At 29.0% G+C, this 281374-nt stretch overlaps 41 protein-coding genes, 2 long non-coding RNA genes and 1 other non-coding gene across 111 annotated transcripts in view; 23 read left to right on the forward strand and 21 right to left on the reverse strand.

Moving 5' to 3' along the window:
- The first annotated feature begins 6359 nt into the window (after positions 1-6359).
- On the forward strand, positions 6360-23671 carry LOC127063607 (homeobox protein Hox-A1-like). Of its 2 annotated transcripts, XM_050993613.1 has the most exons (4): positions 6378-6446; positions 7151-8165; positions 19873-23169; positions 23352-23671. In XM_050993613.1, the coding sequence occupies exons 2-3, from the start codon at positions 7211-7213 to the stop codon at positions 20376-20378; spliced, it is 1461 nt and encodes a 486-aa protein (XP_050849570.1). In that variant the 5' UTR covers positions 6378-6446; positions 7151-7210; the 3' UTR covers positions 20379-23169; positions 23352-23671. The 2 variants fall into 2 exon arrangements, with proteins under 2 accessions (XP_050849571.1, XP_050849570.1); XM_050993614.1 differs by lacking the exon at positions 23352-23671 and having other exon boundaries at positions 6360-8165; positions 19873-20083; positions 20163-20321.
- A 41-nt stretch (positions 23672-23712) lies between these two features.
- On the reverse strand, positions 23713-25307 carry LOC127063608 (mitochondrial import inner membrane translocase subunit Tim17-B). The gene is made up of 2 exons (XM_050993615.1): positions 25153-25307; positions 23713-24567 (listed from the first exon to the last, which is right to left on the reverse strand). Exon 2 carries the CDS (start codon positions 24554-24556, stop codon positions 24068-24070), a length of 489 nt encoding a protein of 162 aa, XP_050849572.1. The 5' UTR covers positions 24557-24567; positions 25153-25307; the 3' UTR covers positions 23713-24067.
- A 336-nt stretch (positions 25308-25643) lies between these two features.
- LOC127062921 (uncharacterized protein MG328-like) lies at positions 25644-27853 on the forward strand. The gene is made up of 6 exons (XM_050991902.1): positions 25644-25756; positions 26183-26362; positions 26437-26535; positions 26609-26659; positions 26778-27092; positions 27159-27853. Exons 2-6 carry the CDS (start codon positions 26186-26188, stop codon positions 27384-27386), a joined length of 870 nt encoding a protein of 289 aa, XP_050847859.1. The 5' UTR covers positions 25644-25756; positions 26183-26185; the 3' UTR covers positions 27387-27853.
- Positions 27854-28128: 275 nt separating this feature from the next.
- On the forward strand, positions 28129-29656 carry LOC127062922 (basic salivary proline-rich protein 4-like). 4 transcript variants are annotated; one of them, XM_050991905.1, is made up of 5 exons: positions 28129-28249; positions 28527-28665; positions 28761-28995; positions 29053-29120; positions 29391-29656. In XM_050991905.1, the coding sequence occupies exons 2-5, from the start codon at positions 28558-28560 to the stop codon at positions 29586-29588; spliced, it is 609 nt and encodes a 202-aa protein (XP_050847862.1). In that variant the 5' UTR covers positions 28129-28249; positions 28527-28557; the 3' UTR covers positions 29589-29656. The 4 variants fall into 4 exon arrangements, with proteins under 4 accessions (XP_050847862.1, XP_050847861.1, XP_050847863.1 ...); XM_050991904.1 differs by having other exon boundaries at positions 28761-28929; positions 28960-29120; XM_050991906.1 differs by having other exon boundaries at positions 28761-28929; positions 29017-29120.
- A 1194-nt stretch (positions 29657-30850) lies between these two features.
- On the forward strand, positions 30851-34730 carry LOC127063423 (uncharacterized). Of its 2 annotated transcripts, none has more exons than XR_007781343.1 (3): positions 30851-33587; positions 33683-34106; positions 34512-34730. It is a non-coding gene; the product is annotated as an uncharacterized LOC127063423 (long non-coding RNA). The 2 variants fall into 2 exon arrangements; XR_007781342.1 differs by lacking the exon at positions 34512-34730 and having other exon boundaries at positions 30851-31446; positions 31522-33587; positions 33683-34502.
- A 5383-nt stretch (positions 34731-40113) lies between these two features.
- Positions 40114-42240, forward strand: LOC127063419 (apidaecins type 22-like). Of its 23 annotated transcripts, none has more exons than XM_050993186.1 (11): positions 40117-40280; positions 40500-40600; positions 40710-40808; positions 40876-40950; positions 41047-41121; positions 41218-41292; positions 41389-41463; positions 41560-41634; positions 41731-41805; positions 41902-41976; positions 42073-42240. In XM_050993186.1, the coding sequence occupies exons 2-11, from the start codon at positions 40511-40513 to the stop codon at positions 42118-42120; spliced, it is 762 nt and encodes a 253-aa protein (XP_050849143.1). In that variant the 5' UTR covers positions 40117-40280; positions 40500-40510; the 3' UTR covers positions 42121-42240. The 23 variants fall into 23 exon arrangements, with proteins under 23 accessions (XP_050849150.1, XP_050849166.1, XP_050849167.1 ...); XM_050993187.1 differs by having other exon boundaries at positions 40118-40280; positions 40710-40796; XM_050993193.1 differs by lacking the exon at positions 41902-41976 and having other exon boundaries at positions 40114-40280.
- A 577-nt stretch (positions 42241-42817) lies between these two features.
- Trnav-aac (transfer RNA valine (anticodon AAC)) lies at positions 42818-42890 on the forward strand. The gene has a single exon. It is a non-coding gene; the product is annotated as a tRNA-Val (tRNA).
- A 251-nt stretch (positions 42891-43141) lies between these two features.
- Positions 43142-45378, reverse strand: LOC127063418 (protein AAR2 homolog). Its single transcript, XM_050993185.1, has 6 exons — positions 45146-45378; positions 44710-44960; positions 44475-44590; positions 44241-44394; positions 43891-44169; positions 43142-43707 (listed from the first exon to the last, which is right to left on the reverse strand). Exons 2-6 carry the CDS (start codon positions 44895-44897, stop codon positions 43299-43301), a joined length of 1146 nt encoding a protein of 381 aa, XP_050849142.1. The 5' UTR covers positions 44898-44960; positions 45146-45378; the 3' UTR covers positions 43142-43298.
- A 946-nt stretch (positions 45379-46324) lies between these two features.
- LOC127063420 (uncharacterized) lies at positions 46325-47464 on the reverse strand. The gene is made up of 3 exons (XM_050993211.1): positions 47358-47464; positions 46723-47298; positions 46325-46660 (listed from the first exon to the last, which is right to left on the reverse strand). Exons 2-3 carry the CDS (start codon positions 47052-47054, stop codon positions 46336-46338), a joined length of 657 nt encoding a protein of 218 aa, XP_050849168.1. The 5' UTR covers positions 47055-47298; positions 47358-47464; the 3' UTR covers positions 46325-46335.
- A 508-nt stretch (positions 47465-47972) lies between these two features.
- On the reverse strand, positions 47973-49351 carry LOC127063421 (uncharacterized). The gene is made up of 5 exons (XM_050993212.1): positions 49204-49351; positions 48890-49092; positions 48627-48804; positions 48432-48515; positions 47973-48361 (listed from the first exon to the last, which is right to left on the reverse strand). Exons 1-5 carry the CDS (start codon positions 49247-49249, stop codon positions 48237-48239), a joined length of 636 nt encoding a protein of 211 aa, XP_050849169.1. The 5' UTR covers positions 49250-49351; the 3' UTR covers positions 47973-48236.
- Positions 49352-50000: 649 nt separating this feature from the next.
- On the reverse strand, positions 50001-52658 carry LOC127063417 (probable pyruvate dehydrogenase E1 component subunit alpha, mitochondrial). 2 transcript variants are annotated; one of them, XM_050993182.1, is made up of 7 exons: positions 52423-52658; positions 52246-52263; positions 51640-51873; positions 51336-51554; positions 51006-51254; positions 50602-50850; positions 50001-50524 (listed from the first exon to the last, which is right to left on the reverse strand). In XM_050993182.1, exons 1-7 carry the CDS (start codon positions 52471-52473, stop codon positions 50339-50341), a joined length of 1206 nt encoding a protein of 401 aa, XP_050849139.1. In that variant the 5' UTR covers positions 52474-52658; the 3' UTR covers positions 50001-50338. The 2 variants fall into 2 exon arrangements, with proteins under 2 accessions (XP_050849139.1, XP_050849140.1); XM_050993183.1 differs by lacking the exon at positions 52246-52263 and having other exon boundaries at positions 52423-52657.
- Positions 52659-52898: 240 nt separating this feature from the next.
- On the reverse strand, positions 52899-57970 carry LOC127063422 (uncharacterized). Its single transcript, XM_050993213.1, has 8 exons — positions 57479-57970; positions 56635-56755; positions 56398-56510; positions 55899-56031; positions 55527-55661; positions 55229-55338; positions 54895-55101; positions 52899-54702 (listed from the first exon to the last, which is right to left on the reverse strand). Exons 1-8 carry the CDS (start codon positions 57612-57614, stop codon positions 53987-53989), a joined length of 1671 nt encoding a protein of 556 aa, XP_050849170.1. The 5' UTR covers positions 57615-57970; the 3' UTR covers positions 52899-53986.
- Positions 57971-58032: 62 nt separating this feature from the next.
- Positions 58033-65039, reverse strand: LOC127063414 (DNA-directed RNA polymerase II subunit RPB1). The gene is made up of 9 exons (XM_050993179.1): positions 64878-65039; positions 64146-64415; positions 61381-64042; positions 61090-61295; positions 60352-61011; positions 59871-60259; positions 59680-59798; positions 59362-59550; positions 58033-59273 (listed from the first exon to the last, which is right to left on the reverse strand). Exons 1-9 carry the CDS (start codon positions 64953-64955, stop codon positions 58132-58134), a joined length of 5715 nt encoding a protein of 1904 aa, XP_050849136.1. The 5' UTR covers positions 64956-65039; the 3' UTR covers positions 58033-58131.
- Positions 65040-65102: 63 nt separating this feature from the next.
- LOC127063416 (pre-mRNA-splicing factor RBM22) lies at positions 65103-66805 on the forward strand. Its single transcript, XM_050993181.1, has 3 exons — positions 65103-65283; positions 65379-65432; positions 65586-66805. Exons 1-3 carry the CDS (start codon positions 65230-65232, stop codon positions 66723-66725), a joined length of 1248 nt encoding a protein of 415 aa, XP_050849138.1. The 5' UTR covers positions 65103-65229; the 3' UTR covers positions 66726-66805.
- A 407-nt stretch (positions 66806-67212) lies between these two features.
- Positions 67213-70870, forward strand: LOC127063415 (transmembrane 9 superfamily member 3). The gene is made up of 9 exons (XM_050993180.1): positions 67213-67540; positions 67835-68030; positions 68132-68254; positions 68335-68579; positions 68652-68891; positions 68971-69255; positions 69329-69684; positions 69757-69840; positions 69946-70870. Exons 1-9 carry the CDS (start codon positions 67454-67456, stop codon positions 70088-70090), a joined length of 1761 nt encoding a protein of 586 aa, XP_050849137.1. The 5' UTR covers positions 67213-67453; the 3' UTR covers positions 70091-70870.
- A 974-nt stretch (positions 70871-71844) lies between these two features.
- Positions 71845-74456, forward strand: LOC127063509 (stress-associated endoplasmic reticulum protein 2). The gene is made up of 3 exons (XM_050993400.1): positions 71845-72116; positions 72625-72697; positions 72771-74456. The coding sequence occupies exons 1-3, from the start codon at positions 72033-72035 to the stop codon at positions 72806-72808; spliced, it is 195 nt and encodes a 64-aa protein (XP_050849357.1). The 5' UTR covers positions 71845-72032; the 3' UTR covers positions 72809-74456.
- Positions 74457-74705: 249 nt separating this feature from the next.
- On the forward strand, positions 74706-76937 carry LOC127063508 (uncharacterized). Its single transcript, XM_050993399.1, has 4 exons — positions 74706-74845; positions 74956-75124; positions 75539-75661; positions 75736-76937. Exons 2-4 carry the CDS (start codon positions 74964-74966, stop codon positions 75911-75913), a joined length of 462 nt encoding a protein of 153 aa, XP_050849356.1. The 5' UTR covers positions 74706-74845; positions 74956-74963; the 3' UTR covers positions 75914-76937.
- Positions 76938-77045: 108 nt separating this feature from the next.
- LOC127063507 (zinc transporter ZIP1-like) lies at positions 77046-100220 on the reverse strand. 5 transcript variants are annotated; one of them, XM_050993397.1, is made up of 8 exons: positions 100086-100220; positions 92582-92831; positions 92027-92194; positions 91269-91430; positions 90931-91092; positions 90457-90664; positions 89990-90116; positions 77046-78846 (listed from the first exon to the last, which is right to left on the reverse strand). In XM_050993397.1, the coding sequence occupies exons 2-8, from the start codon at positions 92764-92766 to the stop codon at positions 78512-78514; spliced, it is 1347 nt and encodes a 448-aa protein (XP_050849354.1). In that variant the 5' UTR covers positions 92767-92831; positions 100086-100220; the 3' UTR covers positions 77046-78511. The 5 variants fall into 5 exon arrangements, with proteins under 5 accessions (XP_050849354.1, XP_050849352.1, XP_050849353.1 ...); XM_050993395.1 differs by lacking the exon at positions 100086-100220 and adding an exon at positions 99592-100052; XM_050993396.1 differs by lacking the exon at positions 100086-100220 and adding an exon at positions 94571-94755.
- Positions 100221-106582: 6362 nt separating this feature from the next.
- Positions 106583-123998, forward strand: LOC127063567 (myosin heavy chain 95F). Of its 4 annotated transcripts, none has more exons than XM_050993524.1 (19): positions 106598-106616; positions 106693-106788; positions 115359-115549; positions 116112-116185; positions 116368-116497; positions 116668-116832; positions 117079-117491; positions 118242-118501; positions 118588-118745; positions 118823-118987; positions 119093-119316; positions 119568-119759; positions 119843-120826; positions 120932-121071; positions 121301-121348; positions 121833-121953; positions 122457-122574; positions 122653-122868; positions 123370-123998. In XM_050993524.1, exons 3-19 carry the CDS (start codon positions 115369-115371, stop codon positions 123519-123521), a joined length of 3741 nt encoding a protein of 1246 aa, XP_050849481.1. In that variant the 5' UTR covers positions 106598-106616; positions 106693-106788; positions 115359-115368; the 3' UTR covers positions 123522-123998. The 4 variants fall into 4 exon arrangements, with proteins under 4 accessions (XP_050849479.1, XP_050849481.1, XP_050849482.1 ...); XM_050993525.1 differs by having other exon boundaries at positions 115362-115549; XM_050993522.1 differs by having other exon boundaries at positions 106583-106788; positions 115362-115549.
- Positions 123999-124404: 406 nt separating this feature from the next.
- Positions 124405-132067, reverse strand: LOC127063568 (fatty-acid amide hydrolase 2-A-like). The gene is made up of 10 exons (XM_050993526.1): positions 131676-132067; positions 128626-128806; positions 128101-128320; positions 127519-127736; positions 127044-127155; positions 126635-126933; positions 125413-125508; positions 125145-125306; positions 124730-124912; positions 124405-124630 (listed from the first exon to the last, which is right to left on the reverse strand). The coding sequence occupies exons 2-10, from the start codon at positions 128794-128796 to the stop codon at positions 124532-124534; spliced, it is 1560 nt and encodes a 519-aa protein (XP_050849483.1). The 5' UTR covers positions 128797-128806; positions 131676-132067; the 3' UTR covers positions 124405-124531.
- Positions 132068-133049: 982 nt separating this feature from the next.
- On the reverse strand, positions 133050-141132 carry LOC127062965 (AP-1 complex subunit mu-1-like). 6 transcript variants are annotated; one of them, XM_050992023.1, is made up of 12 exons: positions 141005-141079; positions 140746-140828; positions 140269-140445; positions 139206-139425; positions 138067-138284; positions 137555-137666; positions 137212-137369; positions 136629-136772; positions 136248-136349; positions 135994-136161; positions 135668-135850; positions 135021-135457 (listed from the first exon to the last, which is right to left on the reverse strand). In XM_050992023.1, the coding sequence occupies exons 2-12, from the start codon at positions 140803-140805 to the stop codon at positions 135347-135349; spliced, it is 1653 nt and encodes a 550-aa protein (XP_050847980.1). In that variant the 5' UTR covers positions 140806-140828; positions 141005-141079; the 3' UTR covers positions 135021-135346. The 6 variants fall into 6 exon arrangements, with proteins under 6 accessions (XP_050847983.1, XP_050847982.1, XP_050847981.1 ...); XM_050992024.1 differs by lacking the exon at positions 135021-135457 and adding an exon at positions 134212-134399 and having other exon boundaries at positions 140746-141132; XM_050992022.1 differs by having other exon boundaries at positions 140746-141113.
- Positions 141133-143515: 2383 nt separating this feature from the next.
- LOC127062917 (MOB kinase activator-like 1) lies at positions 143516-148159 on the reverse strand. Of its 2 annotated transcripts, none has more exons than XM_050991891.1 (5): positions 147919-148159; positions 147016-147228; positions 146667-146894; positions 146418-146581; positions 143516-146342 (listed from the first exon to the last, which is right to left on the reverse strand). In XM_050991891.1, exons 2-5 carry the CDS (start codon positions 147110-147112, stop codon positions 146262-146264), a joined length of 570 nt encoding a protein of 189 aa, XP_050847848.1. In that variant the 5' UTR covers positions 147113-147228; positions 147919-148159; the 3' UTR covers positions 143516-146261. The 2 variants fall into 2 exon arrangements, with proteins under 2 accessions (XP_050847848.1, XP_050847847.1); XM_050991890.1 differs by having other exon boundaries at positions 147016-147182; positions 147919-148158.
- Positions 148160-148713: 554 nt separating this feature from the next.
- Positions 148714-154564, forward strand: LOC127063511 (protein germ cell-less). 2 transcript variants are annotated; one of them, XM_050993404.1, is made up of 9 exons: positions 148714-148816; positions 148917-149062; positions 149146-149269; positions 149350-149446; positions 149530-149899; positions 149999-150268; positions 150343-150561; positions 150638-150728; positions 150816-154564. In XM_050993404.1, exons 2-9 carry the CDS (start codon positions 148917-148919, stop codon positions 150942-150944), a joined length of 1446 nt encoding a protein of 481 aa, XP_050849361.1. In that variant the 5' UTR covers positions 148714-148816; the 3' UTR covers positions 150945-154564. The 2 variants fall into 2 exon arrangements, with proteins under 2 accessions (XP_050849361.1, XP_050849360.1); XM_050993403.1 differs by having other exon boundaries at positions 148729-149062.
- Positions 154565-156174: 1610 nt separating this feature from the next.
- Positions 156175-162059, reverse strand: LOC127063512 (uncharacterized). Its single transcript, XM_050993405.1, has 3 exons — positions 161677-162059; positions 157733-157894; positions 156175-156652 (listed from the first exon to the last, which is right to left on the reverse strand). The coding sequence occupies exons 1-3, from the start codon at positions 161747-161749 to the stop codon at positions 156381-156383; spliced, it is 507 nt and encodes a 168-aa protein (XP_050849362.1). The 5' UTR covers positions 161750-162059; the 3' UTR covers positions 156175-156380.
- A 201-nt stretch (positions 162060-162260) lies between these two features.
- Positions 162261-167868, reverse strand: LOC127063510 (zinc finger protein 62 homolog). Its single transcript, XM_050993402.1, has 9 exons — positions 166952-167868; positions 166370-166836; positions 166025-166303; positions 165750-165945; positions 165395-165652; positions 165013-165264; positions 164597-164944; positions 164356-164522; positions 162261-164280 (listed from the first exon to the last, which is right to left on the reverse strand). The coding sequence occupies exons 1-9, from the start codon at positions 167276-167278 to the stop codon at positions 164103-164105; spliced, it is 2472 nt and encodes an 823-aa protein (XP_050849359.1). The 5' UTR covers positions 167279-167868; the 3' UTR covers positions 162261-164102.
- Positions 167869-169643: 1775 nt separating this feature from the next.
- On the reverse strand, positions 169644-183778 carry LOC127063576 (protein dopey-1 homolog). Of its 9 annotated transcripts, none has more exons than XM_050993548.1 (26): positions 183761-183778; positions 182498-182735; positions 182086-182363; positions 181842-182007; positions 181531-181720; positions 181255-181430; positions 180906-181178; positions 179264-180818; positions 178934-179196; positions 177693-178827; positions 177201-177626; positions 176826-177136; positions 176550-176751; positions 176050-176451; positions 175828-175961; positions 175588-175744; positions 175029-175400; positions 174799-174937; positions 174549-174720; positions 174263-174474; positions 174036-174188; positions 173760-173955; positions 173135-173146; positions 172494-172661; positions 172282-172393; positions 169644-170606 (listed from the first exon to the last, which is right to left on the reverse strand). In XM_050993548.1, exons 2-26 carry the CDS (start codon positions 182551-182553, stop codon positions 170397-170399), a joined length of 7470 nt encoding a protein of 2489 aa, XP_050849505.1. In that variant the 5' UTR covers positions 182554-182735; positions 183761-183778; the 3' UTR covers positions 169644-170396. The 9 variants fall into 9 exon arrangements, 6 of the variants coding, with proteins under 6 accessions (XP_050849505.1, XP_050849507.1, XP_050849504.1 ...); XM_050993550.1 differs by lacking the exon at positions 183761-183778 and adding an exon at positions 183163-183412 and having other exon boundaries at positions 172494-172607; XM_050993547.1 differs by lacking the exon at positions 183761-183778 and adding an exon at positions 183163-183412.
- On the forward strand, positions 170614-172278 carry LOC127063577 (uncharacterized). Its single transcript, XM_050993554.1, has 2 exons — positions 170614-171234; positions 171650-172278. Exons 1-2 carry the CDS (start codon positions 171168-171170, stop codon positions 172183-172185), a joined length of 603 nt encoding a protein of 200 aa, XP_050849511.1. The 5' UTR covers positions 170614-171167; the 3' UTR covers positions 172186-172278.
- A 294-nt stretch (positions 183779-184072) lies between the features above and the next one.
- On the forward strand, positions 184073-188080 carry LOC127062912 (DNA replication licensing factor Mcm3). The gene is made up of 11 exons (XM_050991884.1): positions 184073-184255; positions 184336-184448; positions 184543-184751; positions 184836-184966; positions 185045-185283; positions 185364-185606; positions 185721-186084; positions 186177-186481; positions 186581-186731; positions 186819-187261; positions 187369-188080. The coding sequence occupies exons 1-11, from the start codon at positions 184184-184186 to the stop codon at positions 187565-187567; spliced, it is 2469 nt and encodes an 822-aa protein (XP_050847841.1). The 5' UTR covers positions 184073-184183; the 3' UTR covers positions 187568-188080.
- A 12-nt stretch (positions 188081-188092) lies between these two features.
- LOC127062911 (sodium leak channel NALCN) lies at positions 188093-197875 on the reverse strand. Of its 6 annotated transcripts, none has more exons than XM_050991877.1 (29): positions 197583-197875; positions 197220-197353; positions 196966-197151; positions 196663-196886; positions 196306-196580; positions 195941-196188; positions 195458-195847; positions 195155-195346; positions 194932-195069; positions 194653-194859; positions 194353-194549; positions 194157-194279; positions 193886-194059; positions 193644-193823; positions 193219-193471; positions 192953-193120; positions 192667-192875; positions 192481-192601; positions 192257-192390; positions 191993-192158; positions 191583-191777; positions 191286-191503; positions 190978-191201; positions 190729-190865; positions 190500-190636; positions 190248-190404; positions 189964-190125; positions 189720-189894; positions 188093-189644 (listed from the first exon to the last, which is right to left on the reverse strand). In XM_050991877.1, exons 2-29 carry the CDS (start codon positions 197322-197324, stop codon positions 189469-189471), a joined length of 5271 nt encoding a protein of 1756 aa, XP_050847834.1. In that variant the 5' UTR covers positions 197325-197353; positions 197583-197875; the 3' UTR covers positions 188093-189468. The 6 variants fall into 6 exon arrangements, with proteins under 6 accessions (XP_050847834.1, XP_050847837.1, XP_050847838.1 ...); XM_050991880.1 differs by having other exon boundaries at positions 190254-190404; positions 197583-197874; XM_050991881.1 differs by having other exon boundaries at positions 190000-190125; positions 197583-197872.
- Positions 197876-198368: 493 nt separating this feature from the next.
- LOC127063595 (ATP-binding cassette sub-family C member 5-like) lies at positions 198369-207103 on the reverse strand. Of its 5 annotated transcripts, none has more exons than XM_050993585.1 (25): positions 206850-207103; positions 206324-206612; positions 206125-206265; positions 205836-205994; positions 205607-205754; positions 205297-205530; positions 205037-205210; positions 204804-204951; positions 204579-204727; positions 204243-204353; positions 203466-203576; positions 202503-202648; positions 201909-202358; positions 201702-201828; positions 201484-201629; positions 201273-201394; positions 201024-201211; positions 200608-200884; positions 200352-200505; positions 200113-200241; positions 199769-200045; positions 199518-199683; positions 199248-199431; positions 198977-199169; positions 198369-198915 (listed from the first exon to the last, which is right to left on the reverse strand). In XM_050993585.1, the coding sequence occupies exons 2-25, from the start codon at positions 206404-206406 to the stop codon at positions 198658-198660; spliced, it is 4275 nt and encodes a 1424-aa protein (XP_050849542.1). In that variant the 5' UTR covers positions 206407-206612; positions 206850-207103; the 3' UTR covers positions 198369-198657. The 5 variants fall into 5 exon arrangements, with proteins under 5 accessions (XP_050849542.1, XP_050849543.1, XP_050849545.1 ...); XM_050993586.1 differs by lacking the exon at positions 206850-207103 and adding an exon at positions 206751-206769; XM_050993588.1 differs by lacking the exon at positions 203466-203576 and having other exon boundaries at positions 206850-207102.
- Positions 207104-207563: 460 nt separating this feature from the next.
- LOC127063597 (heterogeneous nuclear ribonucleoprotein H2-like) lies at positions 207564-213030 on the reverse strand. Of its 2 annotated transcripts, none has more exons than XM_050993590.1 (9): positions 212865-213030; positions 212231-212497; positions 211931-212074; positions 210818-210956; positions 209612-209784; positions 209346-209539; positions 209134-209253; positions 208802-208901; positions 207564-208658 (listed from the first exon to the last, which is right to left on the reverse strand). In XM_050993590.1, exons 2-9 carry the CDS (start codon positions 212487-212489, stop codon positions 208573-208575), a joined length of 1215 nt encoding a protein of 404 aa, XP_050849547.1. In that variant the 5' UTR covers positions 212490-212497; positions 212865-213030; the 3' UTR covers positions 207564-208572. The 2 variants fall into 2 exon arrangements, with proteins under 2 accessions (XP_050849547.1, XP_050849548.1); XM_050993591.1 differs by lacking the exon at positions 212865-213030 and adding an exon at positions 212741-212860.
- Positions 213031-213844: 814 nt separating this feature from the next.
- LOC127062975 (caspase-1-like) lies at positions 213845-217375 on the reverse strand. The gene is made up of 7 exons (XM_050992039.1): positions 217163-217375; positions 215974-216101; positions 215607-215851; positions 215136-215314; positions 214914-215046; positions 214499-214815; positions 213845-214127 (listed from the first exon to the last, which is right to left on the reverse strand). The coding sequence occupies exons 1-6, from the start codon at positions 217313-217315 to the stop codon at positions 214556-214558; spliced, it is 1098 nt and encodes a 365-aa protein (XP_050847996.1). The 5' UTR covers positions 217316-217375; the 3' UTR covers positions 213845-214127; positions 214499-214555.
- A 14884-nt stretch (positions 217376-232259) lies between these two features.
- Positions 232260-233616, forward strand: LOC127063447 (uncharacterized). 2 transcript variants are annotated; one of them, XR_007781387.1, is made up of 7 exons: positions 232260-232337; positions 232398-232561; positions 232620-232783; positions 232842-233005; positions 233064-233227; positions 233286-233449; positions 233508-233616. It is a non-coding gene; the product is annotated as an uncharacterized LOC127063447 (long non-coding RNA). The 2 variants fall into 2 exon arrangements; XR_007781388.1 differs by lacking the exon at positions 232842-233005.
- A 17917-nt stretch (positions 233617-251533) lies between these two features.
- LOC127063295 (heparan-alpha-glucosaminide N-acetyltransferase-like) lies at positions 251534-254770 on the forward strand. Its single transcript, XM_050992863.1, has 12 exons — positions 251534-251682; positions 251902-252084; positions 252170-252279; positions 252395-252501; positions 252608-252723; positions 252833-252930; positions 253012-253119; positions 253185-253437; positions 253507-253786; positions 253896-254020; positions 254167-254350; positions 254456-254770. The coding sequence occupies exons 2-12, from the start codon at positions 251944-251946 to the stop codon at positions 254632-254634; spliced, it is 1701 nt and encodes a 566-aa protein (XP_050848820.1). The 5' UTR covers positions 251534-251682; positions 251902-251943; the 3' UTR covers positions 254635-254770.
- A 72-nt stretch (positions 254771-254842) lies between these two features.
- On the reverse strand, positions 254843-259611 carry LOC127063301 (DNA polymerase beta). Of its 3 annotated transcripts, XM_050992872.1 has the most exons (8): positions 259389-259611; positions 258973-259182; positions 258643-258805; positions 258424-258555; positions 258203-258337; positions 257901-258132; positions 256436-257808; positions 255648-255793 (listed from the first exon to the last, which is right to left on the reverse strand). In XM_050992872.1, exons 1-7 carry the CDS (start codon positions 259403-259405, stop codon positions 257618-257620), a joined length of 1080 nt encoding a protein of 359 aa, XP_050848829.1. In that variant the 5' UTR covers positions 259406-259611; the 3' UTR covers positions 255648-255793; positions 256436-257617. The 3 variants fall into 3 exon arrangements, with proteins under 3 accessions (XP_050848830.1, XP_050848829.1, XP_050848831.1); XM_050992874.1 differs by lacking the exon at positions 258203-258337; XM_050992873.1 differs by lacking the exons at positions 257901-258132; positions 258203-258337; positions 258424-258555; ... (1 more) ...; positions 258973-259182; positions 259389-259611 and adding exons at positions 254843-255174; positions 255236-255431; positions 255881-256041; positions 256106-256305 and having other exon boundaries at positions 255499-255793; positions 256436-256787.
- Positions 259612-259720: 109 nt separating this feature from the next.
- Positions 259721-262791, forward strand: LOC127063294 (U3 small nucleolar RNA-associated protein 6 homolog). The gene is made up of 10 exons (XM_050992862.1): positions 259721-259769; positions 259851-259948; positions 260114-260240; positions 260359-260499; positions 260575-260765; positions 260837-261061; positions 261141-261486; positions 261570-261740; positions 261829-262003; positions 262090-262791. The coding sequence occupies exons 2-10, from the start codon at positions 259857-259859 to the stop codon at positions 262428-262430; spliced, it is 1809 nt and encodes a 602-aa protein (XP_050848819.1). The 5' UTR covers positions 259721-259769; positions 259851-259856; the 3' UTR covers positions 262431-262791.
- On the reverse strand, positions 262315-264516 carry LOC127063299 (tektin-B1). Its single transcript, XM_050992868.1, has 7 exons — positions 264194-264516; positions 263971-264133; positions 263636-263896; positions 263378-263548; positions 263093-263315; positions 262797-263020; positions 262315-262714 (listed from the first exon to the last, which is right to left on the reverse strand). Exons 1-7 carry the CDS (start codon positions 264237-264239, stop codon positions 262513-262515), a joined length of 1290 nt encoding a protein of 429 aa, XP_050848825.1. The 5' UTR covers positions 264240-264516; the 3' UTR covers positions 262315-262512.
- A 169-nt stretch (positions 264517-264685) lies between these two features.
- Positions 264686-270393, forward strand: LOC127063300 (transcriptional regulator ATRX homolog). 2 transcript variants are annotated; one of them, XM_050992871.1, is made up of 5 exons: positions 264686-264838; positions 268541-269056; positions 269160-269430; positions 269750-270080; positions 270148-270393. In XM_050992871.1, the coding sequence occupies exons 2-5, from the start codon at positions 268595-268597 to the stop codon at positions 270173-270175; spliced, it is 1092 nt and encodes a 363-aa protein (XP_050848828.1). In that variant the 5' UTR covers positions 264686-264838; positions 268541-268594; the 3' UTR covers positions 270176-270393. The 2 variants fall into 2 exon arrangements, with proteins under 2 accessions (XP_050848828.1, XP_050848827.1); XM_050992870.1 differs by having other exon boundaries at positions 264692-264838; positions 268568-269056.
- Positions 270394-270932: 539 nt separating this feature from the next.
- Positions 270933-281374, reverse strand: part of LOC127063306 (60S ribosomal protein L38) — a 70686-nt gene continuing 60244 nt past the window's right edge. The window contains exons 1-5 of one of the 2 annotated variants that reach the window (XM_050992882.1): positions 271966-272071; positions 271774-271808; positions 271285-271345; positions 271087-271209; positions 270933-271005 (exon numbers count right to left, since the gene is read on the reverse strand). In XM_050992882.1, the coding sequence (XP_050848839.1) occupies positions 270965-271005; positions 271087-271209; positions 271285-271345; positions 271774-271776 (228 nt within the window). In that variant the 5' untranslated portion in view covers positions 271777-271808; positions 271966-272071 and the 3' untranslated portion in view covers positions 270933-270964. Of the gene's footprint in view, positions 271006-271086; positions 271210-271284; positions 271346-271773; positions 271809-271965; positions 272072-281374 lie in introns of those variants that run through there. The other variant, XM_050992883.1, reaches the window with a different exon arrangement.
- On the forward strand, positions 272144-273941 carry LOC127063302 (uroporphyrinogen decarboxylase). 2 transcript variants are annotated; one of them, XM_050992875.1, is made up of 7 exons: positions 272144-272295; positions 272396-272693; positions 272760-272918; positions 272998-273159; positions 273230-273367; positions 273435-273608; positions 273698-273941. In XM_050992875.1, the coding sequence occupies exons 2-7, from the start codon at positions 272397-272399 to the stop codon at positions 273836-273838; spliced, it is 1071 nt and encodes a 356-aa protein (XP_050848832.1). In that variant the 5' UTR covers positions 272144-272295; position 272396; the 3' UTR covers positions 273839-273941. The 2 variants fall into 2 exon arrangements, with proteins under 2 accessions (XP_050848832.1, XP_050848833.1); XM_050992876.1 differs by having other exon boundaries at positions 272169-272218.
- On the forward strand, positions 274069-276821 carry LOC127063304 (BAG family molecular chaperone regulator 2). Of its 2 annotated transcripts, none has more exons than XM_050992880.1 (4): positions 274069-274184; positions 274248-274471; positions 275104-275216; positions 275318-276821. In XM_050992880.1, exons 1-4 carry the CDS (start codon positions 274165-274167, stop codon positions 275549-275551), a joined length of 591 nt encoding a protein of 196 aa, XP_050848837.1. In that variant the 5' UTR covers positions 274069-274164; the 3' UTR covers positions 275552-276821. The 2 variants fall into 2 exon arrangements, with proteins under 2 accessions (XP_050848837.1, XP_050848836.1); XM_050992879.1 differs by having other exon boundaries at positions 274072-274184; positions 275101-275216.
- LOC127063296 (nibrin) lies at positions 276973-279904 on the forward strand. The gene is made up of 10 exons (XM_050992864.1): positions 276973-277247; positions 277383-277663; positions 277737-277870; positions 277948-278102; positions 278182-278341; positions 278436-278691; positions 278758-278892; positions 278958-279523; positions 279599-279670; positions 279757-279904. The coding sequence occupies exons 2-10, from the start codon at positions 277639-277641 to the stop codon at positions 279793-279795; spliced, it is 1542 nt and encodes a 513-aa protein (XP_050848821.1). The 5' UTR covers positions 276973-277247; positions 277383-277638; the 3' UTR covers positions 279796-279904.
- Positions 280437-280913, forward strand: LOC127063307 (general transcription factor IIH subunit 5). The gene is made up of 2 exons (XM_050992884.1): positions 280437-280586; positions 280727-280913. The coding sequence occupies exons 1-2, from the start codon at positions 280552-280554 to the stop codon at positions 280911-280913; spliced, it is 222 nt and encodes a 73-aa protein (XP_050848841.1). The 5' UTR covers positions 280437-280551.
- Positions 280957-281374, forward strand: part of LOC127063305 (zinc finger HIT domain-containing protein 1) — a 660-nt gene continuing 242 nt past the window's right edge. The window contains exons 1-2 of the mRNA XM_050992881.1: positions 280957-281098; positions 281218-281374. The exon at positions 281218-281374 is cut by the window's right edge and continues 242 nt beyond it. Coding sequence (XP_050848838.1) covers positions 280957-281098; positions 281218-281374 — 299 coding nt within the window. The remainder of the gene's footprint in view (positions 281099-281217) is intronic.

A 281374-nucleotide genomic window follows, 5' to 3' on the forward strand; every position in this document is an offset into this window, starting at 1 on the left:
TTACACTATACTTTTTTCATATATCTATAATTAAGAACAAGTAAGATTGGAACGAACTATAGATAATATTTAGTCTTTGCTTCCTGCCATTTCACGCATAAATCGTATCAACGTTAATCCGATAAGCTGGTTCTCTAATATCGTGTTTTCCCCTTTCGAAATACACGAAGAAACCAATGAAAAATATCAAATACATTTACTCGAGTTTATCGACCTCTTGATTTACATCGCTTCGTATCTGAATGGTGCATCAGCAATATCCCGACTTATCGTATAATCCATTTTTTCATTCTTTCTTCTTTTTTTTTTTTTTGATATTCATAGCGCATTATATTCTATCGTCACAGAATCTGGAAACGTCGTTTCGCCATCCGACGGTACTCGAATGTACCGTTACTACTTCAAAATACGATCGCGTTCATTTTATTTATCATTAAATAACTATTGAAAAATGACACTTTTCTTGATCGTTAAATAAGTAACCACTCGAATAATTTGAACATTTCATTGTGACATAGAGTAAATAGAAATAAAATATTGTTTAACGTAAAATCATCAATCACTATGATAATACGAAATAGACATAAAGAAAGCGTAAAAACAGAAAAGGAAATATCGAAAACTAATAAATCGATTTAGAAAAACAAATATAAGTACGATCTCGTCCACTGACCAACGAAAAGATTAACAACACAATGAAACGTATTCTTATCGTCGTCGATAAACATTTCGATCTTAGCTATCGTCGAGTATTCTTAAAACAGATTAATTCAGTCGCCTAGATTAAATTCAAGTTGGTTTTTACCAAAGTCTTATGCGTATATTTTGTATTATCAGAAAAATTCGACGATAAGATCTGTCGCGAATTAAATCCTTACAAATTCAAATCTTCGAATTCAAATTTTGTTTTTTTTACGATCATGATGTCATATCTATCAGCGTCTTGCCAATAAATCGCTTCAATTTTTTTCGATTGAGGAAACAAAAAAAAGAAGATAAAAACAAAAAAAATTCATTAGATATACGTGATATACAGGTAAATAATTATAATACCTACGAAACGAATGGTTACGATAAAAAAAACAAAGTTATTACCACAGTTAGATATTGGTACGAGGTGTCGAATTAACGAGTCGAACGAACGAAGGGAGAATATACATAGATGCGAAAGCCTGTTTACGGTTGAAACAGAATTACACGACGGTACCAGCCACCCCTTGGCTCGACGCGCGTCCATTCATTAACACTTCATATCCCGTAGCGACGTGCTGGTAACGAGCCTGTCATAATTACGGTGCTAACTTTATTACTGCGGATATACACTCTCCTTCACGTTAGTATTATATCCATGCGTCATAGGTTAAATTCACATTCGCACCTCTTTGACCTGCCTTTGCTAAAAACCAATAAAGACTTGTTTCCATGATAAAATCCAATTGATTATACACTATTCTTTTCGTTTTTTCATTTTATTTTTTATCCTTCTTCTCCTTTTCCACAATCACCAAAACCTATAAAATTATTCGTTCAAGTATATAACAAGTTATCATTTTTCATAGGAATAACCCAATCAAAAGAATATTGAATTAATTAGTCGATTGGTTTTATTTAAAGATCCGTGTCTGATTTTATCACTTTCATACTTATAACACTTTCAAAAGTAGTATAAATAGATCTGAGTATAAACAGATCAACGTAATTTTAATATTCTTTTATTAATGTTTGAAGACATGTTTTTCTTGAAATTATGAAAATAGACACGAAACAGCTAAGTTTATAAATATATGTGTGTGTGTGTGTGTGTATCTGTCGTAATTAATTATTAATTGAACGATTTTTCAACATCTATCGAGCTTAAGATTGAATTTTAGTATGTCACCGGATTAGATAAGAGTAACCAGTTTTCACGATTTTTCTAAAAACAAACGACTAGTGTCCCGAGACAGGCTGAACAAGCAGATCATCGTCTACTTTATAATTTTATCGAAATCGTTAACCTATCTATGCACACATATTTTCTTTCTCTCTTTCCCTCTCTCTCTCTCCTTTTTTCCCTATCTTTTCCTTTGAACAACTGCTAATAATACTTATTCAATATTTACAACGATACGATCAACAGCTACATAAGTATGGATTGCTCGTGAGTCAGGTTGAATGATACGGCATATCAAAGACTGCTAAGTCATTGCGTACCAGACTACGGCTTTACCTTGACAACCAAATCCTTTTACACGTCTTTCCATTGTTTCGCTGTTGTCGTTCTATTCATAATTCAGTTAAATAGTTATCTGTTCTTCACAGACAATTCTACGGCCATGGGGAAAAAGAAAAAAAAGAAAAAAAATGAGAAAACTAAATATGTATATGATAAAATATAAAAAAAGAATCATAAAAACATCCTCTTAACATTAATACGATATAGTCATTTAATCTTCTTTTTATAATAACCACAAAGCATCCATCTTTGAAAAAATAAAAAGAATAAAATAATAAATGCAAAAAACCTGATGTCCCCCGATGATATACCTATCTAAAAAAGACAAATGAAACAAACAAAAACTGATATCATTTCTCCTATTTTTCTCCCTCTTTCTTCCTCTCTCCGTCTATGTTAAAATAGATTTAATTAATAATATTATAAATACGAATATCCAAATGAGATCATATTTCTTGCGTAATAAGCTCTTATGTTTCGACCCAGGTGACCTGCTATCGTCGCGATAGAAAACAGGTTATAAATAAACGTGACATAGCTAAAACATGGATATATTAAATAAAAAGCTAGAATAAAATAATCGTAATGTCGATATGAAAAATCAAACTCGCCGAATATAGAGAGCTGGATATACGAGATTAAAACGAACGCCATCATCTATCTGTTCGGTTTTATTTGGAAAATTTCAGGAAAAAGAGGAAATGCGTGCGACCCCAATGATATCCATGATGTATTTGTAAATGTATTCGATTACGTTCACATTCATGCTCAGACGGGGTCGAAGAGAAGCCCGTCCTGCAGTTAGAACAGCAATCGAGCGACTCTCATACGGAATGATTGATGACTTCATTGTGCGGGCTTTCCCATGTCCCTGGCTATGATTTCGTACGCGCGGCACACAAAAAGAGGCGAGCGCCATTTCGAAAATGGGCGGAATTATGGAAAATTCAGGACAGAAGATCGATCGGGCGTTACCATTCGCGATGAGATTTCCTCGTGTACCGATATCTACCCGATTCGGAATTTGGATCTTTCGTTAAATAACTCAAATCACGAGAACGAGATTTTCAACGGAACTTCAAACGATTTGCTTCTCTACAATCTTGTGTTATCGAATAACTATTGTATAGAAATACAATCTCTATTGGTTACTACGTATTTGATACACTTTTTCGTTATTTTTACATTACACTCGTATGCGTTTATTGCAACATTTGATCCCAAAAATAAAATCACTTCTTTTTAACGAAATATTTTTTTTCAAGTTCACACGAAGAAAAATAAAATTATAAAGCCACACTTACAAGCACTGATGTTCGAATAGAAACATTTGCAAACATTGTCAATGAATTGTTAAAAATTAAACAATAAAATACGTCGTCCCTTTTAAAGTTAGGCGTGCCCCTTTCGATGAAAGAAGAAAAACGCAAGTACACTATTCTCAAGGGAGTTTACTTTCTTGAAATTCCAAACAGGAATGAAGAAGAAGAAGTTCTCCCTTTTATTTCATCGACGTTGTAACATTGACGTTCGTCTTGCGAAAAACCTACGAAAACTACAATGGGAGCTACCATCGCGATTTTATAAAGACGACCCTTTATGCCTTTCTCGTGAAAGAACCTTGCGGTCGATTCTTGACAGACAGCTGTCCATCGAAGTGTACCACCCGCTGAATTGTTGTGATTCGATGTTTGAACGACAAGAAGTCAGACGGTAAAGAATGAAGCTTAAGAAGTGACCTTTGAAAAGCCAACGCAATTATTAGCGATCATCTCTCCGTGCTAAATTTTACAAAAAGCAAACCTAAGTCGTTTTTTGTGCGAAAAAACGATCGCTGTTATATCGCTAATATCGTTTTACGTAAAATCAATAATCTAAATGTCTAATAAGTATTACTAAGATTTTCTCTTGTTATTTATTTTTACTTACTTGCTTTCTTTCTCTATTTGATTTTACTTACTTGCCCATTAGCTTCAAAATTAGTGTACTCTCGTATGTACTTGTTTTAACTTTATTAATTTTAATTCGATATAAAATCAAGAATTAACAAACAACTTGAAATGAAATATGTCCGATATTGAGACAAATTTGAAAAAAGATATCAGTTGGTAATAATGAAGATTTATCGATTCCGACACAAATTAGCGTGAGAAAGCAAATAGGTGTATATAATATGTTAAACGGGTAGAAAAATGAAGAGAATCAAAAAAGAACTACAGCAGCGGCAACGGCAGCAGCAGCAACAGCAGCTACGAGGACAACTGCAGTTCGGAATGACAATGCAGGTGCCCCATCCCATGTCAAATCTCAGCGTGGCGCCAACACGAGATATGTAGGTACCAGACCGAACTCCGACTGGTTCGTAATTGTTTAAGAGGATTAGTCAGAAACGTTTATCCTTGCTACAAGGAAAAAAAAGATGCTGATATTTATCCCAGTATTAGACTCGACTAAACTCGAATTTATTGCTTCTTATCCCCGAAAATTCTTTTTTAGAAGTGTTCAACCGGCAAATCATACCCCTCATCTCATACTACTCATGCGACCAGCTTTTAAATCGAAAACCTTTTCACAAAGGCCATATCACCAATCGGAGATTGTTTCGCATCAGATTTATTTCGCTAAATTTGATTTAACATCGTGCGTACAAAAAGAACAATATTTTTTCTTAATAAATTTATAGCAGTTATCTACTATAAATGACAATCAATAAAAAAATAGCAATCAATACCGTCTCAAAACATCTTAAAAAACATAAATAAATAAATAAATAAATAAATTATGTTTTAGAAATATCTACTTGATATTAAACCCTGATCACACAGATCACACACAGATCGATGGACAGACCAATCAAATTATAATAAATAAATAAATAAATAAACAAATAAATAAATAAATTATTTGTACAAAAGTTCATGTCGATCGTCACGTGGGATCGTAAATTTGTGAAGACCCTAAAAAGATCCGTGGGATCCTAAAATACGCGTGAACGCGTTGAATTAGAAGTATCGTACCTTGACGTAGAGTCGATCAAGATGAAGATTCTCCGAGCTGATGTTCGAAACAGGGCGGATGTCGCGGGTGGCCGCAGGTGGCGCCCTCGATATAAGCTTGTCTGACTGAACCGCTGATACGAGAACCGCGCTTCTTAAACTCTCATGGTGGAATGTGTCATCCTGTCACTGAACCCACATGGGGTAGGAGACGTCTCGTGGGCCCGTCAAGAGGTGCTCGATCGGTCGAACTTTTACCCGCTCTCCAAGGGAGCAAAGAATGTCAATCGGACGTATCACGAATTCGAACGTAACATAAATTACCTATATTATGATCAGATACTTACAATTTCTGAACAAATAATTACAATTTCTAAATTTTTCATTTATCAAAAACTAACACGAATTCCGATGTTCTCATACGTTCGATTCTAATTTTTATTACCTAGATAAGTGACACTATAATATTTCTTGGGTAATATTAATTCTAAAATAAGTATCTACATTGGATATAACAATATACGCAGAGACTGTAACCTTGATCAGAGATCAACAGTAGAAAAAGACAAGCCATCCCTTAAACGTAATAAGAAACGAAATAGACGAATTGCAGCTTACTGATCCAACTACGAGGTATCATCAGTTCATCGTACTTACGAAGAAGTAGTAATTAAATGGTTTACATTGGAAAGAGACAGGACATTGGCAAAAGAAGGAAGACAGGTGAGCCACGTATGCGACGAAATAAATCCTTGGAAAATAAGGAAAAGGGATGAGCGCGTTACCCTAAAGGAACGAAGCTAGATAGACCGGTATAAAGTGTAACGGGGAGGTAGACTTGCCTTTGGACAGACACACACATACACTCTCTCTCTTTCTCTCTTTCTCTGTGGAAGGTGGGTACCGATATATAATATCCGACTACCTAGCTCGGTTCTGCGATAAGTGTCAACTGCAGCGCGGCAGATAAAAAGAATGAACGGAAAATAAAATCCACCGCGGGTGATCCATCATGTGGACGCGAACTTGGGACGCGCAGACTCGTACTTGATTGGTTGGTACCGCCCACGTGGTACCACGTGACCCCTACGTAAACCACGCCCATGATACTAGGTAGCCGCCTGAAGCTAGCCACGTTCTTTGCTCCGTACGTGTCTGTCCTGAACAGGGGGAAATCCTGGGTGTGAGTGAGAGAAAGAAGAAGGAGAAAACTTGGACACAGCAAACCCCTGCGGGTCAGTCTCACCTGCGTGCAAGCTTCGACCTAGCCAGTCCAGTTGAGCGGGCCTCCTCGTTCACATCGACTCGCGTATAGTTTCTCGACATAATCACTAATCGACTCTTATTTAACATATTCTTAATTATATTAATTCAACAAATTATCATCCAAAGTGTTCTATATGTCTCTTTCAAAGGAAAACACATACTAATATATTTTTTAACTTGAAGATATGTCTTATTAAGTTACAGTGTAACATTAAGGAATCAAAAAAAAATCGGGATATCGATAAAGAATCGACTATCCAAAGTGTCTTGTCTAATTAGATGGATTTTTCTATCTCGAATCGATTATTAAAACGTATTTGATTAACGTGTCTTGTACGATAGCGTGCTTATCGTTCCTAATCTCATAACTTTGTTATGTTGACAACGTACTGACAAAAAAACCTCTCGAAGTTATTGTTTTTATAAGTTTTATCGTGAAAAATTGCTTGTTGAAAAATATTACGATGTAGTAGTCAAGGAGTGATATCGGATGGACTTGGAAAAGGCTTTAAATTTCTAATTAATCTTCGGTCACAAAGAAAAAAAACTACGTTCCATTAATCAGATTCTTTAAAGTGCTCTTTGAGTGTCCTAGTTACAACGATGTAGAGAACATCTTAGTTCTCTTTCTTTAAAAATTTCAAAGACTATTCTTTTCAATCTATGTGAACAGTGAAAGACAACGTGGTGGTGGACTGTGAGTCGTTGATGTATTCGTTTCATCGCCAGAAGGATGATGATGATGGACATGGGCATGTACGGGACCTACGGTAAGCCAGATTCATATCCCAACTACGTGTTCGCCGGTCAAGGGAATCATCATCATCAGGCTTCTACCGTCGGTGGACATGTGTCTGTACCACCATCACCCGATCTTGCGCCGAGTCATTATTACCCTCAGACAGCAGTGGCTCCTTACTCATCTTCGTCATCCGAAAGTTTCCTGACTGCTGAGTCTGGTGCTTCGTCAAGTACACCGCCTCAAAGTTTCTACTCGCCGACGGGAGCTGTACTACACGAGGATGGTACTACAACGGCGATCATTTCGTCGGAGAATGGCCTGAGTTATACCAATCTTGATTATGCTTCCTCCTCGACATACTCCGGTCAACAACAACAACAACAACAACAGCCACAACCACATACAGGATCCCATGGTTCGAATGAACCTCATCAAAGTTACCATGTACAACAAAATACCTACAGAGAAGATCATCATCATCATCATCACCACCACCACCATCATCCTCCGAGTCTTCATCAAACTGCTACCTTACAAACCCATCAAAGAACGGAACTTGATTTGCATCAACCAACCTCTAGTCACCATCATCATCATCATCATCCTCCTCACCATCGACATGAACCCGAATATCAGGTACCAGTCGGTGCAACTCCCAATTACGTTCACCAATACGAAGATTCTCTTCACTATCACGCTCCGATCAGACAGAACGAGTTCCCCGGACATCCTACAGGACATTACAAAGAAGAGAATCGTGATCCAACCTCTTATCACACTCTTCCACAACCAGGACATTCTCAACAACAGCAACAACATCCTCATCCACAACATCCTCATCATCAGCAACACTCTCATCAGCACCAACAACAACAACAGCAACAGCAGGCCCAAGTACCTACTTACAAGTGGATGCAAGTTAAAAGGAACGTTCCTAAGCCCGTCGGTAAGTGTTTCTTTTCATTGCCAAGTGGATAATTAACATGAACTCAAAGTTAGAGCAGATATTAATAATATTATACTCATATTACACGAGCAAAAAATTTTCTAGATACTTAATAATTATACATTGAAATCACTCCTGATTAAACACATTATTACATAAAACACGAAGTTCAATAAATAACATTTTAATTCGATCATTAAAAACAAATTCTCGATAAGCGGGAGTAAACTTACATTTACTTGCGAAGTATCGATAATTTACATACATGGATGATTATAAAATCTTATAAATGATAAATGTAGAAATGTTTAATTAAACGGTAGTCGTACAAGTAAAAACAGTAAGATTTACGATCACATTCTATTTACATATCTATCCGCTTATATATACATATATACATATATATGTGTACATATATATATATACATATATTCTTTCTGCCTAGTTTTATGTAACGACGAACGTAGGAGGATATATCTAAATATGCCAATGAAATTTGCAAAAGAACGTAAAGATTTATCCTACATACGTATCAAATCACGTCGAGAATCGATTAATAATTATGAAACATATTCTTTTTTATTAGATAAAATATCAATTACGTAAATCACTAATATGAAAAGCAAATAATTCATAGATCAATTCAATTTCACTAGTATAACAAAAGAAAGCAAAAAAAAATATTTCTATTAGGCTTTTGTTGAAATTTCTTTGTTCTTTCTTCTTTTTTTTTCCTTTCTAGTAGACACGCAAAAAGTATAATAAAACTTATTTATCGTTTTTTATTAGTGATCACTCTAAAAAATTAAATTCAAACATTGAACTACATTTGTTTTTCTTATTAGCCTTTAAAATAAGAAATAACATAAATTATTCATAAATTAACATAATCTTGAAAGGGTTAATATTCTTCTCTACAGAACAAGAATGACATGTCACTTTTTGTTCTTAGAATTACGTGTAAATCACGCACGAAATATAATTTATATATATATATATATATATATATATATATATATATATATATAGAGAGAGAGAGAGAGAGAGAGAGAGAGAGAGAGAGAGGAACACACATACGTATATATATACCTACTAAAAAATAACGAAGGCAACGAAACGTATATACGTCACATTTCACTTGTGCGTCAATCTTAATTGAACTCACCACCCAAGTGAAAAGTTCTCTTTAGAATCAGTCGATTAGGCTTCGTGTCTACGTCTGCGTATATCGGGTTTGTACATGAATTCATGTAAAGTATCCTCAACGAGACGCGATTAGGTCATGTCGTTACTTAATCGAGGACACGAGTCGAAATCACGCTTCCAAGAACGTAAGGCGTTCTTGAACTTCTAAACACTCTATTATTGCGTCTGATATTATGTTACTTGAAGAAGTTAGTGAAAGGAAGAAAAAAGAGAAAAAAAACAAAAAGTAAAAAGTAAAAAATAAACAAAAACAAATTAGAATGAAGTAAAAATTTTAGAAATAATAATAACACATCTTTTTTAACATTTACTTAATTTCTACGATAAAAATAAAATAAAAAAATTATAAGAAAGTGTGCACATACTGATAATAAAAAATATCAATCTAAAGATTAAACGATATTTAAAAAAAACATTATTATCAATGTTCTACAATCATTGCTCTATATTATCACATCTAACAGTTTGACTACCGTTTACGCCTATGGGCGACACTCGTAAACGTAATAGATAAGATTATGCACACGAAACGAGGAACAGAAGATACTCGAGGTTTACGAGAATGTCCTACCCAGTACGATCATAAATCAAGCTTGCAAGCGCCGCTCGTTGAGTTTCTATCTCTCATATACAAACGTTTGCTTACGATAGATCTCGATACCTCTCGAAAGATTCAAAGGCGTATATACAAAGAAAATATATATATACATGCGCATATAAATATATGTAAGAAAAACCACTATATATAAAAAAGTATATATAAAAAAGTATGATAAAACAATTTTTTTTTACTATATTTATAATAATTATTTTTTCTTTATATAAAATATATAAATATGTGTATCTGATAATTCTCAATTTTTTTAATTAAAAGAAATGAATCATAAAACTTAAATTTTCTTTAATTCTTAAATTTCCATTGAACGAATTGATGTAGATATATTTTTAACGTAACAAATCATTCATTGTTTTGTTTATAAATATCAAAGATATCTAATCACAATGTCGACTTTAATCGAATAAAAATATCGCGTACGTATTTAATAGAAGTACTTTATATTTAGTTAACTATGTAAGACTGAGATAGATACGATAAAGTTTGCCGTTACAAAAGGAATTTGTGAACCCAAATTTATCTGACAAAATAATGATCTTTCGAAAAGAAGAAAAAAGACCTCAACTGATAACGATAAGGTTATATATACTATTTTCAAATCACTTAAGAAGAAAACATCCGCTTGACAAAAATATTCATTTGAAAATTAATAAAATAAATAATTGTTTGGACAATGATAATATCTGCTAACATTTTTTAAATTTTATATTAATTTTTATTTCGATAATAAAAATTGTGTTTGATATATATACACACACACACATACACACACACATGTATATATCAAAGAAACGTGTAATCGTCGGCGCCAGACACGAAATAATAACGAGTTATCAAATCTATTCTACAGATCACCGATGAGAACTCACATACGTTAATATTAAGATATCGGAATTAGAAATTTGACGGAACAGAACCGGTTTAGATTTATAGCCGTCAAATCTTAAACGTACTTTCTCACACTTTTGTCGATATTAAAGATACTTAACTCGCATTACGATTGAAATTTTAATTGCTACTTACGACGCACAATAAAAATATGTCCGCGAGAAGTTGTCAAGGAATATTTTCGACACGTCACGACGAAGAAAGATTAAAAGTCCTACAAACACATAGATAAAAATAAAAATTTCCTTGTAATTTGAAACAAATTTCATAACGTGATAAGTGAAACATTTCGATGATCGAGTAGTTTTGGAAATTTTTATTCGACGATAAAGTGAAGCGCGGAACTGATAGAATAGAAAAAAAAAGAAGAAAGAAAAAAGGAAACATAAGAATATATAAAAATATGCAAGTAAAAAATTTTCTTTAATGTTAATAGGATGACAGTCGATGATCGAACGATCTTTGAAATCTTGATTTGATAATAAAATAATGACCGAGCGTGCAATTCCTTAGAAGTATCTTAACATATTTCTTACAACGTTACGACGGTTAGGTATCGCAAAGCAGCTGTGAAAACGTCACGTTCGATGTTAAGCAAGAAATGAGACATCTTAAAACACTAGACCGGTTCTCCTAACTTCGGCATTAGCTCGCTCGAAAGGTACGGGACAGCAACGTAAATACATATATATGTATATAGCTTAACATGCTTCTCTGGTAACAGTGAGAGCGTTCTCGTTCAAAGCTTGTTGAATGGATCTTGTCGGAGTTAGGTACCGGCGTTACGCTTAATAGCTCATTATAATCGAATTAATAACGGCAGCCTCGAGAATTGAGAAGGGTGAGACGCGCCGCCAATTGCCGCGGAACATGCAAATCGTAGCCCGATTCACCCAGCCCTCTCTTTAAAACCCCTAACTTCATCGCTCTATCTTTTCCTCTTTCACGCTATTACCCACTTCATTTCAAATCTTCACGAAATTACTTTCCTTAAGATCACTTGACTTTCTCTGATTTAAAGGTTGTTACATTACCTTGATCATATTTTATTTTTACTATTTGTTTTATTAATCGATCTTAATGAATAATTTGTATATTGATCAATCAAATGTATACGGATATATAGAGTGAATATCTCATAAAATATGATCACTTATCTACACACACACACACGTATCCTGCATGATCTTATAGATCCTACAATTCTACAAATACCAACACATAACATAGATCCTAAGTGAAGACTTTTACTAATTTAATAATTTCATCAAGATTATAATATATTTTTTCGATGAAATGAATAAGATCGATTGTGTAAGACGTAACAAAGAAAAGAAAAAAAGACGAAGATTATTAGTAATTAGAATCAGAAAGTGGTAGAGATTCGATTGAAATAAGAGGATGGGCGTGGCAGAAAGAAGCTCTGGTGGGAAGACTCTGCTAGATTTTGGTTGGTTAACTTTTTTGGTTGGCCGAGATCTCACAATACCTCTCGTTTTCCCCTTCGTGAGTCTAGACCATATCGTACGCCAGGGGGTCCAGAATAGAGAAAACTTCTAGAGGGACGGCCAGAGCTCCATGATGCTTCAAGGGCTGCTACGAAAGGGGCTGCCTAGGGGACACTTGCGCAGGATTCGAAAAAAAATGGAAAGAGCGTCGCAACGCTGTCAGCCTTTGCGAACCGATCTATCATACTAAACTCGATTTCTTTTCTCGGACGATGCGCTCAATAGCGGGATTGCTAATATCGAGAGAAAGAGAAAATGCCGAGACAAATGAGTAGCCGCTGCGTAAAAAATCTACTTACTTTCCTTCCCAAGAATGAGATTCCAAATTTTATTCGACACTTCTTTCTCTAATCCCTATATAAAATAAAATAGATACATTTGATACGGTATAATGTGGCGTTAGCAGAAAATATGTCACAAATACTAACAAATTATTATAAATTTTGTCTTACTAATAATATTAAAGTACATACGACACCGATATGTGTCAAGATTTATTATGAAAAATCATTTATTTTTTCTTATAAGATTTTCTTTTTCATTAGAAATTTTTCTCTTTGCACTTTTCATCCGAACAATCGTACAAAGAAAGATTCACATTGAATCTTTTAGGTCAGGTTCATCGACCTATACATTTAGAAATCGCGTCGCGCGCTGATATAACATTCTTAATTATATTATAACGTTACTATTCACATCTAGGTCAACAAGTATCTTCATACCTTGATGAAATAAAACTAATCTCTATTAGACACTGACATAATACCATTAATCGACACATACATAACTATTAATTAACAAGAAATGGTAACAACAACTTGGTAAATAAGTGTAATCTTTAACGATCTCTTCATTCGTGTTGTCACATATATTATCGATATTACTATAATTATAATGATTTTTACCTTATAATTGTATGAGGAAGTAAGTTGAACTAGTTTTACTATCTTGATAAAATAACGTAAACATACCTATTACCTTGCTTTAAAAATTATTTCCAGATGTTTATTTTGTGTTTCTTTATAATCAGAATTAATAAGAAATTTCATTGCTTATTCGTCAATTACACTGATAAAAAAATAAACTAAATATAAAAACGAAATAAAAATTCTTACGTATATAAAGAGCAATTACGTTGATAAATATAAATATATTCTTAAATAATAATATATGTAGATGTAAAGTCTTTGAGAATCTTCAAAATCATGATAACGTTTACCGTCAATATTCTGTAAAATTTATTTCCGAGAGACCGTCTCATTTCCTCGAAGACTATCACCTTTTAGGCCGCTTTAAAATATGCATATAGTTAAGTATCGACTCTCTGACCGAACGTATTCAGGGACGCCATAAGTTAGCCAAAATCAAATCGGAGTCTTCCCAATTGTTAAATCTCTTTCATAAAATCTAAATAATTGCATAAAAAATGAATAGATATTAAATTCTAAAAATGTTTTTCAAGAAAATTATGTAAAAAGTATCTAATAAAAAGTAGTCAAGAGATAAGGAAAGATAAAAAAGACCTCGATAAAAAAAAAAAGAAAAAGATAAACTATCTAGTCTAACACTATTAACACTGTGAGTAGTAATATATTAGATATTACTTCTTCAAACATTTATTAATCAAGGCAAAAGAAAAGAAAGAAAAAGAAACATAGATAATCGTAGGGCAGGCTAAGTTATATGAGCGGCCCTGAGAACGTCTCGAGAGTAGAGGAGGAAGAGTATAAAAGAGAGAAAGAGAGAAGGAGAGAAAATATACATATACATATATCGAAGAGAGACGTGTGTCCGATAATAAGAAAGAGAGAAGAGAAGAGAACGTGGGTCGAGGCAAACGCGAGCGTTCGCGGCCGCTCCGCTCCGGTCCGTTCGCGGCAAACGCGCCGGACGCGTGAGTGAGTGGCCGATATCTCAAGAGGGGATCAGAGGATCGTTCGCGTGTTTCCAGCAGGGCTGCCACCCGCCGAACCTGGCAACCCCATATCCCACACGAGCCACCACCACCACCACCATCACCATCACCATCACCATCACCACCACCAGCTGGTTTAGTTCGTTCGTTCGTTCGTTCGTTCGTTCGTTCGTTCGTTCGTTCGTTCGTAGGTTCGTAGGTTCGTTCGTTCGTTCGTCCGCCACCCTCCTGTCCACGTGTCTCGCTCACGCTGATTTTCATTTCCGCGGTACTTCAGTCAACTGGCCGTCTCTCACTCTCGCTCTCACTCTCACTCTCATTCTCTCTATTTCTTTCTACGTCGGTCTCTCTTAACTCGTATTGACCGCATCCGTGCCTCCGACGAATTACCGTCGACTACGACCAACCTAAGACTATCCTTTCCCTAATTTTGCCTGTCGATTAGATATTATTTTCTAACAAATCGTTGAGGGAAAAAAAATATATATACATATGTATACGTGTGTATTTATGTGCGTATATATGTATTATATATCTATGTATATGGATATGTATAACGTAGAATATGTTCGATATGATCAATTAAAAATTAGTAACGAAAAAGTAATTAATTGCTTCGAATATTCTTCCATTGATTTAGCTTTGATAATGTCTAACTTCATTGTTATTGCATCATTAAATAAAATCGAATACGATACTGTGAAGACAATATTTATCTACGTAAAATTAATATGCAGGAATATTCATACATATCTGTTCGATTGTTAACCATTACCATATCTAATAACATTACTATTACATCTAACAAACACGTAAGAAAGAGAACTAATTTGCATGTATATGCTTACTTCTATTAAATACTTATACGAGACAGAAAGATATGTTGTAGTTGTATATAAAATAAATACTATTTATATGTTTGAATTATTCGTTCAATTGCACACGAAAAAATAGTAAAAAGAATTTCACTAAGGTAATTCCTTCTGTTCAGCTTCCACACATCGGTCGTCGTATCTCGTCAGGCACGTTGATTTTAGTATTATGATAAGTAATATCCTGAGTCACAGTCGTACATGAAAATGGTAACGATACATATATAATACCTATAATACCTAGATATATATATATATATACACACATATATCTACATGTATATAAATGTGTCTCTATATATAACGTAATATAAAAGGGGGTGCGTGCAGCACGTTCGACAAGATCCGCGCTTCGTGTACGTTCGTAAATGCGCTTGGACATTCCCCGCTAAAATTAGGCTTATCACGATACTACCTGCGATAAATGTCGACGACTTTAACGCCCTTTTCTACGTCTACAAAACATTTTGATATCCGAAAAAGAAAAAATTCGTTCTTTTTAGAAAACGAAAAAATTCTTTTTTTGTTTAAATAAGTAAACACTAAATCGCTAAGGAAATAAAACGTACAAATACGTTAATACGAACTTGAAAATCGAGTTCAAGAAATATCTAGTTCAAGATCACAGTTTTGTTTCTAAGATATAAACTCTAATTAAAGATGAAGACACGTAGATAACAAAACGACGAAGCTTTTGCATATGAAAATAAATTATTTTAAGGTTGATCATATCGCTTAAAGAATTTCAAATATTTTATGTAATACCAAATACTCGTCCGATGATATGCATTTATATGTATACATATCGGTATAGACATAGCTCTAAATGTATATATATACGTCTCACGACAACATGTACGAAGGGTAGACGACGATTATCCAACTGCTGAGCAAGGTTTCAACCCGTACACGCCAACCAGCCAGTCCACGTTCGTTCAAAGGCTTTCCGATTAAATCTTACCTGGCTTAATATTATTATTTTACTTACTGCATGCAAGAACATAAGAAAGACAGGTAAGAGAGAGAAAGAGAGAAAGAGAGAGACAGAGAGAGATACAGAGATAGGAAAAGGGAATATAAAAATCTGCTAAGCCTCGTCTATCTATATCTAGTAGTTCGACTACTTTTGCTTTTGAAGCAACTATCGCAACATCTAGTTACGTTCAATTAAGAAGAAAATAAAACAGAGGAAAGAAAGAGTACACAAGAAATTCACATATATTAAAGATTACAGTAATTATTATATGCGTATAGATATATTTCATCTCTACGAATAGGATCGTTGAATATGTATTGTATCTACATGTATTCGATACATATACCTCTTAGACGTCGCCGACAGTAAAGGATCCCTTCATCACACAAGATCATCTGCTCTTATGCGGTAACAACCTTCCCCGCGCGTTGAAAGTACATTATGCAATTCAAATATTATTCAAAGGCTAAAAGCCATGAGGGACAGATGAAATAAGGAAGCGTTAGGGGTTAGAAAGTATAAACCAGGGGAATAGGTAAAAGATATCGTGGTATTACGTTACAGGAAATACGGATTTCGATGGATTCTTTATCTCTATTTCATCTTTCAAAATTATTCTTAGATTAGATAACGATTATTGCGATTATACTACATTTTTTAATCGTCGCCAAAATCGTATATCCTTCTAATATATTTCTTTTCTTTTTTAAATATTTTTATCTAACACATAAATATTTATCTATAACATTTTCCATCAACTTCTCATTGCTACGTATCTAACAAATAAGTTATAATTTGAGTTTTTGTTAACAATATGATGCAATAATAAAATTAATAACAAAACTCATTGAGAAACAGCTGGATTTGATCGATATAGATGTCTAAATTTCACGGTTTAATACCAAGCAAAAGTTCCTAAATAAATATTAGAATAACATCTGGCTCTGATAGTTCGAAAGGAAACAAAAAATGAGGTCTTTGGATATTTGATCGAAACATTCATCGTTTCTCAACATCAAATGATTCTGTTGTTTTTGATACTTCCTATTTTCATTTATCCTCTTAATATAACACATATCATATACACACACGTACACATGCATCATCCTTCATAAATATTAAATAAGAAAAAGGAGCAACAATGTCACCGAAGTATCGTGATAACTCTTTGATTTAACGTAAGAGATAACGCGTAATAATAAAAGTAATTTATTAACAATATCAATATAAAAATTTATAATAAGATCATTAGGCCGTTCGCGTTATCTAAGCATAACTAAACTGGATATCGTAATCTTCGAGACAAGCTTCTAATCCAGAAACATTAAAGGTATGCTCACTCGAGCATGATACTTACGTCAATATCAATTGCCGTTCTAATATTTTTTTTTCTTTTTTTTTCCTATATCGAAACATATTTTCATTGCCCTTTATATCTCGCATAACTTAATGAATTAATGAAAAAAACGTTCAAATCATTTGGATACATTTTCTAGATGATATATGATAATAATAATTTATTTATTTACCTTATTCTATATATAGATCGCAATTCATTCGCACAAAGAAAAAGCATAAATTAAAATATGTTCTTTTTGCATTTAAATCATTGAAGCGAACAAGTAACACGGGAATGTTCTCTGATCATCGATACGTATCCATTGCTATGCAAAACGAGCCTATGTCGGAAATCATTTGTCTCGAGGATAAATGAGAAATTGGTAAAGCGGACGAGGGTAACTTGAGGGTGAACTACAGAGAGTAAAGGAAGAACCGATAGAAGGTAGAAAAGACTTAAACATTGCTGAGTCAACGAAGGCGTTGACATTGCTAATTATCTTTTCATAATGCATAGAAGCAACCCTTCAGTCACCTTCTCTTTCACTGTGATTATAGGTACTGTCAAAAAAAGGCATTCGCATTATGCATCACGCAACTACCAACAAAAACAATAATAAAAAGAAAAAGAACAAAAAAGAAAAGAAAAACAGGAATTTCAAACAATGACTCTATCACCTCTATACTACTATAAAAATATATATATGAAATATATTATGTAAAAATTTCTATGACAAATAATTTTTAAATTGTAAACTTGTAAACAGTCTATATAAACATTGTATAAAACAATCTGTATCGTCCAAAAGTATCAGTTATTTATAAACTACCACCGTTCTCAAAGTTAGCTCTCTCATGGCCATTAAGCTTACGCTTCTCCAAACCGAATGATAAACTTGGACAAGTTCTATCAGGCACGCCGGAGAGATTGAATGAAATGTTTCCCGTTTTCGCGACTCATTCATCAATTTAGCACCTTAACAAGGCTACCGGACACAACGTTACCGACTTTATCTATGGTCTTCGACTAACAAAACCCACGTTTCGCGATACGTTACTCTCATTTTTCTACGAATCTGTAAAAAAAAAAGATTCTTTTCTTTCTTAGACTTCACTAAGAAATGAAATGTTTTTACAAAAGTTAACGTTCGTAAAAAAGAAAAAGGAAAAGAAATTTTCGGACATTATCTTAAAAGTTAAACTTACAACTTATTACAACGGAACAGGCATTAACATAGCATCTAAATTAAAGTATCCGCAGAATATAATCTTCAAAGATTAAAATAAGTAGGTATAGAGGAGTCAAGAATAAAAAAGAAAAAAAGAAAATAAAAGAGAGAAGTTCATGGTAAATATACACATAATATCTAGCCCCGATATAAAAGATGTGACTTTAAGGCGTTGGCTTGACAGTTTCGTCCACCCTCAGCCATTAAGTAAATTGATCTCCACATACCGGTAGTCTAAATAACAACCTAATTTTCATAATGCGCAAACGAGAGCCCCCTCTTTCATCCTTTTCTCCCGTTTTTTTTGTCGAAGTGTTCCATTTTTTTTTGTTTTCTCCGCAACTTAATTAGATTATATATAATTATTATTCGTGGTATCGCAATACTCAAAATATTTCGTCATTCACAAACAAAATTTTTTCCTGTATGTATTTAGTTGTTTATTTATAAATTTACTATTACTCTTACGGAGATTGATAACTGGACAAAAAATAACTACGTGATAACTCAACGATACGTACAACCACACATATCTGTTAAACAGCTGATGCAATTTGATCCAATGATAGGGCTCAACCCTATCGTTCGTTCACCTTCTCATACAGGTCATCCTTTCCGAAAACTACTTTCCGAGAGAATTGGCCAGCTGTGTTGGACAAGAATGGGCTGTCACTTAAAGGGATTTAAGTTAATCTCAGACTACACATATTGCTTTCCAATATTTCACGCTATTTCCTAATCGTAAGAGGATAAGCCGTTTTATATTGACGATATCTAGTACAAAGTCATCCAAACAAACAACGTACTCGAATCGAAACAGACAATTCGTACGATCGTTGATATTATCGTCGATTAATTACTTTTCCACTGGTGTTACAAGAACGCGAGAGAATGAAAAATTTTTTTTGATATCTTTCATAAAACTCCTTGAAATTTCAATTGCTAACAATCTAGTTTTACTTGACTTATCTATAATTACATCCTAATAAACATCGATAAAAAATATATATATTTTTTACTATCCATGAAATCGTTCGTTAATCGTCGATAATTTCTTTGATCTTTCAACCTGTTAATAAAAAAAAAAAAAAAGGAAAAAAAAAGAAAAAAAAAAGAATGTTTCTAACTTATCTAACAATAAAACGTTCTCTGTTCGCAGCCACAAAAACGACTCACAATGCTGGAGATTTTATCGGTAACACGGTCGGTGGTACAAATCCGTCGGTCTATGGAAATTCAACGAGTGGTACCGTGAACTGTCTTACTGGCGGTCCATTAGCTGGTATAACAAGTGGCTTCAACAATACCGGTCGTACGAACTTCACTAACAAACAACTAACCGAATTGGAGAAGGAATTCCATTTTAACAAGTACTTGACACGCGCGAGACGCATCGAAATAGCCTCGGCCCTTCAACTAAACGAGACGCAAGTGAAAATCTGGTTTCAGAATAGACGAATGAAGCAGAAGAAGAGGATGAAGGAGGGCCTTATACCGGCCGATGGTGGAAACGTTAGTCAACTAACTGGTGCGAGGAGTAGCAGCAATTCACCGACGAGCAATCACCAAACAACAACCAATCAGGACAATATTACTGGACTTAGTTTATCCAGTTTCACCAGCGACAATAGTCGAGAATCACCGCCTATATCGATCAAAGATTAACTCGATCATTTATGATCTTATGCGACGAGACGATGATTGGATCTAAACTAAGACTCTCGTGATAGGAAGCAAAAATAATTATTGATATCCAGCCAATGAGGCAAACAAAAAGATATTTCCTTACGTTTACATATTACTCGAATAATATTTCGTTCAACAATTGCATTCATACTGATCTTATTTCGAATATCACGTTCGTTGCAAATGAAACTTTTTGATTTAACGATTTAAGATATAAATGTGTTTTTATAGTTTTCTTTTATTTTTATCTTTTTTTATTTTTTTTTTTTTTTTATCTTTTTTTCTCTATAATTGATATTAAACTCGAGATATAATTCTCGCATTTAGATAGAAGAAAAATATGAAAATTCGTCTTAAAGCTGGAAATATTTATGATTTAGTCGTTATGTAAATTATTATTCGATATAGGCGAACTTTTTCTTTTCGTGCTACAACGTTACCATTGTAAATTATCTTATTCTCAACGATCTTAGTAAATTTATTTTTACTTGAAATTTCGTGATTATATCATATATATCTCGATTATATGAAAATTGTAAGAAGAAACTACCATCCTGAGAGAGCCCTCGTTAGATTAAAAAAAGAAAAAGAAAAAGAAAAAAAAAAGAAAAAATACATCTAGAGATAATACAAACAACTTAGATTATCTTTTAATTAGATAGTTCTACTATCGATAAAATAAACGAAGATGCAAATATAATTAATAAAAAAGAAAAAAAAAGATTAATTCCTAATTTAAATAATCTATATCTTGATTTCGACTAACAAAAATCTTTTTCGAATTCATTTACACGAGCCGAAATACATATGTACATTTGTAAATGATTTCTCAAAATATCATTACTATGTAACGGTATATATGCATCTAAACCTACATACAAACACGTTGGTTTCATAAATATGAGCGAAAAAATGTGTACGCAAGACTATATACGATATACAATTACAAATATTAGTATACAAACGTTTGTAAATTAACTTCTTAAAGTGTTGCGAAATGTTTAACAGACATATATATATATATATATATATATATATATATATATATATATATATATATATATATATATGTAAACATGTAACGTGTAACATCAGGATGTATAGAAGGACTCGTTAATTTGTAAGTCCCTGTTAAAAAGGTTTCTTCATAATGAAGTTCCATCTTTTCCCGAAGTATTATATCTTCAAAAGTAAAATTATTACAAGATTATTATTATTACATGATAATCTATATCTATACATATATACATTCATATATATGTATATATATATATATATATATATATATATATATATGTTATTACGGTAATACGATAACGCGATACATTTAATCTATAACTTAAAAATATTTGTGTATTTATATGTAAATAGAATCTTGAACACGCGCCCAAGCTTGATGTGGTGAAAATAAAAATAATGAAAACGTTTATTGATATCGCTTGGAAAGAAATTTTCGTAGCACGTGCAGGGGAACATAATAAACGATAATCAACGATGCGATATTATAGAAAAGAACGTATATATCTTCCTGTAAGATTAAACGAATGTGTTATAATACGTGCGCAAGCTTCGAATATGCGCATATTATATTTATAAAAATCGATGATTCTTTGTTCTGTTTTTTTTTTTTTTTCATTTTCTTTTCTACTCCAATGTTTTGAATTATAGTAATTACATATTTATGAAAGGGAATGATTCATTCTAAAAGAAAGAAAAAACAATAACAATAACAATAACAATTATGGATAAATATCTATCGTATATATAGATTTTCCCTTATTGTATTTATGACGACTTGTACCAAGGTCGTAAATGATGACAAAGAGAAAAATTACATTAAATTAAAAAAAAAATCATATAAGATTCGCATTGACTCCTTCTTATATCGATATCTTAACACGCCAACGTATTTAAAAAGGGCCACGTAGTTACAAAGAATAAATATATTGTGATTAAGGCGATAGAGAGCTCTGTACCTAAAAGATTCCTACCATAATAATAAATTGTGAGTAGTCTGTAATGTCTCTTAGAGCTATGTAGAAAGAAATAAAGTATTATTGTATTGAACAATAACGCAAGCTCTCACATACGCGAGCACACACACATACATACACACACAACACACATATTTATTAAATATATTTCTTTGTGGTATCTGTCTATTATAAGAAAAATTAACGAAACCTTCCTTGTGCTTACATATCGGTGTTGATTTTTTAATGAAATATCTATACTTATCTTTTTTTTCAGCAATGATCAATGATCCTATGTGTAAGTAAATACATTAAAAATATGTAAGATTATTTCTCAATCTATCCCAAGATTTCATGTGTGTAGCATGGACGTAATACAACAGCACGAAGCCACTCAACTTGCAGAACGATTCGACGTCGATTGCTCAATGAATACTTGCCCACATACCATTACCGTCATTTCTTCGTTCTTGTCTGCTATTGGTTGTCGCGATACAATATAACGATGGTAGCGCCATCCTCTCAACTATTATGTAAACATAACACTCTAATATCTTGCACGAATTTATCGAACTGTGTCTTCTTCGACTATATTCAAGTATATTCTCATGGCCAATTTATATCTTTTAAGAGACATGATTATAATTATTAATTTAAAACTTTAAAAAATGGATAAAGATATTAATACAAACAGAAAACTTAATGAGTGGATACATTTCCAAAAACAACTTTTGGAAGAGAAAAATTTTCTCACAGATGTATTATCTAAACTTGACAAACAGATACACGCACTTCAGGTGAAATTATTTAAAAAAAAAAAAAAGTATTTTATTTCAGATTATAATAAGAAAATGTTAAAAAAGGTTTAAAAAAATAAATCTAAAAATTCAAGAATAACGACATTAATTAATGCCAATGTCAATGAAAATTAACTTTTCTGTGAAAATATCATTTCTAATTGAATTTATCAATGCCGCAGGTTGAACAGTTACACTTATTAAGCGTTATAAATACAAAAAGTAATGCCAGTGATGTTTGCAAAGATACAGATCAAGCTTTACCCTTACAAGCAACAAGTAGTAATCAATCTACAAAACAAAAACCTTTAGATTTATCAGTACCTGTTTTAATGAATTTTAAAGAAGAAGAAAGTGAAGAAGATGATAATTATGACGAACTGGATGACGAACTGGATGATGTACTGGATGATGAAATGGATGAACAATGGATGTAATGAACTAATTTCATCAAATCATTTTGTACATATATAGATTAAATAAAATGGACATACAAATTTAATTTGTATATAATTATTTGTAAATATATTAATAACCTCTAAATTGTTTTAATTATGCTTCTTTAATATTTTTGTTTGAGCAATATAGTTGACTTATTATGTACATCAACAATCAGAAAGCATAAGAATGACCTAATAAAAACACTATTTTAATATATGATTTTTGAATCACTAATGACGAAATAAAAAGTTTCACGTTAAACTCCATGTACACATTGTCTTTTGATCATACAGAAGGCATGGAAAAATTGATCAAATAAAAATTCTTAACCTCATTACTGTATACAAAACTGCCAAAAGATGAAGAACAAATTCATACCTCTCTATTTTGATAATAACTAAACATTGCTATTCAATTATCATGCTAAGTTTTTATAAATCTAACATATTCCTTCCTATTATGAAGGATATCCTTGTGGCATTGGACCAACATGTGATGGATCATCTACAAACGCTGGTGGTTTAAATTGTTCTGCTTGAAGCCTTGTGAAAAATATTCCTACACCTTCTATCAAAGCAAGTAATACTCCTCCAATTAAAGCACTGCCAGCCATAGTAGGTAGTCCACTCCTAGCAGCTAGAATTCCACCAGTTGCTGCACCACTAATTATAGAATTCCAAGGATCTTCTTTTTTTCTATAATGAACTAATGTGCAATCGATCATAGAAAATACTCCACCCCATATAGCAAAATTTCCTGCTATAATTGGAGCACGTTGCTTGATAGCCATAAAACTGCCTATTAAACGCCTGTTAATACCACTAGGTGCATTACGAAAACCCTTTACACTTTGGAAAACAGCTCCACCAATTGCACCCATAGTAAATGCACCACCACAATCATCTATTATTCTCCAAGGACATGGCTCTCTTGCATATTCTTCCATTCTTTAGCAATCTAAATAAAAATAATATAATAATTTAAAAATATATATATGTATATACATATACGTGTATTCATATTTTTAAGAATATACAGATAATTTAAATTAAAGATGCATGTGAGATCATAAATCATATTTATATATAATAATCAATATTTTATATCATTGCGATTATTAACACTAGTTTACTCAACAAAATTTATATTAACATAATATATAGTTAATTGTATTAATAACGAATACTTAATATAAAAGTAAGATAACATTGTGTAAACTATACTAACCTCTAAAATTTCATTTTATATTCTTAAATTCTTAACCTTCTAGTACTCGACAAGATAAAATGAAAATTTACAAAGTGAATATTCGAGAATTTATTGTACTATATTTAGTATAATGTTACATACAATTTATCATATACGTCTAAAATATAAATACACGTAAATCAATGTGTATCTGATTACGAGGAGAAACGTGAATTCAAAGTAAGGTTATGTAAGCAACACTTAGTGTCATCTCGCATAAAATAACCTTTAAAATCAATGATACATGCAATAATAAAAAACTACAAAAATATATAACATTTTTCAATTACTTACTGAATATTTTGCTTAATGTATTTCCTTCTTTATATACACTATTTGGTAATAATCACTACGAAAGAACTGCCGCAACCACTATTATGAAATTCATGTACGCGGTGTCGACATAGACAATATAACAAGGAGCTTGAGGGGCAAACTAAAGACAAATTCTTATCTAAGAAAACGACGATAATATATTATCCAATCGAATATGCAGAAATTTAATTATTAAAATCTTCAATTTCTTTTACATCACTTATTATTATAATTTATAAACGTATAACATTTTTTGTATCTTCTTACAATTAAATTCAAACAATTATAAAAATATATATTGAAAAGATATTATTAAGAAATATTTTTGTATTAATGGAAAAAATACAAACGAAATTTTCTTAACGAAATTCATAATGATTTGAAATTCAGTATTTGAAACAAAGTTAAAAAATCAATCTATAGAAATTTATTTAGAAAATTTGTACTGTCTCTACTAAACCGATACGAAGTACGCATGGTCAAATACTTTTTAAAGTTTAAAATAGAAGGAGCGGGCAATGTCCAAAAATACATCGTATTTCTAGCTAGTCCTTGATATCCAGTACTTTGGAATGACAATTGAGTATGTATCGTAATAAAAATTCTTTTTAAAGTGCTATTATTTGTATAGAATATTTATAGAATACTTACATAAATTATTGATTTTATTATATCTATATATTTTTATCGATAAATAATATAATATCGAGTTAAATACTCACATATTTCTTTCAATTATCATAATAATTTATATTATATATAATCATACTTTTAATTATTATAATATTCTATCCCTGGAATTACACAAATATTAAATATCATTGGAAAGTTAGTGAAAAGTTATTTGTTAAAATATATATATAAATACTCATATTCATACAATTCAATGATTTTTTATAAAATGAAATATTTTTCTTTTAGTTGTTTCCATAGTGATTCTAAAACTCTTATGTACACAAAACTTTGTACATAGTTTCAAATAAAAAGAATATAAATAATTATTTTACAGAACATGTCAGAAATCCAAGAATATTGTTCTTCTGTTGGATATGTATCCATAGATAATACAACAAATAATAATGAAAATGATCAATCAAAAGTGATTACTCCTTTAGAAGAAACAAGGAATGAAATTTTACATATAGTTGACAATGATCCTGTCAAAGTACAAGATGATATAACAAAACTGGTAAATATAGTATAATGTTAGACAAACTATAATTGTATGTACATAACATTTAAATTTACATATATATTGTTTAGAATGAAACTACAATATCCAACACTTCAAACTTTTCTAAAGATGATCTAATATTCAAGTCAATATCAGATATAGTTGCTGTTAAGGATGAATCCCATGAGGTAAAAGAAATTCTAATGGTATTATTGACAAATAATTGTTATGTAATTGTTATTTTGTAATTATTATACATAGGTAAGCAAAGAAAAAAACGAGTTGATATGTAAGTTAGAAGAAGAAGTAAAGGTAATTAAAATTTCACTACAAATATTATTGTAGATATATTATAATTATGTTAAATTTACTTAATTATGTTGATAAATGATTTAATAATAGATATATTATAATTTACTTTTATTATTAGGAAAGAACCATTGAACGAGACATGTATCAAAGAAAATTAGCAGAAGTTGAACAAAAGTTGACTAATCTAGAAGCATCGATTGCTATGACTATCAAGAGTGCTGATAATAATGAGAATGTTCCACATGTAACATTGACAGAATTGAAAAATAAATTAACAGAGACAATAATGCAATTAGAAGATCGTGGAATTATTGTAGCTAATCAAGAGAAACAGATCAATGCTCTTAATGTACAAGTATCAACATTGAAAGAAGTAGTAGCTATTACAAGAGATCTTCTGCAAATTCGTAATACAGAAGTTAAACATTTACAGGTATATTTTATATTAGAAAGTTATATAAAAAGAAAATGTCTTACTTGAATTTATTTTATTTTATAGGCAGAGGTTGATAATATGGAAGCACGAATTGCTGAAGAACGGGAAAAACACAATACAATGATGTCCAGAATGGATGATGCTGTACGATTAAATTCTGATTTAAAGAAAGAATATGAGACTCAATTAAATCTCTTTAAAGATTTGCGTATAAAATATGATGAAAAAATAAATTTACTTTCAGAAGAAAAACGAGCGCTTGAATTAGCAAATCAGTCTACAAACAATTAAGTAAAAAAAGAAACAAAAAATTAAAATGTGAAAAAAATATAACTTATAACACAAATCTTCATGAGATATCATATTTATACATATTTACAAATTTCTAATTCTAATAGCTACATGTGTAGTTATGCATACAAAATCACAAATAAAGATCAAAAATACGTGTTAATGCGTGATGCGTAGTAATAGAAAATCATTTAATTTATTGTAAATCATAATCTTGTAAAATTAAAAAATGATGTAACAATGGTATACATATTGCAACATATATATTTCTATTGATAATAGATAAGATTTGAAATTCTACAAAATCCCACGTACAGAGATAATGATTTTAAGTAATTTTTTTTACTGATAATTTATATATCTTCATCACTGATCATTTATGTAAATATAAAAATAGAAAAAGTTGCTAAGCCTTTCATCTAATTAATGTAAATAGATTCCGAATAATTTGTTCATTTGTTGTAAGTATTGTATCTTCATTGTTTGATGCATTAATAAAATTAGTAGATGTATTATTTATTATAACCGATAAAAAATTTTTTAAATAGTTTAATTTAAAAAGTCTATTTTCTTATCATAAAAACGTAATTTGTACAATCGTATTAAAAAATAAAAATAAAAAGAGAAGAAATTCTAAAAGTCAAATTAACGTACGCATAAAATTAACTATTGGGGACTTTTTTCAATTATTTTATCTTATTGATGGAGTGATATAATAAAAGTTTCTTATATATCAGAGATAATAGACAGATAGTATTAATACAAAAATAGATCGATAAAAGAAAGATAAATTGCTACTTTACAATGGTATAAATATAGAGAAGAAATATCAGAAATTTAGTAGAACCGTTAAAGAAGTTCAGGTAAGAATCAATTGTATTTATCTGCAAAATAGCCGTAATCGGCTACTCTTTCTACTATTAATAAAATTGTATTTGTATATTTTTTTTTAAACTTGTGTGTTAAACGCTTTGAAAATCTAAGCGTGTATTTAATAATTATGCGTATACGACAGACATTTAAAAAATATATAATTTTCTCGATTTTTATTAACACTCTTATAGTAAATTGTTAACTATTACATATTATACATATTGTTGAATTGCACTTTTTAATTAATATATCCATTTTATTTTACAGTTTTTAGGACTTCTTAAAATCGGTTAGCAAGATGAAGAAGTTAATTATTCTGTTATCATTAGCAATATTCTGCATTGCCGCGCAATCAGAAGTATTAGAGCCGAAAATAGGCGGAGAAAATGTAGAAGTCAAAGAACAGGTAAAATAAGATATATATACACATATATGTACATTTTTTTGTTGCATTTTTTTTCTTCCATAGATTAATAATAATCATATTAATTCATTTTCCAGAATCTTTCCATTCTTGATAAAATAAATGAATTAGAAGAATCCGTATTGGAAGAATCCGAATTGGAAGAATCCGAATTGGAAGAATCCGAATTGGAAGATTCCGACGAAGAGGAATCTGACGAGCTTCATCGTCCACCAGGCCACCCTACTAGACGTCCACCACGACCAGGCCGCCCTACCAGACGTCCACCACGACCAGGCCGCCCTACCAGACGTCCACCACGACCAGGCCGCCCTACCAAACGTCCACCACCAGGCCGCCCTACCAGACGTCCACCACATCCAGGCAAACCTACCAGACGTCCACCACATCCAGGCAAACCTACCAGACGTCCACCACCTCCTCCAGGATCAGAAGAGGTAAAAAAAATATGTATATATACATATATATATATAAAATATATATATATATAATTGAAACTTAAAAAAAATAATATGGGCAATCATTTTCAGATACTCGATAAAAAAGTTTTTCTTATTGCTTATACTAATATATTTCAATTATGTGCTTCTTTTTTAATTCTAAATTATTTTTCTTTCCTATATGATCTTAAGAAACAAATCTTTTTTTTATCTTCATATTCTTTTTCTTTTATAGATTAATAATAATTATAATAATTCATTTTTCAGAAACCCGATTTTGAAGACATTCCTATCGCTTTCGGATTAGAAGAATTAGATGAAATTGAAAGTGAGGACTATCATCACAGACATCGACCATCACACAGATATCCACCACCACATAGACGTCCACCACCACATAGACCACTACCACCACCTCACAGACGTCCATCTTCAGACGAACCTGTTGAACCAAGCTCTGTTTAACTATCATTTATATATCTTAAATGGACCGTAATATGAAAAAATATAAATAAATTTAATCTTGCACATAATTTGTTGTTTTTCCTTGATTACTAATAACTTCGAAAAATTTTCTTATTGAATATATGGTATCATTTAAAAAATGATATCATTTAAATGCATTTAACAAATAATGGGATAAGTGCGGATGAAATAAAGGGATAAGTGCAGATAAATAAAAGGATAAAACAGATGATTTTTGAAAATATTTAGTTTCCAAACCTATTATTTGTTATCAATATTTTCCATTAAATCTATTAATTATTCCTGGTATTATTATGATTACGCCAACAATTAGAGGCGTAATTCTTCACCAATTTTCATGAATAAATTTCATTTTACATTTTAAAGATGAAGATTTAATATAGGAAACCACTTTTCCGAATTCTTGAAAAAGCATTATTTTCTTTGAAAAAAATTGTTACAATATTATATTCTGTTGAGAATATTTTATGCATAAAAATAAAATTTATTGAATTTTTCAAAAATTCAAGAAATTTATGTTCTCATTTAAATTCTTTCAATTAAATTTTCATTAAATCTTTAAAACAAGATTTTATTCATTAAAATCAGTCAAGAATTATGTGTGAACTCGCTGTTGACATAAACACTGTTTTTATTATTTTTTGTGAAAAAAGGTTTCGTATAATGACACCTTTTGAACAGCGCAACGAAAGAAAAGAAGCTTATATTATATCTACTATATCTGATTTTTATATAAATACTTGTATTTTGTTTCTACTAAATAAACGATGGTTTATTTGATGCATGCGTAAAGATGTTCTGATCTATTTCAAATGTAACGAAGCGCATTTCGCGATGTTCATATATAAAAACCACAGTAACTCATTCAAAAAAGAACATTAACTCATTTAAAAAGCTTTTCGAAAATGATTCCATGGTAAAAATAAGAAAATACGTCTTCAGCCAATAATGCCAAAGGGTCTTAATTTGTAACACTATCAAATCTTAGAAGAGTTTTTAGTTTCCGTTATGATTTATTTATTACAAACTAAAAAATCTTATAAGAAATGTTTAGCAGAATGATTGTAATTTAATATTTCAATTCATATATATTTCAAACATGAGGTCATTACCTATATCTAATATCAAGAAAAACAAAATTAATACTTTTGATAATTTCCCAATTATTTAAACAATTTTTTTATGTATAAGTCGTACAATAAATTAATATTTAAGCAATATTACATTCGCTTAAACATTCCAAAGATCATAACACGAAAGAAACATAAAATAATTTTAATTTAAAATTTTAATGTTTTGAAATCTTCGTCTCGGGATCATTGGTCTCGTGTAATATAAACATATAGGATCTTTATTAACTTTGACTGAATTAATTTTCTTTTATCTTCCGACCAGTCAGCATCGCAGATTACACAGGGTGCTTTCCTAAAAAGGAAAAGTTAATGAAAGTACATTATCCCTCGTTCTTACAAAATTCTATGCAAAATAATTTGTTTTAGAATTAAATTGTGAAGTGGATGTTTTCGACAATTCCTAATTCAGTTTTACTTTGAATTTTGACGAGTACACATCGCAGCTCTCGCGTTCTCCGCAAGTAATAGAGAAGAGGTATTGTAAATACATTGTTATATCCCACATTCTCACAATATTCTATACAGTTTATTTAATTTTAAATTTAAATTGCGAAGTGGGGATACTCGGCTTCGAGAGACGACAACAAAACCGAGTCTTTGACCGACTTTTACAAATACTAGTTCAGTCTTGTTTTAAATTTCGACGAGTAAACATCGCATTTCTCGCAGTACGCGTTCTCCGCAAATAATAGAGAAGAGATATTGTAAATATATTGTTATATCCCACATTCTCACAATATTCTATACAGTTTATTTAATTTTAAATTTAAATTGCGAAGTGGGGCTACTCGGCTTCGAGAGACGACAACAAAACCAAGTCTTTGACCGACTTTTACAGTTACTAGTTCAGTTGTGCTTTGAACTTCGAGGAGGGAACTTAGAAATTTTCGCAGGATGCCACTCGAGGAAGTATTAGCGAAGAGTTGATGCAAGTATATTTTCTATCACTTATATTTTCATAATTCTATACAATTTCTTTTGTTTTAGACATCGATTTCGCACTTTCGGAGACTTTGACAATCTATCTCCACGACTAGACTTAAAAATTTTCGCAGGATGCTACTCGTGCAAAGAATTAACCAACAGTTAATTCAAATGTGCAACAATTTATTTGATTTTAGACTTAAATTGCGAAGTGGGGATATTCGGCTTCGCGAGACGACAACAAAACCGGATATTTGATCGACTTTTATAAATACTGGCTCAGTTGTCCTTTGGACTTTGACGAGTGAACTTAGAAATTTTCGCAGGATGCCACTCGTACAAAGAATTAACCAACAGTTAATTCAAATGTGGAACAATTTATTTGATTTTAGACTTAAATTGCGAAGTGGGGGTATTCGGCTTCGCGAGACGACAACAAAGCCGGATATTTGATCGACTTTTATAAATACTGGCTCAGTTGTCCTTTGGACTTTGACGAGTGAACTTAGAAATTTTCGCAGGATGCCACTCGTACAAAGAATTAACCAACAGTTAATTCAAATGTGGAACAATTTATTTGATTTTAGACTTAAATTGCGAAGTGGGGATATTCGGCTTCGCGAGACGACAACAAAGCCGGATATTTGATCGACTTTTATAAATACTGGCTCAGTTGTCCTTTGGACTTTGACGAATGAACTTAGAAATTTTCGCAGGATGCCACTCGTACAAAGAATTAACCAACAGTTAATTCAAATGTGGAACAATTTATTTGATTTTAGACTTAAATTGCGAAGTGGGGATATTCGGCTTCGCGAGACGACAACAAAGCCGGATATTTGATCGACTTTTATAAATACTGGCTCAGTTGCCCTTTGGACTTTGACGAGTGAACTTAGAAATTTTCGCAGGATGCCACTCGTACAAAGAATTAACCAACAGTTAATTCAAATGTGCAACAATTTATTTGATTTTAGACTTAAATTGCGAAGTGGGGGTATTCGGCTTCGCGAGACGACAACAAAGCCGGATATTTGATCGACTTTTATAAATACTGGCTCAGTTGCCCTTTGGACTTTGACGAGTGAACTTAGAAATTTTCGCAGGATGCCACTCGTACAAAGAATTAACCAACAGTTAATTCAAATGTGCAACAATTTATTTGATTTTAGACTTAAATTGCGAAGTGGGGGTATTCGGCTTCGCGAGACGACAACAAAGCCGGATATTTGATCGACTTTTATAAATACTGGCTCAGTTGTCCTTTGGACTTTGACGAGTGAACTTAGAAATTTTCGCAGGATGCCACTCGTACAAAGAATTAACCAACAGTTAATTCAAATGTGGAACAATTTATTTGATTTTAGACTTAAATTGCGAAGTGGGGGTATTCGGCTTCGCGAGACGACAACAAAGCCGGATATTTGATCGACTTTTATAAATACTGGCTCAGTTGCCCTTTGGACTTTGACGAGTGAACTTAGAAATTTTCGCAGGATGCCACTCGTACAAAGAATTAACCAACAGTTAATTCAAATGTGCAACAATTTATTTGATTTTAGACTTAAATTGCGAAGTGGGGGTATTCGGCTTCGCGAGACGACAACAAAGCCGGATATTTGATCGACTTTTATAAATACTGGCTCAGTTGTCCTTTGGACTTTGACGAGTGAACTTAGAAATTTTCGCAGGATGCCACTCGTACAAAGAATTAACCAACAGTTAATTCAAATGTGGAACAATTTATTTGATTTTAGACTTAAATTGCGAAGTGGGGGTATTCGGCTTCGCGAGACGACAACAAAGCCGGATATTTGATCGACTTTTATAAATACTGGCTCAGTTGTCCTTTGGACTTTGACGAGTGAACTTAGAAATTTTCACTGGATGCCATTCGAGCAAATGTCAAGGAAGACTTAAAGTAAATATATTTCTTTATCTCATATTTCTTTAATGGTTTATACAATTTTCATTATAGCAGTGATATTAATTATTTCATTTGTATTTTTGTTTCAGAACCTCTTTGCAATCGCGCGCGTTGCAATGACGTAATCGAATGTTAGCATCGCTAAAATAAAAATATCGCGAAATAGAAGCAGTGTTTGTTCGTTCGCGTTGCGCGATTTAAACAATAAATAATTTTTCATGGACTGCGTGCAATGCAGTCCTTAGAGTCAGTGTTTGTCCGCGTAGTTTTTTGATTTTTTAACAGTCGCACAGACTGTACTTATAAAGGATAGTAGAGTTTCGCAAAATAAATTCAGTGATCGTTCGTTAATAAATAACTACCGCGAATTAGAGTCAGTGAATCACTGAAGAGGATCTCGACCAACTTCGATCTCGACCTACCTCATTTTCAACCAACTACAAATCATACACCCTCAATTTCGACCTAAATCGCGGTCCAGTGTTTTGGAGCCATCGCAGAACTTCTTAAGTAGTAAGTTAATTTTTAAATCCCTCCGATTACTCAATTATGTCGAGGACGAAAGGTCCGAATCGGCACGAGTGATTGGTTGTAATTAATTAGTAAATGAGCATTGAGTGACCACGAGTAAATTTCTCCGGAAAAAATTATATATATATATAATGAAATGACTGCATATAATGCGAATGACTGAAAAACGAAGAACTGTATATCTTAGTTATAACAATTATTCTAAATTAATTTTTCCAGTTTAATTACTCCTTAGTTTCTCTCGGGTGGGACCCTTGGGAGGGGCCCTCGGGTGTGGGCCTTTGGGCGGGCTGCCGACTTGGCATCTTCTAAAGCTCTTTTTCTCTTTTTCTTTTCTTTCTGTTCTTTTTCTTCTTTTCTTCTACTTTTAATCTTTTTCTGTTTCAGGTTAGATCATCGTCGAATGGATCATCGAGAGACAGATCATCAAGAGAACGGTCATCGTGAAATTTATTTCATGAATTTTTATTTATTCTATACATGTGTATTTATTCTAAACATTTCTATATATTATATACATTTCTATTTATTATATGCATTTCTATCAATTATATATATTTCTATTTATTAAAACACATAGGTATATAATAATTAAAAGAATTATTGGAGATTAATTATTTTACTTTCTTTCGATTTTGGTACTTTGATTTTTCTCGAGTGATGCAATCTTCAAAATATTCACTCACCGTTCTGAGCTCTATCTTCCTCCCTCGCACTCGCGTGCATATTCCCGGTTTCTTTTCCTTTTTTCTCTTCTTCCTTTTCTCTCCTTTTCTCGTTTTTCTTTTTCTTCTTCTCACCTTGTTTTACTCTTTTTCTTTTTCTGTTTCTAAATCATCAAGGGACCGATAATTGTGAGATTTTAACGGAAGTTAAGTAAAGTAAGGCATCTCGAACGCGAATTTTAGAGTAGAGTCCCCGTTAGTCCGCGGGTCTCCAGATACAGCAACCTCCAAGCAGTGTGACCTGGGTCGGCAGTAATTGCGAAATAGTGTGAAATCTATGTCTAAATTATATATATTATCTAAAATGTATAACTAAATTGTATATATAATCATATAACACAAGTACTACCTAGCGGATGGCTGCATATTTCCAATGTTTTTCCAAAATTCCTTTTCTGTCTAATATCAATTTGACGTTAAATTAATTATATTTTAACTTGCTAATCTATACTTTAACAGATAAATAGATTGAATATATCAAAATTCTAAATTATTAAAGTTATAAAATTAATACGAAAACGCACAGAAAACCTTCCTGTCGCACTTATGTTCTCTGTTATTTCTATTTATCCTTCTTTACTTTTATTACTTATATACTTTTATTAACTATATTAATTATATACTTTTATTAATTATAGACTTTTGATAATTATATTGATTATATACTTTTATTTATTATATTAATTAGTTTTACTAACTTTTATTTACGACTAGTTTCGGGTGGGACCCTTGGGAGGGGCCCTCGGGTGTGGGCCTTAGGCGGGTTTCTTTCCTTCAGTAGAGAAAAATCGAATTCATATATTTATTGATTGCTCTGATTTATTAGATACTTTGATTTTCGTCGAGTGAAACGATCTTAGAGATGCTTATCCATTGTTCCGAATTCCATCTTTCTCACGCTCACATTTCGTGTATCTTTTCTTCGTTTCTCTTGTTCTCTTCTTTTCCTCTTCTCGTTTTTTCTTTTTTCTTTTCTCTTATTCTTTTACTTTTCTTCTGTTTCAGGTTAGATCATCGAGGAATCGATCGTCGAAGGACCGATCAACGTGAAATTAATTTTTATAGGGAAATTTTAATCATATAAATGTTTTTTTATTTTATTTAATTATTAATTTATTGTTTAATTGTATTTTGATTTTAAATGTATATGTATATATAAATGGCTTTTTGCATATAACATTGTATATTATTTTTGCATGTAATTACATATTTTTCTTTTACACTTTTTCTGTTTCAAGTTAGGTGATCGCTGGACCTATCTTCGTGGGATCTTTACACGGAAGTTAAAGGAACCTCTTTGCATATAATCTCTATTATATAGGAATTATATAGCAGAAAGGGTATGTCTCCTTGCTTCCGTACGCGAATGATAGGGAAAACACTCACGTGCGTGACGGCCGGCACGCGCGTGGGTGTTCGCGAACGCGAGATTAAGTCCTACCGAGGACTATGCTTTGATTTTTGAAATCGAAATAGACACGACCGGTCGTGTCTCGAGATGTTTGAAGCCGACGGTGTGGACGGTGGAGCAATCTGTAAGCGGGGTTTTATACATCTCCAGTTTGCTGAGAAGCCCGAAGCTCCCGAAGCGGAAAGGCATCTCGGATCGTGGATTTTAGAGTAGAATCCCCGTTAGTCCGCGTATTTCCAGGTGCCGCAAGCGCTTCATCGGCCAAGGACCATTGAGGGACTTAGATTTTTATACGGGTGTTTAAAGAATCTTTCTATCTCAGACGTAGAAGGATTTCTTTTCTCCCGTTCGGGCAAGATAGAAGGACACTCGCTTACGTCGGCTGGCATAGGCGTTGGTGTTCTCGGGCGCGATTAAGTCCAAACTTGGCTCCAACGTACTCAACATACTCGCGTGAGTGTTTCCGGAATACTCGCGTAAGTATCCGTGAGTGCGGTAGGATTCAATTTTGGGTTCCGGCGTTTGTCGCGAAAGCACAACCGGTCGTGCTCAAGTGGTGATCGAAGCTTCCGGTGTTGTATAGTTGAGCTATGCGTAAGTCGGTTCCCAAATGCGGAGACGCATGGGGCTGCAATTTTAGCGTTTGGAGGCTTGAATTCGTTGAGAGTGGAGGTCGTCCCGTTGCTTTGCTTTCTTGATAGTAGTAGTAGTAGAAAAAAGTAGAATAAATGCAGCAACATCCACGCGGTAGATCCTGGATCGGAAGTACTTATGATATGTCGGAATTTTATAGGCTGCAAGTATTCCAGAGCAAATGGCTGCGTTCTTCAAGATTTTTCCAAAATCCTTTTTCACTAATTCCAATTAAATATCGAGATACATTCAGTTTACATTCTTTCTTACATCTTCCTTATAATCGGTAATAAATATACAGTTATTTCTATCTATTGAAACTCATACTTATATAATAATTATTTCAGATTAATTATTATAGTTTCTCTCGGGTGGGTCCCTTGGGATGGGCCCTTGGGCGTGGGCTTCTGTGCGGGTCTCCTTTCAGCAAAATCGAGCTCGATTTTCGTACTCTGGTTTTGGTCGGATGTAGCAATATTGTACATCTATCTTTTCTTTTCTATTTCATCGTTTTCACAGGTGCATGTGTTTGATTATACTTTCCGGATATCCTTTCTCTCTTTTCTTCTGAATTCTATCTTCTATATTTCACGTGCGCGCATGTTTCTCTTCTGCTTCTTTTCCTCTTCATGGATTTCGATATATCGACGAGTCCGATATGTCGTCGAAAGGTTCGGTTCATAATCGATCGTTAGACGCGAATACGGGTAAGATAGGAAGGACACTAGCGCGTGTGTCGGCGGGCACAGGCGTGGTGTTCTCGGGCGCGATTAAAAGTCCTACGGTAATGGACTTCGTTTGATTGCTAAAACGAATAAATGACCGGTCGTGTGTCGGTTTATGTGCTACCAAGCAGTATGGTTTGCTATCCGTAAGCGTGGACTGACCCTCCTCCAGTTAGCAACCTGAATTCTTGAGTAGTGCATGGAACGTTGCGAACGCGAATTAGAGTCACCGTTATACTAACACTCCCGGGAGTGTTTGAGCGCGATTAAAAGTCCTACCAGGGACTTCGTTTTATTGAATGCCGTTTATTTGATCACGCCGGTCACGCGAACTTTAGAGTAGAGACCCCGTTAGTCCGTGGGTCCCCATATGCAGCAACCTCCACGCGGTGGGACCTGGGTCGGTAGTACTCGTATTATATTGAAATCCAGTATGATACAAGGACTATCGGGCGAATGGCTGCATATCTTAAGTAAATTTCAAAATCTACTCCCAATATGATAGAATAAGTTTCCAATATTATTGAGCAAATAGTTGCGTATAATCACTTTATTTTGCTAAATAATATTTGCGCAAGTAAATAGATTAAATATATTAGAATTCCGTGAACAAATGCATATAAAATATATAAATTTATGACTAAAATGAAAATTTAATCAATTATTTAGTAAAAGTAATTATTAGTAAATGTATACTTATATATTAAAGATTATTTGTATCAAAATCGAAACATTAGTTCATTTCCAGACTATCCACGAAGTAAAATGTCCAGCATTGTTTTTTTCCTTCTTTCACTTATTTATTATTTTTCATGCATTTATATCGTAAAATATTTGCGTTGTATCTCTTAAGGATTACTGTGATCGGCATGCTATCATTAAAGATAAATATATAAGTAATAAATAAGTAAAAATAATATAAGATAAATACGAATGAATGAAACGTTTGAATTCGAACGTTCTAACACTTTCTATTCTAACTCAAATTAATCCAATCATTATGTTGCGTGCCAATGGGATATAATCTAACAAGCTTATAAACTGATACAATAGTCTCATGATGACAGTAGTGTTTTCTACTCGTGCTTGTAAATCGTATTTTATACCTGCGAAAGGTGATGAACAGCTTTAAATAAAAACAATAAGAAACTATGTCGAAATCTGTACGATAGGCAATATATATTCATATAAGTATAATAAAAATTTGCTATATCTATATATACAGACTTAGAAAAATAATCAAGTAAGTATAGAAGACTGTCTAAGTTCAAAGGCGATAATCGCAAATACTATCTGCGTAAATAATATACTATAGTATCAGAAAGATTAAATGTAAGAGGGAAATTCCGTGATCAACTCGTTCACTTCGATAGATATTTATGATATATACTAATCATAAGTGAGATACAATTAATAAAGTTTATCGCAAGTCACCGATAACAGAGAAGTATATATGAGATTATGTAATTAAAATATCTGTCGCTTCAAATCAAGATATTTTTCGAATTTTTCGTTTACGCATACATTATGTATGCAAAATTAATTTTATTATTAATTAATTTGTAATCATATTTGTCAACGAACAATTTCTTATTACTCCTATAATTTCAATCTAAGATATTTTTGGAAGTATATGACATCTTATAATTCATAATACGATCGTGAAGACAGTGGTCCTAGATGAAATAAAAAAAAAAGAAGTAAAACAAAAGCCCATGGCACGAAAATTAAATTTTTTATTTGAAGAATAAATTAATTTTTTATATCGACATATACTTCTGATATCTATATATATTTTTATTTATATCTCTATTTATAAAATTTAATTTATCTAGTGGAATATTTGTAAGCATTGATAATTTTATGATTTTATCGTTTCTATATTACTTACATAATTCTTAATCTTTTGTCATACCTATTATTTTATTATCGATATAGATGTAAACTATCAGTTTATCGATCCATCGATGATAACAATCATATTCTTAACACATTGTTGACTGATAATGCAATTATTAAAGTATGAACTTACGTAAGAGTCATTCTTACTGTTTATCATATTGTGGACAGTAACTGTTTAATTTGGATATTATCAATATTCTTAAATTTTTAACATTTTAGTAATGATTTTAATTCAATTATAAAACATAGCCGGTGTGAAATTATTTTTTACATATAGGAGATAGCCAACAATGTATTAATTACTTAATTACTTCTTTTTCAAATATGAGCATATATCTCTGTTAATAAAATAAATTTATGGATATTAAAATACACAAATTATTAATGTGTGACGACGCAGTATCAACTTATGACCCATGTAATATAAATATGACGAAATATTATGAAATTTTATCGGAAATTATAATATCGTATATTAGAACGTTATTTACAATAAAAGATTTGATACTAGGGAATCCATGAAATGATATCAATAATACGTTCTAGGAATTACCATTAAATCATAATGAGCAATTTAGTATTTCAAAGAGAGAGAGACGTATGAAAATCAACTTTTAGTGGTTCCCCGATATTCATTATTGATGCCAATAAACAAAGTGCATACGAAAGTATCGGAAAGAGCAATAAGTATAAAAGCAATGCTATGAGTCCTACAAAGACATCATTTCCTTGTGAACTCTTGTCTCGACAGCAATTAAGGGTAAGCAACTATTTTTCCTCTATAATGACATAACATACGATGAAAATATTAACATATATCTATGTAAAATTCATATAAATTAAATTTCTATATTGATATGTAATTACAGTTTTATATTATTAATAGATATTTTTTATTTTTGTTTATTCCATTAAAAAATAAATATAAATCAGATCGAAGCAAACGTATTATATATAATATTGACATTACTCCTTCCAGACTCGAGAAAAATGAGAAGCTTAGCAATAAGAGCAGCTTTAGCTGCTGTGCTTGTTATCGTAGTTAATGGAGAAACATTCGAATCACACTCGATATATCCAGTAAGCATATGAAAAGTATTTGAATGATAAAAAGACTAAAATAGTAGGATAAGAGATAATTTAAATAGAAAATCATCAGATTTCTAATATAATTATATTTTTTTATTAGCACGCTATTATTTCAAAAAAGACTGATACTCATCAACCAAATCTTCAAATTCCTGAAATTCAAGAATATCAAGATCAATTTGACGTGGTAAACATACATGTGAATATATGAAAATTTATAAAAGTAATTTATTTATATCAACATTACATTAATTTTTATATTTTAGCGTAAACGACGTGAAGCTGATCCTGAGTCTAACAAACCAAGACCTCAGCAAGTGCCTCCACGTCCGCCACACCCGGTAAGAATAACAAAAATTATAATAAAAAAAATATTCACATATGAATTACATGTATTACGATGAATGGATCAATATCGTTTCATTTTCATATTTTAGAGACTTCGTCGTGAAGCTGATCCTGAATCTAACAAACCAAGACCTCAGCAAGTGCCTCCACGTCCGCCACACCCGGTAAGAATAACAAAAATTATAACAGAAAAAATATTCACATATGAGTTATATGTATTACAATGAATGGATTAATATCGTTTCATTTTCATATTTTAGAGACTTCGTCGTGAAGCTGATCCTGAGTCTAACAAACCAAGACCTCAACAAGTGCCTCCACGTCCGCCACACCCCGTAAGAATAACAAAAATTATAACAGAAAAAATATTCACATATGAGTTATATGTATTACAATGAATGGATTAATATCGTTTCATTTTCATATTTTAGAGACTTCGTCGTGAAGCTGACCCTGAGTCTAACAAACCAAGACCTCAGCAAGTGCCTCCACGTCCGCCACACCCGGTAAGAATAACAAAAATTATAAGAGAAAAAATATTCACATATGAGTTATATGTATTACAATGAATGGATTAATATCGTTTCATTTTCATATTTTAGAGACTTCGTCGTGAAGCTGATCCTGAGTCTAACAAACCAAGACCTCAGCAAGTGCCTCCACGTCCGCCACACCCGGTAAGAATAACAAAAATTATAAGAGAAAAAATATTCACATATGAGTTATATGTATTACAATGAATGGATTAATATCGTTTCATTTTCATATTTTAGAGACTTCGTCGTGAAGCTGATCCTGAGTCTAACAAACCAAGACCTCAACAAGTGCCTCCACGTCCGCCACACCCCGTAAGAATAACAAAAATTATAACAGAAAAAATATTCACATATGAGTTATATGTATTACAATGAATGGATTAATATCGTTTCATTTTCATATTTTAGAGACTTCGTCGTGAAGCTGATCCTGAGTCTAACAAACCAAGACCTCAACAAGTGCCTCCACGTCCGCCACACCCGGTAAGAATAACAAAAATTATAACAGGAAAAATATTCACATATGAGTTACATGTACTACAATGAATGGCTCAATATCGTTTTATTTTCATATTTTAGAGACTTCGTCGTGAGGCTAATCCTGAATCATCGAGGATAAGAATTTAACAAGTTACTCTAGGTCCTTCAAACTTGATAAAAATATTATCGGTGATCAAGACAATCCTTAATTATATTTTCCTCTTTATAATATTTTATACATCCATGACGATAAATAATACTACTTTATGTTAAATTTTATTTGATATAACAGTAATTGAAAAGCAAGTTAAAATAAGGCAACAAAATTTAAATATAAAAATTTTGTTATCTTTTAGATATCGAATATTTATTGGATAAGATAATAAAAATTAATGATGCCTTATATGATTATACTTGAATAATATTTTTCTATAATATTCTTTATGAAAGAAAAAAAAATCATCAATCTGATATAATATCTGAATTTACATAGATAATAATTTTATATAATATATTTACTTAAAAATATATACTTAATAAATATATATTTATGTTTACATAACATGCATATATTTTCCATTAATTAAAAAATAATCTATTTTAGTTAAGATATTTAAGAATATTCGTTTAAATAAAAAATAACAAAAGAGCATTAAAACGTTTTACCATAAATAGCTTGGTCTTACCATACTAATCGGTGACTGATAACTGGTCATGTCCATGTATACAACATAGATAGATATTTTTAAAAAAGATCTATACAGTCAACAGTTTAATTATTAATGTATCAATCTATAAATTGATGGAGTATATATTTTATTCAAATAAAAATTCAAACATCGCAGTTTCCGTGGTGTAGTGGTTATCACATCCGCCTAACACGCGGAAGGTCCCCGGTTCGATCCCGGGCGGAAACAACTTTTTTTTATTCACTGAAATAATAAAATTAAAATAATAATTCATTTATATATTATTATAAAATTTCGAACTTGATATCTTCATCGTTTATACTTCTTTAATTTTTCATTCACTACTTCTTTATTACTTCTAAATCTTTCATTACTATTATCATTGATACGACTTTTTTATTCAATTATCGGATTTGTTAAACAAATTAAATATTTTAAAAGATAAAAATAAAAGCTTGAATAATATCTTAAGCGAAATATACGTACAATCAATAATTTATTTACAATATACATATACTAACTAATTAGCAATATAATTATTTATATTTATACAGAATATACTGTTAAAAAATTTAAGCTAAATTTTACAATTTTTTCTTCTTTTTATTATATTTTATGGACAATATGCTGTAATATTTATTCTAGAGAAACAACAACGGGTGCCTCATCTTCGTTATCACCTTGTAAATTCGTGAAATCCCATCTAAACTTTTTAGTTAATCGATTACGAACGTGTACTGCGTAACACTTTAAACGACCATCTATGTCAGAATTAAGCTCAATGTTTGCAAAAAGCTTACGCAAGCTTTGATAAACAAAATTGTTGCTAGTGACAATATCCCATAATATATCTTCTGGAATGTAGGATAATTGAACTTCTATAACTTTCAAGAATTCCATATAAATATAGCGACGAGCTGATATTGCTGAATCTACTCCACAAATCAATGATATAAACTTTTTCCAATGCTCAAAGGCATCCAAATTTTGGCCAACCAAGAGACAAACAAAAGCCAGTTGTATTTCTCCAATTATTTCTATTGGTCTGCAAAAATATTTGTATACATATAAATGAATATATATATTTAGTGTTACATAAATAATATTAAAATGTAAATTTAGAATATGTACGTGTACATATATATATATATATATATATATATATATATATATATATATATATATATATATATATTCTAAAAAATAATAAAATTGGTATTGATCGTACTGTTTCAATTTATCAAGCACAATATCCAAAACATAACTAGAATCAAGAGAATGTTTTGTGATCTCTGTTGGAGTTGCCCCATCAGGATAATGTTTCTCAGGTAATTGTGATAATCTCAGTTCTGTCCCAGGTTTTGGTTTCAAGTCAGGTAACAATTGGTCTTCTTTTTCTTCAACCGTAAATCTAGTTTTTTCTGTCTTTTTTCTTTGTATAAGATCTCCTCCACGTGGTCTCAAAGCATCACTGCATGGTTCCAATTCTAAAGCTGAATGTACAAAACTAAAAAATGAAAATAATTAAAAAGTACAAAAAAAAAGAGAGAATAAACATGAACAGAATATATTATTTACCCGCAAACAGGTGCGCAACGTTCTATTAAAAGATAATCAATTTTATATGTCAATTCACCCCATCCTTTCCAAATATCATAAGGATAAGGACCAAGAAATTTATCTAAATCTTTCAAGTTTTCTTTGAGACTCTGAACCAAATTTTCAGGAACAGCTATGCATCAATTGATATCAAAAAATAATTGTAATATAAAAACAATATATAACAAATGAATTTATAGCAAAGTATCTTACGTTCTGAACTGATTTCTTCCTTTGACTGATCCCATCGTTTTACCATAAATTCAGCTTTTTTAAATACATGAAAAAAACCTATTTTAGGTGCTGCTTCGCCAAATTTATTTACTGCGCTATAAAAAGATTTACAATATAAATAATAAATTTAAATATACCTATTAATTTATATCTAATATATAAATTAATCTGAACAATTAACATATGTAGATAAATAAAAAAACATATATATCACCTATAATGCACATAATGAAATCCTGGAGGTATCATTTTAATACCTTTAAATTTATTTCCAACATTCCAAGACTTTAAATCTATTCCAAACTCTGTGTCTACAGGTACATCAAGTACAACCAATGTAGCGCCTTCAAATAATAACCTTTGTGCGATGCTTTGATCCATTTCTATCCTACTGTAGGACATATTGCTTTCTAATGTTTAAAAGCTTAAATATCTATTTTCTTTAAATCTTTATTCCACACTGCCCTTCATGAAATTAATAAAGTATAATAATGTATATTTACGTCATCGACAAAATGACATTCGTTTTAATTTTAATTTGTTATTAATAAATAATTATTCAATTGTTAACAATTTGTTATGATAAATGAAAGAATTAATACATGTACACACATAAATAACTTGTAAAGTAAATCACAAACATATTTAACCTCAAAATTTCGATCACTCCACTGACATCAAGCCATAATATAGCAATTAAAAATTTTTATATAATTTTTAATTCACGAAATTTTATAATCAACTAGAAGCGAAATTAAAACTAATTTTTTTGTTTATAATTATTATAATTAGTAAAATTAATTCTCTACTTCATTCCTCTATTTCAAAGTTTATAAGACACGACTACGTGTGTTACAAATGGCGCGCTAATTAAACGTTTATACTGTATTGTTTTCCTTATTCTCTTTATCACCTTTTTCCTATTTATTAATATCAAATTAAAATAATATGCGATAAAATGAAGATTTTTATTCAAATATTAATTCTTTGTTTTTTCTTTTCCTTGACTTTTAATTTCCAAGATTATTAATGATATATTATCAATTAATAATATATTATCAAAAAAATAAATTATTATTATTATTAATAATAATAATTTATCCTTTTATGAATTGTTTATTCAAAATAACTGCAGTTAAAATCAAATTGTTAAATATCTGTAATGGCATACAAGGTAATGGAAAATCAGTAAATGGTAACCATATACGCGATCCATCTTTTAAAATTTGCAAATGTACAGGTTGTGAAAATACTAATCCTTTGGGAATTCCAAAGCTGCCTAAAATTTAAATTCAATATCGATATAATTAAATAGTGAATTAAAATATATGTATTATAATATTTAAATACCATCAGATGATATCCCTAAAGAAATAATTTCATCTCCAATATTATCTGTATTGGCATACCATAATTTTAACACCTCGCAAATTGCTTTGCATATTTGAAAATTCTCAGTGCGCCCGACTTGATATTGAGTTATTGCCTAAACAATATTTATAAGGAGTATATTTTGTTTTTTACATTGAATAAAAGTATCATAGTGAAAAAATTATTTTTATAAATTTTATATATATATATATATATATATATATATATATATATATAAATTCATACCTTACGTTCAAAATACCCTTCATAAGGATTTTTATCATGTGCTAAGTAACAAAAATATCGTAATTCTGAGTATTTAAATCCCAATGGTAGAGTAGTACCTTTTTCTGCAAACATAGCTCTATTATTAGGTTTATATACTTCATATTTTTGGACCATGTGACATACATCCACAAAATAATTAATTCCTATGTATTAAATAAATTATTACAAACCTTTCATTATTTTATATAACTATTTCATATAAACTTTTTAACCAACCCAAAAATCCCCATACAGGAGGGCAACCAAAATTGTATGCAGGTAAATTAAACTTTGTCAAAAAATTATACATAATGTCTAGCCCATAATGAGAACTAACAGCTACGATATTAGTCTTCGGTAATTTAGTTACTAAAACATGAAGCACATTTACACAGAAACAACTCACACTCGTTGAACAAAGAAGTACTTTCATTTCAGGAGATGCGTATCTATTTATCTGCTTTGCTAATTTAGCCATACTATTATAATTACTGCGTAACCAAGAATACATATTTTCACTTTCTTCCCTAAAATTGTTTCAACATGTACTTTAGACTTTTTTCAAAAATTAAAGAATATAAAAACATACTTTGATACAACATCTAAATTAATTAATATATCACAATCATATAATCCATCTGAAACATTTTTTATGATTCTTGTTGAATATAAGCCACCTCCTATGGCTTCCATATCTTGAGCAATGTGTTTAATTTTAAAATAACAACCAGGTTTATCGTATAAATTAATGATGATACCATGCATTAACCATAATTCTTTAATTGTTATTAATTGGGGTATTAAGTCTACACACAATGCTTTACCGGCGCCTAGTACCGTAATGTGACGATGATATACAAGTGGCATTTTTATACATGGTAATTTCAATGTTTCTTTATACATCTGTAATAATAGTAACATATATAACAGCTTCGTTATTATAATTGAATATCTTTTTTACAAGTGAGTAGTCCAATTGTAATTTTTCAAGTTCATCTTTTGTAATATAATCGCTAATATTATAATGTAAGTGTAAAAACTCCCAAAATTGATTAACACCACCAATATAAGTAACATTATTTTCAGATAAACCAACTTTTTTCCAGATTAATGGTGATTTGGTATGTGACCAATTCCAACAATGACAGATTTTTTGAAGCCATGGCTAAAAATCAAAAAAAATATTGTAAAAATGATATTAGTAATTTAATATAGTATATTAACCTTCCATTCAAGTGCATTTTTAAAAATTTTCTTATATTTAAAATTTGTTAAAATCATTGCCAAGTTTTCAACTATATAACATATATGACAAAAATATACATCATCTGGTATTCCTGCTATTACTATAACACATTTATCAGCTGACATATTTTTTTCAATGCTTTTATTACATGCAATCATATTAAATATTCCAAAATGTTTTAAACATAATACATATGACTACCTTCAATTTTTTTATATTAACTATATTTGTTAACATTAGATGACCCTGCAAATTACCATATTAATTTCTTTCGTACTCATAAGACTACACAGCAAAATATTCTTTTTTTAAAAAGCTACATTTAATCATCTTATAAATCCAATGATTTTATAATTATTTAAACAATGTATAATATTCTCAAAGTACAATAATGTAATAATCAAACAATAAAATATTCTTACACATCACATATCTCTTAACATGCATTATACATACAATATTTTTCTTTCAGTTTTTGTTGATAGTTTAATGTCAACAAAGTGGAACATTAGATAATTTGAGTGAAAGGTGATGAACAGCTTTAAATCAACTTTATATTAAAAGAAAGACATCAATTCAAAGGATAATGCCAATCTTTTAAAATAATATATTTATTTGACTAAAAATAGTAATAATATACAATGCAATACTGTATTTAAAAAATTCTAAGTATGTCTACAGCTTAAAGTAAAAAAAGAAATTAAAATTATATTATTTTATATTAATTAAATGATCTATAATAATTTGATGCTTTAAACCAAATGAAATTTGTTATTGATGATATGAATAACAGATAAATTGATAGAGATGTTATTGTATCACAATTCTTTAAGATTAAATGTTTTCAGTCATTATAATCAGAAAGTTTCATCGTCAGATATTTCTGGCAAATCAGGAGACCCACACCTCTCAAATTCATAGTTAGAAAAGTGCATAGATAGTTCAAGTTTTGGTATTTCATGGTAGGAAAGTTCCTCTGGTTCTATTAAAAAAAAATATATGTATTCACAAATACATAATCAAGCATTAAAATATTTTAGTTATTTTTTTACCTGATCCAAATCCTTCATCCATATCATCTCGTACATGCAACATACATTTGCTAAATTCATTTTCTAAATCAATATTATAATCATCTGTAAACACATAATTTTTAAAATGATTCTCAGATTTTTGTATTCATTTGCTTTAAAAACAAAAATAAATTAAAGAATTAAATAAAATATATACAACCAATAAATATATACCTAATTCTAGTTCTGGATCATAATATGGTGCCAAAACTTCGGGTTCTGGAAATATCCTTCTTTTTTCTTTCTCTTCTATATATGGTTCTTTGAAAATGTTTTTTTCAATAATTTTCTCTTTATTAAATTCGAATGATTCTGCTTTTGGAAATTCATTGGTCACATAAAGTAATTGTTTCTACAACCAAAAAATATAAAAACTATCTAGTATTTTTAATAATTATCAATATAATAAAATAATTATCAATATAATAAAAACTTACATTAGGCAATTCATTCTTTGAAAAGAATGAATTGTTGCTATTATCCTTCTTAAAAGTCATTGTATTGCTAGTTGTTGGAATATTCTGCTCAGACTTAGATCTTATTGATAGACCTTTTGGTTTGTAATGGTCAAATGATTTAGCTATAATACCACCTGTTTGATTTATTGATTTTGTTTCTTTCAAGTGTTCTGTTGTTGACACTGTAAATCATATAACAAACGGGATTAATTTGTATTTATTGTTACAATGGAAGAATAAAATTAGTTTAACAGCATTGACAACAAGAAAAAAGTAAAATTAATTATACTCACATCTGTTTTCATTCATATTGTTAAATACATTAAAAATAGTAGACATGTTTCAAAATTATATTTGTAAAATTTCTATTTAAAATATTTTTAACGAGTCTGAAAATTTGCCGTATTTTCTTCTTTCCGTCCAAACGATTTTGTGACGACCCTATATCATAAATATTATGATGAAGTTAGCAAATAGAATGCCAGCCAATGAATGATTACTAACAAACATGCTAAGAACCAATCAGCAACAAGTACAGTCCAGGGGAATGGCGCTGCGATCGTTGAGACGCGTTAAAACGAAAGACGATATAGGTGTTTTTGCCACTTAAGTTTCCTGATATAAACTTTTATAAACGTGTGTATCATTTTTGAGAATACTTATAATTTAGAGAATTTTTTGCAAAAAAGAATCTAATATTATTAGGTGAATAAAATTTATTTATATCCTGGATTAATTGTATTATAATGATCGGAATAGAAAACAAAATACTATGAAAAATTTCACGCATTGTTTTTTATTATACTACAAACATATTAGAGAGAAAGTGAAAGAAAAATGTTAGAATTATAAACTATATATATATATATATATATATGTATGTATTACCATAGTATTATGTAAATTTTAATGAACATGTGCACACAAAAAAGAACTTTTATTTGATCTATATTATTCTTTATATTGACATATACAAAATAATGTGATTTAAAATATTTTTATAATACAATTTTATTTAAATCTTTTAATTTCCTTATTAGAATTATTAGGTTTCTTTGCAGGATGGATAAATTAATAATTTTTATGAGTATTCCCCTCATTCACTATTTTATTAATAAGGTTGTTATTAACCTAGATTTCTTCCCAAGTGCTCCATGTATTTTGTTAATATTTGTTTCTATAAATAATCATCTATACAAGAAATATACATAGTATAAGTTTAATAAATCCTATCCTTTATAGTATCTATTAAATTAACTTAATAAACATAGAAAGACACGAGTAATATTATTGTAGTTTTCTTCTTCCTGAATATGGAGAAAGGTCAATATTTTGACGAACTATGAATATGAAGAGATAATAGGCATTAAAATGAGCACAAGATTTTAATGCGCATATTCATAAAGTGAAGCAATAATTTTAATTTTTTCATAGATTAACAGGAGTGCTCAACCTGATGTGTGACAATGGTTTAAATGGTGTAACATTTCGAATTTCATTATTTGTAGGATTGGCATAAATATCAGCAGTTAATTCACTTAATGGAATTTCTTTATCTGCTTTTGCAATTTTTACAGCATCATCTATTTGCTTCCTTATCTCACTCTCCATTGCCTATATAAAATAAAAAAAGTTAATATAATTAATATTTTTTCTAAAATAGTAGAGAAAAAAGAAATAATATGTGTAACCTTAAGTTCTTCAGCAGTTGCAAGATTTGTACTCAGTATTCTTTCTTTAAAACTTGTAAGAGGATCTCTTGTTTGTCGTACTTCTTGAATTTCATCTCTAGTACGGTAACTTGTTCCTGGATCTGACATACTATGTCCACTATACCTATATGTGGCAGTTTCCATAACAATAGGACCTTTTCCAGACGTACAATGCTCTATAGCAAACCTTGTTGCTTCTCTTACAGCCAAAACATCCATACCATCCACCTATTAATAACATAATAACATAATTAATAACAATAATTAACACGAATGATAAAATAAAATAAAACAAATTAAAACGAATGATAAAATAAATTTAATTATTAGCAGAAGTATTTGAATTAATAAACTGTATAACCATAATTATTACAGAAACCTACCCAAATGCCAGGGACATAATCTCCTCTCGTATAATAATCTGTACTCGCAGAAGCACGTTCAACGCTAGTACCCATTCCATACCCATTATTTTCACAAATGAAAATACAAGGAATATCCCATAATTTCGCCATGTTATATACCTCAAATACTTGTCCTTGATTTGCTGCACCATCTCCATAAAGAGTTAAACACACACCTCCAGTGTTCATATATTTTTGGGCAAAAGCAATGCCAACTCCTAATGGTACCTAAAAAGTAATTTCTTTTTTAAATGATTACAGATGTGATTTCTTAATCTGATAATGAAAACCAATAGTTATTTAACAAACCTGAGCACCCACAATACCATTTCCACCATAAAAGTTTTTAGCATACATATGCATAGAACCACCCTTGCCCTTAGCATTACCTCCTTGTCTTCCAGTAAGTTCTGCAAGAACACCTAGAGGATCTATACCCATTAAATAAGTCCAACCATGTGCACGATAAGCAGTGATTACAGCATCTTGTGGTCTAAGAGCAACTTTCATACCAACAGCACAAGCTTCCTGAAACATAAACAAAAGATATAAAGTCATGTGTAATGTTCTTGAAAGAATTCAAATTAAATTTTTAAAAAATAATTTTACTTACTTGACCGGAGTATAAATGACAAAAACCTCTAACTATTTTTTCTTTATATAAATTTCCAGCTGATGTTTCTAAACGTCGTATTGTATGTAAATATTTATAAATTTCTAAAGCTTCACTTTTAGTTACTGTTACATGATTAGATGGACCACTATCCAATTTATGTAAGCGAAAAGGTTTTGTCTCAAAACTAGCTTCTGTTGCATAATTGTTTTTTTTATTAAAGAAGGAGACTACCTATAAATATATATAAAAAAAATTATTCTGATATTATTTAATAAAAGAAATTTTTATTTAATATGATATAGATAAACTATAATGATTTTTAAATCTTATTGCTTAAATGAAAATAAACTTAAATTATACTTAAATAAAATAGCATAGAAGAAATGAATTGCAGAAGTTATAATTACACGTTAGTTATTCACGTTACTTTACATTTTTATAAAAGATAACAAGTCGGCAACAATTAGAAAACTCAAGTATAGATACAACAATGCTGAGTTAATTTAACAATGTGTGTGTATACGCGCGTACACGTGTATGTGTGAATATAATAAAATGCACATAAAAACGATTGAACAAAAACAGCATTATCTTAACACGTACCTTATTCCAATTTCCAAACTGACATAGTGTCCGAGATTTAAAAAGAATAGAGAAATATATTTTAAGTGAAAAATTTGTAAAGAAATTAATATATTTTATAATAAAGGAGTCTACAACATGGAATTCGTTACAAATAAAAAAAGTAAAGGTCGTTTATTACATTTATATCATACTCACGTTTCTTCGAGATATCTGCGCACTAGCAGATCTAAGACAATTTGGTATCATTTTTATCAAATAATTTTACAACGGCGAGGTGAAAAAATTAAAATAAAAAAAGGAGAATCGTTTTTCTTTAGATACAATATGTAAAATGACGTCAAAAGATGAGGAGCAGCACTTGGCACACTGAATAATTTCGGGCAATGTCGAAACGTAGGTTGTATAAAGGACAGGTTGGACTATATGATCCCCACTACATGATTTTAAGTTATGGCGGTCATTACGTGATCGCCACGTGACATTGACATTTTTATGATTAATAGAATAAAAAACTATGTAAAATAATTATACAATTGTAATATTTATTATATATTTATGATATAAGATAACATCTATTATAAGCCATAATTTTCATGTATTATTTTGAATCATATTTGTAAAATTGTTTTTTAAATTCAAAAGGACAAAAATTTTATTATTAACATGCTTCTTATACATTTAATTAACTTCTTAATGTGTTCAAGTAAACAAATTCTTATATAAAAAAAAAATCTATACATAACATAATATCAATATTTTTTATTTTCTACGTGAATTTCTTCAAGCTGCGATTGTCTTGAATCGGTCTTACAACTATTAAAAACTATATACTTCGGTAGAAAAGAGAAGGAGAGACAGAGAGAAAGATCAGAGCTATTTTCGTTTAAGAAAATATCTTAACTTTAATCTTAGACATTAGATAACATTATTTGATATTCACATCTTCATATAAATGATAGGTTATATATAGATCTCCGATAAGAAAATAACAAAATTATTGTATTTTTGCATGAAATATGTTTGAAATGATAACAACAAAATTAGACAAAGTATTACGATTCAAAACATATTTTTGTAATTTTTTTTTCGCTATTTTTATATAGATTCAAAACGAAGATTTGAATTTTCCCACACTTTTTTATTAATATATGAAATACTTCCTGTTAACTTTTAAATTATCATATAAATGTAAAATATAAAATGTTTAATATATGTATGCATACAATTTTTTATTACAAAAGTTTAAGCAAAGAAAGAATTTATTACATAAGAGAGTAGTAAATGTTTGGCACTACTATCATTATTTCTCAGTGTATATTAAACTTAACAAAAGATTCTTCTTATATGTTATGAACTAAAAAAAGATATGCTAGATAAGAAACTTGTTGTTCATTCTTTTTGGCATGTGATTTAAAACAGTGACCATTTTCTAGTTGTATTGATTCAATAATAAACATAATAAAATTAATTTGCAGGCTATATGTGTGTGCGCACACGCGTGTGTATATATATATATATATATTACAAAGATATATTTTATCTTTTGCGAATTCACAAACGTTATAAATATACAGATTTTTCTTAATAATTTTTTAATCATTATTATGTGATTATTTGATATACATGTCCACATATATACATATATATATATACATTCATTTATGTGATACATATAATATACAAAAACGTAAATGCTACGTACATAAGCGATACCCATAAAACATAAAAATAAAAAAAAAAACAACACAAAGAAATACAATTAAATAGCATCTTGTACAACACTAGCATTAATGATACATGGCGGTGTAAAACGTACATAACGAATAGTATTTTTAATGTTAATGTAAGTAGACGATATTGTGATTCCTATCCCAATAATTACAATGAAATAACCAAACCAATTCATTGTCTTTTTAAGATCACAGAGTACTAGAGATTTAGACGGTGCTTGTGCCAAATGAACTCGTCTTCGACGATTTCTTAAAGATGGTTGACTAGCGTCGATAAAAATAGCCTCTTCTTGACGATCTCTTCTCATTAATGAAAATTCGTTCAAGCTTATAAGATTAGAATAATTTTCTTCGTGATCCATCTCATCCTCTTCTAATCGTTCGTCAATTTCATTTTCCATATCATAATAATAAACGTATGAATATCGATATGGTATGGATTTAGCAACTCCCAGAAAACCATCGTAGACGGATCTTGAATGAATTCTCGGATCTAAATTAACATCGCTCATACTTAATCGTCTTTCAGCCGCCGAATAAATTTCTGGTGTCGAAACATGATCCGCTCTATTTTTCAAAGCTACCGCTCTGGCATACATCAATGGCGGAAGTACGAAAACCAATGGTCCCGTTAGTGATCCACCAATCAGAGCCATTACTATATCGAAGCGCGGTACTGATTCTCCTATAGCAACTCCGAAAAAAACAACTGCCGATCTTATGGCACAACGTTTCCATCCGAATGCTGTAATTATTAAAAAAAAGTAAAACATGAAAAAGAATATGAACATGTAAATATATTTTAGAAATCTGATGCGTCTAATCTTAGTTAAGTTAAATAAATTATCAAAGTTATAAATGTTATCTATTACTATTCTCAATATCTCAAATAATAATTTTCTGTTTTTAAATTTTTTTATACTCGAGACATACTCACCCCTCTCTATTTGAAATTTATCTTCAAGATGTTGAAAAAGTGCTGAATGTCCTAATGCACTGGATAAACATAATTGAAGAGCAGCTAATAAGATAGCACCATTTATTGCAAATCCTGTTGGTACATTTTGAAGAATATTTGCTGTTACATTTCCTTCATATTTCCACATAGCCAAGCCCGTTGTTACTCCAAAAAGTAACATACTGACTATAATCATAATAAATTAGATACTTTTTAACACAAAAACGATTAAGATTTAAAAAGTAATATAATTTTTCAATAATATAAGTTTTCTAATCATAAAATTTAATTTCGTTAGGAATAAGATATTTACCAATAAAGGAAAAAATAATGGCTTTATTGATATCACGAGGATTGTGCATGTCAACTTGAATGGTCATCAGTGTTGGATGTACGTCAAACAAAAAGGCCAACATACCGTAACTGAAATTAATTAATCAATTATTATATGTATAATTATCATGCTGACTAGTACAAAATCAAATTAAAGAATTCAATTAACATCAAATGTAAAAATAACAATTCAAATATATGAACAATTATAATAATTTATAAATACAATGATATCAAATTACAATCGATATTTTAAATTATAAATAATGTAATCATACCCAGATATAAATTTATCCCAAGTTGGCGAAGTTGGTATCGGCAAATGATCGATTGTTCGATCATCGTTAATGATGCACCACCAAATCAGTATTGCGGTAAAAATGATCGTACCGCACGAAAACATTGCCAACCATCTATAGTATTTACGAAAAGAAAAAATATAGAATTATTTTAGATCTCTTCACATTAGAATAAAAAAAAATTATAAGCTTAAATTATCAAGTTTATATCACGAACAGAAGAATATAAAATGAAAATTGTTTTGAAGGAATTTCTACAACTTGTTCAGGGTGTAAAAAAGATATAGTTAGTATATTATGTTAATGTGTAGAAGAAATTGAGAAGATCAATGATCATGAATATCTTCTTACTTCATATCTCGTGGACTTCCTAACCACATGAAAGGACAGAGAAGCATACCGACGAGAAGTAACCAATAACAAAAAGAAAGATCAAATCGTTCATCCGATATTCTAACTCCAAACATTTGTAGATTCTGCGACGCTAAAATAGAATAAGACGATTTTATATTAGATTTATTATATTCGATATTACAGCATCTTTTTTTATATTCGTAGAATTTAAATGAGATAGAAAATCTTTTATTTGTTTACTTATATATATTAAATTCTTTATTTTATTTTATTAACGTGCGTTAATTATAAATCACAATATAATATTGTACAATATATTTCTTAAATTATCATAAACGTAAGAAAAGTATAATGTATAAATTTAATATGTTCTGTTTAATATTTACGCAATTTTTTATACCTTTTTGCGTTTTTTTTTTTCGATTCTTTGTATTTATCTATATATCTATATTTATATAGATTTTATAGTTTTTTCTTTTTTATGTAATTGACCTACCGACCAATAAATTGGGTATTCCACAACCAAAAATTGTAAGATCCAAAAGAAAAGTTACAATAGTTCGTGCTCGTGGACCCAGCGTTAATTCGGTTACTGCTGCTAAAGGATACCTAAGAGTAAATCAAATATTGAATTGGGGGACCAATTTGCTGATAATTAAATACATATATCCGGACATAAAAAAATGTTATGTTAATTAATTTTGTATAAAAATTATTTGCATTAGAATCCTACCGATTTTTTCGAAAGATCAATGGATCCAAATTCGTAGCTATGATCCATGATTTTCCAAGAAGTGCAGCTGTGTATATTTGTAATCCAAAAACAACAAGTATCAAAGGAATTCCAAATAATCCTAAAATCATTTCATCCTTCGCTTTTTATATGTATTAATTAACCCATCGAAATCATTAAGATCTACGATCGAGTGAAATCACGTGTTTGAAAATTATCATCTATTTATATATCTCTGCATACGAGGGCAATCTGAAAAATTTATAGCTTTCCTGTTTCTTTTTAATATGTAAATTTCATTCTTAAAATAAAAACAAAAGCCACAAATTTTTTAAACTACCCTAATGTAAATATATATATACTTAAAAAACAACCGAGTATATCTGCATAATTGCATCAATCGGTTTATTTTTTCAGGTCGCATTTATAAACGCATAAAACATAAATTTATACATAACTTTTGTTAAATGTCTAATAAGATTATTATTATAATTATTGTTATTATTGTTGTTGTTTTTATTTTGCTTTTTTTATTTTATTTTATTTTTTTTTTTTTGTCAAAATATTATTTTTCTCCATTACATCGCGTATATAATACATTTACATTAAATTCTTATTTTAATTTAAAAAAGAAATAATAATAATAAAAAAGAAAAAATGCTCACTTAAACACATGGTTTAGCGAATTTCTGCAGAGAATTTTTTTTTCTTTTTTTTTTAACACTCGAATCGCTTCGCTCAACCGCAATCACAAAATTTTAATTTTTCATTTGTCAACTATGAGAAGATCATGCAAGAGGAAACGAGGTTCATGTTATTTAAAAGAAAATAAATAATAACTCACCGCACTGAACAATAGCACTTGGCAAAGCGATAATTGGAAAAACACCAAATATATCAACAATACACAAAGTAGCAAAAAATAAAGAAAGATCCGAATTAACGTCCTTAAAAAGAAGAGGTGCACTTTCGTGAATCATGATGAGACACCATTCGCATTGGCTTCAACATTGCTGTGAGAGAACACGAACCGGTTTCCTTCGTGCATGTTAACGGAGAATAAGTAACTTGATACATCCTCCTATCGAACGTAAGTCGTGGTCACAGAGACTGTGGGAGCGTTGCAAGAAGACCTACAACTTCCTCTCTATTCTCGGTCATATATGCGTGTTTTCTATGCAACATAAACCCTTTGAATAATCCAAAGCCGATGTATTACTTAAACACGTTAATATTCATGTTAAATATAACAGCCTTTTCGATACATAGAACCCAATAAGGTCATCTTTAATCGTAACATCTTTCGAATGGATCATGACCACATACGTTCCATATTATAAATGAAATAAAACAAAATAAAATATATGAATAAAAAAAATTAAAAAAAAAAAAAAAGAATTGAAGGCAACAATACGAATACTATAATTACAGGTAATCGTACACATTATTATCTTACAATGAATATTTAAAGCTAACGAATTAAAAGTAGGATGCGCTTTAATCGTCCGTCTCATAAGCAGGCGAGGCCGGTGAATAGGTTGGACTCGTAGGAGAGTAACCAGGTACCGGAGGTGAATATGTTGGACTTGTTGGCGAATAACTAGGACTCGTTGGAGTGTAAGTAGGACTTGTAGGCGAATATTTCGTACTCGAAGGTGAATACTGAGGACTCGTTGGTGAATATGTAGGACTCGTTGGCGAATAATTCGGACTGCTAGGTGAATATCTTGTACTACCAGTAGCTGTGTGCTGTGGTGAACTTGGAGAATACGATGGACTTGTCGGCGAATAAGTTGGACTTGTAGGGGAATATGTTGGACTCGCTGGAGTATATTGTGGCGATGTTCCAGCAAAGGAAGGTGAAGTGGGCGAGTAACTCGGACTTGTTGGTGAATATTTTGGGCTGCTAGGAGAATAACTTGGACTAGCCGGTGAATATTGAGGCGAGCTGGGTGAATAGCTCGGACTTGTAGGCGAGTAAGACGGCGAGGCTGGTGTATAATTAGGTGAACTAGGTGAATAGCTCGGACTGGTTGGTGAATAACTCGGACTTGTTGGCGAATAGCTTGGACTTGTTGGCGAATAACTCGGACTTGTTGGGGAATAACTTGGACTCGTCGGAGAGTAACTTGGACTTGTTGGAGAATAACTTGGACTTGTTGGAGAATAACTTGGACTTGTCGGCGAATAGCTTGGTGAAGTCGGCGAGTAACTTGGACTTGTTGGTGAATAACTTGGACTGGTAGGTGAATAACTTGGTGACGTTGGTGAATAACTCGGCGAAGTCGGCGAGTAACTTGGACTTGTTGGTGAATAACTTGGACTGGTAGGTGAATAACTTGGTGACGTTGGTGAATAGTTTGGACTAGTTGGCGAATATGTTGGACTGGTCGGCGAATAATTCGGACTCGATGGTGTCATACTAGGTGATGTTGGCAAATAAGCTGGTGATGTGGGCGAGTAACTTGGCGAAGCACCACCGGCTGGTGACATTGGATAAGGACTCATACTAGGTCCTGGACTTCCAGGACTTCCTGGTTGTGGAGAATAAGCGGAATATGCTGGAGACAATCCCGAAGCATCAGACGCTCCTGATGGTGAGAAACAAGCACCTCCTGGTGTCATGCCGCTGCCTAGAGCTAAACATAAATTATTTCGTGTAAAATCTGTACTAAGACAATTGTTAGTTCATGTATTTATTTATTAAATACGAATATGAAAACATACCAGGCGACATACTCGATGCACCATAACCAGGAGTAGCTCCCATCCATGGTGTCATCTGAGGACTCATACTCGGAGTCGCAACACTACCAAAGAACATACCGGCAGTTCCCATTACACCAGCACCTACTGCCATTGGTATTTCAATTCCAGCTTTACACTTCTCTGCATCGAGTAATAGATCGAAACAACCTATGGGACACGAATAAATTTAATAAATATATCTTCCTTATTTTTGAGAAAGTATTTTGAGATTTTATTTGATCAGTATCATTATAGTATTCAATTGTCGATTATTGTATCCATTAAATTGTTTTTTACCAGTTCCTATACGGGGCAGTTGACCCATAATAATATTTTCTGACACTCCTCTCATTGGATCGACTTCAGCATGAGAAGCAGCATCCAATAGAACGTCGACCGTTTCTTCGAAGGAACATCTGTAATAATGGAATAATATAATTTTTATATTTTTCATTTATCTTAAATATGGCAACGTATGAATTGCAAACCTCATTAATGCTCCGGTGTCCTGTCTGTTGATTCCATGACGAGTTATAGCCATTAAATGACCTTTAGCAGTCATAACGTCACAAAGTAAAGCGAGATGTCGATAATTTACGTAAAGACCATAGAATTGTAATACAGCATTCATTTCTTTTTCAACAGACTTTCGTACAGCTTCGATACCCAATACTTGGAATATTTCGCAAATGTCATTACTGAATGTTCGAACTGGATCAACGTCTCTTTCACTTAACACTTTCATTAAACTTGTTCCGTCAGTTTCAAGTAACCATTCTGCTATCGCTTTAAATTCACCTGTCTCCGTTATAACAATTCGCTTTTTCGAATCAGTTTGCGGTAAATGCATGTATACTTTACCAATAGCTTCGATACCCTGAAAATAGATTTGACATTAGTCACTAGTTAATGTATCATATATAATCATTTATACATCATAAAATAAAAACCATACAACTTTCAACATACTTGTAAAGTCATGTCACTAAGCATATTAGCTTCGATACATCGAAGGAACATATCATCCTCCATTTTATCCACAGTTTCTTCTTCTGTGTCTTGAAATTTATTATCATCACTATTCATAATCCTAATTCGTAAGACCAATTTTTCTGCATTATCATCATTGAATATACAATTCAAATCATCTCCAAAACCTGCATTAATTTTTTCTGCAATCTGTTCCATAGTCAATTTTTTATCCGTCATCCTTTTTCTGTCCAATTCAATACGTAATAACCAAGGTGATATTTTTGTTGGATCGAAGTCCGGCATTTCGTAGTATACATTGACAAACTCTTGATCTTCAGCAATAACAGTATTTTGAGGGTCAGGATCATAATAGATCGCGGTATTGGCAGTAACTTTTCGTAATGTAGTATGTTCAAGACGACAGAGAACGTTTTTCGCTTTTTCTGCATCCCTGGCAGCAGCACCAGTTAAAAATACTGTCAATGAAGGTGCTTTTGGCTTTTTACTAATGTTAATAATTTCTTTCAATCTAGGTACACCAAGAGTTACGTTCTTTGATGAGACACCGGCAAAGTGGAAAGTATTGAGTGTCATCTGTGTTGCGGGTTCACCAAGAGATTGTGCAGCTAATGCACCTACCATCTCACCTGGTGATACCTAAAAAATTTAATATATTCATATAGAATTCATATAGCATAATTCATATAGAATTCATTTATATTTCACTCATCATACTTGTGCTTGTTGAAATCTAGTTTCAATTTCTCCAATAAGCCATTCAAAAGCTTCACTGGAAAGTCTGAATTCTTCAGATACACATTTTGTACATAGAGTTGATCTCACTAAACATTGAAATAACAATGTAGCATTTTCGTTAGCTTGTTTACTTAATCTATCATCCCCAGCTACAATTATACATTTCTCTAAAAGATCTTTTACACCTAAAAAGAGAAAATGAATCAAAGATCAAGTATATTTTAATTTGCAATATTGAAAAAACATAATTATAAATATTATCGTAAAAACCTTGTATAACTCTCATAGGACTGAGATCAGTAGGAGCTCTTTTGTTGATGTGGAAAATTTTTTGGACATTCCAAATCATTCTTTGTAAATTACATGGGAGTACAACTTTGGATTCTCCACTAGGAAAAATTTCACGGAGAACAGCTCTATCTCTATTAAGTTGTTCCCATTCTCTTTCTAATTCGGAAATTACTTCACCCGATCCCATCATTTCACGGACAATATCTTCATTAAAAATGCGTCTCAGATACCGTTCATTGGTTGGATCAAATTTAAACTTCTTTTCAAATGCTTTATTGCTGAGTTTAATAGTAGGTAAATTTTGAAACTCAACAGTTTCACCACATAAACCATCCTCACCATAACGTAATTGGATAAGTTGCCCAACAGAATTTCTTACAGTTCCATCATAATGAACCATTACAGATTCCATAGCTTTGATCAAACGACGCTGAATATATCCTGTTTCGGCAGTTTTGACAGCGGTATCAATAAGACCTTCACGACCACCCATAGCATGGAAATAAAACTCGGATGGTGTAAGACCGGCTAAGTAAGAATTCTCAACAAATCCTCTAGACTCAGGACCATAATCATCCTTGATAAAATGCGGCAAAGTTCTTTTACGAAAACCGAAAGGTATTCTTTTACCTTCAACGTTTTGTTGTCCTACACAAGCAATAACTTGAGAAATATTAATATTGGATCCTTTTGAACCTGATACGACCATAGCTTTTAAATTGTTATATTCAGTCAAAGATTTTTTAGCAGAGCCACCAGTTTTATCACGAGCGTCATTCAAAATTCTGTTTACTTGATTTTCAAATGTCTGCCTTAAGGTGTTACCAGGTGTAGGCTCTAATTCCATATTATGAGCTTTTTGGATAACTTCTATCACGTCTTCTTTGGCTTTTTTAATAGCTTTCTGGATTTCTAAATATGTTTGTGGATCAGCAATAGTATCACCAATACCAATTGAATGACCTTCCAACAATAGCCAGTTGTTGATCACAGTCTGAATATTTCCATAAAAACGTCCACATACTTCATGGCCTAATTCCAGCATACAAATATGAAGTAAAGATCCTGCCGAAGTACCTAAGGTCTTCTTACAGAGAATACCCATAACTAATTCCCCATGTTCCACCATAACTTTCGTATCACCAGGTGATATCCATTTATATGGTCCATCATCTTCCTCATCTGGATGTGTACTGTGTGTTCTTATCATATTTACATTTCCTGGAATGATTAATGAAAAAATTTGTTTCCCAGTCCAGAGAGGTTTTGGTTTCAATATACATGGTTGAGGCATTTTCCCATCCCAACTAGGTAAAAACATAAGAATATTCATCATTTGTTCTTTTTCTATAAAAACGTCTCTTTTTGTCATTTTCCTCACAGCAGTTAAAGTATCTTGTACAATACCCATAACTGGTTTATTTGCTTGAGGAGTAATAATTTGACGAGGAGTAACATGTATATTTTCTACTTCTGCTCGAGTCTCCATTGATTGTGGAACATGAAGATTCATCTCGTCTCCGTCGAAATCGGCATTATAAGGTGATGTACAGCTTAAATTCATACGAAAAGTACTCCATGGGAGAACTTTAACTCTGTGACCCATCATACTCATTTTGTGAAGAGTTGGTTGTCGATTAAAAATAACCAAGTCTCCATCTCTGATATGCCTTTCTACTCTATATCCACACTGTAAATGGAGATCAGAAGGTTTTGGATGAAATCTTAAATCTATACGTTCTCCATTATCTCTGACTATATACTTGGCACCAGGATACTGTGAATTACCACGTCTTACTAACTCCTGCATCTTGTCAATATTGAAAGGTGTTACAATTTCTGGAAATGTTAAATTTTGAGCAATGCTACGAGGAACGCCTACTTGATCAATTCTTAAATTTGGATCAGGCGTAATGACCGTACGCGCTGAAAAATCTACACGCTTGCCCATCAAGTTGCCTCGTATTCTTCCTTCTTTCCCTTTTAGTCTTGCTTTTATAGCTTTCAATGGTTTTCCAGATTTTTGCATTGCTCTTGGCATACCAGGCATATCATTATCTACTAATGTTGCTACATGAAATTGTAACATCTTAATATTTTCTGATATAACATGAGCTGCTGCACCAGCCTGTTCATTTCTTAATAATTCATTATTTGATTTGATTATATCTGCTAATTTATGTGTCAAATCATCCTGATTTTTAGCTGAACCATACATAATAACTGCTGGTCTTACTGACAAAGGTGGAACTGGTAAAACTGTAACTACCATCCAATCCGGTCTTGCAAATTTAGGATCCATACCAAGAATAAATGATTCTTCATCAGTGATGTGTTTCAAAATTTCCCATGCTCTCTCAGCAGTTAGAACTATTTTTTTCTCTTGGGAATCTTCATTTACATGTTTCCATTCTGCAGTAACATCTAATCCAGATCTTCTTAAATTTGGCTGGTATCTACCACAACCTCCATGACCTGGTTTTCTATCTGTAGGTTGTTGTTCAGAATTCTCTTTATTGATATCCATTTCATCTCCTCCTTCACAGATATTTTTACTTTTGCATAAATCATATACAAATGTAAGACGTTTACGTGGTTGACCTTTTGTTTTCATAACTATTTCTTTAATTTTTGGATTGTGCTATTGAAGTATATTACAATTTATATAATAATTCTATATATCAATATGGCCTTAATAATTATATAAAATTATTCTAAATAATTATATCAGAAAGTATACTTACTGGACTGACAAGTAGTTTTGAACAATAAAAACATACACATCTAAGAATTTTTATTGTTTTAGTAATAAATCCAACATGAAAAACAGGTTTGGCCAAATCTATATGTCCAAAATGACCTGGACACTCTGTCATATTACCAGCACATGTCTGACATCGAGAATTTCTATCAATCACCCCTTGTCTTGGATCCATGAGGCCACCAAGTTTTGGTCTACCTCCTTCCATAGTTTCTGGAAAGCGTATGCCTCCATCTGTAACTGACATACGACGCTGTAAAGAGAAAAAGAATAGATTAAAAAAATAATAATAGACAAATTATTTATTATTATTATATATAAATAAATTATTGTCTATATTGAAGAGTAAATTAATATGGTTTAGTATAATCTTTAAAACTGTGAAATTATAAACATAATATTTCCATGTCATTCAATTGATTTCTACAATGATATAAAAATATATTTTTAATCGCGTTTTAATCACGTTTAATCATCATTATTATTGAAGAAAAATATTACTATCTTGATAATAAAATATTATTATCTATATCTGACAAATTCAAACCAACAAATAATTTTGAAAATAAGTTTAGCAATAATTACTGATTAAAAGTAATGTAATGTAAGTGCAGCAAGCAACGATATAATGTCGTCGTTATCGTATTATTATCTTTCGCACGGATAAAATAATATTTTCTACGATATTCTCTATCATAATAAAAAATATACTCACTATTTCATCTGGAGAAAGAATGCCAAATTGCACTCTTTTTACAGTTCTTAAAGGTGCTTTAGAATCGGACGTGGCCATTTTAACAAATTCGCACCACCGACTTCTGCGTCGCTACTTCTTTCAACTGCTTTTCAAGGGGAAACACTACCACGAGTCTTTTACCGATCAAAGCGCCATCAATTTCAAAATTTAACTTTTTTTTTTACAAGATTGGTGACACTGATCGTACACATTCCAGTGAATTACAGTTACTTAAAGAGTGTGTTTTATGAGTTGTGATCAATTCATTTTCACAAGATATAAAAATTATTATATTATTTGTTTAAGATAGTATAAGTCAAAGTAGTATAAAATGGCAACTTCAAAAACCACGAATACATATAATAGACAAAATTGGGAAGATGCGGTAAGTTTAATAAAATGTATTAATAGTAAATAATCAAAAAGGAACAGTTTTTATAGAAACCGAAATATTATTAATCATTTCATTTTTACTTTCAGGAATTTCCCATATTATGTCAAACTTGTTTAGGAGATAATCCATATATTCGGATGGTAAGTAATTGTTAATTATTTTTTATATTTGGAAATAATCAATTAGGTTATATCTTGTTCTTTCTATATTATTCATCATATCTAATGTTCAATGTCTTCTGGTTCACATAGCATGTATAAAATGTTTCATAGAATTATATTTTTTTTTTGCAGACCAAAGAAAAATATGGAAAAGAATGCAAAATCTGCATGCGCCCATTTACAGTATTCAGATGGTGTCCAGGAGCAAGAATGCGATTTAAAAAGACTGAAGTTTGTCAAACTTGCAGTCGACTTAAAAATGTATGTCAAACATGTTTACTTGATTTAGAATATGGATTACCTATTCAAGTACGCGATGCTGCATTAAAAATAAAGGATGATTTACCTCGGTCTGATGTAAACAAAGAATATTATGTACAAAACATAGATAATGAAATAGGAAAAATAGATGCAACAACGCCAGCTGGAGCTGTTGGTAAATCTGCTGCTGCTAGTGATCTATTAATGAAACTGGCTAGAACAAGTCCATACTATAAGAGGAACAGGCCGCATATTTGTTCTTTCTGGGTAAAAGGTGAATGTAAAAGAGGGGAAGAGTGTCCTTATCGTCATGAAAAACCAACAGATCCGGATGATCCATTAGCAGATCAAAACATCAAAGATCGCTATTATGGAGTTAATGACCCTGTGGCAGATAAATTAATGCGAAGAGCAGCAGCAATGCCTAAATTAGATCCACCAGAGGATAAATCTATAACCACTTTGTACATTGGAAACTTGGGTGATGTTTTAACAGAGAAACAATTACGGGATCATTTCTACCAATATGGTGAAATACGTTCTGTGACTATGGTCCCACGGCAACAATGTGCCTTCATTCAATACACACAAAGAAGCGCAGCTGAAGCAGCAGCAGAAAGGACATTCAATAAATTAATATTAGGTGGAAGGAGATTAACAATAAAATGGGGACGTTCTCAGGGCAGACAAACTATTTCTGCAGCAGAAGCAACTAGAGAAATTTTGGAACCAGTACCTGGTTTACCTGGTGCTTTACCACCTCCACCAGAAAGCATGGGGAATAATTTCTTTAATCTACAAACAACTCCTGGTATGATGCCACCAATGATGATACCACCGCCACCAGTAGCACCACAATTCATGTTTCCACCTCAAATGGCTGCTGCTGCTGCTGCAGCTGCTGCAACTCCTATTTTTCCACCAGGCACAACGCCTATACATTATCCCAGTCAAGATCCATCTAGAATGGGTGCATCTCAGGGTATTGGAAAACCATGGCCTGAAGAATAATAATAAAAAAGCAATCTTTATCAAATATCTTTATCAAATATTGTGACAAATCATAAAAATAAATACATTTATCTCCTTAATTTTTTAGTAAAATTTATAATTTATTGTAAATTTTGAAAATTGTCTTTTCAGAATTGTTTGATTGTTTTAATTTTATGTAAATTACATAATATTATAAAAAACAATTTTTCTGCCAATATACATGTTAATAAATTGTTATCGCGTTACATTTGAAATTTATTGTATCTCATGGATATTCTATGGTCAAACTACTACACTGATTGGCTGAAAATCATTTGAAAAGTAATTCGTAAAAAATTACAAAAGTTGACATGAATGGCGACATTAAAGCTATGAATCGCTCAAGTTTCATTGTATTACATGGAATCATGATAAAGGTTTGATAAAACCAATCATCTATCTTGAAAATAAAACTCAAAGCTTTAGGTTGTCGCCGTTGTATTTGACGCAAGAGCCATCTGACGTGGCACCGGATCAAAAAAGTACACGATACGTTCTAAGCATACCATTCTGACTGCGGCGTGTGTGCATCATAACGTATTTGATATTATTTCTTTACATATATGTATATATATACGTGTCTGTTCAACCGATGTTTCTACTGCATTGATCATATTTATTAAATCTATGGGGTACATTTATCATCGAATTTTTTTTAATATTCTTTGCATGCTTGCATAAGGCGCCTAGTGCGCCTTCCCGTCACAATGAAGATGTGTCGGGCACAATTACTTCTTCACTTTTTGGTGCTTAGCCTATTACCTTTCGTTCACACAGATGAGCACAATCACATCGTAAGTATAACTTGACCACTCATAAATATTGAATTCCATTTTAACGATATTAATATTTAGATATTTCAAATTTTAATTCTGTTATATTAGTAAATACATGCCATTTACAATTTTGATAATTGTTTCTTTACTATCAATTAATTCTATTTATTATATATAGTATGAAAGTATTTCCTAATTTGTCAAATAATATGTATATATATCATACATATACACGTATATATATATATATATATATATATATATATATATATATATATACAACTTCATAATATCATGTCATCTATAATTTAGTATGAAGACAATGATGAAGTTGTACTATGGATGAGTACGGTCGGACCATACCATAACAGACAAGAAACATACTCCTATTATTCTTTACCATTTTGTATGGGTATGAAAGATGTTATCAATCATCATCATGAAACTTTATCTGAAGCACTTCAGGGTATTGAATTAAAATTTAGTGGTTTAGATATCGAATTTAAAGGTAACCATATTTTACAAGTTTACAGAGACTGTATCTAAATATAGTGTATGTAAAGATAATTTGTTAACTATATCATTATAATAAATTTAATTTGGTTTTAGCTGATATCTCTAAAACAGAATACTGTCAAATAAATTTGCCTGAAGAAAGTTTGAAGGCTTTTGTATATGCTGTTAAAAGTCAATATTGGTACCAAATGTACATCGATGATTTACCAATTTGGGGTAAAAAAACCATAACATTTAATATAATTTATTATTAAATTATGTTTGATATATTATTTATTGCTTAATTTCTTTGACAGGTGTTGTAGGTGAACCAGATGAAAATAATGGAGTAGTTTCGTATTATATTTGGACGCACAAAAAATTTGATATAGGATATAATGGTAAACAAATAGTCGATGTCAATTTAACAAGCGATAACAAAGTTAAACTTGTACAAGGTGCTCAAATATCTTTCAGTTATGAAGTAAATTGGAAAAAGAGCAATATTAAATTTGCTGATAGATTTGATAAGTACCTGGATGCTAGTTTCTTTCAACACAGAGTAAGATTTTATATTGTTATATATTAATTATTTGTTATATAATTGGTTTTATAATATTATTTTTCTTTGTAGATTCATTGGTTCAGCATCTTTAATAGTTTTATGATGGTTATTTTCCTTGTTGGACTTGTATCCATGATATTAATGCGAACTTTGAGAAAGGACTATGCGAGATATAGCAAAGATGAAGAAATGGATGATATGGAGCGAGATTTGGGAGATGAATATGGATGGAAGCAAGTGCATGGGGATGTTTTCCGCCCAGCTAGTCATGCAATGTTATTTTCAGCTCTCATAGGAACTGGATATCAGGTACTTTTAATAAACTAATTTTTATATTAATTATCTGGCAATAAAAATAAATAGATAATTTTGTACATTTGCATTACAGGTTACTGTTGTTGTTCTCAGTGTAATTATTTTTGCTATTCTTGGAGAACTTTATACAGAACGAGGTTCCATGCTATCAACTGCAATATTTGTTTATGCTGCCACCTCATCTATAAATGGTTATGCAGGTGGTGGTTTGTATGCACGAATGGGTGGGCGTGTTTGGATCAAACAAATGATCCTCAGCGCTTTTATGTTACCCATTATGGTTTGTGGAACTGCATTCTTCATTAATTTTATTGCCATGTATTATCATGCTAGTAGAGCTATTCCTTTTGGTTCAATGGTAAGTATTTATATGATCTAGTATTTTATTGTAGATATCAATCCTTTGATACAACTTTATATTATTTTCATAGGTGGCAGTGACATGTATTTGTATATTTGTTATTTTACCTCTCACATTGGTAGGCACTATTTTGGGCCGTAATCTTGCTGGAACACCTGATGCTCCATGTAGAGTAAATGCAGTTCCAAGACCAATACCAGAAAAAAAATGGTTCATGGAACCATTGGTTATAATAATGCTTGGTGGAATCCTACCATTTGGATCTATTTTCATTGAAATGTATTTTATTTTTACTTCATTCTGGGCATATAAAATTTATTACGTTTATGGTTTTATGTTGCTAGTGTTTATTATCCTCATGATAGTGACAGTCTGTGTGACTATTGTATGTACATATTTCTTATTGAATGCTGAAGATTACCGATGGTATTTATGATCTTTTTATGTTATACATTTGATGTGTACTTGAATTTATTCATAAAGTATATTTTATTACAGGCAATGGACAAGTTTCCTTGCAGCAGCTTCAACAGCGGGATATGTGTACATTTATTCATTTTATTATTTCTTCTTCAAGACTAAGTAAGTAGATACTTTCATATTTGCTAAGTCAATATATTTCCCTTATAATTGCAAAATATAATCATATATTTTTTCTTTTCTTTTTTGTTCTTTTTTTTTTTTTAGAATGTATGGTCTCTTCCAAACAGCATTTTACTTTGGCTATATGGCACTATTCAGTCTGGTCTTAGGTATTATGTGTGGAACAGTTGGTTATATGGGTACTAGTGCGTTTGTACGAAAAATCTATTCCATAGTCAAGATAGACTAATGCAGTTTAGTGAAACTTATGTACTGTGGAATTAAGTAGGAACTTGATTCGTACGGCGTACTGCTCTCGGTGACGAACATTTGCGAACGTGTGATGTGTCTTTACAAGACAGTATTTTCAGTTTGATTATAAAAATATATATATTGTCTATCTTTCTAAGGAGTATATTAATTTTTTAAGTATCACCATATATATATATATTAATAATTACAACGAAATGATGTTTGATAATTAAACAAATGTAATTTATTATCATACATAGTAGGTTCGCATTCAAATCGAGAACAGTTCGCGAAATATTATTGGTATGGCAATGATCATGAGTATTCAGTAACTATACGATTATAAATCTTAAGAAAATCATGATCACACTAAATTCGTGTCATATGAATGACAGGTTTTTAAATTGTGCAGATATAAATATTTCAATTTGTCCTATATAAATTTGATTATATTCGAAACATTGTAAGTTCAATTCATTTATACAATTTATGTACTTCCATTCTGCACAACTTAATTGTGTTGTTTCGTGCATTAAAAATATTTTCTATAAGGTATTTTATTCCTTGTTATAGCAATATATATAATTTAAAACACCGTGGAGAGAAGAAAAATAATAATGTCCTAATAAATGTTCTAATAATATATAACACATTTTCCAGTATAAACGAACCTGCTTCCTAGACATGACATTTTTTTAATGCAATTACATTAACAAGTGCAGTAATACTGTTGAAAATAAAAATTGTTTTTAGTGACTAATAAAATGCTAATATATTATTTGTTATCACACTTATATGTTATAAAATTATCTTAATTTATATATGGGTAGATAAACATAATGAAACAACAAATATATGTGTATATGTATATATATATATATATATGTATATATATATATATATATATGTATATATATATATATATATATATATATATATATATATATGTCTGCTGTGTATATATGAAATTGTCATTGCTTCTACTTTAACACACTTGTATTACGCAATTTTCTGCTATAAATATTTGTTTCTGCTTGAATAACAGATAATGGTATAGTACAATAGTAAGTTCTTAGGAAAAAAATGACGATCTTTGCATTTTTTTCATTAAATAGGATTAATATGAAAACAAACAATTGTTGAATTAATAAAAATAAACTCATTTGTGTTATTTAATAATATTGGAATATGAGATTGTACTAGATGTATTTTCTTTATAAAATATTATTGAATTGGGGATATCAGTGAAGATATTTGAATGAATGGATGATATATTATTAGATGCAGAATTAATATAAAAAATATTAAATTTCTACATATAACATTACTTTATTTATATCTCATTCTGTTATAATACTATCATTGATATCATAAGAATCTATGTTATAAATGTATTGAGAAAATTATAACTATCATTGTATCACATAACTTCGATTGTGCTACGAAATAATCCGAATTATTTTGTATAAAATAAAATAATACAATAATCAAGTGCATATTCGATAAGAAAAATCCGATATAAAAAAAATGTTTAAATCTTATTGATATAAAAAATTATCATTTTAATTTGGACATGAAAATTTCATTAGAATAAATAAATAATGTTTTATTATTTTATACGAATTAATATTAACACGATAAATTTTCTAAATTTATCAGTTTTTAAAAAAATTTATTTAAAGTAGCCACGTCACTGATTTGACTTCAGTAGTGTCTGTGTGGCACAACGTTGATTTGCGTAGAATTTCATCCATTCACGTGTCAGGGCGCACACGTCGACGCGACTAGTGTAAATTAAAGCAACCTACGACACACAACATACACGTCTACAGAATTCAAAAGACGTTTCGCACGGTTACGAGTTATTCAACTAAATTGTTGGAAACAATTTTCAATTAGTTATTTAATACAACTTCTTCCATAAACGAAGGAATTATAAAATGGCACCAAAACAGAGAATGCGCATCGCCAACGAAAAAGCCACGAAGAATATTAATCTTCGTGGAAATGTACCAAAATCATCGGTAAGTGTCTTTTTTGTTTTTTAATTTTTATTCTTTTTTTATTCATTAAATGAAATAATCGATAGTAGTATAAGGTATTCAAAAATTTAACATATATTTTGAAAAATTTATTACCTAGTGAATATATTGAGGTTATAAATGATACCATCTGTGATGGATATATTGTGTCTATGTTTACCGGTTTTTTCTGTCGACTACATTAACAATTGTATTTTATATAAATATTATACTTAAACTTATTCACTTTTATACATATCAATTTAAAAAATGAATATATTAATAATATATTGTAGGCATTACCATATGTAACAATAGCATATGTAGTAGTGCTGAAACTTTTATTAGAGAAATTTGACAGAAATAAAACTAAATTAAACGACACATTAATATGAAATATTATAGTTTTATTTAGTTTTATAACTTTTGATAATTTCTTTTTATTTAAAATTTATTTATTTATATTATATAAGTAACAAAAAAATATATATATATCTATTATATGCATTAGAAACCACAAGACGAAGGATCACCAGTTGGGCCATGGTTATTAGCACTTTTTATATTTGTTGTTTGTGGGTCAGGTAAATATTTACATGAACCTATTATGGATTATAAATCCGTACGAATGTTTATATTTAAATTAATTTGTTACAGCCGTATTTCAAATAATTCAAAGTATCAGAATGGCTTAAAGGATTATAAATGCGAAAAAGGGAAAATGATATCGTTATTGTTGATATAATGAACTATCTACAAAATATCAATACACAAATGCTGTCATCATTTTTCAAGAAACTAACAATTTTGACACGGGTCTAAGTAGTACAGTGAAGGTGATAATGTCTTCATACGTACAAGTTTTCAATATCATCTAGAGAATTCTATTTTCCCTTTGCTAATGGCTCAAAGATTATTTATAAAAACTTAGCATTTACAAGCGTTTAACTTAATCATGCCATGCATTGATGGAAGCGAAGACTGTACATTTTATAGAATATTACATGATATATTTGTCAAGGTATATATTTTACTCCATCTTTCATTAAGAAGCATTTCATACTATTTCTGATATTTATAATGATCTCTTTCAGAAATTTTTTCAAAATATTTAGATAATGTGCACTCTTCCATTGATGCATTTATAGTAAATAATTGTATATAAATAAACAATTCGTCGTATGAATCTATAAAGCATTCCACTGAGCAGTTGGTAGCTTTTCTTTAACCATGTATTTAGTGGCCTTGAAAGTATATTGGGTCATTATATTTATATACATGTATAAGTGTATACCACACATACGTAATGTTAAAAGTAATTTATCTATATTAAATATTTGCTACTGACAGTTCTCTTTTTCTTTTTTAATGAAGAATATAATAGAGTAAATATACATTTACAGGATACATTTAGAATCACATTTTGTTTGTTGATTTTATATTTGTTCGTATTATATTTATGCAATTTGGAACATAATGCATTATCTTTAAAGATGTTTAATTTTTTTATTATTGTAAAAGGATTTACGTAGATGTTTCAAAATGTAAAAGTATTCTTAAGATAAACACAAAGATATTTTGTTATAAATAAAAAGCATATGTATAGTTACGATATATAGTAATAATCATATAAAGTACTAGTAATCATAGATAAAAGTAATAAAGATGAAATATGCTCGTAAAAAATAAAAATGAAACTAGTGAAGAACAGCGTAAGTAATTACGTTTGTACGTATACGTACACATACATGTTAATACTTGCATATTATTTCTGATTTGATGCTAATCGCAGTAGTTAGTTAATTCTCAATTGTTTCATTACTTTTAAGCTCGATATGCATTATCGATTCGTTCAGGGTTAGATCTCGGTTCGATCTAATATTATTCTACTGTTTTATATTATATTAATTCAGATACTCATGAGTATGATTTAAATCGTTATTGAAATTGTGAATACGTATGATATAAAACAATATAAAATAATATTTGATCGGACTGTGAAGGGATTGAATGTGTGTATCGACCCTTATACTTTTTAAGGTTATTCACCAACCATCTTTTCCTTGAAGCACGTGTGACGTTAGCGACACGTATGGACAAAATATAAACTACAAGAATAGTAAGGAACAATTATCCCAATCATACGGTTATCGTATCGATGTAGAAGCTTATGTAGGTTATAGTTCTTTTATGCGTAATCTACATTCTATTATTTAAAAATTAAAACAAAATTTAAGTTCTGAGATAACTTCTATTTCAAGAGAATTCTGGTCCATTTTAGCCTCAACGCTAATTGCAGATGTTTGAATCCTGACAAATCGATAACAAGACCATCCAACATCGGTAATTTTAATTGCGATAGTTTAGTTATTAAACACGACCGATTTAATATCTATGTTTTTATAAAAATTGCTGCTAGAATTACATTTTCTTATAAACCGTCGGTAATTCATTTACGCGATACCAGATGATAAAACGTAACGTATTTCAATAGTATTGAAGTTGCTTGAATCTTGTACAGAAATCGATATTATTTACGGTATAATCTGCATTATCTATCGAGATGCTTTTCCTATTATTGCTAGTACAATAAGTAAAAAAAAAAAAATAAGAGAAGGTATACCGACAGATCCGATCGACATTCGTAGTTCGCGAAGTACGACGAAAGCGACGAGTGTGACGTAAAGATTGTGCGTTCTTATTATTCGTCAGTATTCACGTTCGTTCTCTAGGTAGATTTTATTGAGTTGAATTCTTGTAACAAGGACGTAGATTTTAACACGAATTGGTATAATAAATTAGATATATTTCTCTCGATTGAAACTATATCTTATTTATATAGAAAAGAAAATGGCTGGTGCAGGAAATGCTAGTGCCGGTTCTGTTTTCCAAAAACTCGGTTTGAGACCAGTTACGAAATGTAGTCTTGTTAAATACTACATGCCGGCTTTCGGTGTTGCTTCATATACAGCTTTATCCGTCAACGTGATGAATCCAAGTCTTGTCATCAGGTAAGAAATTAAAAAAATCGAATTTGACCTTATTGATTCAGAATATTGAACTTGGATAGTTCGGTAGTCATTATTGAATTATTACGTAATCCGCCTAAAATATGCTGTTCTAATATTTCATTCAAAGGATTAAATATTTTCAATGAAAAATATTAGATTTTTCTTAATCAAAAGTGTAGACAAATATTCTATACAAAGGAATCACCATTTTTGTAACTTCTTTTAAGTATGACCGATAAGCGTAGCTGAATTAACTCATCATCTATTATATTTGATTTTTTAAATAAAATTCAAACACTTGATATTTGTATTCTTTAGACAGAATAGTTCATTGCCATTTGAAAATACTATTTTGTATAATATCTTACAAAATACATTCATTTCTTTAACTATCTTTTATATATATATTTACAGAATATTTCCAAAGAAAGATATCACGAACTACTTACTCTTTAGTGCGCTGGCAGGAACTGGCTCGTATTTTTATACCAGGGAGCACATGGAAAAAGCTCAAATCAGTACGAGATTGTTATATAGGTAAGAAGGGTTAAATTTTGTATGTTTATTGATGCAATCTATACGTGCACTAATTATTATGTTATACTTAATAGTGGTACTGGAGCATTGTTGCTGAGTTTTGGTTCAGTTTTGATGTGGGCTGTTCTACGATCCATTGTACCACCAAATCCAACTCTGTGCACTTTAGTCGGTATTGGTTCAGGATTGCTAATTATCAAAGTTGGTTCTAGCTATATGGACTATATTGATAATCAGATAGCTAAAAAGTAGATGGCTATTATTGTTTTATTTAATTTCATTTATTTCGCACTAAATTTATTATTAAAGAAAAGAATGATATAATCCATATACCATTGGGTAACTAGATATCATCAAGCTGAATAATATTTGTGGTTTTCTAAATTTTATATGGTTGTCTCTATTTGTAGTAAAATGGATATATTATTGAAAACTATGTTGAGTATTGTTAGACTTTGTGCCTAACAACTATTTATTTACTATATTTTTTTTTTATTAAAATAATTATCAATATAGTATTCATTGAAACGTATATCTTATATCCAACTACAGGAGATTGCTGAAATATACTGAACTAGGTGAGAAGTAATTGTAGAATAGAAAAGAATAATGATTAATTTTTTGAACAGATATTTCAGTATTTAACAGTTGTTTTGTAAATTGTACTGATTTTTTGTTTGCATAAGATATACAATGCAAATGAGATATTCATTAATTGTTTTTAGAGATTATTTCTCACTGAAATTATATATATAAAAAATTGAAAAAATATACAAGCAAATGATATTATTTGAATATAACTTCATTTTCATGAATGTTTTTGCATTTTACTAAATGGATTGCACAGATAGTGTTAAAAAATGTGTATAAGCATTCTGATAGCTGCAATTTTTTCAATACAAATGCAGTTATTGTTTTTTTTTATGGCATTTTCTAATGCAATCAATTAAAATATATATAAAATTATTCACATCACTTACCAAATAATTCATGTTATCAATAGCAATCTGTAATAAATATTTCATTAACTTAACAATAAGAAATTTGTAATTACTTAAATTAAGTTAAAGGAATTCCATATAAATGCTTGTATTTAGAATTTGTGATACCAAAGATTGTATTTCATGTATTGATTCATATTCGTTGTACAGTTCTGGTATTGATGCTAAAGAGCTGTATATCGTTCACCAATACTCATTACTAATTTGTGTCCTCCTGTCAAAAATTTGTACATATAAGTTGAGAAAAAAATGAATGCAAATATTACACGAACAAATACGAGTCTAGTTTTAATAGAAATTATTTTTATTTCTTGTATCCTTAAATGATAAATAATTTTATATTCTACCTATGCAAGGGATATAATTATGTGATTTATAAACAATTTTAAGTTTTTAATATATATTTTAGAATGTTTGATAAAAATTAACAATACTTGCAAACGATAATATACAATATTTTCCAAATTTTAGTTTTATAATATTTAAGTGAAAAGAATCATATCGAATATCTACAAATGTCAGTATCATTAAACATTAGACTATAAACAACAAAACTTAGATTGGTTCCAGATTAAAAAAGACAACAAACATTGTAGGCGGTAGAGGTTTTATGGTATATTTGTCAATGTGCTATGAAATAGATAAACATAATCATCTAATACTCTCACTAATAATAATGTAATGAATATGCAACACATCAGTAAGACACTCAACATGTATTTCGACTAAAATTAGTCAGTGTTATACGAATCTCGTGCACGTAAGGTTGCAATAAAAATAAATGACAATAAATAATCAAAATGCAAGGATGAGTGCAGAAGAAGTACGTGAATAATATAATTGACTCGAATCATGATTGTTTAAGTTAAGTGATTCGTATGTCATCATTATAACAGCGATATTCCGCGGTTATTGTTATTACATATATAAAATTTTATACAATAGAAAAAAAAAGAAGAAAAATTTAATTAAAACTTTATCTTTTTTAATTTTATAAAAAACAAGAGGTATATCTATGACAGCTTAAAACTCTGTCCATTCATTGTCGTGTAGTTTTATTTTATTACAAAAGGCATACGAAAGTCGTTTGAATAGCCCGCCATTTTTAATCTTAAAGATGATTTCTACATATCTTACATATTCTTATTTTACAAATTCTCTGTACATTACGTACACGTTTAAAAAGATTGATATTTTTTTTTATATATTTTACTACCAATGCAATGTGGTCCATATTATACATATACCCGTATTAATCGAGCATTAGTGATGATTTCTATAAATTTTCATAATACGCAACATAAAACGCACTTAACGTGTTACCAACCGATAAATTACCGACAGATTCGATGAGTTAGTAAAACGCATTCGAAGTTAACGTACGAAATTATGATCATACTTTTAGAGTTAATCAAATAAAATATTAATTATTCCGAAAATGTTCAATTTCTGTATTATATTACTTGTGTGAATAATTCAAAATCCATGAGAGACTAGGATGGTGGAGTTATGTGTTGGCTCGAAAAAGGAGTATTATTATCGGCTTATTGATAGAAAAATCGTCTATTAATCGAACTTCCAATATTGGTAAGAAACTTCTTCGAGCACTTTTTTCTTGTTTCCTTCGTATGAACACACACACATATATATATACACATACACATATATATATATATACATACGTATCTATCTTCGTCTTGAACGAGTTTTATGAATCTTCATAAAAAATTCTTCAACGGTCTTCAATGATCCTTTGTATAACGATGATGATGATTCTTCTCGGAATAATCGATCGAAGACATCGAGAGAATTTATTTTCCAACAATTAAACGTATATACGTGTATACATTCATATCGTACGATTCATCGATGATATTAAAGTATCTCTGGTATCGTGTAAAGTATGGTTTTCGTGTAAATGCTCGTACTGCGTTTGAGGACTCGTAGAGGAGGCCAAACTTTTCGAAAGTACGTCGACGATATTTTGCGTGACCCTTTCAATGGCATCACCTACAACCCTTTCCGTGCTCGTCTGGTGCGAATGCTTCGATTTCCTTCCAAGTCCTTGCTCGTGAATAATATCTTCATTCTCGTTTTCATCCTCGTGTTCGTGAGAATGCGAATGCGAGGATTCGTGCAAGTGTGAGTGAGAATGTGAATGTGAATGCGAATGCGAATGGGCGGCTGTAAAAAGAAAAAAAAATATAATTAATTAATCATCGGTTATTGTTAGAAATATGCTGACTGTAAAGGTATTGACGTCTTAAAAATTTTTTTTTTCTCTTAATCTAGTTCTATCAACTGTAATTATTTTGTTTGTAATAATCATATTACGTAATTATTTTTTATAGAAATATAGATATATGTTGCATAATTAAATCGTGTTTAAATTGTAATATTTAATATTATAATTCCGTTAATATCTATTTTCGTTACGTTATATTATTTCGTAATAAATTTTTAATTAAAATATATTTCTCTTGATATTCATCTTGTTCTTATATAGAATAATTATAAAAAAATAGTTCGTGTCAATACTATATTTAGGTTATGTAATCAATTAGATACACTTTTATCTCTATACTATGTTATAAGTCGTAAACGATTATGCCGTCGTAATTCAAATTAATGATATCGAATCGATCCATGTAAATGTATTAAATTCGATCTAAAAGTACTTTCTTTTCAAATGAACATTTTATGATGGATCGATCCATCTTTAATTTGGGAAATGTGAATATTCTGATAATCACTAGCTAAAGAGAGGATAAGACAAAAGTTGAATATTTTATTAAGTATTATATAATACATATATATTGTATATATATAGTATTATATAATATAAATGTATTGTATTATACATGTAAATACATATATATATAGATATATATATATATATATATATATATATATATATATATATGAATATATATGTACATATACAATCATATCTAATCGAGAAACACATTATCGAACACAAGAATTTCATATTTCAACATTTAAAATGAGTGTTGGAGATACACGTTTAAGTATCATATCAAAGGGACATTTCTTTATCATATAGTAATTTCAAAATATCGAGTATTCGATTTTCAAGAATTTAATATATTTTTTTGTCAGAAAAAATATAACGAAAACAGATGTAAAATCGTGAATAGATGTAATAATAATATTATCGAATATTTTTTCCATCGTATAATAGATCAATTTTTCTAAATTCCTAATACGCAATTTATATGAACACATAATTGTATTTTTTTTAGATCAATTTTATATAACATGTCAAAAGTTCCACATATAATGACGAAATTTCGATTTCTAGATTTTCAATTAATAATTTACACGAAAACATAATTAGGTCATTTTTAAAGAGCTGCAATATATTTAAACATTTGATCAGTATTTTAAATAAATGATCAATATTTATATTTGATAAAATAACAATAGGTAGTATAAGAGACGCAAATCCTGACGTAACCCTGATATTTAATTATTTATACTGACCGAAATATTCATATATATTGATCATTTATATAACAAGATACGTATCATCGATAATTAATAAAAATATTGATCAAATAAAAGATAGAAGTGATTTTAAAAAAAAGGTATCAAAGCTTTTGTACTAATGACGAAAGGTAACGTTGAAAAAAGTTTTGTCTTACGCATTATATCGCAAATTAAAAAATAATCGATGAATTTGATAGTTATTTGAATTTTTCGGTTTTTTTTTTTGTTATTTATTCATCACAGATCGATCTTAAAGTAAGATGAAAGATTATACTATAAAAGATTCTAGGTGGTCGAGAAAGCGGTCGAAAGTCGGTCGGATCGTCCATCGACCTGCGACGCGGGTCATTGCCATGAATAGAGAAAGCTCAGAGAAGAGGCAGATCTTTGCGAAAGAGAGAGAGAGAGAGAGAGAGAGAGGGGGGAGAGAGAGAGAGAGAGAGAGAGAGAGCACTTAGTCCTCGTAAAACGAATCGACGTAACAAAGATCGTAATTTGTCACCCACGATGATTGCGTACGTTCGTTCGTGTATATACGCTCCTGGAAATGTCTCATTTTCTTACGTGAGGACCGTCATTACGTTGTCTCTCTTTCATATCAGTACATATATATATACTTATTCTAAGCAATTTATCATGTAATATTACGAATAACAGTATACGTGGGAAATAAGGATTATTTATATATTATCTATCTTGAAAGTTTTCTAATAAATTAATTAGTCTTACGAGATTTTCTACATTTGACGCAAGAGATTTACTTAATTGTTCACTTAAGGAATCGGAATAGGAATTGAATTATGCAACAACATATATAGAATTTCTTCTTTTCGAATTAATTCGTAATCTTATTTGTTTAGGTTTTTTATTTGTAATCGTTTTATTACAACGATTACAACGATCTGTTATCTAAGAAAAAAATATATATATGTACATAGCGCGAGAGGGAGAGAGAGAGAGAGAGAGAGAGAGAGAGAGAGAGAGAGAGAGAGAGAGAGAGAGAGAGAGAGAGAGAGAGAGATAGTATATTTGTCAACAATTTACCGAATCAGAAGTATACATTTCTTATTAAACTTCCTGTGCAACTGTTACGTATTATAAATTATTTACGTCTTGTTTTTTTGTTCGTTCATTAATGTCATAGAGATAAGATCAGTGGTGAACCAAGCTGAAATTTTCTGTTACGCTCGGTGATCATGAATCATTTTTTTTTAGTAACACTAGAATTGCCAACAATTTATTATTTCGGTATATTAGGAGATACTGTCGTATGTATCTCAGAAAAGAAAAAGAAAAAACGTGAGAAGAGGAAAACTTTATAAAATCGATCATATTATATAGTTATCTAATGTAATGATATTCTTAAAAAATTTGCGATAAAATTGAAATTAGACATTTTTATAATAAATGATCAAAAAACTGGTTATAACTGGTTTTGTAAATCCAATGTATATATTTACGATTTATGCAAATTATAATTCGAAATTCATGTTTCGATATTTTTTTTTATTTGTATGAATTTTATTCTTAAAGTGAAAAAAAAGAGCCGTGATTTTTTTCAAACGATCCTTGTATTTAATTGATTAAGAATTATGTCATTTTGGAAGAGTAAAGTAAGATTAATAGAAATGGGTTATATATCGTACATATATATTTTGGGCATCTGTTTTTCTGTTTAAGTTGATTGAACATAAACGTGATATATATATATATATATATATATATATATATATATATATATATATTTCATGTGTACAAAACAGATTACGTTGTCCGATAATAAAAAGAAAATGAAAGAAAGATAATTTGAATCGAATAAAATCGATTATATACATATTGATGAATAAGTTATTATCGAGGAGAATCGAAAAAATTTATTTGACTCTAATAATAAATAAAGTATGACATTACATAATAGATGAAGTTAAAATTTCTAATTCAAAACGAAGTTAAAACTTTTCAATTTTAATGGGTTAAAGATTGTGGTGAAATTTTGTTTTTGTTTTTCTTCTGTTTTTTTCTTTCTTTCTTTCTCTTTTTCTTATTTTTCAAATAGATCACGTTCGTTCCGAGTGACCGAATTCGGCCTGAAACTTCTTCGAACGTTTAAACTTGAGCGAATCAATAGGTAGATGAGTTTCGACTCCTACAAGTTAAACCGACACGTCGACTGTAAATGTATCAAGGACGTACCTGCGATAGGTTTGTACCGAGTTGGATCAGTCGAAAAAGGAAATGTGCCAAATACTTTATGTCCAGAGAAATGAAACATATGTATGCATGTATGTATATATATACATACACCAATAAAAAGTCTTTTAGCTCGTATTCAAAGTTAATTAGTTTTCTGACGTGGTGAAAGTGTGAATCAGATAATTCCCAGCTGGGGAATGTATACTGTAACTATGTAACAATAAAACATAATTCACAATGACATCGAAAGGACGCAACAACATTGCTTCTTATTCGATTTCATTGGAAAAAGAAGAAATAGAAGAAGAAGAAGAAGAAGAAGAAGAAGAAGATATTCATGCGAAAGTGATGAATAAATTAGATACAAAAAAAAATATTTTCTCTATATCACAGAAGAGACAAATTCAAGGTCGCTTTAGAGATAGACAATCTTCCGTATATTATATTATATCTATTATAGAACGAGATTCGTCGTAGTCGACGAAAGGTCTTCCGGGAAGCACACTCACTAGCAATCTGTAGACCCAGCATCAGCATAAATCCAACAATAATAGCGAGCAATTGTAGAAGACCACTCTTCTCGTTGGCTCTTTCTCGTGCCAAAACTTCGAAAAATACAACGTAGAGTAAAGTTCCAGCTGCCATTCCTTGAAGTATGGTTGGGGTTGGACCGAGAGTATCGCTATCATTTTTGAAATGACCAAGAGCTAATCCAACTGCGATACCGATCGGCGTTACCATTGAGAAAACTGTTAAGTATCCTAAGGTCGTCCTGGTTGATGCACCGGCAACATAAAGTTCCATACCAACGCAAAAGGATATCACCAATTTATGAGTGGCAATCGCAGCAGCAAGGTAAACAACAGAACCCAAGGAAGGTTCTAAGCCTACGGCAAGTCCTTCGAAGATGGCGTGAAAGGATAATGCCAAAACGGTTAATAAACCTTGAACAGATGTCTTTTTCGTTACGATCGAGTGTTTATGTTCGTGATGTTCACGCGACGTATATGCAACTAATTCAGGATCCGATTGATGCTGCCTGATAATATTGTCTCCTTGATCTCCGATCTGTGCTGATAATCCAGCTGATGATGAAAGTACAAATATGGCTGGCAATACTTTGTCATCCTTAACACCACACATATCTTCCAATCGATGTTGTCTCGATCGTCGATTTAATTTTTCATCATCTTGTCTCAATTCTTCGGTATCATCTTTCCAAGTGGATGATCTAGTCGTTGTTGATACAGTCGTAGTTGAACCACTCGTCGCAGACGTTGTTACACCATTTTGATTGTTACAACGACGTACTGATACTGTCCTGTAAAGTAAAGCTTCCGATGATTCTGGTTTCCCTGTTAACGCCGCATGTACAGCTTCCTCGACCAAATAAACCAGAAAGAATCCTCCACAAAAGAGTAACTCCGATAAACTTAGAGTTCCCAACGTTGGTAGTTGTCCATTCGATTGATGTCTCTCGACGCTGAGCCGTACCTCCGGAGCTAGGTGTAGGAACGTTGTGAAAAGAAGGACTCCTCCTCCGAAGCAGAGTAACAGTGACGTCAAAAGACCCTGAAGAGTATTTGCTTAGTCTCATTTCCTCGTTCTGTCTCATCCTTTCTTTCTCTCTTTCTCTCTTTCTCTATTTCTTTATCTCTTTATCTCTATCTCTTTATCTCTCTTCGTTAACGTTACACATTATGTATAACATATGTATTAACAATGCATGCAAAATTTCTCTGAAGTACATCCGACGAAAGCTTCGGTGAACGCGAATATCTCTCTTTTCATATATCAAATGTTACGTATACTTGTTTTTTTAATTAAGTTTCAAAAGTCGAATTGTTAGAAATGTGTTTTCTTATTAACATTCCTCGAAGGTTCTTCAGAGAACAAGTCGAATAGAGAGGAAGAGAGAGAAAGAGAAAGAGTTATAAAAGCGTACTTGCGAATTCGCTGCGTTATCGACGAAAGAGGAGGACGTTTGCGATGCCGAAGTTGAAGTCGAAGTTGAGTTACTTGAGTTATTGGAGATGCCGTGACATCGTTTCTGACGAAATTTCGTCCTGCATCGTCCAACCATCAGAGGTAACATACCCAATATAAGCGATCCGAATCCAAGACCGATCATGGCACCGATTTTTGCCATCAAAAGAATCGAAGACGTAGTCGTAGTCTCTTCCATCTTTTTCTTTTTTCTCTTTTCCCTCACGGTTTGAAAAGGATCATAGAACTCAACGAACGTTCGACCGTTGTGTCTGGATTGCGTCTAATGTCCACCGTTATTTTCTGAATAACATCATTTTCCACTTATCATAATATATTCACTGAAATATTTCACATCGAACACATCATCGATAGTTAAATTCTCATCATCGTGACTTTGACATGAATCGTTCTCCCGAAAATGACACTCTTCCTTCCTGGATATTATTACACATATGTTAGCCGTCTCCAACTGGAAATACGATCGCAAATACAATCGAGAGTATTCCGCGAACTACACCGGCTACCCACTTTCACCCAAAGCACTCGTGCTAAACGCGACGTTGATATTTAACTGGACCGTAGTTAGTAGTAGTAGGAGTAGTAATAGTAACAGTACTATACAACGATGATCGGTCCAACGTGTCTCGTTTCTGATCGAAACTAACACAAAAGAAGAATTTGTTGCTCTCAACAGCATCGCCAATAATTTCTTGGATTTTAGTTAAATCGAAGTGATAATAGATATATACATATATACAATGTACACACACACACACACACACATATATGTATATATAAAGTTTGACGTTAGATAAGAAACGACAAATCGAGAAAGAACTTCATCGTTCTGATATCAGATATTATTCTCAAAATTGTTAGATATGCGATTGCGATTTATTTAGTGGAGAACACGAAGGGGACGAGGACGAAGAAGATGAAGAAGGAAGACACGAAGAAACGTAAGTCGTTCCACGCGGCACGGCGTCGAACCGGACACTCAGGGTCTGGATAGGGACGTCGTTGGTCATTCGTATCCCCTCGCATCTTACATAGTCCCTCCGAACCGTTTCCTGCCCCCCTCTCTTTCTTCTCTCCCCGCTCTAACTCTGAGGATCCCCACCACGTTCTCGCTCTATCCGCCACCTTCTCTCTCACCGTCTCTTTCTCTCATTCTCTCCCGAGTTCCCGATGCATTCGTACTACGTGCATATGAACTCTCCCCTCTATTTTCCTTTATCCATATACAGGGTGAGTCAATAATATTATTTGTCAAGAGAAGTGACTCCTTAATGTATTCACCTTACGTTGAAATTATTTGTATGTGTATATCGTTTTTAATACGTTATGTAAATCATGTTTTATTCATTTATTTATTGTTTTATTCTATTTGGTTGTAATTATTTATATTAAGGTTGTGTATATATGTATATGTATATATTTACACATATAAATATGTTTAAGTTTATACTTTGTCTATAATTGTAGTATATATCTTTTATTTAAATATTTCGTTTGATCAAGTCATGTTATCAAAATTGTATACATATATTCTATACATTTTTCTGTAATGTTTAAATCAACAGAGAAATATCGATTATTTTATAATGTCGATTTCAGCGAACTTTTATATCTCACGTTTGATTCATTGTATCTTTTTCTTTTTTTTATACTTATTTCGTGATAATCACATAAAAAGAAAGAAAAGAGTGAGTGTGGTATGCGTATATATGCGCAATCGCTTCAATGCATCACCTTTCACGCGTGCTACGCGTGAAACCGGACTCTTTTTGGTATTTTAAATATTCGAATTCGAGAAGCGTTTCTTTCATTTCTTCAGCATGAATCGTATTTCATTTGCCTTTCGTAAGTTTCGCGTTTGAATTTAAAAAATTTGTTGCTGCGTAAATAAAGATAAACGTTTTCTTTCTTTCCCTCCTTCCCTCTCTCTCTTTCTCTCACTTTTTCTCTTTGTTGTGTTGATGTTTAATTGGCCTTATTCGTGATACGAAGTTGATGTCCTATTGTTTTCAACACATGAATCGTTATCACGTTATGTTTACCAGACACAAATCAATGAATAATCCTCTCGTGTTATAGCAGTTTTCATTTATTCTTAGAAACACGTATCTCCGTCTTCACATTACTTCGTAAACGTTTTAGAAAATCAATATGAATTGTTTAAACATTTGAAAGTTTCGAGTAATAATTATAAAAAATTAAACAGAAAAAACTTGGATATATAATATGTACATACATAAATTATACATATTATATAATATCATATGTATAAATGAAACATTTTGTATATATATATATGTGTGTGTGTGTAAGTGTGTGTGCGTGCACGTATGTGCGTGCACATTTGTAAAATTCTTTTAAAAGAAATATTACTTCGTTGTATTTGCTTCTTCTTTCTTTCTCTTCCTCTCTCTTTCTCTCTCTCTCTCTCTCGAACTTTCTTTAATTTCGTTTTAAAAGGTCACGAACGGGATTTTCGCGAGTTAGTATGTACGTATGTATGTGTATATAATTACATAGATACGTACTTACTTACGTACGTTGCAAATAAATCGGTCGAGCTGACGGACGGGTGAAGGTCGTTTCACAGTGAAAGGCACACCGGCATCATTCGCCAGTATAACGCCATCCAAACGCGATGGCGAATCACCGGTGCGGAGAAAAAGTAAAAAAAAAGTACGGAATACCATCGTGCTATAAAACGTTCGTTACCTTCCTCTACAATAACATACACTTCCGCAGTATTCCTTGCTATTGTAGTTGCTTTAGTAACCCTTTCGATTAATTAGCAAACGGAATTCTTTTGTTTCGAATCTTGTTTCAGTTATGCTTGGCGTGATTCTGACTCATACGACGTAACATTAATCTTTATTTTACTTATTATCATCGTAGTTATCCACTTTTAGAATCGATATTCTTGTTCTTTTTTTTCCTTTTTCCCTCCCCCTTAAACCGTTAACTGATCGAAATATTCATATATTTATATTGATCATTTATTTTACGAAATACTTATTGTATTAATTAATACAAATGCTGATCAAATAAATAGACGAATAAATAAATTATTCAATCGTGAAATGAAGAATTTTTTTTTGGAGGATGCGGAGGGCGAGTTAAGTACAGGATGGATCGCAGGAGTTCCTAAGTGAACCAAAACTTTCTAGATGATCTTAAAAATCAATCACTCTTTTTCGAAACTTTTCAGACTAACCTTCTTTTTCAGATTGCAAAACTACAAGCATAACTCCAACTTTAGAAAGTCAGGAAAAGGAGCGATTGGTTTTTAAAATCGTTTGTGAAGAACATTTGACCCACCTAGGAACTTTTGTAATCCATTCTGTACAATGGCTTTTTTTTGTAAATGAAGTGAAAATCTAATGATTTATTTATTCTTTTATTAGGAAAGAAATTAGATTCGCGTGGCGAGTTAACACATCCTTTCCCAGTTAACAGGTTAAAAGCAATATAAATTTTATTTTATTTTATTATTATTTTTTCTTTTTAATTTTCATAAAATGTACGTTAATATATATGTTAAATCTTTATAATGAAGCTCACGGTTCGTAAGCGTAGAACTTTCTACTTTATGGCCTATGTACTTACGAGATAGAAATTGTATGAAGAATTCGAAATGAAATGATTATCTTAGATCGCGTCAATGAGATAGTCCGAGTTCTTTCGTGCATCTAACGTTCGTATTAGAGTTTTATGTATATAGTTAGTTAGTTATGCATATCGCGCCTTAAATCTTACGTGTCGTCGTTCGAGATTATTTACAATGTAAATATTCGTCATTATCGTTTTTCTTAGACGTGTTAGATAACCATAGGCGTATTCATGTGAGATATCGTTATTGAATATCTATCTCCAAAATAAAAATATTTAGATATATGAAACATTGTAATAATAACAGTAACAACAACAACAACAACAAGAAAAAAAAAGAAGAAGAGAATATTTTGATGTATATAATTAATTTCGTGGGATGTTTAATACAGGAAGCCGCCTATGTATTCGTCAAGGAGACAAATTCGAGAAGTCTGTGTTCGTTAAAACGCGAACGAATATTGGTGGTTGGCGACCCACGTTCACTTTCATCGGAGATAATAGCGGAAGGAGTTGAGTGTTCCCGTAAATTCAACGAAGCGACCATTTTCTTTTTATGTCTCTAACATCGATGTGGTGAGCATAAACATAATACTTTTATTAGTTTTATCATTTTTCTAATTTAGTCTTCATGTTTAATTATATATTCATATTTATGATGTATATTTATATATAATTTATATATATATTATATTATATTATACATATATATATATATATACACATAATTTATTATTCGATAAAATTGATTTGATGAGAATACGTATATTGTAATTATAGAATAAATAAGTGTGTATATATATATATATATATATATATATACACAGATATATACAGATATATTATACGTTACTTACGTACATCACGTACCAATTAAAATTAAATACTTAGAGAAGAAAATATTGTTGACCCCTTGGTCAAATACAAAGTACTACAATAATCTCGTAACACTTTATATAAGGTGCTAAAACGAATGAATCAAATCAGCTGATATAAATCAGCGGGAAGAACAATTGACGATTCTTCTTTCATTCACTTACCATTCAATGAGAGTAAGATCGTGAAGAAGGCAGCATTCCCTTTAAAGTTTAAAACGACCATACCCAGTTACGTTGTAGAGTATGTTATATGTACGTTAACGAAATGCATATATTCCGTATAGTGTAATACGATCTGATTTCGAATTCATGAGAGCAACATACGTTCAAGTACGTATCGAATCTCACATTTATAATCGGTCATTAATCGGATTACACGTGTACCTATTCGCGTGTGTAAACGTTCTTAGGAATTAGTCATGATTAATGATCGTCGTAGTTTGAATTTATTTGAAGTACAAATAATATGTACCCAAATATGTATATTCTTTTAATGTCGAACGTTGGCCTCAATGATCCTGACCAGTTAAACACGTGTGTATGTTTGTGTTTTTGTAAGTATACTATCGTGAAAATTTATTTTCTCTGACTGATAAGTGACTCTTGACCAGTAATTAATTACATACTGACAATCGATAATAGATGTTGAGAAAAAATGGAAAAAGAACAAAATGCGATAAAATTTCTACTATACGTTCTCGCGACAGTCACGAGTTTCGATTAAATAGTAGAATTCAGATTAAAACGGAAATTTATTGATTTGTAATTATGGATTCGGAATAATATATATATACGCACACACACACACATTATATCTCCAATCAAGTACATATATACTGAATCTTACACGATATCTCTAAGTTGATTTTCCTTTTTCGAAAGAGAAACTAATTATATAATTAAATGACAGCTACTAACTTTAAGGTACATTTAATTATATGTCATGGTTTCTACTCTGGCTAATTATTAAACGTTTTGCTTCGTATGTTGTATAGGTCGTTAGAGTAATCTTCCAGTGTTATGTACCGTGTATGAAAATCATCGAGTAAAAGTTGTGTTTCTTTTCGCAAATTTATTTATAATATTATTTTAAATAGTAAATATATCTTTAGAAACAAATATCATGTACTTACTTAACATTTGTAGTCCAAACATTACGAGAAAGCCGACGAGTATTGATAAATATTGACGAAGGCCAGAACGATGTTCTTGTAAAATTTCGAAGAAAACGACGTAGAGAAGTGTGCCAGATGCAAGACCCTGTCACATTAAAAAGAAATATGTTTAAGAAATATTCATTTTTAAAGATTAGAATTGTTCACAATTTCAAATAAAAAAAAAAAACAAAAAAAATTATTTTATCAACAGTGTGCTAAAAATTACTAGACGGAAAAAATTTTTAGATGAAAAATTATCGAAATAAAAAATTATTAGATGGAAAAATAAATGAACTTGAGCTATTTATAGGTGATTTAAAAAATCGATTGAATAATTGATTTTTATAATCAACTTATAATAAAAAATTTTTAATAAACTTTTGTTCCACTGCATACGATGCAGCGTTGCGAAATGCATCATGCAATTATAGATTTCAACGAACCTGTAAAATTACTGCTAGAGGTCCACTTGCAGCTGCACTTTCTCCGCCAACAAGTATTATTCCTATTCCAATACCTAAGGGTGACACTACAGCGAATGTGCAAACATAGATTATCGATAAGTAACGTCGCGTCCTAGCTGCAGTTAGTTCGACCCCTATACAAAATGCTATAACGAATTTGTGAGCTGCCACTGCAGCAAACATGTACCTGAAAAGCAGGATAACAAAATTAATTAAAAATTTTTTAAAATATTTTTCTCTACGTTTATACTATAATATGTATTATGTAACATTAATGTTAATTTTTTATGAATAATATTTTGATATTTCAAAAATTACGTTTATAATGTTATGTTATGTTTCGAAACAATTCGTTAAATCAGTATTAACGTATTATCTTGTGTTACAGTTAGAAATCGTCGAAGCATAACTATTTAGTTATAATATACAAAGTTGTTTCTTGATTATATTTACCAGACATAACTTTCAGAACTTTCTAAACCAATAGCAAGTCCTTCAAATAATTCATGCACGGACAAACCAAGTACTATCAGTAATCCTCGAAGTGAACTTATCATGAAATCATCTTCGACGTCTATTATCTCGGGTAAATGATGAGAATGACCATGACCATTTCTGCGTGACAAAAACAACGAGTTGAGTTTTGCATTTACTTTATGTGTAATCATATTTTCTTTTTATTTCATATAAAATAGAATCGAAGATTATTTATAAAATCGTTAAGTGAAAGTAAATAAATTAGAATATAATTATAAAATATAGATATGAAATAGATGAGAAAAAGAACTTACGCATGAGAGTGTCCGTTCGTATAAGATGATACTATTTGACCATTTTCTACAAGTTCGTTTGTGCTACGATTCATGTCCGTTTTAATGTCTTTTTCTTTTTCCGACTTTCTCTTTCTTAAGTGTGTATGCACCAATTCTTCGACCAGATACATAATGAAGAATCTACAAAGTAAATAGTAGTAAGTAATATTTCTATAAGCAGTCATTTTAAGTAGTATTTCTGTCAGTAGTCATCACATTTAAAAAGTATCATATTAAAAAAGAAATACTACGGAATATATACTAAAATATATCGAATAAAAAATGAAATAAAAGTTTCTACATGGCAAACTCTGCGAATTCCTAAGACTTAAAATCAATCATTTTTCTTCGAGACTTTTTAGGCTTGTAGTTTTATAAGGTAGTTTTACAATTTGAAGAAAAAAAGATTAGCCTAAAGAGTCTCGAAAAAAGTAAATAATTGAAAAAAAATCATCCAAGGACTTTCAGTTCATTGTGTATAATGAATAATAATACTAAAATATTAGATAGAAGAAAGAAATACTAAAAAATATATATATATAATATTAATTACAAGTGACCTTACAAATTATTAAAAAAACATATATTCATTTATTATACGCTTACTTCCCGTAAAAAATAAAATTTTTTTCTTTTTTTAATTCTTTCAGTTTTTATCACAAGCCATGTATAACTCATCTACAATAATTTATGTAGATCGAAGTAGCTATAAATTACGTTGACGGATCGTAACATACCCACAGCACGTTAACATCTCAGCCAATGAGAATGTAAGGTTTGGTAATGTTCCTTCCGCTATAAGATTTTCAACACCTTCGGAGACTTCCGGTATCATATGAAGAAACGTCGTATAGAAAAGTATTCCTCCACCGAAACCAAGAAGCAAAGCCACTAATCGCGTTGATCTATACATTGTAAATTCAATGATGAACGATTAAGGAAAATCATTAATATACATTCGTATTCTTATTCGATTTCATAAAATCGAAGAATCTTTATTTGTTAACTGGCGAACCAATGTCTGTGTAAACAGTTTTTAATTTTGCATCGATAAGAATATTTACGAAATGAGAATGTTTTCACATTTGTCTCTTACTCTCTTTTTTCCGTAACGTTGTTAAATAGGAAATCTAATAAATTAGCTATTGACACGTATGTAATATCATATATTAAATTTTATGTTGAATTCATACGATTTTAGAAAATATTCCGATCAATTTTCATCAAATCATCAATAAAGAAAAAATAAGTGAAAATAGTTGATAAGATTTGATTAAATTATTTTTACTCACCTTGGATTTTGAATATTTCCTGAAGTATTCCATTTTAACCATTTAGCCAATTGCATTGGAAATAGTCCCATGAAAGTACTAACGGAACATAGTACTATCATAGTTACTGCTTTAGCTATTAATACTTTTTGAGGATCAACATCGTTTGTAACGTGTTCGTCGTGATCGCTATCGTGGTCAGCCATTTTTTTCAATGATCCTTAAATTTTCTTGATTTTAATATCCTTTTCCTCAACGAGAAATATTGTTACTGTAAAATTATACAAAAAATATGTTTTATATGAATTATGTATAAGATATTATATTAAATTTTCAAGTAAAATAACGATAATAAATTTGTAAATGTTTTTTTAAAGAATGCAAATAATTTGCGGAGGGCCATATTTTAGTATATAAACTTGTAATTTCACGATCCATCGAAATTACATTCGTCGAATTCATTTCTCGTTGGCATTTTGTTCTAGACTATAATATTCTACGTCAACAAAATTGCATTATGTATAATATTTCTCTTAAGAGTTGTCAGTACCATAACGTGTCTAATCTTTATCTGTAACTTAATAACAACGCCTTGTCTCTGTCACGTTTTTAACGTCTTGACAAAAAAGAATTTGTAATTATATGTCGTTATATTAAGATTTATGTATCTTTATTACGTGGACGATTTAAAAAATTTTTTTCAGATGTTAATCGATGATATGATATAATTTTTTTTTCATTACGAGATATTATTTATTGCACTTGAATGAGATTCCAATCGTGTGTGCATTTCTTGACGTAATCGGAAATATTTCATCTTTGTTTAAGAACGATCAATATTATGAATTATCAAATTAAAATTTCAATTTAATTCAACGTAAAAAAATTAATAAAATATATTTTTCTTTTTCATTTCATTAATAGCCAAATGAATTGTATACAATTATAAGATTACGAAATTGCTTACATATAATAAGAAAGTTCTTTTATAGTGTTAGTACTAATGGAATTTGCTTAGAAGTATAAAATTTCTTCGACGTCTGCAAAGATTTTTCAACCTATTTTTAGTGAAGAATTTCTCAACGACGTAGATCACCGATTATTAAAAAAAAATTCCTATTTCGGTCTTTTTAAAAAAAAATAAAAACAAAGAAATAATAATAAAATAAAATAAAATAAAAAATAAAAACGCCGCTACTTTCTGTCAAATATTTTTATAAGACATTTTCTTCGCAAAAAATTTGGAAACGATTAGTTGCATCAATATTACATGTACAGTACAATCAAAAATCCCAAAAAATTGTCTCTCCTCTCTCTCTCTCTCTCTCTCTCTCTCTCTCTCTCTCTCTCTCTCTCTCTCTCTCTCTCTCTCTCATACTCATTGACGGATTTATCTTTCAAGTGGTTCGAGACATTACAAATTTTTGACACGCCTATGAATTGTGGTACTATTAAAATAAATCAATTATTCAAAATTTATATTTTCAAGCTCCAATTGTATATGATGAAGTGAAAAATATATAGTCCAAAATTCAATTATAGTGATATGATAATAATTACAGTAGTAAAATAATAATAAAAAAAATATATATATAACGGTTACCAGATATTTATTAAATGAAAAATTTATTATATAATATAAATTCATATTATCGTAAGGAAAGAATCTCTGTCTTACGAGATCCAAAGCGATCATCTGTGCGTAAATCCACCACTGTACTTCTCTCTCTCTCTCTCTCTCTCTTTCTCACACACACATTTCTTCTATCTTCGTTTTCACTTTTTGACAGAATATGCATAAATTTCTTGTTATTCTACGCCATTGAATGTGACACACTGTTAACTTTTGCACTTGATTTTCAGTATGATCATATATATGTTTAACTACTTGTCAGTTCTGAGAGACAATGCGCTAAATGGATAATCTTTTATAATCAATGGTATATATATATATATATATATATATATATATATATATAAAACACGATATACACTTCGATATTGCCTTACGTGATCTTTACAATCGTCTTTGCCGTCGTCGTCGACTTTGTCGCGATAACGGCCCCCCCGAATAGAAACGCGGCTGGTGTTGCTTTAAGTCCCGACCACACGTGTGCAACATCGTTTAGAACGTTGTCTCTTTATATAAGCTTCCTACGTATACGTACATATGTATCTATGTATATGTACATAAAACGAATACAATTTCTCAAGTACTCGAAGCACGATAGCGATCGTATTTTAATTTGAAAGGGTTATAAAACAATTATTTTTTATTAAATTTTACAAGGAACTTGGTCTAATAGAAAATAAGTAGATCGATTAAAAAAATAAATGAAGAAAGAAAAAATAAAAAAATGAAGATAATAATAAAAAATAAACCAAAAGAAAAATACAAGATCGGCATAATCGTCTTTTTATTCTGTATCATCAGCAATGTTTTTGTGCGTTTTAAATTATTATATTATATATGTATGTGAGACGGTGATTATGTGAATGTGATATATTTTTCATTTTAAAATATATTTTGATATTTCGGTTTGAATTATTTAAACATTATTTTTTTTTTTATATAATGACGAGGATAAAAAGATAAATAAGTATATTTATTCTTGAGAAAAAAGAAAACATAATCCTCTTTTATGTAAAATTTCAAAATTAAGAATAACGCGCGAGAAAAGAAATATATTTTTTTAAATATCTCAAATAACAGAACACGTTCTTATGTTGGAGATATCTTTATATGTTTGATTGCGTTGTAAAAATTGAAAGAAGGAAAAAAGTAAAAACAATAGTAATCGAAAAAAATTAACATCGTGACTGTTATTATTTTCTTCTTCGTTTTTTCTTTTTACGTTTCATTTAATGCTTGGATAGTCAAGTGTTTATCTGGTTTCTTTCTTTTTTCTTTTTTATTAGTTTTTTTTATTTTTATTTTTTTTTAAGTTAATTTATTACATCCAGTTATATATTCGAAAGGAATGGGATCGTTCAGATAAATTCGATTGTGATCTTTCGTAAAAGTGACTCGTATAGTATACATACTTATATATGCATGCGTATATACGTAGGCGAGAAATGAATCACTCGTACGTGAGTGGAATATCAATATAAATACATGTATATAGATGTGTATAATCGTACTAGCAGGATATAGAATTAGCGAGAGATATATATCTTCAATTAAGATCTCCAATTTCCATGATGATTTCTCAAAAAATAATTCACCATTGATCCAATGATAGTTTTTATTCGATCACCAAGATTTATCGATCAATTTAAGCATTGTGATCGTTATGTAACATTTTTCCTCCAGTATTTCATACAATGCAATTGATAATTTGAATTATATATACTTGAACATTTTTATTGTTTATAACATATATGCGATTGTTTCCTCATTGTTTTTCCAATTTTTAAGACTTTTACAAAACAGAAGGTATTTAAAATGATGTATGTGCATATTACAAGAGAGATGAAAAGTTCCTAAATAATTTAAAGTAAATTACTCTTTTTCAATCTTTCATTTAAAACAAGCTGATAGTTTTATTTGCTAGACTTTGTACAAAGTATCTATGTACACTTATACTTAATTTAAATAGATAATTAATTTTCTGGAAAAAAAAGAATTATCGCTACCGGCTTAAGTAAATTACAAGAAACTGATCTTCTCTTATGTAAAAAAAAAGGAGGAAAAAAGAAGAAAAATAAGCACAACAAATGACGAGATATAAAATATAAGATCATTGCTTCAGAGTATGTTTAGATTCTCTTCCTTTTGACATGTAAATTTTTCTCGAGTATCCTAACGAAATGACGTCAGTTTATGACGTCTCTATTCAATTCGTTCGCGGAAAAAATCGTGGTAAACGCGAAGATCTAAATAAGATAAGAGAGGGAGCCGTTGATAATTCTGCAATACCGATATCGAAGAATTCGAATGCAGTGAAAGTACTACTTACGTATTGCACGTGCCTTCAATGGGGAGAGAAAAAAAACTATTTACGGAGAGAAGGGAGAATGACTTTTGTATAGCCTAAGGCATACTCGATGACATCCATCTATGTATATATGTACTAAGTCTTAGCAGACACAAAAGATTTCCTCATTGAAAATGTACGTATTCATATAATAAATATTTCTGTTCATCATTCTTGTTGCGTTAGCACAGCTGCTTCCACCTCTTCCGTTAATTTTTTTTATTTTATTGTCTTCGACACTTTCCTCTAAGAATGTATCATATTAAACAGAGAGCTTTCCTCGAATATGAAACACACACCTTAGACGACCGCACGTGTTGAATTTTTGTTTCCTCTTTTATCACATTCGATGAACGTATTTTAAATCATATATGGATGTACGCGTGTATTTATAGAAGTGTTTCTTCAAACTTTTAAGCTTCACGTATCCCTTAGAATATGATTATGTAACTGATGTACACTTTATATGTAGATGCTTATATATATATATATATATATATATATATATATATATATATATATACACATATTAAATTCTGTTTTCATAAACTATACACAGAGTATTATAAAAGTTTTACCAATACTTTAAGACTCTAGGAGCGTATCGATGAGATTTTTCTTTTACTTTTCTTCTTTCTTTTTTTAAGCTCTCACGGCGTATTCTCTAAAAGTTTTTACAAACTTGGAAAAGAACTGGATCTATATTCAACTGAAAACTTTGTATTGTTTCAAACAGTTTTTTAATAACAAATAGTATCTATCGTTATTTCGAATTTTCAGCTAAAAAAAGATAATGTTTCATTGAAATAATTTATGTACGTAATTATCCATTTACATAAAATCCATTATTAGATTCTTTTTTTCCTGAAGAGATTAAAAAATACATTAAATTTCCATTAGAAAGACAACATAGGAAATAGAAAAATTCTATCCGATTTAAAATGACGTAGATAGATAATTATTATATAGTATTTTGTCGGTCTTTTAAAAAAGGAGGAGGGTTCATTCATTTAGGTTTTATTCTTCATTTGTATCGATGATTTGAAACGCATAAAATAGGAGGAAACTTTCTATGATGCAATGACGTATTTGCGTAGTATAAAGCGAGTTTAGAATTACTACCGAAATTTGCTATGCGTAGAGCTATTTTTTTTTTCCTTTCCAGTTAAATTTATGTTGGTGCGATAAAAGGAATGTGTTATCATTATACGACTTTGCGACTCTCATAATCGTGTTTTTCCTTTTTCTTTTTTCATTCTTATCCATCGTTTTAAACATGTCTTATTTTATAAAAGAAATTCACATATTTTTATTTTACATTTTTAATTTTATATATTAATATACGTGGAAAGATAAAAAAATTCCTAGACTTGTAGTTTTACATTGCGAAATAAAAATTAGTCTAAGATATTATGCTAAAAAAGAATAATTGTTTCTTAAAATCATCTATATATTTTTAATCCATCTAATAACTTCGAAAAAGTTCTACCTAATAAAACTTTTTTGATCTACTCTGTTTATATGTACTTTATTAAATTTTTTTTATATTTATGTATTATTTTTATTTTTATTCACTATTATTTATCTTATCGTAGTTTTTTGATAGGCAGGATAACAATGCATAATTATATTCACTGAATTAATAATAATTCATTCACATACACAAACATATACCTATCTTTTTGTTAGCTTATGAGTAGGAACATGTGAAGCATGACGATGTCAAGAACTTACTGAAACGATGAGGAAACGTGTATCAAATTATTGAAAATAATGTAACTATAATGATAAGCACGTAAATTAACAAAAAAGTGAAATATTAAATATGATAATAAATTGTTTAACTTTAGAATGTAAACAATTAATTTTAACTTATGAGTTGTCTTGAGTATTCTGTCCAGTATCAACGATGATCGATCCATCGAGTTGATCTATCATAGTGATTGTTTTCTAGTCGTTAAATTTATGATCACATGCATATATTTTAATTTTAAAAGAAATTATATTTTTTTCACGCATAATTGCTGATATACCTATAACTATTTTATATTGACTATTTTTTATATCATACAAATAAGAAATTAAGTGCCTCTATTTTTTGTTTTTCATTTCTTTTCTTAAAAATAATTACTGATATTTTTAATCATATTCTATATTGCGTTTAATCATACATCGTCACCAAAAGAAAACAATTTTTTAAGTACATTTAAATGTACTTATACATGTATTTTTTTAGTTGCAGCTGTTAAGTATTTGTTGATTGATAATCTACAAATCTACAATTGTCTTTGACCATCTCTGTACTATATATATATATATTTTTTTTGACATTTTGCATACGAATTGCAGACTCGACAATTGATCTGATTTGATTATGTTGATATAAGAGTTTACATTTCAAAAATAATCACCTGCATTTTCTGTTATATGTGTATATATTTACATACATATGTATAGTATATGAATGAACAAAATGAACATTGAAAAAAATAGTAGAGTATATACATGAAAACTTGAAAACGAGCACGAAATGATATATGAAATATTTATCCTCTTACAAACAGTGCAAATAAAATTTTGACACATATTTTGACAAGGAAACGAAGAATTTGCACGTGCACATTCGATGAATCATTTTAAAGATATGTAATGTATACATAATTGCGATATATATACAATATATCACAAACAATTCTCTTTCTTCGGTTTAAAAAAAGACAACCTGTTCCGGGTGAAAAAATTAAACAAAAAACAAAAATATTGTCCTAAGATAAAAAAGAAAGCATTTTTATCAATAAAGAACGCATTCGTATTACGAATGATTTCTTTATATATAATCAAAAGATAATAATATATCTCTGATGATTAAGTTAAATGAGATACAATATATATATATATATATATATATATATATATATATATATATATATAAACATACATAAATAAATACATCCATATTATTATCGCTAATCACAAAGAAAAAAACAATGGCTTAACAAAACTTAACGCATATATGAACACAAAAATAATAGATGAATATTTATCACTTACATCTATAATAGATCACTATTCTGGTATTGATGTCGATGATATTGGTGGTAATAGTAGAAGAAGAAGAACCAATAAGAAAACACAAAAGTCGTAATAACTCTATAATATAACTCAAGTTGTTTACAATATCAGCGATGACCCATGTCAAGAGAAATAGAAATAGCAATAGCAATGTAATGAGATAGAATAAAAACTTATATGTAGGTCTATATGCGAATAAATATACACGCACGCGCACACACACACATATATATATATTATAAATATATATATATATATTTATATATATACTTTAAATATATATATATATATAAATATATAATATTAAGTATGATTGACCTTATCGATCGAAAACTACATATATATTTCTATATCTAATCGTAATAAGAATGGTAAAAGAGCTACTGACGGATGAATCGCGGTATCGACCGACACGGACGAGATCGAGAGACGAAGTAAACGCTTACGCGTCTTGTATATGCTTGCTCGCTTACTTGCTCGCTCGTTCGCTCGCTCGATCACTTGATCGTTCACAACACTTGCGGAGTTCCCAAGATCGGCCGAGGACGACCAGCCTGCCTTAACTCACTACTTCTGTTCTCTCCTGTTCACTTCTCTTCTCTTCGAAAGAGAAGAGAAGTCCTCGCTAGTAGAGAGTTCGAGTTTGATCGTGTGTGACGTATATTCTCACGTTTCTTTTCAACGATGACGACGACGACAACGACACCCCCTCTCTCCCTTCCTCCTTCCCCTAACCACCTCACCTTTTCCCCACATTGTAATTTTTTTCTTTCCTCTTTTACTTCCTTCTCTTTCTTTCTCTCTTTCTACTTCTTTCATCCACCATAAAGATGGGGGAGAGGGAGTAGAAGGGAGAAGAAGAACTATTTGGGATTCCCCGAGTCACGAGGATGATGATGATCACCATGCACACACATTACGTTCGCCTTTAATGTCGGGGAATTCACCACTAGCTTGCTCTTTAAGTAGAATCGAATATTTCTATACTCGAGTAGACGTAACACCCCAGTCACGACTTTCTACGTGACGAAAGGTGGACGAGTTTGACCTGTGTATGTTTCGTTTTTTAGATCGTGGGAGAGGATTGTTCTATATTGTTTCTTCTTTCCTTTTCTTGCTTTCCTTTTTTCCTTTCTTTTCTTTTCTTTTTTTGTTTAATTGTTATGGCGAAAATACTTTTGTCCTTCTTTTTATGACGTTTATTCTTTGTAATGTAACTTTTTGATCGTCTTTATAGTAAAAACATTTTTAAGTATCGATTCATTTTTTCGATGAGATATAATGATATAAAATAAATATGTGCGTATATAAATAATATTTGATTTTGTTTAAAGTATCCTTTGAAATCGTAACAAATGGATCGTGAAATTTTGTTCGATATTCTTTGCTTTTCAAGTTTCATCTTAACGTTCATTCGAAAACCGGTCGGAATTAGGCGGAACGACTCTCCAGCAACTTCTTTGCTTCTGGACCAGCAATCATCCTTTTTATTCATGAGAATCCGTTTTTTCGGAAACCGAACCGATTATCCATTTTATTTTTCTTTTCTTCTTCATTTTTGCAGAATGACCTCACATTGTTACGATTGGCGATTTTTCTTTTTTTAGTCATGGACATTTTTTATAAACATTCTTCTTGTGACATCGAATACCATAGGACATGTAAGAATAATACTGTTTCATGGATTAAGTATTGATCGTTCCTCAAGGACATTGTGAGTATGATATCGTTCTTTTTATAATTGTTATCTATAACTCAATTTAATATTTAAGTTATTAAAATAGTACAAAAAAAGAAAACTTGTTTATTCGTTTGGCAAGTATTGTTATTAATTAATGGTAAATATTTAATCGGAAAATATGAAAATTTTTATCGGTATTCATAATAAAATATCACTTATATGAATAATGCAAACATGACGCAATCCTGACATTTAATTATTTATACTGATCGTCTATTTAATGACGAATTATTATATTTACAAATGTTTTAATTAAAATATTGATACTCTTTGTATTAATGGATGTATTGATATTTTATTATAAATATTGATCATTTATTTAAAATACTGATACTTATTTGACATATTTAATAAATATTTGACATAATTAATAAATAGCAGCCAACAAGAAAGGATGTTTACTAAAATTTCGTTTGATTCGTTCTAATAAATGTTTGGATTAGAGAAACGATAGAAATGGAAATATTTTATAAGTTCCTATAATTTATAGATTAAAAGAAAGAAAAACTTCGTAGCTATCTTTTTCAGAATAGACAAGACAAAAGTATCGTCAACATATATTTCGTAACGTTGACCGTTATTATTATCTATCTTCGTTCTGTAATTTTCTACGCGATGTCTTCAATAACAAGTGAGACGATCTAAAGATTTTCAAGAAATGACACTTTCAAGATTAGATTGTTCGGAATAATCTTAAGATCAGATTAGAGAAACTATGAAAGTTCTTATCTATACTATCTAAACGCCAGTTGTGCACAGATCTTTTTCAAGAAAGAAAGATTGCTTAGAACAATTTAGAATATTATAGAAGATTGTTATTACTATTATAATCATAAATGTTCATAAATAATATGGATTATCTAGAATTTTAATCTAGATTCTAAAAACATAAAAACGAATAGAAAGAAGATAAAAAAGAAGAAACAAAAAAAGTTAAAAAAAGAAACAAATTAAACATGATATACAAATATTATAAAAAGATGTTCCGAAATCTTTTAAGATCGTTAAATTGTAAAAGATCGTAAAAGATCGTAAACGATCGTAAAAGAAAGAGAGATAGGTAAATAGATAGATAGATAGATAGATAACTAGATAAATAAATAAACAAGAAACGTCCTTTCTCTCGTAAAAGACGTTGGAAGGAAAGGAACTTTACCTTTCGAATCGCGATCTATGTACATAGGTATGTATATATGTATATATACATATATATATATACTATGCACGACGACATTGACCGGACATCTCGCTTATGCCATTTGTCCTTTACTTACATGAGAATGAAAATACATATACCTATTATATTTATGTATACGATATTTTTCGAACCTGCGTTGTTGTCAGTCATAGTTACGTGGGATATTGTGATGCACGCATATCCTCTTACGTGACAAGGGTTAGCATTTACTTCGATGTAATCGTGAACACGTGCTTTTCACGGAGGAACACATGTCCGCTCTCTATCACTCTCTCTCTCTCTCTCTCTCTCTCTCTCTCTCTCTCTCTCTCTCTCTCTCTCTCTCTCTCTTTCTCTCTCTTTTTCTATATATACATATATATATTTATTTATATATTTATATTTATTTTTACCTCTATCTTTCTCTTTCTCTTTATACACAAACTTTCCGTCTCCGTTTTCATTCTCATTTTCATTTTCCTTTTCAATCCGTGTAATCACAGGCTATTCTATTTTTAACACTCATGCTTGGAAATATATTGCTTACAAAGCTCCGTGAACTTCTCGTCGGGGAAGGTCTCTGATCTCCGGTTAACCGAGAAATCGAGTGTGGGTGTGCCTTGTATATATAACAAGAGGAATAAAACAAGTTATTTGGTTTTTTTCCTATAGGACAACAAAAAAATATGTATATGTGTATATATGTATATATATATATTGTATGAAGAATAATATATTGTATTAAAATATTCCAAGTATTTTAAAATTGTAATGTATTATTTCAATATAATATTTCATATTCAAAATTATAATACTCTTACACGTAAATATACTAATTGATAAGAATATTAATATATACTATTTTATTATTGTTATAGATCATATATATAATTTATTTATTCACATTAAAATAATAAACAATATTTGTTTTATACATATATATAGATATACGAATATTTTTACATACATATATATATATACAAACATTATATAATAAATGAATATTTTCCTAGAAATTATAAACGTAATAAATCTCGTAGAGATTACCACAGCACGATGTAACAAGAGGAAAAGAAAAAAATAATAACAATAATAACAATATCTTTTGATTTATTAAGAAATAAAATCGGGAGCCGTCTCTTAGATCCATTTTTATTCTCGCTTTTACCGTGAAATTATTCGTTCGAAGGAAACGTTTAGTCGATATTACGATTTCCTTTGTACTTTACGAGATTAGTTATGGTCGTTGCTAAATTGTTAATCCATTTATGTCGCTTCTATGCTTTTCTCATTCTTATTCTTTTCTTATTATCTTTTTTTTTTTATATATAAATGAAACAAAAACGATCTTAGACGCGGATGATAAATTTGAAGTTAAAATCTTCGAATGTAAGATCGAACAGTGAAAGTAGAAAGTCATCGAATGTTTCACGATCGTTTAGAAGTTTTACATGTTCTTTCTTTGATTTCTTTTATTTTTATTTTTATTTTTATTTTTATGAGCAAAATCATCATTAAAGATGCTATTGCAGACAATTGCTCGGATATGCCTTTGGAAATATCGTAGGTCATTTTCTCATAGTCCAGCATTAATTCCTTTTATTTCGCAATAAACCAAGAGTACTTTCAATGATGGTATTTAGAAACAACTTCTTTTTATATGTTTATATTTTATACATTAGAAATTTTTTTATTATAGTAATAGATAATTATAATATTTTATATTTTCCTTATCAAATTGTAATCTTCCGAGGAACGATTCACCTTCGGCAAACGTTCTGTCCAAATATTTGCATACCTAAGCATATGTATATAGATCATTTATTGTAGCACATTATTCTGATACCATCAGTTTCGCATGCATTATCTTTGGCATTTATCAAACAACATGTTTTTCTTAACTGTTATACGTATGATCTTCAATACACATATACGTACCTATATACACATATATATACACAATCGATCCATTAAAAATTTTGCAGTTGAAGTATGACTCGGTGGATTGTTACATTCGACGGGATATTAACGAGAGTTGATCGATCATCGATCAAAGATTTTGTTTATCGATCGATCGTTTTTGAACAGTAATATCTGTTTTTAACAATTAATGAGTTTCAATAATTCTTTTTTGTCATTTTTCAGAATTATTTCATTGTAATTTTTCTATAGGACAATCAATCAATAAATATGTTCCTGAATAAATATTTATTTTAATGTACTAGTTTTTGTAATAATATTTATACTTTATATATACGATTTTAACTAAAAATACTAAACATTAAAGTTGTATGCTACCTTTATTTACCGTTGACAATTCTTATTCATGCAATGATACTTGATGTGGATTTCCCGAATAAGCAATCAATAGTATTTAAGCGAAATAGAAATTTTCCTTCAACAATTATTAACCATCCTATATCTGTCGGAGTAATTGTGATCATAGTTTTTTGTATATCGCGAACAAATATGGGGGACTTAACATACGTCAAGGTCAGTTTCTTGGTATCAATATTATTATCAAATTTACGGGAAATACTCATACTATCATAAGTATGTATCCTATGTACATGTACCAATCATTGTAAGTCTAAATAAAATTAACTAGTTTGGATAAAAGCTAAATATAAAAAAAAATAGATAACATTTTTTTATGTTAGATATTATGATATATTAGAAGATAAGTGAAACATTTATTGGAAGAGTAACATTATTTTTATTATATATATATATATATTATTTATAAAATTTTGGGTTATATTTCATTTGAACAAAATTAACAATATTTTTTATTAAATAATTTGAGAAGGAGAGAAACAGGAAAAATCATGAGATTTTTAAAATTTGTTTTTCTATTTTAACAAAGTTATAGAAGTTATAATTGCTAGCGACATAAATGCTATCACGAGCAATCATATAATCTGTAAAGTTTCTTATCTGATCCGTCGATAGAAACACTTAAGAAATATTTGTTAGATAGAAAATTATAAAAATTTTACTTTTCCGAATCGTATTTACGAATGAAATCAACAAATTATAACTGAATTATTTTATTTGATAATATAACTTTTTGTTTATAGTGTTTATATCCAATAATCGATCGATAAAAAAGATTTATTTGAATTTTAAGTTTTAACATTTTTTTTTATCAAGGTATTGAAATTTTTTTCTTATAATATAATATTTATAATATATTCATCTTATTAAAATATAAATTAAAACATACTCTTTTAAAAATAAAGAAAATTAAAAATAAACTTTTTATCAGTTGATAAAGTAGAAATTGTGGCTTTTAATTGTCGATAATGTAGATGATATAATCTGCACAACATTAAGCAATTAGTTGTATTGTTTCAAATATACTCGTAAGATGTCAGTATTTAATAACCATTAAGCACATACATTTTATTCTACAGGGTGTTCGAAATGCGAACAAAATATTTTACTTTCGATAATCGATCAAGGTCTAATTTTACAATAACCAAAATCTATAAACATATTATGGGTACAAAGTATCTTAAAATTTCATGTTAAAAATATATCAATACAAAAAGTGTACGATAAAAATAAAAAAAGTATATCAATACATAAATATGTAATTTAACAACGTTTACACATATATTTCTATATAACATATACATTAATTAACACTATATGATAATACAAACTATGTTCACTATCAGTAGAAAATATTAAAAAATATCATTAAAATATAAGTAAAATAATAGATCATAAACTTTCTGAACACCTTGTATAAGTAGATAGGACCAAGCTTACTATTCATGTCACGTATTTGTAGATCGGTCTGACGTTTAAACGATTATATCATAAAATCGTACATAATAATTTGTTCATTTATAATAATAATTTATTTCCGAAGCCTTTAATTGAAAAGAATTTCTACAGGATTTATTTCGAACGTCAACGCGATCGTATTTTCACGTCGATCTTTACAGGATACCGTTTCCAACAAACGATCATCCATTTGCCGAGTAAGAAAGACGAAAACACACGAAGATTACCGAACGAAGGAAGCTGACTTTACGAATCACATCGACAGTTGCGTGTCGGTCCCCGTGCCGTGCGGTACGTTATTTGGTATTCTCTTTCTTCTTTTGTGAAGTTGATTATTATTACTTTTTTTTTCTTTTTCTTATGTCAGATATATACGTATATGCATACTACTCGTATTAATCTACTGTGATTTAGAAGTTCGTCGTGTATGTTTCAAAGCACGATCGACGATTTCATCAACGAAGTAAGTTTGACGAACATATTATTTTATTCCGTTGTTAATTCGACATACATTTGTTTAAACATTTAAACAAGTAATATAAATAATAATTATAAATAAATAAAAAATAGTCAATAATAAATATGACATATAAACCGGAAGTCTTCTTACATATCGTTCTAAAGTATTTTTTACAGTATTTTAATAAGTCCTTTTTTCGACAATTAATCGTCATTTATTATTTATTGATTTCAAATATATATATATATGTGTGTGTGTATGTTTATATATATATATATATATATATATTACGCTTATCGATTATCCTCGAAGTTACTAGAAAAACAATATCCAAATACTATTTCTTTTCCGTACCTACGTCGAACATACGGCTTCACCGTTGTGTCCTCGTCGTTAATGCAAGCTAATTCTCTCGCTATCTCTGCAAATGGTATTTGCTTCAAGAAAATGCCGGTCTGATAAAATTCAATAAAAAATTATCTGAATGGTTTTAACTGATTACGTTTAATTGTATTGCTCCTTTCGATTCGATTAAAGTCGAATCTTAATGCAAACTAAAATTCATTCGGAACTTAACCTTACAAACGTTTAACGCCTTGTTAAAACATTTATAATCTTTTTTCTTTTTTTTTCCCTTCATCATGATTATTATTAGTATATAGTAAAACATATTATTTGTGGTTATAATTTTTTTCTTATACATTTTTCGACTTTAGTTTTTTTTTTACATAGTAGAAATATGATAATTGATGATATAATAGTGTATCTAATTCACGAAAAGTATCTAACCTATAAGCAAACGATTACGATCAAAGATCACGATATTTATCAGTCATTTCGTTATAAGTATATAAGTCATCGATATGTATCTTGTCAGTTATCGAAAATTAGAGTTCGATCTATTCTAACATATGTAGTGCTTATTATCGGCCATATTTGTGTTCATTCACTTTATTGCTATACATTATCATTTTTCTCGATCGTATAAAAACATTTATGATTCAATAACCTGTTGGAAGAAGATATTAAAATATTTTTTTTTGTTTAAATTAAAAGAAAAAGATACTTGAAATTCAAATTAATTTGATAATAATAAGCGTTAATCATTGCAAAATTATTATTATAATTTTTCATTCAATGAAATATTATCTCCGAATATAAGTGGAAAAATTGTCTTCACAAAATATATGCAAAGAGATTGTATGAAATGCTGAGTTAGTAACTATGTATATGGCGATAACGTTTCAACGTGTCCAGTAACGAGAACGTTTCAACCGTGGAACAAGTTAGTGGAATTTTGTAAGAGGCCCCGTAGATCGGCTCGTGGAAACTAGTTCGTACGTTCTAATCGTAATCATGATTTCTATTGCATTCTAATGAAACAATAGATGTATAAGATTTAGACAATGTATATAAAATTTTATTGATATACCTTTTTAGGTTAAATTATTTTGTTTCTTAAGTAATGAACGATGTAGATCTAATCGTTTAGAATTATTATATATTTATAACAGTATATAGGGTGTACAAAAAAAATATATATAATATTTTTTCCATTTATATCCGTTATATTGAATTCTCGTTTTAATAAATAATGAATGCTGTAGAATTGTTACAATGAAATAATATTTAAAATAAAATATATAGGATGTAAACACGCAATATATGTATATATATGAAATTTATTTTATATTTAGTTGATATCAAGTTTGGTCATGAAAATGATCAATGCTTTATACGATGCTGCTTACATAAAAATATTTTAAAATTGTTATGGAAATTTTATAATATAGAAGATATAACAAATTTTTATTTCACGTATATACGTTCACGTTGTTAGGTTAAGTTCTCGTTTGCTTTTGTCTTATGTACATACGTATAATCCTACGAAAAAGAAAGAAAAAGAAATTAGAAAGAAGAGAGAAGAGGACTGAAGAAAGGAAGAGAGAAGAGAGGTCAGTCACGAAACGATACTTCTTTTATTTAGAGAATTACGAGAGTGGAACGAAGCTCGCAGGTGCACGAACTTAGAGAAGGCGATGCGTGCGAATTAGCTCGAGTACACTTCTCTATATCTCCCTTCGTTTCAGCTTGCTACATTTCGTAAGTCAGTTAGTTTCGATTAAAGAGGAAAGAAAGAAAGATCTAATCTAAAATCTGAATCGAGAAAAATCATAAAACGAGAAAAAAGAAAGACAAACTTTCATATCTGTATGTAAACAAAATTTTTAATGAGTTACATAGATTAAAAAAAATATATATATATGTATAATGATAAAGTATTAATTAATATAGTACATATATATTATCATTTTTTATTTTAATAAGGTTATTACTGAAAATTAATAATATTTTTCTAATCATAATACAAGTTATTATTCATTAATACGATTTATCTATATTCAATATCTAAATATCTTTTTTCAAAATTTTTTGCTTGGAAAATTTTAATAAATACATAATAATATAGATTATTATTATTATTATTATATGAATAAAAAGTAGGATATGAATATGTATGTAGGCTAATTGATTCGATATCACGTAGGATGGGATCATTTTGCAGTGTTCAGTATTAATTAAAACAACCTTCGCACGGTCTCCATCATCGAACGCGTTATGAGTGATTAGATTGAGTGTGGGACGAGTTACTTTGGCCATCATATATAATCAAACGTTTTCTATTTTCTAAAAGATTATTTTGCTGAAGAAGAAGAAGAATATGTAAAGATAAAATCGATAAAATATCGTACTCGATAGATTAGAATCTTAGAAACCCAGAAACTTTTGATTCATCCTATATTTAACATATTTGAGTAATATATTATAATACAATATCTTATATGATTTATATATAATATTGTAATAAAACAAATTTATAATAATATATTATTTGACATATATCTATTGAATTATAATGCAAAAACATTATATTGTATACTCAAATATTTTTTATTATAATATATATATTTATAATATATAATATAATATATATATAAATATAATATATATATAAATATAATATATATATATATATATATATATATATATATATATATATTTATAGAATGTCTCCTATTTATTGAGATATGGAAATAATATTGTTTCATGAAATCAATTTTACATTAAGAAAAATTAATGAGTGTAATTAATACGGAACGATCTAACAAATTGCTCGATTAGTGTAATGAAAAAAAGTAATTTTTATGAAGGTGATGACAGCACTTACAACGTGTATTTTTAGAAGGAAATAGAAGGTGGTAGACTTTGGTCGCTGATCGAAAATCGTTAGTAGTGTCTGGTATTTCATACCGGTACCATAATGACGGCCATTCGTCGTTCTGTGTAGTATCTTATGCAAGAGCACACGGAAAAGAATCGTTCGTTCGCACGTAAAGCAGCGACTTGTCTCTCTCTCTCTCTCTCCCTTTCTTTCTCTTTCTTTCTCCCCTTCTCTCTCTATCTCGCTCTTTCTCGATATATATCGTGAGACGAGGATCGACAACGTGACTCACACTGGCCTCGCTTCCGATCCAGCCCACCGTTAGAAAGATCTATACAGATCAGGTTCCTATCTTCTCTCTTCCCTCTCTCTCTCTCTCTCTCTCTCTCTCTCTCTCGTTCATTTAAATTTTTCATCGAAGATTATCTTACGATTATGTATGTTCGCGATCGTAAATAATTATTAGTTTCCCGTCGAACCAATCGAAGAAATTTTGTGCGTGTGTGTGTATATATATATATATATATATATATACATATACACGGTAGTAAATGAAGTTTTGTTTAGTTGAATATTGACCTTGACAATGTGATTTCATACTTTATTTTATTTATGTCAAGTTAATTTTCATACTCGTATTATCTATTTTAAGTAATTTCTACACTTGTTAATTTATTTATATTAAGTTATTTTGATACCTATTTTTTTACTTAAGTTAAGGTAATTCCATACTTGCTCTTTCATTTATGTCGTATTATTTTCATACTTAAATGTATAATATTCTTATATTTATTTGTCCCTTAGGGAAACTTTATCTTTAATTAAATTATTTATATTAGTTTTCATTTTTATTTATTTCATTTCTTAGTGATTTTTTGTCTTATTTCTAAATCGACAGTCATAATCATTTAATAACGGGATGACCAAATGCACGTCTCGTGCTGTTTCGTAAGATAAGTAGCAATTTCATTGGTTGCGCGCGTGTGTGTGTGTATGTGTCTGCCTGCATGCATGCAGCCACCCCTCTCTCTCTCATACACGCACACACACATACATACACATTTATAAATTATAATTTTAGTCGGATCTTTATGGTCTCTCACGAGTTCAGAATGAAGAAGCTCACTATACCTTTCCTTTTGTTTTTTGAACAATGAAAGAAGTTAGGTATGTTGTCTTCTATGATTATTATTTGTTCAGAAAAACAATTTTATTTATAAATTTCTAAAAAATTATAATTTGAAATAAGACACCGATCGTGAGATAAATAATTAAAGTTTCATTTTCGTTCATTTTATCTATTATTATCTAAATACAAATGTTATTGCAAAATTAATATAAACATTTCTGAAAGATTTCTTATTGGAGATAGGCACTGATCCAGAAAAAAAAGAAACAATTAGAAATTTATTTTCTTTCATATTTACTTCTAATTTTATGCTAATCGATGCAATCTAATCGTTCATTGTTAATAACTACTGGAGTGAGCTAATTTTCTAAAAATTATAATTTCTAATATGCTTTTCCTTCGATGTATTTTTTATATGTACTATAATTATTATCATTACCATCATCATCATCACCATCATCATCATCATCATAATCATTATTATTATTATTACTATTATTATTATAATTGAATGCTCTTAAAATATGTTTAACAAGCATAAATAAAGTCTCGATGATCACGCAAGCTACTCCTCCCGTGTCGTTTCACATATCCGTTAGTGCATCCGTCACGTTAGGCGCCAAATTTTTTATTCGACCGTCGATGTCGCGTCCGTTTCCAACATTAAAAATTCGTCGAAAGAACTCGTGTACGCGCTCATGCGTATCTCCCTGTCCTGTGTACCGAACTCCACCTGCTGCTTCCTGCTTCCTCTCTTGCTTCCTTTCCTGCTTCATTCTTTCCATTTCAATGAAATATTGTTAATTCTTTTGTCTTTTTCGCGATAAAGAATTATACAAAAATTGTTTATAATTCTTATTATTCTTTTTTTTTTAATTTGTCTATGTGTACACAATCTGTATGAATTTTTTGATAAAAAATATATTATTAAAAACTTCGAGCCTTCGAATCATCGAAGCTTTGATCGATCGAGAAACTCGTGGAAGATTTGCCATCCGAGAGCGAGATTCAAAGATCGATGCAAGGATCTACCGGTCGCATTTACCGTTACGAGATCTCTAACGGGATGCGAAGAGAACGGCGAAGTGAAAGAGACGATTTTGCTCTTTCCTGATCGACCATATGCACACATGCATATATATACATATACAGGGTGGGTCAAAATTCTCTAAACGGGTCAAAAGTTCCTAGATAATTTTAAAAATCAATTATTCTTTTTCGAGACTTCTTAGAGAAATTTATTTTTCGAATTGTTAAACTGCAAATCTAGCTTGTAAAATTACAAAGCCTAACTATGAGCTTAAAACCTTTCGTAATATAATAATTAATTTTTAAAATCATTTAAGAACTTTTGATTCATCTACGGATTTTTGGTTCATCCTGTACATACACACATACGTACATACGTCGAATAGAAATTTCAACGAAAATAATCATATGCGTGAATTCGTGCGTGATATTATTATTGTTATCATTATCAGATGAAAGTCAACATACTTTTTTGTGAGAACTGGTTCATTTCCCTCAAGAAATTGTTTTTATTGTATTCATCTGTTTATCGTACGTAAGATCAATTCTTTGCATGCTCAATTTGTTTTGTTTCTTTTTTATCTCATATAATTAACCGTAATAAAAGTTTTATACAATTATTTTTATAATATTGCATTGTCATACAAAAAATTTCTTGCCTCATTAAATTTTTTTTTGATTCTCATAAATATATCAAAAATTATCTTATATTTAAATTACAAAATGTGCAATATTAAAATATTCTAATTTTGAATATATATTCGATTAAGTTTTACAATATATATATATATATATATATATATATATATATATATATATATTATCGTAAAACACATTAAAGATTGAAATCTTTTACTATCAACGTTCTCCTTCGTGGAACACGATTACAATTTGCAATAAAACTTTTCCAAATCCCGTCACGGTGCGCCGGTCTCTGTATGCGCAACGACGATGCAACAGTTGTACGTAATTACCTTTAATCATGCAGTGACGTTTTCTATGTGTAATTCGACACTGTGAAGGGCTTGTCGAAATGAATAAAATGAACACTCCTTGTAATTTTATACGATCGAATGATTTTTTTCGAAACTAGTAAATAATATTAAAGAAAAAAAAAAAAAAACAAATTGAATACACTTCTGAGATTTGTTTACATGTTTTTTTAATTTTGAAGTTACACATTCACATATATCTCTTTTATTTCATTTTTATACTTGGCAGTATAGTTATAGTAATGGATTAATTATTATGGAATAATTAATATAACAAAAGTTATATTGTAAATTTCATATTAAATAATTTCTTTTTTTAATTTATATATCAGAATTAATTTCTTATAAGAAAATGTACAGTACAGTTATACTACTATAATCAATTTTACACACAATCGTATCATTTTATTTTTTCTTTTTATTGTAGCCACGAAAAAATAAAATTGATTTATACAGAATGAAACTAACATTACAATCGATTAATTGGAAATTCTTTATTTCTTTTCTTCTACAAGTTGATGATGACTCATTTTATAGGAAGTTAGGAAGCTTATCTTGATAACGCGAGGAGAGATAAGCGATAAGAAAAAAGAAACGAGAAAATTCAGACACTTTTTCTGTTGTTGATTAGTGAACAATGAACATGAGATAAGTGAGGAAAAGTAGAATTTAAAATATTTTTTCACGACAATTAATTAATTTTAATTTTTCTAACGTTTACAAGAGAGAGAAAGAGAGAGACGAACGATGCTACGTGTAGCCTTCAAACTACGTTCGCCACGTTTAATCCATATCGATTATGAGGTGGAAATGTGCACTTTTGTAGCTTCGTTTGTCAATAACAAAGGATTTTAGCTATGCGTCATTGTCATAGCTTTAAAAATAAAATAAAATATAATCAAACAATAATAATGGTAACAATATGATGGTTACAAGATAATTAAAATTTCATTTCTATCTCCTTTATTATTTATTATAGAAAAGAAAAACACGATAACTGTGATTTATGTAGTTACAATCTTTCGCGATAATATTAAGTCGAATCTGGAAATCTCTATTCATCCCTTTCACCAGAAAGTTCCATTTCATTCGAGGAGAAAGTCTCAGTGCCTAGGTGAGACGAACTTTATACTCCGAAACTGTGTTACATTATTTACGTATACGTTTCTTGTGTGTTTCGACTGCTCCGATCTATCTGTGCTAATTATTCTCAGCATATTCACAACTTCAATAAGTGTATAAAATAAAATTGCATAAAATAAAGTAACAATAAAATTGTTAAAACAATAACGAAAGAAATAACAATGAAATAGGATTAATATAAACATTAAACATTCTTTTATTAATGTTATATTTGCGCTAAGTCCTTGTTTGGACCAACAGAGAAATCTTCTTTTCCTTTCTTTTACTAGTCTTTCCACATTCATTGGTCTTACCTTTTCTTCCTCTCGATTCTTGTTCCCTCTTTCCCTTTTATCAATTTTAAACATCACTTTTTTCTCCTTTTACATTCTTCTTCCACTTTTATCTTTTACTTTGCATCCTACCTTATCTACCTCGATCAACTTCGTTTTTCATTCACGTATTCGACAGATGTCACTATTTTATTCTTCCACCATAGATGTCACCATCTTATTTTTCTTCCCACCTTGTCCATCACTAACCAATGTGCACCACAATCTTACACGCATATTTTCTTTTCTCTCGACCCTACGATAATCGAAAGAACACAAGAATCGAAAGAACACAATTTCCAAACACATGACATAGATGTCATGTATGCACACCAGTTGACCAATTTTCAGTATTTTATATCTAAATAAATTCAAAAACATTATATATATATCTATATATAATATAATATAAGTAAAAATAAATAAAATATAAATTTTATAACATTTAAAACATACTAGTCGGACTATAAATAATGATATAATTTATACTAATTAAATATGTTATATAACAATAAATATAAATATTGTAATATTTAACATTTATAGATAAATAAGGCTCCATTGTAGGTTAATTAATAAATAGTTGTGTCGTGTAATAAAACTAATGTTTTTTATTTTTTATTTGATATATACGCATATATACGTAAGTATATTATATTTATTTTATATAAATATAATATACATATTAATTTTGTTTATATAAGTATTATAATAACGTATTTATACTTTCTATTTGATTTGATAAGAAGAAAAAGAATGGAGAATCAGCAGGTATGGGTCCGCGATCCAGAGGAAGGCTTCATCATCGGAAAGTTCACGGACATGGTGGATGGCGATGCATTGATCTTACCATTCGATCGAAAATATCCACAACGCACTTGCCCTCTCGACGAGGTCTTTCCTGCCGGAGAATACACCAAAGATGTCGAAGATAACTGTAAGATTCGCTTAGGAAGATTAAGGATAACATTATTCTTTTTTTAGAACATTTTTTTTTATCAGTTCAAGAATACTCTCTTAAATCTAAAACAGGATGATTCTTTGAATCTGTCATGACTTTGAAAAAAAAATAATCAAAAAATTTAAATGCGTATTAATAATTGTTTCAACTATAATAAAAATCTAAAAATAATATATATATATAATAATATATAAGTAATATATAAATATAATAAAAAGATATATATGGGTATTATTTTTTAAAAAGTTATACATACATATACTTGTATGTAAAATATATATTAATCAATTTCAAATATTATTTTCCACATATTTAGTACGAGCTGATAAAGAATGTGTAAAGTATAAAATACTTTAATAATTCAACGAATAGCTAATGGAATAGAGATAATAAATGTACCTTAGAAGATATTCAATCTCTTTGTTGAGTTTATCATTGATCAGAATTAGTTAGAAGTACACTTTACGCTCGATTCTCACGAGGAAACTTTCGCTCTTTTGAAAATCCACTTTCACCCAATTACTTCTCTTGATTACAGGTGCATTGATGTACCTTAATGAGGCCACTCTGCTAAACAATATACGTACTCGTTATTTCAAGGACAGGATATATGTGAGTACACACAGGAAGTGTAGGCTAACTAGCCTAATTAATTAATTAATTGCTTGTTTATGCTAAAAAATTATTCCGTTTAGTCGTTCGAAATTGCATAATACTTGTTTTGTATTTACTATTACAAAATTAGAATTTTTCATATCTGTAGATACTAATTAAATGGTTCTTGATCGTTGCAGACATACGTAGCTAATATTTTGATAGCTGTTAATCCTTATTGTGAAGTTAAGAATCTTTATTCACCAGAAACCATAAAAACTTATAAAGGAAAATCTTTAGGCGAAACGCCACCACATGTTTTTGCAATTGGTATGTGTACATGTATATATGTATATATATATATCTTGAATTATAATATTTATTTTGAAATTAAATATGATCTATATAATAAAAAGTAAACATTTAATAAATAATAATTAAAGCGAAATTATATTAATATTAAACTTTTTACTAAATTGAGAAATTATTTTCACAAATAGCCGACAAAGCATTTAGGGATATGAAAGTATTGAAACAATCACAAAGTATTATTGTTTCGGGTGAATCTGGAGCTGGTAAAACTGAATCAACAAAGTATCTTCTTAGATATCTTTGTGATCTTTGGGGATCTACAGCTGGACCGATCGAACAAAAAATTCTCGATGGTAATTACGATAATAAATACGTAAATTGATTTTAAAGCTATAAATATTAATTACATATTTTTTAATATTAATATGAAATATAAATAAATAATAATACATAAAAGTATTGTAATTATATAAGTATTCTTATATTATATAAATTTGATCTATTATCGTCTTTCAAAAAATGAATAATAATAATAATTATTATTATTATTATTATATATATTTTTTTTCTAAAAAACATTAAAATATATCCTTTTTTAGCCAATCCCGTGTTAGAAGCTTTTGGAAACGCAAAAACGAAGAGAAACAATAACAGTTCTCGATTTGGTAAATTCATGGAAGTGCATTTCGATGCGAAATGCCAAGTGGTTGGTGGTTATATATCTCATTACTTGTTAGAAAAATCAAGAGTATGTTTGCAAAGTCCAGATGAGAGAAATTATCACGTTTTCTATATGATGTGTGCCGGCGCTCCGCCCGAGTTACGTTTGAAATTAGGAATTACCAAGCCGGATGATTTTCATTATCTGAAGAATGGTTCCACGCAATACTTTTGTAGTCCAGAGTCTGAGAAGAAACTAAACGATGCACAAAAAAGTTCTGAACAAATGAAACAAGGAAGTCTTTCGGATCCTTACTTGGACGATGTTGAAGGATTTAGTGCAATGGATCAGGTAATCGATCTTAAAATTATCTTATTTAACTTAATAATTTTCCTTGTTGTCAACTATGATTGTATGATCCTTAAAGAGGTTGAAACTTCCGAATATTATGCTAAGAATTATTTTCATTGTTCTATTTTATATATAATTACGATATTAATACGAGATTATTATTATATTTATATCTTAATGTTATTTTTACAATTTTTTCAATTTATTGCCGATAACAAAAGTACCTAAAAAAATATGATACGTAATTTTGAGTGTTGATATTTTTATATATATATCGAATTATTTTTTGATTACTATACCCTTTTATATTGCCAACACCGACGTTTCGTTCTAGGAAAGAGCAACGGTAAATTGAATATTTTCCTTTCATTCATTGTGTATTATGCATCAGCAATTTTTCTTCTAACTTTATCGCTTACATCTTTCAACTTTAGAAACAACTCGCATTTCATTTTTTTGCCATTGATTAGAAATGTATTAAAACAGAAAGCAAAATACTGCTTAGATAAACGAAAGTTAGTATTTCTTTCCTCATAAATTTTTCAAGGCCAACATACAGAGAATTTAATTTTGATACTTATATATTTTATGTATATATATTTTTTTCTCCAAAAATAATTGTTTTTGCAACTATAATAAATTAGCACACAAAAACTAATGTAACTCAAAAACGAAGCAGTATTTCGTTTAATCTCGATATACATGTAATTTTATTGAAAAATCTTCGTTTTTAAAATTATATCAATTTAGGCATTAACTCGTCTTGGATTGTCGGATTCCGAACGAATGGAAATTTATACGATGGTAGCAGCAGTACTGCATCTTGGTAACATTACTTTCGAGGATAATCCTGAAGATACCAAAGGTGGTTCAAGAATAAGCCCAACTTCTGAGAAGGCTGTTTTAATGACTGCTACATTATTGGGGGTTGATCCTGAAGAACTTAGACAAGCATTGGTGTCAAAAGTCATGCAAACTAGTCGAGGTGGTATCAAAGGAACCGTCATTATGTGAGTTAACGTAACATTGCTATAAAATGTAAATACGAATACAATATTTGCAGAATAATTAAATATATCTATGTTAAACGTTTAAGGGTGCCTTTGAAGGTTTATGAAGCTAATAATGCTAGAGATGCTTTAGCAAAAGCAATTTATAGCAAATTATTCGATCATATTGTTGCTAGTATCAACAAAAGTATTCCTTTCAAAGCGTCGAGTTATTACATTGGTGTTTTGGATATTGCAGGATTTGGTAATATATAGACATATTCACTTCTGTAAAAATAAATTAAAAATTGTATCTTTAATTGCACTGTTTTTTTTCACCAGAGTATTTCAAAGTTAATAGTTTCGAACAGTTCTGCATTAATTACTGTAACGAGAAGTTGCAACAATTTTTCAACGAACGAATTTTGAAGTATGAACAGGATCTTTATGCCAGAGAATCTTTGAATGTACCTAAAATCTCCTATGTAGATAACCAGGATTGTATAGGTAAACTTTGACTGATTTGCTAATTTTTTTTATATAATTTCTAAATTTTATACATATATATATATATATATAATTTGTTATTATGTATCTTTTCATATTTGGTAGATCTCATTGAATCCAAAAGCAATGGTATCTTTAGAATGTTAGACGAAGAATCTAAGTTACCTACTCATAGCTTTGCACATTTTACAAGCGAAGTACATCGCGCTTGGAACGGACATTTCCGTATTACTTTACCACGAAGTTCTCGTTTAAAGGCGCACAGGGAATTAAGAGATGACGAAGGATTTGTAATCCGTCATTATGCTGGTGGTGTTTGTTATCAAACGGTAAAATACTATCTAAATTTTCTATACCTTAAATTGTTTAAGTTAAACGGTATATCCAATAAATGATTATCTAATAATATAAATATATATTTATATATTAAATTGTTTCTAATAAATTAATTAAATTAATAAATAGTCGAAGATATTTACCATATACATGTCTCGAGGAAAATAAAAAGTTTTTATACTCTTTTTAATTGAATAATTTCATTTTAATGTAAATTAATTGTCTCAACGATTCTTATTTGCAGAATCAATTTATCGAGAAGAACAACGACGCTCTACATGCTTCCTTGGAAGCATTGATACAAGAAAGCAATAATAAATTTCTTCGAACGCAATTTGCCAATAATTCTTCCCAAAAAGGAAAATTAACGTTTATTAGCGTTGGCAGTAAATTTAAAACGCAATTGGGTGAACTCATGTGTAAATTAAAGAGCAATGTAAGATTTATGTATATTTTATTACGATAATTAGATTTGCGTTTCTATTTGTATTGCTTCCTTATATGTAATACTTATTGCAGGGCACAAATTTTATTCGATGCATAAAACCTAATAATGACATGGTTGCACATCAATTTGACGGGAACAGCATTTTAGGTCAATTGCGTTGTTCGGGAATGACGTCTGTATTGGAATTGATGGAACATGGTTATCCTAGTAGAGTTACCTTTCAAGAATTGTACAATATGTACAAATCTTATTTACCTCCAGAATTGGCAAAATTAGATCCAAGATTCTTTTGCGAGGCTTTACTTCATAGTTTGAAATTGAACAAAAAAGATTTTAGATTCGGCATAACTCGAGTTTTCTTTAAACCTGGAAAATTTGCTGAATTTGATAAAATTATGAAATCAGATCCAGATAATTTGCAAAAGTTAGTCGCTAATGTAAAAAAATGGTTGCTTAGATCGAGATGGAACAAAATGCAATTCTGTGCTTTATCGGTAATCAAATTAAAAAACAAAATTATATATCGTAGGTATTATTTAATAATTCTTCAAAAAACAGCAAGAATGTTTATAACGAAAAAACAACATCTTCCGCGAATAAAGGGTTTAGTTAAAATAAAGAATCTTCAATCGCAATTAATAAAAATGCAGGATATATCGAATCAATTAAAGAATCGTGATAAATGTATCGCCGATATCAATCAATTGCAAGTAGATTTAGAAAATTCTATTCGTCATATTAAAGAGGATGCCAAAATAAAAGTTGCGGAAATAGATACGATTTACACGAATTTGGTAAATCAGATGAATAAGCAAATGGCATCTTTGCAAGATACGGTGAAGCAGCAGAAAATAGCGGAGGAACAAGCACGACTGAAAAATATACAACGAGAATTAGAACTTGAGAAGAATAAGAAGGAGGAAGAAGAACGTAAAAAGAAGGAGGACGAGGATAATCGAAAGAAAAAATTGGAAATCGAGGTTAGAAGGAAAGCTGAAGAACAACAGAGAAAGATGCAAGAATTTGAAGATCGCAAGGCTGTTGCAGCTATTCAGGTACGTTCTTGATTTCTGAGCGTATTAATGTTAGTTACTTCAATAATTATCAAACATAAATAATTCAATTTAATTCAAAGCCAATATTTACAAACAATAACATAGGCGCAATTAGAAAAAGAAGCTATCGAGGAATGTCGCTATCGTGAATTATTGGAACAAGAAAGACGAGATCACGAGTTGGCTGTACGATTAGCTCAAGAATCGAATGGACAAGTGGAAGATTCACCACCACCTGTTCGAAAGTATGTTTTGGAGGTTTTCTTTATTATTATTATTGTTATTATTATTATTACTATTGTTATTTCCCTGAGATTATCGTGATTCAATCATCAATTGCCTATCGAATGGCCTATGAATGATCTATAGAAACTGTAATATTTGTAAATATGTTACTTAATTAGAGAAATTTTTTTTAAACATTTAATTTTATCAAAAAACAAAGTAAGATATTATTTTCTTGCAAATGTACAGTGGTTCGGATGTACGAGTACCATCAACGAACAACAACAGGCTTATAAGGTATCAAATCTTTTGTCGTGGTAATGCACGAACTAACGGCTAACTGAGTGGTTTATATATATATACACAATACACTTGTTTCAATAGAAACTTTCTAACTGTTAACAAACAAGACACTAATTTTTTACTTTTACATAATACAAATATGCATGATCTGTACACACATACGAAATGATTCAAAGGGATACTTTTAGCTCTAACAAATTTTAATAATTACTACATTGCATGTATAATAGAAAATACAAGAAAAAATATATAGATATCTCTGATATAAATTTAATTTATACCAAATAAAAAACTACTAACACCCTATGAATCATTAACATAAATTGCATGATTAATTTTACATGAAAAATTTCTAATACATATTTGCACAGCTTTACAGCGAAATCTCGTAGCAACACTTTTGTAAAACCCTTATCTTTTTAATCCTCCACTTAACGTACAAAATATAAAAATTAACAGATTTTTTTTTTTATATTAGGTCGGAACAAGTTCGTAATCACCAAGCAGCTATGATCAATAAAAAATATGACTTATCAAAATGGAAGTACTCTGAATTACGTGATGCTATTAATACTTCTTGCGATATTGAATTATTGGAGGTATGAGTTGCTTATCTTAATATGTTCTACTTTTTTCCTATATAAAAGATCAAGAAAATGAAATATTATTAAAAAAGTTTAAAGATTTTATATCTAAAAGATTATATCTTGAAAATGAAAAACCTTTTCTTGATCTTGTAAATTCTTTTTATCGTAATCTATTTATTGTTATCGCAAATTATTATCGCAGTGAAAATATAAATAGATTAATTGCTTATGTCAGAAATTCTGAATGTACGGTGTGCGTGTTTCCATGGTAGAGATACGCGATGAAACTTTTGGAAATATACTTTTAGAGCATACATACATTACATATGTTAAATACAAAATTTAATTTGTATATACATATACATATGTATGTTTGATTTTATTTTTATTATTATATTACAACTATAGTATTTTTATTTATCTATACGAAGAGTACGCCCGTTACATGTAGTATAAATGTTTGAGAATAATTGGTCTTAGATGATTGTATTATTAAAATTTTTTTATGTAAATAGGCTTGTCGTCATGAGTTTCATCGTAGATTGAAAGTATATCATGCTTGGAAAGCAAGAAACCGAAGGAAAACTATTATGGATGAAAATGAGAGGGCTCCGAAGTCCATCATGGAAGCTGGTAAAATAATCTTCGATTTGTTAATTTATCGAAAACTTTTATATTGGAAAATTAAAATCATACACTGAATAATTTTAGCTGCTAGGACTACGCGAACATCTATGAAGCAAACGATAGTTGATTCTTCACAAAGATATTTTCGAATTCCATTCGTTCGTCCTTCTGCTTCGAATCAACAAGATAATTCTCATACCAGTGGTAAGAGAGGTTGGTGGTATGCTCATTTTGATGGTCAATATGTTGCAAGACAAATGGAACTTCATCCAGATAAACCACCTATACTTCTTTTGGCTGGTAAGAATTTAAGATACTCTAAGATTTTTACGATATAATTGATATATTAATATATACAGTCTATGATTATAATAAAATATTTTTTATATATTAATTTATATCGATCATGTTAAATGTTTATATATATATACATATATGCAAACAATAAATCAATAATGTTTCGTTTTTCGATATTTTAAAGTTACGTATTTAATATGGATTTAAATTGAGACAAATTTATCAGATATTTTTTCATTGTTTTACAATCATCTACAATATTTTAAATTATTATATATTTGCAATTGTATTAAATATTTTAAAAATTATTAAAAATACTTTAAGATATAGTAAATATATTTTGTACTAATAATTGATTTTTGTTATAAACAAATAACTCCGGCAATTTTTTTGAATTAAGAACTTTATGGGTTCTCTTATTGTGAATGAGTTCTCTTATTATAAAATTTTTAAGAATATAATGTATATAAAAAATGAAAAACAAAGAATTAATTTTATTTACAGGCGTCGATGATATGCAAATGTGCGAGTTGAGTCTTGAGGAAACTGGTTTGACTCGTAAACGCGGTGCAGAAATTTTAGAGCATGAATTCAATCGTGAATGGGAACGCCATGGTGGCAAGCCTTATATTTTAGCATGCGATCGTAAAAAATGAAGCGAGATTGTCGCTTAAGTTATGCATGTTTCAAGTTCATCGAGATATTTTGTTAATATGCGTTATGTTATAAAAAAAAGGCCGTTTTATATTACAAAATGTAATATATGAAAAACCATGCCTGAAATTATGTAATTAATGAGATGAGATTGATTATTAATTATTTAAAAAAAAACAATGTGTTCGATATAAATAATAATATATTGACAATAATGAACATCCGATAAAAAAAAATCAATTAAATCAGATTTTGTTTTTGTTAGAAAAGAATTTTGATTCAGTTGTCCAGTAAACATTTTCAGTATTTGATATTTAGCATAGCGCATTATTATGAGAAACGAAAAAAAATTAACTGCACTAATCGTCATTTATTTTTATTATATATAGATTATACACATATTTATATATATATATGTATGTGTATGTATATATATATATATATATATATATATATATATATATATAAAGAGAGAAAGAGAGAGAAATAAGCAACACTCGTACACTTTTTGTGTTCGTGCAAACTTATGAATTTACCATTATCTTATGTATAAAATATCTATTTTTCGAGTTTGTAGGAAAAATGGGAAGGCAGGAGACAATAAGATGTATTAGGTTGTGCAAAATAAAGGAAAACAAAAAAAAATTGCGTATTCATAACTTCTTTCATTGAAATGAATTAACTTTTTCTTTATAAGTAATTACAATTTTTTCATTTTTTATTAATCGTTAAATTTCTCCTAAACATGAATAATTTTATCTTATTAGTAAAAAGAGAACTTTTTTTAATCACTTTAAAATAATTTTTAGTCTCATATTTGCTGCGAGATCTTTTTTTTTTGTTAATTCATATATTCGAGTTAATATTTTCGAGTTAAATATTATATTTCTTAAATTTTTTAATATAACGAAAACATTTCTCACCCCATATAGATTAAAAAATGTATATTATATTATATTTTATATATATATATATATATATATATATATATATATATATATATATATATATATTAACAGATTGGATAAGGTGCTGTCCAACCACCAAATGATCGTTCTAATTCTTTAGCTACTGCTAAACATAAACGATCTTGATAAGGGGCAGCGATGACCTATGATAAAATATTTATAAATATATTCTAAATAAAATTAATAAAAGTTATGAAAATAAATAATTAAAAAAATAAAAATATAAAAAAATTTATTATTACCTGTAAACCAATGGGTAAACCATCTACTGTAATACCCATAGGAACATTACTTGCTGGAAAACCGAAGAAATTCCATACACCGCAATATAACGTACTCAGCATATTAAAAATTATTGTTTTGCCTATAGGTGCTATTATTGGATATGTGGGACAGATCAACACACCATTCGTACCTAATAAATCCTATGATATAAAACATTGCAATTAACATCTTTCATTTAATTGAATATAAAATGTAATTTCATTATATAATAATTTATTACTTAAAAAATATAATCGTAATTATTAATAATAATAACTTATATATAAATATACCATAATATGAAGTGTTGATACCCATTTATTGTCTTTAAAGTCATTATTATAATTTCTTATTCAAAAAATATAATTATAATTGTTAATAATAATAGCTTACTATAAAATGCTGACGTTGATATTCAGTGTTTAATTTTTGTTCTTTCGATTCCTTCAAAAATTTGTTCATATACAGTAGAAATTTTAGAAAGATCGCTCCGAATGTGTGTTGTGAAAGACCTAACAGTGCCTTTGGTAATTCATAAATCCATTGTCTTTCATGCTGTATTAAAAATCAAAAAGATACAGATACAGATAAATATATGTATGTGTCCATTATACTATTAAGACTTTGTTAAAAAAAAAAAAAACAATGAAACAATAATTACCTTAGGGTCATTTGGATCCAATAAAAGTTGTAGTTCTTTCATAGACATAATAGAAACTATGATCGATTGGAAAACATGAATTAAAGAACCTGGATACTATGGACATAATAAATAAATAAAAATTAACATTTATATTAATATATATTTAATAGATAATTTGTAATCAAAATTAATGAAACAATCAAAAAATGTGATCGAAATAATTAAAAATTATTAAGTTAATATATAATAATAAAACAATTTGTTCTATCAATTAACAAAAAATATAAAATGATGTAATCAAAATTAAAATAATAATAATTATTAAAAATTGTTAATGATTTGTTTCGCATAGAACTATCTATCCAATGGATATATCTGTATATTATACATTTTATTTTTCTATAAAATTAGAAATTTGCAGTGAAAAGAAACGTTTCATGCAACCAAATGGAAAAGAGTTCATATTAGAAAAGATAAACTCAAGGAAGATAATAAAAATGACGAAGAGAAAGTGAGATTTCGCTTGTTAGACTTCACTTGTTACGTTCTAACTAAAAAGTTATTACGAGAAGTATGAAAGTATGTAACTTATTGTGCTCGGCTATTAAATTTTATTTTCTCTTTGACTCGAGGAAATCTAATAAAACGGATCATCCTTTTGATAGAATGTCGAATATTTTATTATCGAAAAATAATGAGATTCTGATTTGATTCAAAATAATTTAAGAAACGTACGTTGTATTATGCATAATCACATTTTACATCATTTAATTTAATATGTACATATAAATAGTATATATTGATAATGCATCAATGTATTTCTAAAATTTCTTCGAGACAATAAAAAGATAAGCAAAAAAAATTGCATTCCAAATTGAAATATAAAAATGATCTTTTATAACAAGTTACGTACGTATTTACGTAAAAAAGAACGAGACTATTATTTCTATACTTAGTAATTATGAAAAAAAAATAATGAATCATCACATACGAAGAAAGACAGGAGGAGACATTCGACATTTATATACATACAAATTATTCTTCTTCGAGATATTTTTTGCGAAATTGTAAAACTACGAACTTAGAGATTTTTTCACAATCTTGAAAAAAAAGTTATTCTAAAAACTCTCGAGAAAGAAATAATCTTTATTTTTTAATATCACTTAAGAATGTTTGGCCTATCTTTTATTATTTCACTAACAATAATTAATTATTATATGTTTATTATTAATTTTCTTACTTCTTCAACCTCAGAGCCACAATATTTCAAATGTTTAGCTGCCTCTTTAACACAAGTTCGTATTTCCATTTGAGTTGGAACAGAGGCAATGGAAGATCCCATATCCTCCATATAAAAGACTTTCAATGTTTTCAAATCAACCGGATCATCCAAATATAAATCTCGATTGCATTTAGCAGTCAATACTTTCATAACCAAGTGTAAATCTTCGGCATATCTTGTCATAGGTCCTATTAGTAAAAATTTTTTAAATTCGTCATCGTCGATGAATGGAAAATGACCTTTTGTCGAGACAATCCCTAAAAATGTAATCAACAAGTTTGAAAAAAAGATACGTAAATAATGCATAATGTCTTCCTGAGTATTATTTATTAAAAGAATTATTGTGATAGAAAAAAAATATATTTACCTGTTGTTGCCTTATGTCCAAAGACACCATTAAATAAGGCTGGTATTCTTATGGATCCTATTAAATCAGAACCGATTCCTATCAAAGAACATCCTGCACCTAAGAGTGCTCCCTTTTAAACAAATTAAACGTTTTATATATATAAGTAATAATTTATTTTAAATATAATTTAAAAAAAGAAGAGAGTATACAGAAGATAAAAAAATTATAAATATAATAAAATCTAATATATAAATCATAAATCTCTTATTGCTTCTATAATGTCTTTTTTATCTAATAGAAATTAATAATATGTTTTTATTTAATATTTTTTTTTAATTATTTTGCATTTTAAACAATATAATACAGCGTATAAAATTATAAATAAATTATAAGTCGCTCAGTGATCGATCATATATTGAGAAGTCGAAATAAATAATAAAGGAAAATAATAAAATTTAAATATATAATTATCGCTAATAATCTACATTCTTACTTCTCCGCCCGAGGAACCACCAGCTGTATATCTGCTATCGTATGCATTACACGTTCTTCCAAACAAATGATTGTAAGTATCGAGTCCCGTACATAATTCTGGAGTATTTGTAACACATAGTGGTATACCACCTGCGTTTCTTAACATTTCTACCGCTTCTCCATTTTCCGTTGCTTTCATTCCTTGTCGAGCATAAGAACCTCCTGTGTGACTCAATCCTAAGAAAAAGAAATGTATTTTTTATATAATATGCTTTTTACGTTATATATTCTTAATCATAAATTTATTTTTATTGATAATCCTTAATTTGTTAGTTTTTTCTTAAACACACACATCCACAAAATGAATTATACAACGTGATTACCATTAATTATATTATCGAATTTAAAGGATCTTGGATTAAATAAATGATTGACGAAGTAAAAAAGAGAAAAGAAGTAAAAAATAATAATTGCACAGATTTGCAAAAAAAAATGTGGAATTTTTTTTAATTTTCAAGTGAGCAATTTTTAATCAATCACTTTTACATAATTTATAGTATACATAATTAATATGTTCAAATAAGAGTTATGTTTGTCATACCTTTGAGCATACACGCTTCTTTAACCGTGAACGGTATACCGTACAATGGTCTCTGTTTTTCAAGCTCGAGGAGAGTAATTTTACGGTCTCTGATATTTTCATCACAAATCTTTGCTTCTTCCAAGGCTTCTTTAAATCTATCCTCAATAACCGCGTTTAAAATAGGATTTACTAATTTTATACGTTGGATATATGCTTCTATTAATTCTTGACTTGTAATCTTAAAAGAAAAAGAAAGATAAGATTTATCCATGTGAAAATGAAATATTAATATAGATTATTTATTTTTATTTATGTATACAATTTTTATAATATAGTAATTTGGAAAAAATATTCTTAATATATATATATATATATATATATATATATATATATATATATATATATATATGTAATGTGTATATATCAAAATGAACGAAAAGAAAATATATTTTTTTTTATTTAGTAACAAACATGCAAAATAAAGTGAATCATTATTTATTATAACGAAATATAAAACAAAGATATTATTTTGAATATATTTACTTCTCCTAATCTGATCTTCTTAGCAAGTACAGTTGCTGACAATTTAAATAAATGATTATTAGCAGGAGGAATTCGTTGTGGTTTTTCACGACTGAACTTTTTAATAATAAAACTCATAATATTAAAAATAAACTTTAGAAGTACAGCCGGAATAAGAATCGTTAAATCCATCTTTGGACTTCTGAAAGAAAAACAAAATCAATGAAATATTGTAATAATAACGTAATAATTTTGTAATAATTTATCGTTGATTAACAAAAAAAAGAAGAATGAAAAATACTAATTTTTCTTTTGTTATTTTACTGTAGTATCTTAGTACCGTCTAATTGCAATTAATATAATTCTCTTGTGTCATGCAAAATAATAAAAAAGTCAATAAAAAACTAATAGGATGTACATAGATATGATATTTACATATGTTGCACTAACATAAATACTGCATTACGTGAGTATATATTTTTATTTCTTTTTTTTTTTTTCTCTAAAGAATATTGCGTATTCTCTAAAGAACATCGCGATAAAATAAAATAGAAAGAGAAAATTTACAATCATTATAGAATTCTTTCTATCGGTTGTTTTAAATAGAATAGACCTTGTTACGACGAGAAATAATAGATTTATTCAAAATTAAAAAATACTAAAATTTTCAATCTTAATAAATATATGTTATATTTTATGCAGTTTTCTGAATTTACTTATAAAATAATATTACATATTTATACATATTAAAGAATAAATATAATATTATAAAATATAGTATGTAATAACATACAATACTAATAATAAAATAATTTTATATACTTTTATATATATTATATAAAAATAAACTATTATACCCTATGTTATACATGTACATAATTTTATTATAATATTATATATTATAATATCATATACATATACATCTATAAAATAATCATACACATCACGAAAAGAAAGAAAGGGAAGTATTATCTAACAGATTTTTAATATAATTAATAATATTGACACAAATAAATGAAAGTCTTCGCGCCTTTAAAAGTATTCGCATTAAAATTCTCTTAAGTGAAATTTCAACGAATGGCTTGTGAAATTTTATCTGTTATTTGTCTGTACAGATAGATGGGCCATCCATTATGTAGTAACAACAATAGAATAACAATTTATTTTAAAGACTATTTCTTATCGTCGCACGTATTGACTCAATATAAAGTAGCACGATCACCGAATACGAACATTAACTATGCTTGTCAATGAATTGCCTTGAAGCATTTTAAGTAGTATTGCACATCACTAACCATTTCGTTGTTTTATTTCTTTTCTTTCTTTTTCCTTGTTTTTTTTTCTCTTTCAAGCAAATGGAATACGAATAATCGCATTAAATATGTGACGACTGGATACTATCTGGATGATTCAAAGTGTAAGAACTTTTAATACATAATTTTTGATAAGTTAACAAAATTTATTTTTTATTCTCATTAAAAAAAAAATTACTTTAATGTTCTCTCTCTCTCTCTCTCTCTCTCTCTCTCTCTGTTTTTCTTTCTCTTTTTCTCAAGAATCGAATTATTTCTTATATATACATAATTGAAAAAAAAAAATATGAATATTCGAAAGTGGTTGTAACAGTATAATTTCGAAAATTACGATAATACAAACTTGATGCACTTGTTAATAGCATCAAGGTTTATCGGGTTCCAATAATAAAAAACCTGTTTACGTTATGTGGAAGTTTTCCTTATTTGGTATACGAGTCCGATGAAACTGACTGCATTTTAGTTGAAAGGAAAGTAGAACGAGAGAAAGAGAGAGAGAGAGAGAGAGAGAGAGAGAGAGAGAGAGAGAGAGAGAGAGAGAGAGAGATTTTCTTCGTATTAAAAAAAACTGAAATCCTTCGAGCGAATTTCTTCGTCAAATTCATTTAAATAGAGAAAAATATATCTAAATAAATTTAACGAAGAAATATATAAAAATGCATCTAAATAAACTCAAATAAATAATGCGTCATAATGCAATTTTATATGCATTCTCCTAAATGAACAGAAAAAAAATAGCAAAAGCAACCAAACTAATTTCGAGAAACATACAAAATCGACTAGTCATCTTATACGTAACACTTGATGTTGTATTATAATTAAACTCCTATAATAGAAAGTATTTGTAAGGCAAAACAAAGAATTCAATCTAATTTGCATAATGATCGTAACTGATTATGCAAATACAAACACATATAGACATCCTGTTGCATAATAATATACCCAAATCAAATTTATTAAATAACAGTGAATTTTTATTATGTAAATAAATAGAAATATTATAAAAACGTGTTTTTTTTCTTACAAAAAACTACATACCATATATACGTGTATATGATACATTAATTATATGTATAAAAAAAAGAAATGTATGTATGTATATGTGTATATGATATATTAATTAAATGTTTGAAAAAAAGAAATAGAAAAAAAATATTTTGTTTGTTTGCTCAATATTAAATGAAATATGTAAATATTAATTGATCAGAAATGAATAAGAAAATTTGATATGCGATCTAACGTTCAATTGATAATACTTATCGGTAATACTAACTGAAATAAATAATTTTATATCATCTAATAAGTGGTCTTTTAATCGAATTAACACTCATATCGTAAGTTATATAATCTATTTCTCTAAGATAATAAAATCTTCACGAAACATTTTTTGCTTTAATGAGATTAGTTCTCAGTTTGTAAATAATTACGATTGTATATTATTTTATTTATATTGTATATTATTTTATTATTATCGTTAAAAAAAAAAATAAGAAAAAATTGACGTGAAATGAATATTAGTAATAATTATATATAAATGTATATTTTTGTTAATACATTTGAAAAATATTTTATATATATATATATATATATATATATATATGTATGTATAAATATATATGTATATGTTATAAGTAAAAATATATTTATAAATATTCCTTCAAAATACCAATATATATAATCTTTTATTATATCATATCATCGTTATCAAAATATTTATAATAATCAATAAATCTTATTCATATTTTAGCAGTTACTTACCTAGTTTAGGTACTTGTTTAAATTTTTATCTTAATTTCTTATTAAACCACTTTTTTCAGTTTCGAAGTACACCACAATTCTTGACACTAATGTTTAGTCTTTTTAACGAAATTAAAAGATACTCGTATTCGATAAATTATATATACAGTTAAGAAAAAAATGTAAGAAAGAAAAAAACAAAAAATAGATTTTTTACGTTTTAAGTATTTTTACGTACATATCGACGTCATTTATTATATATATATATATAATTTATTATATATATATCTATTTATGTATTGTACTGCCTTCAGATAACACTTCTCTTTAAAAATAACTTGATCCACGTTCGAGTGCTAAGTGGAAATGCCCACGTTCAAAGTTGCTCTTCATGTAATATGTTCTTTCCCGATCGCTTCGAAGTATATAGTATATAATGCGATACTCCGCATCATGCGACGTTTTATCAACCACTGCACGCAATCATAAAATTAATAATGAAAAATAAGAAAACTTCGATATTCTTTTTTTTTTGATAAGTTAATAAATCGAAATTAAATAATTTTGTATATAGTATTAATTAAATTTGATTTAAAATATATTTTAATACTTTCTTACAATATACTTTTAAAAAATTTGAATTTTTATCGAATCAAATATATTTACGTTTTTAAACGTTAGACATGCGAAAGACATATGAAAAAGAAATAATTATAATTTACATACGTTGAATCACGAAAAATAGGTTTCAAAATTTTAATAAAACAATAGATATATTTGATCAACTTTTCAATGATTGAGTACAGATGTCTATTTGACGGCCGTTTGTAAAAAAATAATTACAAATAACTACTGATTTTTGCTTTTTACTCTAGGTTAATAATATCTTAACTAAACGTCTTTATTAATGCACGTAGTCATTTTAAATGTTATTTTATAAAATTATTTATTCCAATAAAATGTCTATATCTTAAGAATTTTCAGATAATAATCATTTATTGTACGAAAATGAATTAAAAATATTCGTAAAGGCAAAACTAAGGGCCTATACATTTATAATTAGGAATTTAATACTAATAATATTACTTTGTTTTATGTGTATATATTTACAATTTTCTATAATGAATTATAAATGAGTTTTATTATATATACAAAAAATAAGATTTACTCAATATATAAATATCAACAGCAGACTTAGAACTCTCTATTTTAAGTATTTGTAAGTATAAATTATCTACTGAAATTTGTTGGATAAATGGTGTATGTATACAAAATTTCTTTACAAGATTAGAATCATAAAAATTATTTTCTCGTTTAATTTGAAGACTAAATTATGCAAATCTCTAATCGATTCAACGAAATTTGATCTCTCACTTCTGATAGAATATTCACACAAATTACAAATATCATACAAACAACTAGATACAATAGTAGATATTTTCATTTAATTGCCATGTAACTAATTTGTTCTTAACTGATAATCACCATTTTGTGTAATGTAACGCACCCATGGTAATGCCTGGTAACCACTCTTCTCAATAATTTTCAAATATCGCACTTGAATCCCAGAAGTAGTGAAATAAGGAATTTCAAATTTTACTTGAATTGGTGGCTTGCCTTCTATATCCTCCCCAACAACAGATGGTAATCCAAAATGTGCTCTCATTAAATATTCCTTTCCACCTGGAAAGGATTTGATAAACCAAGTAATTGCACTTTGTTCAGGAGAATACTTAACACTGCCAATAGTTGTTTTAAATTTAGGGGAGTCTGCATCATTTGGCACAGATATTACTATTTCCACATTGTTTGCAGTCGATCGACGTTTGAATTGAGATCTAGCTTTTATCATGTATTCTACTCTACTATGTGCGTGTCTCTCAATTACCGATTCAATCCATATCAATGGTTTGACATGAGTATTCAACCTATAAGACATTAATTCGAATTCTCCATCAGGTGGTATGAAAGAAATTGTTCGATCATTCTCAAATCTTGAAAGTCGTACGCATTGATGAAATTTGACATCTTCCAATTCAACTGATTTGGACTTACCACGTCCTGTCGATTCAAATAACACTTTATCATTTAGACCAAGTCTCAATTCTGGCATTCCAGATAGATATACTCTCATTTTTATAGCACCAACAATCTCAGAACTTAATACATTTCCATTAGCATTTGCCAAAAGATTCACAGATTCTATTACATCTAAAAAGACTTCGTTCTTACGATATTTAATACCTTCTGACCTCCAAGACACAGCATTAGTCACAGCCATTGGAATTCTTGGTTGTATTTCTAACTTATGACCTTCTTGCGTTATATATTCTTGCAAAATCTTGCTATCTGTTGTTTGAGGATAACCGAAATCCAATAATTCATCGAGAAGTTCATAAATCACAACAAAATTATCCCTTATACTCTCTTCTTCTAACTCTTTAAAATATTCTTGCATTACTTGTACCACTTTATGCAAAAATACAAAAACTAAAGAAATATTGGCATTCTTCCTTGTTGTAGAAACAATATAAAGATTGTTATATTTTATATAAGCGTATGTGCACTCTAATGTCTGGATAATAGGTGTAAGATTGCCTTCTTCTTCTCGTTCCATCACCAAGGGCATAAACTTTTCTATCACTCCAGTTTCTAGATCTTCACGATAGTTACGGGAGATCAACACTTTGCCCTTCACATCCAATATATATATAGCTGAGGTAGACATCTTAAAGTGATGTTAAACTGAAAAGAAAACTAAATTGTATTCTTTGAAACATTCATGTCATGAAATGTAAGATATGTTTAAATTATATATAATAACAAAAAAATATATTTTAAAATAGCAAGAAAAATGTTAATAAATGAAAACAATAGAACGTATATATTGTCAATATAAAAAAATATTCATTAATTGCAAAAAGTTATATGTGAAAAATAAAGATCTGTAATGTTTTATTTGACATTAGAAACTGTATTCAAAATTAATAGATAAAATTTATAATCATTATTCATCGCTTACACTTCAATCTTTGATTAATTAAAAACTTTGAAATCGTTTATATCGAAAAAAGAAATTATACATATCTATAGATAGTTTTTAATAGAATTAAAACGAGAAGTTTCACAGCATCATCCTTCTTTATATGCTGCTAAGTATACGTTAAATTACCAGCATGGACATAATCGATGTTGTTGCTAAAGCTCGATATCTGAATAACTTCGAGATATCGATTATAATATAATTCGATTTCCACGATATATTTTCAAAAGTTCAAATGATTCTATTAATTCGTATGGATAGTTTTTTTTATTAAATTATTATATATTATAAGATAATAAAAAGATAAAGAAATACAGAATAAATATTCTTTACTGCTATTTATTGTGACATTCCATGAGAATAAAAATATAAAAAGAATATTATAAATAATTGCTTTTACTACAATAGTCTGTACAATCTTATAAACTAAATTTATATATACACACATACACACACACACACACACACACACACACATACATTATTTTATTTTTTTACTTTTATCGTTTCTATATTGAGGATTTTCAGTTTGATATACAAATTCATTTGTATATCATAAAAACATGACTCTCCAAACATCAAATCAATCATCTAAAATTTATTAAGAGAACAGCCCAATTAATTGACTAATATAAAATGAAAACCTATGTTAAGTAGCTATATTAATATTACTAGGTGGTACTTGCCAACCACCAAATTTTTTCTCGATCTCCTTAGCCAATGCGATTGTTAAATGATCGCAAGAATCATTAGCGATTATCTAATTAGAACAACAAAATTAACAGAAATAAAAAAAATTATAATACTTTTTTCCATGCAATATATGAAAATATACTTATTATTTAAAAATCCATAATAATATTAATGATATGGAATATCTCAATTTTTTAATATTTTTCATACTAATTATTTTCATAATCATTAATTCATATATTATGAAAGTATAATAAACTAAATAATATTAGTATACCTGTAAACCTATAGGTAAACCCTTTCTATTTAATCCCATAGGACATTGCGTGACAGGAAGACTCAACGAATTAAAAATATTCATATAAGCTATATTTAAAAGCTTGTAATATATTTCCGAATGATAATGTGCACTTGCATTAAAGGTTGGGTAAATCAAAACAGCATTGTGATGTAAAAGTTGCTAAAATAAAAAAAATTACAAAATTATAATTATACAATTATGAAAAACAACATTAATTATACATACACACAAACATACATTTCATATACATATGTAATAATAAATACGTTTGTATTATATATTTATTAATACTTAATACTTACTGCAAGTTCTTTTTTAAGTAAAGTACGCTTTTGCAAAATATTTTCATGATACGACGCTGGTAATTTTTCTAAGAATCTCACAAGAATTCCATATAATATAGATCCCCATGTGTGAGTATTAAGATTAAATAAGCGTTGCAATGTAACAAGAAATACGCTTTTCCATGGCTGTAAATATACATAATAGTATTTTTATATCATTTTTCTTATCGTATGAAAAGATATTAATTATTTATAAAATTACTTATACTAACTTTTGTTCCATCGTTCAAATTAAAAATCGTCTCCGCTTTATTTAATTCAAAAGGAGTAATGCTTCCTATTTCCATCGCGTATTTCAAATTTTTTAATTCTATCTATAATAACAATGCAAATTCTATATTATTTAATTAGCATGATTTAATAAGCAAACATTTATGTTTTTTTATATATATATACAACATTTATGTTTGCGAACAACTAGTTTTCAATATAAAAAATGACACGAACTATTAACATATAAACACAATCATATATACACACACATACACGGATTTGATTGTAATAATTTTTAGTTGTTCCATACGAAAATGTTGTAATACTTCTAAATAATAAAAAAAGAAATAATAATAATATAATTATATATAATAACCAACTTTTTGAACTTGACATCTGTAAGTCGATTTCAAATGATTGGTCAAGTTATTGATGGCAAGTTTGATTTCCTTATCAATGGGTGAGCTTAATATTTTACAGTATTCGTCATCGAAATAAAAAATCGTGATTTCTCTAATATCCACCTATGTGTAAATAAAAAAAATATATTTGGAAGTTCATATATTCGAAATATATTAGATAGATGAGTTGATGGTTCGATAAAATTTATTCGAGTTCTAATGTCTCTTTCATCATTTTTCTCTAAAAATATTACTTACATCATAAAGTTAAAAATTATTGTCGTTTCTTAAAATAGTCATCGTGCACGCGTATAAATGTTTCATAATACCGATGTCATTAAAATGCACAGTTGCTGTGAATGACTACTGTATTTTTTAGCATTAGAAAAAATCGTTAGGTGTAAGGTCAAGTGGGTAAAAAACATTTCAAAGTTGAAATGAAGTTTTCAGAAAAAAAAAAAAAAAATAATGACAGGATCTTAATACTTTAATAAACCTCGTTGAAATGACGTACGTGTATATGAATACGATAATGTAAAAAAAAATATATATATATATATACCTCACGATTAAGACATTCTTTACATTCCTGAGATGTTGTAATACTTCTTAAAATTAAAGGAATATCGATAGCGTATCTCGTCATCACACCAATAGTAAAAGTATCATTCCATTTTTTGTTTGTACTTATTGGTCTGTGACCATCGCATGAAACCCAATCTATTAAATTATATTATTAAAAAAAGTATTTTGAAACGGTATAAATTAAATTAAGTAAAAAATATAATAAGAAGATATATTGCTGAATAATTTTATCTACGTATATACATATACATACATATATATTTATATATCTTCTATTTATAATAAAAATGAAACAATAAAAAATATCAGCTTTTTCTTACATGGCGTTGGTTTGTGACCAAAAACACCACAAAACATGGCAGGCAATCTTACCGATCCTGCAACATCAGATGCCAAACCCATCAAAGAAGCACCACTGCTTATAAGTGCAGCCTAAAAAAAATATAAAAAAATGTTTATTTCTTATAAGATACTTATTTAATTTTATATATTTTAATTTATTTACAATATATATATATATATATATATATATATATATTCACATATATATTAATTTTATTTAAAGTTAAATATTTTAATTTAAGCAGGCATAATAGAAAGAGTAGTATAACAAAAAAAATTATGATATATTCTATATAAAAAAAATATATAATCAATACAAAAAATATATACATACGTATATATGTAAAAAGAAAGAGAGAGGAAAGATAATATATTATATATTTTATATAGATTGTATATTATATTCTGTCTATTATATAATTAAAGAAATATATATCTATATATATAACTATATAGAATACATATTTAAACTTTGTGATATAACACGAACCTCGCCACCCGTTGAACCACCAGATGTTCTTCTTGTATCATAAGGATTTGATGTTCTACCAATGATGTTGTTAACCGTTTCCCAGGACATGCATAATTCTGGTGTATTACTCGTTAACAAAATAATACCACCGGCTTGACGAACATTTTTTACAACGAGTGCATCTTTTTCGGCCTTTGTATGTTTTTCGCTTGTCACTCCTACTGCGATACTAAAATCTATATAGAAACGATAATTTATAATAAATAATTGTATAAAACATTAAATTATAAAAGCATATTTAAAATATACGAAAAAAAAGATATATATATATATATATATATATATATATATATATATATATATATATATATAAGTGTATATATACGTGATTTGATTATTAAACACATCTACTCTTGCTCAAGTCTCTTCCTTACAGTTTTGAATAGTAATCAAGACATTTTTTTATTAAAGAAACGGAATGAGGCAACATGAAGCAAAAGAGGAATGCGATAAATGCAACTATATTCCATAAAAAGACAACGTTAAAACCTTGAACTCGTTAGAAGTTTGAGCAACGAATGATCAGGTTTTGAGTGCAACTATAATATTATATCTAATAGCATTTCTGATTATACGTTTACTTTAAAGAATGCTCTCTCTCTCTCTCTCTCTCTCTCTCTCTCTCTCTCTCTCTCTCTCTCTCTCTTTTAGGGATGATCACATTGACAAAATTTTCAATTGAAAATCATTCAAAAAAATATCAATTTGACGTAAATATCCATAAAAAATTGTCTTATATATGTACATATTTCTTTATAATTCTTATTGACTCAATAATTTTAAACATTTGTTCATTATTTTAAATAAATTTTGTCGTTATTTATAATAAAATCTTATTACGTATAATATATAAATGATACAAACCTTGAGACATAATTATTTATACTGATCAAAATATTTATATAAATTAAAAATACATTTTTCAAAATACTTATTATTAATTAATAAAAATACTTGTCAAATAAATATAACTCATTGTGAAAATACAAGTGATCGAAATATAAGTTTCGTTGAAGTACATACATACATATGTATATATCTATATATGTAAGTATGTACGTATGTAAATAATTTGGCCGAAAGAAATATATTTTCACCTTTTACAGCGATACTAGCTTTAATTGTTATGGGTACTCCAAGTAATGGCATATCTTGTGCGATAGACTCTATAGATTGCGTAGTTGTATTTAGAAAATAATCGACAGTGCGAGCTTCTTTTAACGCATTTTCATAATTGTCCTCGACAATGGCATTCAATATAGGATTGACCTCCTTACAACGAGCAATAAATGTTGAAACTACTTCCTCACTGGTAATCTATAATAGAATTTCAAGATCAATCGTTTTATTTCTTTCGAAAAGATTTTCTCTTAGAAAATGATTTAATAATTAAAATATTGAAATATAGTATGAATATATATACTATATGTGAAGTGGTTGGGGTACTATTAAAATAAATAAATTATACAAAATATATGTATATTTATTTACTGAAACTGTTCGTGTAAATGATGAAGTGAAAAAAAGTGCACTGCCCAAATTCGATTATACTAGTAAAAATAAAAAATAAAAATTATATAGATCGACTATCAAATCAAACTGATTACATAATGTGAATTTTTTTTATCCTCGTCTTACCAAATTCAGCTACGGATGACTATTTTCATCGATTATGCATAAAAAGCTACTGTATAGTTATATGTAGGATGTCCAAAAAATTAAATTTATATCACGTATTGATAATATTGAGTAAATTGACTAATAATTTTCAAAAAGAAATTATGTCCAAAAATGCTTTATTAAAAAAGTACGAGTTGAATAAATATTTATAAGAACTTGTTTATTCTTATTTAAAAAAAAAATAAATCGAACGCTAGAATGTATATATGACTGATTATGAAATCTAACACAAGAAAAATATATATATATTATATATATTACGATACATAATACTATATATATATATATATATATATATATATATATATATATATCCATATAAATATTAGAGTGCAATAATCAAATAATGTTATCATTTTTTCTACTTTTTTGTTGATTTTTTCCGCAAGATTTTCTTTTTTTATTATTTTAATTATTAGTTTTAGTTAATTACATATGTATATATGTATATATACCAAAAAGCAAATCTAAAAAACTTGCCTGTTTCGTACGAATTTTTCTTGCAATATCAGTAGCCGTCCAAAAGAATATTTTGTTTGACAAAGGAGGACAATACTGACGTTTTTTAAGTCGTATCCTAATAATTGGATACATTATAAAACTCAACATTAACATCATTGTTCTTAAAATACATTTTAATAACAAATAGAAGATAGTCTGAAATAAATGAATAATACAATTTTGTTTGTCCAAATATTCGAAGAAATATTTTTTCGGAAATAGTAAATTTGTGAAAAATCGGTGGCTTTTTTGATTGATGACTTTAAGAACGAAATCTTTATATTAAAAAAAAAAAAAGAGAGAGAGAGAGAGAGAGAGAGAGGAAAAAGGAAAAGCAAATAAAATGCCACAAATTTTTCAAATTGTTCTCGCGTAATATATCTATATGTGTATATGTGTATACAGTGTGTACGTATATATTGATATTCTTGTTATTTTCTGGATTCGTTTACTTACCCAATAATCAAAAGTAAAATCAAACAAGAAGAAGGAATATATCATTGCTAAGATATTCATTTTTTTCTATAAGTTCTTTTTATCTATAAATTTGTCATTAAAAAAATATTTACATTCTATCAATTCACATTAAAACTATTAAGTAATATATAAAAATGTATGTATAATTTAGCAACATTGAAAGATAAAAGAGATAAAATAAAAATGAGAAACAAAAGAAAAATAGACAAAATGTGATGTAAAATCTGATTATACCGACCACAGCATCTATAAACCGATAATTCAATCTCGTGTTAACTTATTTTGAATGCCGACATAATACTAAACCGACTTCGAAAGCGTACGGCATATTTACACGAGCTGTCGTGTAAATATGCCGTACGACAGTCCAGCGATGGTGGGGCATGTGAATAAGAGTGAGAGAAGTTATAAAGATGTAAGACGAAAGTCCACGAAGAAGCGTAGTTACAATTATACTTTGCATGAATTTAAAAAGGAAAAATAGAAAATAAAAAAAAGAAAAAATATTATCGTTCAATAAATATAAATTCATTTTGCTAATATAAAATTATTAAAAATCATAAAATTATTAAAAATTATTAAAAATCTAATTTAAATTATTTTTTATAATAAACTATTTACTGTAAATAAGATCGATTATTACAATAATGAAAATTTTACTATTTATTATTAATTTTGAAATTTTAATTTGTTATAAATAAAACAAAACAAGATGGTAACGATCTAAATCAAAATAGATTAACATGAATAATTTCATCTTCTTTTACTGAAATTTATATACTGAAAAAAACCTTCGCAATATGTATTCAAATATATAATGTCTATAGACACATTCCCTGTAAAAAAAGAGGTCGAATAAGATATACTCTTCCTTCACGAAATGAAAGACTTTATATCCAACCTACATGATGTATACGTACATATACATACATCATACTACGTCTTGCTAACAAGTTGTTTCTATTCAGTATTGTACTTTAAACGGATTTTTCTATGTACATTTTTTTACTAACAAAGTAAAAAAGAGAAGAATCATTCAAAAGTAATTACCTTAAAATGATAGTCTTAACTACAAAAAAATTGCCTTAACTATAATAGTTACATTTTTTTATCCTTATGAATAAAATCTTAATAAATTTAATTATGTATGCATACGTATATATATAATTAAACTATCTATTTATATGTAATTTGAAAATGCTCTTATTTTTCAATGATCTATATTTATATTATTTTTATATATAATTCTATTATTATTATTATCTATTAAACAAATGTATATATATATATTAAATAAATTATACAAAAAATAAATATTCAACGTACAATTAAAGAAAATAAATAATCAATTAAATTGACGATAAATTAATTTCCTTTCTTTTTTTTTCATATTAAAATTAACATTTTTGTTTATCATTAAACTTTTAATATTTTGATAAATGATTCGCATAATATTACAACACGTGGATGTTATATTAAATCAAAATCATTAACTTTTCGAATGATCCCGATAGACTTTCAAATGAGAACGATACTTATAACTGATTCTTTACTAATACAGTCAGTCCGTGAAAGTTTCTTTAAAAGAAAACCATTTTCGCATTACGTTATGTTCAAAGAAAGTAGGGGAAGACAAATTTGTATTAGTCAAGAAGTATAATTATCATTATATTAATATGAATACTATTTTTTATCAGTGTCTAAACTACGAACATATATTTTGTAAAGAAAAGAACATTAGAATTTCATTGAAAAGATCTGAATAATAACAATTTTTTTTGTTATTTTAATTTTATTCTTTTTCAATCATTTATTTACCATATGCATGTTTTAAACATTTACAGAATTATTTCCAATTGAATTTATCTTTATATATAATCAGATTTTTATTATATTACATTTTCAATAATAATTAAATAAATTAATAATGATTATAGATTAGATCAAGTGAACAAGTAGTTAAGAAATATAATTATCATTATAAGCACTAGCTCTTGTTGATGTCTAAACTACGAACATATATCTTGTAAAGGAAAAGAAAAAATAAAAGAAAACATTTGAATTTTATTGAAAAGATCTGAGTAATTAACATCTCTTTTATTTTATTTTTTTTTTTTTTCAATTACTTATTTGCTATATGGATGTTTTAAACATTTACGAAATTATTTCAAATAAAATCTAGCATATATATATATACATATATGCTGTATATATACAGGGTGTTTCAGAAATAGATCACTAAATTCATAATAATAGTCAAACAAATTAATAACGATTGTAGATTAGATCAAGTGAAAATAAAATTATTCAAAAATTATATAATACAAAAAGAAGGTATAAAAAAAATAATCAATAACAATATATTACCAAAATGAAGAATATAAAAAATGTAAAGAGATAAACTTACACGTACATATGTAACATTCGGTTATATATACGCGATTATTTTTATTTATTTGCGAAAAATTGTTATTTACATTGCACAAATATATTTCATTTGAGTATACAAAACAAGTAGACCATTAATTATTGAAAATTGTACATATTGAAACAGACGCATTTAAGAAGCACCATTTGAAATGAATTAGACAATTTTGTTCTTTTCCTTTAGCGAATATTATATTCAATATTATTATATCTGTTAAAAAATATATATATAAAAAAATAAAATAATAATAATTATATATTTTAATAAATGATAACACAATTTTGTTCACAAATTTTCATTTTAAATGACAATGAAAAAAAATAAGATTTTTAACAATATTTATTATGAGCACAGGAACGTATAGTGTTGTTTCTCAGACTAACTGTACCAAACAAAATCCTTACACATAATATATTGATACTATTCGTTAATTATACCTACTCTCTCTTTCTCTGCGCGTCTTAAATAGGAGTTGCAAGCAAGCAAGCATTATACGATCTTTTATAATATATCATTTTTGCTTTTAGTATTTTTTTCCTCTTTCTTTCTTTTTCTATTTCAAAAGAAAACCAATATTAAAATAATAAAAATATTAATCACATAAACAACGGGATATAATTCAGTCGTAAGATTATAAAATATAATAGAATCGAAGCTTCGTTTTTAATACGTATTATTTTATAGTTAGCGATTTACTATGAAAATATAAATGGTATTGATTGATGATATCTATTATGATGATGTGCTATCGACATGTAAGATAGACACTTAGATGTAATTACATTTAAAATAAAATTAAAATGATAATGATAATAATAATAATAATAATAATAATAATAATAATAATAATAATAATAAAATAATGTAACAATAATTAAAAAGTAATATAATAATAATAATGATATAATTAATAATATTAATAAAAATTGTTATTATCAATGCGAAATATCGTATATAGGCAACACCGCGTTCTATATTATTACTAATTTAATACAAATATATATATGTATATGATGTCTCTTTATAAAAGACATGTATTCTGTATTTTGTTTTATTTGTATTCTTAAGTACTGGATAGAAGACAGTCATTGTTATAGAATATGATCAGTTATTGTAAATTATCTAGATACGTTTACATTTAATGCCTTGCAAATATATCTCGTTTTTTCCTTCTCTTCCTTTTTCCATTATTTTCCTAAATCATTCGCTATTCAATCTATCAAAGCTATTTATCGTATATATCATCGTTATAATAAAATACATTTATTATACTCGTGGACCTCGATAAGATTGTATTGAACCTTTCGATTAGATCGGAAGATATCACATATATTACTAGCGATGTATGTATATTTACGAACAGATGTCTTCATAATAGACGAACTTAATGTGAATATAAAAAAACAAATTGCTAATAATTAAGCGAGCAAATAATAAAATTATATATTGATTTCTTAGTTATATTTTTCTTTCGATTTTCTTGATTTTTTTCTTTTTTTTTCCTTCAAATATAAATAATTTTATAAAAAGCCAATTTATATACGTAATGTACGAAAATATGAATTTGATGTAATATCAGAAATGTGATTGCTCTTTTCAAATCATTATAACAAATACATATTTTTTTGATCACATGCATAAATAACATTATACATTTGAACGTATGACAAATATAAAATAGGATGCATAAAAAGAAAATAAAGCTTATTCCTATGAATAATGTTATATAAGCACTTAACACACAAAGATCGTCTAAATGTTTCGATATATTAAAATAATGTGACAATAATATATGTATGTGTTAACTTAGTACCTTCATATATATACCAACAATATGTAATGTTTTGGTGACAAAAACATTACACGTGATTATAATATAAAAACTATGATAAAAAGGTGACAACGTTTTTTCAATGTAATATAAGTATAAAAGCAATTATACGAAATTACAATGATTAAATGCTATTCAATATCATTTTCTCATTTTTCTTTTCTTTTTTTTTCTATCTATATGCAGTTTGCCAAAATAGCAAATACTTTACGTTCGCATCCGATCGTATGTAATTATATTTTATAACAAAATAATATGGATCACAATTAGATATGTTTAAATATTAAATCACTTAACATCGTAATTCCAACCTTCAGCATATACAATATTCTACACAGATTATATATAAGATAATCTTTTATAAGATGATCCTTTTTCAATTACAAGTTGAAAACTTGAAGTACAAAGCTCGTTAGATATAATAAATTATAATTCACAACAAACCGTATTAACTGATTAGAATGTGTCGCTACTAAATATAACATAAATCAATTACTATGCTGTGTGTTAGATGTGTAAATATTGTACAAAAGTCTACATTGATAACTCTCACCCTCTGTAGTCATTGCCATTATATGCATATGGATTACAGTCATATATACCACAAAGATTAGTTTAAATATTTTCCTTTTTATTTTATTTCATATACTCTAGGAAGAGGGCCAACAAATAATTGCCTTTTTTAAAGGAGTATGGTTTTAATAGTAAAAAAGCTACTTGTATGTACCTACAATATGATTGAAACACTTATTGTCTAATAAAGGCAATTTTTTTTCAATTCTCCGTATCTCTAAAATTACACGCATATTACATCCTGATTTAACAATTACATAAAGAAAAATTGATGGATCACTCCTAGATATACAAAATAAAATTTATCTTGAAATTTGACAATTCCTTTTAATACGACCCCCATTCCTAAGAGTGTATGCATAAACAAAAATGGTTAAATCATTTATGAAACATATGTGTGTGTCAATAGTTTATTCCTCCAACATAAATTCTAAACTTTTTTTTTCCATTTAAAATAAAAACTGCAAAAATTGATATTAGCTTGTTCCAATGTTAAATAAATACCTCCTTTCCACCATTGACCCACACTTTATAAGAAAAATCCTATTATATTGAAAATATGATTAATTCCATAATATTGTATGCAATTACACATTTGTTAGCAAATACCATGTGGGTGAGATTCTTTGGAGGAGTTTCTGGGTATACAATCACATGAATAATTCATCGTGCATCCTTGGCAGTTAACTTCTCTATCAATTCTTGTAATGGTGCTAATTCTCGTCGTTCAATTAAATTGAATTCCTAAATATAAAAAAATATGTATAATATTATATTCTATACAATAATGGGTATATTTAACTTTTTACTTGTATGTACCTGAACAAAAAATATAAAGTGTTTAAAAGATGTATTTAAATGCGCTTCTTCGCCAAGCTGTACAACTTCGCTGAAGTGTTGATGATAAATATGTGCATACACTCTAAATAATCGTTTTAATATTGTTTTTGCAATTGACAAAAAGTTCTTTGGGAAAGGTACACCTATAGAAGGAAAAAATATATATATTTTTTTAATATATTGTTATACAATCTATAAAAAATCATCTATAAAAGTAAATCAAATTACCGATTTTAGAAGGAAACAATGTTTCATCATCCAATTGATCTTGGACCCATGTCATTAAATAATCAATGTATTTTGGAGCTGAACATTTTATTGGCTTTTTTACAGTATGACCATCTGCCCAGTGATATTCATACTTTGGACCTGCTGACATTATAGGACAACTTTCCTCTGTACAAAATTCTGTGATAGTGCCATATAACATGTTGATTTGATTAAAAAAATCAACAGCTGTAATAATAATAATAATTATTATTATTATTATTATATTAATAAGATTTATAAAGATATAATAAATTTTAAATTCAACATATACTTTAATATGATATAACACATAAAATATAATACGTACTATTAACAGCAACCCATTCGTTTAAATCTTCTCCCTCTGGAAGCATAACTGCTAATCTTAGATTTCCAGAACCAAGAGTAGCCGCTGCATGTTTCATCAAGTCATATTGATGAGTTCCTTCAGGAATATTCTTCTTTGGCTTAAAGGTTTTCGATGACCGGCTTCCACTTAAGAAATCCAGAAACGTTGAATTTACAGTCGGATAATGTAAAACTGACAGATATGAATTTATTACTTTACTGAATAGATAGCAAGTTATCTCCATTGTATCTTATCAAAGTTTTTATTTATTTATCATTAAGTTTTCATTTATATACTAAATAAAATAGTAAAAGAAAACATAAATAATTTTCTCTATTTGAATTTTTTTGATAATATATTTTGAAACATTAAAAAATTTTATTTTCTTTAATTAAAAAGAAAACAATATATAGCATTATGAAAGTCTAGAATATATATAATAATGAAACATATTTTTCCTGAAAGATGATTCATAGTGGCTGTATATATAAATTGAGATTACATTGTATGCACATTATCAATGCAATTTTTATGAATATAATCACTTCGAAATTATCTATCGATAACATTTTCGCACGTATCAAAAAATATTATACAATCTAGAAAACATAATTTTGCTGTACAAATAAACTATCCATGTAAAAAAGAATCTGTCAACATTTATAGATAATATGACCGGCAGTCCTTTCTCTAATGGCAGATTCTTTTTCAGGGATATTCATCATTTCTATAAAATAACCCACATTTCAAAAAGATCTATTGATCAAAGTATACAATTAACATTTCCTATATCAAATTTGACTACAATGTTCTTATCGTGAGTTTAATGGAGTAAAAGCGAAGATATAGAATAAATCGAAATTTCTATTAGAAAAAACTTACAATAGGAAGCTCATTGTGAACTGACGCTTGGCTTTTTTACTGAAACAAGATCTATTAACACAATGACTGATTATCACTAACTTTCGAACGAGAACACATAAAATCTTCCCTCAAATACAATCAACGAAAACCTTTCGGCTACCGTATAATATCACACAGAAGGTTTTGTCAACTGCTGTTTCCGTGATCGTTGACTTAGGCGATCGTTTCGTCAGTACGGAATGGATGCTTTTTACGTAGAAATCACGACGTCCGATTAGACGTGATTATAGATATTTCTATACTCTCTTCGGACAAATTAACTAGAAATCTTATCTTTATATTTCAGACGTGTCATATATAATAGAGATATAAGTTAAAAGATGAAAATGTTTGTACGTTAATTAATATAAAATATTAACGAGACATTATCAATATAAACAAAATAAATATAATTTATAACAAATTCTTTTGCTCGTCGATATAGCGATTATAAGATTATAATATTTCATTCTTCTACACGAAATAATTCCTTTTCTAAAATTTTGGAACGATGACAAGAAATTAAAAAGAATCTTGCATTGAGTATCTCATAGTTCGACCAATGAGAACGCTTAGTTGTTTGAAATATCTTCTACATGATTGGTTAGAATGAAAATACGATTTTGATCTGTCATCAGGATTGGTTTATTCATAATTTAATACTGTGTTGCTACTGGACGTTTGGATGTGGCAAATAAAGACATTCTCCAATTGTGTCTATTCATAAGTGTGCTTCTATAACTCGAAGATATTTTATACGTTTTTGGTCATGAGGTGTTTTAGGTCTCTGTCATCTTTTCATTACGTCACGTGTTTATATATGCAGCGTGGTGTATATACGACTACGTAAATACACTCTGTTACAGCCACAGAGACGGTATTGTTATATCTCTTATTGAAAATGACAAAATTTCTGACGTTTGTCTTGGAATTTCATTAGAAAATTACTTATTGTTTAAAAAAAAACTCTTTTAAAGATGGGAAGCTATATGAGTAGAATTGCGTCTATGTCAAATACGGCAGTACATTCTGTTTATCGAGGTCGTAAACGAAAATGCATCGAAGAGGATGATTTCGATTCTGAATCTGAATACATCGATCGAACACTTCAAACGCCTAAAAAGTGGGACAACTAATTAATTAATTTATCAGAGTAACTTTATATCTGTACATTTTTATACTTTGTATTAATGCATGTTTTTGTAGGAGAAAATTACTTACAACCGCACAATATATATATAAGACTTTGTTCCAAGAAGAGAAAGGAAGTGATATAACTGTGTTCATGTTAGGAAGAGCATGGAGATTACATAAAGTTTATATTAGTCAAGTACGAATTAATTAATATTCTGTTTTATGTAAACAAATTATATTTTTATTAAATGTATATCTAAATTGATTCATTTGCAGAGTCCATATTTTGCAAGTATGTTTTCTGGATCCTGGAGAGAAGCAAATGAAACTGTAATTAGCGTTGAAATTGCTGATCCTAATATCACATTAGATTGTAAATAAGACTGCTATATTTTAAATATTACATTATAGCAATATAATGAGTATTTTTTAATAATTCAGTTATAATTATTTCAGCTCTTTTAACAGTATTAGGATCATTTTACCAAGACGAAGTCAGCTTAGAGCCAAAAGATGTCATTTCAATTTTAGCTACATCTACTTTATTTCAATTACAAGGATTGATTGATCAATGCACCGATATTATGATTGAAACTACAAACATTAAAACTGTTGTTCCATATTACAATGCAGCGGTTTCATACGGTGTGCCTGCAGTTAAAATGGCTGCTAAAAGATGGTTGGAAGTTAATTTGTTAGGATACGGATGGTTACATCCAACATTTTTACAAGAAATTACTCCAGATTTAATGGCAGAATTAATTGTTAGTCCGGATTTGGTGGCTATGCAAACAGAATTTTGTATATATATGATGCTACGTGTATGGTAAAAAATTTTATTTCCATTATAATATATGATTTATTGAATATATTTCAACATATAATTCAAAAAAACAATTAAATGAAAATTGTTGCATTGTTTTAGGCTGTTTGTACATCTAAAAAATAGAGATGAGACAGTAGAGATGGATGAATACTTTAGAAACCATACATGGACAGAACCTTTTCTAACAACAGAGGAAGGCAAAGAATATGCAACTCCTTTCAAAGCTTTAAGAATGAAATATCTACTTTTACATGATCAAGATGTTAAAATTTTATACAGTGATGATTTAATACCTCCTAGTTGGTTACATGATGCATATAAAGAACAATGGTTACATTTATTAAGAATTGATGCTAGCAAAGATAAAGGGTCAGTTGTCATATGATAAATATATTTTTTATAAATTAATTACAAAAAATATCATCTATTTATAATTTTTGCAGACCTAAACAAATGAGTGAGAAAGAATTTTATCAAGAATGTTTTCGATGTGGCCGATGTGTTGAGAAACCCGGTGAACATATCTGGAGATGGACAGCATTTCATTTTGGACTGGATCTTGTTGTATGTTTAGATACTACAACTTTGCGTATCAAACGAAATCACAGATTAGATACAGATCATATTAAAGCAAATCATAATAAACATAATATTATTTTAAAGTAAGTGAAGAAAACAAATAGAAAAATATCAGTGTATAAATAGTAGTATATAAAACAAAATTATAATTATTTTTAGGGTAACATTGATTTCATTGGATGAACAACGGCAAATTAAACATATTCAATCTTCCGGAATGCTTAGGTTATCACTACACAAAAATGAAGAGGTATAAATAATACATGACTATTATATTTAACGTGTTTCATTAAATACTTAATTGCTACAATTAATACTTTTATGATTTATATTCTAGAAACAGGTGATGTCTCTGGATAAACAATTAACGTATCCTTTGTACATATCTGTTAATATGCAAGTAGTAACACCATTTTTATTTAATGAGGAAGAGAAATTAAATGATGTTATGCTTGTGGATACTTAGCAGTTTAAAGAGATAAACAAAATACATGAGAAAATGGGAATTGAAAGGTGCTTTCAATAATGCTGACTATAAAATCACGATTTTGTAAGTCTATGGGTTTGTGGTTGAGAATATTTGAGTTTCATTTTCAATAAGATTCTTCTAATCTTCTAATCATCTAATTATAATTGTTGAAAATTGAGTGCTTTTTAGATATTATAAATCTAGTATTATGGTATTTTTCTGGTCGGACCAAAGTGCTGTGTAAATTTTAACTTGCATTTATACATCAAAATTATAGCGTAAATATGTCACTTAAAGTTACTTAAATACTTTCCTTTAACTATAAAATTTACTTAAGTATTAGTTGATCAAGAAAAATCGTACATTAATATTCGCGCAGAAAAAATATATTCGTTTCTTAAAATGAAGTTAAATATAATTTAGCAGGTATAGGAAGTTATTTGTTATTTTGTAAAATGCAAATAATCATCTTTATAATTGCACAATTTACTCGATTATTCGTTGAGATAAAGACTTCGTTATAGCTATTAATTATATATAGGAAATGTAAAAGTTGCTGCCATTTTATTGGTCATTTTACCAGGTAATTTTTACATTCATAATCGGTATAAAATCACTCTTGAACATGGTCATGCAAAGTTAATTTTAATCTTGATAATGAAAGTCTTACTTTTTTTACTATATCAAAAATTTTATCTGTCTAACATCAATATCAAATTTACGACTGTTTAAGAATATTCATTGCCAATGATGCACTGAAAAATTACTTGATAATGTAATGAGAAAATTTTTACACATCCTGTATGTATAAATCTGTCTATGAAATAATTCTAATACATTGATGATACACTGCTAAAATGCATTATACATTAATTTTGTATTAATGCAGTACCAAGAAATACATATAAAAAGTTTGACATTTCGTTACATTATTTTACGTAATTTTATTTATTAATAGCTAGGATATGAAGAAGTTTATTATTTTAGTAATAGAAATGCTTTCTAGTTCATTTAGTTTTTAGAACATACTTTATAAATCTGTTAAAATGGAAAGCTTTTTTTAAGTTCTATTGGATATTTATCTACAATTAGATATTAGTTGTAAGAGCGAAATACAGAAAAATATATGTTTGCAATATTAAAATATTGATATCATTATATTTGTCTAAGCTTTGCAGATTATATCAATTTGGGCAAAAGCAATGTATCTATAGTTATATCTAAAATTTTTAACTAACTATGTCATTAAATTACTTCATAAAGCTTTAATGTAGGATTTGATATGCTTCTTAATTGCTATGGTTAAAGTTTAATATTTATTTAACTTTACATATTAATATATTCATGATGCAAACTATTCTAACATGAAATGTCAAGTTGTAAAAGAACATCTTATTCAGCATAATTCATAATAGATAAAAGATTTGTATTTGTAAAAATTTTATGATATATTTTTACTATTCAAAACAACTGTAAATATCATATAAATTATGTTAATGCAGATTTGGATATATTTAACATTTATATACACAAAATATAATTATTTAAGTTTCTAAAGATATAAGCGATTTGATTTACAGATAGTCAAACAAAAGACATTGTATAGCGATACTATATAGGAACATTTGATTTCATGTATCATATTTTCCATAAAATATTTATATAAAATCTCATTTTTAACAAAACTTTAATATACCAGATAAAAAATGTACATATAACCTATTACTATTTTATATATATATATATATAATGTATATATATATGTATATACTTATGCATATACATGTATATGTATATTATTTTTATATTTTTCTCACTTTTATATATCTTTCTAACGCAAATCAAACAAAAATTTTGTTTACAAATGATTCATATGTAAATGTGAAAGAATATTTTAATTAACAAAAAGAAAACTTTTATTTTCATTTTTAGTTTCATTTATATGAAACAGTAAATGAAGTAGGGATTTTTGGAATAAGAATAATATCATTTGATATTCTTTTCCGTAACCATTTAACACTTTATTGGCAGAATACTCTCTGTACATTGTGTATTTTGTGTACAATAGAATATATAATTTGACAATAAATGTTACAAACAAATTTAAAAAGTTTGACGTAGACATTCTCTTGATACGTTTTTAGGGGACAACCGGTATTATAACTAGAATTCTTAATGAAGCGTCAAGTTGCGATCATTAGTATGTATGAAAATTTAACGCATGTGTCAGAATGTGTTATTCCTCAATTCGATATGCATGAGAAGTGGGGCAGTGTCATGATTTGGAAATGTGTGTTATTGCAATTTGATCCACCACGATTATGTAAGATGATATGTATTGAAATGCGCGAAAATGCGCGACTTTATGACCTAAGAGCAGATGAATTTGAAATGACAAATCAGATTAATGTATTTCCATTGTTATATTCATTCGAGTAACTAAAGAAGCACATTTTTGTTGTTTCAAACATTTTCTTCCTTTACAAGAAATTCAAATCGTGTGCTCATTTTTTGAAATTATTCCAAACTTTTCTGTATTGCATTCGTAAACATACTTTAAATTTATATTTAAGAATATAACTTTAAGCGTAATCGAATAAACGCGTAAAAGTCATGACACGAGTATTGGCAGAAATAACAGTATTAGAACACTAGAGGTGTTAATTAGTTATAATCATTATTTTTAACTCTTAATCGAATTCGTCCGTTGGAATTAATTTAGAAATTCGAGATCCAATTCGCGCGTTTTGGATCACTTCGGATCAGTCATTAAAGACTAAAGGCGCTTGATCGTTAGAGATCGAACACGAAAATTCTTGGTGTCTAAATTATTGTTTACAAGCGACACCAAGCGAATCGTAGAACGAAGGAGAAACCATTGCAAAGGAAAAACCATTGTTTACATATGTATTTCACAAATTTTTAACATCGACAAAGGACGTTGAGATTCTTCGAACGGAAGAAAGAACACGCACGCGTCTTGATTTCTCTCTTATTGTTAATTATCTCCTGATGTGTCATAAAGAAGAGAAACTGATGTAAACGATTTTGAATTGAAGAGGCAGAGATTTAATACCGCGTCGTTCAACGATTTTAAAATTGTCTCTAACTGGATGTGTATCAAAAGAATGTGAGTCAACACTTTCAACAATAGGACCTTAAGCTTCGTGCTTCCGAGTGCGTATACGGAATTCGCGTATTCATTTTTTTAATTCAATTTTGTCGTCATTTTACAACGACTTACTTATTTGAAAATGCCATACCCCCTCCACCCTATTCTTCCCTACCTTCCTTCCTCCATCCTACCCTCCCTCAAAGCCACAGGAAACTTCTATCTTTTTTCGCTATTGTTCCGTTTTCCTTGTTCTATTGCTACCGTCGGTTGCTCTGTGTTCGCCGTAATGTTCTTTTTTGTTGTTTTTGTTTTTTTTACTTACAATTATTAGTATCGTTATTTTAATTGCATTAATAGTAACAGTAGCGATAGTAGCGGTATTACTGGTAATAGTAGTTAGTAGTAGTAGTAGTAGTAATAGTAGTGTGGTAAATGTAATGGCGACTGTTAACACTTGAGCAATTACGATGGCGGTGGTGACATTGGTAGAGATTTTTGTAAGATTCAATGGTATTAGGACCGCGGTGTGTGTGTATGTGTGTGAGACGCGTTTATTTATTTATTTATTTTTTTTTATTCTCTTTTTTACTTAAGCGCTTCTATTTCATCTACTTATCGACCTCGATCAAACACACTACCTGGCTGATTCGTTACGAACGTTTAATCTTTCTCGACCGAGAGAGCTTTTCTTAATTTCTTCCGCTGATTTAATTTTAATTTTAATTTTAATTTTAATTTTAATTTTTCTTTTTTCTGTTTTTTTATTTTTTTATTTTATCTACGTCGAACGCTCTCAAAGGAATAGCACGTAGAATCGATGAGCTATCATCGATTTCAGCGTTACTGATCGTCCATTCAAATATACATACTTACTACATATATTCTTTGTACATTCATCACCATGCACGCACCCACACATACATACGCACGCGAGGCAATCTCGTAATACAATACATACATACATACATACACGTAAGTATATATCTCGTATTTCTCGATCGGTCACGCTGCGTCTCTCATTTCACTACGAATTATTGAGAATTTTTATTTATACTAATGTATATTTATTGCAAAAATCGGCAAAACACGTGGATCGTGTTCGTGATGGCGATGCTTCTTAAGGTAGGGAATAGAGGTGTGAGGGATTCCAAGACAACGCATAAAAATTTAGTTCCTTCCTTGATATACTACATTATTGTATATTAGAATATTTTCGTTAATTCGTTTAAACTTTCTTCCATTTAAAATTCTTAAATAATCGAAAATAAAGAATTTCGCACTATCACGAACGCAATCGCATGTTGTGTCACTCGTCTAAAAATAAGCCATAATCTCTTCTTTTTGCGTGCAATTCCATTTAACGTCTTCCTGTCGTCGCGATACATCGGCAGACCATAAATCTCGTGTATTCAACGTTTTATCGGTCTAATGCGCGTGTCCGTTCGTAGCGTAATTCTTGTCACTATTATTTACTTCCTATATGTCTAAAACGTTTTATTTTTTTTCTTTTCTTCCCTCTCTCTCTCTGTGTATTTATCTCGTTAATCATTACATACGTCTCATTCGCGGATCAAGAATATTTCTATCGCTTCGAATTCGTGCGTCTCTGGCAGTTTTTTTTTTTTCAAATCATTCTCTCTCTTTTGTATACTACTACTGATTATAATTTAACTACTTTTGACACGGCCCCGGTCGTAGAGCACGGAATAATGGTGTACATACCTATCGCGCACGCTCCAAACATTTTCTTCCAAAAATAGGTAGAAGCAGCAGCAGTATTTGGATCGTCGTCGACTCGTCGATAATCGTTTACCTTTGCTTTTTTCTTTTTTTTTCTATTTTTTTTTCTTTTTCCTTTTTTTTTTTTAATCGTTCTCGTATAACAGACGCCACCCTCTCTTCATTCTCATATACTTCGCGTGAAGACGAGAAAGATAGAAGCAGGAAATAATTTCCATTCGTTCCTTTGTGTTTCTTCTTTGTATTCTTTCTTTCTTTCCTTCTTTCCTTTTTTTCCCCTATCGTTCTTTCTTCGTCGATCTTTTCATTCTGATAAAGGAAAAAAGAACGAATAGTTTTCCTCAATTTTTCAGATTAATCCTTTCAAGAAAATTATTTTCTCTCTCTCTCTCTCTCTCTCTCTCTCTCTCTCTCTCTCTCTCTCTCTCTCTCTCTCTTGTTCTTTCTTTCTTCTTATTCTTTTCTATTGGCAGTCCAATTTTCTCAGGTATCGAATAACGACAAGTCGATTTAGGCTCGAATCATTTGATTCGGTTTTAGGCGTGATAATTAGCCGCTAACGACCAGCTGCTCTCTATTTAGGCTACTGACAAATTGGACGATGTCAATACAGGCAGGGAAAAAGGACTCGATAAAATAAGACTCGGAATCGCCACGATGATAGTCGCGACGGTTGCCAGGTTCAATAAAGAGGACGGTCTACGTTTTTCGGCAGAATTGCAGAGATCACCGGTACAGGCGCAGTAATGCGCACGCACGTCGTGAGTGCCGGTTCTTAGAAGACAGGCTCCGTTGTCCTTTTGATCCGTAATGTAGCCGCAACCTCTTACGACTCTGTCTTTCCCATAAACTGCAAAGTTTTAAAGACATTCTTTTAAAATAGAAAAAGAAAAGAAGTAACGCTCGAAAAAGATCATTATATTATATTGCATTTGTATGTTTGATTAATCTCCATTTTCTTTTTTTTTCCTTTTTTTTTGTATCTGTTCATAAACAAGACTTTTCGCTATATTTTCAATAGAGTTTTCGATAAAATCATGTTATAACTAAAAAGAGGTTTAAATATAAACTCCATGAATCCAAATAAATTTGAAATTGAGCAAAAAACTTTTTTGCTGCAATGACGAATAGGAAGTATGAGACACGCGTTGTATGAACTTCAGTATTCTTCTAGAGTTTTTCTTCTTCGCGTTAGTTCTAAGATACTTCCTTAGAAGCAACAATAAAGTTTGACGATTCATTTCACGCGAGTTTTATAAAACTTTCATGGATGAATAATTTAATGTATCTTCTTTTTTAAATTGCAAAGCATATGTTGTGATCTCAGTTATAGATTAAAGCTTACGCAATTTTATCGTTTCATTGTTCGATTTGAAATAACTTAAAAAACTTCTATGCTTAACTTTTGTCTTCATTTATTTAACGTGTGTGTGTGCACGCGTGTGAATACGCGTGCGTGCATGCGTGTATAGCATAAACATATCGTTTATCATGAATATATTAAACAAAAATTGGTATATCAGTTAGGTATACAAGTCTTTGAATTTTCAAATATAATTGATGTCTCATTTATAGTCGACACACTAAACTTGTCGAAAAGATAAGGGTTCATGTTTCTAAGCCTATCGTTTGACTACAAGGATGTCAGGTAGGAGGACACCGCAATGCAGACGGCAACCTTGTTCTTTATTACTTGAGAATATGCACCCGTTAGCATATTTAGTTACTAACATCCATTTTTTAATATAAAAAAAATAGAAATAATAATCTCATACATACACGTAAGCAAATAATACTGTATAGTTCATAGTCATTGTGTCAAGCGTAATAATCAGTAAAAATGATCTCAGTAAAAATGATAAAATTACACAGAGATACATTAAAAAATTTTTATAATTGAAAATAGAAAGAAGAAAGTTTGTCGAAATACTTCTCTGACTGATTTTCCGACAGATCGTGGGCTCGAGATGATCGAGGTGCTCCAATCGTGGTTGAAAACTGCAATTTACCGTTCCAAGGCTGTACGGATTGAACGGATCGCCACACCTTGGATCGTACTCGCTGTTGCACTGATAGCATATTATTGCTTCGCCTGAAATGAAAAAAAAAGAAAAAAGAGAGATCATCCATCTAGTTGAACGTAAAAGGGAAAATGTAAAAAAAGATTTCCCGAAAATGTATTGACGGCAACCTAGAAGATACGGCCCTGTTGCAGTGTGAGCTAGTGACGTCACAGCACACCCCAACCACCCTTCTAGCTGAATCGCTGCCGTGCCAGCTGATATCGAGCAGTCGGACCAAGTGCAATCGGTACGATGGCCCACTGATACACTTTATGAAAACTAGTCGCACAGGAGGTGCAAATTTAAAAAAAAAAAAAGAAAAAGAAAAAAAAATTAGTCGACCAGCATGATGCATTTAATCTGCGTGATAAATTATTAAACGTTTTTTATGCGATTTCTTTTTTCATTCTTTCTTTCTTTCTTTGTCTTCTTTTTATTCGATTATAGTGCACTTTTTTGTTATATTCATGGTACTATAATATTCATCTGATTTTTCGAACAAATCGACAATATTAGGAATTGATGAATAATGCTCGAGTAAGCTAAATGATGAAGTTCCTTAATGATTATATTGGGAAACAAGTACTTGTATGAGTGTCTCGTATAGAAGTATATACACGAATAGCTCTCTGATGGGGCTGTTTTGTCCTGACCTATGTTAAATCTACAAACCTTGTCACGTCACAGAGATTCATCCCTTTCGTAGTTGAATGTAAAACATTTTAGATAGGAGAGTAAAGTAAACCTAACATATGGAGAACGAGCCTGCACCGACTATCGATTAAATGTGGAAACCACACGGAGAGTACATTCTTAATGATATAGTTTACGTAACAGAATTTCGTGCAACACAAGGGAAGGTTAGCTTCTTCGAACGTGCCCTATTTACGACTACCTATCAGCTATTTTTTAGGTCAACTTGAAGATTTGATCAATTACATAAAATAAACTTGTTGAGATTATAATGATCTTATGATTAAAAGATCTATAATACACACAATAAAATTTTTCATATTATAATAATTTTGCAATCGAAAGATCTACATATAATAATAAAATTTTTCAAATTATAATGATACTGTATCTATAAAGTATCTAGACAATCGTCATAAAAGATATCAATGAGATATTTTCATGGTAAAGCAAACAGGATTTTCCTTCGCAGTGACATTTGACTCTAATGACAAACCTTCGATCTTTGATAAAAAGGAGGTATAAAGGGGATAGGGGATAGTAAAAGGACACGTAGCATGACGGGTATCACGCTACTACGACGTTGCGGATCTTTTACGTAACTGACAGAAATTGAGCCGGTCCAATTCGATCGACACTCAGTTCCTATCTCTTTTCCTCTCGTCAAGGTGTTCTAGATACAACTATGATATATACGATACCATTGTAGATATATAGATCATGTTTTATGGATATTTAAATATTTTATCGAGATAAAATAATTATTCCAACAAGAAATTAGAGATCAATAAAATCCTTTAACCTTTACAATAAAAATTCCTATTCAAAGTACGAATATTAAGCAAGTTAAAGAGACCTTATTTTAACCTTCAAGATGCAATAGGGTTTATGCAAAGTATTCAATGTCATCGTGGTACCACGAAGTACAAGGAAAAAGAGAAATGTACGAAGGTAGAAGACAAAGTGAGAGAAAAAGAGAGAGAGAAAGAGAGAGAGAGAGAGAGAGAGAGAGAAATGGAAGGACTGAACAGGGGGATGGAGGGGAGAAAGTGGGTCGCTCGATAACCCTCGCGAGGACCGATTCTATGAACGAAATCCTCTAAATTTCTGTAAACTATGCTAGATCTAGCAAGATAATGACAGTCATTACAAAATTATTGATCCTTTTTATTTATTTAATTATTTTTATTTTTTATTTTTTTTATCTTTTTTTATCTTTTTTTTTTTATTTATATATTTATCGAGCGATCTGATACCAAGAATTCGTATGAATCGTTCCTGTATTGTTTCTCATATTATTTTATTCTAATGCATTGTTTCTAGGAATAAGCCACTTCTAAGAAGATTTATATAGAACACACTGCCTTCGTATTATCTTTAAAAAAGTTCTATCTTTAAAAAGATATCTACTTTATTATTTTGTTTTTATTGAGAATTCCTCAAGAACGGTATAAACTTGTTAATGATTCAAATAATAGGCTATTTATATTTGATTATGGCGAAATGATCTTTTTATATGAAACAATTGAAATCTGTTTTATAAATTGGCGAATCGAAAATATACCTACTTTGATTATTCTTTGTCATTTCTAAACTGTAAATAAATTTTCTGTCATGCGATTAACATATGAGATGAAATATTAATATCGTTAAAATATACATATATAGATTTATTAATCTGATTTGAAGTAAAAACCGATTTATATTTAAGCACATTATAATGCAGTCAACTCGAGGCCGGGGACAATATTTCTCGAAGTATCGTCGACCTGTTTTCTATCCGCGCACCAGGTATTTTCTTAATAGAATCCGATTTAAGGATCTAAGCTATCTAACATCTAAGTTTCTAGGAAGGTGGTAGCGAAGTACTACAAGTGCTACCATTGTACGATTTCCTCAACGAATATGTGGAACAACATAATCCTTTGCAGAAGCACTAATACTTCGGTTTCTTATATTTTCTTTTTTCAATTGATTCTCATTAATTAATTATCGCCATTTCTATTAAAAATTTACACTTTTTATAAAAAAAAAATCATAATATTAAGATCATACTATAATATAGTCTGTAAAAGATATTCTAATTGTAATATCAAACAGTTTGCAATCAAAAAACTTGAAATATTATTTTTAACACGTTCCGGAAGTTTCGATTAATTTAGATAAACATCATATGTTAATTAAATATGACATAATTGGAGTTTAAAGTATCGTAAATAATCGTGGCCTATAATTTATTAAATATTTGTTTATAACAAATAAAAAAATATACGAAACGTGATATTTAAAAAAAAATGATCTTACTCAAAAACATCAAGAGATTCTTCTGTTGTTACATAATACAATGGGCGTTTTATATAAGAAAGAATTTGAGATAGTAAGATCATATATATATATACACACACATACAAACATATATATATATATATATCCTTCCTATGTATCTTTATAATATGTCGATAAAACCGTTCCTCGATAAAGTAGCACAAAAACTATTTGCTATCAAATTAAATTTATCGAGTATCAAGTATTCTAACTTGTGTCGTTCTTTCATAAAAGTTCCAATCGAATACCCAAGGTCGTACTATTGATTCTCGTTTTTCTATCGAAAGTGTAATTGGTCCTCATTTCCTGTTATTTTTAAAAAAGATATAGATAAGTATGAGCACATAGAGATCATAGTTATATACAAATTAAATATCGAGCGATATATCTACAATATTTTATGATCAATAAATAATAAGGCGAATAAATAGCCATTTTTATTTGTAACAATCAACGATTTGTGAACAAATAATCATTTTTATTTCTCTGAACGATTAACTTAAAAAATTCGACTTATTTATCAGTGTTTAAAAGTATTAAAGCAAAATGTATATTAATCGAAAAATCCAGGTATATTATCGATATATTAATCGATCCAACCAATCGATTAGTTTTTCTTTAGCGATGCAGCACGTGTTTAACTCGTGATAAATAAAAGATTATTCATTTTATTAGCCATTTTTTTAAGTATACTTCTCTTTTTATTTTTTTTTATTCTTCATCTTTTTTTTATCGAAACTAAGAAAAGTAGATAGAAATTGGTTTCTTTTAATTTTCGCGTAGTGAGACTCACCGTGACGAAAGGTCAACACCAAAACGACGGAAACGAGGGTGACGAAAGGCGCGAATCGGTTTGCAGTCATCATAACGATCACCGTACCATGTGTTTCCTCAAAGTGGGATCCTTTTTCCGATCACTCAAGGTCGGATTTTAATCGTCCTCTCTCCGACCCTCGTCCCGTCGAAGTGCGTTAATCAGTTTGCAGGAAACTGATTTTTTCCCGATCGCACGTCCCGCGTATTATCGATCTCTTGGGATCGATTCTCTCAGGTATTGTCTTAAATCGAAATACCTTAAAACAAAATTGTTCGTTCGAGTCGAGTCGTTAAAAAAAAAACGACCGAACGAACAAAACGAATCTTGTTCGATTCTTATCGGAAAGCTTAGAACTGTACGTGTTCGCGGACGCGTCGCGTCTGACAAGAGGAACCGTTTTCCGCGAGGCTAATGCGGCAGATCTGCCCCCTTTGGCTTTTCCATGCGCCTGTCGGTAGACAACCCTCCACGCACCAAACACTTACTCGTCCTACGAATCTCGAAGTAGGCACGAATTTAAAGCATGTGAAATGTCCAATTTCTTTCTTCTTTAAACAGAATCATTTTCATTTTTTTTTTTATTTTCAATATATTTTACGAATTATTACATTAACACATATAGATCGCTATATTTTTTTTACCGCCATATTTTATTTTATTTCGTCGCATTTACGTTTACTTTCAAGCTTAAAGGAATCTGTCAATGATTAGTTGCATTCTATTAATTTGTTAACAAATATTTAAGAACATTTATAAGTTATAATTTTATGAAATATCAAAGAAGTATGTCAGTCCTTTGGGATCCAACATGAGTATATAATATTGTATCTAATAAGGCGCATAGAAATGACGTCGATGTAAGAACGATACAATAAATCCTTTTAATCTATATACATATACATATATATTTACAATGTCATTTTGTTGTGAATATATAGAATATATACTTAAAGTTTTATCTTGCAATTAATCATTCAATTGTCACGTAACTTTGCAAAAATATTTTTTAATTGTATATATTAACAAATTATTATAATATTTATTTAAATTTATATCAAAGATATTGCTTTATTAAATAATTTTCACAATAAACAACCAGACAGTCTCTCTGATAGATATATTTATATAAACATATATATATATATATGTATATATGTGTATATATATATATATATATGTATATATATATATATATACATACATATGTGTATATATATATATGTATATATATATATGTATGTATGTATGTATGTTAATATAATTATTTGACTGAAAAAAAATACGAAAAGGCACCATTTTCATTAGAGATATTAAATACAATTAAAAACATATATAGATAGACACTTTACAAATTCAAGTGCACTTACGTATTTTTTTTTCTTTTCTTTTTTTATCGTATAATTTACGTTGGAACAGTTTTAAGTTTCCTAACAGAAAGCTGTGCTTTTTAAATTTCTTTTTCAATGCTTATTAATTTTATCTATGAATTTAAAAATAAAAGTTTTGGTAATAGTTTATTATAAATACATGTTATATATATATATATATATATATATATATATATATATATATAAAACACATTTTATAAATATAACAAGCAGGCTTTGGCTGCATAAGTACTACTATCTTTCATATATTTTTTTTAATGTACACGAGAAAATAGATTTTTATGATATTTAATCAAATTTAACGTTCTTGTTTTTTTGTTGTTTCTGATTGCATGGTAAAAAGGGGAATGTATATTATTGAATATAACATTAATTTTATTCATGTTGCATTTATAAAATTATATCCAAAACTATGGTATTGTTATTTTTTCGATTTTTTTTTTTTTTTTGCGACAAGACATTGCAGTTCACATCCACACATACGTATATGTGTATATGTATATATATATATATATATATACACTTTTACGAGTCATATACGTATATATAATTCAAGCATAAGTACAAATTCTTCCCCTATAATGAATAGTTTTTATTATATTGGCAAAATCTAGTGTACTATTTTATTACAAATGATATTAATGAGTCTTCTTTCTATGTTTAAGTGCAAATTAAATAAATATTATATGAACACACTTTTCATTAGAGAAAATACCTATATATCTTTGGATTGTTAACATCATTGAATAGGATAAGATATGATCTGTAATAACGAACAGCTACAATGCAATGTCTCACGCTACTTTAACAGGAACATCGAAACTAGATGCAATACATCTATCTGCTTTTGCAAAATCGAAATTTTGCATATATGATTCATATTTTTCATAGTAGTTTTTTTTTTATCTATCACACGAGGCACATTTTTTAGTAGAAAGGCAACATGCATTTTTATACGTTGTATTTCTACCATTTAATATTATTACTACTAAAAATGATTTTTTTTATTAATGTTTACTTTTCTGGTTCGTCAGGATGATCGGTCTTAATATGATGCGTAAATGTATATTGAGTTGTAAATCGTTTTTTACAATAAGGACACTGATATGGCATCACAGGATGTGCAGATCTCAAATGTGCGACTGCTAATTCTCTTAAAACAAATGGAGATTGGCAAACGCCACAACGATATCTAGAAGGTATTTAAAAATCGTATAAAAAAAAAAGACATAAAAAACAATTAAGATACTGAATGTAGACGTCTTACCCTCCAGCTGTTCTGATGAGAGTTCTCTTAATCGGAGGTGGTGTACTTCCTTCGTTGATCTCAACTTTTGGTTCAATTGGAGACACGATATATTCTAATGACGTTTCTGGTTTTAATTTTGGCATCATATCATTTTCTGGCTCTTCTTTTATTTCCATTTGTCGTACCTGTATTTACAAAATTAATTTTAAGAGCTGCTTAACAATACTGTCACAAGATATAGAAGAGATATTAAACCTACTGCTGCATTAATACTCTCTGTATGAACTCTCATATGAGAATTCTTTGATTGTGGATTATTAAAAGATGCGTTACACTTAGAGCACCTATATCTTTTGGTATTTTGTAATATTGATTTTTGTGTTGATTTCGAAGCTATATCCCTTTTCCGAAATAATGGTTCTCCTGCACATTGATGGGCCAATAATGAAACTTCTTTGAAAAAAAGTTTATTGCATTTTGAACAGTGGTACGTTTTATCCACAGTATGTGTCTTTTCATGTGCTTTGAGTAAACTTTTGTCTAAAAATGTTTTATTGCAAACATTACATATGTAGGAAGATGATGCATCGATACGTTTATGCGACACCTAGAACATAATCAGATGTAAAATAAACTTTTTATAACGCAACATCATAAGTACAGCATATATTTTACCTCATGTCTGAAAAGTTGCCATTTTTCTTTAAAAGATATTTTACATATATGACAAGTGAAATTTTTACATGTATAAAAATCTGAATGAGTTTGCAAATGTATCAACATTGTTGTATGATCATCAAACCATTGTAGGCAAATACCACAGCGTGCAACATTCTTACTTATTCCACTAGTTTGTAATGAATGTATTGAAGCATTTCGTTTTGCTAAAGGTTCAACACTTTTCAACATATTATCTCTTTCTAATGCCTGAAAATAATGTATAGAAAGTTATAATTTTACCAAATAAAATCGTTACTTTTTCAACTTATCAATAAAATTTTATTTATACTAATATCATTGTAATATATAAGAGATAAATAAGTTATAGTAATTAAACCTCTGAGTATGTTCTGATCCTTCCTCCACGAGTACAAGCTTCTCTAGCCTCTCGTGCTTCTCGTGCAGCATTTAAAGCTTCTTCCTGCTCAACGCATGCCATAACAGGAGACATAGAAGGCTGTTGATTATGTTCACTCATTCTATGTGATGCTAAACGTATAAATAATCCGAATGATCGACCGCAAACATCACATTTATGTCTTTTAGGTTCGTGAATACGCATATGATTTGACAATGCACTTTGTTGTGTGCATACCTACAATTAAATATAAGATAAAAACAAATATTATTACTTAATAATTTATTATAATAAATTATATTATGATTTTAAAAAAATATTATATATGTGTTACTTTTCCACAAGTAGGACAAGTAAGTGATTTAGTATTTTCAAAAGAATGTTCCTTCTTAATCTCTCGTGAAGAATCTCCAAGACCAATTATAGAGAGATTACCAGACTGCATAGAAAGTTGTGTTTGTGCCATTACATAGTTATTATTTTGATGCAATTGCTGATGGCTATGATAAGCTTCTATAGTGGGGAAAAATCTAGAAAATAATAAAGTTCTTCATATATGATTATACTTGTTCATATGAATTATTATTTTTTATTAATTTAATAAAATACCTATTACAAAGGGAGCACCATGTATTCATTCCTATTGCGATAGATTCACCTAAATGATCACGCATTCTATGCTGCTTTAACATTTCCCAACTGACAAATTTGCGATCACACTGATGACACTCTTTTACTATTTCATCAAAATCTAATGTAACTTTCAAATGATTAGTACCTTCATGTTTAGCCAAATCTTCAACTGATTCAAAAGACATAGGGCATTTTCTACATGTATATTTACGTGGACAATGCAGTTGCATGTGTTTTATCAAGCTCTCTCTCGTTCTACAGATAAAATATTATCCTTTGTATTAAAAAAAAACTATAATTGATAATAAATTATATACTCACTTGTAATAACTGTTACAAGGCGCACACCACCATTTTGATGTTAAATTTTCTCTACCTTTTAGTTCCTTACGATCATTCATAGTTAAACTTCCTGTCAAAACTTGTTCTAGAATACTAGTTCGTTTTTCTTCTTTTTTCATACCAATTTCTTCCTTAGAAAACTCACTTTCATCCTCCATATGTTCAAGAATATTAATACCAGTTTGTTTATCTGTTGCCATATAGAATTCATTCTCAGATATTGTCTTTGAATCCGTACTTTCACATGTTTCATCTCCAAGAAATGTTTCTGAATTTACTTCTTCAATTTCCACTTCACATGGCAGTTCACTCAATGTCTCAATACAACAGTTAGATTGATGTTCTCGATTAATCTCAGTTGGCATCGAAGAACTTTCAAGAGGAAGTAACGATGGTAATGGTACTAATGGCGGTGGAGCTCTAACTTTTTCTGTGCAGAGTTGTGCCTATGAAAAATATTTTACATAAATAATTATTTTAGATATTATATATTATAGTTTGCTGTTACGTCTATATACATATCAATTACTATCATCAGAAAGACTATTATGATTCGCATACCTGGCAAGGATCAGGAGAATTTTTCATAGCTTCAAAAAATATCTGTACAGATTCAACATCCTTATAAGTCAACAACTTTACATGCATACTTTTGTAAACATTAAGACAATATTCTCTAAACTCATAAATATCATCCAAACGTGCTGCACAAAACTGACAAATTTGTTTAGGCAGTGGATCTGTTTTATATACTAAAACTGGTAAACAAGCTCGTAATTTTTGCGCCACTTTGCGTTGCACTCCTTCATTGCCAAATATTGGCAACATCTCGATTTTCTCCTCTGAACACAATCTACATGCATTCTCCCACTTGTTAACCACAGCCATTTCAAATAATTCAACGTGTAATTATACTATCGTTTATATATATTTCTGTAATACAAAGATAAGATAATAGAAGAAATATTAACACGTATTTCTTCGTTTTTCGAGATTATCCGTTTATGATATAGATTGCAAACAAGTCACGAATTAGGTTAGTTGGTATTCCACTGTAAGCAATAACGGTCAAATACATAAAGCGTTCTAATACGAGCATATTTTTAGTTAAGTCTGCATTAGTGTTATTTAAAAAAGATATTCTGAGAAAAATTTATTGATTCGAAAAGTCAAGATTTTTCTTTTATCATCTTACTTTCACCTTAGGTCTTTTCGTCCGTTCAGGACGAGCCTGTCGACTACAACGATTCGAGAAAACCGGTTTCGGACGTAACCGCTTATGTTCAAGAATATTGCTTAATATTGTCGTCAAATGCACGGATGTCTTCAAAAAGTGCTTTACGTTTTTGTACAGATATTTTTTTTATTGTTAATAATTTTTTATTCTGTTAACAATTTTTTTTTTTTTTTTTTTTTTTTTTTTTTTTTTTTTTTTTTTTTTTTTTTTTTTTTTACTATAATACAAAACTTGTTCCTTTCTGAAGTAATTGCATTATGGTCACTCGCATGTGTACGTTCAGTGGTTTTCAAATTAGAATTTTCTAATAATTGTTAAATTAATATTTTATTAGATAATTTAAAATTCATCATAAAATGTATAAGTTATATAATTCATATATAACTAGCAAGAATTGTTCTTTTTACTGATAAAAATATTACAGATATATTTTAAGAGAACCTTCGAATAATCATCAAAGGCACGATTATATTTAAATTCGAAATGATTTATTTTCTACTTATATTTCTTTTACATAACTTTAATATGATTTATTTTAAAAAAGAGTAAGGTTTAAAAATATATGTAATTTGATTTACCAAAATATATTTTTAAAATTTAAATACACCACATACACATAAGACACCATATAGCCAAATGGTGCACGTCCGTATTTTAAAAGGTAGTTTGCATGTGTGAAAGTATTGATTATAAAATATATCTAGATAACTTTGTAAATGCGACTAAATCTTTTTAAAAAATGAACTCATAACTTTATAAGGATTTCCATGTTTTACAATATATTAAATGGTTTCACAGAATTTCTTGTTTTGCTTATAAATAAATTCTATTAACTAAAAATACCAGCATTTTTAATTTACCCATAATATATATATATATGTATATATTATTATTATTATTAATTACAATGTTCTATTTAATAGAATCGAAATTTTTTATATGAATGCTGGAATATAAATAAATGTAGAATATTTTATATAAAATTTTATATGCAAACGTATGTTTAAGTATTTATTATATAATTAATTCATCCATTTTTATCCTTTCGCCACATAAAAATGCATATTATCACATAGATAAAACTAACAATTGTACAACAAATGCATGTACATAATAAACTAATATCTCCATTAGAGAGTTTGATAAAACAATTTTTCATAAATATAACTATATATAAATGATTATAATTATAATCTTTTACTCTCTTTTGTTTCTGCAAGTATAAAAATAATCAGACAGCAGCTGTTCTGTGTAAATGTTATATTAAATACATGTGCATTGGGGAGAAAGATATTTGTATACAATATATACATTAACGCAGTAGTAAAAATTATTCACTTCTGAGAAGGTACGAATGTTCGAATATGCTGACCATGGAAAAATTCTAAATATTTTTTTTACAACTTTTTACAAAATTCACGAATATTAAAATAAAATTGAAAAAATAGTAATGTATAATTTTGCTACCTATCACCATGTAAACAAAAAATATACTACACACATAAATTGTATGTATATATGGTATATATAATACTCCAATTTCAAAAGTTTAATGTATGTTATATATATATATATATATATATATATATATATATATATATATATATAATAATTGTATGTTATATATATATATATAACCAATTTTATTAATTTAATATAATTAAATTTCTATAATAGACAGTTTTCAGATAAATATTTTATATTATGTTATACAAGATAGTATAGATAACTAGAACCAATTCGATAAATCTATAAATATTAATCTTAATAAAAAATAATTTAGATGAATATTATATAGTCAAAAGATAACTATAATGCTTTTGAATGTTGTAAATTATTTAGTTTCAACACTATTCTTAATTTTTCTAATAAGAAGATAAAGAATTCAATAATTTATATTATACTGTATAAGTAAATTAGAGAAAATATCAATATAGAAATTTACTTGAAGACTATGTTATTTAATATAATTAAATTTGTTTTATTATCATCTATTACATATGTATATTACGGAAAAAATGATAGATGACGCTAAATTCACAAAATTATAGATGATAAAATATTTTAAATCTACATTTTTAATTAAAATTAATATTTATACAATTATCTAAGTAGTTTTAATTATGTAAACAACCCTGTATAGTACAGCTTTTATAACAAGAAGCAGTGTTGAATTATATTTTATATATATATATATATATTTTTTTTTTACATTTAAGAATAATTTTATACAGTAATGAAAAAATAAACTTGATGTAAAAACATCTTTCTCTCTGTAATTATCATCTTCATAATGAAAGTACAGATATATAAAAAATTATGCTGTACAATTGATAAAACTGTATCAATGAATATTATGTAAATGAATGAAGCAATATTTTCATTTACACACAAATATTATAATATAAACTATATATTTTTCTGGATAAATATTCCAGTCAAATCTTAATATAGTGCATCATACGCTTGAATAACTACTCACAACCGAATGAGGAGCTTAGCTAATACAAACTAAAAGTAACTTGGGTTAAATTATGTTATATAGATGAATCCTTTAACATTTAGTATAGTATAACAAAGCTTTACAATTTTAAAACAATGAATAATACATTAAGCAGAAAAAGGATAATAATTTTTTTCTTTATCTAATACATTGAATAACAATTACATATTATCATATTAAAAGATATAAAAGAATAAAGAATCTTAAAAACTCTGAATTATATATCTCTTTTGCTTGAAAGACAAGTAAATTTGTATATATTCTTACTACCTTGCAGGTACAGCTGGCATTTTTTCTAAAAAGTCTTGTTCTATTACACTTTCCAGTTGTGTATTATTGATAGGAGCACAAACGTTATTTGATTTACGACTGAGCCTAGTAAAAAAATGATGTAAATCTTGCAAGGAACGTATTGAATTGGATGTTAAGATCAGTTCTCCTGGAGTTATCTGTGGGACAGGTGGTCCTTGCTTGTACTGAAAATAGAATTACATAAGATCTTGTAAAATTAGATCATACAGTTATTATTGTATTATTTTTTTCAGGATTTATTCTTTATAAAATTATTGTGATAATTCTACGTTATTTAAAACAAATTTAACTGATAGAAAATACACACAACCATATATAGATATGTATACACAAATATAGTTATTGGTATAGCTGTAAAAATAAACCAAATGTATATATCTCTCTTCTCTTCTACTGTGCCAAAATAAGCATGTTAGTTACTAAATTAATACAATTGAAACAGTGATAGTGGCACTTCCTATACCAATCAATAAAAATTTACTGCATTATTTTTATTTATAGTATTAATAATTTATAATGACATCAAATAAAAAAAAAATAATATAATCAAAAAACCAAGAAATGTAAAACTTAAAGGAATATTGTGAAAAGAACTTAAAATAGAAGATCTATATGAGTGTGTGTCTGTATGAGTGTATATAGTATGATAGTTAATTGAACACATTTGTGTGTAATAATAAGTAAAGAGTATACATATCCTACAGACAGTCAGTGTGAATGTGCTCATGACAATGGTTAGAATGAAGAATATCCTTTATTGCATCTTCTATTTTATAATTTTAACAGACGGACGTAAGTATTACATATTTAAGCAAAATTTTACAAAAAAAAAATTAATAAATATAAAAAATACTAATTTATTGTTTCTAATACAAAGTGTCTATCAAAAAGTATTTTTAATATCATGTTAAAATGCAAACTTATATTTACATATTTTACACACACACATATATATATATATATATATATAATTTTTAATATTTATTTAATATATATAAAGTATATAGTATAACAAATAATGATACATCAAAGCATACCAGTCAGTAAAAACTTTTTTAATAGCTTTAATTTCAGTTGATTGATATTAATTCTAATTAGGCAAATGAATACTATATTAACTTCAATACATAATAACTCAAACCTATATTAATTGTTTCATTGAATATGTTAGTTACAAATTAGTATGTTATATAAAAATATGTTGTAGAATACAAAGAGGACAGAGACTACAATCATGAATTTTATGAGGATGCATCAATCGATTATATACACAGTTGGGGAGATCATCCACAAAATGCATTACAAGATGATTTCTACATTTTAAATGATATAGAAGATGAAGAATTACAGAACGATATGTATCCGGATATAAATGATTTCTCCATTACATTTGCTGACAATAAAAACTCATTTAAACGTACTAATTCACTTAATAATCAATTGGATTGGTATAAAGTGCCTGAAAAAGTATATCGTTATACTAAACATCGTATTCCTGGATATGATTATGACGAATTTGATTATTTTGGCATAAAGAGTTCCAAAATTTGTGATGAAAAGTCAGTATGGACTCACTGTCTCTGTCAATTTACATGCAAAGAACCTAATATAGTAGATTGCTATACTCCATGCAAAAGTGGATGTGAATGCAAAGAAAATTATGTATTTGATGAGAAACAACAACAGTGCCTATTACCTGAAGAATGTTCTTCCAAACAAGAAGACATTATTTATGATAAGTGAAACTTTATAAAATATTTGATCTTTATGTTTAGTGATAACTGAAAATAACCATTCTGTATCTTTTATGAATTAAATAGTTATTAAGAAAATGAATACCTTGTTATCCATAAGCTTTGCTATCCTTGTTATGTGTGGCACAAAATCAGAAGAGAGATTATTATTATTTGAACATCCTACTGCAGCATCTCCAACAAATGCCCATCTATACCTGTTAAAATGAACAAAAGAAATTAAGTATAAACATGGTAGGACATCAATTCATATTTTCCCTACTTTTATCTTTTTATGTTATAATAAATGATACTCACATTTGAAATTGTGGTAATCTGTGTGCTGGAAGTAATAACACAAGATCTAATAGTTTAGCAGCAGCAAGTTGTAACTGTAACCAGTGTGGATGACCATGAGCTTGCAGACCATTGCTAGCATTTATAGCCCAAGAAGAATCCAAAACAGAGATAACTTTTATATGTGAACTATTAAAACAAAAAATTTATCAGTAAATAATATTTTCTTTCTATCAATTATTTTTATTTGCATACTGATTTTAATAACACTGTCAAATGATAACAACATACTTATATTAAAGTTTAAACAAAACAAAAAAAAAAGAAAAAGAAAAAAAGCAGAAAAAACAGAAACTCAAGGGTTCTGAGCACAATACATTGGTAATATATGTAAGCATCATTAATATGTTTTGCAATATTTTTTGCACTTAATGGTTATTAGCAATAATAATGAGAAACTATTTAAATAATAATTATTATTTTTACCATCTACTGTCATAACTTATAATTTTTATACACAACAGCATACATAATGACTTAAATAGGATTAATGTATTAGCATTATATTATCTCCTTGAATTTATGTTTAAAAAAAAAAAAAATACATACATTTACATAAAAGAGGACAAGATCAATGAAAAACACATTAGCCATGTAATTACCTGCTTTGACGACTGATGTCCCAACACCAATCAAATTCATGGTGGCATCACAAATCCCATCAAATCGCGAATGCCATAACAAATTCAAAAACAATATGTTATTAGGTATTTATCCATGTTAGAGGAAAATTATGTAGGCAAATTAGGATTGGACTGCAGCATACGGGTTTGGATGTTAACTTCTAATGTATAATCCAGAAGGAAACAAAGAGCTACATTTTAAATATACTATTATAATTACTTGATCTTTATATATTTCTATTATTAAACAAATGCTTTTATATATTGAACGATATTTTAGTGTATGTTTTATATTAATACTATATAAGTGGTAAGTAATATTATATTTATATGTAAAGAAACGTATAATTAAATTTAAATAATTTATATCAATCTATGTGTGATGCATTTATGTACTATGCATAAAAAAAAGAACTATAAATAAATAAAATAAAAAATAAACAAATTGTTATATGATATAAATTTTTATCTTTCTGATTGAAAAATATTTAGCTTCCAACAATCGTATATATTAAAATCCATCATGCATAAAGAGCAACATAATTATCCCACAAGCAAACATTTCATTCCAGATGCTATGAATATAAAAAATTTCAGAACATACCTAAATTCCTCACTGTCTGTGTTTAATTCATGTTCAATGTATAGAAAGACTTGTACAAGTTCACTGACTATAACAGGCCATAGAGAAGTAGCGTGTTGTGGTGACATTCGTAAAAGTAATACTCGAAAACACAGAAATACTTGTGCCTGAATTGACGGTATCACTTGTGGTAGACGTAGACTATCAGCAAGTCGTTCTAATAAAAATAAATATATATAACATTCTATTTTTTTTAAAAACTTAAGCATATTGAATATATTGTACAACCATATATACCTTGAATTTCTGGCATATATTTGTGATATTGATCCATCTCACTACATAAAATTACAAAAGCCAATCTCTTCAAAAGTTGTGCTTTTTGTTCATATTCCTGTTCTCTTGTGGAAAAAATACTAATACCGCTACTTTGTGCCATTGAAACGCGATCTAAATAATAAATATTTTTATATAAAAATCTTATTACATCATTAAATTTTATAAAAAATAAAAACTCTACATACTCATTAAATCTCGGAAAGTAGTATTATCATGTGTCATTAGATTATCTATAATCGTTCTCCAATATGGTAAACATGCAGGTGTCATTTGAAAGAATGCAGGATCAAGTAATAAATCAAGCACATCCTTACGCCAAGCTTTTCTAGTGTACTGATATCCGGAAAGAGAACTTAGTAACTGAGAACAAGCAGTAAATGATGCAATATTTTTCATCCTAAAAGTAAAAAAATATAAATTTAATTATTAAGACTTCAATTTACTTTTAGATTATAATTCTATTAAACGTACGTATGATTTTTAAGATACGGTGTAACATTATACATAAGATTCGTAAGTAACGTAACAACTCTTTCTTTTTCTTGTGAGCCGTAACTGACGTCTAATAATGGTGCTAATATTTCAGCTAAAACTGCTTGTGCTTGAACACTATAAGCTACATTTGGAGGTGTACCTGGTGTTACTAAAACAAAAGAAAATTATTTTCAATGATTTTTATAAATCGTGAAAGTTATAATATGAAGATTTTTAAATTACGTACCAGCACCATTCTTGCCTTCTTTGCCTTCCGAAGAACCTTCAACAACTTCAAAAACATCTTCACGTACAGCTAAATTCCTTCTTAACCATGTTGTTTGTTCTAAACATGCTCCAGCTATTTGTGAACATGATTCAATTAACTGGAATTCAATAATTTAATATTTATTATATATAGTAAAATATACATGAAAAGAAAATAAGAAACTGTGAACTTTACAAATCACTTATTACCTTTGCAGATACATCTTGTAAGTCTCTAATATCTTTTTTCTCCTGCATGGGAGGGCATTTTTGTACGTATTCATTTAAGATTGCTAATAATAGAAATTGAGCAGGTGCTGTTAAGGATAAACCATCTTTCAATAAACCTAGTAATGATGCCCATGATTCAATAAGTGACTGTGAAGCATTACTTTGCATGTAAACATAGAGTAATTCTAACACAGAAACTTCTAATGAAAAATCTTGCTTAACACCATGAATCGGAGGTGGTGTCTTTACTACTTGATGTACTGTTTGAACTAATGTATCAATTGGTATAACACGTATGGCACTAACTAAATGTACCATTACTTGTTGATTTGGACAAGCTTCTGGAAGTACCTACATATACATATATATTTATATAATACCATTAATTGGCATATATTTTTGAAAATTTTTAATAAAATTAAAATTTAATAAATATAAGAATACTTAATATATACTCAGTACTCATATAGACCAATATAAGAAGAAAAATTTTAAACATACTGCATTCAGAAATATAATAATAAGAATGTAACTTTACCTTCTTTGAACTAGCAGTAGATTGTCGCCTTTCATGCCAAGCAACTGCAACTGCAGCAAGAAAATTTACTCCATGATGGAAAGATATAGGTGATAGAAGTTCTAATAGTTGATGCTTCACTATCCTTGGACTGCCAACTACACAAGTTGCTTGTTCACTGCATTAAAAATAAAAACGATAAAATAAATATTGATATAATCATAATAAATAATTTTGTATAAATACGGATATTATACAAACTTGTCTTTTGTAGCTAAAACAGCTTGCCATAAAGTTGAAAGTGAAGCAATTATTCTTGGTAAATGACTTAATGCTGTTCTTCTTGCATGTTGATGTAATTCATTTGCCCCATTTTTTTCTTTTGATGTAAGTTCCTAAATATATTAAATTAATGATACAAATACAATTTCTATTAAATAATTTATTAAAATCACATGAAATAATTTTATATATTTATCTTACCGACGAAAGCGGACTTGGCATAAAAACATGAATAAGATTACTAAAAATCTGTCCAGGATTTGCACCAGGTACACCAGTTTGAACAGTACCACTTAATGGTTGATTAAATGAGAAACCAATTTGTTGTGACGTATCCAGTAAACAATAATGAAGCAAAAATGTTAGTGCTTCTAAATGTGTTACTGTATAATCAGCAGGTAAGCAACATTCAACTGTGCTTATATCTTGCAACTTTGAAAGCAGAGTTGCTTCTTCACTGATATAATAAGAAGCTAAATGCTCAATATTATAACATAGTTGATGAATCACTGATGTTACTATGGATGTTAATGATGAGCCCATAAATGGCAGGCTAGATGTAACAAGAGTTGTCCAATGTTGATGCAGATGTCTCATATGTTCCTAAAGTAATATCATAATTAAGTGAAAAAAAAATTTATTTCTATTACATATTAAGTAATATTCATCAACATTTGTTACAAATGATATATAGGACAAACCAATTGTAATGCACTAAGAATGCTGTTAAGAAACATTGATTGTTGTGGTATTGGAATACCAGGTACATATTTCAAGCTATTAGCTGTTAAGTTTGAAACAGATCGAGTTGGGGTACTTGGAATAGATGATGTCATAACACCAATTTCTTCTCCTTTTTGTATGCTACATTGATGCTCTAACATTATCAAGGATAACAACAACCTAAAAAACAATAATACAGTATAAAAAACAAATATATTATATTTCAAATGGATTTTTTAAAAATACTCTATTACCTTAAAAGTTGTATTTGAAAAGCTTCAGTATGGTCACTTGCTCTATATTTGCATTTATTAATTTCATTTTCTATAATTGGATCATTAAACGATATTATTTCTTCTGTGAATGTAAAGATTTCTTCATTTTCTTTATTTGCATTTTTCATACTCATCACACTTGATACAAGACAATGAAGTGCAACTTTTTGAACTTTGCATTTAGCGAGTAAATCGACTATATAGCAACTAAAACCTTTTCCAGAATCTCGTACAATATGAATTAGTTCAGAGAATATTAGAGTTAACAGTTCTGCACTTGCAAGTTGTACCTTTAAAGAAATAAAAATTAATAAAATAATTAATATATATAATTTCGTAATATATCATACTTACTTGTCGATTTCCAGAAATTTCTTCTTGTGTAAGTCTCATTTGTCCTAAATTAGGATAATAACTTCTAGCAAAATAAAGACAGACACTAATTAAAACCTCCAAATACATGCTGCTTCTATAGGCTGCTATAAATTCTGTATAAGCTATATCACCATGAAAGTTTCTTCCAAATACACTTTTTCTATGTCTAGCTAGTAAATTTAATAGTGTTGTATTTTTTGTGGCATTAGCGACACCAGTTGTTGCTGCACAACACAGAAACATTCTAGTATTTGTTATAAGTTCGTTTCTCAATGTACGTAAAGCATATAAGGTTCTTGTTGAATCATATACTCCACAATAAAGAAGCATATGAGAATGAAGATTGTGAACACCTACTCCAGAATTGCGATTTGCTTTTACATTATGTTGCATAACGTCATCCGTCTACAAAAAAAATTTCATTGTAAGAAAATATATATTCAAAAGGGTTAGTAATTTTAAATTACTTACATTCTTACTAGTTTCAACATCACATATTTGCATTACTCGATCAAGAACTTCATTCAATATTTCTTCCACAATACTGGTGGTACTAGAATTACTGAAATATTCTTCTGCAGTAGTACTTAAGTCAATATCACCTTCTTCGCCATCCATTGTCCAACTAGGAACTTCAGCACTTGTTTCAAAGCTTCCTACATCATGTACATCATAGCCTGTTGTAAATTCATTAGTACTTTGATATTTGCCTTTTAAAATAGTTCCTGCTACTTCTCTTGAACCACCTGATATCATAATATGTTCCTTTTTCGTCTTATTTTGCTTGTTGTTTATTTCTGGACTACTAGAATCAAAGCTGTTTGTAATAGAATCCAATGACGAACCTATGTCGCCATTCATTTTTTTTAAGGTATTTTTATCCTTTCCTTTGAGACTTGAATTTGCAGATTCAAAGAGACTTTCATCAAGACTAGCTGTAGAGCCTTTATCAAAATCTATTTTCCTAAATCTGGTAGCATTTTTTAATATTTCCGTTGTTAAATTTGATTTTTTCATACTGGAAAAAGAATCATCCTCTGTTAAGGAATCATTTGAATTTTCGTTACAATTTATTGACAGAGGATTTACAAATACTGAAATTTTACGATTGCCAGAAATACTAGGTGGAACTTCTAATTCCTTCATAAACTGATTTCGTTCAGTAACATAATGGTTACAATTATCGCCAGTAGCTAACGTCGTAACAGCAAATATCCTTTTTACTTTCACAGGATTTATAGATTTTTTTTTCTTTTTTTCCTTTTTTGATTTTTTATCTTCATTCATGCTATCACTAACATGATATATAACATTACCATCTACAGAACTAATCGCATATATCTTAGCAGCACCTTCTGTATCATCTTGTATTTCAGATTTTTCTTCAACAGGATCATTTTTTGTTAAAACAGTATTACTATGTTGTATACTAACATGAAGAACACTCATACGACATGTAGATGGATCTAATAACATAGTTAATAATGGATCCAATATACGGGAAATATCTCCTCGCATAAGTGAATGAAGAAGCCACGATTGTGCAAGTAATTTCAATGGTGAGTTATCTGATAACTGAAGATTATCTAACATTTTTAACAAGGACCTGAAATACATTTATCTCGATATTAAAAATTTAATACAATTATTCATGCTAAATAAAACGTGTTCGATCAATTTTAATATTTAAAATTATAAAAATTACTCCTTACTGGTCGAATGCTCGCAAGCAACCACGTAGTCTAGGATTTGTTTCAATTTCTCGTCCAAGGTGCCATAGGGTAGCAAATCTATTGAATGCTTCTATCTTTTTCTCCATGTTATCAGATGCGAGTGCAGATCCTATTACATCTTCAACAGCATCACAGGAATCATGCAAAGCATGATGCAATTCATGCATTAACTCAACACATCTCATCCTGTATTTATGAGCAGGTAATTCACCAAGATGATGCCACAAAGAATTTGCTAATACCTTAAATCAAAATATACTTAAATAATAATAATTTATTATTTCATTAAATAATCAAAGTAATGCTTACCTGAAATACGTTGGTATACTGTATTAAATAAGTTATATGCCATTGTTTTAATAATGGTATCATAACTACAGTCGTTACACCTTCTCCACTTTTTGGATATATTTCTATATCACTATGTGCCTTTAACAATGCTATTAAATCTAGCAATGTTGCAATACTTGTTAATTGTAATGTTGGTTGTTTTCCTAGCCAGCAAGCACAAACAATTAAGACCTTTAACCAATCAGGAAGGACAATTGCTCCTTTTGGTTCATCTTCCAGCAATAGACCATCTCCAGAAAGAAAATATTTTGGAAAAGTTGATAATTCAACAAGTAAAGTTGATGCAATTTTAACAGATTCTTCCCATTCGGATTGAGCTATTGTATCAGTATATGAGTGAAGAACGTCAAAACATTTAATGTCTTCAACAACAGATACATCTTGACTGAAGAACCCAGAATCTTCTAAATTTAATCTAGAGTTCAATAGAAGTTCTAAATAATGCATTCTTTCATTAAAACTTTCTCTAGGACAAGAAATTAATAAACTATCAAACATATTCTGTACAGTTTTATCTTTAGCAAGTACTCTGTTACTAATTAATTTGACATAAAAAATTTTATATTGACGTAAACATTTTTCCAGCATCGAATGTTGGGCTTGAAATGCTGAAGACGTTTCTCTTATTAAAGAATTTATAGAATCCATATAATTGTACACAGAATTATGTTTTAATATTGTTGATTTTTCTTCCGACGCATTTTTCTCTGTTTCTTCAGAATCTGTCTGTATATTTTCCATACTTTTATTTCTTGATAATAATTTAAAATCTTCATTAATTATTACTGAAACATTAATGTCGTCAGTTTGTGTTACAGAAGCATCATTCAATTTAGAGATACTTCTACTTCCTTTCTTCTTAGATTTTTTTTCAGTTCTTTTAGTAGTACCACCAGAATTTGCTCTTCTTCTAAGATTTGGACTTTTTTCATTATAAGAACTACTCATAGTATCTGCTTTATTTAATTTACTATCTGACTGACTTTTTTCCAATGGAATTGCAATCAAAGAATTATCATTGCTACTTGTAGTAGCATTATTTTGAGAAGAATCCAATTTCGCGTCTATTTCACGCTTGTCTGTTTGTGTTGTCACTACCGTTGGTTGTACTTTGGATAGAATTTTTGCACATAATTCCAGACTTTTTGAGATTTCCATGCAAGAAAGCAGATCAATATGGCACAACAATTTACTAATAATATTGTAAAACAAAGTAGGTAAATGATCAGAAGGAGTATCTATAAATGTGTCCAATGATACAGTATCTAATAGAAATTCTGTTAATATGCATATTTCAATCAAATTTGGCATTCCACAACCAATAGATTTAACAGTCATCTCTTTGATTTCACACTGAGTTTTAATCCTAGCTTGACAAGCTTTTTCAAACAAAAAACCACAATGTATCCAAACATAAGATGGTTCTAATGTTGAAAATAATAAATTTGCTGATTTGACCACTTCATTGGTTTTTGGTATTTTACTTGACTGTCCACAAGCAATATAAAAAGTTCTATAAATTCAAATATAATAAATTAATCAAATTTAGTATACTTAATATTATTTTTAAATAGTTACATAATAAACGTGCATTTTTTACCTAAAAATTTCAAACAAAATATCATCTAGGATTATTGGTCCAATATCTGATTTATCCAATAATGAAACCAATATTCTATATGGTTTTAAATCTTGAGGATTCTCTTCACAACTATTTTTCAATAATGATTTAATAGCTTCAATTAAAATTTCTTTTGCATACATATCAAAATAAGTAGCTGTATCTTCTAGAACTTCATTGGTCGTTGAAAGAGCTTTCGTTTTTAAGATTGATGTATTTACTTCAGTTCCCAAAAGCCATGCAAATAGACGCCTAACAGAATTACATAATATATTTTCAATATTCAAAAATATATTATTTATTTTTTTATTTATTTACAAATATTTACCTATTCAAGCTCATGTCTCTTCTCAATATTGTAGTAAGAGCAGCTGTAATTAATAATACCATATCCTTATATAACAATAAACTATTGTGTACAGGAAAACCAACCAATAATAAGTCCAAAGCACTTCTTTGTACTAGAACTGAGTTATCCTGTACTCCAGCGCATAGCGCAGTAATCTTAATTAGAACAAAAGTTAATATTGTATATAATATGCAAATATATATTGTAAGTTTTATGTTTTATAAATTTGTAATTCTTGAACTTTTAAATATTTACCATAATATCACTGTCAGTACCCATAATAAACTTCTGCTCTTCCATAGGTATTTTTTTATTCAAATGTGACAGTACGAAAGATATAGCAGGTAATCGTATTCCAGAGTTTGAAGCTAAACAATCCCATAAGCATGCATAAAAATGCTCTGCACCTACTCCCTCACATACTTTCTCTAACAGAGAGTTAGTCCTAATAAAAAATTATTTTTCTTAATATTATAGAACAACTACATGATTTAGAAATATTTTTCTTAATAAAAACTACATATTCACAAACTATGAATTTTAATATTGATAGATTTTAATTTTACCTATCAAAATGATCAGAACCATCTTCTAAACCAGGAAGTACCCCACTTAGAAATCCACTCAATCCTGGTCGTAGTCTTTCTCCAAGGGGTACAAAATGAGTTTCATATACTGTCAATAAAGATGGTCTTACATTCATAGCAGCATGGCCCAATAATGGGAAAAGACCTTAGAGAATAAATAATAATTCCTATTTTAGAGCTGTTCAAGATATACTATCCAATATACATATTAAAATTGAATTACCTGCACTATATATAAAAAGTTCATGGCTGAGCCTATTTGTACCCATACATTTAAAAATGGTATCATAAGTTTCCAAAGCTTTTAAATGAACACCAGAAGGTAAAGCAGGATGCATACATTGTGCTAATCTCTTTGATATTTTTATTCTCCTTGGAATTACTGGAAACTTCATATGATTCAACAATACTTTATTTAATTTGCCAAGTGCAGAAATAAGATCTGCCCATTCGCTAGTATATTCAAAGTTTTTTAAAGCCTTGTCTACAGCAGAGACATAGCTGTATAGATAAAATTTGTATAATTACCAGCTATTATTATTTTCTTTGTAAATAATTGTATTACTTTTGCATGATAATTTTCATTTTTTACCAATATAATTAAACAATATAAAATCCTTTTTATAAATACTTACACACGATATTTAGAATCTTTCATAAGTTCACATTCTTCCATAGTAATAGAACCCATGATTATTGATTGTGTATCAATCTGTTTAAATAAAATGTTTTCTAGCTGTTAATTATAATTAAAATCTATTTACATTATCGATTATTTGATACATTGATGGTAACTTTGACAGCTCTTTTATATTATAAGAGAATCTTATTATATGGCACGTGTTACAAGTAGATAAAAACATGTTCCATTATCTGCAATTAAAAATGAAATATACTTTAAACAATACAAATTTTATATATTCTATGATACATAAAAATTATCAATATTACAAATCTCATAAAGAAATAAATTTTGTTTTTTTTTTCCTATCCATATACATACATACATATACAATAATAAAATGATAAATTCTGATAACTAAAGCAATTAAGTAGAAATATAAAAATTGTATATGTTTCATTTGAAAAAATCTTTCTTTTAGAGATATATGACATAAAAGAACGCAGTTTTATTAAACTTTGAAGTCAATATGGCTGATTTTGTAATTAATGTATTACAGAAGAAACACTGTATCTACAATGTCTTTGCTATTTCAAAGAAACAATTGATATTTCGTGTTGACATTTCAAATTTACATATGTTGTCAAGGATAAATTAAAGCTCATTATATCAACATACTAATTCAATATCATGGGGAAAATGTGAATTACGATAAACCACTTGCAGGATTCGCTATCTTCCAGATTTTTACAAAGTAGAACACCACTAAATCCATAAAAATATAAAAAAATTTTCGCTTTTTCGAACTTTTTATCATATATACTCAAGTTGTTTCTCCCTTTCTTCCCTTATTTTCACTCTTTTTCGCTCCCACTACTTCCTGCCCGCTCTCAACACTTTATTCTATGCTTATTCAGTAAACTGAAGTTGGCTTTATGATAGTTCTTAAATAATAAGAACTTAAGAATAAACGTAATTTATATATATATATATATATATATATATATATATATACACACACACACACACACACACACACACACACACACACACACACACACACACACACACACACATATATACATTATATATACACACACATACACCTACACACACGCACACATATACGCACACACATATATAATCCTATTATGATTTTTTAGTGGAAATATTTTATTTTACTAATAATCGCATTGTAAGAATTTAATTGGAATAAATTTTTTAAATAATATATTTATATGAAATAATTAAAATAAATTAACATATATATTTTCACCTTTGTCGAACATAAACTTCAAATGACTAATGGTACCATTTAATTTCTTAAATTACTCGACATCATATTAACAAATTTAGAAAAATTTCTAATGACTATTAACTTAAATATAATTCCATTTTATCGGTTCTAAGACTAATTTAAATAAAATTTTATAGTTATCTAACTAATGAATAAATACATTAAATTGATATGAAGCAATGGTAATACTAATATAAATGCAAGTTGAATCTTATTGGTTCGTTCGTTTTAATGAAAACTCTCGAACATGATAAATATACATGCAAACGAACCTTATGGTTACTCATTTTTCCCGCGTAAAGTCAGCATCTACCAACTTGTTTGAGTTGTTGAGTTTATTGCTATTATTCTGTGTTTCGTTTAATTATTTTAGATAAATAAAAAACAGAATTATCGATAAATATGACTGCAATCGATACAGATCAAAGACTTGAAGAATTACAACGAGAATATGTTGATTTTTTGGACGACATGGTATATAATTTTTAAATATCTTTATTCGTATATCATATCGACTGAATAAAATGATCAAAATGTATATTAAATTATTACAGGAAGATCAGGGTATATATGCCAATCTGGTTAAAAATATGATTGAAGAAAATAAATATAGATTATATGTAAATATTAATGATTTAAGAAGAAAAAATTCTCCACGAGCTATTAGGTAGTAAAAATTCTTTTTCAAAAATTCTTGCAAAATGCTATCATAATTGCAAACCAGTATTTCATACTTTTTAATTTTATTTTTGTGATTACAGTTTATTAAACAATTCTTTTGAGGAGCAATTAGCATTTCAAAATGCATTAAAACAATTTGTTGCTAATGTAGATACAGATTATGCTAAAGGAAACGTAGATTTTTTTATAGCATTTGAAGGAAGTTTTGGAAACAAGCACGTCACACCAAGAACATTAACTTCACGTTTTTTGGGTAATTTAGTATGTATCGAAGGTATTGTGACAAAATGTAAGTATATATATTTATATACATCTTATTATATATAGTTAAAGTAAAAAATCATTGCTCATATTTTTAATTTATTTATTTAAGGTTCCCTTGTGAAACCTAAAGTTGTACGTAGTGTTCATTATTGTAGTACAACAAAAACAGTAATTGAAAGGGCTTATACAGATTTAACTTCAATAGAGGCATTTCCACAATCTGCTGTATATCCTACCACGGTAATTACTTTTACTTTTATTTTTATATTTTTTTGCTAATTATTTTACATTATTTGTAACAAATATTTTGTATTTAAGGATGAAGATGGAAATCCACTTGAAACAGAATTTGGTCTATCTACGTATAAAGATCATCAAACTCTTACGATTCAAGAAATGCCTGAAAAGGCACCAGCTGGACAATTGCCACGTAGTGTTGATGTCATATGTGATAATGACTTAGTAGATTTATGTAAACCAGGAGATCGAGTTCAAGTTGTAGGAAATTATAGGTGTCTTCCAGGGAAACAAGGAGGCTATACAAGTGGCACATTTAGGTTTTTAAATTAAATATTTCTTTTTCACAAAAATGAAAATATCATTTATATATATTATAATTCCTTTTCATTTCCTACAGGACAGTTGTAATTGCCAACAATATTATGCAATTAAGCAAAGAAGCTAGTCTTTCAATTTCTCATGATGATGTAGCAATGTGTAAAAAACTAGCTAAAAGTAATCCATGCAAAAATATTTTTGAACTTTTAAGTAAATCTTTAGCACCTTCCATACATGGCAATGAGTACATAAAAAAGGCTATTCTTTGTCTTTTGCTTGGTGGTGTAGAAAAAATTTTACCTAATGGTACAAGACTCCGAGGGTATGAGATTTTTTAATACATTATTCTATACATATATATCACGGAAAAATAGTAAAATGCGATAATTTTCATTTACATTTTTCAAAATATTTAGAATTTCCATATTGTTTGTAGAGATATTAATGTTCTACTCATAGGAGATCCATCTGTCGCGAAATCTCAACTTTTACGATACGTTTTGTGTACTGCCCCACGTGCAATAGCAACTACCGGCAGAGGTTCATCTGGTGTAGGTTTAACAGCTGCAGTTACAGTAGATCAAGAAACTGGAGAACGTAGACTGGAAGCAGGTGCTATGGTTTTGGCTGATCGTGGTGTTATTTGTATTGATGAATTTGATAAAATGTCAGATCTTGACAGGACTGCAATTCATGAAGTGATGGAACAAGGAAAAGTTACTATTGCTAAAGCTGGTATTCATGCTAGTCTAAATGCACGTTGTTCAGTTTTAGCTGCTGCAAATCCTGTTTATGGAAGAGTAATAAAATTATTTTTGGATAAAAAATTGAATTTAAATTTAATTTTTAATTTATAAGAACTTCGTATAATTATAAGTATATATTTTTACAGTATGACCAATACAAAACACCAATGGAAAATATAGGACTGCAAGATTCTCTGCTTTCACGTTTTGATTTGCTATTTGTAATGTTAGATATAGTAGATTCAGAGCAGGATAATGTAATCAGTGATCATGTTGTGAGAATGCATAGATACAGAAATCCAATAGAGCAAGATGGAGAAGCATTACCATTGAGTAGTAAATTAGATATGTTAACAACTAAAACTCAGGATGAAGAACTTTCTGAAGAAATAGAAAAACAAGTCTATCAGAAATATGATCCTATGTTACATGGACAGTCATGTGCAAAAAGGTATATTGGGATTAAACGTTTCTACAAAAAAAAAAAATAATATATATTATTTGATATTGCATATATGTAGTATTATACTAAATAAATTTATTTTCCTAGTGATCAAATTCTGAGCATAACTTTTATGAGAAAGTATATTCATATAGCACGTTGTATGAAACCAAAACTAACAGAAGAAGCCAGTGAAGTTATAGCCGATGAGTATTCAAAACTTCGATCAGAAGAAATGCTTGAGTTTGATGTAGCAAGGGTATTGTATTATATTCTATAGCTAAAATGATATTATATAATTGATATTAAGTGATATTATTATTCTTTTTTACGTTATATTTTTTAGACTCAACCTGTAACAGCTCGTACTTTAGAAACAATGATTAGATTATCGACCGCACATGCAAAAGCACGTTTATCAAAAAATGTTACTGCTGAGGATGCTCAGGCAGCCATTGAATTAATACAGTTTGCCTATTTCAAAAGAGTGTTAGAAAGAGAAAAAAGGAAACGCAGAAGACGCGATAGTGAAGTTAGCATAAATAGTAATGAAGAGGAAGAAGGTAGAGGGACAAAGCGCTCAAGAAAACATCAAAATGCAGTGGGAGAATCTAGCGATCCTTATGAATATAAGAGCGATACTGATGAATCTATTGATGAATTTACAAAAAGGACTACTAGATCTCGATCTCAAAAAACAGCTGCTACTTCTTCGACTACAATCTCTCAAAGTAGTGAAGAAGTTGTAGCTTCTACAGAGGAATCACCTGCAACAATTACAGAAGACAGGTACAATCCACAATAGATAATATTTTGTATTGAATAAAAGGATTCTAATAATATTACTTATTTTACATATACAAGGAATGAATAATGTATCTATTTCTTTTTTTTAGATTGAAAATTTTTCGATCCCTGCTTCATAAATTATTCCAAGAACAAAGAGTTCAAGCTCTACCTCTCTCCAAAGTTCGGGATTATTTGGATGCACAACACACTCCAAATTTTACACCTTCCGAAATTACTGCTGCAATTAACAAAATGACAGATGATAATCAAATTATGTCTGCAGATGATAATATTTTCCTGATATAAAAAATTTTGTAATTAATAATTTTATAATACATATATTGTTAAAGTAAAATTTAAAAATATATTCTAATAGTACTCCATTTTTTTATACAATTTTATGTAATATAATTAAAGATAATTTTATCTATTAACATTTATTAATTTTATATGTATATAATACAACACATTGGCACATAAACTAGCAACAATAATCAACATTCATTACAGAAATATAAACACAATATAGTATACAATAGATACGTTTCAGATTTTATATAAATATGTCATTCTACATTTCATGTATATTATGTGCGTGTGCGTGTGCGTGTGCATATGCGTGTGTGTGTGTGTGTGTGTGTGTATATGTATATGTATATATATATATATATATGTGTGTATATATATACATATTATACATACATATATATATATATATATATAAATTGTTACATTACATATAACTTTAATTATATTTAACTAATATTCAGGTATTTTTCCTCATACATATCTTATTATCATAATCTCTTTTTTCTTATACTGTAGTCACTTTTGCTTTTATTTACTCTTGTCCATATATATACAATCTATTTTATATATTATGAATTTATTTATTTATTATATATTATTCTCATTTTACATTTATAACAGTTTAAATAAGAACTGGCACTCTTCAGTAATTCTGAATAAATTCTCTATATTATTATTTTTTAATCTTAACATATATAAATTTAATTTTAATTAAAATTTAATTCCAATTCAAATTGTGCTTCTATAGAAATTCCTTTAAACTTTGCATTACATCTATTGTTATAACGAACATTTTGTGCCAATCGCAATTATTGCGACAAAGGTCATAACAATTTATTATTATTGTAATGTTTTTATGGAGAAATATAATTGCGAATAATATTACTATTGTACAAAACTTAATCATTTTTTATGAAAATTGTTAAAAATTTGTAATAAGTGTGGTTTATTCTACAAAGATAAAATTATTCTCATTTTTATATTTTTTTTTAATTCATAAAAATGTACTGTATTGTACTCTCTCTCTCTCTCTTTTTTTCTCATAATTATCTCCTTTAATATTAAATACATTTTAACTATGAATCGATGATTTGTAGTATAAAATCTGTTTTGTATTTTATGTTATATGTATCCAACTTTTATGATACGATTTACAAGATTATCATAAAACAAAAGAACAATTCTTTTTATTATTGTAAACAAAATAAATTCGTAAAACATATTATTGAATAGTAGAAAATATTGATGACTATACATTTCAAACTTGTCATATAAAATGAAATAAAGCTATTGGTGTTACTTCAATAAATTATAAATCTGATGTGGCAGTGATTTCATAGTCTCTTAAAAAAAAATAGAGTATTGCTACTTTAAAAAACGCAAAAACGTGAAGCATTTGAAAAAATACATATATATGAGATTATAGATTAAAATAAATGTTCTATAAAAAGATGAAGTACAATAGTGTATATTATTGCATGCAGTAACCTTAAACATTCAAAAATAAAATTATACATTAATTAGTAAAATTACGTGATACTGATATCAATTCTGCTGTACGTTACAATAGAGAAAAAATCATTTAATATAAAATCTATTATACATACGTATCTTTTTTTAAAATATATAATTTTAAATGCAATATTTGACAAACAATTGTTTGAAAAGATGTATGGGCGTACAAAATCTCCATTAGGACGATTATTTGAAATAGTTAGGCACGTATATCATATTAATTTCATTTTCAATTTTATATAATCTATTGTTTTGTGTGTATGCGCACATACGTGTCCGTATATATGTACGTACGTATGTATGTATGCACGTATGCACGCGCACACATACATGCACGCACGAACGGGTGCGTATGTTTATCTAATATCTCTTTTGTACATCTTCTAATCCTCATCACTGGACTCGCTACTGTAAGCTAACTGTTCTTTCCACCATTCTCGGACTTCAAGCATAACGCTAGAAATTTTAGGAGTACTTAATTTAGTGTTTACAGGTTCTCTCTGCTGCCTATTTTGTTCTGTATTTTCTGTAAGATGCGGTAGATTATTTTTGACTGTTGCTGAAAGTACAAATAAAATTAGAACTATTAAACTATGCCTTAGAATTTTGATAACGTTCAATGAAATTAATTTACGTGGTGGTCTGTTGTTTCTTTTCTTGGATGGAGGAATTTTATCCTTGTCAGATCTTACAGAAGCAGGATCTGATAATGTTGGGACAAGATATTTTCTACCTGATCCACTTCCGATACTATCCGATCTTGGCAATACTACAGGTTTCTTTGATCTGTGACGCAATCCATCTACTTCCTAATAAAATTAATATAATTTATTGTAATTATAAAATATAAATATGTATATATGTATGTGTGTACTTACGCACGCGCGCGCTATTATGTATATAATATAACTCACTTTTCCTTCGTCTTCTTCTTCACGTTCTTTGGTTGTTTCTTTACTTTTAATTTCAATGTATTCTTGTGGAGTTATAGCGGCATCATTTGTAGCACGAAGGCCGGCGATGAGACTATTTTGTTGTTTCTAAAATGCATATTTATATCAGTTTTTTGTATTTATAATTATTTAAAAACATATGATCTTTAATTCAAATTTTACTTTTATATTTAGAACTATACAAATATAAATGAAATTATTTATCATACCCCTACCGCTCTTATCTTCTTTAGACATCCTTCTAACCAAGTTCTAATTGTTTGTTTTGCAACTTCTTCTTCAATAATATATTCAAACTCTTCTCTTGCAAGTAATTCTTCTAACTGAAGTGCTTTTCTAATATCCACAGAACGATAAGATAACATGCTATAAAAATAAATAATACATTATATTTTTCCATTCAGAATGAAATTATCTTATATGATTTTAATATATAAATATGATTATTAAATTAAACATACTTAATAACATCATGAAACGTGACATCTTCTCCATTGTGAAGTCTTTCTAATTCGTAACACATGTATTTGAATAACAGACGATCTTTCTGTGGATCTGTTTCTAATCTTCCTTTCAATAATCGTAAAATAAACTTTACCTATGGGAGATCAAATATCATTATTTATCAGTGTTAATAAATAACGATATACAATATAAAAATTGTTATGTAAACATTTTTAATAAACATACCCTTTTTACTGGTATAACACCTTTCTGATGATTATCTACGACATTCCAAGTATTTTGAAAATTTCTAATATCAGCATAAGAAAGTAATGCATCTTCTTCGTTTGAATAGAATAAAGAAAAATTTTCCATGATAATAGCTGTTAAAAATAATTTGCAATAATTTTATAATATATATTTGTATATTCATTGTATTTGTAATATTTACAAATGAATAATTAAAAAGTAAATATATTTTATATTTAAACATACCTACTAAAAGATTTAGGACGATATAAGTAATAATTACATAAAATGTACAGAAATAAATTAGGGATGCATGAAAATTTCCACAATCTGTCTCCCAATAATTAGCAGCAGGAGTACAGTAAGGTGGCTGAATCATACAGTCATGCATAATTTTATTCCAATCTTCTCCTGTGACAATGCGAAATAGCATAGCAACACCAGTAACGGGCGATTCAAAATTAGCGCGTCTGTAAAATATCAATATATAAATTGATTTATTTTTTAATAATTATACAATTATTATAGATCATTTAAATTTGTCTATATTGTACCTTCCTATTCCTTCTCCATATTTTACTGTTCCAAAAATAATAGTTCCTGCTAGTGCATAGAAGAATACCAAAAGGAACATTCCAAATATAATGAAGAAACTTTTGCAAACAGATACACCAACAGTCAGCATCAACATCTTGAGCGTTGTATGTTTGCCAGTGATTGTAAAGAATCTAAGAATTACAACCATGAAGCCAATAAGATATGATAAATCATTCTGTAAAAGAGAAATTGAATTAATTTGTATGTTATATTTTTAAAACAACAATTATAATAATAAATTTATTTTAATATACCTTCATTGTACAATGAACGATGATCCAAATAACGCCCACGACTGTCACGAGCAAATCATATCTGTTTCTTCTGGACTGCCAATAGCCACGTGGTGTAAAAGCAATGTTTTTCATAACGACTTCTATGAGGAAGATTAGTGTCAGAATCGTGGACACCGTAGCTAGAGCTTCCGTGTGTTTTTCCTCGATTCTCCACTTGAGATAAATAAAATAAAATACAATTAATATAATTACGTTACTTTTACCACGGTCTAATGGTAGCCGGTAAGGAACACATGATTCAAAGCAACAGTCTTTGAGTCCTTAACAGAACCAATAACTTAAATATTTTTTTTTTCACACTTTATAAAATTTCCTTTTTTATAAATAAGAATAATCATTAGCAGAATAACGTTTAAGTTTCAACTCACAGAAACGTATAGCAGACTGCTGTTTATAAGTACCATTACTGCAATGAATCTTTTAAAGTAAATATTTTGTGTAATATCATAAATATATGCTCTAAACTTTTTGCCATCAGGCCGTGGTGGTAAATGTAAGGGTTGGGCAATCTTCAATCGTTTTTTTAAATCACACCTAAAAGATATAGTACGAACTTAATATTTCAAAAAAAGAAAAAAAACAAAAGAAAAAAAAGAAAAAAAAGCGTTACAAACATGCGAAATTACACTCACCATCTTCTTTGATCAACTGTTAATAAAGCTGTACCTTTATTTTCAGAATAATTTGCTATAACAACGCCCACAAAGAGAGTTAAACCAATCATACAACCAAGGAAGATATAAATATGAATATAGATAGCATGTACCTAAATGATGTATATATAATTACTTTAGTTGGCTGATATTTAGTTTGCAATATAATTTTTCTCCTATTAAGTCAAAAATGATAAACTTACTGGGCTAAGAGCTTTAATTAAGACATCTCTGACATCAAGCCAACCTTTAAAAGAAAGTACTTCAAAAAGAGCCATCATAGCATCGCCTATATTATCAAAATTAAATCTTCTTGGATTTGCCCTAAAATACAATATAAAAATTTTGATCATAATATTTAACAATTAATGTTATATATTAAAGCTTACCATACACGAGGTACTAATATGGATGGATAACTTTCATTCTTTCCTGGTCTTAATTTCATTTTTGTTACGAAAACTCTTCTCATGAATACTCCTACACAATTTTCTCGTTTCAAAATAGTAGGATCATTACAACGTGCCAACCTACCACCATAAAGTTGGACACCATAACTTGCAAATATAAACATGAGCAATATTAATAAAGTAGATACCTAGAAAGTTTTACAATATTAGAAGACATAACTTAAAAATTTAAGGATAATTAAAACTATTTAATTTAATTATGTACCAGTAATATTTCCTTGAAACCTCTACATAACTCATAAACAACTTTTCTCATATGTGGCACAAGAGTAAATATTCTTAAAGGTCTGACACAGCGTAAAATCATAAGCAATTGAGCACCAGAATTTGGAGGTACACTTCTGGGCATCCAACATAAAAATACAAGGCTTACCTGAAAAAAATATATATAAATTATGATTAGAAAAAACATATATGATTTTTTTTATAATCAAACAATTGATCATATTATTTAAAAAAAAAAAAACTTACAACATAAATGAAAACATCAAGAACTGAAGCGACGTCTTTGATATAAGCTTTTGGTGTAAAGAATAAGCCGTCCGCTAATATTTTCAAAGCTAATTCTATGCTCATGAATATAACAAAACCATATTCGGCTATTTGTAGTGCTGGAATTTCCATTACACGATATCGAGGAGTTTCAAACATCATAGAAATACAAGATAAAGTTGTTGCACATATCATTACCCAATCGAGATATGTAACTAATCCTAGAAAATTGCTGAAAAAATATGATAAATTATTTACAATTTTTTAATTATATATATATGAAATTATATTTTAAATTATTCTAATATAATTTTTAATTATTCATATTATATATGAAATTATATAGGTATAAAATTGAACAATAGTAAATAAATGTAAAAAATAATGACCAAAATTATACTTACTGTAAACTTTTATATTGTACTTTTCTTTCTTTCCCTGTCAAAGGATCTTTTAATCTTGCATCATATCTTGCATAAACTAACAATTGACAAATTTTACGGAATTTACTTTCACGTGGTACTGTGAAAAGTGGTGTATCAAAGAATGGATGATTTTCTCGTAAATCATCTTCCCGTTGATTTCTATTCAAAACAATTCAATTATTAAAAAAATCATATTGATAAATATAATCAATATTTATTACCTTCTCATTTCTGCTTGTTGTCTTTTTGCTTGCAATAGTTTAATATCTAAATCATGTGGTCTACTTCGAGATGAGCTAACTCTATTTATTCCTCCTATATCTCCATTTTCCATAAGATGTTCATAAGTTTGCTTCAATTTAATTGATCCACTCCGAACACTTCTCCTTATAGATCTGTCAGTAAGATAATTTTTTTAAATTTATATAAATTTTTTTCGTTATATAATATTAATTTCATTAAAATATATTCATATTATTATTGTTATTTTACTTTTTTTGATCAATGCGGAGTTGCTTAGCACTGCTAACTGTACCCTGAGGCTTTAAAAGTCCTTTTCCTGGAACTGGTATCATTGCAGAATCTCCCAATAGAAGCCTCTGATTATTTGAATCACTGTACAATTTTATAATTATAGAGAACATATTACAAGATAAAATGCGAATTTAAATAAAATGTATACATTTACTTTATTATATAAATAACAGCTGCTTTTTTCAAGCTGGTAACAACATTCCTTACTTTTGGTGGATTATTCAATATTTTAACAGGACGTTGTTTTCTATATATTATTTTCGAATCAAAAGTCTCATTTATCTTCTTTGTACCTTCATTCTCATCATCTTCTACTTCTAATACGAACTGCCGCATAAAGCTTTCACGAACCTAATAAAAATTAACAATATCTGTTATATAATTATATTAATATATTTAAACAGAATAGATACAAATTTCATCTAGAATAGATAAAAATATAAATTTTTTTTACTTTTGGAAGATTGAAGTCTGATGGTACTTTGTGCAAACAAGTCATTTGTGGACTATCAGGAAATTTTTCAAAAATTCTCAATCTAAATGGCAGAGTCTCCTTTATTTCTGCACTTTGTTCACGAAATTTCAATTGCTTCAATTTTTTTATGTCTTCATCCAATTCAAGATTATCCAAAATTACAGCAACAAAAAGGCTTAAGACAATCTACAAAGAAATTAGTTAAAAATTAAATATATATTTACAACAATACTTAACTTTCTATAGCAATAATATTACCAATGTGACAAAAAGATGATATAAAATAAAATACACAGCAACAAATGGTGCCATAGTCTCATGTGTTCTTAACATAGTTTCATCCATAACATCAACCCAAGCTTCTTGAGTAAGTATTTGAAACATAGACATAAAGGCCTGAGAAAAATAACCGATATAAATCATTAAATAATAAATCTTTGCGCAATTAATAATTATTATAATATAATTTTGTTCTTTTTACCTCAGGAAATGTTTCAAATTTAGTAAAGTCACATAAAAAACAAAATAGTTGCATAGAAATACTGGAAGATATCACCAACAGGCACATGGTGAAGATGATAAGACTACCTAATTTTTTTCCAGGTCCAAATATCTTATACACAAAATCTTCTAACATTGGAGATGCTTTAATTAATCTAACCACTCTAAGAACCTGTTAAAAAAAGTATCTAATAAAAAGTAATCTATTTTTTCTTTTTTATTATTTTCAATGTGTATTATTTTATATGTGTGCTTATTATGAAAATGGGATAGATATAAAGACCTGGAAATAAGTGAATGCAGAAAGATAGAAGACTGGAATGATGTGAATAGTCGTGCCAATTGCAAGCAACAGTTCAAATTTGTGGATAGAGTGCTTGTAGTAACTTCGAAAACCAAGGCACCAAATTTTGAATAAAGTTTCTAAATCCAAAAAGATTGTAAAAGCAATTTCAGCATAATAATAATTATCATAATAAGTGTGCCTTGGCTTCTCATCATGTTTGAAACTCATTGTTGCTGTGGTTATACCATTTGATAATATGATACACATTACGACCATACGAAAATGTGGTGATCTAAGAATTGCATGACAAATTGGTGATGCTAATCCTCCATGTTTATTTTCGTCCAAAGTTACCAATTTCCAACCATTATCATCACCAGTTAAAATCTAAAAAGATATTAATTTGGTTATAATTTATAATATAATTATAATATATATATACACGTATATTAATTAGTAAATTATAGATTTTTAAATGACCTGTGATGCTGAACTATTGCTGATATGTCCTCTCACACCCCACATTTGTTGAAATTGCACTCTAATTTCATTAAAAGTTTCAGTAATAACAGCAATAAAAACATTTTTAACTAGCCAAGCAAGAAAGAATATCATAGTACTAAAGTAAAGTACAGCACGCCAAGCAGGCAAACTATCAATTGCACGATACATGATAAAAACCCATCCTTCTTGGGAAGCAGCTTGATATACTGTGAAAATGCTAGTAGCTATAACAAAATTTATATGAATTAATAATATAAATATTTATTACCGTAAATATAAAAAAAATTTACTTTTATTATAATGAATTGAAAAATTATTTAACATTAATCACAATATATTACCAAATTCATCAAAGCCATTAAAACCCATAATGTATTTTGATAACTCCAGTTTCATACACATCATTCCTTCAGGGCATTGGTATCCTGATTCTGGATCAGTAGAACAAAAGGTATCAGGTATAGCCAAACTATTTATGGTAATATGATGTGGATCTGTAGTGTTCAAAACGCAATGATTTTTAAGTTCACCAAAGAATTGAACACCAAGTAGACCATATAGAGACATAAAAAAAAGGAAGAAAAGAGTTACATTGTAAATTTGTTGACTTGAACGTCTGTAAAGAAAAAATGTTATCTTTGTATTTGTTTTGTATTTGTACTTAAAATAATTCTTTACTATTTTTATAATTTCCTTACTTGAAGATTTGATTAATTCTAGCTTTGGGCATGGAAAATTTAAGGAAAACACGAAGAAAGCGTATCATAATCAATGGTCTTGGTGCACGTACAATAGATATATAACTGAATTTCCCAACAAAGTCAAGCATTTCAAACATATGTAATATAACTGAAAGCCAAAGAAAAATCACCATACTGGCATCAAATTGACACCAGTGATCCTTTAAATAAGACTTCTCTCTCTGGAATTATTCATATAATTTTTTATATTAGAACTGTTAAATCTTATAACTTTTTTTTATGTATAAATAAATAATCTACCTTCAATATTCCACGAATATACATTTTGGCTATCATTTCAGCAGTAAACAGGAAAGTAATTATTAAATCAGTAACAAATGTAATATATTGCAGAGATGGAACTTTCTCAAAAGTTTTTGGTGTGTTCAAACAAACTGAAGCCAATGATATCAATGCACACGACCGCATCAGTCTTCTTACCCATAACTATAAAAAAATGTAGTTAATTTAAGATCTATTTTATTAACGTATTTTATCCAATTATTTGTTTTTACCTTATTAACCCATTCTATATCAGTGCTCTCATTGAGGGACTCCTCCGGACCATAATCAGCCAGGACGGGTTCCCCTTTGAGGCTCTGCTTCCGCCCCAGCATCATAATTGGTATTATATTCGCAATGGTGATGCCTAAAAATAAATGAATGATATTATACCTATAACGTATCTATATATGTTAAAATCATAGTAATATATAACGGATTATCATTTATGTGTACATTATATACTCTGCAATTATGTTCAAGCGTTTATTAAAAACTGATTTATTTGTTTATATTCCTTAATATATTTACACATCAATTGATATTCAAATAATTCCCTATATAAAATGAATCTGGTTGTCAACTTTTTCACGCACCTTTCTTTTGGCAGTTCGGATAATGACAGCACTGCCTTTACGGCATTTTATATAGACTACATTTCAATATTAATAAACAACAAAAAAAATATTAACGTTTAATAAACATTTTAATATTAACAAATTGTCGATCTAATGAACATTTTTCAGCTGCGATCAGCTTTTTTCAGACAGCTGAATACTTCGCGGCGAGCATGAGCAGATCCATTTTCTTGAGAACTAATCAATATTCCAAAATTTGTTATCAACGGAACTTAATCATTTTATAAATGTTCTTTATTATTTCATTACTTTATTTTCTATAATATATATAGATCTATATAACAATTTTTCTTTTTTTATAAAATTCTTTTGTTTACTTCACATACATAAATGAAATTTTTTCCGTTTCTACGAAAGAGTAAAAATATAGTTCATTATGTATATAAATTTTTATTATACATTTTTAAAAATTTTATGTGAATAAAAACTGAATAATTCTTCTTACCTCTAAAAAAGAAATTATTTATAAATATTAATGTTAAGAAAAGAACTATAAATTATTGGTTATAGTCTTAAAATAATGAATACATTATATAATCATTATTATTACTCGATATTATTATTAATATATCGATTATAAATATATTATATTAATTGCATCTTTTTTTGTTGTAAACAATTACATCTATATAATCTATAATTATGATACATAAAAACTAAGCATTGAAGGTATTATATATATTAAACATAAAAATAAAGATCTTTATACAATGAATATATAAAATTAATATAATGCTAATCATATTTCTTTTATTTTATACTTTTTATTAATTATGTATATGAAATTAAAATTATTATTTCAAATACTTCTGGCGAGTATTACAATTATTATTCTCTTATTAAAAGATTAGTAGTTGTAAAATATAAGTTGAGATAAAATTATATAAGTTATAATATTATATAAAATTAATAAACAAAATATTTTTTATATATTAATAATTTTAAAGAAATGGCAGTACTGTCTGCAACTTTTTTTTCTGGTTTATTTTCATAGTTTTTTTTTCGAATAAAATATTAAGGAATTGATTGCAGATTATTTAACTGTTTTCCTCATAACAGCCGTCATTTTAGAAAATTCAGAATTTGGATTCGAGAGAAGATTAGTCGTTGTATCGAATTCGAGAATAGATCCATTTTTCATGACAAGAATTTTGTCATATTTCATAATAGTTTGTAAACGATGTGCGATAGTTAAAACAGTACATTCTACAAATTCATTTTGTATTGTATCTTGAATAGCTGTTTCGGTTTCTGGATCGACTGCTGCAGTTGCTTCATCCAAAATCAATATCTATAATATAAAATATATATAATATAAAATAAAATGAATTATTTTTAGTTGATTATCTTACTTTGCTATTGCGTAAAAGTGCTCTTGTTAAACAAAGAAGTTGTTTTTCTCCAACACTGAAATTATTTCCACCACTTTCTACAAACGCTTCAAGTTGACCATTCATTAATTTTACTTTTTCTTTAAGTTGACTTTTCTCAAGAGCACTCCAAATTTCAAGGTCAGTATATTTTTTAAATGGATCCAAATTAGATCTACTCAAAAATTAAAATGCCTCATTAATTATTTTATACATATAAAATTGTGTATTTGTGTATTATCTGTATTTTTACCGTATTGTTCCACTAAATAATACTGGATCCTGTGGTATAATAGAAAGTTTACTTCTCAATAAGTGTAGTTCTATTTTTGATATATCTACACCATCAATTTTTATTACTCCTCCACAAAGTTCAACCAGTCGAAATAAGGCTACTGTTAAAGAACTTTTTCCAGAACCTGTTCTACCTACAATTCCTAAAATACAAATGATATAATAAAAAAAAATATAAAATAATATATCACATTAGCAAAAATATATTTAAAAATACCTAAAATCTTACCTAGTTTTTCTCCAGTTTTAACAGTAAATGAAATATTGATTAATACAAGTGGTAATTCTTTTCTATATTTCATTTGAACATTTTTAAATTGTATTTTACCAGAACTAGGCCAATTTTCATCTAATTTAATTAATGATTCTTTGGGAGTATCTTCCTTTTCTAAATTCTAAATGTATAGAATGATTATCACTATGTATTATCACTATGAGTTATTTTGATAAACAGTGGTAAGCAAAAATTATATTACATACCTTAAGGTAATAATTTATTCTCTCCATACTTATAAAACGTACTTCAGTCTCTGACATTAACCTGACAGTGTATTGAAAAACACCTGAGATTTGAGTAGCATATGCCATGGCAAGACCAGCAAGTGCAGCAGGTATTTTGCCTTTTAAAAAGATAATTAAGAATGCTGTGATAGAACAACAAGCAATTGCTAAACTATCCAGTCTCACAGCAGACCAACGCATTGCTGCATTACACATGTAAGTGCATAAATTATTGAGATCCAATAATTCTTCAAACCTATGTAAAAAAATAATATATTGTAGATATTTTTATTTAATCTTATAATATCTAAAAAAATACTTACTTCTTTATAAAATTCTTTTCTTTTTTGAAAGCATGAATAGTATGCAAACCTTGAACAGTAGTTGTTACAAAGCTCAGAACAGGTGAGCGTGAAGTACTTTCCATTCTTTTGAAATCTCTCATTGCAACTCTACAATGTTCATAAATCAATGACATTTTAATAACATTTATATTATCAACAGCACATAATATTTTAATTTTTTTATAAATTGAAAATGACAAATATTGTATTGGATTCACCTGAACATTTTGCTGACCAAAAAAAACACTGTGCCAAGAATAATTAAAGGTATAGAAAACCAAGGAAGAACAAAACATATAAAGAAAATAGCAACTATACAAGTGAAAATATTTTGTATCATATATTCCACTGCCAATGGTAAATAATTGTCCACTATAAATGAGGAAATAAATTAAAATAATTTTATATTATATGATTATTTTTTAAATTATATTAGATTTATAAAAATATATGTGTATGTATTTTAGTATATACCTTCATCTATATCTCGACTGAAAATATTTTGTATTCTACCACTTGGAGTGGTTTCAAAAAACTTCAGAGGAGATGAAATTATATTTTTGAAAACAGAATTATGTACTCTTGTTGAAGCACGTATTGTAGCATATGTTATTACTAAACCTCGGACAAGGCTTGTCATAATTATAAAACCAATACATGTAGCATAAATATTTTGATAATATGTGAAATTTGGATTGTCAATTATGTTATCTGATAAAAGAGTACCATTGCTACCAGGAACAGTTGCATTCTTAAAAATATAAAAAAAAAGGAAAAGCATTTTATCAAAATTTTACTTCTTAATTTATTTTCTATTATTTTGAATTATATAAGATTATATTTCATGTTATACATTTCTATTCAGTAATTTTTATTAAAAACCTACTTACTCCACCACCTGCTTTGATCCATACAACAAGCCACCATGAACTAAATGCCATACTTCCTACATTTGAAAATAATATACAAAATACTAAAAGAGCCATTAAATATCCACCAGCAGCTTTTATATATGCATGATACGTTTGCATTTTTACAGATCCAGTTTCAACTTTATCTTGTAATGTTAAAGTTGTTCCTACAGAGATGAAATAGTTAATTATTTATTTTAGAGGATATAAAAGATAATTTATTATTACCTCCACTATGAATTTTTTTTGAATTTTCTTCATCTTGCTTCTCCTGAGAATTAATAAGTTCAATATTTGGTTCAGAATTAATATTATTTTCATCCTTATTTATTATTTGTCCATATTGTTCTCTATAAAATAATAAAAACTAATATAAATAGTAATATAAAGCAAAAAGTATGTAATATACTAAGATAATAATTGTATTAAAATAACAAACCCATTTAACTTATGTTTAGATTGTTGCAACATATTATTTACTATTATTGCATACTCCCTATCTAACTGCATAAGTTCCATATGCGTCCCGTGTTCGGAAATTGTTCCATTTTGAAGTAGATAAATTTGGTCGCAACATTCCAAAAACTATATAAAATAAAATCTGCCAAAAAACCAGCCTGTGATAAAACTATTATTTTATTATTTCTTTAAAAATACCTGAATTTGATGAGTAACAAGAATAACAGTTTTTTCTTTCAAAGCATCAAGAATCAATTTCTTAAAAATATAATGTCCAACATGTGTATCTACTGCGCTCAGAGGATCATCTAGACAATAAATATCCCTAGAAAATTTTTAATTGTTAATTGATTAGAATGAAAGACGAATATTTAAAAGCAAAAGAAATTAAATTGTGAAGTCTACCGATTGGCATAAAATGCTCGGGCAAGTGCAACTCTTTGTTTTTGGCCTCCTGATAAATTTATACCTCTTTCACCAATTTCAGTTTCATCTCCTCCTGGTAACATGTTTAGATCATCCTTTAAACTACATACTGTTAGTGCTTGATAATAACGTTTAGCATCAAACTGTTCTCCGAAAAGAATATTCTCTTTAAGGGTTGAATTAATTATCCATGCTTGTTGACTGACATATGCACAAGAGCCTTCTCTTGAAAGTTGTCCTTTTATTATTTGTAATTGACCCAATATTGCAAGCAAAAGACTAGATTTTCCACTGCCTACTTGGCCACAAATTCCAATTAATTTGCCTTTAGGTGCACCAAATGTTATATTTGTAAGTATTTGGACATACATGTTCTCTTCAGAATATTTAAGTTCTTCAAGTTCTGTTGTATTGGCATCTGAATCTTTTCTAAAATATGAGAAATATAAGAACATTAAATAAAAAGAAATTAATATTTTTGATGTTGTAGTATTATTAGAGTAAGTTATAATTATAAAAATATTTTTTTTTTTTTTTGTTAAAACAAGATTTTTTATTAATATCCTTACTCACATTTTTTTGTTTTTTGATTTGTTCAATAGATTAGTTTGTTCTTTAGAATTATCAAGAACAAATGTTGCATTAGCAATTGCTATTGATTGTGATTTCATAATAGGTCTTGATATACAAATATTGCCTTTGTCCAATAACATAATTTTCTGTACGAATTTAATAATACATTAATCTATCTATACACATATGTATGATAATGTTATAATATATACATATTTTTAATATTTAATCACATTCACATAAGCACACATAATATAATACAGCATTATTATTTACAAATTTTGCAGTATCTCCATCAGTTTTGTTTCTTCTTATTTATGAGTTTTTAAAATAATATTATCAATAATATCTTTTTTAACTGCAAAAAGAAAAAATAAAATACGAAGTAGAGAAAAAGAAATTTCATTATACAAACATACAACAAAATTGTTTTCAAAATCTACAGTCAATAATAAATTAATTATAATAGCATGCCATTAAATTACTATTGGTAACATGTTCCAAAATTTAATTGTAATATCTTACTTATTTACAAATTATTCTTATAAAACAAACAAATAGTGCTAATTATGATATAAAAAATAAATTTTTTTTGATAAGAAAAATTTAGAATTCAAAGTAACATTGCAAAAGCATATTAATAATTAAACTGACTTTTAGAATATATCAATACCTCTTTTTTCTAATATAGAATGCAGAATAAAATTGTATAACTTATAAGACATAAATGTATTCAAAATGTTAGTATATATTATGCAATATTAAAATATTTATACATTCCAACTAAAAAAATTTATCACTCATAATTATAAGCATATATTATATAAAAGAAATATAAATAGTTAACGTAACATGCATTTGTTAGTATTTAGTAAAGTGTTATTTATTTAATTAATATTATTAATATGGCAATAAAGTATCAATAAAAATATAAAAGTAATATAAAAACATAGAAATAAACACCTTTAATCTGTTGAAAGTTATCTTTGATGCAATAATATTAATTATAGCCACTTGCAAAAACATGAAACTAGTACGAATTTGAGCATTGAGCAATGATACAAAGGGAAATACCTGAAAAAGCAATGCAGTTCAACACAAATATTTCTACTAATTATTTTTATAGTTTAGTTAAATAGCAATGTATTATATAATTTTAATAGTCTATTTTTGTAATTATTATATATGTGTCTTTTTTTACATATACATTAAGGCTATATACAAGATAAATAGAAAGCAATTATATTACACTTTTGCAGAACATTTTTTTCCTTTATCTATTTAATCCATAACCCATTACTAAAAGCTTTCCCATATATAGCTAAAGTTCCATTTACATATTATTATTAGATATAATTCATGTGTATAGTTCAATATATTGGGATATATAATTATTTTGATCATGGAGCTTTTTACATTTTGCTTTTTTATACTTATAATTTTTTTGCTATTATTTAATAGAAAATTACATGTATTAGATATTTATGACAATCTGTAATAATGGACAACTATACTTGTAACACAATAAATATAAAACGTATTTAAATCTAAGAATACTTAATATGAAGAGCAGAATTATCAATTTTAAAAACTACAGAATTGTTAGTATATTGGTTAAATTATTATTTAAAATAAAATTGCACATAAAATACACAAAAATTTTTCTCTTAATAATATGTATAGAAAATATTACATGTTATACTATATAAACTATAACAGTTTAAAATTTAAAAAAAAAACCTGAAATCTTCTAAGGGCTATATGAGCACTGATAATGTATCGTGTAGAATCCTTAAGTGCAACAAGTACCAGTCTCAGCTGGTTCCAAAATAAAGATGCGATAGGAAAAGCCTGTAATATGTTCTTTAATAAGTGCAACACTATTTATCATTGCATATAAAATATAATATTAAGATTTATAAAAATGGCTTATGTTTTGTAATGTGAGTCAAATTAATGTATAATATGTATTATGTAATATAACATTTTCTTAAACTTCTTATTATCTTTCTCTTCTGTTTAATGCATACAAATAAATTTTTTATAGTTACATCACATTAATAAGATAATACATACCTGTGCAGCTGTTAAATTAAATCCTCCAGAGACATGAGCCAAAAAAGTAATAATAGCAGAGATAATAGGCACAGCAGGTGTCAATGAAACACTAAGACTTTGGAAATATGCTATTTTATGTAGCCAATTTTTCTCTGTTTTACGTATATCTGAAAAGTAAAAAATTTACTGATTGTATGAATTAATATATAATCTTATACCTTTCGTTGATTAGTTAATAATTACTAAGAAGTTTTCGGCAAAAATAATTCTCCCATGAATACATTTTGATCATCTTTATAGTTTCAAGAATTTCATTCATTAATTTCACACGAATATCAGTAATTTTTACTGCCTTACTTCGTAAATAACCATTTAAACGTGAAAGTAGATACTGAAATAGAACACAGTTTATATTATTAAATATTTATATATAATTTAAAACATAAAAATTTATTTATTATACTTTATTTTTTTACCTGTATAGGGTAAAATAAAAGAAATGCTACCATGCCCAAAAGAGCCATAGGACTGAAGAACTGCAATATGTAAATAATACTACAAATAATAATAATAGGACTGCTAACAATCATTGGACCATATAAGATTACATCAAATAATCTTTGACTGTCATTGGAAAATAAATTCACTAGCTAGGATAGAGAAAAAGATTTATAAAAATTATATATTAAAAAGTAATAATCAAATAAATAAAATAAAAATTTTGAATAAATCATACTTCTCCTATATTTATGCTTCCAACATTGTTTAATCCAATAATTTTTTTATACAATAAAGCAGTACAAGATGATTTCAGTCTTAATGCTGTTCTATAATTAACAATCCAAGTCAATGTAAGAAATATTGTTCTTGAAAAATCACACAATGTTAATAATAATGCCCACTTTATTCCATCCCAAATGGTTCCTTCTGGGGATTGTATATATTCTAAAATATTTCTCATTAATATTGCCTACAAATAAATTCTTATAGTATAAATACATGAAAAAGTAAGACAAAGTAAATAAATGAAAAAAAATTTAACATACAGGGCTTATAAAACCAAAAATTACTGAGCAAGATAAAAGAACACAACTGACGAATACTCTTGTGCGTACAAATTTCCATACAACCATAGAAAATGATGCATTATTAGGACCATTTCTATGTAATTCTTCTTGCCATAGGTTTTCTAATCTAAAAGAATTTATATTTCTAAACAATGATATAAAATTTCACACAAGACATTTTCCTAAATAAATAATTATAATTTTTTACCTTTGTAAATTATAAATACAACTATCATAGGGTGAAATTAATGGAAGATCTGATAATAAAATACCCTTTTTGTATGCTTTCCATAAATATCTTGTCATCCATGTAACAAACATATAAGAAAATAACCCAGCGGTATCTCCTGGCATGGCTTCTTTATCACTAAAAAAATATTTGTTATATAATTGTTCCTTACGTAAGTTACTATAGTTATTATATTTACAAATATTATATTATATGATTATATACAAGTAAATACTTTCATAGAAACATATTTTGTAAAAATACATACGTTGTTTTAGGACGCATAGGTATTAAATTCTGCATTGCATGATTATAGCGTATAATTCCTAAACCAGGAGTATATTCCATATTATGTTTATGTGTATTTATTGGTAGAAAAAAATTTGGTCCATCGTTACCAGATGCTTGACTAAAAAAAGATATAAACATTTATTTTCATAATGTAAACAAAGATATTTGTGCTTTACCTCTTATCAGCTTTATTCAGATAGTTTGTATTTTTTTCAATAGTCTCAGTAACAATATTTATTTCACTTGTGTCTTCAACCATTGTTCTTCTTATAAATTACTTTCAAATTGTAAAAAAATATTTATTGTATTTGAATATATTAATATATTTAAAATGATTTTTGTCTTGTTTCTTTCATTCGAAGCACAAAGCATCTCGCGGAATACTATAAAATACTTTTATGACGTTTATAGATTCACTGAGATTTTCACATCATGTCACTGATAACGTGCGAATTCTAATCTTTCCTAATCAAAAAAACAAAAAGACAAGGTTAAATACATATAGAACACTTATTTCATACTTTAATATTTCATACTAAATCGTGTCATACAAATAAAATGCAATAAATGAAATAAATTAAGTAGATCTTTTGTTTCCTTAACCTTATTTCGTATAAAAAATAACAATATTTTAATAGATCCGTGTTCCACTTTTTTAACACAGATATTGTTATATTATGGATAAGTATTTTACTTCCTTACCTTTTAAAGTAATCATGATTTAATTGACCGCAATTGTGAGTATGATATCTGACATACGTTAATCGCATGACGTTGCTGTCACATTGTATCACATCAGATCATTACCATAAAATAATTATACAAAATATTAAGCTGCGGTTATAAAATAAGTGCTATGCATTTAAAAGTGTTTATATATGTATGTATGTATTTATTTATAATGAAATAATATTAATCATCGTATATATGGAAATAAATGATTAGTATACACATTTTTAAATATTTACATATAGAGAAACAATACACACATATTTAAACGATAAGTATTTAAAGATATACTATTAAATTAAATCGAAATGTTTCTTCGTTTATGAGAGTAACTAAGTAAATATAACAGTAGTAATAAAACGATTAAAATTTATCTTATTGTGATAATATATATATATATACACACATATATACATACATATATATGTCAACCATATCTATAAATTGAATATGTACTTAATATACTTAATATATAGCTATATCTCTTATTTCATTATTCATGCTTAAAATAATTTTTAAAATAATGTTGTATATAAAAATAATATTACAATGCATCAATTATTACTATATTATTCATGAGAAATTATGTATCTGATATTCAGTACTTATGAAAAAAAATGTATTAATCATTTAGTAATAAACGCGTTGACAAATATAGTATAGGTATTATCATAAAAAGAGATTGAATAAGAAGATAACGTTTTTATTTACTATCTTTTTAAAGCACAGTTCACATTCGGCATTCATTATTACTATTTTATTTCATACACATGGCATAGGCTCGATTTCCACATATACAAAGTAGAATTTATAAAGGAACATAACATATTCGCAATTCATGCGATTTTCGTAATCGTAAACAAAAACTAAAGAGTATTACATTCTTCGAATCAATGAAATGATACTATAATTATTAGATACAATTTTGTGCATATAGCATATAAATCACCTATCCCGATTGTTTCATTACATCATTTAATAAAACAATGAATATCAGAATTTATATGCACTTTTATACCATATAAATTTAAATGATCCTTTTTTTTATAATTTCATATAAGATAAACACAAAATATAATAACAAAGTGCCTAACGAAATTTGCATTAAATCGTTGCAACGAATATTTATTATAAATCTGTTAATACTGAATTACTTCTAGGAAAATAACGAATAAAATCCAAATATTATTATATCTTTAATATTACCTGTGACTTGTTAAATATATATTTTTAAACATGTTTTCTATATTTCATAAAAAACATTTATGAATAGAGGGCACTTTGCTTATGTACCTTTTTGCTTATATGAATTATGAAAAGTTAAAAAAAAAAAAAAATTAGAACAAATTTAAACAAATGAACAAAAAAATACAATGTAATCTTTAAACAAAATAAATCATTAAATTATATGTTATATCAATATATGAATTTAACGCATATTATCTGTTTCAATGGAATCTGTTACAACCAAATCTAATTAATTGTCAATTTATGTAATAATTAGATTTTTATTTTAATCAATGAACCTAAAATATATGTATATATAAAAGAAAAAAAAAATAATTTCTACACTCAGTATCATCTGCAAAAGGTAATTCCATATGCGTCAATATCTCTCAAGTTAGAACATTGATTCTTTAAATCTTAAATCATCTTATATCCTTCATAAAGAACGTAAGAAACCTGGCATCGAATCTCAAAAACTGTTGTAATTACTACCTCCCAATTGACTGCTGAATCCTCTATTTGGAGAATATCCTGGCCTAAAGTTATTACCCAAACCTAAAATCAAATATGTATAATAAAATTTTGTATGTAATAAATTCAATATGTCGTTTCAATAAAATCTTCACTATTTTTTCACATATTTGGGAAATATTTATTTTATTTTATTATATTATTAATTTAAAAAATTGTCTATATACCTCCACAAAAGTTTCCTATACCACCCAAAGACATTCCACTTGAACTACTGCTTGAGTTAAGGAATAACTCAATATATCTGTAAGACATGTGACTTTTATCCTGTAAGGATATAGAAATATATAAATATTATGTGAATATAAAAAATTGGATATATAATCGATCTATGACAGAACATGAATCCGAATGTTTTAAGTCAAAGTAATTTAAGATTCTTTTCTCAAGCCATTATATTATTTTTTTAGATAACTTTTAATAAATTTTGATGATTTTTCAAACATAATAAATTATATAATAAAAGAATAAAATAATACATAATTAACGATTTGTTCACCTTGCACATTGCTCTAACTGCTTCTTCATGGGTTTCAAATTCCACATCTGCTTCACCAGATGGACGTCCACCATTTTCCAAGAGAATTTTAACATTAATCGGTACAACAGGTCTGAAAAACTAAACAACAATATATTTGATTAGCAAAAGATTATTTTATTCATAATTTTTTGATTGATAATTTTAATTGACAGTAATATCGATATATTTACATCTGCTATATCATCTTCCGTTGCTTTGAATGGTAGACCTCTCATATGTATACTATGAACTCCAGTATTGCTACCCCAATTATCACCACTTCCTCTAAAATTTCCTCCTTTCATGTCCATTCCACCACGCATTCCCATTCCACTTCCACGTGAACTGAAGTTATTTCCACTTCCCCAAGGACCACTATCAAAATCTGCAATATATTGTATGTAAAAGTAAAAAACACTTATATTTCTCTTAATATTTACTTAAAACTCATGAGTACCTCTATTTCTAGATCCTCTACCATTGTTACTGAAACGATTCATGCCCCCGAAACGATCACCACGATCATAAGGTGCAGGTCTCTGATTAAATCCACCCATTGGGCCGCCACGCATTTTTGGTCCTATACTAGCACGAACTTCAGATAAACTACTCCGGAAGATTTCAATGTACCTGTCAATAATTAAATGTATTAATGAATATGTTTTATGCATTAAACTGATGGGCTATTATTTCTTGATAATAATGTAGTTAAACATTGAAAAATATATAACTTCAAAAAAGAGACAATTAATATTTGTAAACTATTTGTTCAAATTCATACCTTCAATAAGTCAAAAACTGTAGTGCTTTTGTATAAGGAGAAAAAATTAAAAAAAGAAACCTCATATTTTGAAAACTTTGTTGTAATGGAACAACTATGCATACTACACCTCCACATTTATTTTAAATTTCTGTTGACACCCTCCCACGATGACTTTGCTTTGTGATGAATTTATGCCAACCCTAGCCCTTGTGATGCTAGGTCTTCAGGCAAATAACACTTGCAATCGCATTTCTTACAAAGTTTCTTATGATGAGTTTATTATAAATAAATGCATTTAATTAAATTTTTTTTATTCTATTTTTTTTTATATAATTAAAATATAAACTAAGGCAAGAAGTAATTTAGAAATAAAAAGTTTTCAAATGCCAATGGCTTATTTAAGAATTTAAAATATAATCTTGTACTTTGTAAGAAAAGTACAATTGTTTGTATCAGACAGAAGTACCAAATTGATCTTTACTACCTCTGTAGTGCCTACCCATCCTGGGGCCCTACCCACCTCCCATGGGATTTGATGATGATGTCACGGGATACTTCCCCGGCACCCACCCACAGGTTTCAGTTGGGCCAACAGTACTTTTGCTTACGTATGTTTAGCCTTATTTTGATTCTACCCTCCAAGAGGCAGTTTCTTTACACAATGGTTACTTCCTGAATTACCAGGACATGTACCATAATATTGAACAAATAAAAATAAACTGTTTCACATATTAAAATAATTTGTACAAGTTCTGAATTTAAAGAAACTGCTTCTATATTTAAAAACTGATTCCCGCTATTAACTAACAAAATGTATATACCTACATATACTACGATCATATAAAAATGATATTGAAAAATCATAAATATACCCAAACCCAGCTAGCGTCAGTGCCCCACCTGTGTCCTATCTTTTCCTTGTGTTTCTGCAGAGCGCGCTCCGCAACATCTTTGTTAACAAATTGAACGTAAGCCTCCCCAGTACTGCGGCCCGTGTAGTCTGTCGGTAGTGAAATCCCGTTCGGCAATATCTCCAACCCTGACCCACACATAATCAAACATCGATATTGTAGCGTAACACCCAATTATGAGTTAAAGTATCGAGTCAATGTACTTATCAAACCCTTATAAAGCCAAATTTACTTAGCCTTTGCAGATATTTATTAAATTGTCTTACTCCAATTTCATATTCTTTCTAGCAAAGATGAAGTAGAAGCAAAACTTTTATATTTTAATTCAGCAGTTCAATGCTATGTTATGAAATCAATAATCATAATTAAAAAAAAAATCACGATATGATGTAACTAAAATGGATAATAATGATATGTAGAAACACAGAGACACTGCTTGGGATGGATAAAAATTTGAATATATTAATTAATTGGTTGGTAAATTACATATACTCATTAATATTGAATTAATAAAAGTCTCTGCAAATATAATAAATATATTTTTAAATATGATCTTAATAAATTATGCTGAAAATTATTTTGTTTATTACTTAATAATTATTTATGCTGCAAAAAAATAAATTTTATTAATAATGTTATTCATTTCTAATCACATTATATAGTATTGATAAAAATAATATATTATATAAATTTTCATATATTTAATTCAAAACTTAATTAGAAATAAAAATTTCTTATACTCTTATTAAAACATTTCCTTTATCATTTATTTCACTGCATATTGTTAACACATGCACACACACACATATATTTTTGGTACTGCTACATATTATTGACAATTACAATAAAGATATTATCAAGTTAAAATTAAATAGTGGAACCATCAAAAGCATTTAGTCCCTGTGATTCAGAATTATAGTAATATTATGATTCATGTTTAGCAATATATGCCCTAAGAGAAATAAGACTATTTAAAGTTAAAGAAAGAAATATGTGCTAGACAATTTTTTGAACTCAAAGCATAATAGTACTTAGTAAAAATTGTCAATCATGAACAAGAAAAACAAAGTATATTAATATATAGATAGGATATATTAAATACCTGAGAAAAATTGTGCTATTTCTTCTTTAGAACAACCAAATGGTAGTCCACGCAATCTGACACAGCCATCATCCATCGCATTTTCTAAATTTAAGCCACTTCGTTTGATTACCCACTCCATTTCACCTCTTTTTGCTTTAAAAACTATAAAAGTAATATAAAATATAAGTTAAAGCCAAAGAATAATCTTTTTATTATAAATATAATAAAGTAACCAGTATACGTATATATAGCAACATAGTATATGTACTAAATAATAGAAGCTATATAAAAAAAATAATTTAATAAATTACTATATACCTTCGATATATCGATGTCCCATATGATCTCTATCCCTTTTACAAGCTTTTTCAATATCTTCTGGAGTGTCCATTTCTACATAAGCTTCTCCGCTAGGTCTTCCCTCCCTTGACATAGTCATGTGTACTCCATCTTTTCCATTGGTGATGGAACAATCGCCAAAAAATTTCATAATCTCATCAACAGTTGTAGACCATGGAAGTCCACGCATTTTAACAACGTATCCCTCATCGTCGTGATCTCCGCCACCATTTGACATGGTTTATACTTAAAATTACAATAAAAATATTATTGAATATTATCAGTGTGTTCCTAATTTGCTAAATAAAGAATTAAATCACTTCTAAACATTTATCTATTATACTTATTATTTATATATATTATTCTAACCAACTATCCTAACAGTATTAGATAACTATATAGAACAGACAAATATAATCTTACACTAAAGTTTGCAAAATTGTGTTTCTAAAAGTATTATCTCGATATTATCAATTTCGTGATACGTACAATAAAGATTTTATGACAAAAGTGAACTATACTGCAATAAATCTCACGAGACGCCCCCAATTTGCGATAATGATATCTTATATGGTAATCTAGTATTAAATAATAAGAAAATTGTAAATCTTACTTTATTTCTATTTATAAGAACCAAAAACTTTTCGATTAAAAGTAATAAAGTACAATGATGAAAATTCAAGGACAATTTCGGCAGATGTTTTACACTACTACACAAATTTCACACGACGATATCAACCGACAAAATGGCGCTCTCCTAATGGCTTCCCTGAAACTCGTTCCCATGTAAACGCTCACACAACACACACATATATACACATCTTCTTTCATGAAAACGTCCTGCAAGTTTGTTGTTTTAAATTTCAAACTTTTTTTGCATTATTGTTAAAATTTAATTTTTTTTTCAAAAGTAAATAATAATTATTAACAATCTACTTATATTAAAGGCGGCAAAAATAACATATATGAATTAATTATGTTCGTTACACTGCGTTCGATTACTAAGTTAGTGTCACATAACTGAAAGTATCGTAGAATATCTACAATATTTATATATTCGTTGAATCAAAATATAAGATGGCAGTGCGTCTTATAAATTTAGTTATAGAAGCTTAAAACAAAAAGAACCATCACCTCTCTATTTTACTCAGGGCTGTATATACAATCTTAAGGGCCCTGGATAAATGATTTTTTTTTATTAATTTTTAGACAAACTTTATAACTTAAATAAATGATATAATTTTTCTTTTTCATTATCATTTAAAAATTAAGAACTGTTTATGGACAAATAAATATATGTCACAACTTGTCACAAGATGCTTATTCTATACAGTATGGCATTGACCTATTATTATAGAAATGAATTGACCGCCAACTCATTTCCGCCGTTTTCAGAAAAAAAGACACATTTTCTTGGCAGTTTTAATTTTAATTAAATTTTATATACATATTTAATAAATTTTATATACATAAATTTATTATAATTTTATAACTATTATAATTTTATAAATTTATTTATTTAATTTTTTCTAAACATTTTATAATTTAATAATAATAATTTAATTAAAAAATTTAACTGTTAAAAAATTATAAATAAGATCTGTACAAAAGGATAAGGTATTCTAATATAAAAATTACGTTATTCTAATATTTAATAAATTAAATATAATAAGAATAAATTTCAAGACTTCATTAGTTTAGTTTACAAAAAGCTTTAAATATATTTACTTTTTCTAGAAATATATTTACTTTTTTTTAGATAAATATAGTTAAAGTTATTTCACTTTAACCATTTTCTTTTACTGTACTTTAAACGTTTTAACAGTTTTTTTTCTACCTGCTTCTACCGCCCTTGCCATCGATTGTTGATAGAAAACTGTTTTAAAAACATGTCATTATCATTAATATTTATATTTAAGAAATAATTTTAAAAAATCATACATATTATTACTTATATTCTATTATTACAAATAAGAAGTAAGAAACGAATATTTATCAATTTAGAAATTAAATTATATTGTAAGAAATTATATAAATAAGAAATTATATAAATTATCTAAATAAGAAAAATAAATTATATAAATAAGAAAAATAAAACTAAGTCTTTATAACAAATGAGTGGTCGTAATTCTATAGTTCTATGGCTTTATTTTGAATCATTTTTGTCCCAATCAATACTAATTTGCATCATTTTTTCAATGTTCTTTTGTATTTTTTCTTATACAAGTAATATACGAAAATATTTACCAATAAAACGTTTTTTTTCCATGAATAAAAATTGATCTCGAATAATTTTATTTCGCTTCATTCTGATTTATTGTTCACTTGTTTTTTAGGTATAAAATAAAGATCTCGAATGAGCATCGATGTCACTGAAGGAATTTGTTTTTTATTGTGACTTGCCAGATATTTATCATTGAACGAAGTAAATTTAATGGCCACTTTTCGTGCAGTTATAGTTAATATATTGAGGAGATCTTTAGTGTCCGCATATTCTTCTAAAGTATCACAAAGATATTGCACATAACATGAACCATTTTTTTCATTTCTAAAGGAATAAAAACCTATGAGGAAAAATAAACCAAAACAAAAATATACATATATATGTATTAAAGAATGTCATTAAAATTTAAGATATATATAAAATAATTTACTCGACTACCTTCTATTGTACTGTGTGCGATTAAAAAATCTGCATGTGTAGGAATTTTATAGGATGCAGTCGAATCTGTAACGGTAACTTCTGCATTACTACGTAATTCAAATGACTCTTGCCATTTATTGCCTCTACATGCCTAAAAAAAATATCATATGTGAAAAAAAAAGACAATGAACAATAGTAGGTACTTAAATCTTACATAGCGAAATTAAAATGACTTATAACCTGAAAAAAGAACAGCTTTGGTTTACCCGCAAGTGATGGACATAAGTCAGCGCTAAAAGGTTTCCAAATATAATTAGCACTATACGGGACATCTCTCGCATATAATAAATTTTCTGAGATACCATGGGTCAATACAAAAATACAAATGCAATCACTGTTAGAATGATCTTCGTTACTTACTAAACAAAACAAAAAAAAAAGATTTATTTATTTATTATAGATTATATAAACATAATCTAGATAAACATATCTATATCTGTAACAAAAAATTTCGCATATCACAATTCCAAAAAATTTAATTTTATACGTTAATCGAGTTATATTTATCAGAAAAAGAAAAAGAAAAAGAAAAAAAATCCATACAAAATGGAATTGTCCGAACAAATTTCAGGACAAATTATCTCGGAAGTGAAAACATGCGACGTTTTTTCTTACAATGACAAATATTAAAATGAAGAAAAATATACGTACATGTAGATATTCTATCTTTTAATTCCATGTAGGTCAAATCGTCATATCTCAAAACTTCAAAACCAAGCTTTGTAAAGACATTGTTTATTCTAATTGCATCAACATCTGTACCTCTTCGTTCATTTAAATTCTCATCGAATATTGTGTGATTAAAAATCACACATTTTCCACGATTATCATAATTCATATTATATAAAGGATCATCTATACCAACTGTAAAAGTAGTGGTAGATGCGTTCGAAGCTCTTAAATAAGTATAATAAGATTTAATAATGAGATTATATTTAACTATTTTTAAGTTTTTATATATTAATATTAAGTATTTATATAAAAGAGTTAAAAAAAAATAAAAAATAAAAATAATTACTCGTAGTAATCATTGCTGGATTTAAATTTATTAGCATCGACTACGTCAGCTGATCTTGTAGTTGAAATAACATTCAGACTTTTATTATCCTCTTTATATACAAATTGTGAAAGATCTCCATCAATTAGCTATAAAAAGATAATGAAAAAATCGACTTTTATTAGCAAAATGTATCCAATAGTATATAACTGATTGCAAAATTCCAAAAGCTTTATTATAAAATATGCAAAAATAAATAAAGATATATATATATTCTACTTTAAATTATTTTTTTAATTTTAGTGTCAAAGTATCTGATTGATACTTAACTTTCTATATTTAAAATATATTTCCTTAATAATTAAGCTTCATAGCACTAAATAAATATATAAGTAATAATAATACAATGTACATAACCTTATCAATTTTTTCTTCTTTTTGTTTTATGGAATTTAATTAAATGAGTGATTCGCGCGTGTGCGTGTGTGATTATTTATCACCGATATCATCGATAAGATATAATGTGTGATATGCTAACAAATAAATTACTATAAAAGGAATTGCATTATTTCTGTTTATAATTTAATTTATTATTTGGACAAAGTTTAAAGATTTAAAAGCTTCCATCTATATCGTTTAATAAAAATTTATGAAAAATTAGGTACAAAAATTTTTTCATGTAAAAAATATATAAAAAATACACAATTATTAAATTAATATATAATATATATAATTTAAAGTTTTATTTATTATAAAAGAGATATACTTTTTTATAGATATATGATACTGAGTTTTTTGTTTCAAATTTATATTATTAATAGCCTAGTCACACATTGACACTTTTTTCAAAGCAACTTTTTATTATATTAATATAAATATAAAGCAAATTCATGTGCAAATTTATTTCGAAACAGATGGACGTTAAATCGATCGGATCTTTTCTAATATCTGACCATTACTATTTGGGCTGTAATATTGAAATGTAATAGTTTTTACTAAAAATTTACTAAAAATATAAAATACAAAAATAATGATCTGAGAAATGGATAACAGAAAAGATAAATCTAACATATATATATATATATATATATATATATATATATATAACTCTTTTTATTCTTTATTTAAGCTTGTTATTCTTATTATTACATGTGTATTCTCCTTTATCTTGAAACATTAATATTACTTATTTAGCCTACAAAATATTTACCTCGGTTTCAATATTGTCGGCTGAAGGAATCTCTTCTGATACTTCCTCAATATTAAAGAAGGAACGAAGCATTTTATTAGAACTAGTTTTACCAGTTAAATATTTCAACACGTAACTTGTTAACCAAAATGTACAGAACACAATACTAAACATGACTTTTAAGCCAGATAATGTTTCGTAAGGAATATTGAAACATAATTCACTATCTCTTATCACACTTCTATTTTATCACTTTTGTTACCATAGTACCAATCATTTGTAGCTGTTACTGGATCTAAAAGAATGATTATTATATATTATCTTGAATTTTTATCATTTCCGTTATCTTTGAGCTAAACCTTTCAATTATCTTCTTTCGATAAGTCATCATTTTTTTACATTATTTTTTTATCCAGGTTTTAATGACCAAGTCTTTTCTTTTTTTTTCTTGTTTCCACTAAAACTCTTCAGTTAAATATATAATAAATTATATAGTAAAAATAATTATTATATAGAAATATTTGCCACGATTAAATATAAAGAATTTTGGTAGCAATCGATATTGTATAATAAATGTATACGGAATAAATATAAGCATAAATATGTAATGCACCTTGTTATTATCTTTTCTTTTTAATATTTTTTTCTAACTTCCATCAAAAAGATATAGTTTATTATAAATGTGTGAATCATCAGACATTTTTTCAAAATATGTTGCGAACTAATCATTTTTCAACTTTGTATATAAAAGATAGAAAGAAAAATCATTACAGAAAATAAATTTTGACTAAATTTAAATGCAGCCATTAGCTCGACAGTACTTGCGTTAATTGAATTAGTCATGTATCGCAAGTAATATCGATTTCCAGGTCTCACCACATGGAGGTTGCTGCACACGGAGACCCACGGGCTAAAGACTCTACTTTTAATATTAATTGCTTTGGAATTATATAAAATCAATTGGAATTACATAAAATCAATTTGGAATTATATAAAATCATTATTATAACATATTTAATAATAATAATTAGAAATTTGGAAAAAGAAAGAAAATCAATCGCGAAACGAATCAAAAATTTTTTTCTAATCAATCGTGATTAAACGAAAATTTATGAATCCGTTTGATATCGTCCTACCTCCCCGGTAAAGAATAGAGCCCTTCATACGGAATTCTATTCCCTTTAAACTAACGTGGATGTCCATTATGCTGAAATCAAAAATATCTTATATATCTTATATAAAAATTATATATTTCATTTGATATTATTTCATAATGAAAATATATAATATAAAGATACTGTCTTATTACCTATAACACAAGAGAAATAGTTTAATCTTTTGTAAGATTAATGATCAGTCAATTTTTTTGTTGCACTACGTATATTATCTTATCTAACACATAATCCTGTATACAATTTCTTCATATGATGTAAACAGCACAGCTACCTGTGAACATAAAACATCTACATCATTTCATAAATAAACAATCGAAATAATATGCGAATTTCATGGAATAAATCAGCAGTCATCTGTGAACATAAAACATTTTATAATTAAACAAGAAGCAATCGAAATAATGTGCAAATTTCATATAATAAATCAGCATTCTATTGTTCACAGTCACCTGTAAACATAAAATTTCAAAAACATTTTATAATTAAACAAGAAGCAATCGACACAATGTGCAAATTTCATATAATAAATCAGCATTCCGTTGTTCACAGTCACCTGTAAACATAAAATATAAAAAACATTTTATAATTAAACAAGAAGTTGCATTCAAAATCAATATGCAAATTTTATATAATAAAGAAACAACCTGTAATCACAAGAAATTTATAATTTTATTACTTTCTGAAAATAAAACATATATTAAAATAAGAATTATTTTACACGCACACACATACGCACACATTCATCTCGTATATCTCACACACGAAAAGAACAACCAACGAAGAGTTGAATCGAATCTTGCCAATATAGATGAAATATACTGAAACAGAAATTGACACTGTTTAGATTAATTAAGAAGTTTTTTAAATATTTCAAATGAATAAGAAAAAGTAGTTGTAGACAATTCATCCTCCATTACTTTTTATTTTTTATAATTCCAATTCTTCAATATATTCTCAAGATATTTTCCAATATTTAACCTTGGAACTTGAAATGACACTTCTCTGTAACAAAAAACTATATAAAACGGCATGTGTGGAAAGACAAAATTATATCTACTGTAATCTATGACCAAACATAGTCATAGGTTGTAATACTAAAAGAAAAAAAAAGAAAAGAAAAAAAAAAGAAGTATAAAAATGACAAAATTGGCATTAAATATATCGATTTCTCGATGCATTAGAAAACACGTTTTACATTTACATAAATGGATTTTATGTACAAGTGTATAGAAATATATATATAGAGAGAAATATATATATATAGGAATATATAAAAATAAATAGAAATATATATAGGTATGTATATATATATATATAATATATATATGAATAAAATATATAAAAATATAAATAAAGAAAAAATTACATAATAAATTGTCAATTGTTTAATACAAATACATATTATAAATTAATCAAGACACGTTATAAAAAAAGGAAAAAGAATTGTGAATATTTCACAATATTTAAAAATTAAATCGCGTTAACAAAAAAAAAAGAGAAAGAAAAAGAGCTAAAATATACCGTACCTTGTGTCGCATTATATAATGCATACACAATTTCGTATACCTCCATAAACATATCCATAACGAGATTACATCTATATTTAATAGATAGATTACATATATATTATATTATGACGTTCATACTAACGCGAACTACGCAGTTACATCAAATGTCAGATGTGTGCATTATATCGTTCATATATAACACTTTTTTATCTACTAAAATATAAAAAATATAATAATACAATTTCGCAATTGTAGAATCATGTACTTTGTATATGTATATGAAACAGTAATGAAATATGAAATCTGAAAGAGAAAAAAAAGATTAAATACAAAAATATTATATATATTAGAGACGAAATAGTTCTAATATATTCTTGTATATTATCGTTAAAAATATATTTTATGAATTTGTTTTATTGCCACTGCTTGCTTTAACAGAACCTGACTTTCCTAAGTACATCAAGTCTTATAGATTTTTAATCAGAATAATTAGAATCTATATAAGATGATGATTATATTCATACAAGTCATAAAATGACTCTTACAATAAATGAGCCATCCTACAACTTGTGATAAGACTATGTTGGCATTGGATAAAGTATACATATAATCATCAAAAGTGAATATATATAAAAAAGAAAAAGGATATATATAAAAAAAATTATTGATTTACTAATAATCATATAAAAAATTTTAAATTATCCTGAAATAAAAATCTACGTGCTTGAGTATCCCAGGTGCATTCCTGAATGCAAACCTGTCCCTGAACTATTTTCGCTCACACTCCTGAGTGTGCGTCAGCCTTTTCATTTATTTCGTTTATATACCAAGACTTACATATTTTTATTCCGTAAAATAATTATATTTCTCTTAAATATGAATAATCTTTATATTATTTATTATACCTTCTTAATATTTTTTATGAAACTTTCATATATATAATAAAAATACTCCCTCTTTCTCTCTCTCTCTCTCTTTCTCTCTTCTCTTTCTTTCTCATATATATACTTATTAATTCTGTCACTTTATATTCACTTATTGATAATTTCGGAATAAAAATGTATAGCCTTGACATATTTTATGCACTCCTGAGTGCAAGGCTGTTATTTTTATATCATATCGCTCGCTTAGCAAGATTTATATATTTCTAATTTAGAATGATTCAAATTTTCTTTTCATTCACCTGCACTCTATTTAAATATAAATACATTATTATATTAAGAAGAGAATGAAATAATCTTCATTTATTATTAAATAAACATTATTTCTTTAAAAAAAATGAGATAATACTGAAATAATTATTTGTTATATACTTTCATAAGTGCATTTTCACTTTGATCATTCGAAACGAGAAATGTATATCCTTACTATATATGTTCTTCTGCATTCCTGAATGCAGGCATGTACTAATTGTGATCTATCATATGCACTCCTGAGTGCAGGCAAGCCATTTCAATCGCTTCATTTATATATCAAGATTTATGCATTTTTATTCCAAAAATATTCATGCTTCTCTTAAATACGTATAAATATTTGTTAATAATCTTTGTATCATTCATTAATAATCTTCTTAATATTTCTTATGAAACTTTCATATATATAATAAAAATACTCCCTCTTTCTCTCTCTTTCTCCTCTCTCTTTCTTTCTCTCTATCCTATATATTTATTAAGTCTTTCATCTCATATTTATTTGTTGATAATTTTGGAATAAATATGTATATTCTTGACATATTTTAATATGCACTCCTGAGTGCTGGCTGCCATTTATGTCACTTCATTCATCTAGCAAGGTTTATATATATTTCTTATCAGAATGATCCAAATTTCCTTTTAATTCATTTGCACCCTTTAATTATCATTCATTTATTATATATGGAATAAAACAAAATTTCACTTATTTATTGGTAAACAAGTTTAATATATTGAAAAAAAATATTACCAGAGATCAATGTGTTTTATATATTTCTTCGTTTAGTATCCTTATTAGCACATTCATTCATTCATCTTTGATCATTCCGAATGTGAAATATATATCCTCACTATAATATGTTCATTTGCATTCCTGAATGCAATCATGTACTTACTGTAAACCTTTCATATGCACTCCTGAGTGCAGGCAAGCCAATTTATTCGTTTCATTTATATACCAAGACGTATACCTTTTTATTCCAAAAAATTTTTATATTTTTTTCAAATATGTATAAACATTTATTAATAATCTTTGTATCGTTCATTATATTTTCTTATGAAACTTTCATATATATAATAAAAATACTCCCGTTTTCTTTCTTTTTCTCTTCTCTTCCTCTCTTTCTCCCTCTTTCATATATATTTATTAAGTCATCTTATATTCATTTGTTGATAATTTTGGAATAAAAATATATACCCTTGACATATTATAATATGCACTCCTGAGTGCTGGCTGCCAATATATATATTCATCTGCATTCCTGAATGCAGGCATTTTGATTTGTCATCAAGTCTTGTAGATTTTTAATCAGAATAACCAAAATAAACAGAATAATCAGAATAATCAGATTAATCAGATTAATCAGAATAATCAGAATCAGATTGGAGAAAGATAATGAGGGTGAGGATATGGATGATAACGATAATGATTACCACATAAGAGTCATTTTACAACTCGTGGTAAAGCTGTGTTGACATTGAAATATGCATATATCTCGTATATATACATACACATTATGAAATTATGAACATGAAAAAATATGATTAAAATATGATTATTCTGAATTAAAAATCAACATGCTTGGGTATCCAAATGCACTCCTGAGTGCAATGCTGCTGCAGGCCACGGACGTCCACACAATATTTAACGAGCGTGACTCTATCTTTGTAACTAAAAATCTACTTCAAGAAAAGACTCTACTTTAAAACTTTAAAATGCAAGGACTCGACTTTAATTTAAAAAGAAAAAATGCAAGGACTCGACTTTAATTTAAGAAGAAAAATGCAAGGACTCGACTTTAATTTAAAAAGAAAAATGCAAGGGCTCGACTTTAATTTAAAATGAAAATAGGGAGGGCTGGACTTTAATTAGGAAAAAAAAAATAAAAATAAAAATAGAAAATGCAAAGGGCTTGATTTTACTCTGAAATGAAAAACTGACTCTACTTTTAAAAAATACAATGACTCGACTTTACTTTAAGAAAAAATTGCAATGACTTTATTAATTAATAACTAACTGCAAAAGCTTGACTCTAATAAAAAAAAAAAATCAAATTTTCACGAACGCGAGTACGGAACACAGTAGCAAGGAGATGGAATGGTCCATCATCTCCATTCAGGAACAAACTACTACGAGCATAAGTGTCAACGTGGTAAAGGGTAAAAGGGGTTTCGATAAGACCACAAGCCATTAACGAAGGGTTCGACATACCGACCACCTTTGAAAAATGACTTGTAGTCGATAGTTGCCCTCTTGAGCCACAATATGTGGGGGCCTCTTCAGCACACAGCCACTTCTTGCTTCGTGCCCTAACCACTGCATTGGAGCATTCCTTACGTGCGACGCAAGATAAGTTTACGCATCAAAAAACGCCCTACCGTTCGAAGCAACGCACCCACAAAGATTGACATACTGCAGTGGTTGCTACTACAAGAATGAAATCGTCCCTAAGCTAAACCGACCTAATCCCGACCTGATCTCACTTTACGCAACAAGACTCAAACCACTCGTGTAAACGCACGCATCAAACGAGACGCAATAGTCGCAAGCTAAGGGGTTGGGAAGTGAAAAACACATTTTCGCACGCAAGTTTGTTCTGTTTTTTTCTTTTTCTTTTTTTTTCTTAACCTAACGAGCGGTAAGCGCTTGCAACGTAAAGTATCGATCTCTTCTAAATAGTATAACCACTGTAGTATGGCAAAATTCGCGAATGAATCACCCCAAACGGCACTGACGAGTCCCAACACGTATTCTCAACTACGTTTTCTATTCTACCTAGGTGCGTCTCGATTTTCTAACGATCTTTATTTATTTATTTATTCATTGATCCGATTAAAAAAAAAATAAAAAATAAAAGTAAAATATTCGTAATAAAAATAAAAATTCGAACTAAACCGTAAAACTATCCTAGCCTGTGGACGATCAATGGACTCAAAGAATCCAACAACCGTACGCAATAACACAGGCACATTTAATCGAATGCTCCAGCAGACATAATATTCATTCTATTCGATGAACCTATTACAAACTAATATTAACTCGTTGCACTTAAAAGATGAATATAGTTTCGGTAAAATGTCAAAATCACAAGAATTGTAATATTTCCATTTTACTTATGTAAGGTATATTCTATTTCTAAATAAGAAATATATAGATAATAAATATCTTAAGAATCGCGAAGTGCAAGAATTAATTTAAAACTAAGTATCAAACAAATTCAAAATCCTTTGCTAAGTTCAAAAGATATGGGATGTATCTGATGTTCTCATTGGGTGCAAAGTTTTTCGAACTGTTTGATACAGATATATCACGTGATGCGAAGTATCAGCAAAGGATGTAAGAAAAAAAAAATTAAAAAAAAATATAAAAAGATAAAGTTCAGCCATGCTGAAAGATTGTAAAATTTGCTGAAACTTCACAAATCTCCGGAGAAAGGACTTCCTACTCCTGAGTAGGAATCGCATCCTTACCCGGTCCCTACCTACTTAAAATTAATTGAAACATTCACTCAGAAAAGTATGCTACCTGCCTGCCTATGACCTATATTTAAAAAGTGCAAACATTCACACCAACACATACACTCCACGGTTCTCTCACACTCCACCAGGGTGCAAAAGCCTACACTAGAGAGCATGCCCCGGAGCACCTCCGACACCCTAGTTCAACCGCGTATTTTTTCTAATATATTTAGGAGTACGTACCAGTTGCTGAAATCGACTGCCAAGGCTAATGATTATTGCATATATGACTAAAGCAAAAATACTAGTACATACTAGTATACATATAGATACTAGTAATATATACGAGTATTTAAAATTTTCCACAAAAATGTGGTAACTACTATGCAAACCGATATTAATATAATTATATATTAGATATATAATATATTTATTTCAAAGTTATCGCGAAACGATGTACAATGCACTTCCTAAAACGCACATACAAGTGCAAGGTACACCGTGCAATCACCAGCACAATGACAGTCGCTGAAAAGGAAACTTAAAACTAAATCCACACTGACCGTTTCTCACCCATACGAGTAACACCTGGGTTAAACGCATGGATGAGAACGCAGAAAGCATGGGGGGAGAAAGGGGTATTAGTATATTAGTGCTGAAAATCCTGAGCTAAAAAAAGATTAATTTATAATATATATATAAAAAAAATATATATAAAAATATATAAAAATATATATATATAAAATTTAAGCGGACTGTGACTCTAGAGTCTCTTTGCACGTCTTATTAGCAAGAGCTCAAGCAAGGATGGATGATGGTAGGCGGTCACCACATATGAGTGTGACCACCACATATGGGTTTTACCACTAAAAGTGGTAAAAAAATAATAAGTGGCAAAAATAGTTTTGCAACCCCACCTGTATGCACCGCTTAAGGGCCTTTGAGCGACCCGCGGTAGGCAGTCGTTGACATGGAGGGATGAAATATGCACATAGCTCGTATATATGCATACGCATTATGCAGTTATGAAATTTCATTATTAAAAAATATATAATTCTAATAAAAAACCTCGGACGACCCCTTTCATTAAATGGCTGTTCTAATGAAAGAACGGGATTATAATCCACCACTTAACTGCCAGAATCTATCCGTCGCGGAGGGGTTTGTCTTCTTGCTCATTTGTTGATAAATCGATATTTCAAAATATCGAAGTAAATCGCGATTAAATGGACTAAGTACGAAGCAATGCATGTAACGTAAACCACGTTATATGCTTTATACGAAATCGGGTAAATTAATACCCGATTTCATTACTAATATCGCGAGCAAAAACGAAGAGAAAAAAAGTGCTAATAAACAGCACTATAAATTAAACGATTTTGAAACAAGAAGACCCTGGCCTGAGCTATATATATATAATAATAATAATAATAATAATAAAATATTCATAAGAAAATATCTAATTACATGTACAGGAAACCACTCGTGAATAAAATCAAAGATTTTAATCACGGACACTTTTGCTCGTTTCGGACATGGGACGTCTACGAATACAACCAGTAACCCGTGCCGATAAGGACCTTTCATCCTCGGCATGATGGGCACCAGAGGAACTTTAAATTTTTCACTCACTACTTAAGAAGTTCTGCGATGGCTCCAAAACACTCGTCCCCCTCGTAGGAGGTTGAATGATGTCGTGAAGTTGAAATTATCGTTGAATCATTGAATCGATGAGTTGATGAATCGTTGAATCGATGAATCTGTAATATAAAAAAATACAAAAAAGATTAATTATATGTTGTATATCGAACCAATATATTTGTGAATGAATGAAATGATTGAAAAAAAAATGATAAAAATGAATGAAAATGATTAAAAAAAATATATGATTTATACGACCAACGAAAGAAGTTACAATTGGAAGAAAGAAATATACTTACATGTAATTATATCCAGACGAAGCTTTACAATCGTCGGTAAAGATGAAGAGGATGAATTTTTAAGTTCACACTTTCGACCATAACAATATTTTTCGCAACGCATCCTCTTCCACCGAATTGGCCGAAAGTGTGTTAATGATTCTAACAACGCGGCGAACATATGATTTTAACAAGAATATGACATAAATTCTTGTTTTGGATTTATTAACGCGACCGAGAAATTCTAAACGGCGAACAACACTGACTCTAATTCGCGATTTTATTTTATTTTATTTTTAAAGCAACCTATTCGGTTGCAAACAATCAAACTAACTCGCACAAGCACTGACTCTAAGATCGCATTGCGCGCGATCCACAATTGAAGACCTGTTGAATAAAAATGATTAAAGCAAGCTGTGGCGTTTACTTCTACAAATTTATATTGTATTAAATATTCTATATTAAATATTATGTATTAAATATCCTATATCATATTATTCAAATTACATGATCTAAAATTATGAATTTATATTACATCTTTTGTATGCTATAACAATACAAAAAAAAAATATTATTCAAAAGATGTAACTGCAATACTTGTAAGCTATATTAAAATAAATGAATATGTAAAAGCAAACGACCAAATTCGCGTTGTACCTATCGTTTAAAAATAAATATAATCGCGATATGGATATGTTCACAGAAGTATACTAATTGCGTGGATACCTATAAATTAGAATAGATATAGCATTAAAGTAAAACTAGACAAGGAGCAGTAAAATTGAAATTATAATATTTATAATATTAATTAAACGATTAAACGTATCTTGAAATTTTATTCTATTTTAGTTCAACTTTTATTATACTTTAATTACATTTTTATTATTCTCGGTGTTTCTTAATATTTTTTAAATTCAATGAAAAATATGTTCCAAAAAATTTTGAACAAATTGAAATTTAATCAAAATTATTTTCTAATACACCGAACGTCAGCCTTTGGCCCGGTAGTGCGTACGTTGTATAATATAAAATATACGAACGTTCGCAATACCGATTTCCGGATCCCACCACAAGGAGGTAGCTGCGTAGGAGATCCATATATAAATTTCTTAAAAAAAATATAAAATATTATATAATAAAAGTTCTGGATATAATAGAGCATAGAAATTTATAATAAGATTACGACAGAACACATGAAATCGTATAACACAATAGATAGTTTGTTAGAATTAACATCTAATTTTTTATATTAATTAAAATTAAATAAAAATTTCAAATTCAATAGTGAATATTATATTGGTCAATATGATGAATAATTACTTGAAAATATTCAAACTATTATTAATAGAGAATAAGATTATGCACGTAAATGTGATTTGCATATTCAACATATAAATGCTATATTATATATCGAAATCTAATAGGATAGAAAATAAGATTAATAAGCTGTAAATGATTAAATCAAGATTATAAAATATTATATATAATGTAAATGAGAAATTAGACGAACCAAAATTGAAGAAGCAGGAACAAGTCTGAACACGTCTGGACGGCTGCTGATACAAACGAAGAGTGTGTAGAAATGAACTAAGAAAGTCGTCCTCTTGGTCGTCTTTTGATTGTTTACATGTGCTATTGTCGGTACTTCCCAAATACTGCGTACAGTGTAGCGTATACAAATACATGTATATAGATATACCTGTAATAGAATATTATCATGCTTTTCCTTTTGTGCTCGCCGGAGACTCATTTCCAAGAATTATTTGGCAATTGGTGGGGATATTTTAAAGCAATTATTTATACGCTATCTTTTTCTCTTTATTAAGGAGCTCATTATATATATTTAAAAACAGATTTTTAATTTAAAAATATGAGCATATAATAGTGAACATAAGTAGAATAAAAAATATAATATTTAACCTAAAAAAAGTTAATAAAAATAAATAAAAGTAAATGAAAATAATCAAGAACAAATAAAAATAATAAAGAAATTAGAATTTTTCAGTGCGTTTCACTAAAAAAGAATTTAATACGTTATGAATATTGAAATTATTAAAAACTAAGTATTTTTGAAATATATATAATACCAAAGTATGCAGCCATTTGTTCGATATTGCTTGCTTTGTATCTTAAAATACAAACTCAAACACTATCGATTGAGCAAGTCTCACTGCTTGGAAGTAACTGCATATGGAAACCTAATTATTAATAAAAATGTAATAAATTTTCTAAAATAAAATAATTACAGAAATAAATTCGATGTCGAAATTAATCTGCTTTTGTTTGTACTCGTCCAAATGTTATATAGAAATAAAGATCTCTCACGTGGCCTTGAGAGAGTTCGAACATTCGACTGTTTTTGTTTTGATATCGATCGAAAAATTTTTTAGAAATATACAACTCAATGTAGCTTTCATGTCGTATGTTACCTATCTCTTTCTATTAAACTTCGCTATATTTATTAAAATAAAATAAACTTACCTATCGAATAAATGTATCGAAGAAATGTAAACACTGGAAATATTCGATGCTTTGTACTGTAGCTCCGGAATTCTTGAAAATCTGAAAAAAATAGGATCATATTACTAGAGAACAAGATTAAAAGTGTGTGGGTAATATGTGTAGGGAATATCCATAGATGTGTATGTGTGTATAATTATTACATATTATCGTATAGCTATATATATATATATATATACATATATATGATTGTACACTATATGTAATATATATATGATCGTATACCTATATGTATATAAATGATCGTATTCCTGTTTGTGTGCGTGCATGTGTGTGTGTATGATTATATGAAAATCGAATTTAATATAAAATATCAATCGATTACAACTATTAATGCAAAATTATTGATCAGAGTATCATTAAAAAGCGAGAGAAGTATTAATATTGCGAGAATAAAACAGGAAAATAGAAGAAACAATACGACGCGAAAGCTCCCTGGGCGATCTATGAGAGGCTGATTTTATTTTCGCGAATATCTTTTTAACGCGATGATGCCCAGACTTACGAACGCGGCCTCATGAAAATCACGCATTTGTCTATCGATTGATATATAGGAAAAGGATGTACGTTAGAAAAAATTTGCTAATTACCTGTAATTATGCGGAGCGACGAAACACCGTGTCACTGCGTCCAAGATGGCGATGAAACTAGTGACAAGGAAGGAAAGTAGTCCCTATAATTCGATGACGTCATCACAGGTACAATCGAGTCAAATCAAATATTATATTTTTCAATGAAAAATAATAAAATATATAATATAAGTACGTAGATAATACGATATGGATGACAAATGTAATTAATTCGAATTTTAAACATAGACAATAATTTTCTAATGAAAACATTATATTTTTTAAAGATATAGAAACGTTAAATAGATAGGCACTTGTATTACAAAGTTATCCCTATGCTTTATACATTACGCGAAATAATGAGTAATTGTTAAATCAAAATAATTCGATGGATTTATTTATTGATTCGTATATATATATATATATATATATATATATATATATATATATATATCTGTATATATGACTACATATATATTTTATAAATATTTGAAAAAAATAATACTTCTTTGAATTTTTATTTAGACATCGAATAATTACATAATTTATAATCGAAGTAATATATCATATGTCGATAATAATCATACATAATCGAGAATCAAAAAGAAAGGAAAGAAGAAGAAATAATAAATATGTAAATAAATATATACAGAACTAATCATTGAAATGTATCATTGAAACGATCACGAAAACTACTCATTATTTATGGACAGTGCTAACCTATATAAATAACAAGAACTGAATTGGCTTACTAACCTAATTTATTTTTTCTCTTCTGTCTTTTTCGAAGCGAAAGCAAATGACAAAAACAAGAAAGAAAAAACACAGATGTAAACGATTGTCGAGCTCGGAACAACGCACCAACATTCGTAATAATCGTATCACACATATACACACATATACATAATTATTGTACATGCATAAATTCTTCGAAACGTCTAGTATTCACGCATTCTCACAGATTACGTTTTTTTCATTTTTCACAGTTGCTCGGGAGACAAAGAGAGAAGTATGTTTAGCGGTAGTAGCTGTTGATCCTTCAAACGACGAACATCTTGATTCTGGAAGACGAAGAACGATACACTAACACTGATTCTAATTCGATTCTCTTCTTATCTCGTGAAATTCATGAAAATCTGAGAAATGTGAAATCTCATATTAATACAGGATAAAATTAAGTGTGTGTGTGAAAAAAGAATAAGATTAAAAAAGTGCATGTGCATATATAATCTGTAAAAATATCCATATACGTATGTGTGTGTTTGAAAATCGAATATAATATAAAATATCGATCTATCATGATTATAAACACAAAATTATTGATCAGAGTATTGTTAAAAAACGGGAGAAGTATCCATATTGAAAAAATTAAGCTGTAAAATAAAAAAAAAGTACAATGCAATAGCTTCCCGGGGATCAACGAGATCGATTTTATTTTCGCGAGTATCTTTTAAACGCAACGATGTTCCGATTTGAGAATGCGGCCTTTTGAAAATCGCTTACTTAGTTATTGTTTGGTGTGTAGTAATAAAGTGTACATTGGAAAAAATATCCTAATTACTTGTAACGGGAAGACGTATTTAGTTGGTACGAACTGAAGCAGCAATGGCGTCATCTACACCATGAACGTGTAGTTTCGCGTTGTACATACATATTACGTCATTTTAGAAATATTACGCATTAATAAATATATTAATTTTGCCAAACATTTTATTGAAAAATAGCACAAAATATAATATTCAATCGCAAAAAAATCATTGAAAATTGTTATGAAACGTCTTACTTCTTTCTATTAAGTTATATAAAATTCCCGCCAAATATGTAGATACCGCGTAATTATATACGTAGGTTTCTTCTGTCTTCTACTTCGGGTGTCAAAAGATAATTAATTAATAAATAGAATAATCAAAGAATTTATCTTTTCTATGATCAACATCTCTTGTTGTGTAAATGTTCGAAAAGAATGATATTTAATTATATTTGCTTATAGATTGATCTATAAATATTAATTCATAAATAATTTCTGTTCGAGAGTATTTATTATGTACTCGTTGGTAGCCAGAAGTTCTAATCGCTTTGGAAGAAGAAAAAGCTGCAATGAAGAAGAAATTCATCTGAATAAGGTAAGGAAAAGAAAAGGATTTAGTCTAGATTTTCGAACATTACTGATCTGTATAAATTCTAAAAAGCATTAGCGCATCGATCAATAGCATTTTTTCCAAAAATATCTGTATTTCATCGCAAAATATGCGGACAAAAATATTCACTCTCGTTTGCTGTCACACAGATACTGGACACATTCACACAAATACATGGAACCCAGTATAAAACATTGTCTCCAAGCTGTGAACTACAAACCTGTGTAAATTGATACGCTGCATCTATAATCTTTTAGAAAAATTCTTTCAATGCGAAGGTAAGCACAAACCAATACTTTTTTATTTGCTTGTACATATTTACTATATAGCTACATAAGATTTCGAATTAGTTTTTTTTTGTATTCCGACGAGTGGATATCGGATCTTTCCAAAGGCGAAAGCTCAGAAATTAATATTTTCGATAATTTTACATTTATTTACACAGTTTTTTATATTTGCACAGTTTTAATATTTAAACAATACTATATTCGTTTAACATTACAAAGATCGATACATGTAAGAAATAAAATAACTAGTTTATAATTTTAATTCAAAGTATTAAAATTATCGTTTCGCAATCATTGGCTTTGTGTAATACGAACATATACGACTTTTATTTACTTTGACTATTATTTTGTTAGTTTCCTTTTGCATGTCGACGAGTGCACATCGCAGTCTCGTAGTACGCATTCTGTGGAAGTAATAGAGAAGAGTCAATGTAAGTACATAATCATATCACTCATTCTTTCAATATTCTATACGATTTATTTCGTTTCAGAATGAAATTGTGGAGTGGGGATACTGGGCTTCCTGAGATGACAACAAAGTCACGCGTTCGACCGATTTTAATAGTTAATGGTTCAGTCTTGCTACGAATTTCGACGAGTACACATCGTAGTTCTCATAGTACACATTTTCCACAAATAATAACAAAGAGTTAATGTAAGTATATTATTATGACTCATTCTTTCAATATTCTATACGATTTATTTCGTTTCAGAATGAAATTGTGGAGTGGGGATACTGGGCTTCCTGAGATGACAACAAAGTCGAGCGTTCGACCGATTTTAATAGTTAATGGTTCAGTCTTGCTACGAATTTCGACGAGTACACATCGTAGTTCTCGTAGTACACATTTTCCACAAGTAATAACAAAGAGTTAATGTAAGTATATTATTATGACTCATTCTTTCAATATTCTATACGATTTATTTCGTTTCAGAATGAAATTGTGGAGTGGGGATACTGGGCTTCCTGAGATGACAACAAAGTCGAGCGTTCGACCGATTTTAATAGTTAATGGTTCAGTCTTGCTACGAATTTCGACGAGTACACATTGTAGTTCTCGTAGTACACATTCCCTACAAGTAATAACAAAGAGTTAATGTAAGTATATTATTATCACTCATTCTTTCAATATTCTATACGATTTATTTCGTTTCAGAATGAAATTGTGGAGTGGGGATACTGGGCTTCCTGAGATGACAACAAAGTCGAGCGTTCGACCGATTTTAATAGTTAATGGTTCAGTCTTGCTACGAATTTCGACGAGTACACATCGTAGTTCTCGTAGTACACATTTTCCACAAGTAATAACAAAGAGTTAATGTAAGTATATTATTATCACTCATTCTTTCAATATTCTATACGATTTATTTCGTTTCAGAATGAAATTGTGGAGTGGGGATACTGGGCTTCCTGAGATGACAACAAAGTCGAGCGTTCGACCGATTTTAATAGTTAATGGTTCAGTCTTGCTACGAATTTCGACGAGTACACATCGTAGTTCTCGTAGTACACATTCCCTACAAGTAATAACAAAGAGTTAATGTAAGTATATTATTATCACTCATTCTTTCAATATTCTATACGATTTATTTCGTTTTAGAATGAAATTGTGGAGTGGGGATACTAGGCTTCATGAGATGACAACAAAGTCGAACGTTCGACCGATTTTAATAGTTAATGGTTCAGTCTTGCTACGAATTTCGACGAGTACACATTGTAGTTCTCGTAGTACACATTCCCTACAAGTAATAACAAAGAGTTAATGTAAGTATATTATTATCACTCATTCTTTCAATATTCTATACGATTTATCTCGTTTCAGAATGAAATTGTGGAGTGGGGATACTGGGCTTCCTGAGATGACAACAAAGTCGAGCGTTCGACCGATTTTAATAGTTAATGGTTCAGTCTTGCTACGAATTTCGACGAGTACACATCGTAGTTCTCGTAGTACACATTTTCCACAAGTAATAACGAAGAGTTAATGTAAGTATATTATTATGACTCATTCTTTCAATATTCTATACGATTTATTTCGTTTCAGAATGAAATTGTGGAGTGGGGATACTCGCCTGCGAGAGAGGACAACGAAAACGGAACTTCGACCGACTCTTACAGTTACTAGTTCAGTTGTGTTTGGGACTTCGACGAGGGAACTCAGAAAAATTTCATGGAGGTCATTCTAGCAAGTATTAACGAACAGTTAATAAAATATATTAACGAATATCTCATTCTTACAATATTATGTAAAGTTTATTTGATTTTAGATTAATTTGCGAAGTGGGGATACTCGCCTGCGGGAGAGGGAAACAAAGCGGGCCTTCGACCGCCTCTTACAGTTACTAGTTCAGTTGTGTTTGGGACTTCGACGAGGGAACTCAGAAAAATTTCATGGAGGTCATTCTAGCAAGTATTAACGAACAGTGAATAAAATATATTAACGAATATCTCATTCTTACAATATTATGTAAAGTTTATTTGATTTTAGATTAATTTGCGAAGTGGGGATACTCGCCTGCGGGAGAGGGAAACAAAGACGGGCCTTCGACCGCCTCTTACAGTTACTAGTTCAGTTGTGTTTGGGACTTCGACGAGGGGACTCAGAAAAATTTCATGGAGGTCATTCTAGCAAGTATTAACGAACAGTGAATAAAATGTATTAACGAATATCTCATTCTTACAATATTATGTAAAGTTTATTTGATTTTAGATTAATTTGCGAAGTGGGGATACTCGCCTGCGGGAGAGGGAAACAAAGACGGGCCTTCGACCGCCTCTTACAGTTACTAGTTCAGTTGTGTTTGGGACTTCGACGAGGGGACTCAGAAAAATTTCATGGAGGTCATTCTAGCAAGTATTAACGAACAGTTAATAAAATATATTAACGAATATCTCATTCTTACAATATTATGTAAAGTTTATTTGATTTTAGATTAATTTGCGAAGTGGGGATACTCGCCTGCGGGAGAGGGAAACAAAGACGGGCCTTCGACCGCCTTTTACAGTTACTAGTTCAGTTGTGTTTGGGACTTCGACGAGGGAACTCAGAAAAATTTCATGGAGGTCATTCTAGCAAGTATTAACGAACAGTGAATAAAATATATTAACGAATATCTCAGTCTTACAATATTATGTAAAGTTTATTTGATTTTAGATTAATTTGCGAAGTGGGGATACTCGCCTGCGGGAGAGGGAAGCAAAGACGGGCCTTCGACCGCCTCTTACAGTTACTAGTTCAGTTGTGTTTGGGACTTCGACGAGGGGACTCAGAAAAATTTCATGGAGGTCATTCTAGCAAGTATTAACGAACAGTGAATAAAATATATTAACGAATATCTCAGTCTTACAATATTATGTAAAGTTTATTTGATTTTAGATTAATTTGCGAAGTGGGGATACTCGCCTGCGGGAGAGGGAAACAAAGCGGGCCTTCGACCGCCTCTTACAGTTACTAGTTCAGTTGTGTTTGGGACTTCGACGAGGGGACTTAGAAAATTTCGCGGAGCCCATTCCTGCAAGTATTAACGAACAGTGAATAAAATATATTAACGAATATCTCAGTCTTACAATATTATGTAAAGTTTATTTGATTTTAGATTAATTTGCGAAGTGGGGATACTCGCCTGCGGGAGAGGGAAGCAAAGACGGGCCTTCGACCGCCTCTTACAGTTACTAGTTCAGTTGTGTTTGGGACTTCGACCAGGGGACTCAGAAAAATTTCATGGAGGTCATTCTAGCAAGTATTAACGAACAGTGAATAAAATATATTAACGAATATCTCAGTCTTACAATATTATGTAAAGTTTATTTGATTTTAGATTAATTTGCGAAGTGGGGATACTCGCCTGCGGGAGAGGGAAACAAAGCGGGCCTTCGACCGCCTCTTACAGTTACTAGTTCAGTTGTGTTTGGGACTTCGACGAGGGGACTTAGAAAATTTCGCGGAGCCCATTCCTGCAAGTATTAACGAATAGTTCATAAAATATATTTCTGAATTTTTTATTTTTACAATATTCTCTACAGTTTATATGATTTTAGATTAAATTGAGAAGTGGGGATATTTGGCTGCGAGAGACGTCAACAAATTTGTGCCTTTGACCGACTTAGTTCAATCGTTTGACAGACAATAGTTCAATCGTGCTTTGGACTTCGACGAGGGAACATAGAAATTTTCGCAGGATGCTACTCGAGCGAGTATTCACGAAGAGTTTATGCAAGTATAATATTATATTACTCATATTTTCAATATTCTATACTTTCTCTTTTGTTTCAGACTTTTATGTCGCACTTTCGAGGGACTTAGAATTTATCTCCACGAGTGGACTTAGAAATTTTTGCACTACCGCAGAACTTTGAAAATCTGTCTCCTCGAATGTACTTAGAAGTTTTTGCACTCCTGCAGGACTTTGAAAATCTATCTCCACGAATGGACTTAGAAATTTTCACGAATGTCATTCGAGCGAGTATTAACGAAGACTTAAAGTAAGTATATTTCTCTATCACATATTTCTTTAATGATTTATAGTTTTCATTATAACAGTGATACTTATTATTTCCTTTGGATTTTTGTTTCAGAACCTCATTGCAATCGCGCTCGTAGCAATGAAGTAATCGAGGATTTGTATCGTTAAAATAAAAATATCGCGAAGTAGAAGCAGTGTTTGTTCGTTCGCGTTTCGTGATTTAAACGATAAGTGCTTTTACATAGACTGCGCGCAATGCAGTCGTTAGAGTCAGTGTTTGTTCGTAAAGTATTTTTCATTTTTAACAGTCGTACAGACTGTACTTATAAAAGATAGTAGAGTTTCGCGAGATAAATTCAGTGATCGTTCGTTAATAAATAACTACCGCGAATTAGAGTCAGTGCATCACTGAAGAGGATCTCGACCAACTTCGATGTCGACCTACCTCATTTTCAACCAACTACGAATCATCCACCCTCAATTTCGACCTAAATCGCGGTCCAGTGTTTTGGAGCCATCGCAGAACTTCTCAAGTAGTAAGTTAATTTTTAATTCCCTCTGATCACTCAATCATGTCGAGGACGAAAGGTCCGAATCGGCACGGGTGATTGGTTGTAATTAATTAGTAGAAGAGCAATGAGTGACCACGGATAAATTTCTTCGGAGATTTATTCGTGAATGGTTCGTTATTTTTTGATTTATTTATTAGATCAGGATAGAGTCTTCTTGTTTAAACGCGTTAATTATGATTATTTGAAATTTTGAATATTTAAACTCATTTTTAAATAATTCTCTCACGAAAATAGTAAAGTATCACGATATTCGTGAATTTTAATAATTAACAAACTAGAAGACATTCGCGATGGATAGTCTCCGGATTACAAGCGAAATTGTATAATTTGTTTTCCAATAATTCGAATAATTGCTTGTAAGAAAGAGCGTCCAATGATTTTTCATTAAATTTTTAATTAAAGATTAATTAGTTTTATTAATAAAAGAAAAGTCTCAGTAGAGTCATTGATTTTGAAGGAATAAAGTAGAGTCATTGCTTTTGAAAGAATAAAGTAGAGTAGAATCTTTGATAAAAGACAAAGAGACTTGTAGAATCATAATGCGTAGAACATAGAATAACTTAATCAATTTTTAGCATAGGATTTTCAGCAATTAATATATTAATTCCTGTATCTCTTTCTGTGCTTTCTCGATTTTTCGTTTCAGGATTGCTTTAGAGTTGCGTTAGATTTATTAGTTTTCTTCCACGTTTTAGAATAATTGATGGTTTTAATTTCTTGACATTGACGATAGTTCAAATGATCTATAGTAGTTGTTAGGGCACGAAGCAAAGAAGAGGCTATATGCCGAAGAGGCCCCCACAAATTGTGGCTCAAGAGGGCAACTATTAGACTATTGAGTTATTTTCGAAAGTTTTACAGAACTCTTCGAAAATGGCTCTTAGTCATAATTTAATTTTACCATGTTGTCACTCAAAATGCTCTTATAGAATAATAATAATGTAATTTCCAGAAACTGAAACGACGTGACATTCCGTCTCCCTTCTCACATTGCCACGCGTACGCGAATAGAATTTTTACGTACTTTATATATTGATATTATTAAAGTCGAGTAACAAATTTTTGTGTATTTTTCTTTTCTAAAGTTCAATTGAATTCGTAATATTATTTTTATAAAATCAAGTTTCATATTAAAGTAATAATTTCGAAACGTTTAAAATATGGCAATTGTGAGAACCACTGAAGGTGCATTAACTAAAAGTGCACAGAATAAGAAAATGCAGTTGCGGAAAACACCGAAATTGCACTGAACGAAGGTGCACATACAAATGAAATAAGAACATTTAAATATATACCATATTCTCCGCTCACTTTTACAGGAAGGATACCTAATAGGATTCCAGTATTACTCAGCGCATGGCTGCGTATTATAGTTTAAATAATTATTTTAAATTGTTGATTAAATTGTTGATTAATTACTTTATCTTTTCTCGGGTGGGACCCTTGGGAGGGGCCCTCGGGTGTGGGCTTTAGGCGGGTTTCGTTCTTTCACTAATGAAAAATCGAATACACTTATGGTATTCTGATTTTCATCGAGTGAAACGTTCTTCGAGAAGCATACACATCGTTCGGAATTCTATTTTTCTCACACGCACTTACAAAACTATTCTCGGCTTCTCTTTTCCTTTTTCTCTTGTTATTTTCGTCTCCTCTGATTTTTTCTTTCTTCTTGTCCTCATCTTCTTTTAACCTTTTTCTGTTTCAGATCAGATCATCGAAAAACCGATCATCGAAGGACCGATCATCGTGAAATTAATTTTTACAGGGAAGTTTTAATTGTATATTTGTTTTTTTTCTATTTTATTTAATCATTAATTTATTTATTAATTATTAATATTATTTAATTGTATTTTGATTTTAAATGTATTTTTATATATAAATGGCTGTTTCCATATAATATTGTATATTATTTTTGCATATAATTATATCTCTTTCTGTTTTATTCTTTTTCTGTTTCAAGTTACTTTTTTGTGTTTCAGGTTAGATCATCGAAGGACCGATCATCGTGAAATTAATTCTTGTAGGGAAGTTTTAATTGTATATTTGTTTTGTTTTTATTTTATTTCATCATTAATTTATTTATTAATTATTAATATTATTCTTTAATTGTATTTTGATTTTAAATGTATATTTATATATAAACGGCTTTTTGCATATAATTATCTCTTTTTGTTTTATTCTTTTTCTGTTTCAAGTTAGATGATCGCTGGACCTATCATCGTGGGATTTTTACACGGAAGTTAAAGGAACCTCTCTGCATATAATCTTTATTATATGCAAGAAGGGTATGTCTCCTTGCTTCCGTACGCGAATAATAGGGAAAACACTCACGCGCGTGACGGCCGGCACGCGCGTGGGTGTTCGCGATCGCGAGATTAAGTCCTACCGAGGACTTCGTTTTGTTCTTTGAAACATCGAAAGATAGACACGACCGGTCGTGTCTCGAGATGTCTGAAGCCGACGGTGTGGACGGTGGAGCATTCTGTAAGCGGGGTTTTATACATCTCCAGTTTGCTGAGAAGCCCGAAGCTCCCGAAGCGGAAAGGCATCTCGGTTCGCGGATTTTAGAGTAGATTCCCCGTTAGCCCGTGGGTCCCAAAGTGCAGCAACCTCCACGCGGTGGGACCTGGGTCGGTGATACTTGTAGATACATCGAAATTTTATGGGATGCAAGTATTACCGAGCAAATGACTGCATATTTCAAAGAATTTTCCAAAACTTTCCTATGTAATTCCAAGTTATATTTTACATTATTTCTAACATCTTCGATACATTCAGCAAGAAATTCACAGTCATTTCTATTCATTGAAACACATAGCTATGTAATAGTTGAAACAATCATTCGAGATTAATTATTTTAGCTTCTCTCGGGTGGGACCCTTGGGAGGGGCCCTCGGGTGTGGGCCTTAGGCGGGTTTGGTTCTTTCACTAGGGAAAAGTGAAACTCAATTCTAGTACTCTGATTTTCCTCGAGTGAAACGATCTTCGAGATGCATATCAATTGCTCCGAATTCTAATTTTCTCACTCACACTTACGCAAATACTCTTTTTCACTTCTTCTCTTCTTCTTTTCGTTTCCCCTTTTCTATTTATCTTTTTCTAATCATTTTTTAACTCTTTTTCTGTTTCAGGTTAGATCATCGAGGGAGCGATCATCGAGCGAGGGATCATCCAGGGATCGATCATCATGAAATTAAATTTTTACAGGAAAGATTTTGAATTAAATGTCTTTTTGCATATAATTTTTACTTTTATATTTAATTTTTCTAATCTTTTTAATTTTTGCTTTTATATTTAATTTTTGTTATTTCTAATTTTTGCTTTTATATGTAGTTTATGTTACCTGTTTATTTTTTGCTTTTATATTTATCTCTTCCTTTATTCTTTGTCTGTTTCAGGTTAGGTAATCGAGGGACTAATCATCGTGGGATTTTTACACGGAAGTTAATGGAACCTCTCTGCATATAATTTTTGTTATATGCAGGGAGGGTATGTCTCCTTGCTTTCGTACGCGAATGATAGGGAAAACACTCACGCGCGTGACGGCCGGCACGCGCGTGGGTGTTCGCGATCGCGAGATTAAGTCCTACCGAGGACTTCGTTTTGTTCTTTGAAACATCGAAAGATAGACACGACCGGTCGTGTCTCGAGATGTCTGAAGCCGACGGTGTGGACGGTGGAGCATTCTGTAAGCGGGGTTTTATACATCTCCAGTTTGCTGAGAAGCCCGAAGCTCCCGAAGCGGAAAGGCATCTCGGATCGCGGATTTTAGAGTAGATTCCCCGTTAGCCCGTGGGTCCCAAAGTGCAGCAACCTCCACGCGGTGGGACCTGGGTCGGAAGTACTTGTGATACATCGGAAACTCATAGACTGCAAGTATTACCGAGCGAATGGCTGCATTCTTCAAGATTTTTCCAAGATTTTCTCTATCAAATTCCAATTAAATTTCGAAGTACGTTCAATTTACATTCATTCGTACATCTTCCATATATTCTGCAATAAATGCGCTCTTTCATTTTTATTTATTCAAAAATATAATTTTATAATAATTATTATAGTTTCTGTCGGGTGGGTCCCTTGGGATGGGCCCTTGGGCGTGGGCTTCTGTGCGGGTCTCCTTCCTTCAGTACCGAATAATCGAGCTGGATTTTCGTACTCTGGTTTTGCTCGGGTATGTCTTTTCTTTTCTTTTCTTTTCCATGTCCATATTTTCTTTCCAATTTCATCTTTTTCATAGGGGCCTATGTTCCATTGCATCTTACGGATATTCTTTTCTTTCCTTTCTTTTCTGCTTCATCCTTCTCACGTGTGCGCACACTCTTGTTTTCTTCTCTTCTCATTTGCTTCTTCTCTTCTTCTCTTCTTCTTTCTCTTCATCTTTTCCTCTTCTTCGCGAATCTCGATATATCCGCGCGGATACGGGTAGGATAGGAAGAACATTCGCGCGTCTGTCGGCGGGCACAGGCGTGGTGTTCTCGGGCGCGATTAAAAGTCCTACGGTAATGGACTTCGTTTGATTGCTAAAACGAATAAATGACCGGTCGTGTGTCGGTTCGTGTGCTGCCGAGTGGTATGGATCTGCTATCCGTAAGCGTGGACTGACCCTCCTCCAGTTAGCCGCCTGAATTCTCGGTTGGTGCGTGGACGCCGCGAACGCGAAGTTAGAGTAGAGTCACCGTTATTATAACACTCCCGGGAGTGTCGGGCGCGATTAAAAGTCCTACCGGGGACTTCGTTTTATAGAACGCCGATTATTTGATCACGCCGGTCACGCGAACTTTAGAGTAGAGTCCCCGTTAGCCCGTGGGTCCCCAGATGCAGCTACCTCCACGTGGTGGGACCTGGGTCGGTAGTACTTGCGAAATATCGAAATAATATGTCTTCATTATATTTAAAGTCTGTAACTAAATTACATATATAATTATAAAACGCAAGTACTACTGGGCGAATGGCTGCATATTTCAATGTTTTTCCAAAATCTCTTCTTAGTTTCAACTGGACGTTAAACTAATAACATTTTAAGTTCTTAGTTCTATTTTTACAAATGAATAAATCGAATATATCAAAATTCTTTAATAATATTTTAAGAAAACGCACAGAAAACGTTTCTGACGGATTTATATTCACTGTCATTTTTATTATATACTTATTCACTTTTATTAATTATATGCTCCTTTAATTATATTAATTATATACTTTCATTAATTATACAATTTTATTAAATATATGCTTTTATTAATGATATTAATTATAGACTTTTATTTATTATATTAATTACTTTTATTAACTTTTATTAATTTTTTTAATTTGTTAATTTTTATTTGTTAACTTTTATTAATTATTAATCTCGGGTGGGACCCTTGGGAGGGGCCCTCGGGTGTGGGCCTTAGGCGGGTTTCGTTCTCTCACTAGGGAAAAATCGGACTCAATTATGATATTCTGATTTTCGTCGACTGAACCGATCTTCGAAAGACACACTCATCGTTCGGAATTCTATTTTCCTCAAGCATACATACGCACATTTTTCTTTATTTTCGCTTTTTCCTATTTGTCTTTTCTTTTCCTATCTTTTTTATATCTATTTCTCATTCTATTTCATACTTTTTCTGTTTCAGGTTAGATCATCGAGGGACCGATCATCGAGGGACCGATCATCGTGAAATTAAATTTTTACAGGGAAGCTTTTGCATACAATTTTACATATAATTTTTGTTCTTATATTTAATTTCTATTATATTTTTAATTTTTACTTTTGTATTTAACTTTTATTAACTTTTTAATTTTTGCTCTTATATTCAATTTTCATTAACTGTTTAGTTTTTGCTGCTATATTTAATTTTTAGTGTCTTTTTAATTTTTATTCTTACATTTATCTCTTCTTTTATTTTTCTTCTGTTTCAGATTAGGTGATCGAGGGACGGATAATCGTGGGATTTTTACACGGAAGTTAATGGAACCTCTCTGCATATAATTTTTGTTATATGCAGGGAGGGTATGTCTCCTTGCTTCCGTACGCGAATGATAGGGAAAACACTCACGCACGTGACGGCCGGCACGCGCGTGGGTGTTCGCGAACGCGAGAAAAAGTCCTACCGAGGACTGCGTTTTGATTTTTGAAATCGAAATATAGACACGACCGGTCGTGTCTCGAGATGTCTGAAGCCGACGGTGTGGACAGTGGAGCAATCTGTAAGCGGGGTTTTATACATCTCCAGTTTGCTGAGAAGCCCGAAGCTCCCGAAGCGGAAAGGCATCTCGGATCGTGGATTTTAGAGTAGAATCCCCGTTAGTCCGCGTATTTCCACGTGCCGCAAGCGTTTCATCGCCCAAGGACCATCGAGGGACTTAGATTTTTATACGGGTGTTTAAAGAATCTTTCTACCTCTGGCGTAGAAGGATTTCTTTTCTCCCGTTCGGGCAAGATAGAAGGACACTCGCTTATGTCGGCTGGCAAAGGCGTTGGTGTTCTCGGGCGCGATTAAGTCCTAAATTGGCTCTAACGTATTCAACATATTCGCGTGAGTGTTTCCGGAATACTCGCGTAAGTATCGTGACTGCGGTAGATTTAATTTTGGATTCCGGCGTTTGTCGCGAAAGCACAACCGGTCGTGCTCAAGTGGTGATCGAAGCTTCCGATGTTGGATAGTTGAGCTATGCGTAAGTCGGTTCCCAAATGCGGAGACGCATGGGGCTGCAATTTTAGCGTTTGGAGGCTTGAATTCGTCGGGAGTGGAAGTCGCCCCGTTGCTTTGCTTTTTTGATAATAGTAGAAGTAGTAGAAAGTAGAGTCACCGTTAGTCCGCGGGTCTCCAGAAGCAGCAACCTCCACGCGGTGGGACCTGGGTCGGAAGTACTTGCGTTTCGACAAAATCTCATGGTGTGCAAGTATTGCCGAGCGAATGGCTGCGTTCTTTAAGACTTCTCTAAAATTTCTTCTGTGTAATACCAAATTCAACATCGAAAGACATACATTTTACATTCTTTCTTATTCTTTCCATATATTCAGCAGTAAATTCACATTTATCGAAAAGCACAGCTATTTAATAATTGAAATAATTATTGGAGATTAATTATTATAGTTTCTACCGGGTGGGACCCATGGGAAGGGCTCATGGGCGTGGGCTTCTGTGCGGGTCTCCTTTCAGTACTGAAAAATCCAGCTCGATTTCCGTACTGTCGTTTTGATCGGGTCCATCATTTCTTTTCTTTTCTCTTCTCTTCTCTTCTCTTCTCTTCTTTTCAATTCCATCTTTTTCACGTCTTTCTCTCCATCTTACGGATATTCTTTTCTCTCCTTCTTTCCGAGTTCTGTCGTTTTAACATGCGCGCACGTTCCGGCTTCCTTTTCTTCTCTTTCTCTTCCTCTTCTTCTGTTCTTCACTGATTTCGATACATCGGCGCAGGTTCAATGTATCGTCGAATGGTTTGTTTCATATTCGATTGTTAGACGGGAATACGGGTAAGATAGAAAGAACATTTGCGCGTGTGTCGGCGGGCACAGGCGTGGTGTTCCCGGGCGCGATTAAAAGTCCTACGATAATGGACTTCGTTTGATTGCTAAAAACGAATAAATGACCGGTCGTGATACGGTCATCGGATGACTGTAGAGTGAGACGGTCTATGTGCTACTGAGGAGGATGGTTTATGGCTATTTGTAAGGATGTTCAGTCCGTTGACTGACCCACCTTATATCTATAGTCACCTGAGTCCATGGTGAGGTGTATGCAACCCCGCGGGACCGCGAATTAGAGTAGAGTCACCGTTATTCTAACACTCACGTGAGTGTTCGGGCGCGATTAAAGGTCCTACCGTGGACTTCGTTTTATTGTTCGAAATACGAAAGGCACGGACGGCCGTGCTTAAAGGCGGGATGTGGGCATCCGAGGCTGACGGCCTCAACGTCATCCCTAGTAGGATACCGTTGCGGACTCGATGTCTCTGTTCGCTCATGTTACCTCGCGAAAGCCGGGAACGCGGATTTTAGAGTAGAGTTACCGTTGTACTAACACCACGTGAGTGTTCGGGCGCGAATTAAGTGTCCTACCGTGGACTTAGATTTATTTGCTTGATATATAGATAAAATTACGCCGGTAATGCGTATTTTATAATAGAGTCATTCGGACATTCACGTGAGTGTCCGAGCGCGATTAAAAGTCCTACCGGGGACTTCGTTTTATTTGTTCGGCGATTATTTGCTCACGCCGGTCTCGCGAATCTTAGAGATTAGAGTCCCCGTTAGCTCGTGGGTCCCCAGATGCGGCTACCTCCACGCGGTGGGACCTGGGTCGGTAGTACTTGCGAAATATCGAAATCTATATCTAAGTTATATACGTAATTATATAGCGCAAGTACTACCGGGCGAATGGCTGCATATTATAGTTTAAACGATTATTTTTAATTGTCGATTAAATTGTTGATTCATTACTCTGTCTTCTCTCGGGTGGGACCCTTGGGAGGGGCCCTCGGGTGTGGGCCTTAGGCGGGTTTGGTTCTTTCACTAGGGAAAAGTGAAACTCAATTCTAGTACTCTGATTTTCCTCGAGTGAAACGATCTTCGAGATGCACATCAATTGCTCCGAATTCTAATTTTCTCACTCACACTTACGCAAATACTCTTTTTCACTTCTTCTCTTCTTCTTTTCGTTTCCTCTTTTCTATTTATCTTTTTCTAATCATTTTTTAACTCTTTTTCTGTTTCAGGTTAGATCATCGAGGGAGCGATCATCGAGCGAGGGATCATCCAGGGATCGATCATCATGAAATTAAATTTTTACAGGAAAGATTTTGAATTAAATGTCTTTTTGCATATAATTTTTACTTTTATATTTAATTTTTCTAATCTTTTTAATTTTTGCTTTTATATTTAATTTTTGTTATTTCTAATTTTTGCTTTTATATGTAGTTTATGTTACCTGTTTATTTTTTGCTTTTATATTTATCTCTTCCTTTATTCTTTGTCTGTTTCAGGTTAGGTAATCGAGGGACTAATCATCGTGGGATTTTTACACGGAAGTTAATGGAACCTCTCTGCATATAATTTTTGTTATATGCAGGGAGGGTATGTCTCCTTGCTTTCGTACGCGAATGATAGGGAAAACACTCACGCGCGTGACGGCCGGCACGCGCGTGGGTGTTCGCGATCGCGAGATTAAGTCCTACCGAGGACTTCGTTTTGTTCTTTGAAACATCGAAAGATAGACACGACCGGTCGTGTCTCGAGATGTCTGAAGCCGACGGTGTGGACGGTGGAGCATTCTGTAAGCGGGGTTTTATACATCTCCAGTTTGCTGAGAAGCCCGAAGCTCCCGAAGCGGAAAGGCATCTCGGTTCGCGGATTTTAGAGTAGATTCCCCGTTAGCCCGTGGGTCCCAAAGTGCAGCAACCTCCACGCGGTGGGACCTGGGTCGGTGATACTTGTAGATACATCGAAATTTTATGGGATGCAAGTATTACCGAGCAAATGACTGCATATTTCAAAGAATTTTCCAAAATCTTTTCTATGTAATTCCAAATTATATTTTACATTATTTCTAACATCTTCGATACATTCAGCAATAAATTCACAGTCATTTCTATTCATTGAAACGCATAGCTATGTAATAGTTGAAACAATCATTTGAGATTAATTCTTTTAGTTTCTCTCGGGTGGGACCCTTGGGAGGGGCCCTCGGGTGTGGGCCTTAGGCGGGTTTGGTTCTTTCACTAGGGAAAAGTGAAACTCAATTCTAGTACTCTGATTTTCCTCGAGTGAAACGATCTTCGAGATGCATATCAATTGCTCCGAATTCTAATTTTCTCACTCACACTTACTCAAATACTCTTTTTCACTTCTTCTCTTCTTCTTTTCGTTTCCTCTTTTCTATTTATCTTTTTCTAATCATTTTTTAACTCTTTTTCTGTTTCAGGTTAGATCATCGAGGGAGCGATCATCGAGCGAGGGATCATCCAGGGATCGATCATCATGAAATTAAATTTTTACAGGAAAGGTTTTGAATTAAATGTCTTTTTGCATATAATTTTTACTCTTATATTTAATTTTTCTAATCTTTTTAATTTTTGCTTTTATATTTAATTTTTGTTATCTTTTTAATTTTTGCTTTTATATTTAGTTTATGTTACCTGTTTAATTTTTGCTTTTATATTTAATTTTTGTTATTTCTAATTTTTGCTTTTATATTTAATTTATGTTACCTGTTTAATTTTTGCTTTTATATTCATTTCTTCTTTTATTCTTTGTCTGTTTCAGGTTAGGTAATCGAAGGACTAATCACCGTGGGATTTTTACACGGAAGTTAATGGAACCTCTTTGCATATAATTTTTGTTATATGCAGGGAGGGTATGTCTCCTTGCTTCCGTACGCGAATGATAGGGAAAACACTCACGCGCGTGACGGCCGGCACGCGCGTGGGTGTTCGCGAACGCGAGATTAAGTCCTACCGAGGACTTCGTTTTGTTCTTTGAAACATCGAAAGATAGACACGACCGGTCGTGTCTCGAGATGTCTGAAGCCGACGGTGTGGACGGTGGAGCAATCTGTAAGCGGGGTTTTATACATCTCCAGTTTGCTGCGAAGCCCGAAGCTCCCGAAGCGGAAAGGCATCTCGAACGCGGATTTTAGAGTAGAGTCCCCGTTAGCCCGTGGGTCTCCAGATGCAGCAACCTCCAAGCGGTGGGACCTGGGTCGGTAATACTTGCGATATATCGAAATCCATGTCTTAATTATATTTAAAGTCTGTAACTAAATTATACATATAATCCTAAAACGCAAGTATTACCGGGCGGATGGCTGCATATTTCTATATTTTTACAATATCTCTCGTCTGTCTAAGTTCAATTAAACGTTGAATTGATTACTTTTTCAATTGTTAGTTATATTTCCACAGATGAATAAATTTGAATATTACAAAATTTTTGATTAATTTTCTAACAGAACGCACAGAAAGGTTTCCCGTCGACACTTACGTTAGCTATCATTGGTATTTATCCTTATTCACTTTTATTACTTATATACTTTTATTAATTGTATACTTTTGATAATTACATTAATTATATACTTTAATTTACTATATGAATCACTTTTATTAACTTTATTAATCATTAGTTCCGGGTGGGACCCTTGGGAGGGGCCCTCGGGTGTGGGCCTTAGGCGGGTTTAGTTCTTTCACTGAGGAAAAGTCGAATTCAATAATGGTACTCTGATCTTCCTCGAGTGAAATGATTTTCGAGATGCACTTCAATCGTTCGGAATTTTATTTTTCTCACGTTCACTTACACAAATACTCCACGTATCTTTTTCTATTTTTCTCTACTGCGTTTCTTTTCTTTTCTTCTTTCTATCTTTTTTCCTCTTTTTTTTTTTACTCTTTTTCTGTTTCAGTTTTTTTCTGTTTCTGTTTCAGGTTAGATCGTCGAGGGAGCGATCATCGAGCGAGTGATCATCGAGGAATCGAGTATAGTGAAATTAAATTTTTACAGGGAAGTTTTTGAATATAAATGTCTTTTTGCATATAATATTGCATTTAATTTTTGCTCTTATATTTAATGTTTATTACCTTTTTAATTTTTGCTTTAATATTTAATTCTTGTTATTTTTTTAATTTTTGCTTTTATATTTAATTTGTATTATCTTTTTAATTTTTACTAATATTTTACTATATATATAATATATTCTTTTTCTGTTTCAAGTTAGGTGATCGCTGGACCTATCTTCGTGGGATTTTTACACGGAAGTTAAAGGAACCTCTTTGCATATAATCTCTATTATATAGGAATTATATAGCAGGAAGGGTATGTCTCCTTGCTTCCGCACGCGAATGATAGGGAAAACACTCACGTGCGTGACGGCCGGCACGCGCGTGGGTGTTCGCGATCGCGAGATTTAGTCCTACCGAGGACTTCGTTTTGATCTTTGAAATAACGAATGATAGACACGACCGGTCGTGTCTCGAGATGTCTGAAGCCGACGGTGTGGACGGTGGAGCAATCTGTAAGCGGGGTTTTATACATCTCCAGTTTGCTGAGAAGCCTGAAGCTCCCGAAGCGGAAAGGCATCTCGGATCGTGGATTTTAGAGTAGAATCCCCGTTAGTCCGCGTGCCGCAAGCGTTTCATCGCCCAAGGACCATGGAGGGACTTAGATTTTTATACGGGTGTTTAAAGAATCTTTCTACCTCAGGCGTAGAAAGATTTCTTTTCTCCCGTTCGGGCAAGATAGAAGGACACTCGCTTACGTCGGCTGGCATAAGCGTTGGTGTTCTCGGGCGCGTTTAAGTCCAACATTGGTTCCAACGTACTTAACATACTCGCGTGAGTGTTTCCGGAATACTCGCGTAAGTATCCGTGAGTGCGGTAGGATTCAATTTTGGGTTCCGGCGTTTGTCGCGAAAGCACAACCGGTCGTGCTCAAGTGGTGATCGAAGCTTCCGATGTTGGATAGTTGAGCTATGCGTAAGTCGGTTCCCAAATGCGGAGACGCATGGGGCTGCAATTTTAGCGTTTGGAGGCTTGAATTCGTCGGGAGTGGAAGTCGCCCCGTTGCTTTGCTTTTTTGATAATAGTAGAAGTAGTAGAAAGTAGAGTCACCGTTAGTCCGCGGGTCTCCAGAAGCAGCAACCTCCACGCGGTGGGACCTGGGTCGGCAGTACTTGTGATGTATCGATATCTTATAGCCTGCAAGTATTTCCGAGCGAATAGCTGCATATTTGAAGACTTATCCAAAATCTCTTCTCTATGTAATTCCAAAGTAAACGTCGAAGTTCATACATTTTATATTGATTCTTATATCTTTTGTATATTCGGAAATGAATACACCAGATTAATTATTATAGTTTCTCTCGGGTGGGTCTCATGAGTTGGGCTCATGGGCGTGGGCTTCTGTGCGGGTCTCCTTTCAGTATCGAAAAATCGAGCTCGATTTTCGTACTCTAGTTTTGGTCAAGCGTATCTACATTCTATGTCCATCTTCTCTTTTCAATTTCATCGTTCTCACACGTGCATGTGTTACCTTCCGGTTATCCTTTCTTTCTTTTCTTCCGAATTCTATCGTTTTCACGTGCGCGCATGTTCCAGCTTCCTTTTCTACTCTTTCTTCTCTTCTCCTCTTCTTCACGGATTTCGATATATCGGCGAATGGTTCGGTTCATGATCGATTGTTAGACGCGAATACGGGTAGGATAAGAAGAACACTCGTGCCTGTGTCGGCGGGCACAGGCGCGGTGTTCTCGGGCGCGATTAAAAGTCCTACGGTAATGGACTTCGTTTGATTGCTAAAACGAATAAATGACCGGTCGTGTGTCGGTTCGTGTGCTGCCGAGTGGTATGGATCTGCTATCCGTAAGCGTGGACTGACCCTCCTCCAGTTAGCCGCCTGAATTCTCGGTTGGTGCGTGGACGCCGCGAACGCGAAGTTAGAGTAGAGTCACCGTTATTATAACACTCCCGGGAGTGTCGGGCGCGATTAAAAGTCCTACCGGGGACTTCGTTTTATAGAACGCCGATTATTTGATCACGCCGGTCACGCGAACTTTAGAGTAGAGTCCCCGTTAGCCCGTGGGTCCCCAGATGCAGCTACCTCCACGTGGTGGGACCTGGGTCGGTAGTACTTGCGAAATCTCGAAATCTATGTCTGAATTATATCTAAAATCTGTAACTAAATTATATATGTAATTATAAAACGCAAGTACTACCGGGCGAATGGCTGCATATTTCTAATTTTTCTAAAATCTCTCTTCTGTCTAAGTTCAATTAGACGTTAAATATATTTCATTTTACATTGCAAATCATAATTCGACAGATAAATAGATTTTGAACGGTCTTACTGGCTCAGTATCTTGCAGATCTTTTTCTCTCTTCTTCTTTTCTTCTTCTCTTCTGTTTTTCTCTTTCTTCTTTTCTTTTTTCTTCTTATTCTTTTTTGTTTCTGGTTAGATCGTTGAGGGATCGATCATCAAAAAACGGATCATCATCGTTTAGATCCTCTTCAGTATTTCACTGACTTTAATATTTAAGCTTTATGTTAAAGTTTTTGCGTTTAAAATATGTAGAGAAACTTTTGCGTTCACTTGTTGAAATACAAAAGAAAACTCTAACTCGATAATTGTCGAAGTTAATAAAAGCACATATTTTTTATATTACACGTGGTCAATAACCCTAAGATGAAAATTGTTTAGTATTGAAATTTTAAAGGACAGTTTCCATGATTAAAAAAAATAAAAAATTAAAATAATTTTTTTATATTAGTAATTCAGATTCACAAAATAACAAGTTATTTTAATTTTTTAAAATACTTCCACTAGAAATGTTTCAAATATGTTTAAAATTTTAGAAATTTCGTTAATTTATTTTGCCGTCATCTTTTTACGGAGTAAAACGTCAGATTGACAAAGTTCTTTTCATTTTATAATTACTTTCTCAAAGTATCAATTTAACGCTGTAGTACAATAGCAAAAAAAACCTCGCCCTTGACCGCTACCTTATCATAATTTTCTCTGTGGCAATACGTTTCTCTGATATTAGTTTACTTTGAATAGTTGAACGCGAAAATTATTCTTTTACCTTCGAGAAAGGATTCTCTTGCTGCGCACCATAGCGACAAATTCCCTTACTAATTCGCGCAAAAGTTCGATGGAGCTACTGCATTGAATAGTGCGTAATTGTCATTTTAGTATTCAAGTCTGCGACGTAAACATGTTCATAATCATTTGCTCAAAACAATAAAATATTGGGTGCTATTAGTTTGCAGGTAATATGAATAATAATAATATGACGCTAGATTTTTTTTATAATAGTTTTCATACTGAATGATAGTTGTCAAATTATTATGAATCTTTCGATAATAAATTATTTATACAACTTTATTGCTAACATTTATATTCATAACTTATATAAAAATAATATTTATTAAAATCTAAGTATAATATACGTATGTTATTTTAATACCAATGTCTTTTTGGTTTTATAGTTAGAAAAAAAATTTGTTAGTAGCAAATGCATAAAATAAAATATGGCTTCTGTCATAAAACAAGCAACCAACGTCTGTTTAAATTCAAATGGATCACTTGGAATTGATCAAGCATGTTTGAGTATTATAAATAAATATAAACAAAATCTTACATTCTATTCTACGTTTTCTGAATGTAGATTGGTATGTATCTATTATAAAGCAAATATTATAATTTGAAACATCTGTATATGTGCAGAATAATACTTACATTATTTATTTTACATAGTGTCATGGAATACCAACAACCAATTTATCTGCAGAAAGTAACACAACATTATTAGTGTCTACAAAATATCCACTTCATATGTATTATATGACTAATCTTGAATGGTGTCAGTAAGTAAAATATAAGTATAATATATGTATATATACACATGTACATAAATATAGTCAGATATTTTCATTGAATTCTTCATTATGTATATAATTATGTTTATAAATTTCCATGTAGCACAACATATGTATTCAAAGAACATGGGAGTTATGGATGGAATCTCTCTGCTAAAGAATTATGTTCAGATATTTATGTAATTAATGAACCATCTGATGCTTATTTTCGTAAGCTATATGTTTTTACTTCGTCTTAAAAAACGTTTCTGATATATTATTTCTATGCTATAACTAATATTATAGTATATAAATTAATTATTATTTTATTTTCTAGCATTACTAGCAGCACTAGTAATATTAATTATGTTAATAATTGTAATACAAACAGGAAAAGTAATTCTGAGAGCTATAAAATATTATTTTGAGCGAGATACAACATACATCCATGATGTAAGTACATCATAAAATTCAAATAGTCATGATAAAATATCCAAATAATTATTAATTTTATTATTCTTTTAATAATATCATATTATTTTTTAAATGTGTTATCATAAAGGATTTAACAAGATTACAAGAATCTGAAAGTCCAGTTCAACCAATAATGAATATAACTCGATTAAGTACAAGGATACAATCAGTTGACACGTTTCGAGGGTAATTCTATTTCTAAACGGAAATAAATTTCGTGTATAAAATTTTTTATCTTTACAATAAAATATTCATTTTCTGTTCTAGTATTGCTATACTCTTAATGATATTTGTTAATAATGGAGGAGGAGAATATGTATTTTTTAATCATAGTGCTTGGTTTGGTCTTACTGTTGCTGACTTAGTGCTTCCTTGGTAAATTATTATTAATTAATTTTTTTATATAATTAAATCACATATATTATAAGTTTCTATTATAGGTTTGCATGGATAATGGGTTTAACAATAGCAATATCAAAAAGGGCAGAGCTTCGTAATACATCTTCACGATCGAAAATAATTTTACGCAATTTTGCCAGATCATTGGTATTAATAGTTCTTGGTTTAATGATTAATAGTCAAAAAAGTAAATATTTAGAAGATCTCCGTTTTCCTGGTGTTTTACAACTTTTGGCAATTTCTTATTTTGTTTGTACTGTGATAGAAACAATATTTATGAAATCGCATTTACAGGTTCGCTTCTTTTATTTATAAAAGACTTCAAAAAGAGAGAAAATAATACCGTTAAATTGATTGTTGCAGTTTGGACGATTCTTTATTTTAGGAGATATTCTAGAAAATTGGATTCAGTGGTTGATTATTTTAAGTATCGTTACTGCTCACACTTTAATAACTTTTCTCTTGCCAGTCGCAAATTGTCCAAAAGGATATTTAGGACCAGGAGGATATGATACTTTCAAAAAATACATAAATTGTACTGGTGGAGCAGCTGGTTATATAGACAGATATGTCTTTGGTAATCACATGTATGCTCAAACACAAAATCCTGTCTATGGAGTTATATTACGGCATGATCCTGAAGGCATGTTATTATCAATCTTAAACGTACATTCTTTTCAGTACATACATATATATATATATATATATATATATATATATATATTATACATATTTAATATAATATTTTCCAGGAATTATGAATACTTTGTCAGCTATATTTATCGTTTATTTGGGAATTCATGCAGGAAAAATTTTACTATATTATTACCAATGTAGTTCAAAAATCTTAAGATGGCTATTATGGTCATTGATTACGGTAAATTATTTTTCTGTTATGCAGTAAATACATACATATAGATATAAAAATTCATCTAAGATTCTATTTCACTCGTTTCGTATATTAACAATAAAAATAAAAATATATAAATAAAAAACAAGTATTATGTGATTATATTAATTTAGGGTATTATTGCTGGATTTTTATGCAACTTTAGTAAAGAAGATGGTATAGTACCACTTAGCAAAAAAATGATGACAATTTCGTTTGTATTAACAACATGCAGCTTTGCTTTCCTTTTATTTGCTATACTATATTATTTAATTGACTATAAGCAATTTTGGACTGGAACACCATTTGTATATGCAGGTCTGTAAATAATATAAAATATATTTATTATTTTAAGCATTAGTATTCTTTTAATTCAAATATATTTCCGAGTATATATATATATAAAATTTTGTTGTTATGCAGGAGCCAATTCAATATTTCTTTATATTGGACATTCTGTTACAATGGGATTATTTCCTTGGTCGTGGAAAGAAAATGATCAAACGCATTCTACTCAACTTGTTATCAATTTGTGGACAACAGCATTGTGGTTACTTATTGCACATCTGCTTTATAAGAAAGACATTGTAATTACAGTCTAAATTTCTGAAAGGAATGTAATATAGATATTAAGATAATTACTTACTTACATTAATTGTTTATATATTCGAAAAAATTTAATTCTTTTAATATTCATTGTATTTGCTATTTTCTAATTAATAATAAACAATTATACTGTATTATTATTGAATAAAACAATATAAGTGTTATTATAATACGAGAGAATAATAACACATAACATGAAAGAGATAATGAATATTTGTTAAAGTTTAATAAATAATAATATTTGGTTTTATTATAGTTATATGCTATTTTTATAAATAAATATCAATAATTTTTATACGACCCTTGACTATTGATTTAAAAAGTATTAACCTTTCGATTCAAAATTTAAGACATATGTACACATTCGAACTTCTTATTATAAATATTAAATATTAATTCATTGTTCAAAATAAATTTTACATGCATATAGAATAAAAGAGTTTAAAGATCTCGATTTTTTGGTTCTTTATAAGGAAGTCCCAATATTTTAAAAATATCTTCTTCACATGTAATTTTTTCAGCTTCTCCTGGAACACCTAAAATAAAAATTCATTAAAAGTTGTTGCATATAATTTAAAAAATTTTATTTATATGTACCTTCTGTTGTAAGTCGTTTTAATGTATATTCATTTAATGTATATTTCTTCTCCAATGCATGAGCCCTAATGTTTTTATTAAAAAGATCGCTGCCCGTATAATGAAGTATAGCACAATAATATTGATCACATGGTACCAATCTTATATCCAATCGTCTGAATAACTTACTTTTATCATTTGGTATACGACATACACCCTATGAATAAAATTTTAAATTAAGAATTTATTACTAATCTTATTGAAACAAAAGGGAAAATGTGTACCATAAATTTTGTTGACCCAAGAGACATTGTATCTGTAATTAACTGTTTTTTTTCAAGATATTCAACAATATTTTTAAGTAAATCATTCTTCTTTTTCGATTCTTTTTCCTCAGAAATGTAATTTGGATGAGTTATTAATACATCAATATCTCCACTTGTTTCTTTACCACGTCTGTAACTTCCACATACAGTAATAATATATTCTTTATTCAATTCATAAATATATTTCTTTAACATTTGTTCAATTTCAGTTATTTCTGTCCTAGGTATTTTTTTCTCAAAATCATCAAAATACCTGGAAAAGAAAATGTAATTAATATTTTTCATAATAATAATAAATATCAATATAATAAATGACGATTATAAAGCTTATCACTAATACTTTAAACCAAGTCTTTGGTGATGACTTAATTTGTCTTGATGTTTTCTTAAATCATTCAAACTTTTAATTCCATCTTCCACTAATTCTTTTGCTTTTGCAGGTCCAATACCAGAAACACGAGTTAAGAGATTGATTGCAATATTATTATCATTTTTATTAATCTATAATAAAATGATCAAATAAATATCAATATTAAATATATTTATACAATATTAAATTATTTACTTCTTCTAATTTGCGTAGTTTTCCAGTTTTAAGAAATTCATCTATCTTTTTAGCAATTTTTTCTCCAATTCCTGGCAATTTTTTGGCTTCTTCTCCGTTCTTAACCCTGTCAGTTAAAGTACTCAAACTACCAGCTGCTTTACGATAAGCATTATATTTGTAAATATTTTTACTAACATTTTTTTCATAATTTGCCAGTTCTATAAACAAATTATATGACATATATATGTATCTAGATTTTTTGTAACATATGTATTTGTAGTGAAAATATCTTTAGTACATTAAATATATATATAAAACATTTCATATAAATATACAATTGATATTTACCCATTAGAAAATCACATAAATCCTGGTTAGGGTTCCCTGCATTATCAGGTGCTTTTCTTTTGCCCATCTTATTTATAGAAATTTTACACGTTATTGAAGTACATTAATTACTTGTAAAATGTATTACTATATTTATAACTAATTAATTTTGAAAAAATAATATACAAATTCAACAGCCGGCTCCATTATTACGTCAAATGTTTTTATACAAACATACATATATATATATGTGTGCACTTATTACGCGCGGGCGCATATAACCTAATGTAATCTATATATACATTAAACTTCTCTATGTTAAATATCTATAATCAGAGAATTCATTTGTAAAAGAATGAGTACAATAAATATAAGAAATAAAAATAAAAATTTAATAAATGTTAATAGAAAAATATAATAAATGAAACATGTTTATTTTACAAATGAAAAAAATAATTAAACAGCTCGCATTGAAAGTCAACATACATATTTATTTAACATTTTCTAATTATAAATTATAAATAATGAGAGAAAGAGAGAGAGAGAGAGAGAGAGAGAGAGAGAGAATGAAAGGGAGAAAGAGAAAGATAATCGTGTATATGTACATAGCATAGACATAGGATTATTATAACTTCATTAAATCGCAAAAATAAACAGATTCGTTATTGTTTAAATAATAACCTTGCTGTAAATAAGAGATCACAATTAAGATTTCTTATGTTATTTCTTGAAATTTACGTGTATGCACGCCTTTATATATAGTATATGTGTATGTGTGTGTGTGTGTATGATTATTTAATTTTTATTGAATATTTAAATATAATTTTATATACAGTACTTTTATACACACTTTTTAAATTGTTTATATAAGAAAAATATTAATTGATATAATTTTCTTAGCATTGTGTAAGCTATGTACTCGTGTTACACAAGACATAATACTGGACGTGCATAACACTGATATAGGCACGTATGTATATTTATATTATATAATAAAGGAACTTTGGGAAACCTTTGATAGATACATTAAATAAAATTAAAATTTCCATCATGGACTATTAGAATAAAATGAAATATTAATATTTTTAATTTCCATGAAATTTTGTTTAAAATATTCAATGAATAATAGAACAATCACATTACTTGGACGGATTACTGTCACTCTAAATAAATATTAATTAAATTCTTAAGTACCAACATCTTTTAAGATTTACTGTACTGTGAAATGGTGGGTATACGATTGTATGTTGTATAAGTTTTGGAGCAACAGGTACATATGCAAGAACATAATAATAACAAAATCACTAATATTATAATAAAAATATAAATCTTCAGCTGCAAGAACCTATTCGGTAACCATAGAATTGTAAATTCAACTATTTTTTCTTGAGTATCTACAATAAGAATAAAATATATATATATATACACTAGAAAAGTTCATTATGTAATAAAAATAAAAATACTATTATTATTTTTATTTTTATACCAATATATGCAATTCCATAACCCATATTCCGAACGCCCATTCTGTAAGAACATGTTGGTATTTGAACTTCATGGATATCACCTACATCCATTCTTAATTGATATAAAGGTGTTTCATGAGGTGGAAGAATCCAAACTTCGCTTAACTGATCTGTGGCTGTATCCAAACTAATATGTAATGCTTTATGTTCATGTGCAGTAAAAATAATTTGTGGTGATAATTCTTTGATAACCTACAAAAAAAAATAAATAGAAAACATTATCATGTATCGTTTTTACTTAAAAGCGTATTTACAGACATACATTTTGTACAAAACTTCCTGGCATAAATAATAATGGTATATGACTCAGTATAACATTAGTTGTATTTCTTTCTGTATAATCATTAAGAAATGCATCTTTAGGAGCTTCTGGCATAAAATGAGTCAATCTATTTATCTACAAAAAAAATACACATATACTAGAAAATAGAATGAATCTCATGAAAATCAGAAGATTTAAAATCTGTTATTTAGATATATTACCTTAAAAAATGTAACACGTTTATAAACTAATACATCAGGCTGACTATATGCATAATGAAATCTGTTTTGAATATTTGTGGAAACTTTATCTTCTTCTCCTCCAATATCATTATCACCAGGTAAATAGATTTTCTAATTGATATCAAGTAAATTAGACAAAATATTAACCATATTGATATAAAATAGATCATTTTCAAATCATTTTTTAGAACTATATACCATGATATTGTCAGGAGTTTGAAATATAGAATCCAACCTCTTTTTATATTTATTAAATTTTTCTGCATTAGCAATATGTCCTTCATCCATGAGATCTCCAAGAAATGCTATAACATGTGGTTGAGAATACCTTAAAGCTCTTGAAAAGGTTTTCTCTAAGTACCTGTAAATAATACACTGTGGAACAAAACTGAGATCAATTTTTACATTCCATTAAATCTTTTAAAAAAATATATATCTTCTATAGTTTCTTATGATACATGTTCAAAAAGTTAAAAAGTAGTTAAAAAAATTTATAAGACAAATGATTCACTTTTACATTATACTTACCTATCGCTATCCCATCTTGCTAGCCATGAACCTGTATAATCCTCATTTTTCTCTCCTAATATTTGTGGATCTGCTACAAGAAGTACTTTAACACAGTCTTTACAGTCTCTTAATGCCCATTTGAATTTTTGTATTTCATATACAAGAAATTCATTATAAAGTATAGAGGCAAATATAATAATACCAATGCAAATCATTTTATGTTTCAACCTAAACAATAAACTTTCATTATTATTTTGTTATGACATACATTACTGCTCATCAACTTATATAATAAACAAGAAATCTATAAGTAATATTTTATAATCAAAAATTTAATGTTTTATTTTATTTTACAATCAAAAATATAATATTCAATATCTAATATTCTTTATCAAATCTATTAGAAGCAATAAAAATGCAACTCGTGTAATTACCTGTTTCGCTTGAACATTTTTAAAAATAATGACACTATTCAATATTTTAATACTGATATTATAAATTAACCTTTTCCAATATTGTCATATCGTTGTTAATTCGAATAATTGTTTAAGTATATTTAATATTTTTGAGAGTTTTCATTACAGAATAATGGAAACTACATCGTTATACGTAACTCTAATTTTTCACAACCTTTTTTTACAGCAGAGATAACAGGGATTCCAGATTAGTCTGAAAGAATAGCTTAGAATTTTTAGTTTGTATTTTCAATTTCAGATGGCGCGATATTCTAGAGTTTCATATTTTTTATTGTAAGCACGTATATATTATTTTTCATGCTGCCGTTGGATTTTGCTCCTTTCACGTGGTCGTGAAAAGTAATGTTATATATATAGTGTGTTGTAATTTAATATTTATAATAAAATAAGTTTTGTATTTAAATATATAAATAAAAACAGGTCAGGATGGCAGAATTTGTAGAAAAGCGATGTGAGGATATGATTCCTGAATTGGAACAAATGGAAAAAATAAAACTTTTTGATAAAAATGAAATTCGGTATGTCATGATATACATTGATGCTAATTATCATTCTGTCTACAAAAATACAAATAAAATTTAGTCTAAATGATGTTAATATTAACATTAATTTTGTATAACCTTTACAACAACGCTACTTTTAATAATAACTTTAATAACAAATTTTATTTATTATTCCATCAGAGGTATAGCAAAAAAACTTAAAGAATTTGAATATAAAGTTCAGCGACATACAAAATGTAAAGAAGACTATTTACGATATATTCAATATGAAATGGATCTTTTGAAACTAATTAAACAACGAAGAGATGTAAATGATTTTTTGTATTTTTTTTTATTTTATATCTTTTTCTTTTTATAATATTGCATATAATTATATAGTTTATAATATATTTTAATTAAATATATATCTTTCTGTTATTTATTAGAAATTCGGTATTACTCACAAAAAATCTGATATCGATTATGCAATTGCAAATAAAGTTAATCATTTATATAAAGAAGCTATATTTAAGTTCCAAGATGATATTAGATTTTGGATTGCATATATAAAGTTCTGCAAACATGTGGTAAGTTTATATATTTTATAAATAAATTTGAAATTGATTAAATTCAATAACTGTAATACTAATGTTTTGTTTCAGCGTTTTCAAAGTTGTGTTAGTCGTATGATAAGTAAAATGTTACAAGTGCATCAAGATAAACCAAAATGTTGGCACATTGCGGCACGATGGGAAATTGAAGAAAATAATAACAGACAAACCGCACGTCAATTTCTTCTTCGTGGTTTACATATTCATCCAAATTCACAACTATTATTTATTGATACTTTTAGGTAAATAAAAATTAATATTACTTTATATGAATGTCATTTTAGATAAGAGCAATATTTTATGTTGCTTGTAGATTAGAATTAGATGAAACATTAAATAATACTGAAGATAATGAAAGTAAAACACAAAGCACTCCATCTGCAATAGATGATGAAGATGACATGCCTTTACCATTAAAAAGAGCTTATGTCGTATATAAAGAAGCAAGCAAATGTATAGAAGATATCAAATTTATTATAGAATTACTGAATATTACAAAAGAATACAAGGCAGAAAAATTACAGAAAAAAATTGTTAGGTAAATTTTATTTTGTGGATATATAGATAATAACTTAAAATTAAATTATGATTTATTTCATTGCATTTATATATTATAGTGACATGATCCAACAATATGCACATGAACCCTTAATGTGGGATACAATGGCACGCCGTGAATTGGAAGGTCTAGTACAGCCATTTGCATCTGACGAATCAATAATGGAAGTTAATTCTTCTGAACAATCTTCTTTAAGAGATCGTATAACTTCTTGTAATAAAGTTTATCAAACAGCTGTAAAAAAAATTAAAACAGAGGAAATGTGGTCTCTTTATATAGAATGTTTATTAGAAATAAATCACGATGCAGGAAGTCTCCCAAATTTTAAGAAAAAATTATTAAAAAATACTTTAGCACAGGCACATCAAGCTAAAAAATTAAAGGAAAAATATTATTTACATTGGGTATATATAAATAGAAAGTTTGAATAATTATATAATTCAAAGAAAAATTCATAATTGAACAATAATAAATTATTTTATTTTAGATTGATATGTTGAGTAATGACAAGAAAGATGAAAATGCACAAAAAAAATTGGAAGAAATTCTTTCCTCTGCTACTGAAATTATTCCAAATAGTGTTAGTCTTTGGCATGTTAGATTAAGACATTTATTAGTTACAAGACAAGAAGAGGAAGCTACCAATGTATTCGTAAAAGTAATATCTTTATATATATATATATTTTTTTGACATTTTTAGTAGAATAAAATAAAGAAAATATCTTCAACTTCTTGCATTTATACAGGCAACACAAATTCTTGGTGAGAAGTCATTACCTTTGTGGAGAATGAAGCTTTTACATACACAAGCTACAAGTCCTGATAAAACTGAAGAAATTTTTCAAGCTGCAGTACAAGAACATCCTAACATTTCTAAGGATATGAAACCTAGTTATATAGAATGGCTAGTTTTAACTAAAAGTATCTATCAAAAAATTTTATTTCTTATAATGTAGATTCCAAACATCAATAACTATGTATTTATATTATTTGATATGTTATTTTAGGTATTCAAACTGCTCGGAAAATGTACGATAGTCTTTGCTTACAACCACCAATGTGTCTTGAATTACACCAAAAAATGGCAGAATTAGAACTTATTCAACCAGAAATTGTATTAAAATATGCAAGACGTCCTCATGAAATGGCCGCTTTACAATTCGGTAAAAATAATTCTAAGGTTTGGCTAAATTATATCATATTTGAAATGAATCACGGAGATCCAAAAAAAGTTGGAGAGATACATAGACGAGCAGTTAAAACTTTAGAAGCAGCTTTGACCGATACTTTTATTTCTGAATATGCTTTAATTAAAGCTAATCCTGATTCAATAAATTCAGTTTTATGAAATATTAGATATATTAAAATTCATACTTATATGTATTATATATTTTACTGATTCATAGATAATCAACATGTAATATTAGAATTTATGATTCCAGTGGTATTTCTTTCTCCATACGAGTCAGTACAATATTACGATCTGTTTCGTTAGGTAATTTTGTTCTATCGCCAGTTTTTAATGTTGATCTCATGTCTAAACACATGATATCTGTTGAAAGTGAGTGTTGTTTATCTTCTAAATTTCTATCAACCCGTAGAAGTAAAGATTCTAGACCATTATATGTCGCTCTATAAAAAAAAGTAAGAAACAGATTATGGAAACACCATGAGATATATTCGTCAGTAATAAAATATTTACATAAATACATACTTCGCGTTTTCAATTGCTTTAGCTAATTCATTTTCTATTTTTCTCAGTTGTAAAACTTCATTTCTTAAACCCGTTTGTGCTTCATCTTCGCACAATTCAAAACCAGGTCGGTAGTTACGATTTTCTAATCTTGTTTCGGCACATTTTATTGCATCTGTTTTATGTAAAAATTCATCTTCCAATCGTACAATTTCTTTCTGTAAATTTTCCATTTCTTTGTGCATCTATAATGTCGATATTAAATTTTAAAAAATTTATTTTTAAATAGAAAAGAATATATATATTGAATCATATACCTTTAATTTCTGCCATTCAAGTTCGTTTCTAGCTTTTTGAGTTTGATATATTCGTTTTCTCAAAGCAAAGTCAGTAACATCTTGTTGAGCTTTTATATCATTGTTTGCACGGTCGCGCATAACTTGCATACCTTCCCGAAAACTATATACATCACTTAATTCATTGTCTGCCAAAATTTTCAAATTATTACAATGTTCTATCCAACTTTCATAAGATATCTCACTATAATAACATGAATATGTATTTAGTATACAAGACATTCATCAATTTTATTACACACTTACTTTTTTGATTTTTTCAAAGCATTCGGTTTATAACTAATATTAGCACAAGTACGATCCAATTCAAGCTTTTCTTTATCAATCCTAATCGCTTCATTTTTATCTTCAATATCTAAACTTATTTTAAATTTAACTTCTTCCAAACAATTTAATTTTTCCCATGAAGCTTGCACCCTGTTGAAAATGCATGAAAATAATCTTATAACTATAGCCTACCTTCACGTATATTATATGATATAATAAAAATAAATACACATTTACTTATCGGTCAAAAAAGTTTTAACATTTTCTATGATGCAGAGTTCTTTTTTCAATTCTGTATCAGCCTCATCATAAGTAAGTTCTGTTCCTCGACGGCAGTCTCTCATTGATATACATTCCGCGGTAACTCGTAGAGGATAATTTAATGTATCTATTTCTCTTTCCGTGTTTGCTTTCTCATCTTTTAAAAGATATATTTCAGAGAGTAATCTTGTTAATAAATGTTCAAATAATTCTCCCCATTTAGACAGTTCTGTTATCCTATTGATAATACATCATTAAATTTAATTATTATACTTAAACAGTATGTATCATTTTTCAAAAATGATATTTACCTATCTGCCAGTCGAACATTATTCATATATGTATTCCATTCTGTTTTAACTCTTGTTTCGGATCGAATGATCCTTCCTGAATTACGCAATTCAAATGCATCAGATGTTCTACTTCCTACACTTTGCTGAAGTTCCCATTGCTTAGCATACCAATCAGGTAATCCTTTTTAAATAAATCATCTTCAATTTATTTGAATTTCTAAATATTATTATCAATACATACCGATATGTGGCACTGGTTTCTCGTAAACAGTTACAGATTTAGCCATTACAAAGAGAATTTATTATCTAATTCAGTCGATCTACCGATATAAGAATTCAATAAACGAGACAAATACAAGAAATAAAAAGAAATCGTTAGCGAGAAAGATTTAACATGAGTTGGTTGCCATAGCAATTCGTAAATGCTTTTTGATTGTTGTCTATTAAAAGGAATTCATTCTTTCTATCACCAATAGATTAGAAATAATGCACAGGATATCTTCTTGATCGGAGACTTCGTTAATTAATTATATTTTTCTCAATGTATTAATTATATTATACGTATCTATCAAAGCAGAAATGTGAAATTTGAAATTGGCGCCGTTATATGAAAACTTGCTAATTACGTTCGTTAACGCTGACAGCGCTCCATCGCGGGAATAATTAGAATTAATCGGACTCGCAAAAACGAGGAGCAAGTGTGCGTGTAATGCACTAATCTGTATCATAGTGTTTTCTATGTTACATCAAGTTTTGTGAAAATAATATTATGTGCTTTTATAGTTATAAACTAGTCATATGATAGAAGAAAAAGAAGAATATATATTAACATAGTCAATATACAATCATACTCAACTTCGTATGATAGGACTGGAAGATTAACAAGGCAGGTAGAAAGAGAATCTTAAATGAATGAGGAGAAAAATCTCTCCTTGTACCAACCGGTTTAATAGTCGTAAATTGATATATAGACAATATGGTGACGGTCAAATACGCAGGCAAACCAGTTTACTTTTGTAAATTGTGATCGATCAATTAATATGACTTAACAAACGTAATGGAGAAGAAGTAATATATCGAAGTATAAATTAATAAAGACCTTATTACAAATAATACAACAAATATAACAAATACGTATTTATAATTTTATGTAGTATTTTACGTAATGAGAATTTAGGTAAATCCATATATAAGAGATATGAAACAGAACTCTTCTATCGGGTCGTGATGTTTTTTAAACAAATGTACGCATCTCTTCGCGTTGCATTTATTTATATATAGTACTATCCTTATCGCTCGTACATTCTTATACAATAAGAGATTCGAAACAACAGCAGTGGAGGAAACAGAAACGACGAAGAAGAAACGACTACGAAAAGTTGATAAGATTTGAACAAATTTATTAGATAGAATTTAATTATTTTATTATAAACAACCAAATGAACATTACTGTTATATCTTGTAATATTTATTACGAAAAATTAACAACATAACGAAAGTCTTTCTGCGGAGAATCGAAATTATATACATACATATATATATATACCTTTTTATATATTCAATATAATATTCGATATATTACTGATCGCTCTATATGAAAAATTGCATATTACGCATGCTTTTAATTAATCATAAAGTGGGTCCGTAACGATCAGAGAATATACCGACCAAAATACCACTGATCCAAATAGTTTATAAATTATTGATTCTCGTTTTTTTTATTGGTTAAATAAGATTTGTCCAGCGTTTAATTGGTGTTTAATAAGTGCTTGCGCCAAAAAAATAAGGACACTGTGTAGTTTTGCACATGTGCTAACAATATTTTCTATTCACCCCTCTCCACTTCTACACCACCCTCTCACCTCTAAAGAGTGTTATGGATTTTTATGATAGGAATTTGATTAGTAGTGGATTAACTTGGTATATCGATGTATCTGCACAAGGTCAATTTTTTATTTGCTTCTCTGAGGTTATTTTAGAATTTTTCCGGGAACTTTGACTTCTCTAACGTTTTTCTTCTTCAATTACTTCGTAAGTTTTTTTTTTTCCGTACAAAGTAAAGGGTCTCCATTGGTATTTGTTTGATGTTTACTGTGAAGTAGCGTATATACATATATATATGAGATGGCCAAATCATTCCAATACTTCATATTTGTATAATAGCTACAACGATCCTAGCATTTGATTTATTATTCACATATGTATATACAAAGTATCCACACATTTATTAAAAAATCTATTTTTATAGAAAATCGGCCGAATGTGTTTGAGGTGATCAATTAATTAGGAAGTAGTCCATTTCTAGAGAATCCTCTAGGAATAAACCCTAGAAACTCGGCGAGTATATCCGTAAGATTTTAACGTATGAATAATGTGGGTTCTTAAATATCTTTTCAATATATCGTAATCCATTCCTTGACTAAGGAAATATAACCAATAGAAATATTAAGTTGCTGTATCCAATCCAATAGTAGTTTTTAAAACCTTTATGCAATTTATAGTTCCATAAAACCGTACACTTTATAGTGATAAATTTGGATTCTAGTTCTCTCTTTATCTCTTTCTGTCTTTCTTGCACCTCGATAATTTAATACGAAGGACGAAGAAAAGTGTATATTTGGATCGTCGTTTCGTATAGAATAATTTTGTATGTTTGCTTTGTATGTATGCGTATATACGTCGTATTTTGCGACTCAGGTTTCAATGGATTTCTTTAGTTACGAATTCTATTACTGTATCTATCAATAGACAACGGCTTTTCTGAGAATATAATTAATATAATTAGAGAGATCAATAAGTTTTTGTTTAGCTTTGAATAAGCTTGATCAATCGTTTATCTCTCTGTGATTATTTAATTTTAGATTTTTCCGTTTCAAGTATTATATATATGCACAGAGAGTTTCAGTGGGATATAGAATTACATACTGTTATCGTTTTTTCTGATTTACTAATATATATACGACGTCAAAATTACATAATATGAACGAATTATTTAATAGCGTTGTAAAAGTATAAATCAATTGTTTATAATTATCGGTTTATAGTATACCATGCATTAGGGGAAGAAAAGGGCAATCGGGACTGTTGTTGGTCAAGTCTTTGATATAAATTTTTGCATCATCGTGAATAATGCCTTTGAAAGTTGTTGGCTATATTTAAATAATTAGTATTTGAAAAATCCGATACTCCTTAGAATCATCTTATATGATCGATCAAGTTATTCTAATTGCACGTTCAGTACGCACGTTTGTTGATCCTAAACAGCATATTATATGAACTCCTAAGTTGTCTGTATTAGTCTTTAGATTCGTTAGATTAGCTAATTATTGTGTGATTCGTCAGTTCTTAATATTTATTGCGTCAGGATTGGTCATGTCTTGATTGATCGTTCCCGAACCAAATATTAACGAAATAATATGATGTAGAAATTTGATGCTACCATTAATAGTAGCATACAAATGATCTAGGCCATGAGTTAGCCGATCCTGTTCGACACAATTAAAGTCTAAAAATTCCCATGTACGATGGTAAATCGTTGCAAGTGAAATCAATCAAAATCATCGGTTGAACTATTATCTGGCATTTGTTAAAACGACAAAAATGTATATTTTCTAATAATTTATACTTGTCGTTCCTACATATGACGGCTAAATCGGATGAATTGCTAACTTTATTTCGCGATCGGTATCTTCCATCTTCCAGCTAACGTTGTTTTCGAAAGCTTGAGGGATGTATGTATGTATGATGTGAGTGACCGAACTCGGTATAGAAGAACAATGAAAGGAGGATATAAAATGAATATCATCGTAGATACGTTGAACGTGGCTTGTTGTAATTCGGTATTGAGACATTAGCTTTCGCTTATAATTTGATACGGATTTGTCCAATTTTATAGCCCATCGGAACAGCGCTGAATTTGAATCATTTATCATTCATTTCCGATGTAGTCGTAATTTGTATACAAATGATAAAACTATACGTTGATAATATACAAGTTATTGTATTAAAATATTTTAATGGATACGCATATATACATATATATCGTATAGAAGAAAAAAAAAAGAATTCGTTTGCATAATAACATGAATTCCTGTTGCGGAGTCTTCTGTTGAGAATATATCAGATGTCCGAATACAATGCGATAGTTGTGCTCCAAGTGCGAACACGGAAAAGTTTGAAATGATTCAATATGTAGCAATCAGTAATATCGTGATAATATAAAGTATAATTAGAAAGTCGTGTTTGCCAAATTAAGAAACAAAATACATTTTTTCCCCCCGTAATATTTGATACGAATAAGTATTCATTTTGTATCGTTCTATCCTCTCTTCTTTACGAGGAGTTTCGTGTAAAGGATATCTCCGTGAAATTTTCTTCAGTGATAAATAGGTAACGGGATCGTGTCTCGTAGTGCAGTGTGTAGCTGTGTGGTAGTGGTAGTAGCGGCGGCGGCTACGGCGGCGACGGCGGCGGTGGCGGTGTTGGTGGTGGTGGATGATGGTGGTAGTGGTGAAAGAAAAGGGCGGTAAAGCACAGTAAAGCATTCTGACGCGCGTAGAACATTAAAAAAACATAGTATCTATCTCAGGGTCGTGACCAAACGGTGATTTTGCAGTCCGAATTAAACGGTCGACGGATTAGTATGCGAAGACTCAGTATGCGAACAAAACGCAGGAAGTCCGAGAGAAACAGTGAGAGCGAAACTGAAGAAAATGGCGTCCAGTCGCAGAAGCGTAACGATACATCCGATAGCTCGATTGATACTGACGAAAATAATAAGAAAGACAAAGAAAACGAGTCCGATGAAAGCGAGGATCAGAGTTCGCAACTAAATCGAAAATCAAGCGGAAAAAAGCGCCTTTCTCGGGGGCGTCAAAGTGAAGAACAAAAGACAACGCCGATAGCAAATAGCAAACAAACGTCGAAATCGAAAAAACAACAACTGGAAGATGCCGATGAAATGAAGAGTAGCGCAGATGAAGAAAATGGTAATGTAACGAGGCGGGGGGCAAACAAAAGACGTAAAAAAGACGAAGTGAAAACAGAGCAAAAGACATCTCCTACGTCTAGTCGCGGTGCAGCAGACGGTGAACAGGAGTATGAGGTACTAGTTATAGCAATGGCGTGCCGGTCGATTCCCGCCTAACGAATATGATTTTGAATAGCGTAGTATTCTTCCTGTATATTTACATTACATCGATTTCTAGGTCGATAAGATCGTTGGTCATCGTACCATCAAAGGTAGACGACAATTTCTGGTAAGATGGAAAGGATACGGAGAAGATTCGGATACCTGGGAACAAGAAAAAGATTTGAATTGTCCTAAACTTATCGAAGATTTTCTAACGGAAGATGCCGAAACCGAAGAAACCATATCAGAAAAATCTGCTAAATCGATTAAAATCAAATCGCCAAAAGCAGATAAGAAAAAAGATATTAAAAAATCCAAACATAATAAAAGACAATCCAATTTATCAGGTTTGTTTTATTTTCTTCATCTCTATAAATATTTATTTAATAAGCAACATTAATCATTTTTTATTATTATTGTTGTTGTTGTTATTATTATCATTATCATTATCATTATTATTATCATTATCATTATCATTATCATTATCATTATTATTATTATTATTATTATTATTATTATTATTATTATTATTATTATTATTATTATTATTATTATTATTATTATTATTATTATTATTATTATTATTATTATTATTATGAAGATATCTATACAATTAATAATGTATGTAACTTTCTATTATAAATTTATTATATTATTTTATTATAGAAGAGGAAAATGAATCTGATAGTGCAATTAAAAATGATGAGAGTCAAAAGGAGTTCGAAGTTGATAAAATAATAGAAGTACATTTTAAGAAAAATAAAAAGAGAGAATTCCTTATTCGTTGGAAAGGCTTTAGTGCTGCAGATGACACTTGGGAGCCAGAAGAAAATTTAAATTGTCCTGATCTAATAACTAAATTTATGGAAAAAGTTGAAAAAGCAAAAACTACAGATATGCGACAACTAAGAACAAATCCTACCCATACAAAACGTTACACATTATCAACACATGATTCAGGAAGAAGACTGTCACGTCGACATATGGACAAACAAAGGTAGACTTATCTTGTATCTTTTTTTTTTCAAATTTTTTCTGATTATGTGTAAACTAATTTCTTACAGAACTACGTATCACGAGTGCTATGAATGAAGAAGTTATAAATTGATTAAACTTTTCCATTTTTATTTTTTATTTTTTTTTTTTAAGTTTTTCCAAGAATTTAAATATTATCCAGAAGAAAAAATGAAATTGATACTTCTTATTGTAGTAGAAATTACAATATACATTTTTTATCTTTACAGTTCTTTAGAAGAACTATGTCACTGCTAAAGAAGCAAAAATAATAATAAATATTAGGTCGTTACAAATGTTTTATGACTAATTTGTATGTAATCCTTGTGTTTTGACATTAATATTAAATATATATTAAGTTTATTTTTTCATATACCTTTTCATGCATAAATAATAACAATTTTTTATCAATTATAGACAAAATAAAGAAACACTTTATATATTTAAATGAGTTAAGTACTACAAAATACATAGTGATAAATATTTTAACGTCACCCAGAAATATCTTAGAATTTTAAGTGATTGAATTGTATTATTCATTTTATAAATATCTGATATTGAAAAAATATTCATGTATAAAGTAATATTAAAACCTTAAGAGAGAAATTAATGTGAATTAAGCTATATAAATAAGTTTATGTAATTAGAAAAAAGCTTCCAGTCCTTCAGAAATATTAAAGTAGTATTAATTTTTATTTCTTTTTTTCTAGAATAATCTTATGTATGTAATATTAAAGAGAGAAAAGTATAAATTTTTTAAAGTAAATTAACAAAATAAATTGCTTTTGTGAAAAAGAAAAGAAACTTGAGTCAAGGAAATTAATAAATTTACATATTTATGAACACAATGATATTTTATTAAATCATTTACATACGCTCACTTCTCTTCACTTCCTTTACTTGTAAGCCTAAAATAAATATTTCAAATGTCAAAAAATTTCTTTATTTTAATATAAACAGTTAGAAACTTTCTTAAAATTATGTTATACCTGGAGGCAAAGATTGTTTTAGTTTCTCTGCTTTTTCTTTATCTGTAATTACAAGCGTGTATAGGAATCTTGAGCAACGAACTTTGAATTTAACATTGTCTGCATTCTTTTTAATTTTCACCGCTATTGAAAAAAGAAAGATTAAGTATTAAAATTTTGTTCATAGAAAATAATAAAGCAAGTATCATCAATTCTTACATTTAGCATCTTTCCTCCTTGCCTTCAGAAGGAAGTCCTTGATTTCTTTGATTTCACGTGGCTATAAAAAAGGCATGATGTATTATACGTAAAATTAATAAAATGTAACTCTTTAATTAGTATTAAAGATTCCTTTAAAAATTTTATATATATAAAGAGATAAATATGAAAATTAGTGGTATCAGGAATTAATTTTATTGCACGATTATATTACTAACAAAGAATAATATCTTTTTTAATACTTAATCTTAATAGATTGTTAGTAAATTTTAAAGAATAAAAATGCACAATGTTATGTAAAATTGCACATGTTATTTTTCAAATGAATATTAAGTATAATTAGAGTTTGTAAACAATAAGTTCATGGTAGTGACATACAAGACTTCGTTGGTATTATAAAAAACGCCATTAATTGGTCTGTTCGTTGCGATTCTTTTTTTATCGTTTAATTATTGAAAAATAACATTATTAATATTATTAAAAACTTACCATTGTGAATGTTATTAGTACTTGATCAAGAAGTCCTAAAACATTAAAAATATAACCTAATTAAAAAAACATTGAAATGATATTTTCACGATGCACGATTATATTTTTTTATATATATTGATATTAGCAAATCAAAAGGATTTCTTTTTTAAACACAGATTTGACAATATTTTTCTCAAATACGCGACTCACCGTGATGCAATTATACCGGAAAAAGGAACTTTCTAGAACCGTAGTTCTCACTCACAGATTCAGAGTAAACGCACTACAACGCTCTCTACGAGTTCTCTACGAATTTACTCTGTTATTTCTATGAAACAAAAACGAGCTCTGTCGGTAAAAATCAAAAATGTGTAGGTACTACATATATATAGATGTAATATCGCGTGGAACGTGATAAAGCTAAAGTTCTTTACGTCTGAAATGATTGTGGGAGAATAAAACGGTTAATAAATTTTATAACATTTTTGCACGATATAAATTATTTTTTACTTTTATATAAAATTTAATTATACCATTAAGGTAAATTATAGCACATATATTTCATTAATCGTAATATGATTGAACACAAATTTTAGATGATTTAATTAAAAAGTTTACTTTAAAATATTTGTGCTTATAGTATGACAGAACACAATTTTCCTGTTTTACAAAATGATCGAATTCTCAAAACAATTCGTGGCGAACCAGTAGATAGAGTTCCTGTATGGATTATGAGACAAGCAGGACGTTATCTTCCAGAATTCCAAGAAGTTCGTGCTAAGCATGACTTCTTTGATGTTTGTCAAAATCCATCATTGGCATGTGAAGTAACATTACAACCTATTAAACGCTTTGATCTAGATGCAAGCATTATATTTTCTGATATTTTAACAATTCCACAAGCAATGGGTTTGACAGTTGAAATGGTTTCAAAAGTTGTAAGTAATTCATATAATATTACTTCAAGTATATATTCTCATCAAAATTGTAATAAAATTATATAGGGGCCAGTTTTACCTCATCCTTTAAATGATCCATCAGATCTATCACGATTGGTAAAACCTGAAGTAGAAAAAGATCTGAAATATGTTGGAGATGCAATAACATTAACTCGTCATAAGTTAGAAGGAAAGGTTCCACTTATAGGATTTACTGGAGCACCTGTTAGTATTATTTATATATATTATTATCTCATACGATATATATTAACATCTATATATAATAATCATCATATAATTTTAGTGGACATTGATGGGTTATATGATTCAAGGTGGTGGTAGTTCTACAATGGCTAAACCACGCACATGGCTCTACAAATATCCAAATGAGTCTCATCAATTGTTAGAACTTATTACCGATGTAGTAGTAGATTATTTGGTGATGCAAGTTAAAGCTGGTGCTCAGGTATAATTAAATAAGCTTTTATTGTTACATAGTATGTGAGTATTCATTGACATTCAATATTATATTTTAGTTATTGCAAGTTTTTGAAAGTAATGGAGATTATCTTAATGACGAGCTATTTTCCAAATATTCTCTTCCATATCTTATAAAGATCAGTAATGAAGTAAAGGCAAAACTAAAAGAACAAAATGTTATGCAAGTACCGATGGTAAAATTTATTTTCTTTAAAATCTTTTTAATATTGCAACATTTACTACACCAATATCTTTTTGTAGATTGTTTTTCCTAAAGGTGTAACAATGGATTCTTTAGAAATGCTTGCAAAGGTGCAATGTTATGATGTAATAGGTCTAGATTGGACTGTAGATCCAGTGGAAGCAAGAAATCGACTAGGAACTAATGTTACTTTACAAGGAAATATGGACCCATGTGCATTATTTGCTACTCCAGTAATTATTAAAAACTTTTCTTATTTTATTTCATTAAAAAAAAAAAGAAAAGAAAAACGGATTTGTATATAAGTATTTTTTATTACTAGGATAATATTAGTCTTAGAGCTCACCATATGGTAGAAGTAATTGGTAAAAGTAGATATATAGCAAATTTGGGTCATGGCATTTTACCAGATACGCCGATCTCGTCAGTCGAAGCTTTTATAAAAGGTGTTCATGAGGTATAAATATATATGGAATATGATAATGATAAATATGTATAATATATGTGTACAGAAAAAAATACAATATATAAATGTATTTTTAATAAAATTGTATGTTATTTAATTATTACATTTTCTTTAAAAACGATCAAATTGGATCGTATCCAAATGAGAAATTATCGCAAGTTCAAATGTCCCGCGGAAAGATCTATATAGCCAATCACAGCGTCACGCGCTTTTTATTGTTCGAACAGGCCAAGTATAAAGTTGGCCACGATGACCATAGCTGCAGTACTACATTCATCTTTTCGCGTGTTGAGCTTCTGTCAGTAGTCTGTTTTATCCCTTCTATGAAACATTTAACTAAAAAGTAATTATTGAATTTGTAAAAACGCATCAATATATTAAAAATCTAGTGGGGATTTTTTTTTAGAATTTTCGTTAGAATGGAGAGTCCTTTACCTCATATTATTGAAAGTGCGGATTGTGATAGTACGATAAAACCGAAAGATAGGTTAGTCAGTTTGTTGGATCAAATAGAATTACATGTAGAACAACTTCGAAGAGATGCCTGGAGACTTGAAGAAGAAAAGGATACTTTATTAAGTACTTTAGATACTATTAGAAACAACGAACTATTAGGTTTCTTGGAAGAACGTGAGTTTTAACTGTTATGATGAAATTTATCTTTCGAATATTCTAGTTGTATCTAGAAACCTTGTTGAAACGTTATAAAGATTTATCAGTTTCGATGTGATCTTATCAAATCATCTTACGTTTTTTTTCCTTTTTTTCAATACGATAATATTTGTTTTTAGATGATTATATGATAGCGTCGATATTTCAAATGCGTTTTAATATAAATTTGTACATTTTTTCATTTAAAAATGATACTCTTGAACTCTATTAATTAGAATACCGGGGAAAAAGTTCGAGAAAATCAATATAGTTGATCAAGATAGTTTATTTAGTAATTATTACTTTGAATTTAAATAATCTTTATAGTTTATATATAATATTAAATAAAATAAAATAAAATAAAAAAAGCAGCAGAATTATTAAAAAGATTTTATTATCATGATTTTGCATTGTTTCAAATAACGAATAAATAATAGTGTTTAACTTAAGAAATATTTTAATTTTGTATGTGTGTGTGTGTAAATGATCATTTTAACTTACAATTTACAAAATTGTTTATACTGTGATGTGTATCATTTTTTTAAAGTTGTTAATTCATAAATATTTAGATTACATATTAATAGTAAGATCTTTATGCCCTTTTTAAGCAGCAGACAAAGATGACGTATTACGATATGCAGAAAGATTATCTATGCGGTGTTTAACCGTAGATGTTTTAGTAAAAATACAACGTGATAATGTGCAGCAGGAGGCATTACATCAAGTATATTTCATCATATATTCATATATATATATTTGTTTATTTATAACATAATGTAAATGTACTTATATCATTTATAATAAAATATAATATGTGTGTTTCAGGTAAATGGTTTAATAGACGGTTTAATTGTTAATCTTCGTCAAGATCCAAGTGGAACTCGACAAAAATGTGCTGCATTTATGAATGCTTGTTCTTCTCAAGCGATAGGTCATTCTGATAAAAATTTTGAAACTGCTATCCTTGGATGTACTTTAGATGATCAGAAAAGAGTGAAGAAAAGATTACAAGGTTTATTGGATTACATTGATAAAATGCACACCATTGAATTTCAGTAAAAGACCTATGGCATAATGTACATTGCGAATATATTGATTTATGCATTTTCATAATATGTGTTTTTAGTAATGTTCTGATATTGCATAATATGAATATTAAAGAAGATGCTTAAATAATCATTTATGATACATGTAGTAAAAGTATAATTTCTTTCTGCATTTGCGAAGCATCTATGTTTGTAATTGTTAGGAGGATGTGAATTTCTTATATTATGTACCATAAGAAACTGACTTTACACAGCCTATGCTACAATGAATAGAATTGATGGTGTATATATTGATGTATGTGTACTAACTTTAAAATTAATACCAACAATTCCATTCGGTGTACAAGAATATTAATAACACATGTGATACGCAAAGAATTTTATAAAGAAATAATAGCACAGGCCGGAGCTTCCTTACCTGCAACGTAAATTATAAAATTATGATTATACATCATAATTACACGTGTAAAAACTTACATTAAAAAAACAATATAAATATGATAAAATAGACACACAATATATTATATCATGTACTAAATTTTGGACATCAAAAGATGATTATGTAAGTTTTATGTGCTTTTAATATCTATTAATAATTAGAATAAGATCAGAATTCACAGAAATTTTTTGTTTAATGTAGTCTACAAAAAAATTAATTTTAATTATTTATTTGCACATGAAAAAGTGTTAGTTACAGAAAATTTCACCAAATATATTGTCATTTAATTTATTATATTTATTTTTAATAAAATCTTTTTACTGAATACTCGAGTACAATGTCGCGTTTATCAAATATGTTCGTGAGTGTATCATATGGGCTATAATTGTGAGGTTAAATATTTCGTATTGTTCTAATAAGTTATATTTCGTCCTCTATATTTATAAATTATTTTAAAATTTGCAGTTTTATTTTTTGTATCATATTTTTTAAGACTTAATTATTTAATTGCTGGCCACGTGGTTAATTTTTTTCTGTTTCTTTTCGTTTTCTTAAATAAAATAAAATGTTATAATATTTTTTTAAATAATTTTGTAATAATAAATATGTAAAATATACAAACAAATATATATATATACATAAGAATATATTTGTCAGAAAATATCAATTCTTTATGATTTTAGTTTTAAATATTAAATATGAAAAAGTTAACAGCTATGATTATAATTTTTCATTGATAAACAAGTTGGAAATTGTTCTTGTTAGTTTCCAACATTATATAGTACACGATGCATTATTATCACATGTATTATAATGAAATATAGAATTTATTTTACTTCCTGCCCGCTTGTATTCCGTATTATTATAATTGGAAAGCATATTTTTTAGTTAACGTTTCAATTATTGCTATTATAAAATATATCATTTTTCGATTGGACAAGAATATACCATAGATAATTTTATTTAAAGAAATATAGTACAAGTGAGGATAAATATGCAAAATATTCTTATTTTTTATTTATAAAAAATAAATAAATTTATCGTTTTTCAATGAGTTGAAAATTACGTTAGAAAGAAAACGGATATAAGATATTATAGGATGTTATATATGCTAATACCATATTAATAACATGAAAAAGGCGCGAAAGGACTTCTCAATAATGACCTTTACTAGAGATTTGTACAATTAATCGTTACAAAGAGTTATCCATAAAAAAACAAATTGTTTCAGACGTGACGTAATACGCGGGTATTTTTGCTGTCGATGAGTGTGCGTGGATATTTCTTGTAGTAAATACTTTCGATATTTTTGATTACGTATTTTATTTTGTAACGTTTGTGCAATCGAATAACTTGTATGAGAATTGTTAACATAAATTTGACTGTTTTGTGGTTGCACTTTCAGTATTTACTTCCTTGGCCGTCGGATTTTTGTTACTCGTCAATTGTTTGCGAAGCTGTTCAAAGAGCCGCCACAATTATACACGTGCGCGAAAGAACCTGCTTGATTATTCATCTATCAAGAATAAATTTGTATATTTGAAGTGTTTAAAATCACTTTAAGATAGTTTTATACAAGATAGTTTATACAATTAATAAAGATTCATTATAGCATATATTAGAGCAAAAGTATTATCAAAAAGACAAATTAATTATTGAAAATGTGGTTATTAACAAGTCCTACTGGTAATATTATATATTTTAACCTGTTATAATTATATTTGATATAACTCTGACAATTGATCAATTTTGATTTTAGGAGAGCTCATATATTTAAAGCCAGATATGCTTGTATCAATAGGTAGAAAGAAAGGTGATATTATTCTATCACATGACACTTCGATTAGTAAATTTCATGCTTCTATTATAGTTAACTCTCAAACAAAATTTGTGGTAATTTATGTTCAATTGAAATATTTTTCTAGAATAGTTCTATCAAATTTTTTTCTATATACTTACGTTTTATTTAGGTGGGTCAACCTACCTCTACATGCATACTTAAAGACGAAGGATCTAAATACGGAACTTTCATTTTAAGAAATCAAAAGTTTAAAAAGGTGATAACAGATATCAATTTAAAAGATCAAGATTTAATAAGAATTGGCTTACAAGAAGAAATATTTATGTAAAGTTTTCATATTTTTCATTATATTTCTTATATTTAAGATTTTAAAGTACATGGTTAACACTATATTATTTGACAGTGTCTCGTATATACCTATAATTACATCAACATCTGGATTGCCAGATAGCGCAAAAGGTCAACTTCATAAAATTATGGATGATATTGATGGTATTATCACAGATAGTTGGGAAAAGTTTTGTACACATTTAACAGTATTAAAACCAAAATTGACAGAGAAGGTTTATAATATATTTTTTTCTTTCTTAGATATTTTTTGTCTGAATTTCTATTTTATTTTATATGATACATTTAATATATATACCTATGTTTTAGGTAGCTGTATCATTAGCAGCTGGTATACCAATTGTTAGTATAGATTATTGGAAAGCAGTAAAATCTGCTACACAAAAGGGTGAACCACTTCCTAAAACTGATAATTATATATCAGAGATAAGTGAACAATACATTTCCAAAGGAATAGTTTCTCTTTATCCAAATGATAAACGCAAGACATTATTTACAAACTTAATATTTATATTTTTTGATTTAAAGCAATATGAGATTTATGAAACAATGATCAGATTAGCAGGTAAACAATTAATTGCAATTTTTTACTTTTTTAATTAATACTAATTCGTGTTTTAAAAAAATTTAGGTGGAAAGTCAATAGTACTTAATTTGAAAAATAAACCGACTCTCAAATTGCAACATAACTTCATTTATGTACAATTTTCTAGTAGCGATGAAACTCAATTAACAGAAGATGTTATGCAAGAGTATGATCATATATGTAAGTTAATTTTTTTTTTTATATATAATCTCTATTATTTATAAATTTGTGTGCATAATTTTTAGGTAAAACATTGAAAAGTTTAAAGCACAGAGTTATACCAGAATCTGAAATATCACTTGCTATTTTATATTGTTCTATTGAACGTTACTGTAATATAAAATATAATTTTGCAAATATTCTCCAAAGACAAGAGAAGCTTAATTATGATTTACCTGACACTCTTGTTATTGATACACAAGATCAAGAACTTTTAACAAAAGAAAATTCTGTAGGAGAAAAGAGATCTTGTTATAGAAGAGACAAAAATTGTATTGAGGAATCATTAAAAATTGGTGATCGTGTTAGTACACCAAGCAATGTTGCTTCACAAAAGATCTTGGATAATGAGAAAAAATCAATTACTTACATAGAACCTACTACTTCTAAAAATTCATCTCTAGAGATTATTGAATCTGAAGAAAGTGATTCAAGTGATAGTTCCATCATTGAAGTAAAAGTTGTAAAAATTGTTAAACATAAATCAACAAATATGCAAGGTACATCAAAAACAAAAGAAACACAAGAAACAAAAGTAAAAGAAAACTTAGCTACTATTAATTCATCAAATATTAGATGTTCACAAAATAATGTAAATATTTTATTTTATACATGGTATGAAATAATTTTATTTTTTTTTTAAATATTCAATATATATATTTTATAGGATATTAAACAAAATTCTAATACATCAAACATATCAATACGTAAACGTCCACCTGGAAAAACATTCCAAAAGGTTAGTGTGTATATATATATATGTATATTACATATTTTGAAATTATTACATATTACTTAATTATATATTTTTATTGATTAATCTAGGCACATGTTAAAATACCTGTTAAAAGAATAAGACTTTAGATCGTTACGAAGCAAAGTGGAACTAGCGAAGATGGTGGAGTATACTATGGTTTTTTAGATAAACGAAGACTTTATAATAATTACATTTATGTATAAATCCAAAGAAAATTAGCTCTTTCCTGTTGAAATCTGAGATATTTCTGCCAAATATGCTGGCAAGAACATTACAGTCACAAACCTTATTACTACTGTGTCTATATAGATATTATACGTTGTGCATATGAAATTTAAACAAAAGATAAACCTTAAATCCTTGATCTCTGGAATAAGGATTTTCAGATAGTAATTGATTGAATTTGAGTCATTCATCATGCCAATGAAAGCAATTACAATTAATGGAATACTTAAAACTATTCAATGGGAATGAGTTAATAATCAAATATTAATTGGGTTTCATTAAAAAGTATTAATTTTATTTCATACGATAAAATATTATCAAAATATATTTAATAAAAATATTATTTTTTATAATAAAAGAAATGTTCAATCAAGATTATTAGAAAAATTTCTATGTTGATTAAATTTAAATTAGTTCATAATTCACTCACACTACATGTATCGAGATGGCGCTGATGTTTACAAATTTTAAGTTAATGGCGATTGTCAATGATGGTATCATATATTTTATGACATACGTACATAAGCATAAGCGTGGAACTGTGGTGTGTAGTGACACTTGTTATGTGCACGTGAATATTTTACAGCAAATATAATTGTTGTTTATCGCATCTTTGAAAGTTGAAAGAATTATAAGAAATGGTAAATGTTCTGAAAGGAATTCTTGTAGAATGGTATGTAAGTTTATGTAAAAGAGAATTAATAATAATACGTTATAGCAGTTATGTACTTTTACTTTAAATATTATTACTATGAATATATAATTTTATCGTATATTAAATTATATTATATGTAAGTTAAATATTTTTTATAGTGATGCGGCTATGAAACAATTCCTTCTACATTTAGATGAAACACTTGCTTTAGGAAGAAAGTTTATAATTCAAGATCTGGACGAAAGGCATTTATTTATATCCATTGATATTTTAGAAACATTACAAGCAAAAGTGGATGATCTTATGGATCAAATATCATTTCCATTAGCTGAAAAAGGAATATAATTAACATAAATAAAGAAATAAATTTTAAGAAATATTAATAAAAATGGCTGCAAGAGAATCAGGTAGAATAAAGGATGCTTATCAGAAAAGGATCCTTGATGATGCAGCACGCAAGCGTAGACAAAAGAAAGCGTTAGAAGCTTTGGAACAAGATAATTTTCATGATGATCCACATGCGGATTTAGGTGAATTTTTATATCACTTATTGTTATGTTATTTGATTTTTACAAAGTTGATTATATATAAGATAATATTAAAGATATAACAATTTCATATCTTGAAATTGATATAACATTGTTTTCAGTAATGAGCAAGAAAGTACCAAAATTTCAAGAAACATTGGACAATAGAGGTGGTAGAAAAAAAAAGACTAGATCGGCGGAATATTATAAGCAACGTTTTCGTAAAACATTTGGCCAACTGGTTGAAGAGGATCTTAATGCAAATCCATCTTCACCTAA

This window comes from Vespula vulgaris, chromosome 4 (assembly GCF_905475345.1).
Source record: "Vespula vulgaris chromosome 4, iyVesVulg1.1, whole genome shotgun sequence".
NCBI lineage: Eukaryota > Metazoa > Arthropoda > Insecta > Hymenoptera > Vespidae > Vespula > Vespula vulgaris.

Coding starts and splice junctions, on each gene's coding strand:
- LOC127063607 (XM_050993613.1), top strand. CDS start 7,211: ATGATGATGATGGACATGGGCATGTACGGGACCTACGGTAAGCCAGAT. Junction 8,166..19,872: donor GAACGTTCCTAAGCCCGTCG/GTAAGTGTTTCT, acceptor CTCTGTTCGCAG/CCACAAAAACGACTCACAAT.
- LOC127063608 (XM_050993615.1), bottom strand. CDS start 24,556: ATGGAAGAATATGCAAGAGAGCCATGTCCTTGGAGAATAATAGATGAT.
- LOC127062921 (XM_050991902.1), top strand. CDS start 26,186: ATGTCAGAAATCCAAGAATATTGTTCTTCTGTTGGATATGTATCCATA. Junction 26,660..26,777: donor AGTTAGAAGAAGAAGTAAAG/GTAATTAAAATT, acceptor TTTTATTATTAG/GAAAGAACCATTGAACGAGA. Junction 27,093..27,158: donor CAGAAGTTAAACATTTACAG/GTATATTTTATA, acceptor TTTATTTTATAG/GCAGAGGTTGATAATATGGA.
- LOC127062922 (XM_050991903.1), top strand. CDS start 28,558: ATGAAGAAGTTAATTATTCTGTTATCATTAGCAATATTCTGCATTGCC. Junction 28,666..28,760: donor ATGTAGAAGTCAAAGAACAG/GTAAAATAAGAT, acceptor TTCATTTTCCAG/AATCTTTCCATTCTTGATAA. Junction 29,121..29,390: donor CTCCTCCAGGATCAGAAGAG/GTAAAAAAAATA, acceptor TTCATTTTTCAG/AAACCCGATTTTGAAGACAT.
- LOC127063419 (XM_050993186.1), top strand. CDS start 40,511: ATGAGAAGCTTAGCAATAAGAGCAGCTTTAGCTGCTGTGCTTGTTATC. Junction 41,122..41,217: donor CTCCACGTCCGCCACACCCG/GTAAGAATAACA, acceptor TTCATATTTTAG/AGACTTCGTCGTGAAGCTGA. Junction 41,293..41,388: donor CTCCACGTCCGCCACACCCC/GTAAGAATAACA, acceptor TTCATATTTTAG/AGACTTCGTCGTGAAGCTGA.
- LOC127063418 (XM_050993185.1), bottom strand. CDS start 44,897: ATGTCCTACAGTAGGATAGAAATGGATCAAAGCATCGCACAAAGGTTA. Junction 44,170..44,240: donor CGTTGCGCACCTGTTTGCGG/GTAAATAATATA, acceptor TTCATTTTTTAG/TTTTGTACATTCAGCTTTAG. Junction 43,708..43,890: donor GTGCTTGATAAATTGAAACA/GTACGATCAATA, acceptor ATATTTTTGCAG/ACCAATAGAAATAATTGGAG.
- LOC127063420 (XM_050993211.1), bottom strand. CDS start 47,054: ATGTTACTATTATTACAGATGTATAAAGAAACATTGAAATTACCATGT. Junction 46,661..46,722: donor AATTTAGATGTTGTATCAAA/GTATGTTTTTAT, acceptor AAACAATTTTAG/GGAAGAAAGTGAAAATATGT.
- LOC127063421 (XM_050993212.1), bottom strand. CDS start 49,249: ATGTCTACTATTTTTAATGTATTTAACAATATGAATGAAAACAGAT. Junction 49,093..49,203: donor CAATATGAATGAAAACAGAT/GTGAGTATAATT, acceptor TATGATTTACAG/TGTCAACAACAGAACACTTG. Junction 48,362..48,431: donor GGATGAAGGATTTGGATCAG/GTAAAAAAATAA, acceptor TTTTTTTAATAG/AACCAGAGGAACTTTCCTAC.
- LOC127063417 (XM_050993182.1), bottom strand. CDS start 52,473: ATGATACCAAATTGTCTTAGATCTGCTAGTGCGCAGATATCTCGAAGA. Junction 51,255..51,335: donor ATGGTATTGTGGGTGCTCAG/GTTTGTTAAATA, acceptor ATTACTTTTTAG/GTACCATTAGGAGTTGGCAT. Junction 50,525..50,601: donor CAACTGCTGAAGAACTTAAG/GTTACACATATT, acceptor TATTTTATATAG/GCAATGGAGAGTGAGATAAG.
- LOC127063422 (XM_050993213.1), bottom strand. CDS start 57,614: ATGATTCACGAAAGTGCACCTCTTCTTTTTAAGGACGTTAATTCGGAT. Junction 56,756..57,478: donor AAGTGCTATTGTTCAGTGCG/GTGAGTTATTAT, acceptor AAATGATTTTAG/GATTATTTGGAATTCCTTTG. Junction 56,032..56,397: donor AATACCCAATTTATTGGTCG/GTAGGTCAATTA, acceptor ATTCTATTTTAG/CGTCGCAGAATCTACAAATG.
- LOC127063414 (XM_050993179.1), bottom strand. CDS start 64,955: ATGGCCACGTCCGATTCTAAAGCACCTTTAAGAACTGTAAAAAGAGTG. Junction 61,296..61,380: donor TCCTATGAGAGTTATACAAG/GTTTTTACGATA, acceptor TTCTCTTTTTAG/GTGTAAAAGATCTTTTAGAG. Junction 59,551..59,679: donor ACTGCCCCGTATAGGAACTG/GTAAAAAACAAT, acceptor CGTGTCCCATAG/GTTGTTTCGATCTATTACTC.
- LOC127063416 (XM_050993181.1), top strand. CDS start 65,230: ATGGCAACTTCAAAAACCACGAATACATATAATAGACAAAATTGGGAA. Junction 65,284..65,378: donor GACAAAATTGGGAAGATGCG/GTAAGTTTAATA, acceptor TTTTACTTTCAG/GAATTTCCCATATTATGTCA. Junction 65,433..65,585: donor ATAATCCATATATTCGGATG/GTAAGTAATTGT, acceptor TTTTTTTTGCAG/ACCAAAGAAAAATATGGAAA.
- LOC127063415 (XM_050993180.1), top strand. CDS start 67,454: ATGAAGATGTGTCGGGCACAATTACTTCTTCACTTTTTGGTGCTTAGC. Junction 69,256..69,328: donor CTATTCCTTTTGGTTCAATG/GTAAGTATTTAT, acceptor TTATTTTCATAG/GTGGCAGTGACATGTATTTG. Junction 69,841..69,945: donor TATTTCTTCTTCAAGACTAA/GTAAGTAGATAC, acceptor TTTTTTTTTTAG/AATGTATGGTCTCTTCCAAA.
- LOC127063509 (XM_050993400.1), top strand. CDS start 72,033: ATGGCACCAAAACAGAGAATGCGCATCGCCAACGAAAAAGCCACGAAG. Junction 72,117..72,624: donor GAAATGTACCAAAATCATCG/GTAAGTGTCTTT, acceptor TATATGCATTAG/AAACCACAAGACGAAGGATC. Junction 72,698..72,770: donor ATTTGTTGTTTGTGGGTCAG/GTAAATATTTAC, acceptor AATTTGTTACAG/CCGTATTTCAAATAATTCAA.
- LOC127063508 (XM_050993399.1), top strand. CDS start 74,964: ATGGCTGGTGCAGGAAATGCTAGTGCCGGTTCTGTTTTCCAAAAACTC. Junction 75,125..75,538: donor AATCCAAGTCTTGTCATCAG/GTAAGAAATTAA, acceptor ATATATTTACAG/AATATTTCCAAAGAAAGATA. Junction 75,662..75,735: donor AGTACGAGATTGTTATATAG/GTAAGAAGGGTT, acceptor TATACTTAATAG/TGGTACTGGAGCATTGTTGC.
- LOC127063507 (XM_050993394.1), bottom strand. CDS start 84,550: ATGGAAGAGACTACGACTACGTCTTCGATTCTTTTGATGGCAAAAATC. Junction 83,938..84,310: donor ATAACGCAGCGAATTCGCAA/GTACGCTTTTAT, acceptor AATACTCTTCAG/GGTCTTTTGACGTCACTGTT. Junction 78,847..82,874: donor GCTGGGTCTACAGATTGCTA/GTGAGTGTGCTT, acceptor TTCTTTTTACAG/CCGCCCATTCGCATTCGCAT.
- LOC127063567 (XM_050993522.1), top strand. CDS start 115,369: ATGGAGAATCAGCAGGTATGGGTCCGCGATCCAGAGGAAGGCTTCATC. Junction 119,317..119,567: donor GTGGTGTTTGTTATCAAACG/GTAAAATACTAT, acceptor TCTTATTTGCAG/AATCAATTTATCGAGAAGAA. Junction 122,575..122,652: donor GAAGTCCATCATGGAAGCTG/GTAAAATAATCT, acceptor GAATAATTTTAG/CTGCTAGGACTACGCGAACA.
- LOC127063568 (XM_050993526.1), bottom strand. CDS start 128,796: ATGGATTTAACGATTCTTATTCCGGCTGTACTTCTAAAGTTTATTTTT. Junction 128,321..128,625: donor AGAAGATCAGATTAGGAGAA/GTAAATATATTC, acceptor TTTTCTTTTAAG/ATTACAAGTCAAGAATTAAT. Junction 127,737..128,100: donor AGAAGCGTGTATGCTCAAAG/GTATGACAAACA, acceptor TCTTTTTCTTAG/GATTGAGTCACACAGGAGGT.
- LOC127062965 (XM_050992022.1), bottom strand. CDS start 140,805: ATGAATATCTTAGCAATGATATATTCCTTCTTCTTGTTTGATTTTACT. Junction 140,446..140,745: donor ATTTTACTTTTGATTATTGG/GTAAGTAAACGA, acceptor CATTTATTTCAG/ACTATCTTCTATTTGTTATT. Junction 136,350..136,628: donor ACAGATGTCAAGTTCAAAAA/GTTGGTTATTAT, acceptor TTGTTATTATAG/ATAGAATTAAAAAATTTGAA.
- LOC127062917 (XM_050991890.1), bottom strand. Junction 146,582..146,666: donor ATTGTTTCCTTCTAAAATCG/GTAATTTGATTT, acceptor TTCCTTCTATAG/GTGTACCTTTCCCAAAGAAC. Junction 146,343..146,417: donor ACTTTATATTTTTTGTTCAG/GTACATACAAGT, acceptor TTTTATATTTAG/GAATTCAATTTAATTGAACG.
- LOC127063511 (XM_050993404.1), top strand. CDS start 148,917: ATGGGAAGCTATATGAGTAGAATTGCGTCTATGTCAAATACGGCAGTA. Junction 149,900..149,998: donor TATATGATGCTACGTGTATG/GTAAAAAATTTT, acceptor GCATTGTTTTAG/GCTGTTTGTACATCTAAAAA. Junction 150,269..150,342: donor GATGCTAGCAAAGATAAAGG/GTCAGTTGTCAT, acceptor TAATTTTTGCAG/ACCTAAACAAATGAGTGAGA.
- LOC127063512 (XM_050993405.1), bottom strand. CDS start 161,749: ATGATGACTGCAAACCGATTCGCGCCTTTCGTCACCCTCGTTTCCGTC. Junction 157,895..161,676: donor GGTGTTGACCTTTCGTCACG/GTGAGTCTCACT, acceptor TTTTCATTTCAG/GCGAAGCAATAATATGCTAT. Junction 156,653..157,732: donor TCGGAAAATCAGTCAGAGAA/GTATTTCGACAA, acceptor AAAACTTTGCAG/TTTATGGGAAAGACAGAGTC.
- LOC127063510 (XM_050993402.1), bottom strand. CDS start 167,278: ATGGCTGTGGTTAACAAGTGGGAGAATGCATGTAGATTGTGTTCAGAG. Junction 165,946..166,024: donor TGGTGCTCCCTTTGTAATAG/GTATTTTATTAA, acceptor ATTATTTTCTAG/ATTTTTCCCCACTATAGAAG. Junction 165,653..165,749: donor CTTGTCCTACTTGTGGAAAA/GTAACACATATA, acceptor ATTTAATTGTAG/GTATGCACACAACAAAGTGC.
- LOC127063577 (XM_050993554.1), top strand. CDS start 171,168: ATGACAATGGTTAGAATGAAGAATATCCTTTATTGCATCTTCTATTTT. Junction 171,235..171,649: donor TATAATTTTAACAGACGGAC/GTAAGTATTACA, acceptor AATATGTTGTAG/AATACAAAGAGGACAGAGAC.
- LOC127063576 (XM_050993548.1), bottom strand. CDS start 182,553: ATGGGTTCTATTACTATGGAAGAATGTGAACTTATGAAAGATTCTAAA. Junction 181,179..181,254: donor AGAGACATGAGCTTGAATAG/GTAAATATTTGT, acceptor TAATTCTGTTAG/GCGTCTATTTGCATGGCTTT. Junction 177,137..177,200: donor AAATTTCTGGAAATCGACAA/GTAAGTATGATA, acceptor ATTTCTTTAAAG/GTACAACTTGCAAGTGCAGA.
- LOC127062912 (XM_050991884.1), top strand. CDS start 184,184: ATGACTGCAATCGATACAGATCAAAGACTTGAAGAATTACAACGAGAA. Junction 184,752..184,835: donor CGAAGGTATTGTGACAAAAT/GTAAGTATATAT, acceptor TATTTATTTAAG/GTTCCCTTGTGAAACCTAAA. Junction 185,607..185,720: donor AATGGTACAAGACTCCGAGG/GTATGAGATTTT, acceptor TATTGTTTGTAG/AGATATTAATGTTCTACTCA.
- LOC127062911 (XM_050991877.1), bottom strand. CDS start 197,324: ATGATGCTGGGGCGGAAGCAGAGCCTCAAAGGGGAACCCGTCCTGGCT. Junction 194,550..194,652: donor CAGACTTCAATCTTCCAAAA/GTAAAAAAAATT, acceptor AATTTTTATTAG/GTTCGTGAAAGCTTTATGCG. Junction 190,866..190,977: donor CGTCCTAAATCTTTTAGTAG/GTATGTTTAAAT, acceptor TATTTTTAACAG/CTATTATCATGGAAAATTTT.
- LOC127063595 (XM_050993585.1), bottom strand. CDS start 206,406: ATGGTTGAAGACACAAGTGAAATAAATATTGTTACTGAGACTATTGAA. Junction 205,755..205,835: donor TGTATTTATAATTTACAAAG/GTAAAAAATTAT, acceptor AAATTCTTTTAG/ATTAGAAAACCTATGGCAAG. Junction 199,432..199,517: donor TAAAACTGGAGAAAAACTAG/GTAAGATTTTAG, acceptor TTTGTATTTTAG/GAATTGTAGGTAGAACAGGT.
- LOC127063597 (XM_050993590.1), bottom strand. CDS start 212,489: ATGTCAAATGGTGGCGGAGATCACGACGATGAGGGATACGTTGTTAAA. Junction 209,540..209,611: donor TAGAGGATCTAGAAATAGAG/GTACTCATGAGT, acceptor AATATATTGCAG/ATTTTGATAGTGGTCCTTGG. Junction 208,902..209,133: donor CAGTTAGAGCAATGTGCAAG/GTGAACAAATCG, acceptor ATATCCTTACAG/GATAAAAGTCACATGTCTTA.
- LOC127062975 (XM_050992039.1), bottom strand. CDS start 217,315: ATGTTTAGTATTGTGTTCTGTACATTTTGGTTAACAAGTTACGTGTTG. Junction 216,102..217,162: donor CCGACAATATTGAAACCGAG/GTAAATATTTTG, acceptor ATCTTTTTATAG/CTAATTGATGGAGATCTTTC. Junction 214,816..214,913: donor CGCACACAGTACAATAGAAG/GTAGTCGAGTAA, acceptor TTTTCCTCATAG/GTTTTTATTCCTTTAGAAAT.
- LOC127063295 (XM_050992863.1), top strand. CDS start 251,944: ATGGCTTCTGTCATAAAACAAGCAACCAACGTCTGTTTAAATTCAAAT. Junction 253,120..253,184: donor GCTGACTTAGTGCTTCCTTG/GTAAATTATTAT, acceptor TTTCTATTATAG/GTTTGCATGGATAATGGGTT. Junction 254,021..254,166: donor TATTATGGTCATTGATTACG/GTAAATTATTTT, acceptor ATATTAATTTAG/GGTATTATTGCTGGATTTTT.
- LOC127063301 (XM_050992872.1), bottom strand. Junction 258,556..258,642: donor AAACTCCTGACAATATCATG/GTATATAGTTCT, acceptor GATATCAATTAG/AAAATCTATTTACCTGGTGA. Junction 258,338..258,423: donor AACGTGTTACATTTTTTAAG/GTAATATATCTA, acceptor TTTTTTTTGTAG/ATAAATAGATTGACTCATTT.
- LOC127063294 (XM_050992862.1), top strand. CDS start 259,857: ATGGCAGAATTTGTAGAAAAGCGATGTGAGGATATGATTCCTGAATTG. Junction 261,487..261,569: donor AAAAATATTATTTACATTGG/GTATATATAAAT, acceptor ATTTTATTTTAG/ATTGATATGTTGAGTAATGA. Junction 262,004..262,089: donor ATGGCTAGTTTTAACTAAAA/GTATCTATCAAA, acceptor ATGTTATTTTAG/GTATTCAAACTGCTCGGAAA.
- LOC127063299 (XM_050992868.1), bottom strand. CDS start 264,239: ATGGCTAAATCTGTAACTGTTTACGAGAAACCAGTGCCACATATCG. Junction 263,897..263,970: donor AATGTTCGACTGGCAGATAG/GTAAATATCATT, acceptor TATTATCAATAG/GATAACAGAACTGTCTAAAT. Junction 263,021..263,092: donor TTGAATGGCAGAAATTAAAG/GTATATGATTCA, acceptor TCGACATTATAG/ATGCACAAAGAAATGGAAAA.
- LOC127063300 (XM_050992871.1), top strand. CDS start 268,595: ATGCGAAGACTCAGTATGCGAACAAAACGCAGGAAGTCCGAGAGAAAC. Junction 269,057..269,159: donor ACGGTGAACAGGAGTATGAG/GTACTAGTTATA, acceptor ATCGATTTCTAG/GTCGATAAGATCGTTGGTCA. Junction 270,081..270,147: donor CGACATATGGACAAACAAAG/GTAGACTTATCT, acceptor AATTTCTTACAG/AACTACGTATCACGAGTGCT.
- LOC127063302 (XM_050992875.1), top strand. CDS start 272,397: ATGACAGAACACAATTTTCCTGTTTTACAAAATGATCGAATTCTCAAA. Junction 272,919..272,997: donor TAGGATTTACTGGAGCACCT/GTTAGTATTATT, acceptor ATATAATTTTAG/TGGACATTGATGGGTTATAT. Junction 273,609..273,697: donor GTGCATTATTTGCTACTCCA/GTAATTATTAAA, acceptor TTTTATTACTAG/GATAATATTAGTCTTAGAGC.
- LOC127063304 (XM_050992879.1), top strand. CDS start 274,165: ATGAAACATTTAACTAAAAA. Junction 274,185..274,247: donor ATGAAACATTTAACTAAAAA/GTAATTATTGAA, acceptor ATTTTTTTTTAG/AATTTTCGTTAGAATGGAGA. Junction 275,217..275,317: donor AGCAGGAGGCATTACATCAA/GTATATTTCATC, acceptor TGTGTGTTTCAG/GTAAATGGTTTAATAGACGG.
- LOC127063296 (XM_050992864.1), top strand. CDS start 277,639: ATGTGGTTATTAACAAGTCCTACTG. Junction 278,103..278,181: donor TTACAAGAAGAAATATTTAT/GTAAAGTTTTCA, acceptor ATTATTTGACAG/TGTCTCGTATATACCTATAA. Junction 278,692..278,757: donor AACAATGATCAGATTAGCAG/GTAAACAATTAA, acceptor AAAAAAATTTAG/GTGGAAAGTCAATAGTACTT.
- LOC127063307 (XM_050992884.1), top strand. CDS start 280,552: ATGGTAAATGTTCTGAAAGGAATTCTTGTAGAATG. Junction 280,587..280,726: donor AAAGGAATTCTTGTAGAATG/GTATGTAAGTTT, acceptor TATTTTTTATAG/TGATGCGGCTATGAAACAAT.